At 40.9% G+C, this 228,906-nt stretch overlaps 2 protein-coding genes and 2 long non-coding RNA genes across 10 annotated transcripts; 3 read left to right on the top strand and 1 right to left on the bottom strand.

Moving 5' to 3' along the window:
• The first annotated feature begins 18,019 nt into the window (after positions 1-18,019).
• Positions 18,020-22,433, top strand: LOC128822091 (uncharacterized). Its single transcript, XR_008441351.1, has 4 exons — positions 18,020-18,107; positions 19,018-19,275; positions 19,760-19,941; positions 22,364-22,433. It is a non-coding gene; the product is annotated as an uncharacterized LOC128822091 (long non-coding RNA).
• Positions 22,434-27,563: 5,130 nt separating this feature from the next.
• Positions 27,564-29,928, top strand: LOC128822092 (uncharacterized). The gene is made up of 2 exons (XR_008441352.1): positions 27,564-28,047; positions 29,173-29,928. It is a non-coding gene; the product is annotated as an uncharacterized LOC128822092 (long non-coding RNA).
• A 12,754-nt stretch (positions 29,929-42,682) lies between these two features.
• On the top strand, positions 42,683-97,572 carry MUSK (muscle associated receptor tyrosine kinase). Its single transcript, XM_054003035.1, has 18 exons — positions 42,683-42,744; positions 43,177-43,347; positions 47,176-47,302; positions 50,439-50,590; positions 52,001-52,128; positions 52,618-52,759; positions 68,707-68,831; positions 72,691-72,850; positions 74,299-74,305; positions 77,085-77,351; positions 82,099-82,274; positions 82,674-82,697; positions 85,785-85,873; positions 86,218-86,377; positions 87,629-87,818; positions 88,154-88,345; positions 94,424-94,572; positions 96,416-97,572. The coding sequence occupies exons 2-18, from the start codon at positions 43,251-43,253 to the stop codon at positions 97,090-97,092; spliced, it is 2,862 nt and encodes a 953-aa protein (XP_053859010.1). The 5' UTR covers positions 42,683-42,744; positions 43,177-43,250; the 3' UTR covers positions 97,093-97,572.
• Positions 95,312-209,332, bottom strand: LPAR1 (lysophosphatidic acid receptor 1). Of its 7 annotated transcripts, none has more exons than XR_008441223.1 (6): positions 209,245-209,332; positions 184,236-184,407; positions 170,787-171,534; positions 168,929-168,988; positions 165,365-165,487; positions 164,749-165,212 (listed from the first exon to the last, which is right to left on the bottom strand). XR_008441223.1 is itself a non-coding variant. In XM_054003038.1 (5 exons), exons 2-5 carry the CDS (start codon positions 184,293-184,295, stop codon positions 95,515-95,517), a joined length of 906 nt encoding a protein of 301 aa, XP_053859013.1. In that variant the 5' UTR covers positions 184,296-184,407; positions 209,245-209,332; the 3' UTR covers positions 95,312-95,514. The 7 variants fall into 7 exon arrangements, 5 of the variants coding, with proteins under 5 accessions (XP_053859013.1, XP_053859011.1, XP_053859012.1 ...); XR_008441224.1 differs by lacking the exons at positions 164,749-165,212; positions 165,365-165,487 and adding exons at positions 165,626-165,674; positions 169,522-169,617; XM_054003038.1 differs by lacking the exons at positions 164,749-165,212; positions 165,365-165,487; positions 168,929-168,988 and adding exons at positions 95,312-95,527; positions 102,698-102,782.
• Positions 209,333-228,906: the final 19,574 nt, after the last annotated feature.

Genomic DNA, 228,906 nt, shown 5'->3' with positions numbered 1-228,906 from the left:
TTCTCCCCCCCGTCCCTCCCCGCCTCCCGCCGCCCCGTCCCGCCCCAATGGGTCCCACAGGGCTGGCGGGGCCAGCCCGACAGCGGGGTGGGTGGCGGTCGCTGGAAAAGCGCCGAGCAGAAGCGAAGGGGGTCGGAAATGCAGGAGCCCCTGAAAAGTGAGGAGCGCCTTCTCCGCTCCCTCGCCGCACGGGTTGGAGCTGCTACTCGCGGGGACGGAGTGAGGGCTTACACTGACACTGGTGAATTAATCGTGGTTAATTTAGCCCTTTGTTTTGCGGGGAGGATGTGCCTTCGGCTGGGAGGTTTGAAGGGTCCATATGCTCTGGTCTCGCTTCTGGCTCTGTCACAGTCTCCCTCTCTTGTTTCAATGGCACACTTCAGCAGCCTGAGGATTCGGTTTTTCAACTTTCAAGATGTAGCAATATTTATTTATGTACATCTCACAGCGATGACAGCGAGGTGTCCAGATACGTGGGGTGAGTGTCCACAAGGGTGTGTGCATAAAACACAGGGACAGCACTTGCATGTGTGTTTGCAACATCAACATGTGTTTGCAAACATATACACTGATGTAGCAACAGTGATGATAAACTGTGCATGTTATGAAAAATTCCTGGTTGCCAACTGTGACATTAGAAGCCATTTCTCCGAAGAGGTCCTGTGCTGTCTTGCTGTCTGTGAATCACTTTAGAAGAGAGATACACTCATAAAGAGACCTCCTGCCAAATTCAGAACCCACTACCCTTCAACCAATCTCAGTACAGATTTAATTCTCAAGAATATTATGAGTCAAGAACTGGGGTTTATTTTAGCCATTGGTTTCAAATTAAACAGTTTTCTCCTTAATCAACTCCATTTCCAAGAGTAACTTTCTCTCAGAAAAATTTCCCTGGGACAGATGAGCCATGTAAACCTGTTGATTGCAACTTTTGGCCTTTTGTTGATATTTCCTTCTTTTACACATTTTCTACTCCTCCTCTTGAGTTTGCTTCTGTTGACATATCACAGTGCAATGGAATACACAGTATATTGGTGCAATTGCAAGTTCAGCCCCACATTTACATTTGGTTGAATTATACATTCCTTACACATTGAGGCTTTTAGCTGGTAGAAAATTGATCCAGTACTGTCCTTTTGACTTCCCAGCAATACTCAAATTTCACTGCAAGTGACAAGAGACTAAGTAACAGAAAACATTATTTAATTAGGGAAATAATGCATCTGATAAACACATCCAACATGTTTTTACATATTTTATGTTTATGGAATAGTGCAAGTGCTTCACAAAAATCTATTTCTTAGGTATACTTCTGCAACTCAGTGTTTGAAGAGAAAATAGAAATCAGACACTCTTACAGAGGCATATGTGAAGAAGAGTTCTGGTACTGAAGGATGTGCTATGTGATGGACTGATCAGTTTCTGTTCATGTTACAGTGAAATAAAAGAGGCAACATCATACTTGGGCTACTATGAGACTTTTTTGTCTTGAGATGGTAGCTGGAAATTGCTACAACCTCTGAAGTCCTCAGAAAGTTGATTTGCACGATTGGTCTTTGGAAGATTAAAGAAATGATGTTCTAATTACATCACTGTGGTCACACCACACCACTAGTATACCTAGTCTTCTCATCTATATTGCACTAGGCTGTAAGACTGTGTTGGTCTTTGCACAAACCAGAATGAAAGAATGGAAAAGTATAGGAAAGATGAGTCTGGTGTCTCAAGGTGCTTCTAACCAAAGAGGATCATTGCAGTTATGATGTTCTGCTATTACTCCTGAGTTTTCAGATCATAAAAAGTACTTTAGTCTGGGTTAGTTTGTCGGAAAGCTAACTGTCAGTTCGTTTCACCCATATTTACATAATCCCAGATTTATATTTATAAATGCCACACATTTTAGGACTCAGAAGCAGAGGAAAAGAAGATGTACTGAAAATACTTTTAGCAAAGGAAGAACAATTCATGTCAACGGCCAGTTGCCAATGTGTAATCAGGCATGACTAATGGTGAAAACACAGTAGTTAATTTCAGTCTTGGTGATCTCATCAGAATTATGAATGCAAAAAATATCAAGGCAATTCTAAATTAATCCTTGATACACGTACAATCTGTGAAAGCATGTATTTTCTTAAGTCACACAGGCCCTTCAGTCATGCTGCACAGAAGCTCTTACTGGTTTAACAAAAATAAACGTGTACTGGGCTGCAGAGTGAACTCATCAATGCAAGATGTAAATATATATATCACACAGGGAGTTTGCAATAGTAGAGGAATAAAGAGGTGAACAGCTAAACTCTGACTACAGATGCAAGACTGAGATGCTAGCATAGTACTGATGTGAAACAAAATCCAGGAGAATTTGAATGGTAAGGGGAAATTTCAGTCCATGGGTAATTAGTGTGCAAAAGGTTTTGAAAAGAATCAGTGACTTGTATTTAGTGGATAATTCTCCTAATATATTTTCCCTGTGTATAACACAGGTATCTCTCTTTACGTTCATTGGCATTCAATCTATTTGTGCAGAGAGGAGACACTAAAGCATTACAAGACACTGAGAAGTTAGTATCAGCATCTGTAGTAAAGGAAATCTAATGGTATGAGGGCAGCCAAAGAATTAAGTCTGCTCCTGATGCGATTTAACAAAAACCTAGAATAATTTCTGGAATAAACTGAAAATTAAAAGCTTTGAGCATGCTAAGTCCTCAAGAAGGTATTTTATCAATGAGGCTGTACTTGCAAAGAAAAAGTTGTCTTGCAGATGATGAAGGTCATGTATGTATGTGTAAGCAGCAAGCATTCTGTTCACTATATGTTCACTAAGCTTTTCTGAAAGCAGCATTTCTGTTGTAATGAAATTGCCTTCTCCAAGCCTGCCTGCCAGCTTTTTACAAATCCTTTCCATGTTGGTGTGCTTAAGCCCTCTTCTTTTGATGGTTTTTTCCCTGTTGTATTCATGCATATTTTTTGTGCTTTGGTTCATACTGATCTGTAGCAGATGGAAAGGTGGAGAGCAGAAGGAGTTTTTTCCCACTTTGTCCCTGAAGGTCAAAATATCTGCCCTAGGTTTCATTACTTGAACAGAAAATGCAGGTTTAATGTGGCTTCTGATGATATGGTACTTAAGAAGGTGGTGCTGGACTGTGACTCTATTCCAAAACAGCAGGTAATAAAGAAAAATTAGAACTTGTGAATAAACTGTCTTTGTCATGTGACAGAAGAGGGCTGACTGGTCCTGAAAAGGAAAGCTTAAGAGCAGCACTTCAGCTGCTTTTACAATCACATGACTAGTAGTATTTCTTTTATTGTCTTATTAAAATCCACAGATGGTGAATTCCAGTAATTCTTTACTGTCTCCCCACAAGATCATATGGTCATTTAACACCACTCTGATTACTAAACAAAAGGGAAATCTTTACCCCCAGTTAAAAACCCTTCTGCAAACAAACAGTCTGAGGATTGCTGTCATTTAGCCAAATAGCTTTTTGCTTGAATTACTCACTGAAACATGGCCAAGCATCTTTCCAAATATGGAGAAGAAAAGCATTGTGTTTCCTCCCCTTCATGTTCCCCCAAATACAGCTGGACAGAGCACATCCTTGCGCTCAGCGCACACAGTATTTGTGCCTGCAGAGACAACACCACAATATTACATACCCTACATTTTTGAAGGAATGCAGGTCATTTTTGTTTTTACAGTAAGGGTGTTCTGCTAGCAGCTTTGTGCCACAGTGGAAACCCAGCTGCAACTGAAATGTTAGGTCTTCTGCAGGAATTTTATAGCATTTTAGCTAAGCTAAAGATAAAATGACAGCTTAAGAACAGAAATTAGAACCTGATGTTAGTTAAGCTTGTTCTAAGACTTTCTTTGTGCTCAAGCACACAGTGTCCACCTGGGGAAACCTAACACAGTATGTAGCTAGCAGAGCTAGTCTTTTTTCTTCCCTTTAGCCTTTGCCAGGGTACAGGATTACTCTGTGCTATCCACTTCCCCTTGCAGATATCAGGCACTATTTCAGCAAGGGGCGTTTAAGGAACTGTATGAGGAGGAAAGCTTTCAGGAACAGCATTTACAGAGTAGGGGTAGAAATAGTTTCAATCTCAGAAAATGACATCTGAAATCTGCCACCAGGGAGACATTAATACAGTATCAGAGTAGTGCCAGGCCCTGGTAGGTTATATCCAGCCTTCATGGTTTAAATGAAAGCAGCAGAGCTGTTCTAGGAAAGGGAGAGAAAGAAAGGGCTTTGGGAAGTTACTTTATCCTCTTTCTTCCTGTTGTGCTCTTTAGGAGAAAGGACACATCCAGCTCCTGAGTCCTGTGATGTGTGTCTTCTCCTCTTGGCTGAGAACCTTAACCTCCCAGTGCTGCAGTGCCTTACCTGCTTGGAGCTTCGTTCATTGCCCCCAGACTATAGCAAAGATCAAGTAAGACTCAGTCTTGTTGCAAAGAAGGTTCTGCTCTTGGAAGCTCCCTGTGTTAAAATGTGTTGGTGGGACACACTGTCTCAGCACTTTCTGACAGTTAAAATTTAAAATTTTTTTTTAGTGGCAATAGTGAAAGGACAGTGGAGGAGAGCATTATACAGGATGCATTGTGCATTCAGTACTGAGGAGCCAAAGCTAGGCTAAAAGGTCTTAGTCATAAAATCTGAGTGGATTTTTCTGGCCATTTTAGGCCTCATTTGTAAACAGAACATATGAAGGAAACAAAGAATTTTCTATAAATATAAGAGTATTCTCAAGAAGGCAGAATAAAAGGAGATGAAGCTCTCAAATTATCACTTGTTTTATCATTAAAAGTTGGGAGAGATACTTTACAATCTTTTCAAATACCAGTAATTCACTGGCTATAATTATTTTAAGATAAATTTTCCAGGGTGCTAGAAACTTGAAGTCCAGACTTCCCACATAAATACTGTTTAAACACACACAAATTGAAGACAGTCATTTTTGATTTACACACACAAATCCCATTGACACCTCTGGGAGTTCTTACACAGACTGAAGAGAATACATAGCACTTGAATGAGAGCAAAATATCTGTCCACATGACTTTGGAAAAAGATTATAATGTAGGAGGAGAAGTGTCAGTCTGCCAAAAGTTGCTCCTTTCAGGCAGAGATCTGTGCGTTTTAGTCTTCAGCAGAGCAAATAAGCATTTGAATGAGCCAAATAATGGGTTATTAGTTCAAGTTATAAAAAGAGAAAAACAAGATTTGTATTGCTTCTCAGTATTCAGACAATGATGAAGTTTAGTCATAAGAATTTTGTTTTCACTGGTGGACAATCCAATACACAATAAGGATATCATATGGCTAGCTTCCAAGATTAAGAAAAAGGTAGGCAAAATCAAAACATCTGCTGGTCTCTGTTTGCACAGCAGATGTTCACTACACTTCCAAGTTAAGCTCTTCAGAATTCATGAAGCATACTTTATCCATAAGCACAAAGTCAGTCTGTCTTTGGCCTACAACATTCATGCAAAAGTGAATACATTTTGCCATATTCTACACCCTGAAGTATGTGCTGTATGACTTTTGAAAGATCCTGGCAAACACTGAATATGAGAAAAACATGGAAGGCACCTTTGATCATATTCAAGGTAACTTGAGATTCTGAAAACTCCAATGGGGCAGGAAAAAGATATAGACATAGTCTGTAGGGTGAAGCCTGTTTATGGCATTTTTTACTCCTGAATAGGCTGATACAATTAAAAAATAGGTTTGGTAGACAGGCTATTCCAAGTTGCTTTTTCAAAACTTGCTGTATATTTTAGCCTTGAACTACAAAGGCTCTGTCAGTCTTTCAACCTGCTAACTTACGGCATAGAGGTACTGCTGATTGTGCATGTGTCCTTCTCAAGATGTTCTGCACTAACCCAGCAGAGTGGTGTGTTGCATCCAGGGATTGGGTTTAGATTAGGGATTCTAATCTATGTTAGCTAGCCGAGTCCTGTGAACCCCCGTGCACCCCCTGTGTTTCCCCCCCCCGCCCCGCAGTGGCTCGCTCCAGGCTGCCTGCTATTGAAGTGTCCCCCCGTCACTTCTGTGACCACTCCCCCATCCAGTCCCAGGAGTTCTGGGTCTGTCACCCCGATCCCACAACCCCGTTTGCTCCGGAGCCCTGTGTCCACCCCTGCCGTGTTCCGGTTGGTCGCCGTCTCCACATCATCACCACAGTGCCCGCACCAATTGGGCGGGAGGGCGTCTGCCCTCCCTGTCACACCGCCTATATCATCCCGCTCTCCCCCGGTCCCGGCCACCATTTCCCCCACGCAGGCACTGGAAGCGGGGGTCGCGGTCTCCCCACTGTAGCTCTCTGTGACCAATAAAACATTCCCTCCTTCTTTGTGGGTGATTTGGACAGTTCCTTCCCTCTTTGCCTCGGACCCTTGTGTGGGTGACAGAACCCGGCAAGCCCTGACTGACATGCTGCAGCAGCAGTACGCGGGAGAGAAGCAGTGAGCCCGAGCTCCGGAGGGAGGTGGTGCTGAAAGGCGCCGGAGCTGCCCAGAGCCAGGAGGAACAACGCACCACTGCAGTGGTGCTCTGGGATAATGAGGGTAAATTTCTAAACTCTCTTTGCTATGTCAAACAGGCTCCAAAGCATCTAAGAAATAGCCTTTACAAATATGACTGGAACATGCTTTTCTGAATCACTAGTGCAATTCCATAATTTCCAGAGGTAATGAAATTTTAAGGAGTAAGGGAAAGAACGTTTGGGACATGCAGAGCAGTTCTTCCCAATTGCAACTGAAACTCACAAGCAGGAGAAGTGTGACTTTTCTCTGTGGTTAAAGAAAGGACTCCAGTTTCGAGGCATACAGCTACCTTATTAAAATTCACACAACTTCTAGTATTGCATATGAATATAAAGTATTTTGGATGTTCATTTATGTTACTTTGATGAAAAGGTTGCTCTCAGACAAGAAATTATCTTCAGCTTGGTGGAGACAATTGGAAAGAGGTGTGATGGTGTCCTGGTTGCAGAGTTGTGTGAGTGCCTTTGCCTGGGGAAGCTATGTGGATGTGTCCTACCCATGCCATCATGGTTTTGTTCCTGGTGGTGAACACCTTTTTCTGGGTAAAACACCTGCTCTTTTTATATACTTTTGCTATTACTGTTCTTATGGTGCATGTCTTATTTCACTGCTTTGTGCTTTCTATAAATCATTACCTCAACCCATAGTCTCTGCTTTTGTCCCTCTCTTTACCAGAAGGGGTGAGGGGAAGGAGAGTGCCTTACTTGGGGTTTAATTTCCAGCTAGCATTAAAACCAACACAGTAAAAAAGAATAGGATAAATAATACATTATGGAGAAAAACAGAGGTGATGAACAGAGAGAGACTTCACTATAATTTTAAAAAAATTATATGGTATTAAGTGAATATGTCAGGACCTCTCTTAAAAGGAGATGCTTCACACACCAGTGTGGTCCAGCACTTAATTCTAAGCTATACAGTAATTCAGAGGATGCCTCAACATTTTTTGTGCAGAAAAACTGTGGAGTAAAAATCCTTCCAGTGCCAGTGTTCTCCAGCAAAGTACACATATTTCTTTTCCAACTCTGAAAACATGAAGTGGTGTACCCCAGATTTTAAAAGAGTATTAACTATACTTGCCTATCTTTAAATGGTTTCCTAGAATATGGTAGTCAAAAGACTTGCACATAGACAGATCCTTATTCTAGTCTGATATGGCTCATATTATATTCATACAAGATCACTCTCCCTCTTTATAAGAGTTTTTATGCATATTACCCACAATATTATTTTGAAATTAAGCCAACCCAGGACTGAAGACATGAGAAATTGAAGTACTTTCTGAATCACTGTGATACACTTCTAGGACAAAGAGCCATGAGACACAGAGCCACGAGACACAGTGCCATGAGAAAGAAAATATACAAGGTTGGAGAAAGAATGTAATCTTTCTCTCTTACAGAAAGAAATGTGAGTTCCTAAGCTAACTTTAGGGACAGCAGTAATAATTAACATTGAGCTCAGGATGGGAGCAGACAAAAACTGAAATGAAAGGTAGATCAGCAGAAAGGTCTAGCTGCCTGCTTTGCACATTAATGAGGGCAGTATTGGGGCATCCTAGCCAACAGTCATGTCACAATAATGGGGCAGCTGGAAGAGTATCAGACTCCATCCTGTACTCTTCTAGACATCTGCTGCATCTTTTCTATCCTAACAGCAGGTACACTCAGCACCCCAAGAGCTTACAAACCCTTGCTTGAAGTCACTCACACAACCATGCCATGTCCCTTTCATCAGCCTATCAGAAGTTAAAGCAAACAGAAAGGAGGACATGCTGTGTTTTGCATTTGGCCCGCTTGCCTACTTAATATCACACTAAAGGTCTATGTGTTTGCAGCAGTTAAATTAAAAAAGTGTTTGGAGTAAGCTTAAGATGTCTTTAAGCAGTCTGACCTATTTGGTTCATGTGAATCTTTTTATTTTCTGGTTGAAGGAACAATCAGGTTATAGCCTCTTATTGTTAACAGTCCAAAGTGTCTCCTTTCCTGCCTGGTTAATGAAGGTTAGATAATACTAAGATTTCAGCAAAAAAAAAATAAACATCAGGAACTCAAACTGAGACTCAGTGTTCTGGGACGAATTCTTCCATGCATATTCAAGTGTAGTTCATGTTTATTACTGATGGAAATTTTGTCAAAGTAAGGTATAAGAAAGACACCAAAATTTGGATGGATTTGGGAAATCAGTGAAACCAATGGATGGCAGTTGACATCATTTCAGAATCCCAGATCTGAGTCTGAAGTTAATAATTTAAATATCATATCTGTATGCTCTTGTATGGAGGAAAGAATTGCCTTTTTGTTTTCACGCCTGAATGTCCATGTAAGTGATGGCCCTAAGTCTGTCTGTCTGGTGCAAGAAGACACATCAGTATGATGACCTCTACGCTTAGTGTATTCCTCTGTCTGTACAGAAATCATGTCTGGAACCGTATCTGGCTATTTACCTTTTCCATGGTCTTGTATTTTGTCTACTTGTCACAAAGATTTTCTGTGCATGTGTCAGCAGATCAGTATTGCATGACTAAAAAGGAGATAGATTAATCTACTTCGGTCAACATATGCTCTCACTTCTATTGTTTTTGATATTTGCCATTAGATGAACATTCTCAGTGTAAATTTATGTACATTTTTTACATAAAAAATGTAAAGCTTGATCCTCAAATGAAATAAAATAATGTTTCTTATCGGAAAGGCAATCAATAAAGTCAATTGCTATCTCTTTGAAAAGGGTATGGTAGAAGATGATTTATACAGTCTTTTGTCAATGGACAGCTAGTAATAAAAATTCACATACTACTTTGAAAAAATTGCTTTGTGTGTCAGTACTGTCACTATTCATAAAAATATATTGTGGCAAAAGATGTAGAATATATTTCTTTGAATAAATTTACTGTACGTTGTATAAAGACCGTTTTTGTCATAAACAGGAATAAAATATTTTTTTTCCCTACTGAAATTACCTGAGGTGTGCAAAAATTAAGTAATGATGAAAAGTCATATCTAATAAAAATAGGGGGTACTACCCGTTTGTTTTATAAAGCTATTCTACTTATACTTACCTTTGTACTCTCTTCTTGTTCCAGGCACAGTTAACTGAAACTGTATTTTACAGTAATTGTAATTTCATCTGGTGTTTCAGTGCCATGTCCACTGAAGTCTTTATTATTCAATTGCTGGTTTACTTTGCATTAGACAGCAAATTTTGGGATAGATTTGGTCTAAGGATCTCCATTCTGTTGCTGTGATGTAGTCTTTATCATCAGTGAATAAACAGTCTGTCCCTGTAGTGAGTGCTGTGGGAAAGGAAAGAGATGCCCAGGGAGGGAAGAGCTTTGGCTGAAGGTAGCTAAGCAGAGAGGACTTCATTCTGCTTCAGCAGTGTCTCAACATAAGACATGCCAGGTTACAGAGCTGTTATCAGCACCATGCACTTAATTGTGCTGCCTGACCAAGATCAGCTTCAATTAGAATCTACTTCTTCTTGCAACGTCGCAGTCTCCATCATCAGGGATGTTACAACCCCATTTTCTAGGTGAGTTATGATACCTTGGTGGATTCTGGTATGACTGTCATAGCTTATGGACCTCTGAAAAGAATCAATTAATTTAGAGTTGTCTCAGATCAAGTCTCTTAAGATTATATGAGTTGAAGCTTTAACCACAGGTCTTCACCAGAAACATGGGCTGGAATAATCTTACAGCAGTGTGGAGAACTTATCTTACAGGATATAAATAATACCTACTCCCATGCAGGAAGGGTAATTCCAGGGCTTGTTAGTAGTAGCCATTAGGTAGGACCTGAAGATCCTGGATCATGAATTGTATGTGGAAGTATTTTGGCTCTGTTTTGCTTTTTTCTTTCCTGCCTATTGGTGGTTTCAGTTCTCCTTCCAAGCTTTGCATTTGCATTTTCCCTCCTCATCATTTGACTGTACACACAAAACATATGCCCTTGATTTTACCCCCTCTTTTAAACATATCGTGCAGTATCATGATATCAGGATTCAGTAAACAGGTTGTGTTCTGATCTTTCAAATAGACCCTTTAGGTCTCCAAATACAGAGGGCACCTGTGCAGGTTTCTACACTGATTTTAAATTCTAATTTTAAATTTAAATTTGAGTAGACTCAGACTGTGATGATATATACACACCAAGAAAAGAGGGACAATTTCTGTTGATGTATTTAGGATAACATTATTTCCACAATGAACTGACTAAAATCTCCTCTTAGATACAATCCCTAAAAGGGATACAATCCCTAAAATATCCCTTGACATCAGAAGTGTCATTAGAGAACATAATTGGTTTGAAAACTCCCTATGTAAATAAAAGCAACTGCTTATTTCACTCCAATTTAAATAGTCTTTTAGACTCAAAGCTTTTGCTTATAAACACCAATTTTCCTATTTATTTACAGTTGATTACACACACTTGCAAAATCATTCCACAAGGAATGTTCTTTTTATTCTTCGGAAGTACAAGAATTGCTTCACTTTTTTTTGCTCTGTTGTTTTGTTTGTGCATGTGTTAAGTGTCAGCCCATGGGTTATACTTGTTAGATAAAGCTTGTTAAGATGTTTACAGGTTGCATCCTATAACATCATTTAAAAAGGAATGAGTAAAATATTTGGAAACAATTTTATTACTTAATAACAGTAATGGGAGCACACAGTCTTTGTTGTTAGTATCTCAAGAATGGACAAGCTTCCAGAAGTGACTGTCCCTGCCCTTCCAGATAAAGACCATATGTCAACTCTTTAAGAACATTGTAGATATCCCTAACAACTAGACATTTATGTAAACTAAGCACCATAAAACACAGCAGCTTCACTGGGATCCAATCATAAAATGGTTCTTTTTGCTGAGGATAAGAACACCTTTTTCCTCTGCTTCTATGTGCTAGACCCATGCTTGCAGAAGCTTGCTTTCTTCTTCTCTCTTGTCCCTGTTGATGAGGATTTTAACTTTCATGTAGACATGGTGGTTTGCTTAAAAAAATGTGGAACTAATCTTATTTACTTAAAATTAGAGGGATGAAGAAACAGCAGAGTGATTTCCAGATGTATTTCCAGACCTCTTACCACAACCACTGAAAAAAGGGTCATTTTTTCCCCCAACAGAGATTTAGTATCATTTAATTGATAAGCCCTTCAAGAACTATAGAAGCTCAAAGTGTCTTGTTCCTTCTAAGAATCATTCAGTTTCCCTGACCAGGAATTTTGCAGATTTTCATGTTCCACTTGCAAAAATAAATGGATTAGGAGTGTAATATTATTGTATTTTTAAAAAATGTGAGAAAAGGACTACAGTATATCACAAATCTGTATTGTTTATTACACGTGGGAAAAGCTTTAATGTTAAAAAATGCATAAAATACATCCATATGCTTTTTAAAATGTTCCTTTTATTTGTGGAGACCTTAAAAAATATGTATAGACAAGAGGGAAGAGAAAGCCTAATGCTGCATGAACTCTAAACCTGAATTTTACTACTGTGGTATCCTTAAAAAATAAATAGTTATGATACTGAAAATTGTTCTTAGACTCCCACAGATTTATGATCAACAAAATTCTTAAATTTTCTTCTGTCTTTTGTTTTGTCCCATGCAATCTCAAGTTCATAGCTGCAGGAGTTGCCAGCAGGCCTGCCAAAAGTCATAAAAAATTGATATGCTTATGTGCATTTAATGCTTCAGTTCATGTATGTAACTCTGGTTAGGAAAGACATGCATGATAAAACCTCTCGAAATCAAAACCAAGTCCAGTGACAGCTAAAATTCACTCTGAAATCATTAAATAGTTGGATTTCAAAAAAGAGTAAAAAAATTCGACTCCCAAAGTAAAGTTTGCAGAACAAAAATTGAGATAATAATGGAAACTGCTTTTTGTCCTTAATGAAAGGCTACAAGAACACAGAAGTGTTTCTTTCCATAAAAGACTAGGGGCAGTTTTGAAACTTATTAATTTCTTTACTAAATTTTGTTACTTTATTATCAGCTGCATATGTTACAAACCATCAACCAAGAACCTTTTAAAATAACGAATGTAGACAGGACCTAGTTGAGCATTGATTTTTCCCTCTCCATTAAATATAAGGAAAAACTTTTTTCTCTTTGTTTCATCATTTCCCTTTAATTGTTTACTTTTGCTCTGTCTCCTGCAAGCACATTTAAGAGTTTACTGTAAGGATACATCTTTCTGCAGTGTCAAAACTCAGGGGCAGCCTCCCTTCCCCTAGAGAAAACCTCAGAAAAACCCAGAGTAGAAGAATGATGAATTCTTGGGAAGCTGTGGGGTGTAAGGGAAGCAATTTCCCTTTACACGTGGTGGCTAGTTTTCTTACTCCAGATAATGGGAAAGAAGGGAGGGTGCTTTGCCAGTTTTAAAAGCTAGAGTCAGCCATCCTTTTCGGTGTTGAATATACCATTATGGGTGAGTATGATTGCTACTAGTGAACTGTACCATAGAATACAATGGAGCTGGAGGTACTTTTCTAATGTAAATACTGAAAAGGAAGAACAGGAAATGAAGTATCTATCAGAAAAATAAATATTAAAGCATTTCATCCTGTTCCTGTGTCTTTGGCATGACTGTCTGTCTCAAGCCTTCTCCCCAGAGTAAAGATGCAGTGAAATGAACTGTCCACTGTTATACCTATGACCAAAGAGTGGTGTTTCCCTGAAATATAAACCATTGCCTCACCTTATGACCTCAGGGCGAAATGGACCTGTTGATGACTCTGGATTGTTGCTTCTTGAGGATAGCCAAGAATGGAGGCTTAAAGGTCACTAACAAAGGTTAAGATAAAGAGCATGAGGGGAGCTGGAAAGGAGAAGAAGCTAAGGACTCCTATTTTCAATTACCTAAATCTAATCGTGAAAGCTACAGAGGCAAAAATTCCCCCAACAACCCACTGCACTAAGCTTAAGCAAAGCCAGATCAATTGCAAATAAAGACAGATGAACTTTATCAGAACAAAACAAGGAAGGATTTGTAACCTATCTAGATAAATGGGATTTTGATGTAAGAACACGGCTTTTCTCATGGGCATAATTTATTTTAATTATCCTGCACATGGAATAAGAGGATGCTTTGGACAGAAGGAATTTTGCTCAGACATCTTGACCTAATTAAGAGTGCATTGACATTTTTTATTTGAATTCTGTCACTAACATGCACATGACCTTGGAAAGTCATATTGATTATTGTTTCATAAAACAATCTCTAATAGTCAGACGAAGCAAAATGGGAAAGCTCATTTGTATTTGAATATAAAAAAACTGACCACTTACACATTAAAATTCTAAGATCACCACACAAGTATGCTTAAAAACTTTAACTTCCTTGGCCTGCCTTTTTAAATAGTCTGCATAGTTGTGGCTGAAGGTTAAATGGCAAAATGCTAAGTTCACCAGCAAAAGTTCTGGCATCCTATGGGTGAGCATATAGAACATACAAAATGTGCTCCTGCACTGTGAGAACAAATAAAACCAGCATGAAGTACACGGGTCCTTCTGGAAAGCTTATGGCTCTGCTCTACTGACATGATTTTTTTACATGCTCTCCACACTGCAGGACTGTTTGTTTGTTTGTTTGTGCTTTTGTTTTATTTTATTTTTAAAATTTATTTTCAAGAGGAACAGCTAGAATTATGTTCAGACAATAAATGTAGGACTAAGAAAGATTCTAAAAATAATTAGATACTAAAGATACTAAAATATATTAAAAACCACAACTTACTCCCCCCATCCAACCCCCCCCAAAAAGAAATCAAACAAAACAACAACAACAAAAACAAACAAACAAACAAACCAAACCAAAACAAAAAAAAACACCAAAAAAACCCCAAAACAGCCTAGTATTCTAGAAAGATTACCCAGAGTATTTCTGTTGTCTCCTTTTGCTTTGAGTTGGGACTGGTATGGACCTGTCAGATCTGCAAAGTGACACTTGGTTTAGAGTTCATAGACTCACTAGATATGGCCAAAGGCTTTCAAAATGTCCTCATTTACCAAACATAATTTTGTCTTACATACAGTTTGAGAAGATTAGAAGATTCTCAAGCCAAACATGACAGATTTGCTGCTGAGAGGTGGAAAGAGTGTGCTCAGGACTTCTGTGTCAGAGAGATCCATTTTGTAATGATTCTGCCTCCTAAAAACTTTGAAAGAGCTTTGTTTTTCCTTTAGCATACACTGAAAATAAGTTTTGAAAGCTTGAGAGCTGTTGTGAAACAGCAATCCTTTGGCAAAATTTGTTGGTTTTGCCTTCCAAATGTTTTAAAGTTTGTATTTTGTCTAGAATACAATTTTTTTTCAGAGAGCCACAGGAAACATGCAATATCTGGCTGCTATCTTAATCATATACTTAAGACCACTTGAAAGTTTTAGGAATACATTCAGATTGCAAAAGTGGTTACTCAGAGGCTGGGAAATAACACAGATATCTTTTCTTCTTGGCTGTTTGGACAAAGCTGCTTGCTCTGAGTGAGGCAGGAGTTATAATAAATAAAGAGTGCTGACAGAATTAGTCTTGCTGCACACACTGAATTAGTCTAAATTAACACTGTGCCTCTCACAGGGCTAGCTACTCCATACAAATATTGCTGGATTCTTTAACTGGACCAACAACAACTATTCATAGTAGTTTACCAAACATTTAACAAGGGTATGTATTGCTAGAAAGAGGGGGTTGCAGGTCTGGTGGCTTCATGCTGTTCTTCTGATTTTATTTATAAGCTTCTTTCCAGTGAAGAAGCAGCATTATGTGGATGATATACAGAGTCGTTTAAAGTCAGCTTAAGCTGAACATCAGTTTCATTGTCTTACACCCAAATGCCAAAAACAGGGTGGTAAGTAAACATTTGCTATTTATTTAAAAAAGCATCTGACTTCATCTTCAAATTGGAATAGAGATAATTAAAAAAAAATTCCAAGTAATTAAAAAAAAAAAGAAAGAAAATCCAACAGGGATAAAAAGATATAGGGGAAAACATCTCATTCCATTAATCCATGAACTTTTCAATAGTTAATGCGAACAGTTGTGTATATAATGCTACATGCTACTCAGATAAACTACATTTTGCAAAACAATGCCTCCACCAACACAACTCTCCCTGGATTCAGTGGAAAGAGGGCAGTATTCAACATTTGAGAACATGCTCCCCATTTCCATATGTTTTTGTGAAATGAAACTCTCATGTGCACCTGAAATTAGGTTTTTCTAATGTATTTTTCCTCACTTATAAATGCTTATGCTGGCATTAAAGTAGAATTACGGCTTCTGAGAAAGAACTGACACACACATTCTTCAAACTTCCCAATATATTTCATTTTCCTGGTAATCTCAGTTTTGATTGCAGTTTGAAAAGGTGAAAAAACACCCACTGCAGCTGACACAGCTCTTGCAGAGTGTTTGTTTTACGGCAGTACCTCTCTTTTTGGCTGAGCTGGTTGTCTTTTTCCTGCTCACTTAGGAGCCTTATGAGCCCACAGACTCCAGAGAGACAATACAGGAAATTGCATGGATCACTTTATTGTTCTGAGCTGTTTGTTTAGTTATGTGAGGCTTTCGTTATCTCTGACATTCCAGAGAAGCCTTACTTTGAGGACTTCGTGGATACTAGTTATCAAATAGGTGAAGTTAATCTGTCAGTTCTGCTCTGTCTTCTGTCTGAGATACATCTGAAGGAGTCAAGGCAAGGTGAAACAATGGCACTTCATGTTAGAAGATCAGTAGTTATTTGTTCTTGCTGAATTTGAAAAGGCAATGAACCAGAAAATTTATAATACTTCTGTTGATAGGGTGAAGTCAATTTAGAAGGATGAATGTAGGATTGGGTTGATTGCAACATACATTGCCGACAACATTCCTGAATAAATCAGTGAAGAAGTGAGCTAGAGCTGCACAAGAAGAATCTCAGATTTGTATTTTTAATTCAAGCATAATTTCCACCTGTCTTCTGTTGTTGTGGTCAAGGTGGAGGTCCAATCCAAATGAAGGAAAACCAGAGCCCATTGTGCATTGCTGTGACAATATTATTGCACTCCATACATTTCAAGTCGCCTGTATATATTGTGGGGAAAAAAATAAGATGCAGCTTTCTCTTATAGCTACAGACAGAAAGATAGAATAAAAAGCATTGCAGTCCTGGTGAACTGGTCATGTAGCCAGATCAGTAACATTATATGCCTTGTTTTCTTGCCTCATTTCAAAGTCAAAGCAAACAAAAGAACAGAAAAACCATCATATATGTGAAATAACTCTTGCTTCTGGGAACATGATGATTGAGAATATAACTATAAAAAGTGAAAGTGTAGAGGATTGAGAATTATTACTGCTAATAATTCAAGGGTTAGAAGCAAGTTTAAAATGGGTTAGAAGAAGTTTAAAATGAGAAGCAGCCAATTTAAACCAGTGAAAGTATGTTCTTTCCCTCCTTTTTTGACCTCTTCTCTACTATACACATGACAGAAGTTGGATTGAAAATCACTAGGAGGGAATTTTGCAGAGGACAGTGACATTAACAGGTTAAAACAGGTTCAATAGACTCAAGGAAGAGAACTATGTATGGCTATTAATCTTTATTGTAGTAAGTACTTCAAGAAGAAGAAAAAGAAGAAGAAGACAAAGAAGAAGAAGAGGGAAAAGAGCAGGAGGAAAAAAATGAGGTCTTGTATTGTAAAGTTTTTTTCAACTGTCATTAGCAACTATTGTTGGAAACAATTGCTGCTCAGAGCAGCATTTGGCCTCATCTAGCATAGCAGTTTTTGCTTATTTTGGAAATGCTTTTTAGAGCTGGTCACTCAATTTATTTTCAAAATCTTTTGCTGGCTTTTACAAGAACACATTGAAACCCTTTGCTTAAGAGGAGTTACTTAGCAGGCTGTGGTTCTGAAAAAAACAATTTGTGTGTGTGGAGGCAGCAAAGGGAACAGCACACACAGAAGTTATGGACTCAGCTAAAGCCAGCTTACTCTAGGAATGCAGAGAAAAAAAATACTTCTCTGCTGTTTACATAACTGGAATGTTTCCCTGCTCGTAAGCAGGTCAATATTTTTTAGCACTGGCTGTTCAACAGTGCCAAGATGGAAAATCTTGTTTCATTCAGGTGCCTCAAAGTACAACAAATGTGATAGAGCAGCCTTACAGTTTATCATGAACTATGCCATTTAGTAGTGCAGCAGGACATGTTCTGTAGTAAGCCATATCTAGCTTGTCACCACAGGAGCTGAGTTCTTGAGTGTGTTTGTGCATGCTGCTAACCTGGACAAAGTCAGGAAGAACAGAGCACAGTGCATGTCTGAGAGCTGAAATTCTGTTTCCCACCCATCCTGAAGACAGACAGGGAGGGAAAGCTCACTCCCAGGGTGTTGTTTAAACATAACAATTGTTAGGTCAGAGCCTTGGAACAGCAGACAGACCTGGAGATACCACCCAGGGATGGGATAGCCTGAGAGGCCTGTACAGACAGCAGAAGAGGTTTGGAAATGACAGTGGAGTAACCCCACCCAGATTCCAAAAATAATGCAGAACAAGACTTACTCTGCAAACATATGAAGGGTTTGTACAGACATTTACAAGTTCATGGTAACTTGAAATTGTCATTCTTGTTTTCAGGGCCATTTCTTAATCTGTTTCCCTTTGTCCCTACTTGCTCGATTAAAAAAAATTTCTTGAAGAAGCTTTCTGTTCAAGTGAGGATCAATGAAAAGCACATGCAAAAAGGAAATTCAACATCCATTTTAAAGAGACAAATTCATATATATGCAATCCAGTGAGCATTTTTGTTATGATGGCTCTTATTTTTGCCACTGCTTGCATCTGATAAAATGATGCACATACTTAGAGTGTAGAGTTATACTAAAAGGTTGGTTGGATCACAGCCAAGATACTTGTCTTAGAGAATCTGAGGTACAGAGAACAAACAGATTTTCACTATTCTAGTGTCAGTTAAATCATAAAGTGTCTTTGCATAGAATTAGCTCTTTCTGTCAAACTGACAAGGATTTTTTAGACAAAGAATTAACAGTGCAAAGGCAGAGGATGGCTGTGCAAAATCCTCTAGATTTCTAAGACCATGGCAGAGTTTATTCCCAATGCTTTTGACTCAGTATGCTGGTTTATGAAGTTTCCTTTTTCTTTTCTCTTGAATAAAGGTGTTAGGCAGGTAGGGAAGAGACAGCAGAGTGACAATAATGTGCCCCATATGAGGATCAAGTGGAGGAGAGAGGCTGGCACAAAACTTTTGCCTCCTGTAATTCATCCTCACACAGGCCTCTGCCCTGTAAAAAGTGCATGAGGGGATAAAAAAGTGATGGTGCTTGCCTAGTCTCCCACAGGGGAGAACAAGGGCTTGCTGAGCACTGCTTTGGCTGTTTGTGTGGAAGCATCTGAGATCACTTAACATGCCAATTTTCTCCTCTTATGCTTAGATTTTAAATTACTATTTATGCTTCCCATTTGTCAACAGCTTATCCAGGAAAGGGTAATGCAAAGAAGATGGTTCACTCCCACTTGAGTTCTTCACTTTTTGCAGCTGTGCGAAATGGAGCACCAAAGTAATGTAGTTTGATCAAGCTCAGAAAGAATTTGTATATCATCGAGTATTGCCGGCCAAAAATCTTCAGAGCTATAACTAGACCTTGAAAGCTACAGCACTGACCATGTGACTTGGCCAAATATGGATCTAACTCCTTGTGGAGCACCTCGAAAGCCAAGGACAAATCAGGTATCTTAACTTAGAAGCGAACACATTTAACTTAGATGTCTTGAAAAGAGAGGAAACAAAAGTCACAGCCTGTGTTTCAGAGTACATTTATTTTTTGTGACATAAGTGGAAATAAGTAACAAGAATTCCTTATTTAATCTCTAAGGGCAGAATAAATACCACTAATACCTACTGAGCAGGTCACTGTAGAAAAGGATGTGTTCACAGGATGAGAGACTGAGGACTGCTTCTTCTAGAGTCTAGCTACTCGGTGAAGATTGCATTAAAGCCTGTAAAAATTTTTGCAATTCTGAAAATGAACACAATTAATTAAATCTGGCATACCACTCCCTTATATTTTTCTAGTCCACTAGTCTGGTTTCATGTACCATCCTAAATTCATATCTACTGCTATCCAGGCTTAATTTCTCTCAGTTGTAACGTGTGTATGATCAGTCTGGACTGAAATAAGATTCTTGCCTTATTTCTCTTTTGAATTTTCCAGCAGTGCAAGAACAGCTCCACCAAGAATTTTGTAGAGCTAAGCCTTCTCCAAGCTCTAGCCATATAAGTGCATCCATGGAGGAGCAGTAGGAGAAACCATGGGCTAAAATGGAGACTTGGCAAAGTGTCTTCTATTTTTCAGCTGTTGTACTGACACAGGATTCCTGATGGAGCCATTGGCAGGTTGTTTCTCACACTCAGTCTGTATGTCACTTAGGAAGCAGAGGGGAACAAGTCTCACTTTTCAATCAATTCAGACAGATTTGACAGCAAAAAGTAAACAGCATTTGGCAAAAGTCACTCTCAATGAGAGTGTCGTTAAGAAAGTCACTCACAGAGAATATGCGTAAAACTTCCCTCTCTTTCATTTTTTCCCCAACCACTTCAACATGGAAGATGATAATTTAGGTTTGTTTTCCTAAAATTATGATCTCCATTGCTACCACATCACAGATTTACCAGAAGAGTTGTTTCAGCTTCCAGCTAAATGAGGCAGGATTTTTGGACATCTGCCCTGCTTGATTGATGCAAATATACTCTGGAAATAGACCACCAAACCCCGATGTTAAAATACCCTAAATAATGTCCCATACATACAGAAGAAAGGAGGAAGACAGAAGTGATCTGGAACTTCAGGGTAGGGTAACTCTGGAAGCCTGCTGCCACCCAGGTGTGAATATCCTGTTAAGTTAGTGGGAGGTCATCTCGGCACATCATCTTGTCATCAATGCAAAACACCTTGCTTAGAATGCTCTTAGTATAAGATGAAGAGTAGGGTTTGGATGTCCATGATGAGCAGAAAGAGTACTTCAGCTAAACTTGTAGTTAAAACTAGGGATGTACTTCCTCCCTTTTGATAGCAATACCCTCTCTTCCCTGGAGGGGCTACAGCGTCATCTAGTGGGAATTGACCAAAACTGTTTAAGTCACAATTGTATGATCCAGTTGCTGAACATAAACGGATGCCCATAGCATTTTTTTTTTGACACGGGGCAGAAAATATCCTCTTTCTTCCAAGGAGAAAAGGTTATCTGGAAAGGACTTGGTTTAGCCAAGCCACACAGAGCTTAATGTAGTAGCTGCTAGATGGCTAGCCTTCTTCTGCAGAGGTGTTCTAGACACTCCCAAACTGAGCAGGCAAAGGCAGCAGTGAAGAATAACAATATGCTAGTGCACCTATGAACATTATGGTTGTCTATCAGCTGTCAGTGAGTGGGAAGTGTTTGAAGTGCATTGAAGTTCCTGGGAGACATACATGTCTTTTTTCTTCAGTTGCTTTCTTTCTTGCTTGACAAGAGCCAGTTTGGTCCTAGCTAGGAAACCCTCCAAGACCATCAATGCTGAAAGAAAAGAAGGAAGCTATGTAGAAGGAAGTACTGTGGGTCCTGCAAGTACTCACAACTAAGCAGCAACCATGTAAAGCTGTGCAAACTGCATTCTGGAAACTAGCATTCTAACAGCTGCTTTCCATAAAGACAGCTCTGAAATGTGTAGAAGACAAGGTCCTATTTCAGCGCATTTGCTTTTGAAGGTAGGTCAGAGAACAGTAACTGTTCTTACAATTGCATGACAAGAGTGAGTCTAGTCTTTCCACTAAATCTGAGCAGTGAGGCATGCTGTCATACAAGAGAGACAACAAAAACTCTTCTGATGCAGTTTTCAGTCCCAACTTTCTGTGCTCTCTGTCAAGAGGATAAAGATAGTAAATAGCATTTACTCTTTCAGGAGGGTAACTTCTCTTGTGGATCAAGAGAACAAATGCAGGGTGGCTATCTGTACAAACTCAGCACTGAAAGCCAGCAGCAGGGGCCTCAACAAAATGTCCTGCCACCCTCTGGTGATTCTCTAGTGAAACTGCACCTAGCATTAGCAGTTTTCTTGTACGTTCACTAACACAAATGCTTTCTTAAAAAAATGATCCAAACCTGAAAAAGACCGATTTTTGTGGTTGCCCATCTGATTCTGTTGAACACAGCATATTTGCAACACCTGGTGAAGATGGATTAAGTCAGGACTTTGCCATCTACTTGGGGAAGAGGAGGCATTTTAACATAGTTTGAATATTTTACTATTTTTTTTTCACAGAGACAGACACAAGAAAAGCTTAAAATTAGGCAAGCTACAAATATTTAATTACTGACATGCTATAGACACAATGACATTTGAAGCTGCTCTAGTGCCCAAGTGCTCTGAGCACAATCTGAGCAACCACGAGTTACTGAGATATTTTCATTACACCCACAAGTGATTTAAAATAAGCAGCACAAATGAGGCAAAGAAAGTCAATAAGCCAAGCAGCTAGTCACTTCTGCCTGGTGGCATGATCTTATGTGTCCTCATTGCTCAAGAGGCAGGGTAAAGTGGTACACTGCAAAGTAGACAACAAGTGGCATTTTCCCATTAAGTTTTTTTCCAGAAAGATTAGCCTGTTTTGAGACTGCAAGAAAATAGATATTGTAAAGCAAGAGCTGTCAAACTGTGTCATTTCAACACACAAAGAAAATCTGAATCGATAAATAGTAATTTTCATTTAAAGATCAATAATACCTTTTGTCCATTTCAGCCCAGCACTGTTATTTTTCAAAAGCTTTCCTCTCCATTTCAGGATGGTAGAAAAATGACAATCTTGTCAGCTGAAGACATGGGGTAATACTTTGTCCTTGTCCATTCTTCTCTCTACCTGGTTGCAGCATCTGTTATCACCTCCATCACAGCTAAACCATAGGAAGTGGTTTATTTGAGGACCAGGTAGGTGCATGTGGAGAGATATCCATCAGAATTGCTGGTGTCACAACATTTCAAGTGCAGGGACAGAGAATGATGTTGAAAGCAGTACGGGAAAAATCTGATGGGATTTGAACGGCTGATCCAAAATCCATTGAAGCAGATAAGATATTTTCCCGGTCTCAATTTTGTGTGACTGCTATTTGCTGCTCTTATTTTTCCCTTGTCAGGGACTTTAAGAATTGAAACAACATTTTATAATAATTTTACTTTGATCCCTTCCCTCACAAGCCTTTGAGATCACTTAGGGAGGGATGAAAGAGACTACAGTATAGAGCTGGGGAGAGCACCTCAGAGTTCCGAGAGAGGCCAAACCTGCAGGGTAGCCTCTCCACCCAGCTGTGTCCTCCCAGACAGCTTATTTCTGGTCAGAGCTGACAGCTTGACATTTGGTTGTTGCTCCCCCTGTCACAAAGTTCACCTGCCATCCATATCAAAGGAGCCCGCACATGACAGCATTTGCTGTGGGTGTCCGTGCACCCTGCCAGAACCTCTTGTTGTGGGCATCACTAAGGTTCAGCCAAGCTGGCAGCGAAAACCAGGAGGGGAGGCTGGCATGGATTTTATGACATGTTGCAAATGCACATTGTAAAAAGTGAAGCCTCATGTTTTTGAGGGAAATCTTCCTATTCTCTAAAGGTTGCTTACATCTCTCAAGGGCTGCAAGTTCTTGTGCTCTAAGGAAAGCCCATTCCAAAATACCTAAAATGCAGCAGACCCTGCACAAATTAAGGCACTGCACAGATCTTCCTGAGGACTGCTGCATGGATCTTACTTAAAGTAAAACACTCTCCACAGCTGCTGAAAGGCTGACAGTGAGAGCAATACAGACTAAACATGAATAGAAATGACCATAAATACAATCTCCAGCCTTTTTGTCCGGTGTAAAGACTTTGAGCTTTCCAGCCATGAAGTTAATTTTAGCAGTGTGCAGCTGGAATGCTCTTTCCAGGAGAAGAAGGCATTGTCATCTGGCTAGAGAAAGAAGTAACTAACAATTGAATGCAGTATTATCTCTGAGCTCACATGAAAACTGGAATAGTCTCCCTTATAGGATCTCTGCTTGGTTGTTTTTTGTTTGTTATTTGTTTTTTTTGTTCGTTTGTTTGTTTGTTTTTTTTTTTTTTTGGTTGTTTTTTTTTTTTTGGTTTGTTTTTTTTTTTTCTTTATCAGGAGGCACTGAAATAAACAAGTAACAGTTGTACTACTCTGTACAAGCCCTCTTCCTCATAGAGTTTTCCTCCTGCACCATGCCCCCCACAGTAATAAGGGTGTCTCAGAGGGAATATAAGTTGCAGTGTAACAGGCGTTACTACAGAGATGTGGATGGTAGCCTCAGACTAAGGCTCATACCTAATTATCCACAAAAGCTACCATGGCTTTAGGCAAGACATTCCGGCATGCTTTGATGGCCAGGGATAAATATTGGATGTGCTCCCCATCACACTGACTAGTCTTAGTGCCTTCATAGAATTGGTTAGATATTACATGAAAAAAAAAGAAGTGATGCTGAATCAACACAGAAATTAATCTAGAGAATTTGTCCCAAAGAGATATCAACATGATTGTTTCAAGGCAAAGGAGACACTGAGTGTCTAACAAAGATTGTAAGGGACAAAACTTTCCTGTCTCAGAAATTTGTTGTAAGCTGAGATGGTTACCTTCCTAACATAATTATCTTCCTCCTGTCTCAAGCAGAGAGAGGATTTAGAAATGTTAGCCCATCTTAAATGGGCCCAAAGCATGTTTTGGAGGAAATGTCCCTGGGGCCAGTGGTGGAGGGAAGCCAGGGAAGGGGCAGAGCAGCTGCCTGTGTAGCCGTTTGCTGGTGTGCATGGGACACACTGACCATGAAGAGTGCACTGTGCCCCATGGGGAGGGACTGTAGGCTGTTTGGGCTTTGCCTTTGCCAAGTGCTGCTGTTCAGCCACAGGCTCCACGCAAGGACACGGCAGCTCTTGTCGCATGTGGTTTGCATGCATAATGTATGACTGGTTTGTGAGCGCCTGGTCCATTTTTCACTGCTTGACAGAGTTAGAAGTTGGTCACATAATCTTTGTGGGTTTTAAGGGCATTCCTGTTACTTGTTTCCCTCACTCTCTGTGACTACCACTTTCATGGGAAGAAGGTCTTTTATCATGCAGCCCAGAAGAAACAACTTGCATGTCTGAATTGGAGTAGCTCCATGACAAATTAATAATCCTTATAGCCAAACATTGTATCAGCTGCCTTTCCTTTTCACATCTTGTCTATTTCCTTTCATTACAGCTTCCATCAATGCAGTACCACAGACTTTGTTAAAACTCTTTGTATGGATAAGGTGAGACTTTTAGTGACAAACGGGATGTTTTGTGGCCTGCATGTCACATGTTACTCTGCTGTCCTTATTCTTGATTTAGCCAGCATTTGGAATTACTCTTTGGCATGAACAGAACAGATCTTCTAGGTAAGCATGTTCACAGCAGCGGTCTGTGTCAGTGCATGTGTGCACTGACCCAGGGGCCCAGGGAGAAGGACAAGGCTGGGTCACCCTGAGTAGGCAATCCCCCAACAATAACTTCACCTCCCTCTATCTGAAGACAGTGCAGTGAATGATGGAAACAGAACTGAGTCTCACTATTGTAGCTCTGCTAGAAACTATGAATTCCTGCACTTCAGTGTTCCAGGTTCCAGAGTCTGTTCAGCCACTTAAGAAACAGCTATTTTTTTTTAAAAAAAATTGTCTTTTCAAGTTTAAGATCTATTTTCCCCCCTACTGTCCCAGAATAAGCAGAAAGAATGCAACTTATGTAAAAAATTAGACTGTTCCTTGCAGAAATTTCTCTTCTGAATGTGAACCAGTCACAGTTTCAGATTGAACCACGAGATGTCAGTATGTTCACAGAGAACAAACCACTGGAAATAGTTTAAAACTGTGCTGACGACAGTCTAATGTTGCTTATTTCCCCCTCAGAACTCAATATTTACACAAAATCAAAGATTATGCTGAGTAGGAAAGGACTCACAGGGTTCATCAAATCCAGCTCCAGGACTTGCAGAGCACCACCCCCAAGAGTGATAGCATGGGTCTGAGAGCATTGCCCAAACACTTATTGATCTCTGTCAGGCTTGGTGCTGTGACCACTTCCCTGGGGAACCTCTTCCAGTGCCCAACCACCCTCTGGCTGAAGAACTTTTTCCTAATACCTAGCCTAAACGTCCCCTGACACAGCTTCAGGCCATTCCCTTGGGTCCTGTCACTGTCACCACTAAGACGAGATCAGCATCTTCCCCTCCTCTTCCCCTCACAAGAAGTTGTAACTGCAATGAGGTCTCCCCTCAGTCTCCTCTTCTCCAGGCTGGACAGACCAAATGAGTCCAACTGCTCCTCCCTTATACGACATGGCTTAGGAGAGCAATTAATCCTGGAGAATTAAATATTCATATGGAAATGTGAATATTCACAAGCTTGAATGTACCTTTGCTTTACTCAGACAGAATCAAGCAGTGGCCATGCTATTTTTAGAATGTAGCATTTTTCCTGCCCTCTGTAGATTATATTCCATGAAAGTGCTCCAAGTAAAGAGAAACCAGAAGAGATGAAAATATGTTCTGGTGTTTACTAAAAATACTCATGACATCTAGATTTCTGAGCCGTGGCCATGTATCAGATTTTATGGGTTGAACACTGATAACATTTGACAATTTTTTGTGCCTTTGATTTAATAACCTCCATGGAACTGCTCATGAACAGACTTTTCCCATCTAATAAATCAATGCTGCTAACACACAAAGCAAGGATGTCAAAGAAACCAAGAAGTGATATTCACAAAGGGTGTACTGCCTGTACAGTACAACTGTACAAATTCAAAACAACTTGAGGAAGCAATAGGGACCATCTCAGACTTTATTTATATCTTAGGCAGTCAACCCATTCTCTCCCATCTTACTAAGTTAGTAAGATCAAATGTGTCAATAGAACTTAATTATAATTATTTAATTATATCAAACTTGCAGAAGAGCTCTCCTCAAGTTGAGTCACACACTGGACAGGCTTCCATGTGTCATTCCACTGAACATAGAGCCTACACACCCATGAAAAAAGAAAGCAAATCTGAAAGACAGATGTCTCAAGAGCTTTAGGAACTGTCTGAGGCTGCATGTGTTCAGCTCTACTTGTTTAGTCTGTGAGACTGGCTAAAACGCTCTCTCTGTATTTGAAGGAGGCAAGATAATATATTCTTGAATAACCTATTAGGAGCCAAATTCTGTTTGCTTTCAAGCTATTTGTTGCAATTCATGCCATGTCCAAAGAGATCATGTATCATCTACAAGAAGAACCCAGGTTTTCTCACTTAGTTGAGCAAATCTTCATGTGTTATGTAGGTGCACCATTGGTGTCCATCAGCACTGCAGCACAGCATTCAACATATGGTGAGTGCAGATGCTAAAATGCAGTATCTACTGAAAAAGAATTGTAGCTTTACTTCACTTCTTCTCTGTGTTATTTTGAATAATGTTGTGATCCATTCAGTTAGGAAAAGATATGCTGTGAAAGTCATGGGTCAAGAGATTGAAGAGTATAGACATGGAGAAAGAGATAAGAAGTAGACAGGATAGAACATATTTTCAAGTTTTCTACCAAGTCTTTGGCATCTTTCCAGTAAATCTGAGAAAATGCCCTTCAGGTCTTAACTTGTGAGCACTGTGAGTACTGTGGGTAACATACTGGTATGATGGTTTTCTCAGGCAGTGGTTAGAGAAACTTGATGCACTTTGGGAAGCCCTTGGGTCCAAACATTTTCTAATACAACTGAATGAAGTGAAACTGCTACTGGAATAGAAAAGAAGTCATGCCAACCCCTCCTAACCCTCAAAGGGAGCAGCTGTTTCCCTCCTCAGGTCCTTCTTTGATAAGACTTTTTTGCCTGACACAAGAGAGAGCCATGTTGCAGACCAATACATCGTGTAGACTATCAGAGTCCTGTTTTTTCTCAAGTCTGAAATACACATCTGTATTTCTGCAGTGCTTAAAACCAGACAGCCATGATGAAATGAAGAAAATGGTGCAGTTTAACGGTGTCATGAGGAGCGTGTTATATTGTTTCAAAACTTATGGAATATGCATCAGTCTCGCAGAAAGCACTCTGGGATGAGTTTCACAATAGGATTGGTTTCAAGAGCTGAAATTTCACCTGAAAAAGTGGAGTTTACAGACAAAAAGCCCACTGTTACTTCCTCTGTGTATCATCAAAGCACAGTCTGGCATAATGAAACATTTAAGTGTTAAACTACATGTTTGGAGCCTCTGAAAAGATACTGACATTTCCTTTGTCCACAGGTCCTTTCACGGCTGGATGCATGTGCTGTACATCCAAGATGCTATGAGAGCATGAGCACAGTGCTGAGAGGTAACTGTCACCTCCTCAAAGGTGCTTGGGTCAGGGAGCAATGCACCAGCCTGAGTGAAGGGAGCAGGTGGAAGTGTGAGGTGGATTCAGATCTTACTCTTGAAGTACAAGGCAGGTAAGCTATTGGCTATGATTCCTCATTGGTCACAGAAAGTAGGCATACTTTCCCAGAGACAAAGCTGGATTCCTACACAGGTGGATGAGAGCTTTAGGCTTCCTCACTGCTGGAGTCTGTTTTCAAGAAAAGTTGTTTTTAAGTCTAATTTCTTACAGCTTTTCTGACTGCATCACTTTCAGACATTAAAATATCACAAAACAACCCAAAGTACATGCCTCCAACTTACAACAGATTTAAATTTCAGTAAATGCTACATTTAATTTTTGAAATAAAAATCCCGTAACAATGGAGAAAGGCTTCTTTGAGCTCTTTGAGCAAATGAGAAAAAGCTCTTCAGTAAGAAAGAGTTTAGCATTAGGACTCTTATTTATTCACTCTTCAGAGAATTTGGAAGCAGATCTGAAGAGTGCCAGATGAAGTCAGCTATTTGCAGCTGTCTTAGTTATAATCCACACTGGGAAATACAGGTTAAGCCACCACCTAAAAACTGACCAGGCTGCTGCAGCCTTGGTGTATTGAAGAATAGCTGAACATATCCAGAGATAAAGGCAAAATGGTTGCACAAATTGAACAAATTCCCGCTTTAACAGGCAAAGAAAAAATGGAGAGGAGTTTTCTTTTATATTTTTGTATGAGAATCTACCTCTTTTCTCCTACTGGAGTTTTTAGAATAAAAATGCTTATGTGAAAGGCTGGTCTGAGATTTTTCTTGAAACATTGTGAGCTTGCTAAATCCAAGGCAGAGAAACTTAACAGGGATTAGAAGCCAGTCCTTTAGACAAATAAATAAAACAAAAAACTTTCTAAAGCCTTCATTAACTCACGGAATAACTTGGATGGGAAGATACCTCTAGCTATGCAACCCCCTGCCCTGCATGAAGCAGGACCCATTAGAACAGGTTACTGTATGCCTTGTGCTATCAGAGTGTTAGTGTTTCCAAGGCTGGAGGTCCTGCAATATCTCCAAGACTATCTTCCAGTGAATAATATCTTCCAGTGAATAACCACCCTTAAGGTGAAAAACCTTTCTTAGTAGGTAAACCAAAATGAACCTTTTTGCAAATCATGTCCTCTTGCCTCTTGACTGGACATAAAGTCTGTCCTTCCCCTCCTCCTCTCCAGGCTGAACCACTCTCTGCCATCCCTCATATGGTCCATGCTCCAGCCTTAACCACTGCAAGGATCTTCTCTGGTCACCAGATAGATTATGCATCTTCTTGCTTCTTTACGTGGTTTCACTGTATTATGACTTAAAGGAGGTGACATCCTGGAAAGGGTGTGAAGAAATGAAGATCCAGTCCTGGCTGCCAAGGGGACAAAACTCCATGCACTGCCATGTTGTCTGTTGACTGTGGACAGAAGACAGCTGGCTATGCTGTGAATTGATATGAGGCACAACTTTTATACCATGAAGTCCTCAGAAGCAAATTTCTTTGTGAAGACACTAAAAATATACTTTTTCAAAGGCTGAAAGAGTCCAAAGCCTTTATGTGACTTTCAGAGATGCCATCTCCAGGGCCTCAATTTCACATGACTGTTCCATTACCACAGCAAAACAATACTTAAAATGCTTTGGCCATGGAGAAGGCAGCACATAAAAGGATGTTCAAGCATATTTTTGGTTTATTCATTCTACTACAGGCACTAGAGCAGATGAATGTAAGAGGAGAAACTTGCTTTATAGTAAAGAAAGAGACCTACAGCAGTGACAAATTAATTTCCATCCTGTCATGACTCATGAGACAGCACTACAGTAAAATTAACAAAACATCAGTTGAAGTGGTAGTAATTATTTCCATTGCTAATACTGACTCTAGCTTAACAAGATTTACTGACTTTGTTACACTGTCATAAAATAAACAGTAATATAGAAACAAACTAGATTCACCACTTTTGAAAGAGTGGACTTTTTCTCTATCTCTGTCCTTGACAGAATCATGCCTTGTAAAGGAAGTCAGAGGTGGAGGCATGAAAACAGCTCATGAAAAATCCCAGTGAGGACTTGAACAAGGCTTTCAGCAACATTATATTCAGAAGGGTTGTGGCCTTTGTTTACCAGGCAGACCACAGGTAAAGGCTACAGGAGTAGGACTCATTCAGTGCAAGTCAACTCTGCAGTTTTCTGCCCACCACTAAAACAGCAGACTGGTAAGAACTAGTGTCCCAAAATCAGCATTTTATTTCTCCTGTTAGATATGTTGAATTGTGTTAATTTTTTCACATTTTTTTCTCGTGCTGTCAGTGCCCTGGTTCTTCAGCTGTGAGGAACAGCATTATCTGCCAGACCCCATGGCTAGATGTCCTTGTGACTTCATATCAGATTATTCACGACCATGCATTAAAAAAACCCAAAGAGAACATGCCTTGACAAAAAAATTGTTGCAGAAAAACACTTTCTCGGTGAAACTTTGTAATAATGAAACAAAAAAGCCCTAGACGAATTATCTTAATAATTTTGATTTAATCCTTTTGTTGAAAATGCCCAGTATTATCCAGTTGCCAAATACTGGTTTCTTGAGCTATGGATGGATCTTAAGACTGCATGTTCAAAATAGGGACTTAAAGCATGTAATTTCACATCACAGAACATTATTTCTTAAAGGCTGTGCTCCTCCACATGGGAAAAAAATGGGGCCAAGTTTTAATCTTCTCCATGAAATGTGTCCTATCATTGCAAGCTTGACTCCATTGGAAATGGGTATCTTAGTCTCTGGGAGTTTAATAGTAAATAACATCTGATACCTAGTCCTGTCCTTTTAGTGGAGAACATGTGCAAAGGAAGCAGATAATTCTGCATATGTGTCCTTAGACAGCATAGTGGCTCAGAAGGCAACCCACACAGCAATAACTCATTTTCAATACAGAATTTTCCTTTCAAAATGACCTTATAGCACAATTGAACTTCTTATCTGCTTTTGACTTCATTGTTATCTCCCAAGCTCATCCTCAATCTTTCTTAAAGTGATCTCTAGTTCAGTAATATGCACATACCCAATATATTGCTCTTATGAACCTCTCTTCCCAGAAATTCAGATGCCATGGCTCACAGAAATGTCTTGATGAAAGAGTGAGTTCACAATTTCAGATATGTGCCTGAAGTGTATCATTCTCATACTTCAACCTTTGTACTTGCCACTGCCAGGGACTGTGTTTTAAAATGAATGTTGTATTTTGTACCAAGTGAGGTTATTTTTCAGATCAGCTAATGCTTACTGCACCACTGTATCCCACTTGTGTTTCCTCAAACCTGAAAACACCCGACAGATGTTGCATTAGTCCAAACTCAGCTAGGTTTGAACTATTTTAAATGGAAGAAGAAGATTATCCATGCTCTATTCCTGTGATTTCCCAGTATTTTTAATAAAATAGAGGTCTTGTATTCCAAAAATCTCCTGGGAATTAGTCAGTTCCAGGTTGCATTTTGCTTTTTAACACCTCACTTATTTTTCTTAGCTTTTAGAAGAGTTTAACTTGGCAATGTTCAATGATTCCTATTAACTGACTTCTATAAAGTAATACCTCTTAGATAAAATCAGGTACTCAACACAGTATTACAGAATGATTATCTGAAGATTGAACAAGAATCCAACTTAAACTCAGGAGACTTTCCTTAAATTTTCATTAATTGATGTTTTTTTATATGAGGTTATGCAGAATCAATATTTGATACACAGCAAAACATACACAGAAGAAGCTTCTGCAGATGACTCCTGGTAGTAATACAAAATCTTGAAATTAATCCATATCTCTGCAAAGAAGTGGAACACATCTTTTTAATTCTGATCAACAATTTTTATATATATATATATATATATATATATATATATATATATATATATAATTATTACAGGAGTTATTTTACTTGTTTAATATGCTTGTAATGCATATAAATCTGGAACCTTGGCAGACATTTTAGAACTCTCCTTTTGCTTGGGTGTCAGGGTTTGTTCCCTGTGAGTACTCTGTGTGTGATATAGAGTAGCACTGGAGAGCCTCCTGCCCTGCAAGAGACACCAGCCCTGCATATTGGCTCCCAGGTCACCAGTTACCTACAACAGGATGCAAATCTACTAGATCTGTTCAATGCTGTTCTATTGTCCCACTCAGCACTGTGTAAGCCCTCTGGTTATGCTGTCTCATGGTGCTGGGTACCACTATGGAAATGCTCCCACACCTTGAGCCACAAGGGTCAGGGATTTTCTGGCTAGATTTCTTTTTCCACACTCTTGATCTAGTACTAAGAGGGTAACTTACAGGACAGCAGCTAATAAAGAGAGAAGCTACTGTTCTGGTTGCACACTTTCTTGATTCCTGCTGGTACTCAGCAACTGATGTGGATTTTTATAGGTTAATACCTCCATACTATAAGTTTCAACCCATTCAAGGGGTTAAAGAGCATTCCTTAAGGAACAGACTGGAAGCAGACTTCTACTGCCCACACAAGGATAGCAAAAATGATACAAGATGTATTGTAAATTATGTCCTAATAGACTTTCCTCTGATATTAAGAACTCTTGGTTAGTTCCTCGTTTGAGACCCCAGGTTATGTTTTTAATTGTCCTGCAAACACCATCCTCTGAACTCTTGCTGAGAAGAAATTAGCTGCTCATATTTTCAATGGTGTTCAGAGTCAGTGCCTGACCTCACCTAGTGTAGTCAGCATCACAAATATGTGATGTGCTGCCTCTCAATGTGGAAGTCTAGGTGACCCTGCTTCGGTTGCACAATGCCATTCCTAACAGAGCAGGCATGTTAGTTGCATATGCTGGTGAGACTGGGGTAACAACACCAAATCTCTTTCTGCCAAACACCACTAAGCACAGTTTTTTTTTTCCATTGGCACAATCCCCTTTGTATAAAACCTACTTACAAGCTATGTAGTGCCTTCATCTTTCAAGGCCAAACTTGGCTTCTCCCCACATCCCTGGTCAACTCCTTATCTTTCAGGTTCTATACCCTTCTCTATCTGCTGTGAATGGGCTTGTTAGTCACTTTCTTTTTTTTTACTGTTACGGCCTTTCTTGCTACATGTAATTTGTGCTATACTAGTGACACACCCAGTTTCATCTCTGATTACATGTCCCTCTTCCTTTTTGCCAGCGCTGATGTTGAGGCCAAGTAGTTGCAGTGTGGAGGCAAAGGAATGTGTCTCATATCACACACATATCAACAGAGGCTGTGCATTGTCACACACAGGTACTACAGCCTCAGAGAGAGCAGCAGAGTCATTGCCATGAAACAGCAGGTCTCCATTAGCCCCAGCTTCTCTTACCTAATTCAACATGAGGTACTGTATGGCAGATTCTGAATCCTCCTATGCTGGAGGACCACATTGACCGATATGTTCTTATGGCCATCACAAAAGAAGGGTCACAGATCTTTTATCAAGCCTTGTAGGAGCTTGGACTGGGGCAAAATGATGCCTCTGAGCTCACGCAAGGGAGAAGAGAGTCTAGACATTACCACAGTTGCTCAAGTAGCAGCTGCACAGAAAGGATTGCGTAATTTTGTGCTTCTGACAGGCAGGGAGCAGCCTGTGAGGATTGCTGGAGCACAGAGTGCTACATTGGCAGCACCTTTACTTTTAAGGATAACAGCTGATGAGGAAGAGCCTCATCGCTTTTCTTAGCAAATGCATATGATACTCTATCTTTTGTAACAGAGCCATGGCCAGATGTGGCATCACTTGGCAAAAAAATTGTGATGAAGCATTCTTGCTGGAAATGTTGATACATGTTTTCTGAAAAACATTTTGGTCACTGTGTGATGTATGGCAACAACCAAGGTCGTGTGGATCTGAGGGGGTGAGTGAAAGGTCTGGCAGAGGACTATAATCACCTGTATTCCAGGAAAAACCCCAACATGTGAAGGATATGAAGTTTAGCATAAGTCTGTGATTCTGGAATTGTTTCTAAATATGGAATTGTCCCCAGTCAAATACGGGAAGTGTTTCTTCCAGTGTAAAGTGCATGGTGGCATCCTTAAAGACCAGGAAACCATGCCAGATCCATTCTCAAGTGTGATGGTGGAGACTCAAGGCCCCCAGGTCATCTCCCAGCATGAGAAGCTTGACAAATGGAAGAGCTTTGACTTATGCTAGGAGAGGCCAGGCATCTGCAAGGACTTTTGGAAATTTTGGAAGCTGAGAGTTTTTCTTCCTTTTGAGTCAAACTTTAGGTCCTCTTATAAGTTAAGTTGTTAGCAAATAAATAAGTGTATTTTAGCCAAACCTAATGCTACACATGAATGTCATTACAATGTAATATAAAGGGCACGAGTTTTAGAGGAATGCAGTGCATTTATTGAAATACAACAGGAGACATTTGCCTTGAGTAAAGCCCCGAAAACCTCAGAACCTCCTTTGAAATGTTGTGCTTTGTTCTACTAGTTAATTTGTTACTGCAGAAGTCTGTCCCTCGGGGACTTTTCTTTTCTCTTATTCAGAGAGACTTTTTCCATTGAATGAAACAGAGATATCATGTAATTTCTGACAGCCACCATCCAAAAACTGCATCCTAGAAAAATTATGTCTGTGAATGACTCCACCAAAGCACACCATTCCTGTTGGTGTGGGTTCTTGAACCAGCCCTGAAATCTATTGCCAGGGCTTCACAAATAAGTTTAGCTCCAGCATTGCAACTGTTCCGGTTTTATCATATTATTTGACATTCTGCTAAATGCATCAACCCCTGGGGCTGGTAGATTATGTAAGAATATCTGCTTTTATTACAAAACAAAGTTCAATTTCCATTTTTTCCAGAAGAATTTAGGACTGTGACCCATTAATAGTGCAGACAATGCAAGGTTACTAGCCGCCACAACCCTAATTTTCAAGGCAACTACGATTTTTTAAAGATCTGAGTCATTATTTCTGTTTTTAAAGATCTGAGTCATTATTTCTGTATGCCTGAAGGACACTAGTGTATTTTCAAAAATACAACTATTCTTCAGATTTTCAGCTTGTTATCTTATTTTCTCAGCCTGACAGAATTGCCTAATTCAGGGATTTTTTTTCCTCTGGATGTTTTGAACATTGTATCTCTGTAATGCATTTCTGACATTCCAGAAGCAATCCCCCAGGAGCCTCTGTCATACATCTGTTATTGGAGGTGCCTTGACAAGTATGATACCACACATTAATAGATCCAAAATCATGCTTGTCCACAAAAAAACTCAAAAACCAAAACAAAATAAAAAAAACCCACTCCAAAACCAAAAACAACAAACAAACAAAAAAAACAAAACAAAAAAACCCCAACAAAACAGTGATTTTCCGGTATGGAATGTCTCTTTTGACACATTTCTGTGATGACACTTTCTTCAGGATGTAAATTTCATCAAGGAAAGCAGATATTTTTCCTTTTCCAGTGTTCGAAACAGACATATAATTGCTGTGGAGTACCCGTGTTCACACCATGACTTTGTGTGCAGCCGTCCCACATGCTTTTGTCACTTTACAGGTACAATTGTTTCCTGCTTTTCTTGGCCCAGTATCTGGGGAGATAAAGTTATGCAATACCCAGACACATGCTCTCATCCCCCTGAGGGAACTCCTGTAAGAAATGCATCTCATGTTGTCTGACCCCTGATAATGCTGGTGAGTGATGTTGCCTCTTGCATGACTGTGCAAGGCTTTTCCTTGCTCACAGGAGGCAAAGGAGAGAGCTGAGAGGGAAGAAGATAATGCCTCGACTAAAGTGTAGCTGAATTTTTGCACTATAGCTCTGGAGAAAGAGGATAGGCAACAGTGTTTTAGAGGAGTTTACTGGGATAAGCACACGGGCTGGGACAAGCATCACCAGCTGGCATTAGTGACAACAGCTATCAGGGCTAGGGCTGTGGTTTCTACATGAGAGCTGTAGACAGCTGCCTAATAACTGCCCAGCTCAGCTGGGTGAAGAAAGGAAAGTGATGGGAAGAAGGTCCAAGGTGGAGATATGCTGAAGCAGTGACCAGAACATCCCATCTGGAGTGGGATGGAGAAGAGGGAGAGGGAGGGAGGGGGGGAGGGGAGAAAAGGCCCTCACCCAGGCTAACATCCCTCTCTAGCTGCCATCTGGGGACAAAATATCAGGGCAGGTGTATGTAGAAGTGACTGCCACTTGGCAGCAGTAGCTAGGGGCTGTCAAAAGGGCTCTAAGCCTGCCTTCTGTGTCTTAGCCTCTTGCAGGGTTACCCAAAATGGCTTCTGCCCTGTGCAATTTTCAAGTGAGTGTTTTGCTTTAGTTAGCTACGACACAATTTCAGTTCAGGTGCAAACCCTCAATCCCATCGGTATTATCTCCTGACCAGCTATACAGCTGATGCACAATTCGTTATTTACTTACAATATAGTAAATGGCACAAGCACATACTACACACCTGGGCTGTAGGGGTAGGCCCACAAACTGTGAACACTGCCCTCACTTCAAACATATTAAATGATAATGATGTTATATTGACAACATGCAGGGACAGGACCCTTAGGTCGAGTCCAATGAAGTTAAAGGACTAATATTGTGGATATGTCGTTATTTTGGATCAGATTTTCTATTTCCTTGTTCTTTCTCAAAATTAAATAAACCTAAGGAGGATTATCAGACTGTGCTAATAAATATGGGACAGAAAAGCATAACATTTAATTCATTGTCATAAATGCCACATGCTCTGCAGAACCTGCTGAAGGTTCTTCTCGCTGTCGAGCTTTCTTCCCTAGGCTTATAGAACATGTGCAAACTCTCATACCTATCCCTCTTCTGTAGCATCTTATGGGCTCCTGAACACCCTCCTCTCACCCTTTGTGCCTCAAATGCTTTTTCTGCTGGACTGTTAAATCTGCATAAGGGGACAGAATGCCACTGTGGTTCCTGCAGAAAGCACTGTTCTGGCTGCAGTCCCCCTGCAGGAGCCTATTGTCCTTGGGCAATTGTGTGTTACTAAGGATGTTTCCTTGAGGCTTCTGTCTTTGGTTCTCCTCCCATTTCTTCCCTCACATCATCTGGATATCATTTTTGCAGTGTTTGCTCTTAAATGTGCTGAATGTGTTGGGTCTGTCTTTGGACCATGATCTGCCATTTGATTGAGGGGACATATTCAGTTATACTGCTGTGCTAGTTATTGTGCTTCCCGATAATATACAGCAATGTTTAAATATCTGCCAATGTGATTTATGTAGCAGGTAGACATTGAGATGATCCAAAATATCATAGCCAAGAATGCCTCATTGAGTGAAGTTCACACTGGGACCTGATCTCTTCTGTGCAAGCCTCTCTCTGACTGGGATGTCACCAAGGATTATGGCTTCAAATGAGCAGCAGGTGAACTCTGAGTAAAAAAGATCACAGGCAACATTCTGCTCTCAGTTACACTCCATTGACGTCAATGGGGTTGCCTGGGGTGAGCTCAGAGCAGAATTTAATTTCTCATTTTTAATATGTATAGCCAAAGCCCCTCAACATTACTTTCAGCATATAGCACAGTGTCTAAAAACTCCTCAGCTATTCATGCTTTAAAGTTCTTCCTATCAGAGCAACAGGAAAAAGCTATCTTGTCTGGAAAAAGAGGGTGGAGCTGTTTTGCATGTTGCTGCACGCTGCCCACATTCAGTGAAAGGAAAGGGGATAGGATGCCCCTGGGACCTGTGTGTTGCACACCTCCTGCAGCCACTCATGGCAACCTGCCATCAGCTGGCAGGATGCAGAAGCTCCATTTCAGGTGTCCTGTTCCATTGGCAGACAAGCTATTGCATGGGTGCAGGTACTTCTGAAACTTGAGTGTTTCCTCATATCACACCCCTATGTTGTAACACCTCTTGGATCCCAGTTGGCTGCAGAGAGATGTTGTGAGTTTCAGAGGTATCATGGTGATGGAAGGAAAAGGTATTTACAGGCCTGTGATTCTATGATCACTCAGGACAGTTGATTTCTACACTGTGTACAGGACCAAAATCTTTCACTTGAAGCCTGCTGTGCTAGAGGCTAAATGTTTGAAACCAAGCTGGTTGTTTGCTTTTCACATGCCTATAAACTCTCACTGCTTGCCTTTTGCTCCTCCACAATCTATAACAGTAATCAAGAACAGGAAATAATGACAGACAAAATCTGAAAATTCAACATTTATTGATCTGACACATGAGATATCATATATGTTTATTTCATTGTGCTTTTCTTTGGTTTTAGCTTTATACTCACAGGAGTTCTGATATGAAATAAATTTTATTTTTAGTGACTATATTTTTGCAGTAACTGCCAATATTACTGTCAGATCAAGCTAAGGTTTTATTTTTTTCTTGGTGAGAGTGAGATATTACAAGGTGCAGTATTCTGGGATCAAAATCAGTGGGATATATTAAGTCCCTAATGTATTCCTGATGTGAAACACTTCCTGATTTCTGCAAAAAGGGATCCCATAGGTAGATGCTCTCCTTCATGTGGCTCCTATGACCTGGAAATCCACCCTGGGTCCCTCCTTTCCCAGTTCCCTGAGCAGGGGTCAGTAAGAGCTCTGCTATAACTATATCTAAATGCAGGTCTTGTTTCTCACTTGCTGGGCTGTGATACCATGTGGTGGAGAGCAGGTTTTGTGTGTCAGCAGCCATCCTGGTCCCTAGATTGCACTCTTCCAATGGCAAGCACAGGATAACAGACTGAAACCAGAAGCTAAGGATTAAGGGTCATACATTTTTGTGGCAACTCTCTTTGGGGAAACAGGACATCTCTGTTCCACTCCAGCTCAGCACCATGACAGAGTTATCCTCTGAGATGAGAGGGTTATCGAGGATGGGGTCTTTCCCTGTGTTATGGTGTGGGGCTGGACAACATTGGCAGCAACTGAAATAGGAGGCAGATCTCCCAGCAGAGGGATTAGTTTTATATATTACAAAATAACTGCATTCAGCTCACCCTTTGTGCTATATATACCGTGCACAGCTAGCTAGGTGCACAACAAGGATTATTTCTCTTTCTTTACATTGTTTACATTATTCCACCACACTAATTACATCTCATAACCCTACATAATTTTGCCACACCACAAAACATAGTATGGCATCTTAGATTGTCCTTAGTACTGTCAGATCCTGTCAGCTGAAAAATTATAGGGAAGTTTATAGCAAGATGATAGCAAGAAATTAATGCAAATTTTAGGTTTCCCAAATGCCACAAAATCTCAAGAGAATAAAAGAGGATTATTTTAGATTGAGGCATCAGAGCTTAGTAGGTGTTGAAATATTAGTAGGAGACCAGAGATTGGTCTAGATGGCTGAGGGCAGAGGCCAAGTCAAGTGTGTCTGAAACCCTCAAATTTAAACACTAAGTGGGCCTTTGGGAAGGGCCTGTGTTTCTTGAATAACTTTAGAGAAAAGCCTTTCTTTCACCTTGACAATTAAAAAATTAAAACACTTAACAAAAAGCATCAAGTGCAGGGTAAATAACAGCAGTAGTACAGCTCACTCCTTTACATATTACATTGAGTACAGCATTTGCTGTTCTGACACAAGCAACAGTACCTTACTGGCCACATGTGTGTTGGAGGTTGAGTTGAATCCCTTGGAGCTGGTGGCTACATGACCTGCTTCAACTCAGGATCACTATAAAGAAGTGACTTGCACTGTGTAATAAGAGAACTAAAATGATGCTTATCTCCTCACTTATGCTGGCATGCATTGTCAAAGATGCTTTTTCCATGTCAGACACCCAGGAGCTTGTGCTGCCTGTAGGTACTGCTGGCAAAGTGGGCAGGGTGAAGTGGGAGGAGTGGTGTGACCATAACTCTATGACAATGTGACCTTGATTCATTTCTGCGTAGAAAGGCACATGTACAGCCCCAAAATGGGTTTCACTATCAAATGTTTTGTGAGAATGCTGCTATCTAAGAGGCCAGCAGTTTTAAGGCAGGAAGCAGCAAGGGTGCATCAAGCATCAGGTTGGTACATGCGGGACATGTGCATGCAATCTGTCTGAAGGGAAGACCACGCAGTACATCCTTCTCATCTCTCTGCTGGCTGGAAAAGGGCAGCTTGGGAATTGAAAACCACTTGTCTTCTGTGTCTGTATACATCTGCTATCTTGGCAGGTTAGGGCATGCTCATTTTCTGGCTTACCTTCAGCAATACACAAACAATCCAGGAGGTTCTTGGAAAGTATTGATTATCACTTTCTCATACAAGAGGTGGAAAGGCCAATGACAAAGGGTGTGGTATTGCATTTCATACCAACAATGAATCTTTGAAAAGTTGTTGTGTCCACGGGAGGTGCCTGAGAGCTGGAAGAAAGCAAATGTCACCCAGTTAAAGGGCAAGAAGCATGATCCAGGGATCTACAGGCCAGTCAGCTTCACCTCAATCTGAGGTCAGGCAAGTCAATCACTACTCAGGCTGAGTTAGTGTTGACTTGCATTATTTCAGTGTAAATCACCAGATGCTTCAGTGATTAGGACCACTGCCAAAGCAATTTCATTACGTCTCTCTATCTGCCTGGAGTTTCTGCTGGAAATACCTTGTCCTAGCCTGTCTACTTGGATGAACATGTAGGACTACCTGGGGAGAAGACATCCCAGAGGGTGATGTGGAAGAAAAGGCAGTTTTCAAATAATTCAGTGGTCAAATTATGTCAGATTAGCATGCAAAACTGTCAACCTCCAGCAGAATACTTGGGAGAAAGAGGGAAGCGTACAGAGGTGTACAGAAGAAGGTCCAGCATGGTTCTGTCCTGCAAACAGTTTCCACTCATCATAGTGGTGAAATATCAAGCAATTCATTGACTGCAAGACAATTATCTCTTGTGTCAACTCTAACAAACTACTACTTTCTTTTTATTTATGCATTTATTTCAAAATACTATATTTGTTACTTCACAAACAGTTTGCAGTGGGAAAAAAATGGTACCTAGGTGAATGAACACAACTTGTCTTGTGTACTGAACTTCGTTAACTGACTTCTTTGGAGTGTTTGGAGTGCAGAGAGATAAGCAGAAATCCATGGGAGCAAAGCTTCTCCCACTATGTCTGAAAGCTGGGGAGCGGACTTCTAGTTATTGTGTAGGCTGCTGGGACCTCATCTCAGCAGAAGCCTTGGGGCATGACTATAAGAAACAACAGATGTAAATACAATTATGTGTAAACTGCATGCATCTCAGCTTTGTTAGGAAAAACCCGAAGCATAACAGCCAATAAGCAACAAACTCATAACCCCATGAGTAAAAATTAAAGATGCATTTTACTTTTATAAGGTAAGCTTGGAAAATACTTGGAATCAAAGAAGGTTTGGTGTCACCAACATTTGATTTTCATTGATTTCACTGCAAAATCATAGAAACATCTTTCCATGATAGGCACAGATGACCACCAGCTTCCCATATATATTGTATGTTAGTTGTGTGGCATGTATAGCTGGAGATTGTGTACCTTTGCCCTTGTATTTTCTCTACTCTCATGTACTGAGTAAATTTACATCCTTTCAATTTAGAGTAGTGGAGCTCATTATGATCCTTAGTTAAAATATACGAAGTAGAGGAAATAAGAGACTAAGACTACTGTGGTAATCCCCAAAATGCAAAGGCATTATTAGTGTTTAACAGCCATTTCTGGCAGTGACATTTCTAGATGCTGCAACTGGCAAATAATTTCTGCACTTATATGGATGGTACAGTTTCAAAGCCCTTGTAACACATTCCAAACAGCAATGCAAAGGTCTTTGGCCAAGTCCCTTCATGAACAGAATTTTACTCTAAAAATCCAAGATGCATTTCTATGAAGCATTTTAATTGGATATGTCTGGACTTACACAAAAGAAATATTTGTAACTTCAGCCATGAATCAGTATTTCTCTGTTCCCTGGTAGGATTATTGTTGTTTCATTGTCATATTCTTGTTTTGCTTTTTTTTGTCATTGCTAGCTCCAGAATTTTTGGAATATCTTTAACATCTTCTGTGACTGTTTCTGCCTTTATTCATCTTCAGAGGAACACTTGTCTAGAGATCCTTGTTCTTAATCAACAGTGGTATGTCCCCAAAGTAACATTGCTATTGTAAAGCCATGCCAAACCGTAGGGATTCACACATTCCGCACTGGTTAGTTTTACTCCATTTGCTCCTCAGAAGAAGCACTGCTGAACCATGTATGTTCATTGCAGAAATGACTTTTTAGAAGTGGTTTAAGTCAAGAGTTTCAGCAAATAAAGGAAATTCCAGGGATCTCGAAGTACCTTTTACTGTGATGTGTTATGACTGCACATTTGCTTCCTCAAACCATATAGTTTAGTGCAAAGTTCTCGTCTGATAAAATGATGAAAAATATGCAGAGTCATGTTCCAAGAGGATCATCATCAATTAGGTTCTTCCCGGACTGATTATTCATCTTTTTCCCTGCTCATGCAGATATTGCCCCTGTATCAGACTTTCCACAGTGGTAAGCCTCTTTGCTCTTCATATAAATATTTATGTTGGAAAAACAGGCAGTAAAAATTACTTAACATTTTTGGAAAATATAACATAGGCCTTTGTGGTAGGATGGGGCAAGACAGAGTCAGAAGATCTTGATTCTGACGTTTCTTTAAGTCTTCCTAGAAAATGAGTGTTGATTGTCTGTCTTTCATCTTAGGCAGAGACCTGGTGATTAACAAGATATTTCTGGAGATTAAACCCCACTGTCATATTTCCCTACAGAAAGGCACTTTTAGTCATCAAGGCCAACCTCTTCTGCTCCAGCAAATGAATCTAGTAAGAAAAGAAATACTATCAGCAGGGCAACAGGTGGCATATTGCGGCCAATCTTGAAAGGTTATAATGGGAGGGAGTGTGTGTGAGTGAGAGGAGAAAAACTGGAAAAGAGAGGGTCTAAGATGAAGGAAAAGGCAATGGCAAACATTTTTTTTTTCCTACTATTGTGCTTACAGTGTGCTGGAATAAAGATCTGGTGACTTTGCAACACTGGGGTAGGGTACTGCCCTGGAAACGCATTTGCCCATTGTACTGTTCTGTGTTTGCTTAGAAGGAATTCAGAAGAGATTTGCTTTCTCTTGTTTCATGAGCCCCACGCTTTCACACAGACCAAAGTGGATACACACCAGCTGGCCACGTCCATCACCACCACTGGGTGGGAGAATTCCTGATTATACTTAGATCCCTCAGACCCCACTCTGTCACTTACAGAGAAGCTCTGCTTGCACACTGCTTCCGAAATGCAGCTGGCTGGGAAGTCTGCACGCCTTGCCTGAAGGAGTTGGATGCCTTCTGGATCAAACATGAATGACCTGCTGAAGGTGCTCCTGGTGCACGTCCTCACCCTGGCAGCCCTCAGCTTGGCTGAGACACTTCTGAAAGGTTTGCTTTTTCCCTGCTCTTCTTCTGCCATTTGCTGATGGAGGTTTTGCAAAGGGGGAGGTGTCTCTGCTAACAGTAGGGTGGATGGTGCTGTAGCATTCTCAAAAAAGACAAAAAATGGTCTGCTTTCAATGGTCACTTCTCTGCTTTTAAAAGGATAGCAGTGAAAATATTCTCATATTCGTGTTTGGAATTGAATTCTTTGTCCGTGAAGAGCACATAGTCCATTGTAATAGGCAGGAGAGACCTTTGCGTTCAGCTTGGGTGGGATGTAAATTTCCCATGTGAAAGGAAGCTCAGAAGTGTTAATGGCTGGTAGCACCCGTTGCTGCAGAGCACAAGACCTGTTGTGTTCAGCACACCTGTGTAGGTTTGTAAGTATATAAAATTTCAAAAGGAATAAATATCTATGGTGTCTTTACAAAGAATATATGTATAAGTACAAATATGCACAGTTTGTTATAGCATATCACATAGAAGTTTCATACCTTTCTATCTTGTGTGCACACATGCATAAGGGCATATGCTCACATACTTTTAGCTAACAAAATAATTGGTATAAAAATCTGTTTAGAAAAGTCTTTGAGGTACAAAATGCAACCGTGGTACCATTCTGGATGTACCATTTGGTAAACCTGCGGACAACAATTTTTGCTGAACAATGATTCAGAGTTACAATTCAACACTCTTGAAATTCAACGCTTACTAGAAATTTTGCAGCTTCAGGAAAACAAAATTAAATCTTAAGGGGAATGCCAGTATTCACGTGTTAGGCCAACATTGCTGGTCTTGCGGGGCTATGCTTTTACAATTGTTAGTCAGATTATTCCCAAAATTAAAAAAAAAAATAATGTATCTTCTTTATAAAAATGTTTTGAAATAAAAATATTAGTATATTCGTAAGGTACTGAAGTAAGTTTGTGAACTTTACATTTTTGAATATTGTGGTAAGATAAGTGGTATTGGAGAGACAAGAAAACCAAAGAAGATAGGGATAGATTTTTTTTCTGGTGTCACAGTGTAATGAATAGATATATTCCCTTTTCTAGGACATCACAGCTGAGATTTTTTTTACCATACGAACTGCAGTTTCTCCAGGTGTCTGCAATGTTGCAGAGAGAGTGGTTCTGTTTTCTGTATTGTTTTGTTTGCCTGGCTGGTCTGGTTTCAAAAGTGTAAATCCAAATCCAAAGCCAACACATTTGGAAGCTTCTGGTGGGCTGGGGACAGAAGGGGATTTGGCTTTCTTATGGTCCCGTGACCAGCCTTGGGTCATTTTTCTATCTCGGGAAACTACAGCTGACATCCAAAAAATTGGCACCTGTGTGGCTTTACACATATATAGATTAATTTATTTTCAACTTATTTAAAGCCACAAGGATACCCTAAAAATATCAGAAAGCCCCAGTATATACACATGGAAAGGCCTGGGTCCATTTCTGTGTGATGATAGATATGTCTGTACATTGTTCAGATTTTATTTTCCTATGTTAAAATATGGTAATGCACACATCATGAATTTAGAGTGCCTTCTGGAGAAAACATGGACTGACACCAGCACCCAAGCTGTTTGAATGGCTTTTAGATGTACGTACCATCTCAGCCATTTTGGAACTCTGTTGCTGCCTCACAAAATGACAGCAAGTCCCACTGCTCACTGTCCTTACTTGGGTTAAATATCACAATGGTGAAAAGAGCATAAGAGAAAATTATACATCCCTATTGCTGTCATGGTTGCTCTCTGAGGATGTAGAATTTGGGAAGGCAACTTTAAAATGATTTCTTTTCCTGCTACGGTAGTGCTGCCAATTTGGACACTATTTTCTTGCAAGCATGTGGCTTGCAAGAAAACCTGACAGGTCTTGTTTGCCCAAAGAACAAAATACTGTCAGTATGCATACCAGCTCTTGGTACAAATGTAGTTTTATTACTTGTGGGAGTGGCTGTGCTTAACGTTACAACAGTTATAAAACTGGTTGTTTTGAATTATTGTTACTGTAAAAATTTACATTTCTCAGGGTTAGAAAAGCATCCTTCCAGAGATTGAGGAATGTGGACAACAGCAACAAAACTATACTGTATAAAATTAGATTGCAAAACTCTGGGGTTAATACCATTAAACCCCGATAAACTTTGTCATGAAATAGAAACGTGTCATTTAAAGTAGACAGGATAACCATCAGTAGGGGTTATTCTCCTAAGACAACCTTCAGTAGTAGCAAAATGAAGACTTTATAGAAGTTTTCCATCTGGTTTCACTAGCATGGGATTCATCTGGGTAACAATACAGATGAATATTTCTGTTTAATGTGACCAAAATGACCTAATAAAGTGATAAATGATACAATTTGAAGCAGTGATCTTAAACAATAAACTTGTCACAGACTTGTTCTAATTGAAGTTTCATCCATATGACCTTTAGAGCTATCTTATATGTAGTTTTGAGATTTACATAAGTATAGTAATTTTTGTTAATCAATGATATGATCGAAAGTCATAAAATCTAGAAATATTATTGAGGCAGATTCATTCTAATGAAACGTCAAAAGCTATACGCTTTTTGGTTTTATATAAACCTGATAGTGGAAGCTGATCCTTTCTTCCTCTAGCTTCATTCCAGCAGAACTCCAAAGACATTCTAATTTTGACTTCCATGTAAATTTAAAAAGGATTAAGGTATTGACTTTCTATTATTCTCAGTCACTTAAATCTGAATGTCTTATCTTTTGCCCATTCCTTAGGGAGGGAAGGGTAAAATGGATATAGTTTAATTTTTGCCTGAATTTGAATCTCACTGTACTATGGAGGGCCAGTAGATACACAACAGATGGGATTCTCTGTGAAAAAATAAGGGCCAGTAACTGCTATGCTCAGTGAGGAATAGAAGACTCCTGAATCCGTGATATATTTTCAAGATTGTGTTTCAGGAATATAGAAAAAACTAGTTTATCTCAGCACAGTTGTCAGTGAAATCCACTCCAACCAATATGGATGTATGTCTCTAGCAGCCATTGTTCAAGACATTCAAGTGTTTTTGGAGACAGTGGCTGCAATGAATAACATGAGCAGGGAAAGCGAGTGGCTAGGCTTATGCTTTGATCCCTTCCAGATGTACTTCAAGTCTTTTACCGGAGCGATGGCAAATGTTTCTAAAGATACATTCAAGTAATATATGACTACAGGTCTATGATAATAAGCATTAGATATAGCTATTAAACTTCTTGGTTAGAAAATGTGAGAAAATGAGAATGTGTCCTAGACATGACACAAATCTGAATGACCTGAATGGTCTTTGTAAGCCTGACTTAGAAAAATACAGTGCTATATAATGGGCTTGGTGTTTGTATATAACAGTTTTTTTGTTATTGTTTTTGTTGGTTTTTTGTTTTTTTTTTTTTTTAAAGATAAATAGTTGAGTGAATAAATCTGTAATAATGACAAAAAACCCCACACCTCATGCACTAATAAAGAGGCACTCTTCCCACTGCAGGGTCAGGTCAGCTTGCCTTCAATTTGTGTGCTGCCCCTTGCACTTCCAGCCTATGCAATGTCACCCTTGTAGCAGTAGGACAGCCTCACCTCTGTCCTTGAAGTTTGCTCATCTATTGCTGTGAGTCTCGAGGAAGAGGTGGGTCAGAAACACAGGATGCTCTGAGCTTGTTGGAGCTTGGTTTGCTCTGTTTTGCATCTTATGGAGAGACTTCAAAGGAAAATGCCATTGAGTGACCCTGCAGGGACATGGCTCCCTCCACCAAAGGTGTTTGGCAGGCTGTGTAACTCTCTCCAGTAGGCACTAGAAGGCATTCTCATTTTCCCTTCTTCACACAGCTCCCTTGATCAGCACTCCTCTGGAAACAGTGGATGCCCTGGTGGAAGACGTTGCCAAGTTCGTCTGTGTAGTGGAGTCATATCCTGAGCCGGAGATTACATGGACACGCAACAGCATTCCCATCAGGTAGGGAGCAGCACCAGCCCTCACCAGCACCTTCTGCCAAAATTGGCAGTGCTTCCTTTCATGATACAGGAGATATCTGGAAATATAAAAATGGGTCTGTGGCAGGAGAGAGAATGAGTGGCTGTAATTATCTAGGATTCTGTATTTCCGAGGGAGTGGTAAGAGCACTTGGGAGTTGCTCTTACACCTTTACACACTTGAGCTTGCAGAGAGTTGGTTTCTGCTGCAAGGAATTTTCTCTCCAGCTTCAGACAATTCAATCTGCTCTCTTCCTTAGTTTATGCATTTATGAAGGAGGTGGATGCTGTATAATATTTAAAAGGAGCTTAGCAGGACTTATTGTCTGTCTCAATGTTCTGGGAAACTTTGCATGGAAGGGGCTGTGCTGTGCCATTCTTGTTTGCTTCTAGTTCTGGATCTGGAAATTGTCTTCTCATTGTTATGCACTGTTAGACATTAACCACCAGGCATCAAGATGTCAACAAAGAAGGCAGCCTTCTGGAAGTGTGGAAATGTTTTATGGAAGTTGCTACCATTGTTTTTGCACTTTTACTGTAGACAGGTTTCTACAAAGTAAACTGTACTTGATCTTCTAGCTCTGAAATCACATTACATCTGCCACATGGCTTTGCATCAGTTTCTCATTCTAAATGGCTCTAAGTGACTTTCTCTGTGAGGGGAAAATGCAGCACAGCACAACTTTGTGTAACATAGTCAATACACGGCCTCCACAGGAGATGTGTATGTTGGGCAGATGGTCACCTGGAGCATGGTTCTCACTATTGTGGTGAAATAGCCAAAAAGCTTTCGAACCACTGGCATAGGAGGCTCCAAATAAGTCAGCAGCAGAAGGAGATCTCACTGCTTGGAAAACTGTTTTCAAGTAGGGCAAAGCAGAAATTTACAAATATGAATATAGGCCTTTAGAAATACTTTTTTTCATTGTCTTCAACCTCAGCAAAATTTGGCCCTAATCTTCTGACCCTGGCTTTGTTCCAGCAGGGAGGTCTATAGATGTTATTTCCAAATCAGGTCACCTTTCTCCTAATTCCTTTCCCATTGGTGACATCATGACTGAAAATCAAAGCAGGGAGAGAAAACCATCCATAAAGGACTGTATCTTTCTTCATGTCTTTAAAATGATCATCCTCCATATGTTCTAAGATAATTTGAAATCCAGATCATTAATCATCTCAGTCCTCTCTTCCAGAAGCCCAACACATCATTCTTAAAGCTATTCCACTTTCTCTCTGAGACACAGTGCTTTTACCGAAATGGAAAATAAAGATAGAAACACCTCTTCTGGTAAGGCTATAGAGCTCAAGTGCTTCATTCCTTTACTGAGACTTCTGAAGCAGCATTAATAACAGCAAGCATTTCATTTCACAAGGTATTAACATTCAGTACTGCTGGATACAAAAGCTCGGACCAAAGACAGAGGAAAAGATAAGCTGAATATATTTGTTACTTTCTAAAAACTCAGATGAAAGTTTGCATAATGGAAAACCATCAGATCAGAAGACACTTTTTTCTGAAAAAAAACCCATATAAATGTATTTCTGTGCCTCTGTGTGTGTGTATCAAACTTCAACGGGCCTATATATTGAAAGTAAGTAGTATCAGTTATTTCATTTCCAAAATTTTCTTCTCTTGCCAAGATCCCAGCATCCTGGACAGACAGCAAGATTAACCTTCAAAACAAAACAATATGTAAATTTTCAGCTTCAATGGGAATTGAGCCAGGGCAGAGAATGTAGTCAGCACTAGTCTTCTTCATGTGCCTTTCCTTTTTGACATCAAAACTTGTGCAAGTAAATCAGCAGGTGCCCTGTGCTGAGTGAAATGGTTACCTGTCCCATCTTCCAGAACAGGGCTGCCCACAAGAGCCTTACTTAGAACAAGAAGGAGACAGAGTCAGCATGTCTTTTACACTATGGATGACTTCATGGCACTCCTTTTTCCCACTTTGGAAAAGAGGAGGGAGATGTAATACTGAGAGGTACAGTGCTGTTGAAAGGAAATACATGCCTAAAATGTCATAATGGTACATTTAGATTAGTCAATGACTGTACAATTTTTAACAGTAAAAGACAAAACCTGACATATGTAGTGGTCAGATATTTGTGATTGCTTGGGACAAAATCCTCAGGTCAGAACCCTTTTTCCACTGTTCATTAGAATCAAATGAAGGTGCTTCCAAAAGCATCAATAAAGTAGTGAAAATAAAACACAAAGAAAATTTACTATTAGTAATATTTGTTTATACTATTTCTTTATATTTATCATAGTTTTGCAATGGAAATCAATACCTCAGCTGTCTGATTTCTCATAATCTTTCTTTCTGATTTCCCTAGCTCTCACACTTGAATACACACATCCCCCTACTCACATACTACACTTCTCTTGTCATGCTCACATATGAAACTGGTCTTTGCTCCGCAGACTTCGTTACAATGTCCTGTATTTTTGTTGCTCCAGCTTCAGGGCTTCCTTCAGTTCTCTGAAATATCCAGGTTAAAGCCTGCTGTCATTAAACTATAGCTATCTTTGAATCCTCTAACTTTCAGAGGGCTTCAGCATATATCTTTGCTTGTTTGTTGGTTTGGTGGTTTTTTTTTTCAAAAAAATAGACAAAATTAATCCAGGATGTGGACATAAAAGTTCGTGGTTTTTGGTTTGTGTCTTTTTTCACAACTTTAAAAATATTTCCATAACTTTATCTGTTTAATAAAAAAAAAAAACAAAACCAAAAACTTTTTTGCTTTGTTTTGTTTTGTTTTTCCTGAAGAACAAAAAACAATTTTTAAAACAGGACCCAGCTGGAACAGATTATTTGTGCTCATGCCTGTCCTTGGCCAGTCAAAACCCCAAAAGTGATGCCTACTGATTTTACCAATGTCTGGGTGGAGGAAGAATTGCCACTACACTAGTGCCAGTCAGGAATAGCATGGTCTAGTGAGAAACTGAATCTTAAGTCTGAACTCAGCATTTTCAGCACCTTCTCTTCTTCTTGTGGGTTGAAAATCAAAGGTAGAGCTTATTGCCAGTTGTAGTGACACCAGCAGTCTTCATATTCGAATGCAATTGCCTTTCTCTGTCCCTGGTTGTCCCTGACAATCCGTGCTGTGCCCTGCAGGCTGTTTGACACACGGTACAGCATCCAGAGGAATGGGCAGCTCCTGACTATCCTGAGCGTGGAGGACAGTGATGATGGGGTGTACTGCTGCACAGCAGATAACGGAGTTGGAGCAGCTGCGCAGAGCTGTGGGGCTCTCCAGGTGAAAATGCGTAAGTGGGAATGCAATTTCATCCTGACACCATGTGAGTGTTTAATTGAAAGCCTGAGCAGACTCCCATCTATGGTGCCTGGGGATCCAAGTTCAGGGCAGAGACCCATGTTCCTGGGAAGCTGGGTTCAATTCTTTTAGTAAGAGACATGCCATATGGGAGCATAACTTAATGCAGTTGTGATTATTTACTTTGAATAACACACACTTGTTCTAAGATCAGAAGACAAAAAATGAAGAAAGAAGGCTTTGAAGAATGCCTTTTGTGCAAAACTCCGTAAAAGAGGCAGAGTTTGATAGATTAGACCTCTCCAGCAGTACTGCATAGGTCCCTGGTGAATTTTAATTGTAAAATTTCACTAATCAGATTTCTTCCTGAGGATGGCAAAATCAACTAAATTATGTTCAGATGCTTCCAACAGCAGTGTTGAATGGTCTGGACCACTATGTTGTAAATCTCATCATCCCACATGGAAGGCAAAAGACTTACTCTTGCAGAGAACTCCATATGTGCCAAACTCAGTAAAGCTGGACTCACATGGCTAGAGTTATTTACACAAACACTTTAAAAGGCATCAAAGGTATATTCTGGCTAAAGCATCTATTTGTAGGAAAGGATTTGTCTGTGCCAATGGGATGACCCTCAAGATCTGGTAATACTGGAACTCTGCATCATCCCAGTCACATGCAGGTGGTGGTCAGGAGATGATGTTCTCTGAAATTTGTTTTTCTGCTAGTTGATTATCATGCAAGGGCCTCAAAATGTCAAGATCTCCCAAAATACTGAGATAATAATATTTTATACTCTCAGCTCAGACTAAGGCAAGCCATGTTCTTTCAGTAAAATGAATTAAAATTTATCCCTCATTAACTTTAAGGGAGTTTGATGGCTTTTTCTTTAAGGCTTGATTGTCCTTTTCACTTTCAGCGTAGTTATAAATGCTTCATTTAAGGATATTAATTGTGTTTACATGCCCTTCTTGTTGAGCTAGAGGCAAGCCTGGGTTAAAACTCTTTCAAAATCAATTCAATCCAGATCTGAGCTCTGAGACAAGACAGTGTTTATGCAGTGAAAAATGTCAGAACCTGGAATGCTAACATTCTTCAATACTGGAAATACTCTTATCTGAATTTGGACTTAAGCCCAGGCCCAAATTCAAATGACTGTCAAAATCCACTCAGGAAAACAAATAACCCATGCAAGTTAGCTGCTTTTGCTGCTTTTTAAACTGAATGATGTGCTGAAGAAAGTTCTTTCTTACCAAATAACTTCAAAACCAAGAAAGACTGCTTTATCTTTCAGCAATAAACAGAAAAAGCCATAAATTTTTTGATGTCATTTCTGAATTTGTCTCATTCTATTATCTTGTAGATTCATTTCAACTTTAATTTTTGGCTTTTAAAATTTTAGGACCCAAAATAACCCGTCCACCTGTAAATGTGGAAATAATAGAAGGATTAAAGGCTGTTCTTCCATGCACTACAATGGGGAATCCAAAACCTTCTGTTTCATGGGTCAAAGGAGAAACAGTTGTAAAGGTGAGTAAAGAATGGTTTTCAGTAATGCTGATTATTTGCTAAAGATACTATGTTTAATATTAGCATTAGTTATAATGTTTGTAAATTCTAGTAGCTAGAAAGGAAGCATTTGGAAAATCCAGGGCTCATCTAATAAATATCTTCATTTGCAATAATTCTACATACAAACCAAATGTTCTCTGTGTATCTGTATTTTATGTGATATATTCTTGTTACTACTAAGTATGGCCAAATACTGAGGAAAGCACTTGTGAGTGTTCTCTTAAATAAGAGCTCTTTTGAAGCTATAATTCACTGATCTGCAAAAATAGCAATGAGTGAATGTGTCAGGACAATGCTGAGCAGGATGAGCTGGCCCCAAATCCTTGAGTTGTAGGACATGTATAGTGTTCATGCATGTAAGCCCAAACTTTGTAAAGAGATTCTGGATGCTGTTTGTGTGCAGCCTGCATGTAGAGTCCTCACCTCAATGGCTCCTTCCTCCCACAGGAGACTGCTCGCATTGCCGTCCTCGATTCTGGGAATTTAAGGATACACAATGTTCAGAGAGAAGATGCAGGACAGTATCGTTGTGTAGCCAAGAACAGTTTGGGCACAGCCTATTCAAAACCTGCAACTGTGGTAGTGGAAGGTGAGTGACTTTTTGAACCAGTCTCAAGCTCCATGTGCCAGCCCCTCGTGCATACCCAGTTAACTTGAATTAACCTGTAGTATTGTGTTGATGTTGTCAAAACCACCCTAGAGGGTGATAAAAAAGGGAAAGGGAGAAGGAGAAGGAGAAAAGAACTTTTACCTTTGTGGACTTGAACATTTTCTGCCCACTAAATGAATACTAGATTGATTTTTCAGTTTCTGGTCCTTATGTACTCCGTGTCCAATTCTTAGTACAGAAGGTATTTGCTTTGTGGTGTGAACCACCACCAGTTTCAGAGTGCTGAGAAGAGTAGAGAGGGGTACCTTGGCAACAAGGCATTCTATCTTCCTGAATCCTATAAAAGAATTTGGTTTGGGCAAGGGCTTGTGGAGTGAGTGGGAGAACGACTGATTTAGTAGATGAACAAATTTTTATTTCTGATTCAGGATGACTGAAATGCAGAAAGTAGAGAAGGGTCTTTATTTGCTTAGTAAGCTTCAAAATACTATTGCAAGTTACATTTGGCCTGGAGCTATCAGAAGTTAGTTAGCGTGCAATCTCATTTCTAAGAGGAACATAGACTTCCTTCTGGGAGCAGTATCAGATATATTAGATCCAGCTGCACATTACTGTAGGTCTGCTGTTTTCCTAAAAAATGCATGAATTTTTCAGGGTTTTTTTGTCCTTATTTTATATTTATACATACAGACTGTTTATACTAGAAATTCCTTAAATTGCTTTAAAACAGGAAGGCAGCTATTCTTAACCTAGATTCAGAGCTGTTCTTCTCCCAGGGTAAAAGCGATGAAGAAAACTGGAAACAGTTGGATCTTGACGTGAACAGCCTGAGTCCTGGGTTTTAGTTTGGTCCATATCATTAAGACAATGGGCAAAGGCTTGTCAAAAGTTAAACTTTGCATGGCAGATACTTGGTGCTATGAACACAGACCCTGAAGGGCTTCTGTCACTGCAATTCTTGCTTCAGATCTGCCAGAGCAAGTTAGGGAATCTAAAAACAAGCTGTAATTGCACCAAAAATCCAGGCTGTTAAGGTTGATGGCTTGGTTTTTCTCCATCTTCAGAATGATGCAGTAGCCTGTTAATTCAGGGACTGGCAAAATAAATCACAAATGCCCTCCTTGGGGTGTATATGTGTGCTCTTTTTAAAAGGAAGAAGATTAGTTCCTAATTGATCAGTGGCAGGTCAATGCTTCCACACAAATTGTCCCTTCATGTTCCATTCATGTGTTGTGTGAACAAATACTCTCCTCCAGGCTCACCTTGGTTTCTCTGGTAGGATATATGTATAATATACCTAAATTCAGGTGGTCATCCAGACTGGACAGACACATGTTTGGGTTATACTTTTGGCTTCCAAAATCCAGAGGTATTAATCCTGACTTAGTACATAGAGTGAACTGCGCAGGATCCATTTGTTCAAACTGAAAACAACATTCATAATCCTGACACAGCAGCTTGCTGTGTATACAAATCCCTTTCCCTCATAGTATTTTAGATAAATTTTCATGGATATTTAGCATAACTAAATGTGCACATACCTGTGCACTTGCCTGCAAGTTAGTACATGCACACATCACCCTCATACACTTCTTTCATCATTTTTAGTATCCCTCCAATCCTGCCTCTCCTACCCCATTAGTATCAGCACTTTAAAAGTAAAGTAAATAATATATTAAAATTATTCAAAGCAGGAAAATCACACTCCAACATTCTTTGAACATTCATAGTGTTCATAAAATTTATGAAAATTGTTGTTTATTGCTTCCCTGTTATAACGTTATGATTTTTTTTTAATCTTGGTTCTAGTATTTACTGGAGTCCCCAGCCTGCATAGTGTGGTTTAATATTAAAATAAAATGAATAAGCATGGCTGGTTAATCAGGAATATTTAATTCGAGGCAAGTGTACATTCAAGGAAAAGTGTAAATATTTATGCTTAGCTAAAGCTAGATCACATTGATCCTGATTTATTGTGTGCTTCCATTTTAATGGGTCCAGCATTAGTCCTGTGTGACATTCCACCCTTATATGGAAGGGAGCACCCAAGGATCATATGTACTCCTGGTTGAAAGGAATGACAAAAGTAAGAGTGCCTGCAAAAGCTTACAAAATTTTATCAATAAATTACATATTTGGCATGGAAATGTGTATGGTAATCCTTGACCTCCTATATAAGCATGTGGCAGTGGGTTTTGGATAAAGGGCTAGGATGAAAGAAGAGGGACTGAGAGAGAGAGAGAGAGATGGATTAAAGAGGAGGAGAGAGAATGACAAGAAGAAAGGAAGAGTGCAATATTACCAGTCCTGGTTCTAGCATCAATCCAGCTGATGGGGTATGCAGGCCCCTGGAACACTTGTGTGTCCAGGCTTTGTAGTCCTTTTTATAGTGAAGTTTCCATGCACTGGAGCTAAATTTCTCACTCGTTATGCAAATGAGTTATCATGTGCAGCCCATTCGTGTAGACTTTTGCAGAAATGGGTTGGGGGGCTTCAGGGATCTTGGTCACTCTTGATCTCCCCTTACATTCCACAGCTGCTCATCAGCCTCATTCCTGTGCCTCAGCTGTACTCTGTTGTGCTTAGCTCTGGGAGCTAGAACAAGGACACTTGTGCCAGAAAGGCACTGCCCTACTTCCATGGGGCCCCTTTCTCCAGTCACTGGTTGGTAATTGGCCGTCGCTACCAACAATCCTTGGTTGGCTCCACAGCGATGTAGCTATCAGTGTTTGAGACATAGACATTAGCCCCTTGTCTTCTAGGCTTCCACATCCTGCAATTAGCTTAAGGCATTGTTGAAAGTGCAGAGGTGCTCTTGAAAGACTGACTTGCTGCCTCTGCAGGCAATCAGGCTCCTAAATGTGCTTTTGGTCAGGTGCATGCTTAAATGACTTGCTCAGGTTGGCCCATAAATTGCAGCAAGTCACAACTACATAGAGTGAACTGTGCAGGATCCATTTGTTCAAACTGACAACAGACTTGTCCCAAGTGTTTACAATACTAAGGTACCTTACAGTACTACTTGTCTGGTTTCAGTGGTCCAAGGTAGAATTGTTTGAAAAATACTGTTAGTTTGATTTTCCAAATATTTTTTCCTCTATTCCTTGTCAGCTTTCCTCAACATTCATAATAGTGCCTTTATTTATTACTTTTAAAGCACTGCCTTAGTATTTTAAAGATTTTATTATTTTTAAAGCAAAGTTGAAATAATTTGAGCAGTAGGCTTTAGATGAAAATTCAGATGAAATTCTAGTCAGGAAAAAGAAAATGCTGAAGGCCTCTCTTAGTGGAACCAATTTTTCAGTTTTCATCAGAGAATGTTGTGAAGGAGATGAGGATTCTGTAGGTTCTTCACTCTGCACAGTCCTGTCCCAAGTTAGGACAGTCTGTTTGCTTTCTCAGGGGAGGTTTCAGGAACCAGGGCTTAGGTCATGAATTATAAGTTAATCCTGGGTCAGGATTTTAATTAAAAGGATTAAAAAATCTGCCTTTTTGCATCTTTTATCCAAGTCTGGGGCAAACTCAGATGAATTTGGACAAGTGATGGTGAAATAGATTTTTTTCTTTAAAGGCACAATCCACAAGGGTAGATACACAATCATAATGGACTTAATTGTTGGGTTTGTGAGAAAAGCTTTGATCCTGACTGGAAACTGTGTTGAGTCTATGGACAGCATTTCATTCACTTAAAGTCTGCCTAGGGTGCCTGGGGGCTATTGGGAGAAAAAACAGGCCATGGAGCATCCCCTTGATTTGACATCAGGGAACAGGCTCTGGAGATAAGGTATGGAGAAAGGATGCAAGAGGCAAGCATTGGCCAAGTGAGCCAAATGAGTGACTATGCATGATAGGCATCACTCCTGAAGAAGAGTTATACTCAATTTTTATGATCTTGGTGTGTTCTGTAGCAGTAAAATGATACATGTCTTTGATTCAGTTCTGAGGAATGTCTCAAAGGAGTAGGGCTGGCTCTTTCTGACATCTGCTGGGGTCATTATAAATTAGTTCTTCACTAGTGAGCTGGTTCACAGCTGTACAGAAGCTGCATGGTTGTATTTTCCTCACTTGGTTCTTCTAGTTACCGCCTACTCAGCTTATGAAAAAAGGACTAGTGAAAGTAGTGGCATGAAGCAGAATTTCCATAGGCACAAACAAGCCTTCTCCACAAAGGAAAAAGCTTTTGCTTTCTGCAAAGTCAAACAAATAAGAAATGCTGAGTTTGTTTGGTCTGCTAAAATTAGCATGTGAAGATGACTTCCTCTTGCTACTGTACATCCAGAAGGTAGAAGGTACATGGAGATAGAGAAGGCAACGAGTGTATTGAGATAAAGGAACAATATTATAATCTTGATTGTTTGCCAAGAAATGAGTTTTTAATTTCCTGGAGGCAATATTTCTGACCTGTAATTTTGTATTAATTTTCTATCATCTTAAGCATTTTGCTAACTAGCTTTTTAATCACTGCATTATCCACTTCGGTAATGTACACTTCTGCAAACCTAGAAGAGTATTTATATGCTCAGTGAAGCAGTCCATTGCCACAGGATTTCCATAAGTTTCTTGTGTTGTTTGTTGTGTTGATTCTCAAAGTGAATCTCTGGCTGAAAGGTTCTTGAATTAATCCAGGATTCAGGATTATGGTTGAATAGAGGCATTTGCTTGCTTACCTGATCAGTAGTTCACACAGATATCTGAAGGCTGAAGTTTATTGACAAGATGTTGACTGAGATGGCTAAGATGTTCCAGTTTTATCTGAAATCTGAAATCACTCCTTTGGAAATAGAGACACAGTCATTGTCATCAGTAGTGTTGAGATTTGTTATCAAATGCAGAAATAACCATTGATGAAAGTGAAAACTTAGGCAGGGTATGAAGATGTAAGCTGTGCCAAGAAGGCATTTTTGGGTCTCCTCTGGGCATTTGAAATCTGTAGGGTCTGTAACACCTTTGGTTTTTTCCTTTATGTATTAGACAGCTATTTATGTACATAGGCCACAGAAGGGGAGGAATTTTCATTTTTGTTGGTATTTGCAATAACATCAAAGTGGTCCATTAATAGGACCAGTTCCACAAAAGCCATACAAGAGCTTTTCAGGTTCAGCTTCTGGGCCTGCTGCCTAAAACTGTATAGTCTCCAAGGTCTGACATGAGTTAAGAATTATATTCCCCATATCCATTATGTATTAACTGTGTGATATTGAAGGAATATATTTAAAGCCATGAGCTCTTGTGTGGTGAGATGCATGGGAATATTCCTCTTATGAGCATGCTTATTACTCAGACACAGAATGAAGCTGCTGCATTAATTTTTTCTTAACATGCAAAATAAATTCCATTGGATGGTTTTGCTTTAATCTCTTACTATCTTTTATATTGTCCTTATAGTCAGTGTTCAGATTATATGTAATTCCTGCATCAAATAAGAAGTGTTTATTGCAGAACAGCCACAAACCAGTAAATTTTGTGATGCTTTACAGCCATCATTGCCAGATCTGGGCTCAGTTTTTTTCTTTATTTTGGAGAATGTTTCTTCTGTCTTTGGGGGAAGGAAAGGGCCACTTTGTGAACTGGTAGAATTCACATGAAGAAGGGCTCTTGTTCTTCTTCATTCTTCAAAACAACAGAAAAAAATCACAAAAGAAATTGAAAAGTTGTCTATGAATTTCTGACAGTTTAGAAGTAACACCTGCTTACAAATGCAAAAACGCCATGAATCACATTTCAGTCTTAGCCTTATATTTAGCTTCAATTATTCAAAGAGTATTTTCTGGAAATTAAAGAAAATTGAAAGAGTATTTTCTGGAGTTATTGTCACTGAAATGTACAAAGGGTTGTGGTGGATTAGGCACTAACACAATAGAAGGTAAAATATTTTTCTGAGTGGTGTCCTTCGAATCCAACAGCAGCCTGTGAATGGCAGTTTTCTGATATAGGAAGACAGTATGAATGGTCTACTGGAATGTGGTGTGCAAAAGGTTTTTCTTCCCCTGTGGGTAAATAACAAATTTCCTGTCTTTCTAGGTGTTGTATCCAGCTAGTAGTGGGAGGAGAGAGTATGTGGATGGTCCTGTTGGTTGTGTACTGAGTTAGATGCAACTCCATCTTGTGATTGATATGAAACTGAGCTTGATCTCCACCAGCCTGTGGCTCCAGAGACTTGTGGAATTAAGGAATATACTGTTTGATAACCTTTAGTTTTGAAGTCTTCACTCTACAGACACGTCTAGAAATTAGCAATCATTCCTCTGTAAGGAAACAAACAAACAAAATAGCCAGGGCAACCATTAGAAGATGCAGTGGATTTAACAAAAAACCTACCTGTATTCTTCATGGATATATTAACATTTTTGGTTCAAATCTCTGCATTTTCCAGCTGTCTGAAGAGGCATAGGACTTCTGACCCTTTCTTTAATGAGGCCATTTCATTAATCTGGTGAAGTGTTGCTGCTCCACTTCATCCTGTGCTACTATGTGGCAGCACATAGAACAATCAAGAAGCAAGGCTCCTTACACTCCCCTGACTTAGATGTTGTTTGGTTTTGCGTACCAGCCCTGGTAGATAGATTACTTTTCCCGGCCACATTTTATTGCTTATTACTAGCTACTAAAATAATACCCTGCCACAGGCCACAAAAATGTTCTCCTGTAAGCCACTTCTGAAAACGACCTTAGCCTTAAAAATAGGAAGGTTTTCCTTGGAGAACCATCCCTTCAGAGTAAAGGACTTGCCAGATTTGGTCCAGATTTTTATTTTAATCATGTAGTCTAATTCCTGTGCCAGTGAGGGGATGGCAGACTAGTTGACAATAGAAAGCAATGCCATTGCTACTTAGTTAAGAGAGTGTCCCTGTAAAGTGTGAAGCACCAACTTCCTTCAGCTGTTTTTTGGATGTCTTATATAGTCTTGGGACAAATTTGCATCACAGATAAATCAACAGACTATCAATTCTCATCAAAAATCAAGTAGCAGGAATAAAAGCATGTATTTAGTGCAGAAAATTTTATCAATTTGGATAGACCACATTCCAGAGATGGTCTGAATTTCAAATGAAAGCTGACTCCTCATATGCCATCCAGGAAGTTTTTTACACTTTTGTGTTCACTTGCGTGCACTTAGCATAGGTGATGTAGGAAAGTGAGATACCAAGAGACCACTGAAGCAGTCCATCAGCACTGTTACCTTGCATTTCCTACAAATTAGATTTCAGTGTGAAATCTGAATATTTATCTGTATAATCTTTTAAGGCAGAGTGTTTTGGGTCAGATGAATTGCCAAATAGCACAATGACAAGGAAGTTTGCAGTTCTTAATTTAAGTATTGGGTGAAACTTCCTCATAGAAATTCTAATACCAACAATGAAGAAAAATCTTTGGCTGGGCCTTGAGCAGAGGCAGAAATTCCGGGAAAGGATGCCTTTCTGGTTTGTGTTGGTGATAGCATATGTACTTGCAGGCAATGTCTTATGACAGTAAAGGGTGAATACAGCAGTTTGATTTTAAACATTGCAAAAGGTTTATGGGGAGAAAGCATTACAAGTTTGACCGACCTCAGTGGGGTGGCGTGGGCGTGACTGAAAACCCAGAATATTTTATTAAATCTCCTCCTACCTGTGGCACTCACCAGAGTCATCCCAAGGTTCTGAGATGCTGCAGAAACAATCATGGCCCTAATTACAGGGTAACAGGGCAAGCTGCAGGAGGAAGAAAACAGCCTCAGACCTTCAGCAAATGACAAGTACATGTGAGCTATTCAATTTACTCCTGAGGCTTGCTCTGCTCTGACATTTGCATGAGGTTCATGCTGCCTTTGAGTCATTATCCCAGGGTGGCCTCTTGAAATGAGGAGCTGCAGTGAGGCTTCAGACAAGGCAAAATTATTCTTTAAAAGCATTTGAACCTGTTATTTCCTTTCGCGTAAACATCTTTCCCCTAAACAAAGACCTTGGGAAGGCACTTGAAAAAATTATGACCTTCTCACATCATTGCATGAATAGTGGTTTTAAGGGAAAAAATTATATATCAGTTAAAATCCCTCTCTCTTCTCAACCATTGGCTAGCTAGAAAGCATGAGCTTCCCACAGAACAATGAAGGAAGTGGAGGATAGAGAATATCCATAGCTATCAGATAAAGTGGGCCAGACCAAACTGAGACAAGCATTCTGAAGTGGCTGGAGCCCCTCATAGACCCTCACAAAAAGGGCATATCAAACAGGGTGTTGAGAATTTGGAAAAAAGATGGATCTCTGTTGTAGGAGGAACTAGATGAGTTTTCAACACTAAAAATCAAGCATGCATGATGGATAAGGTGAGCAGCGAACAGGCTCTTTGCTGTCCCCAAACCAAGGAACCACCTAGCAGCTACTGCTAGCAGCACTTTAAAGTAGATGAAAGGAAGTACTTTTCACATGACATGTAATTAAATTTATGGCATTGCAAATACCTGTGGTGGAGACCAGATGTCAGGATGATGCATGAATTATCTCATTTTTGGTTATCCCAGTGTTTCCCCATAATTGTTTGCTCAATTCCTTAGAGTGGGAGAGGGAGAGGAAGACTTGTGCATAGCGTGATTTCAATACATGAACACAGACTGGTAGCTTTGGCAGCAGTCATGATGGGTCGTGATCATGAGTAGAACAAGCAAAGGAATTGCTCCTTGAGCAAATCCTCCTCCTTTGGGAGGCTGGGAACTTCCTTTCCAATTTCACATTCAGTAGTGGGAAGAGGCAGAGATAAATGCACCTGATATGACTCTATACTGTAGACGAGACAGAGCATGGGGAGGTTTAAAAGGGTCTTCCCTTCAAAGAAACCAAACACATATATAAGACCAGTAATGATATGAAAAGAATTTCCTCACTCATTTCCTTGGGAAGTAATTTGAACGCATTATCTCACTTGTCCTTGAATCTACTGTTTGCTCTGTATATAGAGATGAACACTTGTAGAGAACAGGTTTTATACAGTTACACAGGATATTAGCTATCTATTTACATTTTACTCCTGGTTATTACATCTTTGTGTATTTGTGGTGTCTCCTTTTAGGATTCCAGAGACATCTACATACAGTGTAAAGTCTTTCACAGCTGAGAAGTTAGTGGCTGATATGTTTTACCATCACATGAGCCCTTCTATGAACACAAATTGTCCTACTACCCATAAATTAAGGAGTCCACCATAAAATAAAGTTAGCTTGAAAAGTTATTGCCTTGCTAAGAAAATTTTTCTTTCATATCAGACACTAGAGCTTTGAATCTGAAAGCATATGATTCAGGATGGAGATGTTGTGCTTTGCTCCATCTTCCTTTCACACAAATCTTGAATTGTGCCTGGTGCCCATCTCATAGCCTCAGGCTCTAGGTCGATGTATTGCTGTCTATTGTGGCCTGTGCTGCATGATGCTTTAAGGACTAAGACCCAAGTCTCCCAATTAATATATCAGGAGCCAAAAGAACTTGCATCTTACCATTGTGTACAAAATGCAGGTATTTCAGATACATTGGAGGCTTATCCTCCTGGGTTACCACAATAGCAGGGTGAGTGTCAGTGGATGTTGAAGTACTGCTTGCTTACAGCTTGCTTACATCTCTTCCTCACCTTGCTCTTTTGGGCCCCATACATAATAGTGCTGTTCCTTGAGAAATAATACAGTTATTGCATGGATTTCCTACAATGTGTGCACTTTATTTTTTTTTTGTTTTGATAAATTGTAGACACGTGGTTCTCTAGCAATAAGCATGTTTGTACATAGATGAAATAAAATAGGTAAGCAATTTGATAGAGATAAATGGAAGTGTCTCATATCAGCTTTGCTGCAGCTGTTTTCCTCCTCTTTGTATTTACTTGGTAGGCTTACAAAAAAAGATAAGTGCTGAAACCTAGGTAAGAAATACTTGGAGATCAAAGTGAAACTGACCTTGCAGTTATCTTGGGTTTTAATTATTGACTCATCCTCATTTTGGAAGTGCTAAGCCACACTCAGAACCTGCTGCTGCTGCTGCGAGAGGAGTGGTTGACTCCTTGTCTCCTTGTCCTTGCTGGAGAATATGTTTGTTCTCCGAGTGGGATTTGGTTCTGTCATGTCAGCTGCAGAGCCTGTATCTTGCCCGGTCAGCCCTGGCTCTTGGAATGTGATTAGCTGCTGCATACAGCTTGGCATGACTGTCTCCGTGACTGCTGATCCATGAGCATGGTGTGTGGCCTGTTCTTGGCCCTGGTATTTTGAGATTTTTTTTTTTTTTTTTATATAGGTAATGTTAGAAAACACAAATGTTGCAGGTTTCTATGTATTTAAAAATTTGTTTGTCAGACCTTCCCCCATCTCTCACCAGTGGGAAGGAAATGTTAGTCCCTCTACTTTTTACCCCTCCTTGACTGCCTTGTTTAGGCTTGTCAGGAAGAGTGAATGGTTATGAGCTGAATGAATCTGAATGGGGAGTTAGGCAAATGGACTTCTCACTGGCAAAAATCACAGTGCACAAGGTACACAAGTTCATGATTCTTCAGAGCATACAGCTAGCAAGCAGAAATGTTTTTTCTACAGCTTAGTAAGCAAAGTCCAAGCCCAGAGACACCTCTGCAGACAAGAAATAATTCTAACCTTTCATGCTTCAGGTACAAAAGAGCTATGGGAGCACTGACAAACAAACAAAAAATGCTTGCATTTTAACTAAGTACTTACACATTAATTTTGCACAGTGCAAGGTCTTTGCCAGGGTATTTATAGCTGGAAACCTTCAAGACAATATGTGGTTTACCAGTTACAGCAGCAATGGATCACAGCACAACACTGGATGCAAAGGAAAATGCATTGTGCACACAAGTTTTACCTTTACACACTGTGTTCTGCAGCTTAGTTAAAAAAACAAAATATGCATAAGACCTGGTTTCAGTCACCCAAAAGGCCATGTTTCATTGATAAATACAAAGCAGTTGGGGAAAGTGAGGCAGATTGTGATATCAGATCTGGCAGGATAGGCACATTGGGTCTGGCTCATGGATGAGGGCAGGCTTTGGCTGCAGTGGGAAGGGAATGTTGCCAGGCAGTTGCCAACACAAATTTAGCTCCTGGCCTTACCTTGCTTTGGACTACTGGGGATGCAGATGCTTTACAGTATGCCAGGACTCTGCCAACAAACTTTTGGATGTGAGCACCTGTGGATGTTGACAGGCTAAGTTAATTCACGTACATGGGAAAGTGTTACTCATATTCTCTTTAATACAGGGTTCACCAAAGCAACTGTGGCCTCTAGATAAAAAGCAACCTACTCCACACCCCAAAACTAGTGCTTGACTGGTCCTGGTGTTGCCTTTTTCCCAACCTGGAAATGAAACTCGAGATCATTTTAGTAAGGAGTGGATCTTTATTTGAAGGCCTTCAGGGGAAAGATGTCCAGAAAAGCCCACCCTCCCAAGGATGAGTGTATTTTTATAGGTTTTAGGAAATTAGCATAATTGATAAAAAGCATCAATTAGGAGGACAAGTGGTCATGTAATTCCCCCCTCCAAGTCGAGCCGCTCTCTGGAGTCCCCCCCCTCTGCACTAGCTGGGCTTTGTCCATGAAATGTGTCCTAAAGAGTTGTTGTAGGCCTTGATTCCCAGGAGGAACCAAGATAGCAGAGGGGCTCTGCACCTCCCAGGGCTTGGAGCTCTGGGGGTTCATTAGTCTTTCTGCCTAGGGAAGGGCTATGGAAAAGTACTGGGGAAACTAGCCACTAGTACAGTAGGCTACAGAGCTACAAATATACGTGTGGAGAATACAGAGAATATATTAAAGTAAAAAGGCGAAAACCAAACAGCATCACTAGTGCTCTGGGCATCACTTTGTCCTTTCCCCAAAGCAGCAGCATGGCCCCAGGCCACCTACGTAGCTGTCTGGTTGTGACTGGCCAAATCCAGCCTTCAACAAAAAAAATAGGCCTTACCAGACTGAAGGCAGGCATCTGCCAGGACTGCGGAACCAGACCCCAAACCTGGGAAATGAAACATAGCTCAATCAAAGGCAATGGGGGAAAAAAAGTCACCTGGAAAGAGTTAGCCATTCAATGTGGAGTCAGGGGGGAGGGCATGCTGCTTTAATCTTTTTATAGTACAAAAATTTTGTGACTGCATTAAAGCCCTACTGTTTGGACTGGATGATATTACGTAATTCTCAGAAACGAGAGCAGCTGGCCACGGTACAGATACCTCCTACCAAGCCCTGCAGTGAACAGAACATCATTTACCAAGGCGGTAAAAAAATACATTTATTAAGGGGCTTGGGAATGACATTTGACATGCTGTCTTGGCTTTTAGCTGTCTGGATTTCATTTACAGCTCTTCTGTTTTATTTTCCACTAAAATAAATAAATAAGTTAAGCTGTCTTTGCCCACTTTCCCTAACTGCTTTTTGGCATGCCTGTGGGTGAATCCAGTGCAGAGAGCCCAGGGGTATTGATGATGTTGCTAACCTTGTAATGGTAATATAGCAAGCGAAGGCAAAATCCACAAGCAAAGGCAAAATCCATGTTGAGGAGGATGTGGAAAAGGCAGACAAGTAATGGAAGTATTAGAAATCATCTGATTATTGGAAATTTTCACTCTGAGGAAAATTGGGAACAAGACAAAGTCCTGAGCCCACCAAAAATGAGAACTTTACAAACATTTATTGCTATTTCCTGATCCTTCCTCTTCTTTCCTTTCACCCACCTCTTTCTGCCAGCTACACTACCACCAGATTTGCCATTTCTTACTTGCCTTTGCCTCTTTTCTTTATTTGTGGAATTGGGGGGGGGGGGGGGGTGGGGGAGGTGAGGGAGGGGGCAGAAAAATCATAGGTTTGGGGACTGTGTTCTGTCATTTAGATACAGGACAGATTTTGTTGCTCATGCAATTGCCAAAATGGACCCTGAGCTCATCCTGGTGTTTTTACCAAGCTTTACACAGGTGGATGGTGACACTGGCTGCACTTATGCAGCCCATCCTGACTTTACCATAGCACTCAAGTCTGACAGCAATGTCAATGTATTGATCATCTACCCATAGATTATGTGGTTGAGAAATAGATGATACTATTTTTTTTAACAGTTTTCCAAAGTGATTAAGAACCCTTTGGAAAATATGTCCTTGGATTGGCCAATCAGCCATGCTCCAAAACCTGTTAGGACCTGGAAAGTCTGATCCTTGTCCCAGAAAATTTCTCATTTAAAAATAAAATAATTTAATCCCCTTCCTCCCCAGTTTATTCCAGTAATACCATCTACAGCTACATACTTAAGGTACACAACTAAACTTTAAGTAAAATATTTGAAAGCATGCAAATATAAATATCTGAAATGTTAAATAATTAAATCTGTAACTTCAATTTGAAGGTCTTGAAAAATGCACATGATAGCACTGAGGATAGAAGGAATTTCAATTCTTCCACACTTTGGAAGTCAGCTTAGTTCCTTATAGGCCAGATTTTATTTAGCCATCCCTCCCTGCAGTACTTGCCACCAGAAACATGTGAATGTTTAGGAGTTGTTGCTGGATTTTCTGTCCTTGTATTTGGTGTTTTAGGATTTTAAGAATGGCCTGATGTTTTACCTTCCCTATGCTGGCAGACAACTGCTTACCTAGAGTGTGCTGGGCTACTAAAGCAAGTGCAGTGATCAGTGCTGGTGGTTGGCCCTAGGAAGAGGAATGCAGCTTTCTGACCTCCTCATAGGCACCATGCCAGTCATGAACTGGGCCAGTCATAGTGCTTGCTGCAGCTTTGCACCCTGCCTGTGCTATTGCCATTTTCAAAGTGTGTTTTTTTTCCTCCTGGCTGAAAGATCCTAGCAGATTCTGGGAGAGCAGCTAGTACAGAGGAGGACATATGTGCCACTGTCCAGCATCACCTAACTGGAGGCTGGTAATTTATCACTCTGGTATTAATTTAACTGGGCAGGATCTGAGCATCAGAGTCAGAGAGCAGCATCAGGTGGGCAAGGGTCCCAGCAGCATACTGGGCAGCACAAGAAAAGCACTAAAGACCATATTCCAACTCTGGAAGCTAGCATGCTGGCTTCAGCTGGAGCCACGTGAACGTAACTGCTGCCAGAGGACAGGCCCAAAAGCTTAGTATTTCTCCAAATGAATGCAGGCTAAAAATAATTAGCCTGCAAAACTTGGGTCTGAATTCATAACTATCTGGTGTTAATGGCCTGAACCGAAACTTCAGACAAAGGTTTCATTTTACTTATTATTCATGAGAAAAGCTTCTGGCCAGTGACGGCAGCTTTGCTTATTACTGATGGAGCTTCATACTTGCTGCTTCACTGAGGGGTGAGGGGATGCAGAAACCTGATGCTGTTCTGCTTTGACTTTAGGCAGATAGCACTGAGCAGAGACAGTGGGATTGCTTGAAGCACACAGAAGAATTAAGAAGATCAATATAATATTTATACTCTCGCCATTTTCACTTTACTGACATTAATCTTCCAAAAAGTCCCTGCCCAAGAGTTTGTTGAAAGGCAAAATGGTTTTTATGCTGAAATTAACTCCTACTGCTACTTATCTATGAGCAAAAGCTGTTTTTAGGCTCTTTGTCTAAACAAATCTCAACTGCATACCAGTTCAGAACTGAGTGGAAGGACTACGTGGAAAGCATATACTTTTTTTTCAGTTCAGCTGAAATTTTGCAGACAAAGCCTTCCCATCCCAAATAGTGGGGACAGATGTTCTAATTCTGAACAGGGCAAACAGAAGATGGTGACATGGTGAGGTATGTTGATAAGGAGAAACACACAGATAAAAGTGGCAAACAAGATCTCAGGCTTTTCTGACAACTCCAAGAGAAACTTCACTGCTTATTAAAGTTTCTGATGGAGATTTTTTGACACTACTGTGTGGTCTAGAAGGTGTTACTCACTAAACATGAGAAATTTGAGTAAGAAATGGCAGTGCTTTTGAGCCTGCTTCTGTATAGGCATTCTGGTGTTTTCATTAGAAGTTTTAGGTCAAAACTCAAATGTTCCAGGTGGGAAGTTTCTCTTCTCTGCTTTTCTCTATGTGGTCCAAGTACAGCAGCTTGTTAAGACCATCAGGGTTGTGTTTCTGGATCAAAATAAGTTTTCAGCAAAAATACTTCAGTTGTTATTTCTGGCCAACAGTCCTCCCCCTTATCCCCTCCCCCAATCCCCCCCGCCCCCCCCCCCCCCCAAGAACAAAAACCAACAACAACAACAAAAAAGGAAGGGGGATGGGGGAAGGGAATGCCTATTTTGCTTATCTGCAAAGTGCTCAGTAACCATATTTCCACAAGAGAAGCAAGAGCTGTAGAAATTAGAAGCCACTTTAAAAATCTATTTTTCCACTGCAATTTCATCTTCCTAAAGTTTTTGCCAGCCATTCTTTCATACCTCGATGCTCGATGTTAGACACTTTCCCCTTAGGACAGCTTGTTATTTAGTGGAAAATGCCAGTATTTGCAGCACTCTGTGTCAAGTCTTAATCACTGCAATGAGGCTGAGATGTTTATATGACCCTTAACCTTCATGGCACATGTCCATACTGATGGTCCTTAATGGTTCAGACAAAGTTTCACGGGTCAACCTGGGCAGGGCAGCATGGTAGCTTGCTGCTTTTTTTGCTGTAAGCTGTTCCATCTGCATGCTACTGAAGAGTTTCCTCTTGGTTTTCTTGCACATTACCTCCTCTGAGGCTTTGGACTTGACACAGAAATTTCCAGAGGTAAACTTTTTGTCTGTAAAGTGCAGAATGTAAACATATTGAATATTTTTTTTCTCCTCCTCATCTGTCTCCCAAGAGTGTCACTCACTGGGAAGCCTGTTCTAGGCTCTACTTTTATTCATGGAGGTGTGACTTAGATCAAGACCCTCTGGGGAGGGAATACGCCCATGTCAGCACCAGCCTCAGCTTTACATTATCGTTCAGCTAGTACCTTTGTCTTCTCTTACAGTGTTTGCCAGAATCCTGAAGGCTCCTGAATCCCAAAACATCACTTTTGGGTCTGTGGTGACATTGCAGTGCACGGCGACCGGTCTTCCAGTTCCTACTGTCACCTGGCTGGAAAATGGGAAAGGTGTAAGTGCCTCTTTTTCATGCTTTTGGCATTGGAGAACTGCTATCAGCTGGAAGGGCTAGTAGTCAGTACCAATGGTTTCTATTCCTTCCTAACTTAGCACCTTGTTTTTCAGTTTTTCAAACTTGGTGGTGTGTTTTGTTTTTTGTGCTTTTTTTTTTTTTTTTTTTTTTTTGAGTCCAGATCATCTCTCTGCAGCACTTTTCTCTGGAAAAACATCGTCCCCCGTATCCAGGGTGTTGTATGACTTAATTTGTTAGGATCTGAAAAGCCCAAGATGAAGGGTGCTTTAGACCCTTTCAACCATCCTCCAAGACAGAATTTCTAGGACTTCATTGTGTATTTCTGCAGCTATCTTTCCTTTTTTAATAATGTGGTAACAATAACGAGGCAAAATTGCAAATTTAATGAAGTAACATAAATCAAGGAGTTAGAGCAAACTATTTTGAAGTCAAATACCTGTGGAACCACATTATGCACAGTATATTTGAAGAAGAGAATAGATTTGAAATTTTCTAGGCTGACCTAGGTGCTGTGAAATATGTCATGAATTTATCTGTGGGCAGAAACATGTTCTTAAGAAAGGCACACTCTCTTCAGTGGCAGGCACCAAGGGATGCAAATCCACTGTGTCTTATAGGAAATATTCTGTGGTCTAATGATCCTGCCCACTTAATCTGGATGCTTGCTTTCAATTTGCTGAGCTTTCATGCCTGTGTGTAGGCTGTTGCAATGCCTTAATTTCAGTGATCTGAAAACCTGCTTGACGCCTAGTATTGCCTGTGTGGGAGTGAGCAGGGAACCACAGTCATGGCAGCTCTGCAGCCCAAGCCTGCCATAGCTTCCCTCTAGTCTTCATGTGCTTAAGGTGAACATATTTATTTTATACTCTCTTTGGTCTTTTGACAGCTTTTTAAAGGATGTGAGCCCCAGGGTATGATTCTATGGAGGCAGGTGGAGTGTCTGCTGAGTGCAGGCTGGCAATTTGTCTCTGTTCTTTCTCATGGACCTCCTCTGAGCCTCGAGTTCTTCTGAGAACAGGCTGATCCTGACCATTCCTGTGGACTTGCTGGTCCAGAGGACCAATAAATCCCCTTCAGGGGGCTATCACCATCCTGGTTTGTATCTCCTCTCTCCACACATTAAAACACGTTATTAAGACCCCATGGCTACTCTGCAGGCTGTCTTGCCTTCCTTGCCTCCTCTATACCTTATTGTGTCCTCCAATCTGATTAAGACTAATTTTCCATATTCCTTCAATGTTACTAGGCAGAGCAGCAAAGGGATCAGATCAGCCTCTGCTGAGACCCATGGATGCTTGGTGGTTTCTGGCAATATTTAGTTTGAGACAACTGCAGGTGTTTATTTAAGACTTCTTTCCCACTGGGAATGAAACCTTTCACAGGAGTCTGGGGTACCTGGAAAGTGCAATGTATTTCCAGAGCACAGACCTGTGCTCTGCTGAGATCCCAATGAGTGGGTCCCACAGAGATCTGAGGTACATGAGATGATGCTCAGCCCCTGCCTGGACCACTGCCTGACTGGTCATATTTGCTCTACCTTATTCCTGTCTGAAAAGTATAGCCCAGTTCCAGAAGGGTAGTGCTCCTGATTGCCTCACTTTAAATATGGCAAGGAAACCTTAATGAGAGCCTGTCTCTGGGAGAGTCAGCAGGAAGCCAGTGGATGGGACATGGTGAATTTGAGGGATGGTTCACAGCAAGGGTGAGTAATTTGAAGATGCAGCATGCCTGTGGCATTATGGTCTCTGAACACCAACCTGTAATTGTCCCGAGGTTCAAAGAGGAGTCTGCTGAGCTTACTGATCTTCCCTGGAAGAGGAGGATGGAAACTCCTCTGTGCAGCAGCTGCCAGACCCACCTATTTAGAAACACAATTCATTTTCCTCCTGCTATGCACCACAGGACATCATGTACCTTATAATGTAGTTTTTCACATATCCAGGAATAAATGAGCCAGGTGTGAGGATATGAAGAGGTCTCTAATTTCCTGGTAGCTGAGGTGATGTTTTAAAGGCTAAATAGAGAACTCCTGGAAACAAAATCTCAGGAAATGTGTTTGAAAAGGAAAGGGAATCAATTAACACAAAGGAACATCTTGAAGTTTCCAGTAAAGGAAATAAGAGATGGCCACTGTGGAAGTCCTAGGCACCACTGCCTGTGATTTTCCACTGTACATGGTTCATACTGCTTGTACTGCTTGCAGTTACTTGAGCAACCTCTTCCTCCTCCATCAGCCTGGAATGAACAATCCCAGTTGTCTGTGCTCAGCAGGCACAGTCCAGTGCTGCCAGATGTGGTACACCTGGGACCCAAGGAGCCAGCAGGGAGAGAAGACTGGATTAGCACAAGCTGGTCATGGCAAGCAGACACCTATCCCACCAAGACACTGGAAGGCAGGGGTGGCCAATAGGAAATACCTCCTTCCCACTTAGAAGGTCCCTGTACCATTTTGGTGCTGAGTGGTTTCTGGAGAGAAAAGGATTCCAAAACTAAATTTGAGCAGCTCTGTAACAAAAGATATCTGTGAAAAAATATCCCCTGGGCTCCCACCCTCTTGAACTGATTTCATGTTATAAGGCCAAATATATCCCTGGTCCCTCCATTTGCACAGTGGCTGACATACCTGGTGCAGTACTTACAAACTCTGCTGTTCTGATTATTTAGTGATTTCTTCCTATGAACATTCTCTCACCACAAGTCCAAGCTGACTCTGAGACAGGCAAAACAAATATATTCTTTCCAGCCTTTTCTTTTCATAGAGAATCCAATCTGTTTACAAGACATGTTACAACGCTGATGAGTTCCTTCTTGCTGTTTCAATTATTACTGTCAATACCCATGGATATTTTATTTCACTAAAAGGTCTCATTGAAAGCACATTTTTACTGATGTCCAGGGAGGTCAGATTGATATTTCTTAGTTACATGTGTAGGTAGAGTGCTTTGCTGGGGTGAATTCAGGGAGACATTCTGACCTTAGAGTCAGGTCAATGTCCTTAGAGTCAGGTCACACCTAAGGGGTCCACAGGCAATATACTTCACTTGAATTATGTTTGATGCTTCCTATCAGTATGAAGGTTAGAGCAGGCAATGCTCTCTTTCCTACTGCCTTTGCAAGATAGAGTCTGTATGTACCATGCTCTCCTACTTTAATGAATGCTGTATTGGCAGGAAAGCCTTGATGGTATATCAAGGCCAACTGGCCAAAATCAGCAGTCTTCAAGCTCATTTAACTGTGAATTACTGATCTGGGAAAAGAGCTGGCCAAAATCATCATATTTTCAGCCCCTTCCATATTTCTAGATGCGAGATAAGAAAATCTAGCAGATATCTGCTGAAGTATTGGAGTCAGAGCACTTTCTATGCTCATGACTGCTTTGAGAGTATTGCAGGGGTTATACTAATCCAGAATCAATGATTTCCAAAATATTTTCTTTTCTTCCTCTGTATAGCGGTTGTTCACAATGTCATCTTGTGCTGTTCCTTCCTAAGGCATGCAGAGGCAAACAATCTACTACAAGAAACCATGTTGTAATTAGCCAGCTCAATTACATAAACCAAATTGTGACTATGACCCTCTTGAACTGAAACCTAATTGCAAAAGTATTGCTGAAGTGTGAAATAGGAGAGATCTTTTAACATTTATTTCTGTGTGTGAAGTCGGCAGCTATGAAAGCACCAAAGTAATGGGTGCTTTAGGTCTCTGCCACTTTTGTCTCCTTGCTACATCTTCCTCTGCTAATTTAAATGCTTGGGACTCTGTCTCTTAGATTTTTCCTTGGTTTGTCTGTTTGTTGTCTTTGTTGGAAATATTACTGAACTGGCTTTCACTCTTTTAGGTTTCTGTGGGGTCGATAGCAGAAAGTGTCAAGGACAGAGTAGTTGATTCCAGACTGCAAGTGTATGTCACCCGACCTGGCCTGTTCACTTGTCTTGCCACAAACAAGCACAGCAAAACTTTTGGAGCCGCAAAAGCAGCAGCAACCATCAGCATTTCAGGTATGCAGGGAAAGAAGAGGCCATTAATTTTTTAGCCTTTCCTGCTGGGGAAGAGGAAGGGGGTGTGGAGTACTGTGGTGGAAGAGGGGAAGCCTTGGAGAGCTGATAGTGTGTGTGGGCCTAAATTTGAGTACAAGTACATCCTCCACCAGGCTATTTCCTCCTATACTCTTACACTTCAGAGACGGGCATAGCTGTCATTTCCTGAATGTTTGATGCTGTCTTGTACTTTGTGTCCCAGAAGCACACTTGGTAAGTTCATCCATATGGAGGAAGTTGTGGCCATGACCCAGCATTGGTATCATCTAACAGCAAAGTGAAAATAGCTTCAAGCAGTCCAGCTTCACAAGGGGTTGGCATCCAGAAAGCAGGGTGGTTGCTGTCAGAGTAGCACCCTGCCTTGCCTGAAGTTCTCTCTTCCCACAGAGATGTCTCCCAAATATGAAAATGAATTTCCAAAGAGGAGAAATACCTCTGTCAGAGCTAACTAAACAGCATTTGTCACACAGAGAGAAAGGTGGTAGCTTGTCCCATCCATCTTTGGACAGGCAGGGGGATTTAGTTAGAGGAAAGATAAATCACATTAGACATGGGATGGTAGCCCTGGTTCTGCTTTTAACCAGGCATGTACTTGTTTATCTCTCTGTGCCTTAGCATCTGCTTTCTTGAGAAAATAATTATGCCCTTTCTTACACTGGACATTGAAACCTAGCAGTAATCTCTGCTCCATAATGTACTCAGCACTTGGTGCTGTATTTCCCTTCCCCACTTCTGCTTTTAGCCCAGGCAAGTGTGTGTCCTACAAATGCAGTGGGGCAGACAGGTACTTGGGGCTGCTGAAGTTATACTCCTCAATGCTGTGTGTGCTCAGCAGGAGGAGAACTACCCCCTAGACCTGAGCAGGAGTCTGCTTTGACCTTGCCCCAGCTCACAAGGCTCCAAGGGCAGAGGTGCCCTGGCCCTTAGCTGATGCCCAGTGCCTCCTTCCTGTGCTGTCACTGCCCAACATCCTGTGGCATGGCAAGCCAGGGCCACTGCTGGCTTGTTACAGCTACTGCCTGAAGTAATGAGTATCTATGTGGCTTAAACAAAGGATGCTACCTGCTGGTTACATGGGACCCAAAGGATCAGGATAAAAGTGTGGGTTTATGGTGCAAGAGTCCACTTCAGCTGGCACTGCCATCAACAATCCACTTCCTCCTCCTCATTCTTTCTCACTTTATAGTGTTCAGTGTTGGCCAACTTTTCTTCCCCACAAGAAGATACAAACAAAGGAACAGAATTTAGGTGCATTTTTTTCATACAGCTTACAGTTGTCAGACACATTTCCTAGCATGGAAATCTTGACTTATGCATCTCAGAGGGAGCAATGAAGTGTCACTGATGTCTGTTCCATTTCTTCTTTCTCCTGGTTCATCACAATTCCTGGATCTGGTGCTTCTTGGCAGAATGGAGGTAAGAATGACTTTCTGTGGTTTTGTGGTGGCTCTTTCTGGGCCAGGGAGAAGAAGAATGACGAACCAGGGGGGTTTGTTTAATTTGGCTTAAATGAAGGGGTCGGGTTTCTGCATTCCAACTGTGCAGATGAGGTTCACCTATAGGGATCACTGAGCTTCTTTACAGGGGCATAATTGGAGACTAAGCTTGGGTGGTTAACAATGGCTTTGAGTCAAACCAACAGTAAGGGTGTTTGAAATACAGTAGTGGGGAGAATATTCTGAAGGAACTTTTATTTGGTTACAGACACACAGTTTCCCTTGACCTTATAAATTCTCACAGCAAAGCTTAACTGCAAGGTAAACTCCTACCTGTTCACGGTTAATAAATGGAATTTGGTTTGGTGCTCACCACATTAGGGCAAAAGAAGATTATATTTGTTCCAAACAAAGTTATGGATGAATGAAGCCACTTACATGTGAAGAGAAATGAACTTCTGCTTAGTAATTTTTGCAGGACTGAACAATTTAGCTGGCTTTTTCTCTTTAGAATCCTTCCATGTTTTTACATGCTACACTGGCTGATCAGTCTGGAAGGAGAATGAGAATGTTAGCCTGGGAGATGGGCTTCTGGCCACCATAGAAAAGAGCAGAGCCCGGGAAAGTCTGACCAAATGGTTTTGCCACTCTGCTGACACAGACTCCCTTCAAAGGCTATTGTCTCCATCAGAGGAGCTTGCAAGATTGATTCAGGAAGTTTGTAAGTGATTAAGGGACCACCCAGTGATGATGGCAGACTTATGCCTTACACCTGCACCCATGCAGGTATGACAGGCATGGGGACACAGATCAAGTGCTCAGCCCATCTGTCCCATAGGTATTCTTAATATTTGCTTTCTGTGACAAAACATTGTGAAAACATGTTGTTGCTACTTCTCCATTGCAACTTGGTCTATGTCTCCTTGCATATTTTAGAAAAGCAAGGAAATGTAATGTTAGCACTGTCAGCTCTTCTCAGTCTGCCTTTGCAGTCCCCTGCAGAGCACAGCTACCTTATGGACACCTGTCCCTGCTTTTGCCCCTGGAGCACAGGAAGGATGCAACTTTCAGATTAAGCACAATGGGAATCATCAGGGAAATGTAAATAACATGACCCCTGCCGTGCCAAGAGCAGTTCTAGCAGGCTGCTGGGATCAGCCAGTGCATTGCTCTTGGGGAAACCTGCTGTGTGCTGGGGAGATGTCATGGGCTGTGAGACTAGTGCAACATGCTGGGGGACTTTTGTGTCACATGAAGGTGTGTCCATGGAGCTGGGATGATGCAGCATCACAGCATCACTGTCATTTTGAGTAAACCTCAAGGGATTAGTATCTTCCTGTGTTTTTTATCCATGTGACACAGAAAAAAAAAAGAAAAAATTCAAATGGAAACCAAAATACAGCAGCTAAAATTACAGATGTCCCCAGCAGGGACAGGGATTGTCATCTGTAGAAAACAGCCTCTGAAGAAAAGAAATGTGAGCATCCTCTGTAATCCCTTGTCCATGTACCTCCAGCTTTCTGGAAAAAAAAAAAAAACAGGAAGAAACCCCAGAGCTAACAATGGGTGATTATTTGGACAGGGGAAAGAAATAAAAGGCAAAGATACAAATAGCTCTGTTGACTGCTCCAAATGGTTGGCATGTTGTGAATTGAACTCTCTGACCCTAGTTACACTGACCAAATGGCAGTGGGGACAGCTGCGCCCAGCCCTTCTCTCTGCCCTGATTTGGCCATGCCCCACACACAGGGAGTCTGTTTTCACAGCTTTGCCTCCCACACCCAGGACACTGCATCCCACGGGCTGCCTAGGCAGAGGGCACCTCCTTACCTACAGACCTTGCTGTTGTTGGGTGACCATGGGAGCTACTGGAAGCAAGTCTGACCTGTGCATTGCCCTTACCCTGCTGCTTACTTTTGATGGCCATGGGGAGGAAGGGAGGAAGGAAGGGGAGAGAGATCTCCTTCTAGATGAAAATAACATGGGAAAGATAAATAAATGCCCCTCAAAGAAGATGACCCTACTGTGATTTTTGCTGCTCTTGCATAGCTGTGTGTCCATGCTGTGTCAGGACTTTGCAAAATGGGAGATGTGGTGAAGAGAGAAGATGCACCTTGCAGTGAAACACCAGGAAGGAAAACACAGAGACTTGTGCCTTCCTCACCTCTGAGTCCCCCAGCTAAAGGTGTGGAAGAGGGGCAGGGTCAGAAGTGGTGCAGGAGCTGAGAAAGGGCAGGCAGGAGCTTGGTTTGACCTTGTAAAACATTCCCTGGCACATGATGGGTTGAACTTACCTGGCTCCTGCTCATCAAGTCTATCTTAAATTAAACTCTAATTCTTGTTAGACAGCAGAGTGAAAAATCCTGAGTTATCACAGGACTGCAAGCAAGCAGCATGGTTGATCTCTACTGCAGGGAAGCAGGAAAATAAAATATTTTCCCATTAGAGCCCAGAGGCAGGGTGAGGGGCCATGCTAGGTCATGGTTCTGTGTGATCGCTCAGTCTTCAGTCTATTTACAAGTTTAACAACACTTTGTCAGAGCCTCATCCCTGGAGCTCACCTGGTCTGGCACCAGGCTACCCTGCAGAAGTTTCATTCTTGCATTGTATTAGCTGGTTTTAGCGCTATAAACATCTACCATCTTCTCTGCCCTCTGTTAGACTTGCCACATGCCACTTTATTCAGAAACGGCCATTGTGCTCATGCAGCTGTTTAGGTCTGTGAGCTTACTGTGTATGTGTGCTCTTGTCTTCGACAGCAAGCTGTACAAGGGTGACGCAGGCTACTGCAGCACATACAGAGGTGAGGTGTGTAGTGCTATCTTGGCGAAGAATGCTCTTGTTTTCTTCAACTCCTCGTATGCTGACCCAGAGGAGACCCAAGAGCTGCTTTTGCACACTGCCTGGACTGAACTGAAAATGGTGAGTTCATTCTGCCAACCGGCTGCTGAGTCTCTGCTGTGTAACTACATCTTCCAGGAGTGCAATCCCTCAGGAGCTGGGCCAGCTCCAAAACCAGTGTGCAGGTAAATGAAGAGAAACATGCTCATATTTCACTTTCATTTTGTGGGGATGTATATGCAGCAGGGGAGTGGTGAGGGACTGTCCAGGCTTGCAGAAGCAAATGAAGCTAAGCGAAGCTGGGCCCTCTAGGTTTGCACAGGTTTTCCCTTTACTCTCTCCTCTGTAACTCAGACTGATTCATCTCTCACTGTGTGCATTGCTAAGGTGTGGTCTGAATTTGAAGTCCAGACCTCTACATTATATCAGGTGCTCAGAGGACGGTGTTGAAAATAAGTATCCATTTGAATTACATAAGTAGTTTCAATAATTAACATATTGTTTCCTGTTATTGTTATTTTACTAGGCCAGTATGTGGTTTTTTTATTACTATAAAGAGTAATTGCTTCTTTTGAATTTTGACTAAATGCAGCTCCAGAAGATGCAACAAATCTGGCCAAGGCAATATACCAATCATTTAGCAGTTCCTGCTATAACAAAAATGTGACAAAAATGATGAGACTGGAGACATTGCTTGTGTAATTGTACTTGACAAACCAAAACTACAATGTGGTTATTGTATCCTCCTATATACAGCTAATCTACTGTTGACAGGAATTTTTAAACACATCCCAGTGACAGACACTTCTCTTTCCCTGTGCAACCTCCCAAGCAGCCCTTCTCTCATTGCTCCTTGTCCTTCCACCATGGTCATGGAGGCGAGTTTCTTTCTTTCTTTCCTCTTTGCAGTGAAATTTTGCATCTTTCCCAGATTCTCTGACTAGAATAAAACAGGTTTTCCCAAGCCCTGCACATAGCTTTTACTCTTCTGCCCAGTCCAGGTCTTGTTATTTTAAACTATAATGGAATTATGATTGCTTGGTGTGCTTTGCAGAGGACAGCCCCACACACATATTGGGTGAAACTTTCTTTTTCCTGTCATATCCAGCCCCTAAAAACATAGTCTTTACCCATTTCACATTTGGGTAGCTGACAACCCTGCCTAAAGTGCACTGCTTTGTTCTTGTCTTCCTTGAAACACATTTTAAAATACTATTCAGATCTGCAAGATCTGGAAAAGTAGCCCCAACTCTCCTGTCCCAAATAAAATGCAAATCTTTTCTACAGACATGGCAAGCACACTGCTTGATGGACTTGGGCCATATGTCTAATGGCAATAATTTCTCCAGTGATGTACGGGCTTTTTAAGACAATCAGCAACATGTTGTTTTTGTATTTGGGACCTTTATTGTTACTTCTCCTTTAATATCTCTAAAACAAAGGCACAGAGGAAAATCCCACTGTGAATATTGACCATACATTAGCTTTCTAATTGGTACCTATGCTGCCTAGTATTCTACCATTGACACAGAGGTGGCATTTATCCTATGAAACAAGTTTATGTGCAAGTATCCAGAGATAATCATGCAGCCAAGTACTACCATTTGCTTTTTGCTGGCAGGCCCCTCCCCGCCACCTCAGTATTCTGCTCTTTGTCATTGTGCCCTTAAATACACAATCATTCTACCTTTTTTCAAGATCTGTTGCAGTATTTATATCTCAGCCACACATGCACAGCATATTAGTCAGCTAAGGGTTTCACACATTGCTCTGCAAAGTATTTCAGTTAGATCTCAGCCATGCTTCATTTACTCCTGCCCATGAGTGGCCATGCAGGACAAGAACTCACAGTGATTTGACTGAAGACCTGTACTTCTGGGACACTTCTAAAGTCAGAATTATATAAACTAACATAAATATGCACTTAATCTTGATGCACCTGAGCTAACAGTTACAACATTTGCAAATATGTCTAAATGTTAATGGGCTTGCCTGGGACCATTTTTCTTCAAATCCATGAGTCAATGTTGGTTTTTATTAATTTTTCCTCCCTCCTTCCACCCAGATTTTAATGCAGCTTTCTTAATAAGAAAAGTTTTGGAATAGCACCCTTCCCAGTTCCTGTCCTCAGAGAGCATCAGCTGGACAGCAGTTCTTCCAGAGCCTAATACTCCTTTTGATAACTCAGACATCTAATATACACTGCTTAATGGCTGAGAGAGGTCTGGGGGCTCTTGAACACATCTCACATGGTCTTAGTTACTTTCCAATTCTCTTAACTTCTTTTTACTGACAACTTTATAGCTTTCTGCAGAAGCTGACTAGACTACACAAGTTTTCAGCTGAAATAGTTCATGAGTAAGAATTTAACTCTCGCAGATATGGGAGAGCTCTCCCAGTTTTTCAGGGACATACTGCCCTCAATGTATGTCCATGTATTTTTATTTTGTTATTATTTTTTTCTGCACCAATTTTTCTCTTTCCATGTTGTTTTTTTAATGTTCATTTGGTTTGGAAGCTAGCTAGCAAGAATAACAACTGACAGGCTTGTAAAGCTGAGTAGAGCTTGAGTAGAGTAAAGGCTTGAGTAAAGGTTTCAGTAAAGGCTTGAGTAAAGGTTTGAGTAAAGGCTTGAGTAAAGCTTTTATAAAAGTAACCAGAGGGTAAAACAAGATGAAATGAAACAGAAGAAAGCCACATGAGAAAAGCTCACTCAATGTAAATTTAGATGCAAATCGATTAAAATGAGAGTCCTTAAGGGAAAGTAATATCTCATACTTCTTGAATATGTCTGCCTCTTGTTGCTGGCTGCTATTGCAATAGCAGAAGTACCCCCAGTTTCTTTTTCAACCACTGCTGATAGGAAGTGATCAGGCTTTAGGGAACAGTCTTGTGTTGGGGAAAGTCTCTCTTTGTTTGAGTCTGTGTGTCCCCACCTCCTCTTACATAGTCTCTTGTGGTCCCTAGAAATACTACTGGCACACTTGCTGTTTTCTGCCATTACTGTTCTTTGTCCATCTCTCATTTACATGACATAACATTTCTAATAATAACCTGAAGTAATCTTTGCCTGTGACTTCAGCAAACTCTCCATGCCAGTATCGGGTGCTACAACAATGGTATGAACCCAGCTAGAAGTAATTGACCATCCCTCCCTCTGGCTGTGTTACCATTCTTCCAAGGTGCAGATATCCTTCCTTTAACCGTGGAGCAGACAGCATTGCAGAAGATTGAGCACTGAATAAAGAATGCTTATTTAAGAATGCTCAGGATCAGGAATGAACAGAGCTAATTCAATCCAGATCTCCCAAGTCTCAGCCAGTGCTTCAAATGCAAATTTTTCTCATTTCCCTATCTAAGCATTTCTTTACTTCACAAGGTCTTTCCTGTTCCACATGTTGTTTAACATAAAAAAGATAAATTTGCCATCTGGCTGCATTCTGGCTTCCATGGAAGGGAGGAAGGAATAAACCAGGACTGGCTAAAACCAAGCACAGAGTGACTGGGCATCGATGACTTCAGCCTGCTGAATTGAGAGGCATCCATTACTGTTGCAGAAAAGCTGTTGCTCTGGTAGAATTCTCAATGACCTCCATCCTTCAGGTGCTTTAGAGGGTTTGCAGTGTTAGCCATTGCTGAAACTCATGACCATCTGCTCTTGTAAAAACCGTTGTATAATTAAGGAGGCTGCATCAACCCACCAGGTGGTGAATTTGGCTAAATCCTTCACCACAGACCTCAGAAGTACATTTCTCTTTCTGCATCATTGTGTGATGTTTGGAAAAGTTGTGGATCTGGGAAAGACTTCAGCTGAGCTGTGCACAAGAAATACCTGCACATGACCTCAAAGCTAATTTTGTAACCCAGGCTCTCAAGAATGGCTACATAAATAAGCAAATCATTGATAAATTGACCACTACAACAAATCCACAGACTTCCCAGTATGATGTGTTTTCTTTTTTTTCCTTTCCTTTTTTTTTTTTTTTTTTCTAGTGTAGGTATTTTTACCTTGCCCTTCTTCACAAACAATTTCTCATATAAGGCTCATTTAAAAATACAAAACACTTCTTGTCAGTGAATGTTTCACATTGTTATGGAGGTAACACATTAGGTGGGAGACAGGTCACTTTTTTTACCAAGCAATGTAAAGCTTTTGCTGCAGATATGTACAGACAAAAAAAAAAAAAAAAAAGGATTTAAAGTTGCCTGTAGAGACAATTTAAAAATTCTATTTCTTTATTCAGTGAGATCAAAAGTATATGCAAATGTTTAATTTGAGATTTTTAGGATATACTGAAAAATTATAACTCTAGAAATGAGAGGGAGACTCTTTACAAAAACATGCAGTGACAGGACAAGGGAGAATGTATTCAAACTGAAAGAGGTTTAGATTAGATAATAGGAAGAAATTATTTACTGTGAGGCTAGTGAGACACTGGCACAGATGGCCCAGGGAAGCTGTGTATGCCTAATCCCTGGAAGTGTCCAAGGCCAGGTTGGATGTGGCTTTGAGCAACCTGGTCCAGTGGAAGCTGCCCCTGTCCATGGCAGGGAGTTGGAAATAGATGATCATTGATGTCTCTTCCGACACAAACCATTCTATGATTCTATGATGTTTATTAGGAGAAGATGTAAAAAAATCTGTAGAAAAAGATAGGAACGAACTCCTCATAGCTTGGTGTGTGTTGTGTTTTGAGCATAACCCCGCTTCATTAAAAATGTAGGTTTGTATGTTTCTTAAAGGAAGCTGTTGCATTTCATACAATTTCTTTTATGGTTTATGAGCCAGCCAGACTGGATATAAAGAAGTGTCACCCCATTAATGGATTTCTGTCAGCCTGATAACCCCTGCACATCACTGCTAAGGCAGCCATTTTTTCTTTCAAGCAATTGACAGCTGTATTTCACTGTTTTTTTTGCAAAACAATGTAGAGAGAATTGCCTTGCTGTAAAGGATCTCTACTGCTTTAAGGAATGGCTCTCAATGGAGGAGAACTCTCAGAAGGGGATTTACAAGCCAGGGCTGATGCTGCTCACTCTTCCTGAATGCAACAGGTTGCCCAGCCTGCACCAGAATCCCAGCTCCTGTACCCGTATCCCTTTCTTTGGTAAGGTGGCGCATGCTGCTGATTGTCCAGAGAGCTGTGTTCTTGGTAAAGGAGAGGGGAAGGGTACAATCCATAATTTACAACTAAAGTAAAAGCTGATGGTGGGTACTGTCCTGTCAGCACTTGTGCATGGAATTGTGAGAGCTGCTTTAGCTGTTTGCCTCTCTCATGCAATTGGGGTGTGGGAAAAATCCCTCAAGTAAATAAAGCCTGGATCTTTGTTGAGAAGATCATAACAAGCTTGAAAAACAGTCTTAACAGTCTTGCCTTTGGAAAGAAACAAGTTGTTTATGTACTGGCAGGGAGGGAACTTTTTCCTGTAACGTGCTTTTAAGTGAGCATCCAGTCATATTGCATCCTGGACAATCCCTCCTTACATCTTGTCTTGTCTTTTTACAGATTTTAAGAAGGAGAACATAACCAGTAAGTAGACTGCTCCAGACTCTATGTTTTTAGAGATGGACATGGTATTCTTTATTGAAGCTGCCATTTGCACATATTTTTGTGCTTTCTGCTGGTCCTGGCTGGCTGAATTTAGATTATTAGTGAGGAATATCTGGGTTCCCACGTTCAAGGCATGAGGAAACACATTTCCAGCGCTTTGGAGTTTGGGGAGACCATGGGCTGGTAACTTTTTATGAGAGAGGCATGGTGGTTTTAGATGGTATCCTTCCCTCCAGCTATTTCCTTTTCTATCTACACATTGCCTATCATTCCCTTCTACCCATATTTGTATTTCTGATTCTGAGGTCGTTCCAGCCTTGTTTGTTAACAACATGGTTACCTATGACAGGCTGGCCTTGCAAGACCTTAAGCTCCCAGCACTCTCCTCAAATCACCTCTGAGATCTGGCTGTTTCTTGTATGAGCCTCCCATGACCAGTGGTGAGACCCAGACAGCCCCTGCAGTGCTGCTTTGACTTCTGCCAGGCTCCACCCTGTTGCTAATTGTGGCTGAAGCACACATATCCAACTCTTCCACTCATGTGCAATAGCAGTTTCAAGCTCAGCCATTGAACATGCCTCACTGGAAAAAGGAAGAATCTCTCTCTTGCCATGCAGGTGCAGTTCGCAGATTTGGCAATGGCAGGCACCTTCTGCATGGAGAGAGAGGGAAAGTAAAAAACAAACAAACAAACAAAACAACAACAACGAAACAACCAAAAAAACCAAGCAACAATTTATTTTTGGGAATATTCTTTCATGGAAAGATATTGGCTCCACCTGACAACTCAAGACCTGGGCCTAGTGATTCATGCATGGAGACAAAGGCTTCAGCACCCTCTAGGCCAGTGCCTACAGCCTGCAAGTGCAGCCGTCCCTGCCCTGGTGGAGGGACCACAGGAGAGGGGCATCAGAATATGAGTGGAGCATTTATGGGATGGCATCAGTCTCCCCACAGATATTTCAGGACATATCCTGTCTCCTGTGTATTGTGTAGGCATGAACTTTTCTGTTCAGTGTCCACAGTATTTTCCTAGATTGACATTGCACAAATGTATAATATTCAGTCATGAACCAGGAAGATATAACAGTAACATTTTAGTAATATTGCCCCCTCTTTTTTCTTTACACCCACTGCTATGTGCACAAGAGTTTGTTGAGCATGAACTGAACTGTTTGCTAGCTTGTTATCAAATTATTCATCAATGACCAGGTGGACCAGCTATATTATTCCTCTGTCCTCATTGTAGGAAGACAGTCTATGAAAACATCTGGATTTCCAGAATATGAAGGATTCAGAGGCTCTTGCTCCTAAAGCTCTCCACATTCATCTTTTAAATGTTCCACTGACATATTTCAGATCTGTGCAGAAATATTTTCCTTGTTTATTATTAGCTGGGCCATGAGGTATGTTTCAGGCACTGCTTTCCTTACCTTTGAATGTGAAACAAGTAAAATTCTCATCTCAGGTACACAAGTCTTTTCCAGGACAGTTTAACACCTCTGATTAAGATATTTCACCTCTGCAGAGCTACAGGTGCGGGGCATGTGGGGCTGCTATCTTATTGCAGATGTGAGTCATAAATGGTAGTTATGCATCAGCCAAAGAAATCCACATTAGAGTATTTTACTTTGCACTTGTCATGGGTTTAAATGTTCCCATAAAGTCCACCATCATTCCTCTACTGAAGTGTTTGGATGCCTCAGGGCTACATGAACTCAATCTTTTGTTTAAGCTCACTCGACTGGAGTTAACAATTTAAAGGCAGTGTGTTTACCCACAGGTGTATAGTGTCTGTTACCTGCTGAAGCCTCAGTAAGCTAAGAGTCTATCACAATATGTAACTGCAATCCTGAGTGCAAGAAGAAAACAGCAGATAGTCTTGATAATGTGTTGACTATGGTCCTTGTACATAAGAAAGAGAACAATCCACAAAGACAGATAGCCTTGTGTCAAATTTGGGTCAACCCTTACACAAAGCTTTCAGGAAGATGAAAAATATTTGCTTTAAAAAGTCATTATTTTAGAACACATCATGTTTCTTCTTGTTCTTCTTTCTTCCTGAGCTGCGAGATTATGAACATAATTATGACAAAAGAATTTGCTGGTTTGTTAATTTTTCTACGAAGGCTAACAATGCAGTGGACCCTAATATATACCATCTATTACAATGTTAGCCTTGGCTCATCTGAGTTTAGAGATTAGCTACTATGTATTGAAATCTGTAAGGCTGCATTTCCTCTGCTGTCTTTCTGCTTCCTAGATTGTGCAAGCATGCGTTAAACTCTCCGATCAGGACAGGTATATGTGAGGACATGTGTCCTATGAGGACATTAATGCACATTCCTGCAGTAAAATCTCAAGATTTTCTGTCTAATTTTTCTGCAGCTGGAACAAGCCTTGTATATGCAGTGACTACACTATCTTCATTATAAAGAACATATATACTTTTTTTATACTGATACCATTCCCTAGATCATAGTTCAGATCATACTTCAGAGTATTGTTTGCATGCATGCTGAAAACTATAGTCTGTTTCCAAATAATATAAGAGAATAAGCACTGTACAGAAGCAGGAGGAGGGCAGCTTTATGAATCCCAACTCCCTGCTACCAACCTGAGGAACATGAGTATCTTCCTATTAATGCCTCAGTAAGAATGCAGACTGTGAATCATGGAACCAGTGCTGAGATTTGCTTTCTGCCTAGGTTTGGTTTGGGTGAGTTCAGCATGGTTCTGTCCTGCACTTTCTGCATGACGTACTGTGAACTAGGTACTTGCAGCTTAACCATCACAGGCACATAGCCGGTTTTCTCAATCTGAGAGAGCTGCAGTGCCCTCTTTGAAGTTTTACCAGATTTCCACCTAGGTATTGAGTGCAAAATCCATTAGAGACTAAACAGGAGGCTAAGCAGTACTCTCCCTGTGTTGTCTAGTCCTTCTGTGTGCTTCACATCTGATGCTGCAACATGGTCTCATGTAACGACATGAACTTTATTCTTGTGAGTCTCTGCTGCAGGACACGGTCTGAGATGCCTTGACTCCATGTTTTTTTTTCTCTCCCAGGGACTTGCTACAGTGGGAATGGCCAGTTTTACCAGGGCACGGTCAATATCACAGCATCTGGCATTCCCTGCCAGAAGTGGAGTGATCAAGTGAGTGTCAGTGTGAGATCCACCAAATAGAGAGCTGTGCTCGAGGTTTGCTTTTCCAAGGAGTTTCTCAGAGTCAGGCAGCCTAGTCTCAGTGAATGAGATGAGTGGGGAACAAGCTGCCTTCATTCTCGAGCTCACTGGTGTTTTATAATCTCATCATATGTCAATCTGCAAGTTTCCCTTACTGTCAAGATGTGTTCTCTGTAATTTCAGGTGACTGAAATTGCTGTTTCACCAAAGACTGTCTTGTTTCACTCCTTTGGGTTTCTTTTTCATTTTGTTTTAATAATAATAGCAGGGAAAATCATGCTGAAACTCTAATACAATTTGCTTCCTCCCCCAAGGCTCCCCATTTGCACAGGAGAACTCCTCAGGTTTTCCCTGAGCTGTTCGATGCTGAGAATTACTGCCGCAATCCAGGAGGTGAGAACGAGCGTCCCTGGTGCTACACAAAGGATCCAGCTGTGACCTGGGAATACTGTAGCGTGTCTCCATGTGGAGATGGTAGGCAACTGCACTTTATGATTTCTGCCACTGTGGTTTTTTCGTGGCCGTGCAAGGTGTTTGCATCCTGAGTACACCAATCTGTTCAGTCTTCTGGATTCAGCTAGTTCTGGGTCTTAGAGATTTATTCAGTCTCTTTAATCACATGGTTTAATGTGCCCCATGAAGAGGGGAAAATGAAGACAGATGAATCAAGCACTTTGCCCTAGGTTATATAAATGCCAAAGATAAAGTGAAATGTCCTGTGGTATTCTGAAAAAATGGATTTGTCACACTGTTTAGAAGGTAGGGCTTCAGGCTGTTTTCCAAAGTTGTTTAGTTTAGGCTAATTTTTTTTTCAGTAATAACTGCCCCCCCCCCCATTTTAACTAAAAATAAGCCTAAAAAAGATGGAAACATCTTTGTTCTTTGATGTTGAAGCTAAGTCTTTCTGCAATTTCTTGTTCAAAGAACAGACCAATTTTTGAAAAATATTTCATCCAAGATTCCCAGTTTCTGAATTTCAGTGCTTAGAAATAAGACTGCATTTGGAAACTTCCTGCACAGGGAACAGAGGTTCTATGGATATAAGTGAACACAAGTAATTGTCAGTTTAGTTGGCAATTAAGAAGAAGAAGAGTTTAAATTTCATTCTGTTCTCAACCATTGCATGCAGAGAGTAGAATTTTCTAGAATGTCTCAGAAACTACTCCACAGGTAGTTATGTGATTTTTTCCCCTAATAATTCAGCCAAGTGTGCTTTAAACTAGTTTTTCACGTTTGCCCCTTAAAGACACTGAGATACAAACGGTTGGGGGCAAGAGGATATTTTGGGAAAATATCACTCTATAGTTACTTGGTCTTACACTCCTCCCTGAAGATTCCTTTTAGGACACATGGTACATTGTGGTTTACATTGTGCACCATTGATCTTTCCCACTGCAGACATTACTATATTTGAATACTGTAGAGACTATCAGATGTGACCTCTCATTTGTAACTCTTGCAAATATTCTATACCAAAACTGTGTTCCCAGCTTAATGGGAACTATATATCAGTCTTACCAGATCTTGGATTTTCACATGTGGCAAACAAATGGGTTTTGCTTCCTGCAAACCAAGCTTCCCTAATATGGTCCTTTTATGTAGTCATAGGGCTGTATCTGTAATATCAGTAATTCCCAGGGTGACAGGCTAGCTCTGTAAATTCCTCTTCTAGAAAGCTCTATACACTAGCAGAAGCATAACCCTCTGATTTTATTTGTATTACAGCATTGTTATCCCTGGGAACAAGAAAACCAAATGGAGAGACTCTAAATCTTCCCCCTCCTCCTCCATTTTCCCCTACATACTCCATGACTGTTATCATCTCGATCATCTCCAGCTTTGCTCTGGTTGTGATCTTTGGCATTATCACCCTGGTTTGCTGCCGTCGTCAAAAACAGTGGAAAAACAAAAAAAGGTAAAGCTTGGAATTTAATTCAGTGCAAGAAATGCTGCTTTGGAAAAAGGGCTTTCTTGTTCCTGAGAGCCAAGTCCTGTGAACACCTGGGAGGGGACAGCAGCTCTCCCTTTGCCTGTTGGCAGCCCAGTGAAAGTTCTGTTGAACTCCTGCGCCAGAGCAGAAGGTGGCCTGGTGACTAGCAACGTGGACACTTTGCTGCAAGGCTGCTTCAGTAGCTCTGCTGCACCTTCCTTTTTCATCCTGAAAGAAATAAGCTCAGGAGGAGATGTAGCTAGTTATCTCCTGGTTGAGGGCTGTGCACACACTGACCAAAAATTGCTCAATTTTTTCAGAGAGTCAGAGACACCAACTCTCACCACTCTGCCCTCTGAACTGCTCCTAGACCGGCTGCACCCCAACCCAATGTACCAGCGCATGCCTCTTCTCCTCAATCCAAAATTGCTTAGCCTGGAGTATCCCAGGAACAATATTGAATATGTGAGAGATATTGGGGAGGGAGCATTTGGGAGAGTCTTCCAAGCCAGGTAAGCAGTCTCTTTGTGAGTCTTCTTTATCTGAAGGCACTTGTGAAAAATCAGCTCTGGAAATCATCCATCCATCCATCCATCCATCCATCCATCCATCCATCCATCCATCCACTCAAATGCATGTGTACCAAATGGTACACAACATTCAGGTTTGAGTAATTGCTTTTGTTGTCCACTGCTATCTGTCAATATTGGTTAAACTTTTGCCACAAATTGCTCTTTTTTAGTAGATGACATGCCTTACTCACATATTAAAGTCTGGTGTAAAAGTTCTGCTAAATTTTGCCAAGGGTACTGCCTGTGACATGTGACCTTTTGTGAAATTCTTGCATTTTCCAGTATTTATGAATTGTCAATGTGTGGTGATCTCCATTATAACATGAGTACTGACCTGTGTGATTACCACAAAAATCATTGTGTCATGCTACAGTTCAGTTATTCAGAATTTCAATTTGATTCTGTGGCAAAACCAAACCAAACAAAAAATCCCCTAAAACCTCTCCCTACATAGGCCAGTGGGGGGGCAGAGGGGGGACGGGCATATGGTTGTGTGTCTGTGGTGTCCCAGCCTTAATGGAAAATGCACACCCAAGATTTGTAGGTGCTCATGGGTGAAAGGAATGGCAAAAGCCAGAGTATCTGCAAAAGTGTACAAATTTTTATTAGTAAATGACTCACCTTCCATGGAAATAGCTCTTTTATTGTCCCTGACCTCCTATATTAGCACAGCCCAGTGGGTTTTGAATAAAGGGGTAGTGTGAAAAGGAAGGGAGACAAAAAGAAAGATTAAAGACAGAAGGAGAGAAAGAAAGGAAGAAAGGAAAAAAGAGAGATCAGTGGTCCTGGCTCCACCATCAATTTAGCTGACAGAAAGCTTATGGTCTTGGGGCACATGTGTGCCTAGGCTTTGTGGGGGTACCTTTTTATAGTAAAATTTCTGTGTCCTAGAGCTAATTTCCTCACTTTCTTTACAAAGTGATTTATCATGGGCAGCCCCTCCTTCCAGACCTTTCTGGAAATGGTCTGGGGGCTTTGGAGTTCTTGAGTGCTCTTGATCCCCCCTTGCAGTCCATTCCCACCTACTTCTCAGCCTCATTCCTGCACCTCTGATGTAGGGTGTTGTGCTTATCTCCAGGAGCCAGAACAAGGACACTTGTCTCAGAAAAATGTTGTCCTACCTCTGTATGGCCCCTTTCTCCAGCCATAACAATCCTTGGTTGGCTCCATGGCTATCTGGATATCGGTGTTTGAATAACACACATAAATTCCCTTATCTCTAGACTTCTACAGTGTCCCCTTTAGTTAGTTTCTCACTTTTTATTTTTGGAATTTGCAGTCACTGTTACCTGTTTTAAACCTAACATATTAGACAACAGCCCAGTTCTGATAATATCATGGGAGGTGAGGTTGTGCACTTTTACAAATGTGAAAAATCTTTAACTGACAACCCCAAAAATGAAGAGGATGGAAGATACCTAGTTTTTCTTGACAGAATCCATAATTTCTGCAAGACAATCTTTGGACAATGGTTTCCTCCTAAAGTCCCATCCCCAAATTCCTAGAAGAAAGTGTACAGTTCCCTGCTTTGTCAGGGGACAAGTATGGGGCATGGATGATTTTGTAGCTGTATCTAGAATAGTGTATGATGACCTCATAAAAACTCAGGGAAGGATCAGAGTCCCACCAGGGGCCAATATCTACTTGGTGAAATGCTTTTGTTGACTGCCAAAGTAAATGACTATCCTTGCAAAAAGCAGTCTTAATGCAGGTATTTGTAATGTTTATAGTTAAGCCGTTGATTTACCTCCTAGAAAATGAGTTCCATACAGGTTAGACATGTTACAGCTGGGAAACAGTTTCAATAGCTGTGATGGATTTCTTTTTTTTTTTTCTAATGAAGAGATAAACTGTTTCTAATGGAAGAAAAGCAAGCATACTTTTCTTTATTACAGAGAGAACTAAAAATAACAAATTTCAAAGGGTGCACAGTGGGATTGTCACAGATGCTTAGCCTGTGATGATCTGTTAGTCTGGATTGCCAAACACATCTGAGCTTGAAACAAGAACACAGCTATAGAAACTGCACAACAGCTGCGCTTGGGGCATTGCACACCAGGGGCACAGGGCAACTCTTGTCCCTGCCTTAGCACAGCACTCAGGGTGCATCACCTTCTTGCTCGTGCTGCAGGAGTCTTCACCTGTGTGTGAGAAGGGCAGACATTCTCCTTCCCAAGTGATGCTTTGGCTCTACTCTGGGAGCTTTAATACAATTTGAGTGCTGCACAGACCTTTCTGAGCTCGAAATTACTTTCATGGATATCAAGAAAGACTTCTCAAAAGGCATTCAAATGCCACTAAAGTGCTAGTTAAGCAAGTGCCAAAGTGGTGTAAAGACCTTTTATGTGGGTTTCATCCACTTCAGCACTGCAGTTTCTTTCAATTAAACCTTTTTGTTACTGTCAATGGAAACTGAAAGAAAAAGACACAGGAGAAAAAAAGAAAGTATCACATATTATGTGATCTTATGGGAGAAGTACCACATCCTGAGAGATGCTTGTTCTCTGTGGTTCAGGGAAGGAGCCACAGAAATATTGCTTCTTAGGGACCTCATTTTTTTATTACCATTTCTATAAAAAATGCCTCCAAGTCTTTATAATTCCTTATAATAAGATATGGACATTTCTGTGCACTGCTGGCAGATCAGTGCAGACCGCTGATCCACTAGTACAAGCTGTCCATCCAGGTTACTGAAACTATCAAAACTCAAATTATTGCCTTCCCATCTCAGAAGGATAAAATGTACTGTTCTGCGTGTGTTAAATGGACATCTCGAGCTAAGTTTAGCAATCCTCTTACTTCTCCTGCTCTCATGTTTCTTGCTCTTCTGTAAACACAGCTCTGCAGTCAGTGCCAGCAATGCCTTCACCAGTTGGCTGCTGTGAGTCCTGATTCAGTGTTTACTCACTCCTGGGTCAAGCAACATGTTAGGACAGGAAGTGTCTAGCTATCATTTACTAGCTTCTCCTGAAAGGCTGCTGTCTTCACCAGGAGCAGCTTCACACTTGGAAGGATAAGGAAATAACCATGCTTAAAACAAAATTCAAGACCTGGCTCAGGTCTGTGCCTGCTAGGTCCTTGTGGATGATTCTCCTCCTGGGAGGACCACACTGGCCCCACAAGTCACCAGAGCACCAGCTCTGTGCAGTTCATCTCAGACCAGTATGCAAGTTTTCTTCCAGAGCTGGAGCTGTGTGGTCCAGGCTAAGCCTGAAGATCAGGATTGCCTAAAACCCTGGATGTGGAGTCTGCTAGTAGGCTGGTATGGAGCTTTTGCTAGTAGGCTGGTAGACCTACACTACAAATGCACAACTTGTTGTCCCTCCTTAGGGACAAGGCTGTTCCTAAGGTCAGAATTTCTTGACAGAATTCTCCTCATGTTCTCTCAGTCTGCAAAAGGTATTTCTTTGACCTGCTGCCTTATATATAGCTGAAAAATAGTATGGGTGTTAATTAAAAAAAAAAAAAAAAACAACCTTCCCTTTCCCCTCAAAAAGCAGCCCCTGCTGATTCAGAGCAGTCTCCTGCTCACATATTAACTTAACTAAAGAATAAGGTAAAGGTAGGCTCCCACCAGACTCAGTAAACATTAATTGCATTATTTAATCATCTAAGAGAATCTACCCAACTGTTATGGTAAGCAAGGCGGGGACAGGACACAGTCTCAAATATAGGTTCAGACTACTCCTCATTTTTTTACGTAGTTACTGCTTTGGAAAGAAAACCTGACTGGGATCTTAAGTCAGACATTCTCTAGATAGGCTCAGAGTGAAATTCTTAACTGCTCCGATGGTTAGTTCTTTGAACGGCATGTACTTAAATGGCAATTGATATCTCTGGTGCACAAATCCATTGGTGGTGAGCAGGCAAAGGACTGTTACTGTCCACCCTGTGCACAAACAGCGTAAATTTCTCCTCAGCTTTTCATTAATTGCAAGAGAGATTACCTAAGGTAATTTCTTTTGATGCTTCCCAGTTCTAGGAGAGAATTAACCTATTTTTCAAAAAACACTCCCCTTCTGGCCCTCCACCTGAATTCTCCAGGTTCAGGGGCAGCACTTTCCCACTGCTACCCTGCAGATGTGCCCCGATCATTTGTGCAAAGACTGTCATTAGGGCATGAAAGGGGTCAAATTTGATAGCTGTCTGCCAAGACTTCAGGCAGTCTCTGCCTCTGTGCCAGAGCAGTGTGAGTTTCTCAGGTCTGCTAAGAACTGTACTGCATCACCATGAGCTACCAAAGGTGAAACTTCTGGCTTTTACCTGAGGGCCAGTTAAAAGGCAATGTGCAGCTTAACCTCACTTGGTTACATTTAGGTTAGTTTTCATTACAGAATTCAGTGAAATTGGGTGCTTGGGTGTATCAGCCTGGGGTGAGTTTCTCTCTCCAAAGCAGGCAGGACTGAGCCCTGTCCACCCCTGCTTTGGCTTTGTGCTGGGTCTGCTAGTCAGAGCTGAGTGGTAATTATGAGACTATTTGGAAGACATAAAGCTCTCCTATTTTTACGTTTAAATTCTCTATTACTTTGTTCAGGCTGCTGCTGCTGGCTGTAGTGCTGAGAATTGACAGCATGTGGTAGGTGCTCATACTCCTCCCCTCCTACTAGACAGGGAACTGCTGCCAGCACAGGGGAAAAGAAGGAAGATATTGTGCTGTAATGGAAGCAGTAGCAGACAAGTGTGGGGTCTGATCCTCTTCTCTGGCATGCCAGACCTCCTTGCCTGAGTGTCTCAGCTGTGATCTAGCCACCTCTGATTCCTTCCTTGATGGATACCCTGCCATCCAGTGACATTTGACATTTACAGCATCCAAGTGCAACTGTTGCAACTGCCATGTGTCTGAAGTAGAAGACAAGGAAGCTGGAAGTTTGCTTTGGAAATCGGAATCTCCTCTAGGTGCTAATCAGCAATAAAATAACCTGGCATTTGAGCAATGGGAGGGCAGTCAGGCTGGTGTAGCAACATGACACATAAATGGGCACCACTCCCCATGGGCTCTGGCTGGCTACCTGTATGGAATGTGTTTTAGCTGCAAGGCCCTTGGGAAGAATTTGTGCAGGACACAAAATGTATGTCTGAGGTTTAGTGCATGTTTGAAGAGTGGAAAGTTACTCTTCTCTGGCAACAGCTACCCCTAAATCTTTGGCAAGCCTATCTAATTAAACCTGTTGAGGGTGCAGAGACCTGTAGATAAGAAAACAAGTTTGTTGCTCTAAGTCAGGATTCTGTTTCCTAAGGATTTGTATCTATAAGCTTCAGTTGAAGATTCACAAGTGTAAAAACATGTGTATTTACACATTAACTTGTTCTTCAGACAAGGCACAGGTTTTGTTTTGTCCTGTTATGTGTTTCCACAAATCTTGAAGGAATATTAACTGCTTTCTAGACCTCAGCTACACCACATTAAATCCAGATGAAATTAGCAAATGGTTTTATAACTTGTTAAAGGTGCATATATATGCCATATACACACACACAGAGAACAGTAACAAAAGGCTATTTTCCTTATAAAACCAAGGGAATACACTTCCTGTAATTGTTACTTTCACTCTAACAGTAGCCAGATATACCAAAGTCACCACTGCCAGGTATAGGAAAGGAGGCTCTTTCATAAATGTCATAAAAAATAGGTTTATTTTTAACTCCACCATTACATGCCAAAAGTGAATTGTTTGGACTGAAGAGTCCATCCTGTCCTCCATTAAGTTTATGATGTGATCTCCAGCCTAGGGAGCAGTTGCTTCTTACCAGCCTGTCACTTATTTGTGTCTTTACCGGACATGGTAATGAATCTGTAAGCAGCAAAACCAGTGATCAAAAAAAGCTATATTGAATTTAGTCCTACCTGAACCAAATGAAACACCTCTATAATATGCAATGCATATTGGAGTCCAAAGAGATGAAACTGGGCTTTAAGGTTCCTTCTGGTCAGCCTCTCCTTTTGCATCAGAAACAGAACCTATATTTAGTATGCATGTATTCATCACTGAAGGTTTCCTCTCTTACCTCTCCTTGCAGGGCCCCAGGGCTGCTGCCATATGAACCTTTCACCATGGTAGCAGTGAAAATGCTGAAGGAGGAAGCATCTGCAGACATGCAGGCTGACTTTCAGAGGGAAGCAGCTCTCATGGCAGAGTTCGACAATCCGAATATCGTCAAGCTTTTAGGTATCTCAGTGAGGCATCCTGTTGCCTTAACAAGATGGTGCATCACATCGAAACCTCCTCATGCTGCACTGAGTATACTGCTGGCTGTCTTGCTGCCTAACTCTGTTTCCAGTCTAATAACATTGACCCAGATATCTTACAGGGAAGATGTGAACTTCCTAGAACTGTGATTTATTTTATGGGTACTGAAAAGAAATAGCAAAATTCTTGTTAGATTTATAGGCCCCACTTACTATTGTGATGTCTGAACACTTAATAAAATTTTAAAAACCAAAATTAAATGAACAAAAAAGCCAGCCACAAAACCAGTCTCTTCCTTTCCTTCCATTCTCATCTGAAAGGAGATCTTTCTTTGTTGGATTTTTTTAGAAAGTCTTGATGCTGAAGCTTGGCTAATAAGGTACTTTCTGAGAAGAAAGCTGCTGACGAAAAATATTCTTTTAGAAGATTGTAATTTTTTTTCTGAAGTAGATGCTGCTGGCCACCTTTATCTGGCAATCCTGCTCTAAGTTGCTGTAAGCAGATCTGAGTCTCATGAACAGGGGCATCTGAGATCTTAATTTATTTCTGTAGGAAGCTCCACAGCACTTTGAAATGGATAAACCAGTTTAGGGAAAGCTGGGTTGATACAGGTACTTTGGCTACAAAAAAGAAAAGCAGGAGATGCACCACGCTGGACTAAACTTTGTGTTTATTGTTAACATATTTCAGGCCAGAAAAGGACAAAGGCACAGGCACAAACTGTATCACATCATGGGGTTGTGGAGAAATAGCCACATTGTTGAAAACAGCTTAGATGATAAATGTCTCATATACACTTGCCATGCTTGTCAGATCCTGATGTCATCAGATTAGGAACAGCCATTTGTTTTTCTTCAAAGATTCAAGTATTAGGTCATGAACCAGAATTTCAGATTTCACAATAAGTTGCATCACCAATTGCTAAATGATGACCCTAACAAAGCAAAACATATACATTTTAAATGTTGGCCTTTGCTGGTTAGCAGTTAGTGCACAAATATTACTATATCACTGTATGATCAGTAAGGTTCATGGAGGTGTGGTTAATACTAGCCCACCAATAAAGCTGATAAAGTGCCAAGCATGTGCCCTTCAGTGGGACTGCATTCTGCATCTAACAGACATAGCAAATGTCTCCTTTCTGCTGTCTGTTTTTGATTTGACTTTCTTTCATTTTTGAATATCTGTCATGCCGAAAGTAATTCCTCAACCAACTTTATTGGCATGAGTTGTTTAAAAAAAAGAAAAATCCATAAAGGCGGGAGTTTCCTTGCAATTCGAGGGTTCCACTGAACCCTTGAACACTCCCCTTGCAAATACTTTTGAAATCTTTCTGCATATGTGTCACCCCTACAACAATATTATTGTTGTAATAATACAATAATCACAAGGAAAAAAAGTATTAAAAAATAACATGATTGGAACTTTAAAGGTTACTTCCTGAAAGTCCTTGCAGTTGCACCTGGGAAGAGGCAATATTTAGCAAATGCTAACTTAAGCAGGATTAGCTCTTAATTAAACATAGCTCCAAAACTCTGTGTTTTACCCAGGATGTCGAGAAAAATTGTGCATGCAGGCATGTTCATTATTTGTTAGCATCATCCACAGAGCTCAGCATTAGATCCCTGATGAAGGAGTTTCAAGAGAGGCAGCATGCATGATGGATGCATGTGAAGTGGTGGATGGTATTTGCATGGTCATCTCTCTCTCTCTGCATTGTTGAAAGCCTCCCTTTTGTGTAAGTATTTTTGTGCCTTTTGGCTTTTGCACAGCAGAACTCTCTTTGCTACACAAATGACCTGTGTGGTCTGTCCTCTCCCAGGTGTGTGTGCAGTTGGGAAGCCGATGTGCCTGCTGTTCGAGTACATGGCCTATGGGGATCTGAACGAGTACCTGCGTGACCGCTCGCCCCGCAACCTCTGCAGCCTGGCGCAGGGCAGCCTGGACACAAGGCTTCACCTCCCGAACCCCCTGGCACTGTGCTGCACCAGCCAGCTCTGCATTGCCAAACAGGTTGCTGCTGGCATGGCGTACCTCTCTGAGCGCAAGTTTGTCCACCGGGATTTGGCCACCAGAAACTGCCTGGTGGGGGAGAACATGGTGGTGAAAATTGCAGATTTTGGTCTTTCAAGGAACATGTATTCGGCTGACTATTACAAAGCAAATGAGAATGATGCCATCCCCATTCGCTGGATGCCCCCTGAGTCTATTTTCTACAACCGCTACACTACAGAGTCTGATGTGTGGGCCTATGGGGTGGTGCTGTGGGAGATCTTCTCCTATGGCATGCAGCCTTACTATGGGATGGCTCATGAAGAGGTCATCTACTATGTGAGGGATGGGAATGTCCTCTCCTGCCCAGACAATTGTCCTCTGGAGCTCTACAACCTGATGCGCCTCTGCTGGAGCAAGTTGCCTGCCGACCGGCCAGGCTTTGCCAGCATCCACCGCATCTTGGAGCGCATGTATGAGAGGGCTGTGGCCAACATGTCTGTCTGAGGGATACATTTCCTTCCTTGTCTCCTGTCTCTACCTATTCAGACTGACTTGGACCAGCCCGTGAGCTCCTAAGCGATGGAGGATGTCCCACTCAGGGAGGAGAAACAGCTTTTTCCACTGCCAAGCAAGAAATACAGACTGTACCCCTTTATGCACCTCCTTGAGTGGGACTGTACCTCCCAAACAACAGGGCTGACCTTTAGCCACCAAGACAAGACTCCTCAGGTTGGTGAGAGTGCTGGTCATGCTAACTCAGTACTTATATTTAGCATTTTCAGGAGCACAGAGTTGCCCAGGGAAGGCAAACTAATATTTCTTCCTAAGCACTGTTTCTTCCCATCCTAACAGATCCCACCATGCCCTTCTGCATTTACACTCTTGGCTTTTACCATTTTTTCCCCTTTCTTTTACATTTTCTAGTATTATTTAAAAAAAAGGTTGCAGAGTTCAATCTTCTTCTGGGGATACCATTTATTATGTTATTTTTGCGTACTGTTTACTATTTTGTTTTTGCATACTCAGTCCTTTTTGCAGAAAAAGGATGTTTCTGAATCCATAGGCCACTTTCATCTTCCTTTTAACTTCCACTCTCTCTCATTACAATAACACTGAGAGAGTGAAAACAGGAGCTGGACCACTGGCAGCCACCTGCATCCTATGTTACAGAGACAGGCAAACTCCTGTCAAGCATGACACTTTCCATTTTCCAGTGTGGGAAATCCAGAGTCACGTTCACTTGATGTTTTTGTTAAAGTCTCACCTAAAAGCTTTTCTTAAGCATTGCAGCACATCTTACCTACCTTCCCCTGAAGCAACAAAGCCATTTGGTGCTGTGGGAGAAATTCATCCCAAAGGCCTGGTGCTGCACCTTGTAGGTATCCAAGGTGTATTTATTTGCCACTGCATGGTCCTCACCATGCCAAAAGCAGGAAGAAATGCATCCCCTCTTGCAAAAGCATGGTAGGTTGTATTAATTGCTTATTTCCTTTTCCTTTTCAATCTTTGCCTCCTGTTTCTGGTTTCCTTTCCTGACAGACTCTCCTAAGTCCGACTACAATATTTGCTGGCCACCTTTCCTTGTGCTGCAGTTTAGAGACAGAGAAGTAAGGAAGGTGTATGTCAGCCACCAGTGTCCTTCAGAGACAACCTGTCAGTTAGGAGAAGGTGGAGAAAGTGGGTGCACACAAGAAGAACTGCAAACTGTCCATCTGCAGGGCAAAGATGAGACTGCCTCAGTTACAGATAGCCCAAAGCCCATCTCCAAACACCAAAAGTTTCTCTGTTAAAAGTTTTCCAAATTGTAATGGATACTTCAGTGCCAGAGAAAATTTTATTCCTCTGGTGACAGGTGTAACATTTTAGCTCCTTGTGGAGTGAGGAGCAGTTATCCCAGAGCCCCACTGCTAATACAAAATATAGCCTGAGGCAGGGATGTGCATTATGACTATAGAGCAGGAGTGCAAATGAATGAGTATTTAGTGTGGCTTCTATAACTGGGACACACTGGTTTAGCCTACCCAGAAAGCAGCAGCAGAGAGCAGCTATCTGTGGTTTCTGAAAGATAAGCTTGAAAAGGTCTGTGAACCATTATAAAGAACAGAGCTGGAAAGTTCATACTTTCTTCTGCTGCTCTCCTGTTTGTTTGGGGTTTTATTTTGTTGGTTTTGTTGGGTTTTTCTCATATAACCATAGTTTTTCTGATTGCAGCCACAACAGCATGATTTAATGTTTTCAGACCACTGGTGTCACCTTCAATTGGAGCAAAGAGCTTGCAATTACCAAAAACAGTGGCAAGAAAAGAGGTCTGGGCTGCAAAATGTTGAAGTGCTAAAATGGTATCTGCACAGTGAGCACAAAATGGCTGGTGCTGTCTTACTCATTTAACAGCCCTCATGATGCTATCACACAACAGTTTACTGAGGTTTGGGTGCTAAAGACAAATACCCTTGAAAATCCCAAAGCCCTCAATTTCAATAAAAAATTTTACTGGAGTTCCTTATTTAGCTCCTGTTATTGCATTATGACCACCTTGCAGTGTCATCTCTGTAAGGGAGAGGGCACATTCAAGATCCTTGTAGTGCTCAAGGTATCAGGCATTTTGTCACACTCTTTAGAGAAGACAGGGTCAGAAGCTGTGTGTGGGTAGTGGTGTGGGTCCAGGTACCCAGCACCTCCTCCGAAGCTGGAATGATTCTTGTGCTAAGCAAAGCGCACAGTAACAGGTGCAAAATCTTCACCATGTGCTAAATGTACACAAACACACCCATTTACAGTCTGGAGGACAGTCTGTCTTTCTGCCTTCTAGGATCCCAGTACTGCCTTCCGTTGTTCATTCTCCCATTTCCCCAAGAAAATTATTTCAAAGCCATAATCACAGTCTTCTTCTTGTTAGCTGCCTGTAATGCCACATGCTAGGAATTTTCACTCACTTTCTTTGTGAAAGAAAGACTCTTATAAACTTGGAAGGGTAGCTCTTTTTATCTCATTTTCCTAGCCCAAATGCTTGTCTCAGTGGCCCCTATTTAGGATAACAGTGGAAAATTTCATCTTCCTCGTCCAGCATTCCAGGCTTTGCATTGTAAGCATGTACTGAAATGTGAGGTAGTCAGTGTCTGCAGGTCAGGAGGGGAAAAGCTTCCTTTCTTGCAGGAAGAAAGAGATAATTTCTAGACAGAGAAGCTCTCAGCAACACAATCTCCAGGGATGGTAATCGCTTCTGCGTACTGATCCAGCAGGAGGGCTTAGCACCTAGATGGTGTTGTCTTTTGAGGATTAAATTGTAGCAGGACTTCTGCTGCCTTAGTGTGTAGCTGGATTTTACCGTTTTCTTCTGCTGTATGCTTTTCAGCTTGCTAGTAGCTGGAGGTTGACTGCTTTCATGATATGACTTCTTTCACAGATTTTTTTTCTCCTCCTTATGTTTAAAATTCTCTGTCTTCATTCTATGTTATACAGTGTAAAATGCCAGATTCTTCTAGTCTTTCTGTACAATTATCATGCAATACAATTTTTTTTGAATGGGAGTAAACAAAGGGATTATGAGAGAGTAGAAGAGCAAAAAAAGTTTGTTGCTCAAAAAAGTTGCTTGGAAGCAAAATTATTTTGCTTTTCTAGTTTGGATTTATAATTCATGTGGAGAGAGGATGAATCAAAAATGAACATTGTTGTGTTCATTTTAGAACATTTGTGTGCTGCAAGGTAGAGCACTTTTCTACATTTAGTTCTGTCCATATTGGCCCAAAAGATATGGAATGCTTCGTGAATTTGCATGTCACCCTTGTGCAGGGACCATACTAACATACAAATTTAAAATGAACCTTTTTGGTGCTTTGGTTCCCATTCCCACTGATAGCAGAGGGCGCCAGCAATCTGAGACACTGGATGAGAACCCCAAGAAGAGGATTTGCAGCACATTTGATGTACCCATTCCCTTTGCAAGTGTGCTGCCTTAAGCACTGGCAGCACATATACATCTTTATCCTGGGTGACATATTATGAAATCTGACCAACCAAACAACACAGAAATCCTTTCATGTTCCTGTGCCTTTATTTGACAGGTGTATTTAAAATGCACTTTTATAAGCATAAATTCTGTAATTGATTGGACACTGTTTACAACATGATCAAATTTAGTTCAGATCCTCTCAAACACTGTGGGCTAAATGTAACTGTCTTGTCTCATTTACCTAAGGGAATATACTAGTTATTATTCTGTGATTGTTTGTTATATCTTCACGAATGATGGCTTTGAAAGACATCCCTAGCAGAGATGTACATTTCTCATTAACTAAACCTGCGTAACTCATGTGTGCAATATTTTATAAAATAAAGAGACATTGAAAAGGATAATACTAATTCTGTTCTCTCTGTTCTTTTCCTTCTCCAGCATGTTTTTGGATTTTTTTGCCTTTGTTTTTGTTTTTGTGTTTTTTTTTCTGAAAAGGGATGTGTTTTATTGTACTAAAATATCTTTGTTACAGCTTTAATATCACAGCAGTTATACTACAGGCAGTTGCAGTAATAAGTTAACTTATTATGTATGCTCAAAGGCATGTTGTTTTGGTGGGTTAAATTGTGTGCTGTAGGAACACATTAAGAAACTTTACATTATGAGAACACATTAAGGGCTGGACAAGGGAAAGGAGAATGTTTGTACAGCAATGTAGATTGGAGTCCCTTTACGAATATCCCAAGGTGTAAGATGCCTCACACAGATGGGAATAACATCTGTTTCCCTCCAAATATCTGCTGGTATTTGTACCTGGATTCTGGTCTCACACCTAGATGTGTGGAATTAAAGTGTGATATAAAACCAAAAGGGAATTGTTTGCTGCTTGCAGAACACAACTGAGCAAAGTTTTATGCTGATGGGTTTATCTAAAAGGCTATAATTTCTTTTTTCTGCACATGATCCTTGAAGATGAACTCACTCAGTAAGTCTATGGGAATTTTAACTATTTCAAAATAAATTGCAAATATGTAACAATCAGAAAAGGGGAATCAAACAAAACTTTCTGACTACAATTAGTCAGGCAAACCAGGAAGTACATTCTTTATTTCTCTCTCTTCCTCTCACCAGCCCCCCCCAATACAATTGAAAGTGTTTTCTGCAAATCTTCTTGCTAGAAACCTTAGGGGGAAAAGTGTTTTGTAAATATTGCTGAGCAAGTCATTAATGAATTAATGAAAAGGAAAGGAGTAATTTTTTCATCCTCTCAGTCAGATTGAACCATATTAAAAGGTTGACTATTACATGCCAAGTTTTTCAAGGCACAAAAAGAAGTGGTGCACTCATTTCCCACCACCAAATGAACAGACTTTTGAATCTGTAGAGAAACATTCTTCTAGCCTGGCTAAAAAGTTGACCCTATGACAGAACCTGTTGTCTTCAGCAGTACAATCTCTGCCAGGCTTCCCTTCTTCCAACTCCCTTCTGAGGTCACCTGAACCAGACAGCTCAATGGGATGTCTCCAGTGCCTTGAGTCACCCTGAGTATTTTGGGTAATTTAGCCATCCTGCATGAAACAATGAGAGTAACTTGTGGCTGGGAAAAGCAGAAGCATGTAATAGATAATTTAATTTTCATTGACTTTTTAATGTAATTTTGTAAATGCATATCCTTGTGTTTGTGTAGGTGTGTATGGGAAGAGAGCAAAAGAAGCTTCACTCAATCCTCTATGCAAATTCCTTGTTGTGTCTTTCCATTAATTTTAAAACTTTGCATCTTCAGCTGAATGTAATGACATCTCACTTCCCCAGGGGAAAGTCCTAAGAGGCCTTTGCTTGAGGTCCTAAGAGTTTCTAAGTTTCTGTCATTGCAGTCATGTGGGAGTTGCTGCCCCTCTGCTGCTGGTGTGCAGCTCTGAAGTAACATGAAGCAGCTTTTCATATTTCATAAAGAATTCAGAGGATTTCAGTGGTGTTCAAATGCAGGATTAGGATAATTTTATTATTAACAAGAAGGGGGAAAAGAACCCCTATCAATTTACCTATTCCACCAAAACCACAGAAACTATCATAATAATGTCATGGGTGTTTTACCAGTTTCTCAACCTTGGGAGAAAAATTATGTACTTATTCATTAACAAATCTTTAGAAACTCACCTTTTTATACAGTGGTGCTGTGCATAGCCAAGAGCATTCCCTGGAGGCCTCTGTCCATACTTAGTGGCACAGTGGCCAGTTGTAACTGTAGAAAGGGGAAAATATGAGGAGTTTGAAGCTGCCCTTAAAACCAGAACTAGCAATTTTCTTCAGTGCTGGAGTGGTAGCCCTTAGCAAAGGTCATACTTTACACCACTGACATATTCATGTGCTAAAACAGCATCTTATAATATCCCACAAATTTGCTATTGAATAAATAAGGGTTTCATCAGCAACTGATAGACAGAAGATTTTATGATAAATTTGGACCAAAAAGCAATTTATTTATTTATTTATTTATTTATTTATTATATTTATTGAAGAAATATTTTTCTTCTGTCTCCTAGGATGCTTTAAATCTTTTGCTATTTATAGGCCAGTGTGCTTACTTTGACTGTGAGATAACCACAGCATACATTTCTACTGGGCATGAGTGAACACATTGAAACACTTGTATGTTTATCTGCCCTCCCCCATGGCTCTTATATAAAAGAGATGTTACACTTTGGGAGTTTATATAGGCTAGCTAACTTTTATGTAAACAAAAAACTTAATGGAAGAGGGGATCTGTGCAGAAATGAGGAGTACCAGATGAATGAATGGGCGTTATTCACCTTCTGGATGCTGAGATCATGCTGTGCTAAATTTGACTTCATATTTAAAGCAGTGCTAACTTCAAAGCAGAGACACTGAAGAACAGGAGGACTTTGGTTATTGTGAAGAAGGGAACTTCCCGTGTCTGGTTGTGAACAGAAGGGATGATGTGGGACTGCTACACGGGAAGTGCAGCAAGGAGCAGGACATTCCTTAGCTGAGGAGCACACCATTTTCCTGAGGGATACAATACCAGGCACAGTAAATCCCATGCCAGATTAACTCAGATTTGGCTGAGATTTATTTGCAGTGCTTCTGTTATTTTTTCTTCTCTTCTGGAACACAATGAGATCTCTTGATGCTCATGGTCCAAGACCCTGAACTCTCCACACCTTGTGCTCTTCTCAAGGCAAGCAGCAGGACAGCCCTGATCTCTTTCCTTTCCTCCCAGCAATGCACCACTTTCATCTGATCACAGGGTCCAGATAGGTGCCTGTTTGTGGAGCAGGGCAACACCAGTAAACAAGTATGTTTCCACACCTCTTACAGTGGAGAAGCTGTGGCTGTTTGGCCCCTGCATAGAGCAGCACCATCCCTACCCCAGGCAGGTACCTGACCTGCAATACAGGTGCAAATCTTTTTAGGGTTGGGAGACTACATTTTGTTTGGAAAGAGCTCCTGGAGAGGACTGTACAAAATGTTCAGATCAAAACTTCCAGCAATGAAAAGCCACCCAGGTTTGGGTGTCAGTACTGGCCCTGATGAAGTTTGCCAGGAGTATCTGTATGCTGCTAGGCTGCTGAACAGCTACATTTCAAGAGAAACTGCTCTAATTTATAGCTCTGTGTCAGTAGCAGATTACAGTCCAACAGCTGTGGACTGGCAGGGGAATGAACAAGACAACTTGGTATTGGTATGTCTTGTATGTGAGATCTTCAAGTCAACAGCAAAGCATTTTAATGATCTGTCCTCTCAGTAATCTCAGATGTGAAAAACTGTGACTGTCTGGGCACCAGGTGACACCTGTCTAGACAAAACAATACATTTTTGGCTAATCTATTTTACTATGTACCACACCTCATACAGACACAACACTAGGATACTTATAGACTGTGTTGAACAGGATTGCTGTCTCTTTTGCTAGCAATATGCAGTATTGCCCTGAGCCTACAGGACAGAAGAGTATTTGATTTAGCTTGTGTGAGATAAATCCTGTCAATGAGAGGGATAATCTGCTTATTTAGAAACATACCCTGACTCAGCAAGACTTGCACAAATATTTTTCTTGGACAGCTATCATGCAGTCAAGTAGCTGCTACTACTACATATTTGCCCTTTTATGCCAATCCATACAAAGGATTTTCTGTTAGCAAGATGTTTTTAAAAATAACTTGAGATAAAACGTTAAATTAAATTCTTACAAATGAAATAAAAGTATCTTTGTCTACAATAAAAAATATGCACTGTTAGTTCATCCTTTTTGAACTCTGAGATCCTCTTTGCCTTCACTGACAATTCTAACTTTTCTCAGAGATTAGTGGGGCTGATAATTATTTACTGCTTCTGCCAACACTGAAATGAAGAGGCTTCCAATGAACTTCAAAACAAGGATGCAAAAAATCATACACAGTGCACAATTATATGCACAGGCGGCTACAGATACCAAAGTATGAACACATTTAAAGAAAAAGAAAACAAAACAGAGAGGTCTGTCAATTTGCATTCCATTTGATGTTTTTAATGCTTTACGTTGCTGTTTTCTAGAGCATTTTGGAGGAACAAAGAGCAAAAAACCTACTTTATGGTTGTTGGTATGATCTGATCTGGTGCTTTTCTTAAACTATCTGCTGGCAACAGTTGGAGTCATGATACCAAATATCAGTCCTTCTGATACTTGGTTTACTGCTCCTCTTCTAAGATTCCTTTGCAGAAGGGCCTTGGTTGTAAAATCTGGGCTCAGATCACAAGTGGCTCCTACCCGAAGGATAATTGGTTGGTCTGGCCTTGGCACTGGCATGTTACTGGACAAAAAAATTTTAACTTTTTGTTTTCTTGTACTGTGTTTTAGTTTCTCTTGGATAATGCTTATAACACCTTCTGAACCAAAACCTGAGCATCCTTCAATGGGCAATTGCCCAGTGTGCACCTGCCGGGCTACAAGAATCAGAACAAACTCCTGGTGCAACTCAAAGTATTGCTACCCACTGACTGTGTCAATGACTTTTGACCATGTTTCTAGCTGACAGAGATGCAACAGTATTAAACATTGAAGGGAAATAACAGAAAGGCATAAGGAAAAAAGACTACATGATCCAGAGTAAGAAGCCAAGATCATCTGCAGAGGAAGCTTCTAGGGACTGATGCCCCTACAGCTGCACACAGCACCTACACTTCAGCTGGGAGCTCTAACCCTGATCCCGCTGTGGCAGATGGGATTGAACACAGACATTTTCCAAGTTAAAATCACGATCACCTGTGTTTGGAGCCCTTGTCTCTGAGCAAGCCATAGGGAAATGTCTGCTGACAGGTGGATGCACACTCCACTGGACTCTGATGTCCATCTGTGTCCCTAAGGCAACCCCTGCACTGAACTGATTTGGTCACACACATCACAGGATCATGTAATAGTCTTCCTGCAGATTTGACAATGCCATAACTTGTAAAACACCAGCACAGTATCAGCAGCAGTACTTAGCAAGTGCTTTTTCCATCTAGTCACTAGCAGCCCTCAGTCCTCAGCTTTAAATGATTGCAACCAAATGCAGTTCTTTAACTTCCAAACCCTGAAACCATTGACCTAAGCAGCTGGCCGCCTTGTGTCTCCTGGGGCAATCTTTTTCCAAAGAAACCCATGATTCATCTGCAGATGGCTCCCTGAATCAGCAGGCAGCTCCACCCACAGCCAAAAAAACTGACAATCCCAGTGCTTGCTGCCCCAGCAAGGATGTGAACCTAGGGCTGGCATGGACCTCTCTGCATTTTCAGAAACTACTTGATGTTTGTTTCAGTCTCAGTGCTTGGCTGGGTGGTAGGTAGGAGAAAGACTTGTGGGACACACTGTTCACCATGGTGGGGATTTGTGTTGGAGAGACACTGTGATACTGCAGGACAACATCCACAAGGCAACCCACGATGGGTGTGACTACTTTTGGGATGGCTCTTCTGTCCTTCTGAAGAACACAATTTGTCCTAGCCAAGCAGCAGCAAGTGTGTTGATGCTGTTACCAAGTAACAGACATGGTGGGATACAGCAGGGATCATTTCTTGATCTGCTCCATTTCCTGGGGAAGGAAAAGTGGGGCAGAAGTATGAGACTCCTTCTTCACTCTCCCCTGTATTGTTAGTGCAGCTTGCTGGCCCTTGAAGTTGAACTTCCCAGGATTTTGGTACTATCAGGAGAAAATTGATTGCTCAGAACATGCTTGAAAATGCCAGCCTCACTGTTGACAGCAAAGTTTTTGTAATAACAACAGTTATGTAAGACAAAGTTTTATAACACCTATGTTTCTGTAAATACGGACATAACACAGTTTTTTTGAGTGTTTGTCTTTTTTTTTTTTTTTTAATTAAATGCATATTTCAATAAGGCCAAAATGTGGCATTATGCCACCTTCAGCAGTAGTCTCACAGGTCAAAATGACAGGAAGGCACTGGAAGTCCCCTGCCTCCTAATGCTTGCAACAGATCAATGCAGCAGAGGGAGAGCAAGAGGGAAAACCAAGGAGACATAAAACACCTTGCTAGGTTCCATAGTTGTTACCTAAACCTGCATGGTGGGAGGAGAATGCTGTAACTTGTGGCTCCAATCAGGCAAACCATCAGCCCCAGGACCTAATTGAAGTCCAGTCCAAGGGTAACCAGGCCAAGGGTGCCAGCCCTATGGGGGACACAGAGACAATAGGTACTGGGGCCATTGAGATCACAGAATCATCAAGGTTGGAAGAGACCTCTAAGATCATTTAGTCCCCCTTACTTTACTCTTAGTTTTATCTACATTCCTGAACAAGCAAATGGGTGGCCTTAGAGTCATGGTGAGTTGCTCAGCAATGTTCAGTGAAGCATGCTTTTGAAATAATTTTCCTAATTCTGTCCAAACAAAGGCGTAAAATGTACACCAACAGTAGTATAATGGAAATTTTGTGAGACCCACCACCACATCCAACTCATTATTTGAGGCTCATACAAAATGAGATAGTATAGTAAACAATGGCAACCCTGACAGGGAAGAAATGATGATGTCTGGCTCCAGATCAGAAGGCTGAAGGATCTGCTTTATTAAAACTATACTATATTACATTAATATACTATTTAAAGAGAGATTATCCTATTCTACATACATACTTCTTACTCACCTAACTAACAAACTTGTGACTCTCTGCTGAGAGAGACACAGCTGGATCCAGCTGGTCATTGAACCCAAACAACCTTCACCAGAATCCAATCAAGCAATCACTTCAGGTAAACAATCTCCATACCAAATTCCACATGGAGAAAACAAAGGAGCAGAGATAAAGATTATTTTCTCTTTTTCTCACTGTGCTTCTCCTGAGAGACATAATTATGTCTCTCTGTCCAGAGAATGTGAATGCCACAAGATAGTTTGCCTGTTGGTGAGCAAGTAGAGACTCTCTGCTCCTATTGTGAATGGATTGAGATCAAGATAGTAATTAATCCCTATTGTGTATTTTGTATGACCTTCTGAGAGCTGCTATGAAGTCAATAGGTGAGAATACTTAAGCAAGCTTGCCGTAAGGGTGTGTGCACCCTTTCTGAGCACAGAAGTTCAGTATTTGACAGAGACTTGTCTATAAACATCTGACTAGGAACCAAAAAACTTATTGCCATACAGGATAGTTCTCTGAAACAGGCTCAGCCATGTTCTTTAGCCTGCTTTGGGTAAAGTACAGACAAAAATATCTTATATATCATTACAGCTGTTACATTTGGCATAATAGGGTCTGATCCAGCACTTATTGACCTCACTTAGGAGATGGCTACAGTTCACGGCCAACTGCAGTTAAGTTAAAACCAAATCTGAACATTCCAAAAGCAATAAGGAGTGCCGAAATGGCTGTTTTTTCCAGGTATTGGCATCCCTGGGGGTTCAAGATGACAAATGTACCTGAACCTTTCTTTGAGAATTTATTTTACAAAAAAAGCCAGGCCCTTAGAAAGCCCCTTCATGGGCTCTTTTTTTCCAGCACAGAATATAACTTCTTCAAGAAAGATACTTTATAAGTAATTTAAACTGAAACTGTTAAAACAGTATTTGGGAAACTGAGGCAGAGGGTGAGGCTATCCATTCCTTACTTTCATTCTAACATATATTACTTTAATAGCTGTTCTCTGAATTTCTTTGACAAAGCAGTGACAAATTTCTGCAATTGTTCTGGGGCACAAAGCATTAATAGAAAAAATTAATACTGCTGCAGAGTTGGAAATGGTTTGGCTCACACAGGTTTCATCATCACTAACAGTGGTCCTGGCTGGGTACCTTTGTGCTGTCTCTGTTTCAGTGCTAGTTGTGCAAAGGAAAGAGAAAAGCTGGAGGAATCAACTCTCACAATGATTGCCCAAAATATTTCACAGTCCTGACTAATAGAGACCTTCCTCCTTTCTGATCCTGAGAAAACAGGGCAGTAACTCACATGACTCTTCAAGTCAGGCTGCTTTACTCTCCTCCCTCTCAATAAAACAGCAAATTGAGGACAAGATAAGGATAACCATTGCACTCAGCAGCATTGAGGTTTGTAGAGGCTGAGACATGAGTAGTGAGTAGTTCTTGGCTGCCTAAAAAGCTACAGGTCGTATCTTCATCAAATGGAAACACAGGAAGTTAGAAACTCATGCATGGAAAAAAAAAGCCCAAATAAAAATTACCTGTGGTCTTCTAAACAGAATTAAGAAATTTCAGGAAGAAGTAAGTTTCTTCCTCAAAAAAAACCCCAAAAAACCAACCAACCAAACAAACAAAAAAAAACCCCAAAAACCAACCAACCAACCAACCAAACAAAAAAACAAGAGGAGCTATAACTGCTGTGTTCCGTGGCTTGTGCTGTGGTGTGGAGGAGGGTCACACAAGAGTGAGCTATACAGGTGTAAAGAGTAAAGGGCTGAGAAAGTGTCAACAGGTTTGTCCAGTTCAGATACCTTGTAGGAGGTGTGCGTCTATTTCTTAGGGGATGCTGGACTGCCAAAATATGATGCACTCTCAAATCACACCCACAGAATATGCTGCCACAACAGAGACAACAACACAGAATATTTTTTTGGGAGAGGAGATAGAAATCAGAAAATCAGAAAATCTATTGACTTCCTTGAAGACAGGGAAGCCGTGCAGAGAGACCTTGAGAAATTAGAGGGTTCGGCAATCACCAACCATATGAAGTTCAACAGGGGACAGTACCACATTCTGCATCTGTGATGAGGCAACCCTGGATGCACCAACAGAACAGGGAATGAGAGGCTGGAGAGCAGTGTTCCAGAAGGGAACCTGGGGTTCCTGGTCAATGACAGGCTGAACATGGGTCAGCAGTGCAGCCAGGAGGGCCACCTGTGTCCTGGGGTGCATCAGGCACAGCATCACAGCCAGGAAAGGGAAGGGATTGTCCTGCTCTGCTCTGCGCTGGGGCAGCCTCACCTCAAATGCTGGGGGCAGTTTTGGGTGCCACAATACAAAAAGGACATTAAACTGTTAGAGAGTGTTCAGAGGAGGGCAACAAAGATGGTGAAGGGTCTGGAGGTGAAGCTGTGTGAAGAGTGGCTGAGGTGACTTGGTCTATTCAGCCTGGAGACTGAAGGGAGACCTCACTGCAGTTACAACTTCCTTGTGAGGGGAAGAGAATGGGCAGGAACTGATCTCTTCTCTGGTGACAGTGACAGGACCTGAGGGAGAGTTTAGGTTGGATATTAGAAAAAAAAATTCTTTCCCTGGAGGGTAGTTGAGCACTGGAACAGGCTCCCCAGGGAAGTGGTCATGGTGGCATTTGGACAATGCACTTGGGTACATTGTGTGACTCTTGGGCGCAGGTGTTGGGCCAGGAGTTGGATTTGATGATCCTTGTGAGTCCCTTCCAAATCAGAATTCTGTGAAAGCAAAAGTCATGAGGAAGACCTGGCTGAAGATCATTTAATAGCTCCTTCAGTTCAGTTCTTCTTGCACACCCTGTCAGGGAGATAAAACTGACTCTTGGCTAGCTGATATCACTTCCAGGAGGAGAACAGAAAAGGTTTACAGCTTTTGTTTCATACTTTGTTTCTGGACCACAGTTATCTTTCCCTGCACATTTCAGGTGTCTTTGTGTGTGCTCTCAAACTTGTGGCAATGTCTGCCAACTCAAGCAGTCTCAGGCCACACACAGCATCTCTGGACTCTTAAAAACAACAGCCGTTGCATTTCAGGGCAGGGAATTAACTCATAAATATTTACAAGGCTGTCAGTTACAGAACTATTAGCAAGACAGCTCTGATGAGAATAGGGGAGATGGGCTTCAGCATGCCTGACTAATATAGTCCGGTAGTTGCCCAGCAAAATAATTTTTGAGCTCAAGGAAAGCAGTTTTCCTCCTCCTGCCTCACAAACAAAGAGTGTACACTGCAGGATGGCTGCAAAATCCAGTACTTCTCAAAACATGTCCCTTGAGGCTGTATTTTTTAATTCATAAGTAAGTATACCTTTTTTTTTTCTTTTTTTTCAGAGAGACTAAATAACTCCTCCCCATAATTTCACACACTGTTGGAAACAAAGCCTGAATACATCAACTTGATCATGACCCAGAGTCCCAGTTCACACAGTCCTGGCCGCACTCAAGACAGTGTCAACAGGAGAGAGCTAAACATCACTCCAGTGTCCTGCTTTCTAATGAGAAAGGGGTCTCCTGCAGGCATAGATGCTGCTCTCACCCTTCTCTTGGTAGCGAGATGTGGTATTCACATGCCCTCTGAACAGAGAGACACTTAGCGTTCTCAGGATTTCTCCTGAGAGAAGTTGTGAGAGAAGCAGAGAAAAGAGAATCAAACCAGTTCTTATCTCATTTGCTGCTCCTGTGTTTGTTCCCAGGTGGAATGTGTTCTGGAGATTGTTTACCCATTGGTGATGGTTGTTTGGATTAATTGATCAATTGGATCCACATGTGTACCGTGTGTTGGGACTCTCAGGAGAGAGTCACAGGTTTTCTAGTTAGGTGTTAGTGGTAGTTCTTGTTAGTGTAATATAGTTGCAGCCAGACCACATCTGCAGGCACTAAATCAAACCTCTGAAGGCTATGCTGGTATTTGCCAAAACAGAAATTCACTGCTGCAAACTGGGAGCCATCCTTATCTGAAGGAACCAATTGTCACTCTTGGAAGACAGGCCCTTGGAAAATGTAATGTCTTCCTAAAAATTTAAATAGTTTTTTTTTTTTTTAAGAAGTCAGGGATTTTTTAGTAGTAGTATAGTGTTGATAAATAGGAAGCTGTTGATGTTTTGGTGGTTTTTTGGATAGTTTATTGCTTTTTTAAACTGACCATGGTAAAAGAGCTGAAGGCTAAGCACAATGTTTTGAACAACAGTAACCACCAGGGGATAGAAAGAAAAAGATGAGCCACAGTGGATAGGTGCAAGACTCTAGCAAATGAGGAAATGAGAGGGTTGATATAGATGATCATTTTTTCCTTGATCCAAATCACATGAGACACAAACAGAACCCAAATTATCTGGGAGTATGGGCCAGATTGCCTGAAGCAAGCTCAGCAACAGAGATTGAACAAAACTTGGAGCTTCTAGTTTGGTGAGAAGTCCACAGCTTTGTGAGACAAAGAAAAGCCTGAAGCCCATGTATAATGAACAGAGTGAAAGTATATTGCTCCATTTCCAGTTACTTCTCTTCTGCTTCTTCCTTTTGATGTAGTGGCATCGGCTTAGGTCCTTTTCTATCTGGCATACTTTGGGGCAATGCTTCAAGTGCATCCCTGGAGCACAGAAGGCTATCATGCTTTAGCAATGGTATTTGCCAATTAAGTGCTCTGACTGAGACTCTCCAAACCACGAGCTGCTTGCTTGTTATCCCTCCCTTTCTCCCTCCCTCTACAGGTGGCTGGAATTGAGAACTGGAGGCACAAAAGGTAAAGGTCACAGGTTGAGATAAGAACAATTTACTGGAAACAATGACGTAGGAAAATGAACCACAACAGCAACAATACTAATTACTGAGGGTGCAAGAAAGAGGCAAACAATTCACAGGGAAACCTGCACCACACTATACCAACCTGGCAGGGACCCCTTCTCCTGGGAATAGATCCCCAAACCCTCTTGCCTGGCAATGGCATGAGGTGGTGTAGAATAATCTCCAAGTCCTATCCATGCCTCCTTTTGGCTACTGCAAAAGTCCTGGCTGGAAATAGGATAAAAGCACATAGATTTAACTTAGGGGTTAGGTCTTAAAGGCAAGTTTTTTAGAGAGAGCCTGCCTCTTATTTTGTGTTATTCCAGCACTCAGCGTCACATATCTGTGACCCCATTGAACTCAGGGAACAGGAGTCAAGAAGCAATGGCGTGAGAGCAGAAGCCTCTTGGCATATTTTATCCACTAGGCACTCAGTAAAGTAATTACGAGTCTTAAGCCATGGCTCACTTTAAAGGAATTTTTTGGTGAGTACTTCTGCACATTATTGGATCTGTGTGGAAAGATTCTGAAATTCCACACTTTATGCTGGTTGGTTTGGCTCTCAACTCTCTTCATGGATACATGAAAAGGTAGGAAAAGATGCAATTTTGTTAATTTTTCCATGGTTCTTGCAAGGCACAGAAATTCAAGGTGTTGGACGTCTTTTAAGATGTACTAGGAACAAAAGGACCATGCCAGTAAAGGCTGAAAATCATGAGTCCTGCTTAATTTTTTCTGCCACATCCACTCCAGGGAATTTTTCAAACCTCACTACACTTCCTATCTCCAACCTGTTGTGAGAGAACAGCACACACATTTGTTTCACCAGTGACCACATGAGACACTCTGATGACCAGTGAGATGAAACAAGATGCGAATTAGGCCAGGTGTTTCCAGAGCCTTTCATGCAACAGGAATGGACAGCCAATACAAAATCTCAGATTTTTGCCAAAGATGACAATAGCGTACCTGATGCTGCCCATGATGTCTACCCCTGAGGCTACTCTCAAAAAGCATGGCACTGGCAGCTGTTATCCTACCAGATGCTGCAGAGGTGAACATCTGCAGGGCCAATTCATAACACAGCTGAAGTAATGGCATGCAGTTTCTTAACTCCCATGGTATCAAACCCTCCAACCTGGATGTGAGTCCTAAGAGCATGACAGTCTAGCATCTCCACTGAAATCTTCAGTTTCAAAGCTGTGTACACACACTGCATACTCTCTGCATACATCTCGTGGTAAATTATAGAGACTACTCACGACTGTTCTATGTGTGGTCAGGAGGTTCCATGAAGATGCTGAATAATGAAACAGACTCCAGCATGCTCTTTTCACATCTCTTGTTTTGCCTTATACTATAAAATACAAATGATGGGGGACGGAGACCACAAATTTGAGAAGAGATTTTGGAGATAAATTTACAAGTGGAACAAATAATGAAAAATTGTTATGATAAAAAACCCTGTAATGTTTTGTAAAAATCAATGCCACAGTATGAAAGGACTCACTAGAGTGCTACTCCTTTGCTGAGGAGCAGAAGAAAAAAATATCCTCAGTTTTGGTGGGATTCAGTCTTCTGAAACAGAGATAGAGGCATTGTAGGATTTTTTTCTGGATAGAGATCAGGTCTCTATCCAGGGTTTACTTCACTTGCAGAATTCTTGCAGTGGCAGAGAAATATAAAACTGCATATGTGAAGGATAAAACTAGATGTCTGAGGAAAGCCACATTCTGAGGAATGCAACAGATATTTTCCAAAAATAAGTAAGATCTGGAAGCAAGATATGCACTTTCTTCAAGACACAGAAAATAATTTGTCTAAGTCCTTTTCTGACAGGTTGCAAAAGGTGCATAACGCAATGAGTTTACTCTGACTTTATATTATACTTCAAAATGTCACCTTTTTCTTATCACCAGCCTCAATTCTACTCCTTTCCTCTACTCAGCAAAACAAATAGATGCATGTTTAATTTCAACCATGCACTCAGATGCTTTCCTGGAGCAGTGCAGATACTTAGCTCATGGTAGAAGCTGCACTTTGCAGGGCCTGCTGTGACACCCCAGTACTTCAGAAACTGGCAAATCTTATCCCACAGGCTTTTGCAGAGCTAGGAATTTGCTCAATTACCCCATGGGAATCTCTCAGTATGTGGGGGGTCAAGCTCTTCCCTTTAATAGAAAATGGGGGCTGAAACGTGGCTCTCTGCCCATTTGGTTCCCAAGCACTCCCAGGAAGCTTTTTTTGTATCCTTTTTGTGTATTCTTTGCCAGATCTTCTTCTTTTCCCTCAGCAAAGCTGTAGGTCCATGAACGCCTTGGTGAAATTACATCCCTAGACTTTGCATATGCTTCCTTGCCCAATTGTCAGGAGGAGGAATGCATTCTGTAGGGGGAATGTAGAACTTTTACAGGAAAAAGCAAGCGTCAGGTGTCACAATATATAGTCTATTTAAGGCTGTATTGGTAACAGGTTACTTTTTATTAAAGACCTTAAGAAAGAATAGGTAAAGTTGAGAGTCTATAGAGGACAACCTGTTGTCACTCAAGCCTTATGTTTTCATTCTGTGACAGCAATGTGCACTGAATCAGAAATAACAGAACAACAAAAACACCCCAGCATAAACTGGTCTTCAACCAATTTTCTCCTAATTAATACTACAGAGTGTAGAGACATTGTAGGATTTTTTTCAGAAATACAGTCTCCAAAGGCCTGTGCTGGATTTCTGAAATGTTTTCATTACAGATGTGTGTATGCAATTTATAAAGTCTCCTGCTTTGTCAGTAGGCAAAACTCAGGAGGATACATGTGCCCTGCCTACCCTTTTATTCACATGTACCTTGTCAAGTTCTTTCCAACTCCTTTTATTTAGTGAAGATGCCACATAAATTTCTAGCTGAGGTCCTGCTACAGGTGGGACAGAAACTGTCCCCTAAAGACATGATCTTCCTGCATTATTCAGTGTAAAAAAAAGTGCCTTTGCCTGTCCTGTGCAGCACGTAAAGCACTGGAGCTCCTGCAGTCAGCACTGTGAGAACAAGGTCTTCCAGTCCTTGTTTGGCAGGTCCCATCTGTGGCTAAGTGGTGACTGTCATGCAAGAGAAGGGTCACAACCTCTGTGACATTACGTGCCTCAAACAATGAGGCAATGTCTTTTGAGCAGAGGAAATACATCTCTCAGAGGGGAGCACATATTGTTTCATGCCGTTGAAGATGTTACAGGGCTTTGGTTGTGGAGGTGCTTGTATTTGCAATTGTGGATGCCCTCTGTTCCTCAGCTCCCTAGCCAAGGGAGACTTATGAATAAACAATTAAACAATATTGTTGGGGGAATTTTCCAGGAGTTCCATAAAACACTGTGGTCAGTTGAAAATAAAACAAGGCCCAGTCCCTGGCAGGAGATGTTCAGGACTTTGGAGGATTGAACTTGAGCTGTCCCAATGACCAACAATAAGTCAGCAACCTCCATTCCAAACAAGAGTTTGCGTCAGATTATCCACTCCTGTATTGTTAGTGCTTTAGTATTAAGGTCCTGAAGAAAGCATTCTCTGAGACCAGAGGTCAGAAAAGATTCTACAAAAGTAGTAGACACCTCTTCACTTCTCACAGTGCTCTGGACCACACACTACTGCAAGTTACGGGCATGCCTCCAAAGGGAGGAGAGGAAACTTTGGCAATCCTTCAAGCTACAAACTTCAAACCTTTGCTGCTATTACCTTAAAAAAAAAAAAAAAAAAAAAAAAAAAAAAAGAGTAGTAAATGCTCCCTCTGCAAGCTGTAGAGACTGCCCCAAGCCAGTACTTTAGGAAAACTCTCTGCTACTCCATTGCAAATTCCCTCAATATGAGGGCAAAGACAGTTTGTCCAAAAACAAGTCTGCAAAGGTATGAGTTGTGTCAGGGAGACTTCTATCTGACACTGCAGGCAACCACAGAGGTGCCATTGATGCAGGAAAGTGCAAAGAAGTTGGTTTAAGATCACAGATTGGGCCTTTTAAGGCAGCTTGTGAAACCTGGCCATTCAGTTCTCTTCAGGCTACAGGGGACCTGAGTGATCAGAGATTAATTGGGGTAGGGCAAAAAGCAGGTGAAAGAGTATCACAGAGTTACTAGCTTCAAACATCTAGTTTTCTTATCTAGTTTCAAACACAAGCATCCCAGTTTATTCAATTTCAGGTAACAAATTCTGCAAATGCTGGTTTTAAATTTGAGTCTGGACATATGCTCTGAACATTTCTGGAGCTGATAGGAATATGCTGGAAAAATTATAGAGGAGGGACAAGCAAAAGTGCCCTAAAGGCATTGTTTTAAACTATAAATATCTTCTAATGCAATGCCACAACTTTTGGATGTTTGAGTCTAGGGTAATTGCTAAGCTTTGGTACCAAAGCAATGCACTCATTCATGGGTTTTCAAACAATATGTAACAAGCATTGTCTTAGTTGCTCAGAGGTTGTGCTCAAACTTCTGACGTAACCAGAGACATAGCTGTATACTGTATGGTTTGAATGCTAAGTTTCACACCACAGATTTTGAATATCTCCATATATTCCTTCAGTTGATCTCATGGTTTGAGTACGCTGTTACACAATAATTCATTATATATGAAGAATGATGCCAAAACAGCCATCCATATAAAATTACAAAATGCTGAAGAAAGAGGCTGCCAAAGATCCAAAAAACAGAGGTGACATAACATAACTTTCTGACAGAACAGAAAAAACACTTATGCGTGCATTTTTTTTCTTATCAGATGATTAAGTGAATCAGAAATTATATTAAGTTAATGTCAAAATTTAATATTATATACAATTTAAAAAGTTGTAACAAGGTCACATGCTCAAAGACTACTTGAATTGCTAGATTTCCATAGCATTATTGTGTTAAAATGAAACAAAAGTAAAAAGCAGAAAGTATGAAAGAACTCCTTAGGGCTACTGCAGAAAACACTGAAGGGCTGAAACTTTGTTCATTCCAGAATGATACAGAAATGAGTGTGCTTGATCTCTGATATGTGTCATTTTTGGCTTCATGCAAGCTAGGAATTTCACAGAGACCTACTCTTTCAGTTTATTTCATTCCATCAATTAAAAAAAAATATAATAAAAAAGAAACTGACTATTTTTTATCCTGAGTGTAATGAAGATCTGGAGATGCTAAAAATGTGGGTGCAGGGCCAGAAGGGTCCAAGGGACTGGTGAAGACCTGACTTTAAGGTCTTTGGGCCCAAACATGTTGCCAGTTAGAAAGAAAGTGTCTAATATTTGTCAAGTGCAAACAGGTAACTTCATGGCAGGAGAGCCAAGAGAGGTGAAAAATAACAGGATAAGCTCCTGGTGAAAATAGAAAATGGCTGAAAGTCTGTGTGCACATATCAAATTAATATATTTTTTTTTCCTCTCTGCCTCTTGCCTAAGGTCAAAATAATTCAATGGTTCAACTAACAAGTGGATTCCTGCTATCTTACAGTGGCAAAACCCACAAACATCTTTATCCAGATGGTCTGACTCAAAAGATAAGCCAGGGACAGTTTTTGAAAACTGTGTTGCAAAATAATCAAATTAATGTATTAAACACCTTGAGAAAACTCAGAACTGGCAAACTTCACACAGGCACTAACCGTATGTTTTCAATGGAAAAAAAAAAAAAGGTACACATATCTTCTTCATGAAAGCCAGCGCCTTTGTTGCTGTCTGCATTGTACCAAGTCTCCATGGGAATGAGCCACAGCCACTCTTCTACTCCCTTTGCTTTGCATTGTGCTTCTCCTGCACAACGCAAAAATTAAACAAGAGGAGAAAAGTGAGATTCAGAGATAAAAGCAAAGAGAGGCAAAGAGAGGCAACATATTGAAAATACATGAAAAAAAAAAGATTCTGAAAGGGCAAATAGCAGGACTGTCCTGTTCCACTGGGCACTGTAACATGGCAAAGGGCTCAGGATTTCTATTATTTTATTACAAGCAGATCACATGCAAGGGCTGGATCATCAGCCTCCTGCTTCCTACATTTTGGTCTTTTTTGTAAAAAGCCTTTTATATTCCTCTTCAGGCTTCCTCCTTTTGCTTTTGCTGGTGTAGCTCAGTTTCTGACAGCAACAGGAAACATGTTAGTACATGGCATTTAACCATGGTGCAAGCTAGATCTCCACCCAAAAGATTTAGAAAGTGGCTTGTTGGCAAAATACCAGCTTTCTCAGGATATAAATCACACTAATCTGCCTCATTTTCCTGCTGATTTGAATGGAGCAGCATCTATGGGGAAAGGACAAAAGGGAGAAGGCACTAATATTTCCGAGTTCTCCAAGCCCTGAAATACTATACCAAGAAAAATTTAACTGACAAATACCAAAAAATCCAAATGAAACCAAAACATTCCAACATGGTCTCATGTATCCCCATGATTTCCAGGTGCTGATCCACTAAAAGCCCATGAAGACTATAGGGTGGTATGTGACTAGTTGGGGCTGTGGGAAGTGGCAGGGACAATGTGAAGACAATATGTCAGAGGCTCATTTAACAATATCTCTATGTACAGATGGCCCAGCTATGAATCATGAGTGACACACAGTGGAGGCATCTGTGAGCAGAGAGGGGATGCAGCTGGAAAAAAAAAAAACAGAAAAGCATGCAAAACTAGAGAAAAACCACATTGTGCAGGACCTCTCCACAGCCATGCAACCCTGTGGTGCTCCTGGGCTTTCATAAGGGGACTGTAAATAAAGAAGAAGGAAACAGAAAGGGAAGAAAACTCAACGCCTTTCTCAAGGGAAATTTTAGCTCAGAAAAAAACAAGATAGTAAAACAGGTGCTCCTCTCTTTACCCTGCAGTTGAACACAAGGCAAGTTGGAGAAAAAAACTTCCCTTTCATGCTCTCTTAAGAGCACTAAGCATACATATTCTTCCAAGCTTCAGCCCTTGTGCCCAACCTTTGCTATTAACCTTTCCCTCTCCAAAGTGAGTCTCTGAAGGTCCTCCCTTGCCAGCTGTGTCCTTAATACTCTCTTGTGCTAATTCAAGATGTTTAGTCCTTAAAAACTATACCCAGCTGAACAGAGAAAAAAGTGGAAACTAGTTTACCCCCAGACACCTCTTCATGAGGTTTCCACAGAATGTTTTCTAATAATCTGAACTGGCGTGCAGAGGACCTGACTTTCTAATTGTGTGATGGAGTTTTTCCTAGTTTTGTGAGCCAAGCTATTAAAACTACCTTGTTGCCTTCTTTTATGCTCTTTCCTTCTGTTAAAGCAAACAGATGGTTTTTACTTTACTGCAGAACAGTAAGGACAAGGTAGGGTAAGTTTAACAAGTTAGTCAGAGTGCAGATACATTTTCCAGGGCCAGGGCAGGTGGTTTTGTCATCTGGAAGAGTGCATTATCTGCTGCTCCTATGTGCCTGGCAGGCACAGGGCCTCACCCATCCTGGCTCTGACTTCTGCATTGCAACTGTCTGAAAACATCTCACACTTGCTATCTCTCCATGAATCTGCAGACATTTTTCTTCTTCTTTATGGAAAAAAATCCACTTTTACAATAAAGGGGGTGTGAGATCTATTTTGCTTTCTCTGATCAGTATAAGTTGTACTTGCAGAACATCTCCTTTGAAATAAGTGAATCATGTCATGAGCTCCAGTGAAGTAGAGGGAGTGATTATTTGTTGCAAAACAGGGACTTTTGTAGATGAAGAAGGATTAGAAATTAAACATAGATCATAGTTTTCATGAAGGCTCTTATAAAAATGGCTTAAAAAACTTTTTTAAGAGGTGCTTAATAGATTGCCTTAGTGACTGTAAATCAATTTTTAAGGAGTCTAAAGGGCAATGAGTTACTTGTAGCCTTTACTTATTTCAGAATTACTTGAAATCCTTCATGACACACATTAAACATGAAAGATTTGAAATCTTGCATTAACCTATTATAAATCTTTTCCAGCATAATTTCCATCCAAGTTAGAACTGAAGCTGCTCTGCAGTGCATGATGCCCTTCCTGTCTGGTGGGTGGATATTTAGAGTCCTGGAGAATAGATCCATGATACTAGGATGACTTGCCTTTCCTGTAATCTTTTTCAGAATAAAACTTTAGGTTTAAGAAACTGAAGAGGGGCTTTGATGGGGCTGTGCTGATTAATAGGAATTGTGGTCGTAGTTCTGTAGCAGTTCTTTATTAAAAGTAATGGGAGTTATTACCAAACCTGCTAATGATTTCTTATAGTTTTAATTTCAAGGCATGTGACTGTGAGGAGAGATTTGGTATGAGGTAATTTTATTTTTTCTCTTCTTTAGAGTGCTTTGGGAATAATTTTTCATCTTTGCATATGTTTGTACCACTGCAATGTGATAAAATTCCTATACCAGTTCTTTGCTCAGAATATTTATTTCTTACTAACAGGCCTCTGTGACTAGCCAAAAATTCATCCCAGGACAGTTTCATGGAAAACAGTTGCCAGCTCAAAGAATTTTGATTCATTAACCAGACTGCTGATAGGAACTGGGCTGGGAATAGTCTTGAATGAATTGTATGAAGTAATCCTCAGACTTTCCCTATGATTTGAACAGTCTCTGTGTGCATGCAGCCACTCATCTTCTGCCTGTGACTACAAGAATGACCCCATACCTGCAACAGGGACAAGCTGAGACTCCTTGCCCAAGTCACAGTTAACTGCTCTTTCAGTCCCACTAAAATCAGTAAAATTGGCGGTCACAGATCAATGGGTCTAATAAATGGGAAGACATTTATATTACCATTTATGCATCTATTTTTATTCCCACTGTAGCATCTTTGTTAATGTTATACAGCTACAGAAAAGGAATGCTTATGCAATACAAAAGGGAGAAATTCTAATCCATACAAAAAAGAGAACAAAGTGCTGTGAAAGAAGAGGAAAAAATGGCCAGGAAATGCAAATCTATCCTGTATCTTTCCAAAATCATGTTAACTACTCCCCAAAGTCCTGACTTTGTTTTCTCCAGCAAGATTATTTCAAGTTGTGGAATCCAGAGAGCATCAGAAAATATCTTGCCTGATTCATATCTTTGCTGACCCAAAAGACAGTTTTATAATTGAATCAGTCCTTGGAGGAGAAACTGCCTATTTGTTTGAAAGCATTTTAAAGGGCTTAGCAACAGAGTGAGACAGAATCTCACATGTGACACTCCACACCACCAAGTATGCAGCTTATGAGTTCAGCATGCTGTTTCTCCGACAGCACAAACTTTATCTTGCTTTAACATGAAAGGATAGGCAGAAAAGAGCATCCTAGATACTTCTTTCTGTAGGATGGGCTCATTTGGGATAAAAACCAGTATAATTTTGTAATAATCATTGCACATGCAAAATGCTAAACCTTTTATTTCTTCCTGCTGGAACAAATCCTCAAAACATATCCTTTGACCCTAACTTAAGGAGTCTAAATTTGCTGCAAAAGTCTTGGTGGTATCCAAGGGCTCTCTGTTAAGTTAGGACTTAATGGTGTTAGGTGATGCAGAAGCATTCAGGAAATAGAATAATTTTGTCCTGTATTTAAGAAAACATGCAAGAGATGGGGGAAACAGGAGGCCAGGGAGTGAGAGAGGAGAGAGTAAGGTAGTATAAGCATATTTTCAGATAGACAAGTGCAGTTAATTTGTTGAGAGCTGTCATTGGAAGACCACCCTCTGGAGCTGTGTTTCTTCCTAGATTGTGTAAACTGCTTTTGCTCTTCTTACAGCACTTGGACACAAAGAAACACTGAAATTGAATATTCCTGAAGAATTGTGCTTGGGACAGCCAGAGCTACAGATGAGAGGCTTTTTCACAAGACTAAGAGTTGAGCTCAAACCAGAGAGACACATACCTTAAATGAATATTCTGAAGACAGAAAGATTGAATTCATCTTCAGGTTCTGCACTTGCAGATGGTGTGAAAAGAAATTTTCTAATGGAAAGTAACCTGAAGGAGCTGTGCTCATAGCAAGTAATCAACAGGGAGAACTGTCTGTCAGAGAATCACTGAGTCAGGAAGCACTTGGAAGAAGAGAAGCATGGTTAAAGAAAAATGAAGAGATGCAGAGGTGTTATATGGAAAGAGAGCTGAAGTAATCAACTTCCCCAGCTAGTGGGAACTGAGGAATTCTCCTTTGTTTTTAAGGAAGACAGTTTGCTTCTGCAGTGTTCAAACTAAGTTTTAGCAGCCTGGAGTTATTACAGGCAGTCAGATTTTCCAGACCACCTCTAGATTTTTATAGGAAAAAGGTTTCTTCATAGCACCCTTTCTTGCAAGAATCCATCCCACAAGAATTTCCATTAATCCCTTGGCCATCACATTGCTGAAATATGTATTTTACAGCTGCAGGAAGAGACTTGTCAATATGAGCAGCCCCAAGTAATGGGATAGTTTTTTACAGCACATCTCACATGATTGTGGTGCTTTGTGTAGTTTTTTCAGGAGCACATGTTTTGATTCACTTTGAGATAATTTAGAAGACAGACTAGATGATAAATCTGCCTGTTCTGGATGCAGAGCTAAGGTATGCAATGTCAATGGATTTCCATATTCCCATTTCACTACTGAAAGATGACAGCTGTGGATGAAGAGATCCTTCTGTGCCAACACGCAAAGTTTGATCTGTTTCTCCCAAAGTCCACATTCATCCTGGGGGCTAGCATCAATACAGATGTTCTGTAAAGTGCTTTGAGGCCCTCTGACATGCAAGGACTTCTTGGTGGAAGATGGTGACACTTTCCACTTGCTGCGTCAATGTTTCTTTTTTCCGCTCAGTTGCCTCAGGACAGATGCCTGCCTGCTTTTCCCTCTCTCAGGTCTGCTGGTAGCTCAGATTTCAGTTGGGTTCATAAGCATTTCCTGGCTGCTGGTGTTTGGGTTGTGTCAGCATATGAGTTAAAAGCTGTTTCCATCCCATAGTAGTTGATGAATGCTAATCTAAACAAACAAATTCTTTGTACTGGTTTTGCTGTTTTCCTCACCTGTAGTGTCATTCTAACACCAATTTCAGAAACAGGGTAGTGCCAAATCTTATGGAAAAAGACACATTTGGAATCATATAGTTTTAAACAACTATATGAAAGAGACATTTTCCTGAGTGAAAACTGTGTGCACTGGATTGGACTATCCAAAGCAGTAGTTCTCAAACTACTTTGTAATGACATCACTGCCTGGATTAGAGAGAAAACCCTCCATTTATGCAGGCTTTGCTTTCAGTTTCCATTCCCTCTTTATGGGTCCCATACTTCCTTTTCCCAAAATATTTCTCTCTTCCTGCTGTTAACACCTCTCCATACTGTGAATGTTGTTGTGACATCCCTGTCCTAGGCTCATCATTCAGCTAAGTTCTCTCCTTACCACAACAACGAGTGCTCATTCACAAAATAATAGGAAATGCAGTCAGCACTCCTGACATGTCTGTACTAATGTATGATGGATCATTTCTGGAAAGACCTCCAGCAGCCTTCCTCATTCAACTGCATTATTTCTGTTTACTCTGTCAGAGTTTACTGTCTTGTACTTCAGATTTTGCTGAAGGCTAGTCATTACAGAGCAGCTCTGGTCCCTCAGCCCTTCTGCTGCAGCTGGAAATGGGAGAGGCACATTCTGGGATTTGCAAGGACTAGCTGATTACTGGAATCAGCCTTCTAACTCCCAAAAATAATTCTTGGAGGCCAGAAATTCTAGGTATTTTCTAAAGATGGCCCATCTTTATGCCTGAAGCTGTGAGCATTCTTCACCTGATTAAGATCATCCTTTTGGCCAATAAAGCATATGCCAAAAGTATCCTTCAGCCAGTCTCCTATACATGCCCTAGACTTTCCTCTCTCCACACCACCCCATGACCTCTGTTTACAATAAACATCACAACACAGTGAGGATTTTCGCACAAGGGAGTGAGTCGGCCCTCAGCAGATGTACAAACTTTGGAAATGCCTTCTGAGGGCAGCTCACCACACGGTCAAACTGATGTGAAGAACGAACTTTTATGCCAAACACTGCACCTGTATTTCTGGTTGTCCTTCTTTTCAGTTTACTTTTGGATGCCAACTTATCTGCTAAAAAATAAATACTTTACAGAAAATCACTGTATACCAGTGCAAAATTTATTGTAGGTGGCTGACTATGTAGCAGATAAAAACAGTGAATATCAAACTAAACGGTAAATAGCGTTATCCTCAGGTATTTTTTAGATTTCTAGAAGAACAGTGCGTAGACAAACATTTTTGAAAAACTGAAAAGTAAATACATTTCTATAGTCAGGTTCTGTGAACACAAGGCTTTAAATGTCTACAATATACAAAAACAACTGTCTCTTGCCAAGGATGCCACTGTGTTACTGGGTCTCCAAATGCATGCTTGCTTCCCCAAAGAGGATAATGTACTGGGGAGCAGGCATTATCCCCACTGGATGTTGATCACTACCTGATTTCAGAGCTCCAGTTTTTTGACAACCACTCCTGACTGAAAATTCTCCAAAATATGTCTGCTATGAATGGACCACAATTTGTAGCAGCAGTTTTGTAGGAGATTGTGAAGTAGGGTGGAAATGTTACTCTGAAACACATTTACACTGTTGGTTTAAGATTCTCACTGCTTGTGACAAGGTTAGCACTAATTCTATCTAAAATAATGTGGAAAGGTTTTCTTTGGAAATCTCAGCCATTGCATTGGTATTATTTCAAATTACAAATATAATCTCCACCTTTAAAAAACTCCAAAAATATTATGAGGATAATTATTAGGACAGTAGGAAATCCAGGATCCAGGCCAACACTCACCCAATTACTATGAGTGACCCACAGCCATGCTTGTGCCTTCCACAGCCTGGTCACTTGCTGTCACTGAGACAGCTCAGAGTCTTAATACCAGTCTTTGGTATAGGGAAACTTTGCCTTTGTCCTGAATATTGGTATGGACTTTGGCCTTTGTTTTTATTTTCGTGAGTTTTCAGAGATTATGTCAAAGACAGCTATAACTCCTACTTAAAAAAGTGTAGAAGGCAGTGCCTAGGTTTTGATCTTGGTCTTAGAAACATACACCTGGATTTGATTTTCTGATTGCAATAGGATCATCTGCCATTTCCAGAGAAACAAGACAAGACTATGACTGTTTGGGAGATAGTAACACCACTTCCTGCATTTCATTTCATAAGCTGTTCTGTAAAAGCTTAAAAGATCTATTTTAATAGGAATTTAAACCTGTGACAATTGATTTTTCCAGGGTATGCTATCTGCAAAACTGTGTAAACAAGTTAATGATCTTATTCCAGAAGTAGTTCCCACCTGTGCACTAAACATTGCAGCAAATTTGATGGAGAATTAATAAAAAAGGAATACTATTTTTCTTCTTAAAAAAAAGAAGGGCATTTGTTTCATCTCATAGACAAATATGCTTATAAAGTAGACATGAATCGTTGGTGTTGTGCATTCCAGCTAAACCCCTGGTGTGGTGCCTTCTTTTCTGCTTCCAGGGAGATGTCCAAGGGCTGAGTGGGTACTGACATCCTGAGCATCCTTCCTTCTGAGCATCCTGAACATCCCGTACAGATGCCTGGTGCTGGGCAATATGGGATGCTCTGTGCTGGCTTCAGCCCCTGGAGCCATTGGTGAAACTCCTGCTTCCTTCCATGGCAGGAATATTTCCACCCAAAAGTCCCTGAAGTCAGCAAGACTTTCATTGCATCACCTTTAGTATCCTGGGAGAAGATAGCAGACCTCTGAACTCAATGATCTTGCAAAACAACTTAAATAAGAAGGCTTTCGTGTGCCATGAGACCATTAGAATTTCATAATTTAGTTATGCTAGAAGGAAATCCCTTCCAATTGCACCAGCCTTGTCTGTCTTGGATGCTTTATTCACATTCAGTTATGTTTGGACTTGCAGGGGAAAAATCCTTTCTGCCTTTTGGTCTGTCTCTACAGAGAGACATAAGCACTCTGTTATGAGGCTTATTTTGAGCAACCGTACTGCCTTCCTTCTGAACTTAATTGTTACAACAAAATTCAGCAAGAGACTGTCAGGTTGATTGTTTCAGCAAAACATAGCTGTGGCCGTGGCCTTGGCTCTGGTGTGGGAAGCAAGGAACACGCTTCCAGCCATCACAAAGGGGAGGAAAGAAATAAGTCCAACTGAACTAAACACAACAGGAAACTGGGGCTGGCAACTGGATGGCTTGGCCTCCATCCTGCAAAGAATGTGATGCAAATCAGTCCCAGTGAATTTGCAGCTGGCACACAGAGGGTCAATTTGACATGGTCACCAGAGCCTTTTTTTTCCTCCATTTCATTTTAGGATTTATGAATAAAAATTCTTGGTTGCCCCTGAGGAATCACCATGCCTGGAAGGACCCCAGGGGAAAAAAACAGGGAAAATTCAGGTCATGTTTTTTCATAGAGTGTTGTGGATTCATCCTCCCATCCAGCAGCCATCTCACCCGCTAGTGAGTTTGATGCTGTAGGCTCCAGCCAAGATCTTCCATAATGGATCTCTTGTTAACTACATCTGCTCTAACGGATGCTGCTCTGTGTTTTAGTCATATTTTGGAGCTAAATGTCTCTGCTCCCTGTTTTTCAGGCAAAGCCCATTCCTTAATTTCTCTCCTCCCAAGCACCACTGGTTCCCCTTCAACACCACTCTACAGGCCTACATGGTCCCGTTGATTTTCCATAACCCTCCTCAGCAGCTGTATGGGTCTGGGTTTGTTTAAATGATAAACCTGCTGACTAACTCAACCCTTCCAGGTTTTCAGGAAACACAGCCATTTCCTGATAGACTCTACTTCAGCATCCTATTTTCAGCAGGTCCTTTGATGGCTTCCTCATTTCCAGGCCTGCAGAAAATCAAACTTAGCAGCCCATTAGTTTTCTGTCTGTGGTTCAGCAAAGCTTAATCACAAGGAGTTTTTCACTTACATTTAATCCATTAATTTTATTTTTTCTACAATTTTCCTTTTAGTTTATAATCCCTGAACATATATTTTGCTTTCTTCTTTCATTACTGCTTCTTGGTGTCCAACTGCGTTCTTATGTAATTCTCTCCTTCTTGTCCATACTTTTCTCCAAGAATGAGGTAAAAAGATTACCAACCAGCTCAGGCCTGAGTTGACAGTGAGTCAGCTGAGTGACAGAGCTGTTTGACAGAGTGACTCGAGTCCTGATGTAGAAATGGCCTCATTTGCTGTTGGAAATGTTTTCCCATGAACACATTCATTTATTGCTCTGGGTTCTGCAAAAACACATTACAAAGAGGTAATTCCCGTACTGTAGAACTCATGGTGGAAAAGGAGCAGAGGGCATAAACCTAATACTCCTTACTGAAATGGAAAACTTAAATACTGAGGGCTAATTGCCTAGTTGTATATAACATGTGGCAGAGCCAGGTGTAATTTCTGTGTTCAGATTCTTGGCAATATTTTATTCATCTGGCTGTATTTCCTCTTGCTTTTGATTATTCCTTGCATTTGTTGACTTTGTCCTGGGTCTCTGGATTAGAGGCAGACCAGAAGGGAAAGCACAGGGTGGCACAGTGTCTGGACTGCTGCTTCGTATCATGTGGTAGCCTTGTGCTTCAGCACTGAGCCCCAGGAGAGGGGCAAGCACTGGGACTAGAGCCACAGCCCTCCTCAGCGCAGTGCTCCACTGCTGACTGTGAGGGCAAATCCAGCCGCAAATGGTCTGGGCATGATTAGGGAAGAAGGAGGAGGGGGAAGAGGCAGAAGCCCACCCAGACCGGTGGTGGGATTGCAAAGGCTCAGCAGCTTTATTGATGGACAATTCTTTGATGAATGACCGGATCTGCTTTGTTTTTCACTGTATGCTTGACTTGCAGACAGTGTTAACTAATGAAATTATGGGGTTTCTTACTAAAATCACATGTAAGTCACTGCTAGTTCATAGCAAACAACATGGCTTCATTGTAAATTTATATGCTGTGTAATTTTTTTTTCACTCTTAATGGAAAACACACTGTTTTGTTTGGACCATCTCCAGGCGTTTCAGTTATGGAGTTACTCACTGAAGGTGAAGCATGTGGGAGGTTGCTTTAAGCAACATTACTAGTAAAGCCATTTACTCTGAATATTGGCTGCTCTTTTACTTTATTTGGATGAAGAGCAATATTTTCAAAAGTGTCTGAGCTACTCAGGAGTCCATGGCTTACACCAGAGAAATTTCACTGGCACATGTTGGACTGGATGTGATGTTTTCCTTCAATGCTTGTACCTTCAGATAGAAATACAAGACACTAGAACAAAGGTGCCTTTTACTAGTGCAGTTTTTTTTTAGTTCCTGAACCAGATTAACCTGGACTGGTACAAGCAATAGGAGACTAACATGGATACCTTGACACAAGCTGAGTTGTGTCTCTTCTATCAAACTCAGTAAAATGAATGCAGCCACCTTTGTCCATATTTAAGACACTTATGAAGAAAACTGTTTCTGAATTTTTAAGAGCAAAATTATACTAATAAAACTTGATACTTCTTCAGCTATGCAAATGCTTTTTGAAAATGCTAGCCTTGCAAGTAAAAGAACAGAAAACAGACATTAAGGAAAAAACCCAACAATGCTATAAAGACTTCCTTTTATACCACTGTTCATTAGAATATGAGTAGAAAAAGGAAAAACTTGAATTTTGCATAGATTACTTAGATGTTTTTTCTTTCACCACTGTCTGGTGCTCACTAATGAGTAAAATGTCTACCTTGGCTGTTACTGTGCTGCAAGAAACTTTTAAAATGCTATTCAAATGCTAGACAGAAAAAAAAAAAAAATCCCAGGATACTCATATCCTGCTGCCAGTACCTGCTGTGGAATGGATTCTGCTGCCGTAGCGCAGCCTTTGGGCCAGACAATGCAAGCCAGAGTTGTCCACTGCTCAGTACTCACTGGAGAGGCAGAGTGGCCAGCAGGCTGCCATTTTTAACCCTGGAAGAAGCCTCTGATATTTTCAAAGCCATATGTGTTATTTTGTAGGAGCTTGCCTTGGAGAGGACAGGCCAGATATTGGCCACACAGCCACACCACAGACAAGCAACAGTGGGCCTCAATAAATAAAAAGCCACAACTGATGACATCCAGGCAGCTTATGGTGAGGAGCTAAGGACTCACAAAGGACTCTGGGACCAGCTGGGGATGGCCATGCAGAGCAACAGCCCATAACTGGCCAGAAAGCTTCTAGAACATTCTGTGAGAGACTATCTATATCATCTATATCTATATATGTGTATGTGTGTGTGTGTGTCAGCCCCACTTCACGGTCTTCTGAAACAGCCTTTTTATGTTTTGTTTTGCACCTTTGTTTATGCCCTTGTATTTATTTAATAAATATCTTCAGTTTTGGCACTTCAGTTGTACTGGCCCTTTCCTTGTTGCCTGCGCCACGTGACTACACCACTGCCAAGCTCCCAGAAACAGTGAGTTTCCCTGCACACCCTGCAGATCCCTTGGGGGTGTTGTTGATGGCCCACCTCCAGCTGATCCACTCCTAGCCGGGTCAGAGAGATCACTGGTGATTGGACGTTATTTGACCTGTCCTTTATGGCTGAGTTAGAGCCATTGAGCATGATTTAAGGACAGCACAGAGGATCCCAATCCAAGTTCACTGCAGAGCACTCTGATACCTCCTCCTTCTCAAGCCTCATTCCAGACAAAATTTATATACTTGCTCTCTGGGCCAGATCTTGAATCCTTACAATCCATTTTATGGGTTCATTATAACCATATAGTCCTTCAATCCCAATTTAGTGGTGTTCTGCTGTATCTTCACAAATATTCCACCTCTTTGTAAAGTGCTAGAGGCAGACAAGAGGGTAGTCCAGCTTGTCTCCATTTCATGTAACTCCTTCCAAACATTTTTTGCTATGTCCCTCTTGCAATATGGCCCAGTGGCTCGCTTGCGGCTGCTTCTCCTGGCTGGGCTGCTCCGGCACAGCTGCCCACCTAGGCTGACTTCATACCTCAGAGAGAAAACTGACACCTCCTCCACAGCCTGTTTGGTCCCTGCTGCCCTCTACACCATGCAGCCATGGTAGGAGGGTGAATAAAACCTCCCTGACTGCTTCCCCTTCCCTGAGCTCACAGGGTGCAGGTCAGGTTCGGAAGCTGGCAGCAGTTTTCAAGCACAGTAATCTTCCTACAGCAGCTAGGTTAGACACAGTTTGTTCGAAAAAGGAAGCTGTCACCCATGGATTGCCATTTAAAAGAAAAAAAGTACTTTCTCCCTTTAGTCTTGTTCTTTGTGCTTTCCTAGGATTTTGGAACTCTTACTTAGATTCAGGGTATGTTCTTGCCTACCAAAAAAAAAAAAAAAAAAAAAAAAAAAAAAAAAAAAAAAATGCTGCCCACTGTTTTTCAGTTTTCTGCACAGAAGTAAAAAATAGAAATAAAAAATACACCCTTCAAGTTTTTCCTGAAAGTTTTCCAATCCTGCAAGTTTTCAAGGAGTTTGGCTAAACAAAATCATTGCCTGTGTCATAACTGTGTTTTATGTGTGCCCTTAGAATAAGTCATTAAACACGTCTGGTGTTCTCAGACCAAAGGAGACATCAAGACACAGACTGTGCACGTATCCAGCTGTCAAGTAAAGAGGTCTGACAGTCAAGGTCCCACAATTCCCACTCTCCTATGCACTCTCTCTCTGGTAGAGAAGGTGTGGATGCCTTGTGCTTTTAAGCATGTGGACTGAAAATCAGGTTTTCTACTTTATAGAAAATATGCAGGCTTTTTCAGGAGCACAAATAGGACTGTGCATATGTTTAAACAGCAGGAAAAAGGACAGATGATCTGAAGACTAAACAACAGTTCACCTCTAAGCATGTTCATGCAAAGATGTAGGAATGATGTTTCAAAAATGAAAGAAAGGTCAGTCAACATTTTTCAAACCCTTAACCCAGTCCAGCTCAGCAAAGTCTGTTTTCCTGATAAGTCTCTTTAAGAAACACCATATGGGCAGCCAGCTTACCTGAAGAACATTGCATTAGCTGTAGATATATATATATGATACTGACATTTTCCCTGACACAAGAATTTATAAACAAAATAATTGTCACTTGTTAGCATACATTTGTGGCTCAAAATTAGACCTCACTGTGATCAGACAGGAGAGGGGTCTGGAAAGCAGTAGCAGCTGGACTAGCTCAAATCAGGCACATTTTTAGTAACTCCCTTGAACTAAGGAGTGTTTATATATTTTGAAAAGCAGGATTGCAAAGAGACACTTGAGGACAAGAAGAATGTACAAACTTAAAAATCTGTGGCAGAATAAGCAGCAAAATATCCAGATATCATGAACTCTGGAAAAACAGAGAAATAGAGAACCTCCAACCTATATCAGTAATCCTTGAAGCATCCTTCAATATTTTGAGTGGTAAAACACCATTTACATAAAAACAGTTTGATTTTGTGCTCAGTGGTGGTAAATAGGAATACTTCTCCTTGTTTCAATTGGCCTTTTGATCTCTTAATAAATCAGATACACCTAAACCAACAAAGTTTTTAATCAGAAACAAAAAAAGTAATGCCATGGAAGGGGCATTATTCTTTCCTCTTGAACAAAAGCCACAACCAAGAATTCTTTCCTGAACTTGCCAGAAAGCCTTTGAAAGGTTTATAAACCAAATTCTGCACAGCAGGTAGGGGAGTCTTTTCTGCATTGTCTCTTCCTTCTCACAATTTTTCACTTCCTTTTTCTCTATGTATTGTATTTATTTATTTCCCATTGAATTACAGAATGGTTTTGGTTATGAAAGATCTTTAAGACCATTAACTGTAACCATTAATGTATCACTGTCAGGCCCAGCAGCAATCCATGCTCCTAAGTGCCACATCTACACATCTTTTAAATATTTCCAGGGATAGTGACACTCTTCAGCTATCATAGATAAAGATTTTAAACCAAACTGTCCCCAAAACTGGGCCCCAGGGAACACCACTTGTGACAGGCTGCCTACTGACTTTAACTCCATTTCCACCTTGTCCTCCAGGGAATTACAAAGGAACTGCATCTGTGGTGTAAAACACCTAGCTGTCACTTTGAAGTTTGCCACAAAGATGGTTTAGGCTTTCTGAAGGAGGCACAGAGAAAGGCAACCCAAATCAGGAACTGGAAGGACTCTGAGGAGTGACAAGAATATTCAGCAAGAGGTTGGGCATGCAACGACTAGAGGAGGGAGTAGAAATCTGTAACCATGTGAAGTCTAAGCAGTTAAGGAGAGAAAGGCTTTGATTAACCTGAAAGAGGCTGACTTGCATTTGCTCCTGCTCATGAGAGGCAGTGCTGCCCACCCAGACACACCTATTCTGAAAGGGCACAAAAAGGCACAAAGCAGGAAGGGAGTGTTAGCCCAGGCGATGCAGGGAAGTGCACTGCAGGCTCTAAGCACTGTGATCTCAAATGTGGTGGCTCTCTGCTCTCAGAGCTCCAGCTCTGCACATCTCCTACTGCGTGCTGAGGCTGCGAGCTGCGGCACTGTACGTGTTCTGTATTTAATGTTAACAGATCACCATATAAACAGTCTGGCTTTCCCAGCAAATGGTGATCCAGGGCTTAAGCAGAAAATCCCAGAGGTATTGCAGTACATTTTCATGAGACGTGATTTATTTTGCAATTGTATGTTTTGGTTTTCTGTTCATTATGTCCAGTAATCAAGCTCTATGGGGCTGTACACATGCCATGCCATGGAAAGCCCAGCCCCAAGGCATTAGTCATGAGTTACCAGGATCTGGGGAGATGAAAAAACTTGAACTCTTCTCAGTTTTTATTTTTGTACTTAATAATGCTTAGAGTGATTAGGAATACCAGCTTCTTTTCTTGTCATTTTTCTGAAGCAGACACTTGGCTTCCATCAGTGTGTAAGTGATTGGCTTCTAACAAAAGGCAGGGGGCTAATGAACCCTTTACATAAGTCCTCTTTTCTTCAAAATGTGAAATAGGATTTAGCAGAAAAATAGAGTCATAAAGACCGATACTCAAACAGCAAATAGAATAATTTTATTTCACTTCTGCCCTCCTCCTATGACTATGGAGATCTATGTATGGACACATCCATTTCCATAATAAGCCAACAAGATTTGCTTTAGTTAACCTTCTATGGTTAAGTCCAAACTGGGGACACATTGTAGGAGAAACATGTCCATGCACAAAAAAAAGGAATGGAGGGTGAAGAGCAAAGGGAAAAGGAAGAAAGCAGAGGGAGGAAGGAAGGAATAGAAAGAGGGAAAAGAAGCAGTAAGTTTGTTTTCTCTGTGCAGGAAGTGTTTTCTCTATAGCAACAAGATGAGGTCTGAGGTTAAATGGTGCAAATGTGGACTTCAAAGAAAGGAAGGTGGGCATATACGAATCACAAACAGAGTGGATTACGTGATTTACTCGAAATAACCTGTCCCTTTGCTGCCCCTGTGTTTTAGCTCTATGCTATCTCCTGGATGAGACAAGCCTGTGCCTCGATACAGTTTTTGATTAATTTCCCTCCACATTCAAAAATACCAGCTCTCCTGAGAAAGGGTATTTCTTTCACGCTCCATATTACACATGCCAAATACTTTATTGTACTAGATACAACCTCTAAACATTTACAGTAAGTGCACTTAGTAACAAAATTGTTTGCCAAAGCTCATTGGCTCTCTCAATACTTTTGAACTACACACACAGTTTTATTGAAACAGGAAAAATTAACAGATTCCTGAGTCTCCCACATACACTTCTGGTTATCAGAATTTTATCACAGGCAAAAGGGAACATTTAATGGAGGCTCTTGTTAAAATCCTGGCAGCTATCAGTGTGTTGGATTCCCATATACCGCAGAAGACAGCAGCATAATTGAATATCCTCATGCTCTTTGTTTTTCTTGTGGCTTTTTTAGTTTGTTTTGTGATGTTTTAATTGTTATGAGGTTGTAATTGTTTTGTTTTGGTTTGGGTGTTTTGTTTGTTTTCTTTAAATATCAACCTCTTTTTTGTCTTCTTGATAGATTTAGAAAAGAGGAGCTGGGTGAATAGCTTCTTAGAAAAACCTCTAAGAGAGGAAAATTGAAGGAAAGATCCTTATTTTAAGATAATTTTCTGAAGGGGCTGTGGCTGGTCAGGTGTGGATGTCAGTAAAGATAACTCTCTATTGGAAGTGGCCTTTCCAATCAAATGGAAAAGCCAAGCAATTTGTCTGAACAAATGAGATTGCAGTTGCAAATCCCCTTACAAACATCAGTGTATAGCACAGACTGATGCCTCAGAGCAAGAACTGGTTTGAAAGGACATGACAGGTACACTTGCAGTAACTGGAAAGCCCTTAACAGGACCAGAAAAAGGAAAAGCCTGTATTTACCACCGCAGTGAATGGAAAAAACTAGCCAGTTTGCTAAGACTGACCTCTGCCAGCTACATCCAGTCTTGCAGTCAGAAGAGACCCAGAACAATGACAGGGACACCAGGGATGGGGTCATGCCTCCACACGGGTTGGGGACAATGCCCTAGAGAAATACCTTTGCACACTCTGTTTTGCATCACCTTGATTCACACATACTGAAAGACAGACCAGGGGTGTTTGCATCAAAGGCTCTCCATTTGGTAGTGTTCTTAATCCCACCTGGTAAAACCAATCTATAAGGTGGACTTTTATTTCTTTCACAGAAAAATCTGCATGGTTTTTGTCTGTGGATACCCACTGCAGACAGATCCGGCTGCAGCAGTGTTACAGACAGAAACTCTAGATGGCTTTACAGTAGTTAAGTATGGTATCTGGTAGCATACTTCTGGAGCAACACAAAGGTCAGAAAAAGCTACAAAACCTACTTGAGAAGCAAAGCCCACTTCAGTTTCCCCTGACACACTGCTCCTTGGGACCCAGACTAGCCATGGTTAAACCTCTGCCCACCACACTACTACAGACCAAAAGGTAGTCCATGGAGTGACCTGAAAAGTTTAATTTCAGTGCAATCCAAACAAATTTATGTTGATTTTCAGAAGTTACTTAGCAGAGGAAGGAGAACTAAAACACGACATAAGACATATCCTTTCCTCTTTGGCATCCAAGTTACTCAGGCTTAGTTTGCCCCATGAAGATAGCAGGCCTGCCCTTTCCCTTTCACCAAGTGGCCTACTCTGAGCCTTTGTTGCCTGATTGTTTAAATGCTGCTACAGCTGTGACTATTTGGCAAAGGCAGAGCTAAAAAAAAAAATGTGGCAACTATGTACAGAAATTCCATTACTGGTGCACTATGGACAGAGAGGTATGCTTAATTTTAGGAATCACTTAAAAAGCCTTTTTTTTTTTTGTCTGCTCTCTCTTCTATCTGTCCAGTTTTTAGTATCTCAGGCAGAAGCCAGCCTGAAGCTGCCAAGGGATCCCAGAAAACTCAGAACAAAAAAAGGTACTGACAAGGAAATCAATGTGTCAAACATACATAGAATGTATTTCCAATTGTTTATAAAAAGTTGCTCTTTTTCTGACCAATGAGTTACCTAGCTTCTGTATATATCACAGCAACAGGGAATTAAAATCCAAAGGCCGTATTTTTAATTGCTTTTCAGGTTTATACTGCCACTGGAAATACATGAAGTAGAAAACACATTTTTCTTGATCTGCAAATGATATTCCTTTTAATACACAACTTCCCATCACTACAATTGCTGACACAAACACCATTAGATTTGAACTTCAAGAGGATTTACTTGGACCAGAGGCAATCAGCAACAAAAGAATTTTAATGACTGTGGGAGGATCGTTGGTATTTTAAGAAGTCTTCTAGAGTCTTCTTTTGAAGAATTTGAGATAAGTAAAAATAAGTGGGGCAATCTTTTTCACTAAGTACTTTGGACCATGTTTTCACATAGCAGACGTGAGTTCTACAACTGCACAATGAGGCTGGAAAAATCTGAATTGAAGAGCAAAACTTAAAAAAAATCTGAGATGACAACAAATGGCTGGGAATTATTCTAAGGAACACAGCAAATGAATCCTTCTATTCCAGGCTCTGGTTTTTATTCTCTTTGCTCACTGGTGCTTTAATTTCATTAGCTTGCAAAGACCCACTCAATTCACAGATCAGATTTCTTAAGAATATGGGAACAACATGTCAACAACACAAAGCACTAATCAAATTGTTATATAGCAGCCATATGCTCAGTGAATTCCTCTAGCAGAATTGCATAAGCAATGTTCCTCCTGTTGCATTTGATCTGAAACATTGCACTTCACCTTTTAGAAGAAAAGCCACCTGTTGTCAGACATGCTCCTGGATTAATATATCTGACAACTGAAATTTACCTGCTACTAAGAGTTCAAAAGGTTCACCTTCTTGAACTGTTGAGTGCCTCCTTGGGTTGAACTATGTACCTGGACAACAAGAATGCCCTCTGTCACAATCACAATGATGACAGAAAACCTTCTTGGGCATCTGTCTTCACAAGAGGCCTTTGGACCCACCCATGTTCAAACAACCACACCACTCCTGCTTTCAAGTTATTCACCCATGGCTTCTCAAAACCCACCAGACTTCCAGCAGGTTAAAGTGAACGATTTGCTGCTATTTTGTAACATCATCCTCCCACCCTATGCAGATGAGATTCAATAAAAGCATGCAAATAGCAGTGGAAAGAACACTTGGAAAGGGCAACCACCCCAGCCCAAAAACCCCAAAATCCTATATTAAAGTGTCTGTGATCTACTTTTGTGGGGATGTTAGGGACAGGAAAAAGTGCTCTTGCTGGATCCAAGAAAGAAAGCACTCTTGGGAAAAAGAAATTATTTTTCAGTCAGATGTCCCCTGTCTTTGGAGGCAGTCTTATCCTCTCCTTTCTTCTGCTTACCTGCACTAGGTTCAAGTATCAAACAGGCACTAAGGAAAAAATATGAGTGGATTAGCAAGCAGATGCTTTTAAATGAAAAAGTTCATACAGCCTGTTCTGTTTCTCAGTACAGTTCTATGAATAAAACCAAACCAACCTGTACATTCACTTGCTCTCAAATACAGTCAGAAAAAAGACCGGTTTTATTCAAAGCAAGTGGGTATATTCAAAACCTTGGTCAACTGGCTGACAATGTAATATTTATTCTCTCTGCCTATTCCACCTTCCACAGTGTCCACACAAAACTAGATTGACAGTTCAGGTGGATTTCATTTTTACTGAAAGCAGCATCATAACTTTCACTTCATTCAGTGGAGGCAGGATTTGTTCACTTGTTTCTTTTCCCTCTCTCAGCAAGGAACTGCCTATTCCAAGCAACTTTTTTGCTTGGAAGCATAAAATCCAAGCATCTCCTCAAAGCAAGAGATGCTGGAAACACTGGATTTTGCTGAGCTCACCCTCTACCCTCCATTTTTTCCCTGTCCAAATGGGAGAATATCATCCCTTAAGTTACATTCCAGTATGGTACAATGAAGGATATATATCTCTAGGTTTTTTGTTTAGTTTCCTGGGGTTATTTTTTTTCTTTGTGAGTGTGGGGGATTTTTCTTGGGTTTTTTTTCCCTTTTTTTTTTTTTTTTTTTTTTTTTTTTTTTTTTTTGTTTTGTTTTGTTTTGTTTTGTTTTGTTTGTTTTTTTCTTTTTGCTATAGAGACAAATTACAATGATGAGAACAGCACCAGGAATTTACTGTTGATATATTTTTACTTTGTTAGGATAACACACAGTTTCCTGGAAAGAGGTCCCAAGTTTTTTATCAGCAGGATCTCATCTTTGCTCACATTTACCCCTCTTAATGACTTTTGTTTACTATCAGTGATTCTTGGTAACTGATATTCATATGAGTTACATTTCTCTTCAAAACAGTCTCATATGAAAAAAAACCACCTGTTAGCTTAGGTATTTATAACAGTGTACATGTGGGGTTATTATCTGTAATATGATCCAGTTATTTGGAATGGATGACTATCTTGTAAAGTGTCAACTTTACAAAATAAAATTGTGCCTTGGCTCTTAGTAGCCCACTGCTTTTGAAATGAAGGGGGCATCATTTGAATGGTACCCTACAAATACTTCTCAGTGCAAAAATGCAGAAGGTGTTTTGTTTTCAATTACAGGAAAAGTTCCATAAACACATACCTTTCCTTTTTTGCCATTAAAAATGCATGTGCTTTTTGCCATGAACAAGAAAAGCATTCCAAGAATATGCCATAAATACAATTTTTGCAATCTAGCAACCTGACTGTAGCCCTTTAAGAGCCTTAGGGATGTGTCCTACTTTAAGAACTTATCCATAAAAAACTTGGTACCTCTCACATGTTACAAATTCCATACTGTACTTCAAAGAAGAACCTTATATACATTATGACTAAAGTACTGTTTATTTCATAATCTAAACAAACACTGGAATACAGTCTATGTTTTTCTACTTTCCAGCAGACTTTACAAAGAGCTTTTTTTTTTCATAATTAAAACAATCTGCATACACACAGAACATGCATTCTCTAAACCAGTAATGAAGGTAAGAAGAGTCAGTTTCCTCATCTTCCTCTTGCCTGTGTTAGAAAAAAATACTTTTCTTTTTACTGTAGTTATGACAGTGTGGCTAAGGATACAAAGACTAGAGCACAGTTTTACTCCCTGCACAGAAAATGTTCATCACAAGCATGCTGATGGTGATACATATTACATGTCTATTAAATGATAGGCATATTTTTATCCCCTTTACTCCCTTTTTAAAAATACTAAGTGGCTACATGTAAATGCAGTGAAGCAAGTGTAAGCTTAATTAATCAGAGTTGATTCAGACTGGCACCAAGATGCAGCAAAGTCCAACAAAGTCTCAGCAAGGCTTTCCATGGGCTATTGATGGCCTCTTCTACAAAGCAATTATGTTCTACATTTTCAAAGTAGAAATCAAAGGCTTTGCAGCATGGCCAATCCTGTGGACAGGACAGTCTGCGCTGGTATGTCAGGCCCTCTGGAAAAGATGCACTTGTAGTCCATTAGTGTTTGAGAAAACATGAGTGGGTTACCTTCCCTGGGGCCACGCACCTGCCCCACCCGCAGCGTTGCATGCTGCTCTTTGTTGGTCACACAGCTAGCTGAGGTTTCACACCACGGAGTGGTCGTTGCTGTGGACGCCAGCCAAGATGGTGTGGTTGAGGGAGGAGGCCGACCGATCCGAGCCTTCGGTGGGGCCATTGGTGCTCTCACTGCGCTGGCAGCACAGGATCTGCTTGAACGTCGCACTCATTTCCTTGTCCCGGTAGGAGTATATTATGGGGTTCATGGCAGAGTTGAACTCTGCCAGGAGCAGGAAGAATTTTTCATAGGCCAGGACATTGCACTGGGGACAGCAAACATCAAGGAGCAGCAAGACTAATCCTGGGGTCCAGCAGATTATGAAAGCGCCTAGAAAGAGAAAGAATGGACAAAACACAAAGTCTACAAATATACTAATGCACCATTACTTGTCAAAACACCACAAGAACCATCCAGACAGAAGCAGCAATGGTAAATTTTCTCTTTCAGGAGCATTGCTCCCACACTCTTTTCACTGACCCGAGGAGAGGGATGCCTTTCAAAGATCTGTAAATGGTTATGGGCAGCACATCAAAAGAGCAAGACACACCCCCAAGCCCCAGCCCCACCATCTGAAACTCTGCTTGGCAAATACGTTTACATTTAAAGTTGATAATGAGGAACATTTTTTCCCTTCAGCTAGAGACCTCTGACTAATCAATCTCTTGATCAGAAGAAACAATACTGCAATTTACTTCTCAAACTAATAACAACAAAGAAAACCTTTCTGTGAGTGCTGTGACTGAAGCATGAGTAATAGAAAAGGAGTGGTGCAGGCAGCAATTCTCAAGAAAAAGAAAGCCTGGGTCTTGTTAACCCATTTCAGCCTCATTATGTAATGGAAAGTCCTAAACACACATCCTTCTTGCACTGAAATGCAGTCCTTCAATGGATCTACTTCTTTTCTTAGGGCTCTATTGAATCAAAATTCAGAGGTTCATCAGGCTTCAATACTGTCAAAGCCACAGAGTCTTACACCGATTAAAATGCTTCCCCCATACTTTTTCTGTTTTCTTAGCTCTGAGGAGAACAAAGCCTGGAACAAAATTTAGAGCTCAATGCAGAAATTAAATCAAATGCTTTGTACTTTATTGGGAGTACCGAATTAAAGGAAGATTGTAACTCCTTTCAGGGTGAGACAGGCTTTAAATATAAGCTACGCTGGGGAAACCTTTACACACCAATATGTCAGAACAAAGACAGGGTTCCTGAGATTTTCCAGGCTGCTTTACTGAGGTGGAAACCAATGTCTTATCATCACTGAGCAGGATTACCACAGGCAGCAGCAATAAGGACTTCCCAGCACTACTCTGAGAGCACTGTTTTCAAACTGGTTCTCCTGTCACTGTGGTATTTGTGTACATACTGCTCCTGTTTTTATTACAGTGATGGTCTCTTGCAGTACTAGCACCTAAATCAGTTCCTACACCAGGCACACTTTGCCATGCCTGCCAAAAAGGTGCCAGCAATTTCCAGCTTGGGCAGTGACAACTGTAAGCTGTGCAGTTTGGACAGCAAACCCACCTAGATCACATAGGAGAAGATTTTCCAAAGGGGTCTGCAAGCCTGCAATATATGCCAGGTGACAGACATTGGTTACCAACCAGGAAGCTACACACACAGTCTTTTTACACATCAAAAAGCATCCCTAAACTGAGTTTGCTTGCAACTAATGGTGCCACTCAATGCCTATTGCTTTGCTGACCAACAAAGCTCACCAATGGAAAAAAGCTGGGGGCTGAATTGCCAGCTACCAGGTCAAAGCATCGAGCCCTTTCACGAAATGATTTTGTTAGGGTTTCTGGCAGCAATTTGACAGCATGGGGATGAAACTCTCCCACAATGAGGGGGCATCAAACATATGAACCCACTTCATAGCTTTTGTCTTTTTGCAGCTCTTTTGGATTTCAGCAGTCCTAGAATAGAGTACTTGAAAACCATGCAAAGAACTACAGGCCTTTGTCCCTTCCTTGTACCTGTTGCCATAAGAGTAGAAAACTGAATCTCTTTATTTGCAGTATTGTCCACGCTGATAGAATCTGCCCCCGTGCACAGAAAAGCTCTGCTGAGCTGCTTTTTGCAGAAACGAAGTAATTAATTCAAATTCAACCACTCACTGTTGAAATTGTGCTTGTTGTGCTTAGCCTCCTAGCTAGTATGGCAGCAGTGGACTTTGTTCTAACTTAAGCATGGATTTTCTTCACTATAGGCTGCCTTGGGAGAACAACATCAGAGATGGAAACACTGCAAGTCATGGGATCTACACTGAAGGACAAAAGACAATGACAGCATCCTCACCAGGCCTCTAGCAGAAAAGTCCAATGTGGAAACAATGGAGCTAGCAGGAAAGCTCTCATAGCATTGTTCAAAGTTGCAATTGAAGGCTTCCAATTTTCCAATTTTTTTTTTTTAATCTGTTTCTAAGGAACAACAGAACATTCTGTTGGCATAATTTTTGATATGTTAGAAACAGCAACAAAAAGCTCTGTGGTGAGGCAGACAGGAATTTGCTCCTGAGAAAGCCCCAAAGTCATCCAGAAAAATCCACATGCAGCCCACTGCACTGAACACTTGTCTCAGATGGAGTTCCTGAGCCTCTCTGGGCTCCTCAGTATCTCAGACAGGTCTGATAACCTATGTGCTGAGGCTTGATTGGCTGCTCTCAAGAAAAAGTGGACTGTGGTTGTGCAACCAACTAATTGCTTTGTGCAGCTCAAGTTACATTGAAAAATGATAAAAACAAAATTTGCATTCCCACCCAGCTCTGGAAGGAAGTCACCACTGTGCTAATTATTACCCTTCTGCTCCTAGCAAAACATCCCCCCATGCTAATGGCTCTGGCAGCTTATTAAATGCTTGTAAATGGTGACAATGCCTCAGGTTTGTTCACTTTTTATTTAACTCTAGGTACACTGGAAAAATACTGAGAAGCATCACTCACAGTAAGGATGTGTTCGAGTTAGGTACAGAGGAAAACATAAATGTCAGGCTCTTAATACTTCAGATTTAGGAAACTTCATCTGTTAAACATGGAATTCTTTTTCTGCAAGCAAAACAATGATTGATTCTTTTTTTTTTTCCTCTTAGAATATTTGTAGAAGTAAGCTGGAAGTGATATTAAATTCTTCCCCTCCCAGAAATCTGTTGTGAATTAACTTCACCAAGAATGAAGATGTAAAAATACCACATTTAATAAAACAGTGATATCCAAAAGCTTCCTGCTGCCATATACTGGAAAGACTTAAGCATACACCAAAATATCGATGTTTTTCTGCTCAGAATCAGAACTCAGAGCAGTCTAAAGTACATTGTTAGTAATTTCCAGGAGCATCTTATCATTTTACAAACTTGGTCAAACCTAAATTACAATGACATACAAAGCAGATCTGTTGCATTCAGTGACTTGAATCTTTGTGGAAATGCCACAGTCATACCACAGTACTATGAGAGCCCAATGTACTTGGAAAAAAGTCCAGACTTTATGACTTTGGGTGGCTGAAGAGCACTGTTCCCTGGACAGTGAGCACCTTGAGATATTACCTCCAGCCCTGGCAGTCCTTCAAAGGCAACGGCACTGCAAGAAGCTAAATGAGCTCTTCAGTTTCAGCAGAAGGAACATTCCCATGGAGCATGACCAAGGTCGGTCCTGAAGGTCAGGCCACAGAGGGTTGGGTGAAGAAGAAATGCCCATCATGCTGAATGTCCATCGGGGTGAATGGCTAGCCATTACACAGGAAAGCTTGAGGGAACCAGAGAAATAGCACATCTTAAAAGATTGAAGGGTCCCTACAGACTGTTTTATAGCAGGAATTAGTTACAAAAAAGCATTTATGACCTAATCTAATTTTCTGCTGAGGTGTGATACCTCTCATCCCAATAAGAAATGAAACTCCGACTCCTTGTGCATTATCTGTCTTGCAGAGCTGTGGTAGAAGTGTACTGGATGCTTTCCAATGTCCGTGATATGACTACATCTCACCTGTCTTGAACCCTTGTCTGGTGCATGAGTGCAGATTATGTTTCCATGGTAGCTGGTTGTTGGATACCCTTGGGTAAACGAGACAAGGCCTCACAGCAAGGCTTGATTGCAAGAGAGTAAAAACTACTGTAGGCAGTAGGCATATGAAACCATATGATAAATGATAAATCACACAAAAATCAGTGAGTACAAGAACAAAAGAGAAAACAACTCCAAAAACCAGCAGCAGAAAAGAAATAAGGTACACAAGAATAAACACTGATGAGCTAGTCACTCATTACTAGGATAACAGACTGGATGGCTACTTATGAAACTTCTTGTGTTAGCAGGCAAAGTGTTTCCTAAGCACCACTCTTAGTGGTTTTTTTTTTTGTTTTTTTTTTTTTGTGTTTTTTTTTTTTTTTTTTTTTTTTTTTTTTTGTTTTTTGTTTTTTTTTTTTTTTGTTTTTGGTTTTTGGTTTGTTTGTTTGTTTTTTTTTGTTTTGTTTTTTTTTTTGTTTTGTCTTTTGCCTTGAAGAGCCTATGTCTGTGTTTATTCTGAGAACATTTGTTTTCCTCTAACTCAAAAGACCAAAATAAAAGAAAGACTTCTGCTTCTGCCAAGTCACACACTGCTGTCCTTCAGAGGTTCCAGAGGGAGGTAGCTCTTGTCAATGCACACCTATTCTGAAACACCCTTCTTCTCTACTTTAACCACACTGTAAACTCTTTCATGTGCTCTCTTCTATTCATCTTGTGTGTTAACCCTGATATCTGGCATGGTCTCACACTCACCCTGCAAATTCCTCAGTCTATGTGGAGAGGAAAAATATTGAAAGGGCCTCTTTTAGTGAGTGAGAGAAGGAAAAAAAAAAAAACCTCTCCTGTATTTGGAGTTTTTTTTAAGACTACAGGAATAGGAAAAGGAACTAGCATATCAAAGACAGACAAAAAAGATCCAAGATCCTGAACTACAGCAACATTTATAATCTGCTGCTGTTGCCCTCCTACTCTTGGCCATCTGCTGTCCTCTCCAAATCCCCTCCAGCCCTCAGAGTGGTACTTGTGACAGGCAGCTGCACCCCCTCTTCCTCTGGGACAACGGTGACTGAGAGAGGAAAGGACATTTAATATCACTGCTATCACCATTATCACAGCTACCAACAGGGAGAAGAGTCATTCTGCACTTGGTGCAGGCTAAAAGCAATGCTCTGGGAGAATTATTTGTTCTAATTAATAAAACCATAGCCAAGAAGGGCTGCAGAAGTGCCTGGCATTTTTTACATTCTGATATATTCCCACCCTCGTCAGGGAAAGCCATTTGCTATGCTAGCTGAGGTGCAAGCTCATCAGCTGCAACACAATTACACTTCTTCATGTCCTAGCCATCTGTAAACTGTATCAATAGTCCTCCTTATCACACTGAGCATTATCTTGTGCACAGCATGAACAGAGATAAATACTGCAAGCAATAGTGCCTATTTACAGCTGTGTATTGTTTTCCCCTGACACAAACACGACAGCATGAAATCTAAAATGAATGATTATAGATGCCAAAGATCATGAAGAGCATTTATCATGCTGTAAACATACAGACTGTAGGAGTGATTCTTCTAACTCTAGTGTGACCTAATTTTTCCCAATTTTGACACAACACTATTACAATATAGCTAATAGGTCTTGGTGTATGAAAACACTGTTGTTGTTTTTTGCATTTTCTGCTGGAATTAATTAACATGGGGTAATGTTTGCCTCGACCCATGGAATTTTCATGCGAAGAAATAAAATGTGACTACCACATTTGGATTAGATTAATAGATTTAAATAATTGTGTGCTAAACTTGACAAATTCTGAAGAACTTTATATATGAAAGGCTTGCCTCTCCATCCACAGACTCCAAAATACTTGAGGAGGATGACAGTGAAGGGAAGTCCTTGAAAAATACCCCAGGTGGGGTGAGCTACCTACAGGGTACTGCTAAGAATGGCCATGTTGCAAAAGGTGCTATCAGAACAGCTTAATTTACTCAAGTCTTTATTTAAGAAAGCTATTTGAATTCTGAAAGAGTGAGAGATTTATAGCACACTCCTGCAGTTTTTGATTGATTGTAAAATGCTGCCTTCTCTGACGTGCCTCTGGGAGACTTTAACACTAAGGGTGCCTTTGTGTTTCAAGCCAAACATTCATCTGGTGAGGCTGTGTGTGAAAGAAAAAGGAAATATCTTCAGAAGGAAAGATGGGATAGCAGTGTAAAACAGGAAATGAGAAACAATGCAGAGGTAAATAAAATCTACATTAATATTCATGCAACACCATCTTACATATACTTCTCTCAGATGATTTGAAGCAAGAGGATATGAGCACATAAGAGAGAATACCAACTAGAGAGCATATGAAAGGAGCTGGGTGATACAAGCCACCAGCTTGTCTTTCATAACACTATATATGCCCCATCCCTAGGGATCCGTGTTCTAGTCTCCCGGGAGCTGAGCAGCTCTAAATGTGCAAGTTATAGATAAAACCCTATCCTCAGCTTTATCAAAATCTTAACTCCACATGAATTTCTGTAACTGACAGGTTTAGGAGATTTTTCAGTCTACTGTACCCATGATTTGTAAAGGGATTTTGGAATAAACAGGTTATGCTAGTATTGCATCAGATCCCTATTTCCTACCTTTTCCACAGCGAACTGCATGTGCATAATCCAACCTCTTGCTGAATCTTTCCTGGGAATTTCAGCTAGCAAGTTTAGCCAGACTTTGTACAAAATAATGGCTGGATTGTGTAGGAATAGAGAAATCACATCTTGCTTAAAAACGTCTTGCTCCTCTTCTCAGCAGGAATTCAGAATGTGTCTGCTTCAAACATCTGTCTTCACCTTTGAAGGTGGACAGAATTTTTTGATGCTTAAGGCATGGCTATCTTTGTCAACAAACCATCCCTCTTCTGAGGAACCCATCTGCTTCCATCTTCACACATTTGTTTGGTTTAAAACATGTTAATGACTTAACATGAAAGCAGCCTTGGGGCTCTGCCTGTAATCTGGCTGGGCTGGGAGGAGCAGCAAGCCTTGACCCCAAAGAGTGAAGTCCTGTCCTTTGTAAGCCTTGAGGTTTACGAAGAGCTTTAGGGAGAAATTTGGTTTAAACACTTTAAATATTTACTGGATTTAAAATGAGTTGTGATAATTTTAAAGGGATATTTTTTTGAATTGGTTATTTGTTAACTGGTAAATTGATTAAATATGTGGAGAATGTTTTTTTTTTTTTGGTTTTGAATGAGTTAAATAAATGGTATTTAGACTTGACATATTGGCTAGAGTCTTTTAAACATTTTCTCTTGGTTGAATTATTGGTAAGACTGTGTTGTTTAATGTAACTAGTGAAGAGATAAGATAGAAGTACAATACCTGTTTGAGTTTTATGTTTATCTTCTGCAAAAATTTGTAAATCTTTTCTTATAAGACTTTAGTTTGTAAATTTTGGATGTGAGATGAAAAGATGACTAATGTTTGTGATGTTAACTGTAATCTTGACACTGGTTTACGTTTGCATGCTTGTTTTGTGCTTTTGGGGTTACTGTTTGTTTGTTTTTGTTAGATATGTTAGCATCACCTCTTTCTGGGCCTTAATATTTAGTATTTCACATGTGTCTGTTCATGCATCCAATCCTCATCACCTTTTTTCATTTCAGAAAAAATAAAGTAGAAAACTCTTTCTAGGGGGACACACCATCTTGACTACCAATGACACTTCTGCTGGCACCTAGACTCCTTTGCTACAGGCTGGCCTCTGCTCTACCTGCTCTCTTCCAGTACTCACATCATCACACAAATATCTTGGTGAAATCTTTAGGTCAAAGCCTTTCTTTTAAATCAGACACACTTTGGCACCTATACCTGCTACACAGAGGGTCAACTGAAGAAACATCTGACCTATTATGGTGTTACACAGGGAGCTGACAACAACCATTAGCCAATAATTCCATTGGCATCACTAGCTGCATGACCACTATCTCTGAACAGCATGGAGATACGCAGACCCAAAATGCCTGTGGTCAGTAGGGCTGCATCTACAGTGATCATACCTTCCCTTATCTCAGGGATCATACCTTCCCTTGTCTCAGGGTGAGTCAACACCTTTCATCTTCTCTTCCTGCTTCACTTTGTAAATCCAGACCAGAGGTCATGAAGAGCAGGTTTCCCCTCAGCCAGACTCCCAAGTGACAGCTGTGGAAATCTTTGTGAGCTCACTCTCTGCAGCACCTTGTGCTTACTACCCCGAGTGCTTACTGGCACGTGCTGGAGGCAGGGTACACTGACACTTGGACTCTTGGCTTTCCTTCTGGAGATCCTATCTGCTGCATGTCTTCCCACCTGGACACCACCAGGTGATCCTTCCACAGAGCTTGGCACCAGATGTCAGCGTTTCCAATACTACACGGTCTCCAAGCACTTTTGTATCCCTGTAGCATCTAAAGCTTTGGCAGTGTGAAACAGCAAAAAGACAGAAAAGACTGGGGAGGACCAATAACAAAATAAAATGAACTGAAGAGAAAACGAAACTGGGCACCAGTTCAAGCCACCAGAAGTGATCTGCTTATTTCAGGGGAACTCGCCAAACTCTAGCCCAGGTTAACACTTGATGTAATTCCCTGCCTGATGCTTGCAGTATCTTGCAGTATCAGTACACTCTTGCAAATGCGTGTACTGGTTTTTGGCCAGCTGATCCAGCTGCTCTCAAGTATTCCACAGCTGACATCTCTGAAGGAGAACTCCAGTACTAATGCAAATGGAGGAGACCAGGAGGGTTTCTCTATTGACATCTGCAAACCAAAGGTGTTTGAATAGTCCTTTTAGAACATACTTGTAATGGAACAACTTGCAAAGAGGGATGTGCAAAATGCATTCCAAAAATAAAAGCAAAAGCTTAATCCTGTTGCAATTTATCTGTATCTATTTGAATCCCTCAAAACAAGAAAAATGGAATTTGTTCCTGATCTAGTAACTGCAGGAGAGAGATGGTGCACTGCCCCTCTTCAAAGGGAGAAACTAAGGCTTTTATCTATAGAAAGCATTTTAGACAAAAACAGGAAGTCATTAAATGCCAATGGTCAGCATTCCAACTGTTTTCTAAATTCATAAAGATATGTGAAGCTCATGTCTGAATAAAAGCTTGGCTGTTGCCAAAGCAATCTGATTACTTATCTCTGTATAAAGACAAACAGTAGTCCTTGTGGAGTTTCCCTGTTGCCAAAAAACCTGACACACAGCGGAAATTTTGGTGTTTCTTTCTATTTTCTGGTGTTCTAGACAACTCTTTATGCTCTAACTTGAAAACAAATACTCCTTCAGTCCCAAATCAGTGTTGGTAGCTTGGCTGGAAAATGAACATGTAAGCGCAGCTGATAAGAGGTTCCTGGTACTGGTCTCCTGGGACTGCAGGACAAAGAAAAGCAGGCAAGAGATGTCTGTGGAAAACTAGAGGGAAGAATCATAGAATCCCAGAAAGACTTGGGTTGGAAGGGACCTTAAACATCTAGTTCTAACCCCCCACCATGAGAAGGGATGCCGCCTATTTCATCAGGTTGCTCAGGGCCCTGTCCATGAACTTCAAGTGATGGGACAGCCACAACTTCTCTGGGTAACCTTTCCAGTGCCTCATCACCCTTTTAGTAAAAAAAATCCTCCTAATTTCTAAAATTCATCTACTCCTTTTCCATTTCAAGCCATTCCCACTTTTTCTATCAGTCCATGCTCTTGTAGAAAGTCCCTCTTCAGTGTTCTTGAAGGTCCCTTTCTGGTACTGAGAGCTGCTGTAAGTTCTTCCCAGAGCCATTTTTTCTCCAGGCTGAACAAGCCCAATGCTCTCAGCCTCTGCTCCAGCCTTCTGATCATCTTGGCCCTCCTCTGAATGTGCTCTAATGGGTCCAAGAAAATACCTCTAGCTCATACTTGGCAACCTGTTTACACACCCTAGTCCAAACTCAGGATTCTCTTTAGGGGCCCTGATTACTCATAGGAATGACTTGGGACTTCAGGTCGGGGACAGACCTCTCCCTGAACAGCAAGAGGATTGTGTCTGAAGGGTCTGGGTGAGGCTTTCAGGTCCCAGATGTGGGGTAGCTGGAGGTCACCAGGTCTCCTGAAACATGAAGATGCCTCTGCAGAAGTGAAGGCTCTATACAAGAGATCATGTGAGGCAAGGGCAGGACTGCTGGCACCCTACAAGCACGGCTTGAAGGCTGGACTCTCCTCTGTCTGCTTCTGCAAGGTATGTTTAGTGTGCTTGGGACTTGGGTGTTTTTTTAGTAGCTGCAGCTTCCAATCACAGAAAAATAATTCACAGCCATGTTGAAAAAGCCCTGTTCTGCCCACTTTTCCTACAGAAATTCATATGACTTCTGTGGTACTCTGCTATACAGTCAGAACGCTAGGCTCAAACAATACAGTGTGTTTAGCAAATGTTAAAAAACTTTGTTACGTGAGATTGTTTAATTGTATTTTCCTTTGTTGTTAAGGACACTAAGTGTTACTGGTATTATGTTTGGATAAGCTCCAGTTGCAATACAAGATTTCAAATGAAGCCTGGGTGGATGCAATTTAATATGTAAAGGACTGCCTTGATTCTTACATAAGATTAAACTAATAATATTAGAAGAAAAATATTACCCTCTGTCGGTTCCCTTAATAGGAATAAAACTTGTTTTATTTAACATGCTAATACCAGACTCTGAGTAGGAGAAAGTGTTACCAAGTGTTACCAGCTCTACCTCAACCGCAAGAAAACTGTGTGTGCTTTTAATTTACATAGCCATACTAACATTTATCTGATTATAGCTAGCTGGTTATGCTGTGGTAGACATCCTTGGAGGGAATTGCATTAAGATCAGTCACACAAAACGGTTTTAAGAAGCAGAATCCATGCCTTTCTGAGAAAACAAAGAGCACAAGCTCCAAAGTGAAGTGTACAACAGGGTAAGCCCCTATGGATATGGGAATACCACTCTAGGATAAATCTGCTTGGAAAAATCTGCCTGCCTTTGGACAAGTTAGAAAGGCCTTTCTAGTCCTCACCTGAATATAACAAATCAAACTACTGCCTTAAAGCAAAAGCAGCCTTGGACAGACTGCACATGAACAGCACTATTACCTGAGTTGCCTGCACACCTCACCACCCAAGCAGTGTTAAGGTAATTCAGACATTATTCAGGCTATCAGACCATCAGGGAGGCACCTACAAATGGCATTGCTAAAACAGAGGGGAGAAGACAAATGTGGCATTGCACATCACAGGAGAAGCACTGAGTGAAGAACCACCTGTGTTTTGATTGTGGCAAGTATATACTTACAGATTATCAAAAGGGTAAATTCTAGGTTTTGGCACTTAATTCTACATGTACCTGTTAAGAATCATTTAGATGAGGCTGGTATCTAAGGCAAAAAATACAGGTTTTATTCTGCATTTCCACACTGTGAAGATGAGACATTGTTTAAAGGGATGTAGCTACCTTTTGGCTCTCACAGATTTTTCTGGATTCCCCATTAGGATGCTTGCTGTCTTGCTGCATATGATTTCAGTGTGGTAACACAGTATTTTCCATACTTCAAATGAGAAATTCAGTGAACAGGACTGGAAATGTTTCACTGCTGCTGATGGATTCCAGGGGCAGCTTCACTGTAATTTTTTTTTTTTTTTTTTTACTAATTTACCAGATATCAGAATATAAGAATCTACATTGATTTAAAATTTTCAGGCAAATTGAGAAGAGAGCTCTAATGAAATCTAACCTCTCTTTCAAGTCATATAATCAAGAATGACATTGCCATGCATTATCTGGGGGAGAAAAAGATGTATCTTCAGCTAGCTCCTTCTCTCAGCAGTACACACTGGTGTAAAACCCTGGATAGGTAGCTACACCCTCATGACTGCAAATGAGGGCCCAGTCTCATCCACTTAGAGGATTAGTCACTAAATCTGCTCCTGGGTTTAGTGAGTTTGATTTGGCTTACAGAACAGATCTTTATGTTTCCACTGCCTTACAGGAACAGTCTTCCTTTGGCAGTCTGCTCTCCTGCTCTAAATTTAACCTCTGCTAAGAAAAGTATGGCACCTAAAAGCACCTAAGAGTAGTGCTTGGACTGTGTTAGCACCACATCCTTGGTTGCTTAGCTTAGAGATTGCCATATAAATAGCCTCTGAAAGCACAAAAAAGCACACTATCATGCTTTTCTGAAGGTTACTCAACCTGCGTATTTCTGAGAATGTGACTCCTTTGACCTCTGGCAGGCAGTATGCTCCAGTGTCCCTGTAAAAGACTGTAGGTTTTCGCTTATATAACAAGGGACAACAACGATGAAGTTTAAAAGAAAAGGTGCTAAGTCTCTTAACATTCAGTTCCCTTACTCCCATCCTTTCATGAAAGAGCAATTGAATACCAGCAGAAATCTGAAATAACTGTCTGTGCCGAAAATGGGTTGACTCGCAGCCACTTTCATCTCTTTCAGGGGTGTTCATGAGAAGTCCCAGACAAAGGTCATTTAGATCCAGACCCTATCTACCATACAAGGAAAGCAGAGGTGTTAACACTGGTGCTTTCTCTGCAGCATGCCTTCCTTGCTGCTTGGCTTTGTCCTGGGTTTTCTGCTGCTGGGGATGAGCAGGAGTTCCCCCTGAACTCTTGGCCTCTCTAATGAAGCTGTCAAAGACAACAGTAATCATTCTCTTCTGTCACCTGTCTTCAGCCCAAGGGCAATGCTAACTTCTTTCTCACAGTGACAAAAAGAAGAGATGCTGCTGCCAGGGCAGAGCTCATGGCTGCACTTATACAGGGGCACTCCCCGTAGATCTGTCAGTGAACGTGCTGCTTCTGCAGGGCAAAAACTTGAAAACTCTTCTGTTTTAGCACTCTCTGCTTGCCATGGACTTCACTCCTCAAGCAATGAGGGATTTATATACCATCCAAAATAAAATATTTGCCAGCTGAAACTTAAACAATCTAGAATGTTTCAAAACAGAAAAGACAAGTTTAAACAACTCTTTAAGATGCAGACCAAGCTGATCATCTAGTAAAAAGGCAGATTACCGTTATGTACAGCAGGGTGGAACTCTACTTTTAAAAATAACCACTAATAACAGTTCCATCAGATGTGGAATACAATTCAGATCACACCATGGCTGCCAGAGACAGAAAATACTTGTGAAAGCATTTGCTTCACACTTGGAATGCTTGAGACTTCATGCAGACAGTGATGAAGCATCCAGAAAGCGAGCCTAATACGTTCTGTCTCATCTGATGGCCCTTATAACTGTCTAATCCCCTCTGGCTGACCCTGTGCCATCTCCAAGCATGTCTGTGGAGCACGCTGCCCTGACCTCTCCGTGTGAACAGGGATGGGATGTCTGCTCAAAGGGAGGGGACAGCATACAAGCAGGGAGACACTGTAACTCCACCAATTCCCACAAGCAATTGCAAAACCAAACAGTTGCAATCACTAGGGCTGCATTGAAAGCTAGCCTCTGAAAGGAAAATAAAAGACTCCTCCACACTCTATGGAAACCCACAAGAAGTTTTGGCAAAGTTATCAGTCCTTAGAAGAAGGTCTTAGTTTGCATAGGCTATCTACTGTATTGTGTCCTGCTTTAAACAATACAGTGGATGCAGGATTGTGAAACAGAAAACCGAACTAGTGCACATCAGTTGTTGTTGCCTGATGGAAGAGGAAGCAAAGGACCAAGACTGCTACCAAACCACAAAGACCATTTCCACTTGCATTACATTCAGCAGCTGCACATGTCTGCAGTCCACATAAGGGGCTGAGGAGGCAGTAAACTGACAGAGTGGCAGAAGGGATGAAACAGGACCAAAAAGGTTTTGAGAGGATCAAAAAAAGGACACCTCCTCAAATCCCTACTCCCAGCTTTGTACTGTTCCATGTTAAAAGAAAAATGCACCATACCAAGCAGAAAGGCTGTGCCCACCAGCACTGCTCAATATTACCAGCACATGCCCAGGAGGCAGAACCTGGGGACACAGGAAATCTGTTTTATTGCAATGCTAACTGATCAAAGCACTTCCACTCAATACTCCTCCTCCAACACCTCTCCTCACCCCCCCCCCCCCTCCCCAAAATAGTACCTGTGGGCTCATTCTTAGTTTTAGTTCATGTTGATGTTTTAGTTCATTACTGCACACAGTAGTTCAAGTCAGATTATTTTTGGGACAGACATGCTGATATATGAATATGAAAGACTTCTCCAGGATTGTGTTTTTTTATTTTGTTTTACCAGATACTTGTAGGCTTGTGCCTAAAGTAAACAGGAAACTGCATGAGATAAAATGAGACTTTCCAGGCAAAAAGAGCGAGGAATTTTTGGGTTTAAAAAAAAGAGATAAACAAGCAATTAGTACATTGTAAGAAAATTGCTTGCAAAATCCTTCTACTCAGCAAATTAATAGCTTCTAAGAAGTACCTCTGTTCTAAACGAAATACAAAGATTTTTTCCTTTTTCAGAAAAGATTAAAACTCTCCTAACTACTCAGCAATGCTTTGAAGGGCACCACTCAGAGATTACTTTATTTTCTTTTAAAATGTTTTAACAACGGAATATTCAAGCAACACTGAGGTAAACTCCAACACAGCAGCAGCGTGTAGGGAAGATGGATAAAGAAAAAGCCCTGAGGCAAACTCAGATCAGATTTTGCTGGACTTCATTTGAAGTTCCTGGTGATACTTGCTGACTTCTCATTTTTCTACAGAGTTCAGAGCAGCAGCCACATCAAAGTCAGGCTAGCTAAATGAGGGACAAATGCAAGGCAGAGGGGCCATTTTAGTGCTGTAGGAAAAGCCCATGCTTCCAGCTCCTTCTTATAAACTTTATAGCCTGGAGATTGATCACAGCTGTGCCTTAAATAATAAGGAGCTAAACCAACCACCACTGCAAGTTTTCTATCTGCTGGGCTCTAACTGTTCTGCAAGCTATGAGGGGAGAAAAGGAGCAGAGATTTCTCTGTCCCTGGTGTTTTCTAGGAGAGACAAGCAACAAGGGATAAGCCCACTTATTTGCCCATCAAAATAATGAGCATTTAGTTTTCCTTAGGCATCCAGTGACACCACAAGGATTTTACTGTCATTGGTGTTCTTGCTGTTGTATGCTATCCAAACCCTGATATTGTAATTGTGCTCATTAATTACCTATGAGCATGAAAATATGTAGCTATGAACAGACTGACCTACTGCAAATATGTTGCTTTCACAGTATTTCCAGTATATATTTTTCTGAAAACAAGCAGTCATTAATTATGTTTTTTGTTGTCTGTCCTCTTTTCTTTAATTGCATTTATTAGAGAAGGCTCATTCAAGTTTCACCACCTTGAATTCCTTGAAGAATGCAGTGGCTAAGCTACAGGTGTGGGGCAAGTAACATGGTCTGTGCAGGACAGTTTTCACTTTCTGCTACTTTAATCCACTTTGTGTGGGGCTCATGTGCAAAGCTGGCTGAACACTCTGCAAAGCCTGCAGTGTTGGAATACCACATGAGTCTCTTGAGTTGGTGAGTTCCATGCTCCACGGCACAAGATATCATCCTGGTTACAATCCAGCCACCCTTCCCCCTTATTGACATGGCTTTTTTGTGAACTTTGCTCTCCTCCCGCCTGACCCACGGCTGGAGAAGCTTGCATCACTACCTGAACCATGGGGTTTTGTAAAATCTGAGATGTGTATGCCTGGGGAAGGGAATGTATGAGAATGGGGAGAAGCAGTATTGCTGGACCCCTCTTACCCTCCCCAAACAGGAGAGTTTAGCTCTAGTAAGTTATAAACGGTGTTACTGTCTCAGATGGTACTGGATCTCATATTTTCTCTGTGGGCCAGGGGAACTCCCTAGAGATTAAAACTGCAGCTGTTGAAATGCACCTTTTTGATGTTCACTGGCTTTGATGTGTTCCATGTTTGGCAGCAAGTTACTGCAAATACAGCTATATGTTTCATTCATAAAAGAAACAAACAAAAAAACAACAAAAAGGGCACCTGTAACTGATCCACAGCCTGGATGTTCTTCATCTCTTCCTTCTTATTCTGCATGACAGACTAATTCCTATATCCATAAGGGTTACTTTGTGCAGGAGTTCAGGCTTGATGGGAGAAGGCTTGAATGCAGAGATCTCCCAAGGTTCAGTTGTGGCTGTAAAATACTGCTGCTAGCTGTGAAGTCTGAGCTTGAATGTTGCTGCAATGCAAGCCTTTTTTAGTCAAAAATTCACATGTTCACAGTAGATGGTGCAGTGCACAGGCAAGAGCAAACTCATCAATAAGTAAAGAAATGAGTTGGTTTGCTGATTGCAATAGACATTGTCAGGAGGCTTTGAGATAAGTAGTGAGATGACCATATAGGTGAGATGACCACCAGGTCGTCATATGAGCACTGTCCATGAGCGTAGGGAAAGGGAGAGGCAGAGGTAGCAATGCCTGCAAGAGCACTGCAGATCACTGCAACAGACACATGTAAAAGTTTATGGACGCAACAAAAACTCAAAAAAAAGAGAAATGTTGTGTTGAGATGTGTCAGCCAGGTGGAAAGAGACAACCCCAAGAGTTATTTTATGGCAGAAGAGAGCCGTTTGTAACTTGCCACCTCTCCATCTTTATCATTAGCTGTCCTTTCTCAGTGTATCCAGGCATGGTCAGTGGGCTGTACACATCTCCTCATCCACAGGAACACCTATTGGGTCAGACTCAGCTATACTAAGTGTTATATGAAGGGAAATTCAGAAAACTAGCTTATGTTGTCATCACACTTCTAGCACATATACTCATCTTGCAACTTAATGCATTTTTTGTCATCTGTGTTATTTGTACTTTAGGTATTCAAGCATGCTTTCACAGAGAGTGTATTGATCATGAGCAATCCAAGAAGAACCCACATCTCTGTTGCTCATGAAATGACACTCTTTTGTACCTGGTCGTGAATGCTATTGAATGCCATCAGACCTTTTTGTTCTGGCTGTGAGGGTTCACTGGGCATGAGTAGGCTTACAGTGTATTGTGTGGTATTGTTCTACCTGTGAGTCCGTAATCAGAGTAGTGCTCATTGAACATGGCTGGATTTAGAGTGCTGCATTGCCTATGTATTTCTGTTACTTAGTGTGGAATTATCTATGACCCAGAATCTAAGCCCAACCGCCACCAGCCCCTTTGATATCTGAGGACCAGCTGGAACACAGGGGTGTTTATTTCCCTGTTAAATTTCCTTAATCTTCATGTGTCACAAAGGTTTGCCTTACTTTTAATGTGGCAGCACCATAGAAGTGTCCTTATCAGCTCTTGAGTGCTCTGAACTCCAAGCAAGTCCTGGAGCCAGAAGACACTGCCATGAAGAGGGCAGCTGTAGTCACAGCAATAAGGGGTCTCCTGGTAAACCCTTATACCAAGGGCACAAAATGCAATATGCCTACACACCTTTTAATCAAAAAGGGTGAAAATATTCTAACACAAGTCCTCCATCTAAATTAAAGAACAAATCATACATGAACTGAGCTACTGAATCATTAAATATTTCCAGATATTTCTCTTACTGATACCTCTCAAGTTGGTTCATCAAGTTTCCAAACCTACTGCTAGCCTAACAACTGTTTTCACAGGTCTTTAAAAAGCTGGCAATGTCCCTGGTGTTTCCAATAACTTTGTGTTTCATTTTTCTGAGGTGTGAGAAATAGAGGTGTTTAAACAACAAAAAAATTCACTACCCATCTTCCAAGTATATGGACTTCTTTCATTTTTTTGAAAGCAGCCAGTCTGTGTCACAGAAGTGCGGGATAGTGTTTCAAGATGTGGCAACAAACATCTCTTACTTATCACAGATGTCAGCATACACAGAAGCCCTACCATAATACACTGCTGCAAAATGCTGCCTTAAAAATTGCATGCATGCAGATATTTAGGCAATTCTATCAGGGTACTAGAGCCTGTGCACTGTACTAACACTACTTCCTATTAAAAAAATCCAGCTTAACTCTTTATAACAGTATCAGAAGCTTTCTGCTTGGGCTGGCATTTTTACTTGTGCTTTCTTCTTTCTTACATACATTTGAGGAAAACACTCAGTGACACTGCTGCATCTGTTAGACATTTATCTCTTCTGTTTGAAAGCAACTGCAGCAAAAAGAGGCAGTGAACTTAAAATTCAAATGAAAAGAATGTCAAGCTTCTCTAATAAAGACTTTGGCAAGTATAATATTTTCTTCGTTATTTTGAGGGAAATCTGCACTCAACAGTTCAATATGCCATGAAGACATCCCACAAGAGACACTTTGCAAGATTCCCTGTACTGTAGGAGTCAAGGGTAATTCTTGGTAGTCTGTGGATGCAGGAGACCACTCTGCAAACTTTGGGGAGAAAGGTGAATTGTTTTAAAGTGAAGTGCATAAAGTACAAAGCTTATGAATGCTTTGTGGTCAATGTTTTAATGTATTTCATCACTGTTTTCAAGGTCAAGGCCAGGTTTGAAATCTGGCTTGTGTCCCTGCTAAAATTTCAACCGTACTTGTGGAGAAATCCGTGTGTTTATACAGACAAATGCAGAACTTGTGCTTCAGCCAGCTCTCTCAGCTCATTTTAAATTCAGGAGATTTTGGAATTTGAGGCACTGTTGTATGCACTGCATCCTAGAAAACTGCTGCATCTCTGGGTGTACATCCCTCCCAATGGTAAACACTCAAACAGGTACAATTTCCTTATGGATCAAACCTTAACCGGCCATTATTTCTGTGCAATTCTTGAATTACTGATGATCAATGAAGTCCTGGACTTAGGAACTGGATGTACACAATAACTACTAAAATAAAATAAAATAAAAGGTATCTTTTTGATATTGAGTTTCCCAGACCACTGAGGAGAGGTTATAGCCCTGGAAAGTCATGTATCCTCTGCATCTTTAACCAGAGGATGTGTGTCAGCCCTGGTTGGTTTCTCTGAGCTCCCACGGATGCAGAGGGAGCTATCCAAGGAAAGAAACCCAACCCCTAGACTCCCAAAATCTCAGCAGCAATAGTAAATTGACCTGTGCCTGGACAGTGGCCAAAGACAGCAGGCTCTTTCACATCCTGGTGTCCCCCTTTCTTGGATCAGCATAGACAGGGAAGCTGGGAAGCAAATGGTTGCCTACACAGCACGCAACGTACTCAATACTCCTCCCACTGAGGTACTTCTCTCCTACAATCAGAGAGATAAATCAATCAGAGGCCTAAATGGTGAACTGGCAGGGTAAAAATGGAACAGATGGGCCTGCCATTTCACAACCTGGTTCAAATAATTCAGGAAAAAAAATTCATTCTTTCTTATAAGAGTAAATCTCTATATACAGGATAGTTATGCTATGATACTGGTTTGCAGGAAGGTGGCTACAATTTGTTTTCTGGAAATAGGCCTGGAATTGCTTTTCTATGCCATGCCACAAGCCAGGACAGTCCGGCTGCCCAATCCAGCTCAGAGAGGCATGTGAGATAGGGCACCAGTGCTCCAGGACAAGGTGGTCTCTACTGTGAAGGCCCCAGAACATTCTTTGACAACTCAGGCTCCCACAAATTTTCCTGACAGTTAAGCTGGCTGTCAGAGGTGCTGCTCCAGCCTGCCAGCCAAACCAGGGCAAGGTAACACCGAGGAAGTTATAAATAGAGAGTGGAGAGATGGGAACAGAGGGAAAGGAGAGGCAGGAGGGTGAAGAATCAAAAAGAAAAAAATTAAATAAAAGAAAAATCTCATAGGGAATCAGTCCTGTGTTCTCTGGAATGTGCTTAAAAGCTAGTATTTCTGGAGTGCATATGGCTTTATCCACACCTCTCACCCTCCTTGATGGTGCCAGGCCAGTGTACCTGAAGGCCTTCTGCTCTACAACAGGACTCCACATGGTGAGTACAACACTCAGGTATTTGATGGGTGAATTGGCTGAAAGTTCTTCCAAAGAATGCTACATTACTTATTTCAAGCTAAGTACTTTGCTTTGTTTGCTTACTGAAATTGATCCCTCCTCCCCATAGAGTAAACTAAGCCAAGCTTTTCTGCTAGAAAGACAGAAACTCACAGAACTAATTTTGTGCAGAACTCTGGCTAAATAGTCAAGGATCAGATGCAGATCACCCTCAATGAAGGACCATATTCAGTCACCATGGTTTACAGGGGCATTAGAGTCTATTAACCAATATGCATTCACTTTACTTTTTCTTTGTGTATGTGTATGTGACAACAATAGGAAAGAAGTTAAGCTACAACATACTCTGATATTACTCTCTCCTTGCTGAAGGAGGGTAAATACAAAATGCAACTGGAAGGCCAGGTGTGTTCACAAGGCTGAGTATCAGACAGCAAGCAAGCTGCCAGCAATGATCCTTGGGCACCGTGCACCCTTAGAACTATATCCCCCAACATGGCATCTAACCATTTTCAACTTTAGTCTGTGGACAAAGTAGCAAACATTCCACAAAACTACAATAGTTTTACACAATATTTTTTACTTTCTATATACCGAGCTTTTACTTAGAAAATTAATCTCTAAATTACTTCTTGTACTTTTCTAGAAAAGTAAAAAATGAGCACCTTAAAGCAACTTAAAACAAGAGAAAACGAGAATTATCAATGCCATATGTCAGAACAAGTTCTTTCTAAGGTTATTTCAATACCAGAAGATGTGAAACAGTTCCCTTAAAACTGCTTTTAGAAGAACAAGGAGAATCCAGGAGAGCTTGACAGCTTTTCCTCCTTTCAACAGCTAAATCCCCTCCCTTTTCTTCAGGAGATGACTTCTTTAATGAAGGAAGATATTTCAAAAATCTTAACTGTTCTTGCATATCTATGGTTATATTAACAAACTTGTAATCAGATACCAAGTACTTTATTAAAACAGAAAGGCCCAGGCAAATAGCTCTTACTCAAACACAAAAAAAATGCAACAGAATTACTCTCTCACTCCTCTCAAACCTGTCACAACCTTTTTTCTTTATAGTAACCTCATAGGCCTTTAACACCAATATCAAGGAATTAATTACTTCAACCTCTGCAACCCTCAAGAGGATACTCTCCCAACAGCAGCAGATGGCCACCCCTATGGCAGAGATGTCTCGGGCAGTTTTACAGACCAAGTTCTCACTTGCCCAGTTGCAAAACTTTATACCACCCTATCCACAAACTTCAAAGCACTAATCCCTGTTCAAATTCCTCCTGTTTGCTAGTGGGTTTGGAAATCAAGGATTTTCACTTAGAGCAATTCCCTTTGCTCCAGTACATTACTAAGTAGCACAGACTGATGGATAACACCAGAGCATGGAAACTAAGTACCTCAGATTTACAAATGATGTCATAGCTTCCAAAGTCTCATGACCTTCCATACAAATTCTAAGCCCTTGCTGTTCTCTAGGCATTGATGGGAGAGGGTATGTGTCCAGCAGCAGACCTGTCACACTACACAAGAAGCACACTTGGACATAGTATCAGCATTTTCCCCATATGGATAGAGGAAAATGAATTTCAGAGACATTTTCTTATGCTAAGGAAAGTAGAAGTGTGACACAAAGTTTTCCCAAAGAAGAACTACAGAAAGGATGGGGATCTTCTGCTGTGATTGCTGCTTCCAGCTTTAAAGATGGGTATCAAATGTGTAAGTGTTTGAGAGAACTTACAGTGGACCAGCTGGGAAAAAAAAAAAAAAAAAAAAGGAAGAAAAAGCCCCTAAAAATATCTTTGAAAGAAAAAAAAAAGAAAGCAAAAGTAGTCCACCAATGAGCTCAGTGACAGCATCCCCATGAGTATGAAACATGAAAATAGGAAGCTGTTCTTTTGCCACCAGAAGAACTCAAAATCATATTTTCCTTCCACATTCAGATTCTAAATACCTTTATTTAAAAAAATGCAGAAACTAAGGCTTTTTGATGACCATTCTTTTTATGCTGAGGCTAGAAGAATGGAACCATGGCTGCTGTCTGAAAGCTATCAATTACTGCTGACCATTTCCCACTGCACTGACTGGCTGCTGTACCTCAAATGTCTCAGCAAGTTTTGCCATCAGCAGTAACTCTGTGATATGATGTTAAGAGCCATAGTTTCATTGAAACTATAAAGGCAAAAATAAATTGATATTAAAATTTATTTTCTTCTGTTTTCATGGATCATCCCAGGAAAAACAAGCCCAGAATACTAAATCATACTGCTCATGTGCAATGAAGCAATGCAGAAGGAGGACCACTGCTTCTCTTGCACAGAAGAGTCTGTTGTTATCAGTGTTTTCTTTCCACTGGTGGAAACAAGAGTTCAGTGCCTCACTGAATGCAGTTTTACAAGGAGACTAGATAACAGCTGGCATTTTTGTTCACATAATTTCTGAAGCTGAGGTCTAGCTGTAAATTTGACTTAGCACTTGCGTGGTTGCTGAAACATGGGAAAGAAAAATGGTATCACAAAGGTGAAAACAGTGGGTGGAGTTGGACCTTACCCTGTACCTCAGACTGCAAATGCTTTCCTTTAGGAGTTGCCAAAGATGTATCAGTTTTAGCTGAGGGGGCAAGAAATATAATCTGGAAACTCATAAAAAGAATGAAAAAAATAAGCAAAACATTTAGAAGCAAATTCTCCATGCAACTATGTGCTTTCTAGAAGACAAAAATGTTATGTTATGTGTGAGCAGCCATTTTTAAAAAGCACTATTGTTGCCTCTTCTAAACAAAGGATGGATTCCCATTTTCTCTTCCAAAAAATTCAAAATTCAAAATTCTCAAATTTTGAGAGATCAGCAAGACTTGCTCATGTGCTGACATTTCACTATAAGCCTTCTTGTACATGCTGATTTTCAAAATTTCTTCTTGGTAACAATTTCTGCCCTGGGTATTCAGCAAAGTTTACCAAGGTCTCTGTTTTAGGGCACATGTCCCATGTACCCATCTGCATTGTTTTGGAGAAGTGCAGGTTGATGATTACTTACTCGTGGATATAGCACTACTAAGTGGAGTCTAATCTCAGGGCAAGATAGGTTACCAATTAATTTTGATTAGGTGTGGATTTTCAGTAAGCGAATATCATTAATTAGTCAGCATTTTGTTATTTTACCTGGATCCAAGTGAAAATCTTGGATTATACTTTTCAAGGTCAAGGTGTGATTTCTAAATCCTATTATTAAATTAAAGGAAAATAAAAATCAGTTCTCAGGGCCTGTTGAGAAATATACCTACTTTTGCCATTGCAATTAATTTTTAGAAGCTTCTTGGAAGAGGTCAAAACCTATGCAAGCAAGAAGAATTAGTTTTTTGTTTATAATTTTTTTCTAATCAAAAGGTGAAGTGTAAGAACTACTTAAAGTTTACCCCTTTCTGGCCATTCTGGAAAAATGAAGAGAACTTTCATCTGCCTTTTAAATTTATTTTTTCTCTGAAAAGGGAATAAATTATACTGAAGTCAGGGGAAAAGACTTTTATTAAACAAGGCCTCATTTTCATCATACTTAATGGAATGTATTTACTAGAGACATTTTTCCCTCTCAAGAATAAAATAAAATAAAACAACTTTCCTGTCTTGGGAAATGATGGAAGGTCCTCAAAGTGCATTTTCAAAGGATTCTGAATGAAAATAAATAATTCTGATTCTTAACTGAAGGGGGAAAGAAGGAGAAAACTTCTAAATGGATTCCCCAGTGCAAAGCATTGAATGCCATAGGGATATCTGCAATAGTTTAGAGAAAAGACAATTACCAGAGATGTATCAGCTTTAATTGTGGATGCAATAACATTAAGTGAGAGAGTCAGTGAAGAAATTAAGCAAAACATTTAGAATGAGACTTTCTACACATCTAGCCATACTCTGGGTTCAGAGAGAGTTGCCTGGATACAAGGCATCAGCAACTTCTGCTTCATCAAGTGGAGTTTGCATGGGCTTCTTTTGGAAAAGAAAGCTACTTATGAAGTTTATCATACAAACAAACTGACCACACTCTAATTTCCAGATCCCGTGCTTCCTTATTATTTTTCCTTTCAGCATTCTCACCAGCCAGCCAGTAACAGGAAGAGATTTTGTTTGGGACTACTAGAAAAAATTCAAGAAGATCCACCAGAATTCATTTGCTGGACTATAAATGACAATAAAAATGATCAGTGTCTGAGATTTTGAAACAGAGCACACATAGTACTGCTTTTACCAGCAGCATGAAATATTTCAAGCAATCAAGAAAAATCCTTCAAAGGGTGTTAAATTTAAAACACACTACAATCACTGCATAACTACATACATATTGTACATAGATCCTTGGCAAGTTTTCATGCCTCCATTATTTTAACTGGAAAAAGAAAACTTGACTGATTTTTAACAATTTGTCTTCCTGTTAGAAAACAGTGCTAGACCTGTCTAATATAGTGATCAAGTTGTATTTATGAAGAAAATATAATACAGATATTTACATTTACAAACATAAAAATATTAGTACACTTGTTACAAATCACTGACTAAAAGTTAAAAGTTCTTGTAATTAAATCAGAATGATTTCACATTTAAACCTTCTAACAGATATATGCAATAATATGAAGACTTTTATTTGCCTTCATCTACTGACAAGCTATAAGTATGCTGTTACTCAAGTCAATTCTAAAATGTCATTAAGATGCAGGGGAAATTAAAAAACTAAGGGGAAATAAAAAAATACAACAACAAAACCATTACGATAATACATAATACAAAATAAGTAGAAATGGCAAGATCTGGAAACCACCATCTCCCTAAACTGCATGTTTTTTCCCCTCAATGAAGCTTTTGAGAAGCAATCAGAACTACTCCTAAGGCTGAGAGAGAAGAGGGAGAAGAGGGAGAAGAGGGAGAAGAGGGAGAAGAGGGAGAAAAGGGAGAAGAGGGAGAAGAGGGAGAAGAGGGAGAAATCCAAGTCATCCAAAATCCAGTTGGATAGATACTGTGTACTACAAATAATAATTTTAATCAAGATTTCACTTTTTCATGCAAATATTTGATGATACAGCTTTAAAGTACTGCTGTCACACTGCATCTCTGAAAGCACTTGTTAAAAACCTTTGCTCTCCATACTATGAAACAAGATTTTATCCTTTAAACTTATGAGCTCTTCATTTAAGCTACAGTCATCGGCAACAATTTCCCAGTTTAATTGACTGTAAGGTTAAATTCACAGTTTATGCACATTTAAAATATACTGATCTAAAAACACTGGGACTACACATAACTGCAACCTGTGTGCTAGAACAGAAAGTCATTGAAGCTCAGACTTGTATTGCCTTCACCAACTACAGAGTTTATTGCCCTGTTTTTCTGTCAGGATTAAATCAATACACAAGCGGCATTTCTGTGACGTGGGGGTCAGGCAGGGTTGGTGACTCCGAAATGGACCCCTGTGCAGACCACAGGGTAACACAGTATTTATGGCTTCACACTGCACCACTTCCAGATAAGAAGCTGTGAAAAATGCTGCTCTCATCTGAACTCCAGCATGATATTACTGCCCAGCCCAACTCTCTATGGAAAATGTAATAATTACAAGGAAAAACACCTGACTGGATGCTGTTCTTCTCCTCATGAGGCCACTGCTACCTGATGGAAGGACATCCCCAAGCTAAGACAACATCCTCAATTTCAATCATCTTAGGAAAAATGCTGCAAAGCTCATCTCTCTCAACAGCAGCAGGACTCTTCAAGGAGGAGGTAAATAGGTTGTCTTCTTACAGTCACTGGGCTCAGAGTTAAACCCTGGCTTCTCCAAAAGATCATCTTATAAGCTGCATTGTTCTAAGAGGGCTGATGCTTCCATGGGCAGGAAAGGTCTGTCAAAGTTTGAGCGATACCATAATCAAGCTCTGTCTAGACATGATCATCTTCATCTCAGTCCAGGACCACAGCCTTGGTAACTGATGAAATGTATTTCATATTGTTTAAGTATTAAGGCAAACAAAGCTAAACCATTCCAGTTAATTACCTGATGCTGCATGAGGGATATGAAAATAAAGACATGCCTCTGTCAAAACACCATGTGCTGTCAGTCAGGCTGTAGCATTATTTCATAGTCTTTTTCTATTCTACTGATAATCAAGTGCTTTTACTGCATGAGAAGAAAAAGGGAGTGAAGATGCAGACTGCATGTCAAAACAACCATTCAGAAAAGTTAAAGTTATCAATAATGTACTTTATTTGCTTCAACAGTGTAGCTACAGCATATGTGACACTCGTGCATTAACAGTTTTGTGCTGTTTTCCAACCCCATTTGGTACCTAGATGTGAAAGAAAAGCTACAAAAGTACAAAAATAAGTCTCATGCAATTCATAACTGCTGCAGAGGACAGGAAAAAAGCTGTTGCTTTTTTCTGCCTTTCCAGATGTTTATACTGAACTTCCAGATGTTTTTCTTACATTTATTTCTTCATTATAATAAGTAAAGAACTGTCTTCAAACACAGTGAGTCTCCTTTAAATCAAAATTTATACAAACTCAAAGTTTATACATGAAGAACCTTCACCTTTTTTATCTGTGGCCATATTAGTTTCCCAATATTACAGAGTAAACCACATTCCTGCAAACAAAGTGGGTGATTCTACAGGCAGGAAAGTCCTAAGTGTCTTTTTACTTTCCAGGAACATAAAGGGTAAACAATTCTGAATTCATTGTTTGGTCTTCCTGCATCCTGGGGGCCAGCTGTGGTTCTTGGTTTAACAGACATGCCTAATTTTGGCCAAACAACATTGAGAGTTCACCCAACATAGAAGGCTAATCATCAGGATTAGTAAAATACAAGTAAGAAGGGTTGTTGGTATTGTGCTTATTTGAAATTCAGTTATAAACCCTCAGTATCACAATTTCACTGTCTAAATTCTAAATAGAGAGGAATGCCTAAAGATGCATATGAAGGTATATGGTAGAGTTATCCATACTGTAAAAACAAGATGTGACAAATTAGGATGGATATTTAATCAGCATTTAGGCAGGAGAAATACAGGCTAACTTTCCAGCTGTAACATTCTAAGCCAGTACTTCTCTACAGATATAGGTATGCACCTGAAAATACCTGAAAGACCCTAGCCTTTCATGACTGATTCCAGGACAAGGAAATCCAGACCAGAGCTAGTTTATCCAGGCCTGGGTTCTGAAATCCTTAATTTGGTGCTTTCAGTACTTCTTAAAACAATAGTTAGATACTGTCATCCATTTTTGGGCCAAACTTACAACCAGCCCACACAAATGCTTTCAGAGTCTAACTATGATCCCCACAAGAAAAATAGTTTAGCTTTGTCTTTAAATGTAACATGAGAAAAAGTGGAGAACAGAAGAGAGGATTCCAAGTTTCAGCTGACGTATCTGCTCAGTTTCTGCCAGTCCCCTGATTGCTCATTTAAAGGGAACACATGGTGATGGTGAAAGGCAAAGTGTCACTGAGCTGCAAGCCAAACCAGACATGATTTTATGGCTATGTGCAGTACACAGATCAGTCCTTCCTTAGTTCCAATGCAAAGGAAAGACATGGTTTAGAGAAAGAGCTTTATGTTCCTTGTTAGTTTTGAAAGATTTCAAAAGCAGCCTTGTTAAAAGAAAAGGCTCAGCTATGAAATCACTTCCTTCTGTTTAAACTATTTTACTCAAGGAAAAAAACAAGAAGGCATGAACAAAAAAAAAAGATCTGTTCTCTGCTTTTGACTCATTCCTAGGATTCAGCATCCCACCCGCTCTGTGGGATGACGCAGTGTACCAGATCCCGACTGCTCCAGTCATTGCGTCAAGCAGCCATAGCCCTCCCCACACAATCACCCTCTTGTCAGAGGCAGCTGGCAGCCTCCCCACACATGCTGACAGCATCACTGCCTGGAGGACTGCACCCCTTTGGGGCAGCTCTTCTCCTCTTGGAGCAAGGCAGCAAGGCATGAGGAGGGCAGGCTGTGTTAGGCAGCTAACAAAGAAGACGCTCTTGTGTTATTCCCTCCCCCTCCTGCCCCACAAACACAGTAAGAATGCAGACAGGGGAAAAGATGCTCTTCTGCTTGCAGCAGCAGCAGCATGGCTTTGCCTGGGAGTACAGCCAGCAGGACAACTCCAGAACACCCATTTATGGAAGTTTAAAAGTCAAATGAACAATTCACTGCTGCTCAATTCACAATGGGGTTACTTACGGCTGAGCAGCATCTTAAAAAAGATTCTAAAATGAGGAATGGTTTGCCTTCCTCTGCCAGTGCTCACAGGTGCAACACACAGGTTTACCCAGAGCCCCAGTTCTGTTTTCCTTTCAATCCCAGGGCACCATCCCTCGCCTCCAAAACGAAATGTCTTCTCCTGTGTAAAGTAGGCTGACACAAACCAGTTCCCTTCCCCACTCGACTGTGGGGAAAGAGAGGAGGGAGAGGCATCTTCAGATTAAACTACTCTCCTTCCCAGCTTCACCTCCTGCAAAAAGTTGGTTTCTGTCTCAAACCAATGTATTGAGTAATGCATTATTACCCTGATCTGCACCATTAAGAAAGGCAGGGGTTCTTTTCCTCCATGTTTTTGAGGTTCACTGATGCAGAAAAAGCCAGATAACATGAGATAAATTCAGCAAATTGCTCCATCAGTGCCAAGAAGGCACTCAGGAAGTATGACCCTTGAAATTAAATCTTCTGCTTAAGAAAACTTTAAGCCAGACTTACAAGTAGACTGCAAACAGTGATAGAGCACCACCACACCGGCCTGATCAACACGCTGACCACACTGTTTGCTTGAGAGATACCTGCTGATATCTGAGATATCTGTTGCCCAGAAGTGCTTTGAAGTGATGCTTAGCTTTTCTTCTTTAGAACCACAAAACGATCCTCCCCTGAAGTGCAAATTCAGTAATATGGGATAGTACTCCCCAGCTGATGGCAACTAATGAAAATTTCTCATGGTGTACGTAGCAGTCTGGTAACACCTTGATGCACAAATATTTAACTCCCCCATAGTCTCTGTGGTTACCCCAAAGCCTAATTCTTGACTTCAGTCTATTCTTTCTTTATTTATTTCTTAAATTAAAAGAATTTACGCAACAAGCCCACAGCTGTTTCCCAACCATCTTTATCTTGCAATTGTGCCTCCCAGGTGGTAAGGAGGTGAAAGCACTGCTGCTTCTTTACACTACAAGCCTATGACTGACCTCCTCTTGCTTTCCTCTAGAAACCACATTGCTTAGGGAAAAAAAACAAACTCAACCAAAATCCAATCCCTTTGCAAAATAATACCAAGATGGAAGCTGCAAAAATGATGAAGAATGTTACAACCTATGAGCATTTTTGTTTCCTTTGAACAGATTTCATAAAAAAATAAGTTATTGTTTTCTGCAAATGGTATTTTATGCAGATTAGAAGAGATACTTAAGTACAGCATGTGCGAAACACTGAATGAAGTGCAGCAGTAACGAGAAATAAGATCTTGTTTGAATTTTGAAGAAAGCTTCAACATGTGCCACTTGCAGTCCTGAAAAATCTCACCTTTATGAGGAATCAGAGGTATTACTGAACTATATCTGCAGCTAAACTGAACTCACCTTCAGTTTAGCTAATACCTCTTAACCCCTGGAGTTGTTTCACTCTTTCTAGAACAATACCTGAAAAAAATATACTTGTTAGGGAAAAAAAGGGGTCACTCTATGTTCTTTGTACACCACTGCTGTTGTGGCCACAGTGAGTGAGTGGCCTGTACATCTTCCCTCTGACCTCTTCTCACAGGAGAAGGATCCGTCCTGCTGCATACACATACCTCTAGTACCTTACATGCTGTGGATTAGCTGACATTTGCTATTTATTCAGTGATTGTTTATTGCTACAACTCCACATTGCATTGGTAGAAGTACCTACTATTTTCCATCCACTTTTTTAGTAGCTGTTTTTGGAGTCTTTTGCCTTTTTTTTTTTTTTGTTTTCTTTTGAAGTCTGAGCCAGTTTTTAATCTCATAGGAAATACTGTATAAACAATAATGTCTTCAGGAAGGAAAACAGAGAACTGTTTCCTAAAAGAGGACTGCAAAACCCAAATTTTCTTTGTATGCTTAACCTCATCTTGCCTTCTGCCATGAGAATCATGGAGATGGGAAAGGACAGATTTTTGAATCACCAGGACATCAGGAGAGGTTTCACCAACCTTGGAAAACTCATGTAACTTCTTTCCCTGAAGAGAAGAGCAGGATGTGGAGGAATACATCTTATCAATGGTTTAACAGACTGCACAATTCATATTCTGGTTAAAAAGCAAATCACTAGATCAGAGTACAACATGCAAATTCTTAAACTAAAAAGTGAGTTGACACAGCGACTCACACCGAATCTCTGCCACCATTCTGCCACGTTTGTAAGAGAAAGCTCAAGTCACAGCATAAACCTATGGGAACCATAATGTCAAGGAGAAAAATGGGGCTAAGTTTTGGGCTTTGTGGACTGCATAACAATTGTATTTATGTACTGTTAGGTCTACCATCTGATGCAACAGGGTACTGGGATACCTGGAGACCCATGTACTGTACTGGAAGAACAGTAGAAGTGAGTAGTAGTGAGAACACATATTGGGACAAGGAGACAACCTGCACTATCCTTGCTGCCTTCAGCTCACTATGATCTGCAGGAACAAAGAACAAAACAAACAGCAAAGAAGATCAACAGGGAACGGTACTTAGCCTTTAGGCTGTGCTTCTGCATATGGAAACTGTGAGCCCTAGATAAAACCCAAGTAAAACTATTCACAAAATTACAATAACCTCCTGAATCCAAAATATGTTATGGTATTTCCCTCATGCCAAGCTCTGAAGCCTACGCACCTCCTGAGCAGTGTGCTGAAGCACAGCAGTATCTCTCATATGCTTCTTTCCTATATTATCAAATGCACCAAACACTATAGAACTGGGTACACGGAGTCCTGCTTAACACACAATCTTTTTGTGAATAGCTCGTAGCTCCTGGCTGTTCTCCATATAGTGGAATTTCACATGAATACACACAACGCCTTTCAGGTGGCAAAAAGGAGACAACAGATACTTCAGTGGAATACCAAGCCTTCCCTGTACTACTTGAAGTTTGAAGCCATTTGGCATCCTCAAAGGCAAAAGGACAAACATTATATAATAGGTTGCCACAAAAGATTTTAAACATGCATTGCTGCAAAAATCCACCACATTACATCTGGAATTTCACTGGTTTCATGTTACAGGGCTGAGTGACCAAGTCACATCAACTTCCATAAATAAGCCTGATAGTCCCAGTGGTCAGAGTAGTGAACTTTGGGTGTTCTTACTGTCTGCACCTCTTCCAGTGTCTACCAAATTCTGCTGACCCTCAGGAGCTGACCATGCATTACTGAAATCACCTGATAAGAAACAGAGCAGGGAGAACAGGGTGGGCAAAGTAAGCACTTACCAAGCACAATGACCACAGTCTTCAGGAGGCTCATCATGGTGTCCCGATTCCTGCGGGGTCCAGAACTGTGTCTGGACATTCTCATAGTCCTTTGGCGAACGTACCCAAAGATGTGAGCATACAGGACCACCATGACCACAAAGGTGACCAGGTTGAAAATAGCCCAGAAGACCAGGTAGGAGTCACTATAGAGCGGTGCCATGTTGGAGCAGTGGGTGATATCACAAATACAGTTCCATCCAACACTTGGTATGGCACCCATGACGATGGCCATAGTCCAGATAACAACAATGACAACGACCACTCGGCGATTGCTCATCCGAGTGTGTAGCTGCATTCGGAAAACTGTAATGTGCCGCTCAATAGCAATGGCTAACAAATTGGCTACAGAGGCTGTCAGACTGGTATCAATGAGACCCTGACGGAGAAGCCAGGTGCTTACAGTCAGTCTTCTAGTGTTGGGTCCTGTGTTGAACATTAAGTAAAAGTAGGCCAGCCCTGCAAAAAAGTCTGCAGCAGCTAAGTTGGCCATTAAGTAATAAATAGGAAAGTGGAATCGGCGATTGACATAAATAGCCACCATAACCAAGAGGTTGGCCAGCATTATGAAGATGCAGACGGTAATCCCCAGTCCCATTACAAGCTTGCTGACAGTGTTCCATTCAGTGGCTAGATATTTTCCACTTCGGTTATAAAAGAAGGCAATGGTTTCATTGTAGTAGCACTGTGGTTCACTCATGGCTGTGGACTGAAAGGAGAGAGAAAGAGAGAGAAAAAAAACCCAGAATGACATCAGAACTGAAAACATATGATTGCCTTCATGGCTAAGACATACACAAAGAGTGGGGAGGGGGATAGGAAAGGAACATGCTTCAGAACAAATTTATTGTTTCAGACCAAATGGCATTCTACAACTCACAAAAAATTAATCCGAGGAATCTAGTAACAGCAACCAGATTAGAAACAACCAGAAATGGTTCCATCTGCTCTGAGAGCCAGCATGATTTCTGATGATAGAAAATGAGCTTCTGGCCAAGCAAATCTGCTGAGAGATTCTGTTAAAGGCATGCAATTCATAATTAAGAAAAATTAACTCTGCTAGACACCTTATTTATGTTATCAGTGCACAGAACTGTTGTTTGACTGTAACAGAAGAATAGTTCTTCAAAGAGGAGGAAATGTGCATTACATTTCCAAGCAGGTTTTAACTCATTCCATTTTCCATCATGGGTACTCCTTCTTGTCCTGTCTTAAAATGTGGGAAGAACAACCTAAATAAAGACTGTCAGTATGTTTTGAGACCGTGAATTACAAGGGATAACGTATGTCCGTAAAAAGTGCTTCTATGAGCAATAAAGGAAGCATGACATAGCATTTCTATGAGCACCACCTATGTTTCTAGAAATGGTTTGAAATACACAATGCTTTTAAATATAACTCACCAGAACTGACTTATTCCAATTTGAAATAGGAGTGAGTCGAGAAATAAGAAAAGTAATGTTTGGCTTAACTAGTGTTAAAAGCATCCAACCTTATTTCCTGCATTAACTGTTGTCGTGGCTATGTCAGAGAACACATGATTAATTTTTTTTTTGCAGAGTACTCAGCTGAGAAGAGTTAGGGGGGCAACAAACCAGCCCATATTCCACTGGAATGTTTTGGATAAAACTGTTGGCTTATAAGAAAATGCCTAATGAGTTTCCTTTTTCAGTTCCATTCAGTTACTCAAGGTGCAATTTCCAAAAGGCAAACCTTAAGAAAAGAAACTCCTCTGAATAACATCCTGGTTCCTTATTTAGCATGGACAAACAACAACAAAGATGTAAAAATAATAATTTAAAAAAATCAAACCAAGAAACATATGTCAACAAAGTCTCTTTCTATAAGATCTGCCTTTGCCTCTCTGCTTTTATTGCTTTGGAACTCTATTGACTAAACTTGAATTTTTACAAAAACAAGACCAGTTCTAGCAACGCAGGTAAGAAGCCCAATCAAGGAACAGATCAACAACACTTAAAGATGGTAATTTCTTCCCATTAAAACATACAAAGTTAACCATAGGTTTTGGACAGCTCCAGTTACTCTGCAGGAAGTGCTACAGTTAACCTAACCTTCTTGTTGAAAACAAAAACATACAGAATTAGGAAACAGAATTCGTAACTTGACTCAAGTGAAAATAGTGTCTGATAAAAATCCCCTTTAGAATTACCCAAAGCTGTTTCTGTTTCTTTTCATTTCTACATTTGTCAATGCAATGAAGCCAATTCCAATAAAGCAATATACAAAACTTTCCACCTATATCCCAAATGGACTACATGACATTTAAAATTATGTTAAAGAAAAAGGTATTTTAAGAAAGATTTCACCTCCAGCCTAAACATTGATCAGAAACGTTTGCAGTCCCAGGATAATAAAAAGTTAGAGTAAATATTGTTTCCCAGCACAGTGAGTATAATACTTTTATTGCTCCTCTAGTCTATATCAACCCTTGGGTTTGAAGCCTTTTAGCCTTAATTATTTAATAAATTTTGAAAGTTCTCATGTAGGATCTGTTGCATATAAAAAAAAATTTATAAGGGACATTTAACAAAAGGAGACCTAGGTACAAGACATCTGGATTTAATTCTTTGGTTAAAGACCTTGTAGTAATAACAGGTCAAGTATAAGAACCCTTGAGGGAGAGAGGAAGTCATATGAATGAATTAGTGGCTCTTATAAAAGCTTGCCAACATCTGCATTAATTATGTAATGCACAGGATTTTTAGTCTCTGTAGGAATATATGGATGCAGGATCTAGTGGATATTTGTGATCTTTAATAAATTTTCTTTGCCTGTGTATTTGTCACTCTGTTCTTTTCTTTCAGATGTCTGCTGCCCACATGTAATGATTCCTGCTCCACTGTTGCTTCTATGGAAATAGGCCTTCTACACCTGGAAAAACACCTATTTTTAATTCAGAAATTTAAAATGTGGCCAGTATTATGCTTTTACTTTCTTTTTCCTTCTTTTTTTCTTTGTATTTTTGTTTTGCACATGGGCTTAAAATGTGAATTATTCCCTGATTGTGCAATATTCTCTCATATGTTTTCATTTGAAATCTGAAACAAAATAGGACAAATAATATGACTTAATCACAAAACGCCAAGCCAAGGTGGAATGTACGTACACACATAAAGGTATGTAAAATGCTACAGAGCCAGACTTGTTCAATTTAAAAGTATGACAGCATCTGAGCAATCTCAGAGAAGTTAGCATGAGGCTCACTTGCTGCTTCTCTCATGTAGAAGACAGAAAAACAAAATGCTGTGTTCATGTAAGGGATTTTGGAGAAGTTTTGTTTTTAAGGCATTCTAATCTAAAACCTGGGACCTCCTGTAAAAGTAATCTTTTCATGCCCTGCACCACCCCCCCTCCCCCACCCCCCCCCACCAAGGGAAAGAAGAGAAAAACATGAGAGAATTTGCTGGCAAAAGTTCCAGCAGGGGACTTCCAGATGATCAGCTTTCTTGGATGCCATGGTATATCTTAAAGGAAGATTCTGACCTCCCAGGTCACAAACATAAAAATCCTAAGGCATCACATTTAGCTGTGATGCTGACTGGAAAGGATCAAGGAGGAGAGAAGTGCACTGTATCTCTCAGTACTCAAAATGTTAACATACCACAAAGGCATATGCAAGTAGGCAGACCCCATCCCCTCTCCAGCCTCTGCAGGAAAAGGGGCAGAGAAGTTTATATTTTAATTTCCTGAAGTTTCACTCAGTGTGTTTCACTGCCTGTGTAAGCCAGATGTGTGGTGCCTGGAGATTTACCTCATCCATTCAGTATATCTCAACCGAAATTTAAAACAAACTGAGCTGCAAATTTCCCATGTTAACTAAACCTCTAGGACGCATCTGTGTGGAAGAAGTAAACATTGAGTTATAAAACAACATGACAGATAAAGAAAAATGGAGTAAAAGCAGGCTAAAAGCAAAGTCTCCTCTCACCGTATGAAGATGACACAAGACACATTTGTCTCAAATCAAAGAAGAAAATCACAAGTACATGGAATTCAATCTCCTAATATCATGAGACATAGTTATAACCACAGCACAGTGCACATAGACCAGGAAATTTGGCACCAGCACTTAATAAATAAAACTCACTCTTCTTCAGCAATTAGTCATTCAATTCACCTTGGCACTGGCCTTTTCAGGCACTGTTTTCCTGGTTGTCTCCTCTCCTCTGGTTGTATGGGATCACACCATAAGGGTGCCAGTGGAAACACTGGGAAGAAGAGCCCATGTAAGCTTTCCCTTGTTTTGTGCCTGATTCATCTTGCTTCTGCACCACCTCTGCATCACACCCTAAAGAAGAGGATGAGGATTTGGATCCACAGCAGCTTGACCATTGGATGTCCTTGGGAGAGCAGCCCATTACTCCCTGCCTCTTCTGGGGCAGAGACAGCAGTGAAGAACACAGTCTGCCTGGAGCAGAGGGCGAGAGGGGATCCCTGGATCCTTCCAGCTCCATGGTGAGTGACAGCTCACCCAGTGAGGGCTGCTCACCTGGTAAGGACTGTGTATGGAGAGATGCTTGGGGTGGAAAACAAACATCAAAAAGTTTTCAAATACCATTGACTGATCCTGCCTAAACCAAGCATTAATTAGCACGAGGTGCCTGAGGGGAAGATGATCAGTTTACAAACCCCTCTGCAATCTCAGACTTTGGAGAGTTCCTTGATCCACAAAACAAAAAAAGCTGGTCACTGTCTCCCCACTCCCAGTACCCATGGGTGCACCTATTTCTTGTTGAGAGAAGCAGAGCAGAACATTCTTTGAATACTAAGGCTGACTTTTACAGCACTTCTCAAACTTGTAAGGCACAAAAAAAAAAAAAAAAGAAAATCCATATCCAGGAAATCTCTTGAAGTCTCCTAAAAATATCTTAACCCTAAACTCTCCAAATACACTCTGCTCCTCTCTTTTTTGTCTTTTGCTGAATTAACTTCCACATGCCACTGTTTTCTTAACCAGAACACAGAGGAGATGAAAAGCAATTAATTTTTCTAATATTGGTGTGGTAAACTAAGACTACAAAACCATAATAACCGTTTTATATCTTAACATTTAGAGCAGCAGTGAATGGAAATCAGTACCACTGCTTTTAGCTTATGCAAATATCTTAAGTTTACCAACATACCAGAAGGAGTCAAGCTGAAAAACTTCAGGGAATTACCAACTTCAAAATCCCCAAAGAAGGACATAAATTAAGAATATCTTTAAAATAAGGATAAGCAAGTAAGTATAGGCATAATTGAATCAATATGCAAATACTTCATCAACCCACAACTGCTAAACATGGGGTTTACGAAAGTAAAGTTGTAACAGATGAGGAAAAAAAATCCAATTAGCAAAAACAGTTGTCCATGACCTAATGAAAAACAGAGACTACTTTTCAAACTGCAGAACATGAAAGAAAAGCTTTAAAATAATGCAGAAAATATGTGTTTCTTTCAAAGATAAAAGTAGAAGTAAAAAAAAATAAATTGTGAAGTCACAAGACAAGGGTCCTGATTCATTATAGCCTTATGCACAGACATACTTTTCATCTGCACAATGGAAGTAGGAAACCCTACCACCAGCATAGAATGGCTCCTCCTCTTCAGAATTGCATCTCTCAAAGTAACCATTCAATAGACTTAAAGATAAAGCTGTATAATAAGATGGGGTGGTTCTGTCACAGCAGGTTACTTCATTTCACTAGATTAATTTTGGCCTTCACAAAGCTGACAAGACAGGAGGAAATTAATCTCTCTGCAAGGGTATCCCTTTAATGCTATTAAAACATCCTAAAGCATAAAGTTACTGAAGGATCATGTGGTAAGAGCTAGTGCATCCAATAATTTTTAGGATGATTTTGTAGCAGACTGTATTACTACAGAGTCTCAGAGCTGACAAATGTCCCAACTACTAGAAAATGAACTGAGAATTTCTCTGTATCCTACAGTTTATACCTGAAAATGCAGCTCAACATTCTGGGCACTCAGTGTATTAAAGAGACCCAGCCACCAGGAACAGTGATAAAAGAGGCAGTTTCACTCTTGGAAGGTATAATTAACAAGTGACAGAGATCCCATTGATTAACTATGAATATGATCTCAACAGATTGGCTCCAAAACCAGTGAGGTTATTGACCTTCCAAAATTCTGCAAGTAAAAGGAGACTTTAAGAAATTAAAAGCTAGAATTAATTAAAAGAATTGAAAAAGACAGAGTGACCTCATCTATCCACAACTTAGCCAGCATTTCACACACTCCTGTGTTGTTGCTCCTTTTCCACAAATCCAGCATCTTCAGATGAGCTGTATCCCTTACAAGTACTACATAAATGTTCATAGGGAAGTTTTCCAGTAGAGGAGGAAATGAAGACTGTTTGAATCAGGGCATAGTTCTACATCATCACACACTCTCTTACAGTCCTAGAATGGCTTATATATGTTGATTACTAAGAATTTGTTTTTTCTCTGCCACCCCTCACCTGTCTTCCCAACTCAAAGGGAGATCCCCACTGTAATTTGGAGATATTGCAAAAATAAAGTAATTGGCTGTGGAGCAGGTAGAGCATATTGAGCCCAGATTGGGTACTTAAAGCCCAAGTGTTCCTAAGTACAGAAAGGCCTTTTGCAAAGCTCCTAAAACTTCTTTTCCTTTGGGGTAGCTTTCATGACAAGCTGAGCCTCACAAACACTAGCCAAACATGGGCACAGGCTCAACACTTCATGGCTTTGTGGGAGACACAGGAAGACAATTATATTCCATCATCTCATTTAGTGACTGAAATATTCCACCTCTTATGCCTTCAAAAAATGTCTTTGCCATGATGCTGATAGGGCTGCTCCACTTTTTTGCCCAGTTCGCCCCCAATTGCCCAGCTGCAAACAGCTGAGAGTCCCTGAATGCTGCTGTGAGGATGAGTGCAGTGCAGGACAGACCTTTATTGAAGAACCCCACCTTGGGAGGGGTTTTCTGGACAGAGGTGCAGTACACAGAGTCCCTGCTGTGCACTTCAAAAGCCAGAGTGGAAGCAGTCAGAGGGGAAAAATAATCTGTACCTCTAACATCCCAAATGAGTTTTAATACGTAAATCATGTAATGATTTACAACACACATTCTTTAGGCCCTGTTAGTAAACCAAGCTGGGAGTGAAGTATTGGCTACAGCAGCTCAAAGATAGCAATTTTATGCTGAAAAAACAGTTGGGCTACACCGGGTTTGCTTCCACCTCCAGGGCACTCCCCATCACTCCTTACCAAGCAAACCAGCAAAGTGAGCACTTGGGAGAGTTTAGCCTACAAGCAAAATGCATAGTAAATTTTATTTTGAGACTGGAAATAGAGATTTACAGATGGAAATAAGAAGAATATTCTGTGTTTACAATAAAGTACAGCAAGTACATTTATTTCATGAAATATATGTTAGACAATTTGGGTTTCTTTTGCTTTGATATATTGAGATATTTGTGAAATATATAAACAGAATATAGTAAAATCATTATTGGTCTACTTTAAACAAAACAGAGATGCATTTTAAACCTCCAGTAATCTCATCTAGTAATTTATTTTTTTTTAAGTGTACTGGTATTTTAGTTTCCCCTACGATGTCTGTAACTGGATGGATATACTTCTAATCACAAATTGGTTTTTTTTCCAGCCTCACCATTTCCTTTTGTTCTCCTGTTTGCTGTATTTACCACCACAAGAGGCCTGTTTTGGCAACAAGGCTAATTTGTTTACTCAGTTCAAGGGGGACAAAAAAATCCACACACTTGTTGACTGTAGAAACTTGGGCACCAAATCCAAAATGCAAATTGTGTTGCGCTTCACTGGGGAAAGGGGTGACAGCAGCTGTGCCAGCTCACAGCAGCCTGTTCTCAAGCATATTATGAGAAGGATAACCATTCTGTGGCAATGATAGTTTAAATCTCTTCCACTCCAATTCAAACAAAATGAGGAGATTATAGAGATGTATTCAACAGCACAGAGTGGGAGAAGTGGTTTTTGGCTCTGGCCATGAAAGGCCATTCTAATGGAAACTGCTCTGGATTTCTATTTGAAACAACTGCAAGGCAGTTATTTAAACGTACTCATTTACTCCTAGTATTTGGCTGGTAGGACCCACTGCTGGCAAAAGAAAAGAGAGAATGATGAATTTTTGTACCTTTCTTGTTTTAAGCATTTCTGAGGCACTGTCGGAAGTCCCTGGTTCATTAATTAACTGGAGCTCAAATCATTACTTCTTCAAAGCTTTTACTGCAGAATTCATCTCATGCCATTCACAAAGAGAAAAATACTAATCATTTCAGAGAATACTTTCATCAGTATGAGTCACTACTTGTGATGTTTCTTCTTTTTGCAAACAGCAAAGCCCTCTGGGATGCTAAATGCTTGTTACAGAATTATTTAACGTTATTTAATGCATTATCAGACTAGTCAGGTTTCTATGAGATCAGTTGAGTTATGCATACTTGAGGTATGAAGCCATAACATGTATACAAAATATCTCCAAATTAAAAATAGTAAATGTCTGTTACATTTTATTTCTCTCTCTTTAAGAACAGAACAGCTTCGCTAATCAGAAGTTGCTAGATTGTGATTTACTGTGACTAATTTGAGATCTTTTTTGCCTTACAATGAAATACTGTCACAAAAAGCTAAAAGCATATTTGGGAAATTTTCTGTTTCATTGACTTCTTTGATATTTTGTGAATGTTGTCCCCTAACTGTTTTCTGTTTCAGATCCCAGCTACAGACAGGTAAACTACCTCAAAACTTTACTTATCCTTTACCTTTACACATGACTAGGATGCCTCTGCTCTTACTCACCACTTCTTGTGTCTGGTAACAAGATACTGGGGGTGGAAAAGAAGAGGGGAGATTTGAATAAATTAGTGTGGTGGGAGGGTATGAAGAAACATGACTGCAGCAAATGCAGTGCTTCAATAGAGGGTTGTAGAGCAGCACCAGAAGCAGGTCCTATGTTGATGCACTAGCCATAAGAATATTTAAGACAGTATTAGCAATTTCACATCTGGTACCCAGAAGTGATTTTCCAAAACTTTTTCAAAATATGAGCCTTTTGTTACCTGCATCCCAGGACAAATCTTGGAAAATGCCATTTACCACTAAATTAACAGGAACTTCTCTTTTTGTGGTGCCACAATGAGCAGCTGTAAGATTGAAGTCCAAGTGAAAACCTAGCAGAAGGAGCTCTCGCTTAAAGAAAAAGGTCCTACTGAAGTCTCTGAGATTCTTTCCCAGGGGAAATAAGTTTGTTTTCCTGGTGAAGTTAAAGGACTGATGATAAGCGGAGGAGTATTTATTACTGCAATGTGTAAATATGTATGCATATACATATATAGGTATGCAAAATAGGTAGTATTTACTTCTGAGTCTAAATTGACCAAATGTGAAGGAAGCCAGGAAACCAACTATGCTGGCAATGCCAAAGGAAAATTTAAAGACAAGGATTAAAAAAAAAAAAATAAAGAAAATGAAAAGTAAAATTGAAAATTCTTCTTTTGCAATTAAGATGCTGTCTAGCTCATGCAAAAGGCATGCAAGATTATTTCCAAGTTTAAAAAAAATCCTTCCTTAAAACACTAGTCTCTAAATTACTTCTGCAGAACATCATGGCACCTCCTCAATTTCAAAATGCAAAATAATGTCCTCTGGGGGGAAAAAAAATTTTAGTCGATGTTGTTTTCTAAACTGTATCCAAAAATTCATTCCAAACATGAAAAGCAAAAGCTGCCCATGCAGTCCAAGTATGAAAAGTGCTTTAATTCAATATTTAATCTTGTAATTGTCTCCTTACATACATATCTCACTATGTCCTTGTCTGTTAAAAAGGTCTTCCTTACTCTCAGAAACATATAGATAGCTCCCAGTGGATTGGCTGGAGATGCTATTCTTTTATATATGATTGAAGACTTTTATCAACTGTGAAAACCACAATTATTTACTGAAATCTGTGGGAATTCATGTAAACATTTAAGTCTTCTTGTACAGATACCAATTTTGAGCCTACTTTTATAACATGAGGATGAGATAATGGTATTTTCTCTACCATAATCTCCTACACTGAGGTACCAATCTTTCTACTGCTTCTTGATGTGATTTATTTTTGGCTCCCAAGTCAAATCTCATTGAAGCAGAGTTTCTAAAACTTGAGTGTGGAGGGAGACCTTTATATTACTAATTAATGACCAGAATCACCTATTCATTTCTAGTCTTTGGCCTAGCGATCTAAGTCCAGGCAGAATTTATTCAGCAAAATCTCTCTGTAGGCCCAGGATATGTGTATTCAACACAACAGAAAGATGACTATGGACTATGCTGATCATCAAGTCCTTTACAAGTGATAGCTTTTCTTTCGCTCATTCTCACATTACAGCTGCTTATTCTCCTTTTGAGAAGGCATTTGTCCTGAACAACAATCCTGAGATATGCACAAATATGAAACATGCTGTTACCAAGCAAACTACATCAGTGAAATCTCCTTGGAATAGAGGGTGGTAGCAGGGTCTCCAATATGATGAGGACTGTCAAATTGCCTACGTTGGACCACTGCCACAAACACACCAAAGCAAGAGCTACATACTCACCATGGTAGAGGCAACAGCTGTCTGGCTGGAAGCATGCTCTGTAAACCATTGCCACTCCTTGGAACACCATCTCAGGTCTTGAGAGACATATTTTGTAGTGACATGGTGCACCAGAGGGAATCGAATCAGACAATGGGACTCATTTTCAAAATAACTTCAGAAAGTCTCAAGCAAAGAAATACAGCATTGAACGGATGTATCACATCCCTTATCACTCATAAGCCTCTGGGAAGATTCAGAGGTATAATGGACTGCTGAAGACCATGTTAAGAGCATTAGGTAATGGGGCATGGAAGCACTGGGATGCAAATTTAACAGAAGCCATTTGGCTGGTAAACACTAGGGGATCTGCTGACTGCCCTTGTCCTACTCAAATAAAATCCCTTCACACTGTGGGAGGAGATATGGTCCCTGCAATACATAGGGAAGTGGCTGGGAAAGTCAGTGTGGGTTTCCCCTCCCACTAAGAAAAACCCATTTTTGGGATTGTCTTTGCCCAAGGACCTAGGTGTGCTTGGAGGTTAATGACTTGGTGGGTAATGTGGAAGGATGGGGAGACATGGTATGTGCCTCAAGAGATTTAATCCTGGGGGGAAAATATTCTCTGGTGTAAACTGTATGTTGCAGGAAGTAAAGTAGCAAGAGTGACATGAACTGATGAAGAATTAATTTTGTGAGGGGCAAGGAGAATATGATAACAACCCAGGCCAGGCTGGTGTTGGTGCCCAATGATCAAGTATACCACTTCTCCTGACCACTCATCCTGATGGACTGGAGATCTGGAGGGATGAAGGAAGCCCATGAAACAGGAAAATTATATTATCTATCTGTGAAAGAGTAGGGGACATAGTTAATGAAAATGTATGTTTGATAGAGAGATGGTTTAAGGATGTAGTTTAAGTCTTATGTGTGGGTAAGAAGGGGTTCCAGTCATGAGAAATAAATACAAAGGAATAGTTAGAAGATACATTTATTATGTGGGATCTGAGTGTGACATAAATGGTATGGAATAAGGGGTGGAGATTATATTGGGTCTGGCTGAGCAGGAGTACATTTCCCCTTAACAGCCCCCACAGTGCTGCTGCACTTTGCATCGACAGTAGGAAAGGTGCTGATAACCCACCAGTGCTTTGGCTACTTCTGAGCAGCACTGGCACAGCATCAGTGCTGTGTCTCAACATTCCTCCCTCCATCAAGGGGGGTGGAGGTGGGCAAGATTCTGGGAGGGGACACAACCAGGCCAGCTGACCCAAACTGACCAAAGCCATATCCCATGGCATATGATGTCAGCTCAGATACAAAAGCTGAGGGAGGGTAGCAGGAGGAATGGGAGGCATTATTTACTTTACAGTATTTGCCTTCCAGAGCAGCAGTTCCACATGCTGAAGCCCTGCTTCCCAGGAAGTGGCTGAGCATCATTCACCGATGGGAAGTAGAAATTAATTTATTTTTCCCTTCACTTATACACGCACACATAAACTTTCACTTTTTTTTTTTTTTTTGCTTTAGTAAACTGCCTTACCTCAACCTTCAAGTTGTTTTCCATGTTATTATTCTCTTCCCTGTTCCACTGGGAAGGGGATTGATAGAGCAGTTTGATGGGCAGCTGGTGCTCAGCCAAGGTCAACCCACTACATTCATACATAAAGAAGGCTGTGAAGAGGTAATCCAAAAAGACAGGGGTGCAAATGTGTGGTGATGGCCTGCAGGAACCTTTCCCCAGCAAGGGAGAGGAATCTGGCAGTAGCGATGCAGACTGGGACACAGGTATGCAGCATTCACCTCCTATGAGGTATTCTATTGTGCTGTAAAGAGACAAAATCCTTCTGGAACCTTAACAGAGACTCAAAAAGCAACAAAAATACACAGGAGGAAGAGTAGCACTAGGAAGTTTCTCAAAAGCAGATTTTGGATTTAGCTCATATCACATCACCCAGTAGTGGACATGTTTTTTCCTAAATTCACAGAGTCTAGGGATCTTTGAAATACGGTGCTTCTCAGTGCATCTTGCTGAGAGCTATAGTCTCCTGAGCCAAAGAATCTACAGCAAACAAGAATAACAAAAAATAAGCAAAATAAATATTGGATGTAAATTTTTCTAATATGTACCTTAAATATTGTGGTGTCTTTTTCAGTAAAAGACACATCCTTAAATGTTTTAAGTTGTAACAGGCACTTGGGTGGGTATCTGTGAAGTCAAAAGGACTTTGAAAATGCTTTTCTGAAATGAAATCTTGACTGTTATGAGCATCTCCTTTTCTGTTTGTAGTTATTACTTTATCAGAATATTCAAGTACTTGGTGTTCAGTACATGAAGCTAAGAAATCACTTTTATAAATGAGTCTCAAACACACAATGGTTTCATGAAAGCAAGATTAGTGTGTTAGTAATGCTAAATGTGTTATTAATTTTATTATTGCTTTTCACGTAAAACTTTTCTGTTAAGAACAGTAAACCTGAAATTTCCTTTGGTATTATTCCAACATATCCACATTACAGCCTCTATTTTGTATTTATTAAACACAGTAAAAATCAAGCTGTAGTGCAGTGATCACCTACATGGAGTCAATAAAGATCATATTTTGCCATACATTTTCTTTTACAAATAGTACTATAACACAGCAATGTCATGTGTCAAAGTATAACAACACTCTTAGTAAGTGATGAGTGTCTTTAATACAGTATTTCCAGAAAATTCCCCTGATGACTCAAAATGAGAGAGGAGAAAAAGCTAGGATTCAATAAAGCAATAAAAAAGAGGTTTAATCAGTTCACCTGCTAGAGTTTCATTGTGGTGTACTCACCTCAATCACCTCAGGTTGGGACATCATGGATGATGGCACCAAATCAGTGGGGATATCCATGGTAGCTCAAAATGCCCCAGCTGCTCTCCTTGCACTGTTCCTCTGCACCAGCAAGCTCTTGGTAGGAACACAGGAGCCCTTTCTCAGAGTCTAGTCATACTGATATTTACTCCTAACAGGAAAGAAAAAAAACCTGTTGAGAATAACAAGAGAACTGGGTAGGCAGTCAACACCAAAGATCCTGGGTTGCTGCAAAACCAGTCGGAGTTTGTAAAGCCCCACTTTACAAACACGTGAGTGGCATGACCACTCACAGTAGATTTGTAGGAGAAGTCTCAAAAGTTATATTGGAATTTGATCCAGAACAGGGAAAAAATTCACTTGACAACACAAACTAGACTCACACAAACTGAAATCAACAAGAAGGCTAACACAGAGACTGCTTTTCTTTTGCAAGGAAATATGGTTACCTACAGAATATTGGAACTGTGTTGACTTTTTCCCCCTACAACAAAAGGAAAAATAAAATTCCCACAAAAGAATACTCATAGAATTACTCGCTGGAATTCAGGATACATTTATTTCCTCAGTTCAGTGATCACATGAACTTTTCTTCTTTGTTAAGAAAAAAAGCTTACACACTATGACTTAAAAATATGACAGCCTTTTTTTCCAGGTAGTCACAGATTTGCAGTACATGAATATACCAAACTGTAAAATTTGCTCAGTTGATTCAACAGAATGAAGTTATCTCCATAGCTATCATGTTTATCAAGGTCAGTTGAGCTTCCATATATATGTTCTTTTCTTTTTCTACTCTTGTGTGCAAAGAAAACAAACTAACAATAGGTGGAGGCGGAAACCCCTGTAAATGTCCAAGACAATAATTCCATTAAAAAATTCTAGACTAAGACAACTGCTGGCTTTTTCCCTTAGTGAGACCAGACATATACAACACAACCCACAAATTAGTCACCACAGAAAGGATTTTGGAGTCATAAATTGCTGTCTTCATCTGTCACTTCCTATTCTACAAGTCATGGCAGAAATCTACTCGTGCAAAGTGTAATCAGCATCCAATAAACATACCAAAAATTACTCCAAACTTCTGTGGTATTTTTCAAACTGAGGACATGCTATAGTTACACAGACAATATCAGTAACTTTCCTGGCCATAAGTTCATTTTTTCAAAGGCAACACTTACCAAGCCAAGAAAGAAAGTTATGCTCCACATGCTTTTCTGATTCAGTTATGTCTTTGGTTTTGGACTTGTTAATTTAAACTCAGCCTTTGCACACCACTGTGGAAATTATTCCTCCTTCTTAAAAAGCATCATCTTGAAATGCCTGCTTCACATTTCAACACATCCCCACATGCCTTACGTCACATGTAGCTGTCTCATCTTCCAAGCTCTAGGATCACTTTTTCCATCTTTATGTAGCTTTCCAGTGACCCCTATTCTTTCCTACTCAGTTCTTGCTAGTAACTCTTCATTCTTTCCACTCCCTGCTCCAAACTTCTTCTCCTATACTCGTGGGGAGGGCAGAAAATGGAGCTGCAGCATATAACCAAGATTGTCTTCACAAAGTAAAAGAACAAACACAACCTTCAGCTTCCTGTTTTCTTTAAAAAATGAGAGATTAACTAATTTTCTGAAATTCACTGATTTATCTCTGGACAGATGAGGGAAACAGATAGCAACATCTTGGAATTCTGACTTAGGGAACCTTCTGCAACTTGACAGTGATTTTCAGTAAAGCTCTATCAACAGCCTGAAATCCTCAACCAACACACCTCATCAATGTCTTGTGAGCTGTTGCAACTGAAACTTAAATATGATCTCAGAAGACTTTTTTTCTGTTCTTCTCATGACATGTTTAAAAGCAACAGTTTCACTGCACCTACTTTACAACAGTCATTGTTAGTTTCTTTTAAAATCTTTTCTCTTAATCCTGAAATGCTGCCACTTTTGGATAATGAAGGTGGGGAAAAAATTACAGTTGAAGCTGACTTTAGAGAATACTGTCTGAACCAAAACCAAAGGTATGCTTAGAATCCTATCTGTCAAACAAAAATGAGAGAAAACAAACATTTTTAATACACAGCATCATAGAGAAAAAAAGGTGAAAAACTAAGAAAAAAAATGTGAAGTCTGTTCAGCTTATAGTGTAAAGTACTAATTAATCCCAGATGGATAGGTCCTGTAAACTCATCAAAGAAAATAAAACATTTGAACACCATGTAAAAAAGGTGAGAAAGTAAGAAAAAGATCTCACACAAATGTCACACTTCCAGATGTCACATCTGAATTTTTGCCATCTGAAAGTATTAATTTCCATCACTCGCCTCTGGCAGCCGTCACTAAACACTAAACTAAACTAACCCTGCTTGCTATTCATTCATTCAGCTCACAAATAAATGCATCACCCCACCACGGCAGCCTTATCAATCACAAAGAAAGATGAACTCCACCCAGGGAAGAACAACAGCAATGACTTGTTCCGCCTAGCATTTCATTTTACTATTTGTTGAAGTGATAGGTAACACAACAAGTGTTTTTCTGCTGTCTCAAGTTGAGATAAGACCAATTTACTGGAAACAGCAATGAGATAAGAATACGGACAGTAGCAGCAACAATAAGTTGCTGTAACATAAGTATACATAAAGAAGGTGATTTACATGCAAAAGTGCTCAAATACCGACCTGGTGCCATTCTGCCCCTGAGACAATGAACCACGCACAGACCCTCTGTCTTCTGTGCCCATATTTTTCCTCCTGACTGTGAGCCCTGCCTCCTTCTGGGAAGCAGGATTCCCTTGCTTCCAGCCCCCTATGATGATGTGCCTGGCATAGAACAGCCACCTAGGCACGCCCACAAGGCTCCAGGCTCTGACCCCTTCCAGCTACTGTGTGAAAATTAACTCTGTCCTGGCCAACAAACAAGCACTATGCACCCCTCATTCTATGTCATCTGCATCATGCCCCAATACTCTTGTGTTCATTTAGTCCATGACTGGGGGCTCTATGAGGAGCTCATGAGTGGTGTTTCTGGAGCGTCCATACTCATTGTCCTTGGTAGTTATGGAATATAGTGGCAGTGTCATTCAGCAACCAATAAATCAGACTCTTCTCATCCAAAAAGCAAGTTCGTTTTCAGGTACTCACCATGTTTCCCCATTCCTCTGCATTATCCACCAAGTGCACTCAGGTCCTTGAACAAGAACAATCCCATGGATGGGTTTGCCTTTTCTTGAGGCAGCACTAATCCAAATTGTCTTCCCTTACACATTTCTCATATGCATTACAGCGACTTTATCCCCTTCCACAGTATGTGGAGGTTTGAATTGGGCAGGGCCAGCTCAAAGAGTAGAACTCTAATACAAGAGCCTCTAGTGTTAACTAACCAGGTAGCCTTTACTAAATGTAGATCCCAATGCTTGAAGGTCCCACTCTCCATTGCTTTCAATGTGGTTTTTAGCAGTCCATTGCACTGCTCAATTTTTGCAGAGACTGATGTATGATAGGGACTATGACAAACCCACTCAATTGTGTGCTCTCTGGGCCAGGTGTCTATTTTTGAAATGAGTTACATTGTTGGACTCAATCCTCTCAGGGTGTCATGGTTTGACACTGGCGCAGTGCCAGCGCCCCCATGAAAATACACCTTCCCAACATAAATGCTGTGAGATGTTATCAGGAACAGAGCAGAGCAGGCCCAAGCTTAATAACAAAAGAAAAAAACTTTATTAAACTACTACTACTGTAAAAGACACACACACTAAATCTAGGATGAAGACCCTCCAAAACACTCTTCCTCCCACACAGTTTCCAAAACAACCATCATCAACCATCACCTGGGATTCCTGATCAAGTTGCCACCCTTCAGATAATCAATACTCAGTCCATCAAGGGAGAGAGAAGTCTCTCTTGCACCACAGACCCCCCAGGAAACACAGTTGCCACCCTTCTGTGTTTCCATGTCACACATGGCAACCGCCCGGAGAAAAATCTGCCAGTGTGACACCCTCCTTTCCATGTCACAGTGCTCTCACCACTGTGCATGGACAGACTGCCTATAGGGCTCCTTTAAGGATGCTTTGCCACAGACCAAAAGAGAAAACAGTTCAGCTTCTCATCTTGGGACTACAGTCCCCCCCATTTTCCCCTGGGGCCGAGGGTCCAAGAACAGAGATCATCTTCTTCCTGAAGACAGAGGGCATCACCATTACCTCCTCAGCTTTCCTCTGCTCTTGCCATTCCAGTGTTGGTAGTTGCTGAAGCAGGTCTCTTTGGTTCACCACTGCATCCCCCTAAAATGCAGTCTCTATTGCAGGAGAATTTGGTTCAGTCTATGGCTAACAAGAAAAGTCCAGCTACTCCATCATCTCCTCCCACCTAAAAATTTCTTCTTCTAACATCTCAGGTCCCGGACTGTCTCTCTTCCACTATAAATTGAGGAGGAGTAATATTTTACAAAGCCTTCATTTCCCAGGATAGGGTTAAAAGTTCAGACTCCCCGGATAGCTGAAATCTCTGCCCAGAACTAACTCTAACTCCCACGCTGGGCATCTCCCCACCTTTTCCTTCTCCTCTGCCAGCAAATTTCAGATACCGTCACACTCTGTCTCTTTCCCTCTGCTGGGGGAAAACAAAGGCATCTCCATTTCTCTCCACCCTTCTGTCCTCAGGAGCTGGCTCGGTTCCAGTCCTTCAGCCCCCGGCCTACCTCAACCAGGCTGCATGGCTTCCCCTCCCCCACCCAGCCCGTGGCTGGGCAGGGGAGAGTCTGCACTCTTCCACGACCAGAACTAACGAGAGACAGTTCCCCTAGGAGTTCTTGCTTTTAATCCTCTGTGTTCTCAGAGGCGTGTCCATGCCTTGAGTGGTTACCCCAGGTGCCAGTATCCAAACCTGACTACTGACTGGTTTGACTCAACTTCCTGAAAAAATGCACTTCCATGTCAAACCACGACACATGGGTACCAAGCCTCCAAAGGACCTGCTTTTCAAGGCCCAGGATGGTGTTATGGGCCACAGCATGAGGCACAGAGCAGGCCTCCAGTCATCCCGTGGTGGCTTCCACCATTGTGAGCATGTAGTACTTGCCTTGGCATGTCTGGGGCAGTGTGATGTAGTCAATCTGCCAGGCCTCCCCATACTTGGACATATTTGGACGACCGCCCACCATACCATAGGGGTTTCACTCACTTGGCCTGCTTAATCTCAGCACACATCATACAGTCATGGATAACTTGGGAGGTACTGCCATGGTTAGATCCACCCCTAGATCACAAGCCCAACCATGTGTTTCATCTCTTCTCTGATGATCAGAAGCATTATGGGCCCACTGAGCCAGAAGTAATTCTTGTTGCCAGTCCAGATCCATCCGACATTTCAACCTTGGCAGGTCATCCACCTGTCTGCTGTTGCAATGTTCTTCACAAGCCTGACTCTTGGGTGCATGTGCATCTACAGCACATACTTTTTATAGCAACTCCTCCACCCAGGCAGAGATGTCTTGCCACAATTCAGGAGCCCAGATGTGTTTCCCTCTGCGCTGCCAGCTGTCTTTTTTCCATCATTCCAGCCATCCCCACAGAGCATTTGCCACCATCCATGAGTCAGTGCAGAGATAAGAGTCCTGGCCACTTCTCTCATTCAGTGATATCCAAAGCCAGCTAGATAGCTTTAAGCTCTGCAACCTGACTTGATCCAACTTTTCCATCAACAGGTTTGCAACGTGCCATACAGGACTCCGTAGAGCAGCTTTTAATTTTTGACATATCCATAAGATATGGCACAAACTGTCAGTAAAGAGAGAACATAGCTTCCCATTTTCAGGTAGTTGATAATATGGTAAGATCTCCTCAGCACGTCACCACTACCACCTCCTCCTCCACTTCTGATAATAATCTGAAATTTTTGCTTTTGTACCAGTCCATGATTACTTCCAGTGATTTGTATTTCCTATTTGATCTTGCTGTGTGATCAAGCTACTAAAACCAGGTGGAGCAGTGCTCTTTATCTCTTCCATGACTCATCCCTGATAGCTTTCTCTGAGGGATATCTTCTGCTAATGGGCCACTGAGTCTGCATGACTCATAAAGTTACATCATCCCTTTGTGAGATGCCCTGCCCAGGGGGAGGAACCAATCATTCCTACCTGGACATAATCTGAGGTTGGAACACCAGAGCATCTACCACTGGATTCCCAGAGTTCAAGAGCTCCACAACCACCACTGGAGAAGGACTAGACTTTACTACAGGATCAACACTTGAACAGAACCATACCCACCATTTAACTGGACTGCTACCCCCACCCTGACCAACAGGGTATCAGGCTGTATTCTGACTATGTCATTTTAAGCCAGAGTTTTCTGCCTTTATTTCAATTTTCCTATTAAATTGTAGTTCTGACTTGGAATCTCTCAGTGGTTCACTATCAAACTGGTACAACTACCAACAAAATGCACGAATTACACCTCTTCTTACAGCACATTCAACACCATCATCCCAGTGAAGAACAGTTCTACAAATATGTCCACCCCAAAGCCTACCTGTCTGCTGTTTCTAATCACTGGCCAGACTGCTTGAAAAAAACTACAGAGCTATAGCTTCTCACCATTTGGAAGCTCTTCGTAAGAATGAATAAATTCACTGTGAAAATGGATTTGTGAAGTATTGCTGAGGGGTCATGGAAGTCTGGAAGGGGAGTGCCAAAAACAAGGGACAAGCTCACCATATTTCTTGTGCTGGCTGCACCATAAATCCCTCTGGAAACAGTCCCTGCCAGTAAAGCCAGACATTTCTTGAGTCTAACTTCACTGTCTAAAAAAATAGAATGGAATTTGCTAATATATGAAAAGTTTCAGACACAACAATAGGCAATCTCTACCTCGCAAATACTGAAATAAAAACAAAACAAAGCCAAAACCCATAGTAAAACATACCTGACTCGGCCATTTCCCAGTATCAAAAGTGGGATACTTTTAGTATTAGTTACAAAAAGTTACAAAATTAACAAAAGTTACAATCAGCCCTAAATTGGCAAGATTTTTAAGTTTAAGACTAAAGATCAAAGACTGACTGAAGGTACAACAAAACTGAGCTTATTAATGAACAAGCTTCTGCAGAAGAAACTGAGATACAGGAAACAAGGTGAATTTCTCATGCTGCTGTTGGACTAGCATGCTATATAGGGGCAAAAGCTCTTACATATGCACCAAAGACAGGCAATAACTACACAGAATAAAAGATGCTTATATAAATAATACCTCATCCCCAAAACACAGTGCATGTATTTACCCAAACCACAACTGGCAATCAATTTATATCTAGAAACATTTTTCCATCGAATCCCTGTCTCTGTGGAGGAATCCCCTAGGGACCTACCTAGTAATTTCTTTGCAGTTGTCAGTAGTTAATTCACTTTGACATGAAATGTAAATTCCTTGCAGATATTGTTTAAGAGATCAGAATTTTCTTTTGCTGTCTGAGAACATTAATCCAACAGCATCAATGTCTATCCAGGCCACTTCTGCTCACAGAACTCCTGTTGTTGATGAAGCATTGCACTGTTTGAGTGCAAACATACCCAGCACAATTATTAAAAATTATAATTTTCCAACCTGAAACAATAAATAGACAACACAGAAACTGGCTAAGCAAAATATCATTGAGGCTTGAAAGGGAGGGAAGGAGAGGAAAGGAGACCTGCAACAAGAATAATGTAGTGTTTTAAATGTTTCACTGTCATCAAAAAATAATAAAAAAAATGTGGTATGCGTGGCTTATTTTTTTGGTTTGGTTTTTTCTTGTTTTTTTTCTGGAGGTTTTTGTGTGTATGAGTGTGTGTTTTTGTAGGATTTTTTTCTTTGTTTTCAGCAATCTAAGCACTCAGGACTTTGGCAACCAGAAAAACAGGACAAAAAACTCTTCCAATTACACATCAAACCCAATCACTGAACATGTCAAAACCGGTAATGCGTCCACCGCTGCTGTCACTTTGGAATTATAGTGTCCTAAACAATTTTCTTGGAAGTGATTCAGTGATATAACAAAGAGTCAGGGATTTATTACTGCTATGGTTCCGCATAAGTAATACATCTACTTTTGTGTTGGTATGATGCCTGCTTTGATTGCAATTTGCCAGCCAAAGCATACATTCAGCTATAATATTAAGAGCAACCATCTCTTTAGCCATGAACAGCATCAGAAGCAGGACAGCAGCATGCTTAGCTGTCTCTCAGCTTGCTGATTGCTTTACTGGAACAGCATCAGCTGGCCAGAGCACTCAGCTTTTATTTAAGGAAATCAAAATGAAATAACAGACAGTACCTTGGAAAATTTAACTTCAAGATGCCCAGGTACCTGAAAAGCATGTGACCAAAAAACCCAAACCAAAACAAACACAAGAGCTCACTTAAAGATCAAACTAAAATGCAGAAGTCCCAAAGTGTATTACTATCCAGAAAAAAAGAGAAAAAAAGAAACTCATGTTTCCTATCTTCCCTTCTGCCTTCCACCAAATCACACCTGTACACCTCAAAGACTTTCAGACTTTTAAAAGCTGCTGCAGGGAAGTTTGCAACTTCCTGGGGCTAAAAGAGACTTTCAGTTTCCATTACCTCAGTCTTTACTTTCAAAATACAGCTGTTAGCCTTTCTTAGGTAAGGAAAAAAGATGAAGAATTCAGTAGTGATTTGAGGCTAGAAATTTATTTCTATACAAATTTTAAAAATTGCCTTTAGATTCAGTAGGACTCTCCCACAACACAAGGTTTCACAGAGGATGTCAAACCTAATTCATTTGCATTCACAGTGCAGTCTGTGCTTCAAACAAGAAAAAAAATAATTATGTCATTCAAACCTCGTTGAATAGAAGCTCTGTGGCTAATCTGGAGAAGATCATTGTTCTGGCCTCAATAATGCGAGTACTACAAGATTGCTGCTAAGGCTTCCTGTGACAGAATAGAGCCTGCAAGTTTAGCAAAGACACCCCAGGTGGAGTCTCCTTAACCAAGCTAAATAGTTTCACAAACTCTGTAGAGGGAGTGTGGTGTGAAACTGTCCTCTTTCCCCTCTGTAAGATTAGAGAAATGACCTGTCACCTTAATCATTTATCATGCAGTAAATTAATTTACAACAACAAAATAGTATCATCACGCAGCTGAACTCAGAGAAATCATCTGCTGCTCACAAACAACATGGTTCAGCAAAGATACCTTTACAGTGACACCACCAAGGCAAGGTTAGAGAGCCTGCCCACATCCCCAAATAAAAGCAGAAGAGCAATCTGAATGTATAAAAGGACAGAAACCTCTCTTCACAGATTTTCAATGAAAATTACCAAACAAACCAGTAGATAGTATAGTATCTTCAAGCCTTTACCTTGCAGGGTAATCTTTTCCATATGCCACTCTAATTTGCCCCATACCCCTTCTGAGGATGACAAAGGCAGACTGACCACAGTCATGCACTGGGTTCCACCAAAGGGCAGATAACTCAAGAGACTGTAATTAAACTACACATGTCTAACTTTCTCCTTTACATGCTCTGAGGTTCCCCCCCAGAAAGGACCTCCAGATGATCTTAAGTGAGTAGATTAGTCCCAAAATTACAAGCTGTTCATTCTGTCAGGAATTGTTTTTGTCTTGGAGTTGTGTATTTTGTTACTTTTGGGTTTTGGAGGGAAAAGAAAATGTCACATTTTATTAAGTGACAGAAAGCATACTTTGAAAAGACAAACCCATAGGATTTGGCATTGTAACATGTGAAGTCATGAACACATTCACCCTAAGTCATGTCAGTTATGATACAAACTGGACTCACATCAGCAGAGGCTAATCCACCAAGTTTCTCTGCATACTGATGAAGAAAAATTTACCTAAATAAAGGAAAAAAAAAAAAAGAGACACACTTCTAATTTTCTATTAACATCTCAACTTTTTTTTTTTTTGCTAGAACTGTCATGACTATGCTCTCAAAAACTGAATCATACTCCTTTTCCTTGCTAAACACAGGATACCTTTTTCTCTGCTACAGATTGAGGCTCTTAATCTCATTTGCAGTCAGACAAAATTTCCATTTATTTAATGTAGTTGTCTTTTTGCAGAATCCTTTCCATACTTCCCTGACCTAGGTCAGTTTGCACCATCCTGTGCAATTCTCTCACTTGCTAAACCTCCTTTCCTGATTATTTCCATATTGTATCTATTCCACACCCATCTCTTGGGGAGCATTTTGTTGTTGGTTTTTAAACCCAGAATGATACCTCATCTTCTCTTGGAGCCTTGTACTTCTCTGAAAAGCAGAGCTTTGTCTGAAAATTCAAAAAAAGTTCTGCATGGCTTCCTCAGTTCTCATTTTCCTGCAGTTAGCCCTTTAAAGCCAACACATCAGTCTGCCTTCCCATTACTATTCAGCACCTCTAGAATTATTTCAGTCATTATCTAGCTTCTCCTAATGACTTACGTAAGTGTTTGCTTGTTAGGAATTGCTTAGAGATGATTCTTCCTTTGCCACTCATTAAGGCTGGAGAACTTCCTACTCTCTGGAGGAAAAGAGTGAGCATCTGCCTTAATGCAAGGGATGCTGGCTGGTAGATGCATGTCTCTTGGGATGTATTAAGAGCTTCTTCAACACAATGAACAGGTCAGTGTAAAATAATCACACCAAACACACAGACACACAAAAATTGCTTTAAAACATCTCTGCTAGCCACAGCACCATCTTCAAGAAACAGCTTGCAGCAGCAGCTCCATAATGTTTTTTTAATTTGTAAATACCAGAACAGTAAAATATCTCTGAAAGTGAATTTTTAATTTTTGTATTTCAAGCAACTTAAAGAACTAGGAAGATTTCAGAGTAATAATTCATGCAATCATCTGATTTCAACATTTTCTCACTACTTCAATCTTCCAGAATCACAAGAAAATAAAGAGGAAAAATACAGCTAGACACCAACTCCAGGAGAATAATGCCAAACTGCTCAGGTTTACGTAAACAAGTTACTACAATATGGATGGTCTCTCATAGCACAATCACAATGAAGCTGCTGTCATGTGACTGCATTTTCAAAATATACACTTTCATCATACTGACATCTATAGTGCCAAATACTCTGAAAAGAAGTAATTTCAAAGCAGTTTCTGAAACTCTTTTAGAATTGTTTATTTCTACTGACAGACAAGAAATTTGAACTCGTTAATGAAGAGGCAGAAAAGTTCAAAGTAACCATAGATAGCTCATAATTTAATATACATTATTAACTGTTGCCAGCACTGTGTGCACTGTGCACGTGTGTGTGTAAAAGAAAGTATGGTGCATGCTTTTGTTCTCTTCCATCTCTTCTGTTATTAAAAAGAAAAATAAAAAGAGAGAGAAAAAGTGACAGAGGAAGGAGCTGCTCAATAAAATTATTCTGAACACTGGAATTGCAGGAGTAGTGGACAGAATTTGGCTCCAAATACATTCTCTTTTTTTTTTTTTTTTTTTTTTTGAATTAATATAATTCAAGAAGATAATAGTGGGCAAAGGATTTTGTATCAATTTTATTAATGACATAGCTGCAGGGATAGAGTGTGCCCTCAGCAAATTTGCAGATGACACCAAGTTCAGTGGTGCTCTTGACATACCTGAAGGTCAGGATGTCATCCAGAGGGACCTGAACAAGTTTGAGAAGTGAGCCTATGGAAATCTCATGAGATTTAACAAGACCAGGAACAAGGTGCTGCACCTGGGTCAGGACACTCCCAGTATCAACACAGGCTGGGGAATGAACAGATCAAGAGCAGCCCTGCTTGAAGACTGGGGGGTGCTGGTGGGTGGGAAGCTGGACATGACCCAGCCATGGACACTCCCAGACCAGAAAGCCAAACGTATTCTGGGCTGCATCCAAAGCAGCGTGGCCAGAAGGGGAGGGGATTCTGTTCCTGTGATCCGCTCTGGTGAGACCCCACTTGGAACCCTGCATCCAGCTTTGGAGTCCCAGCACAGGGAGGACACGGACCTGTTAGACTGAGTCCAGAGGAGATGTTTAGAGAGATGTAGCTTTTCCTATAGGAAAAGTCGAGGGAATTGGGATTGTTCGGCTGGGAAGAGAGAAGGCTGCAGGGTGACCAAATTGCAGCCTACCAGGACCTGAAGGAAGCCTTCAAGAAAGATAGAGGGATGTTTTACAAGACCATGTAGAGACAGGAGGAGGAGGAATGAATTAAAACTGAGAGAGAGTAGATTTAGATTACATATTAGGAAGAAATCCTTTACTGTGAGGGTGGTGAGGCACTGGCACAAGTTGCCAGGGAAGGTGTGGATGCCCCATCCCTGGAAGTGTTTAAGGTCAGGCTGGATGGAGCTTTGAGCAACCTGGTCTAGGGAAAATGCCCCTGTCCATGGCAGGGAGTGTGCAACTAGATGCTTTTAAGGTCCTTTCCAAGCCATTATATGATTATGATTCTAGTGAGGTATAAATCACTACATTAGAAATCAGGATGCTTTTCTCCAAACTATCACTCCTTAGCAGAAAAAGCACAAGAATGTGGGAGGGACCCCTGAGCTGCCATGGGAAGCTACACAAGTATAAGAGGACTTGTCCATCAGATGCTGTACCCTCCCCGGTACATGTCAATCAACAGCTGTTATACTCCCCTGTTCTGAAAGGTTCATTGTTCTCATTACCCCTATTGGTTCTTTCTGTAAAACCACTCCTTTCCCCTTTCTCCACTGGTTCCGTGTATGTCACTCCATCCTTGTTCCTCCCCTTGGCCTTTCTCCTATTTGCTCGTTTGTACCCCAACCACTCCTACCCCCTCCACTGTTAAATATCCTAGCCCTGCCTTCCCTCGGGGCTCTCAGAGTCTGCTTCCTTTCCGAGTGGTTGTCTCCCTGCACCTCTCCTACCTCCCTCGCCCTCTGCCTCGCCTACAATAAACCCTTGTGGAACACAGCAGCCTGAGCATCCTCCTGTTTCTCTGGTTGAGCTATCCATAACTATCTGGGCACCTGCGGATTAGCCAGCTGTGGGCCACCCTGCTGGACCGGATCCCGGGGCAGCCTATACAAGAACTTAATCTTCTGAACAACTTACAAAAAGAATTTTAATATTTGATTCCAAGAAGAAATAACAAAGTGATGAAATTCAACACTTCTATAGATCAGCAACAGAGACTCCATTTGTAAATTCCACCATTTGTACATTTGTAAACTCCACCTTTTGTTTTAAACTCAGAAAACTAGTAATAGGCTGGAACTCTTCTGAAACAAGTTTGTATTTAAACATTCAGGCAATATCCTTTTGCTGGATTAAAAAAACCATCTGGATGATAACAAAATGTCACAATTCTCTAAACAGCTTTGAGGGGGGCCAGCCTTAAAACGAATACTTCCTTTTTACCCCACATCCACAAAACAGATGTTCAATCTTCAGGCAGAATAAGCCACCATAAAATACAATAATCTGGAAATGCTGAAGCCAAGGAAGTTCACAATTAAGCATGCCAAACCCCAAATCGCAAATTAAAGAGGCACCACCTCAATACAGATCTACATGCACCATGACCAATGATACACAAACAGGAGTTTAATTTAGTTTATCTGAAATAGAAATTTGCCAACTATTACCCCCACTCACTCAATACATTTAAGACTGTAAGGCAATAGCTTAACATGGTTCAGGCTACCACTAATGCAGACACAGGAACTATTTATCAATCCCTCAAACCACAAATAACAGTCATGCTCCTTCAGAAATATTTATGCATTGGTTCAACTGACTGTTCAGAAACATGTGCATGGATTCATCTGACTGTTCTCCAGACACTTTCTGCAGTGCTGTATTTTGCAAAGTTAACCTGAATGAAGTGTGAAACAACTTAGAATTAACAAGTCACTGCTCTTTCCCAAGGCCACAAACAAACTTATCAGACCGACAGCAGTGACCCAGAAATAAGATCTTACCTTTGATCTTGTCAAAATGGAGGGGGAGCAAACCCAGTAGCTCAAGACAACAAAAATCCTGACGTTGACAAATGAAAGGGAATTACTTCTTGTCCATCATGCAAGTATCTGATGTGCTCAGAACAATACACTCAGAATTTGTGAATCCCTGCTGTAAAATTGGACTGGTTACTAGTTTCTTGGCAGAGGTCAACAGGGCTTCTTAGTCCTCACAGTCTGCATCATGGTCCCTGCTGTTTATAGTATGCCAACTCAACTGTTTGGATTCTTTGCGGAATAGTTTTAATGGATGATCAAGAAGTAACACACTCTGCAAAATACCCTGAGAGTAAGCAGCAGGCTCTGTCAGGGATGCTTAGTAGAGAACCGCAGCAGAGTACTGGCTTTTGGCCTTGGGTAGCTTATGCTGGTCATTCTATGAATTCAAGATTTATAAATGCAAAGCAATACTGAAATATGCCCTTAAATGAGAGATATGAAGAAAACACCAAGATTTCATCACCTTTCCCTCTGACCCTTCCCCTTTCAACTATCAAGTGAAGTTTAAAGCAACTTAGGCTGCTGCTTATGTGAACAAGAAGGTAAATACAGAGCATTAGCTCACAGCTTGACTAATTCACTTTAAGAATTGACTTGGATTAACTCTGAGTTGTGTTTAGCAGACAGGCTCTTAATGCATGCAAGAGGTCACATGAATTAAGTAGGCTGTTGTAAGTTCACACCATACTTCAGTAATTATTCAGTTTCTCTGACTAGGTCCTCAATATATACAATGCCCAACAGAAACAACAAATATTCAAACAGAATATTTGAGAGATGCCACAAATTCAAGTGAAAACAGAAAGCCAGGAGGCAGAATGGAGTTGATATAACAGCAGAACAAAATCAAAAAAACTCCACCCTATATGATGACAGAAAGGCTAGTGTCCAAGCACTATCTAGTCTGTCTCACCATTTTTTAAACTCCTTTTGCATATCTTTTAAGGATTAAGAAAGGCAAAAAAAACAATCCTACTGGACAAAAGCACAACTCAGTATCAATGGATTATTTGTAAAGAAAAAAGAAAATAAGAACTAACTAGCAGTTTGCCTCCAGCTCTTCTGTTGGAACTTGGTGCACATGAGCATGGGTACAGACTTTAAAGGCATACATAATTCAAAGTCTCCTTCAGACAGTTTTGTAACAAAAGCATAAGCCATAAAGCATTACTTGGGAACCACTAAGACTTTTTTTGTGACCGCACAAATAAACTAAGAAGTTCAAGGGATCCAGGCCACAAAAGGAGAATGTACTGAAATCCACCCACAAACCAGACTTTTTAGGCATCCCACAATTGCACACACCAGCTGTGTCTATGACACCAAAGCTTGAGGCCCATGCACAGCTATTCTCATCCCTGACACAGCCCACTTAGGCATGCTGGGTCTGATTTTCAGCCTCCCACTACTGAGTGGCTTCTCTTAGGTAACCAGCCTCATACTCCCCTCCCAGGAGATCCTCTCTGGAGTACTGCATCCAGCTCTGGATCTCTGAACAGAAGAAAGAGCAAGTGCAGAGAGTGCCATAGAAATGATCAGAAGGCTGAGGCAGCTCTCTTACGAAGACAGGCTGAGAGAGTGGGGTTGTTCAGACTGGAGAAGTCAAGGTTCTGGGAAGGCCTTATAGCACCTTTCAATATCTAAAGAGGGCATATAAAAAAAGCTGAAAAGGCATATGGGTATGTAGTGATAGGACAGGGGGTAATTGACCAGAAAGATGGTTGGTATATATTGATTAATATTAGGAATAAATTATTTAGTGTGAGAGTAATGAGACACTGGAACAGGTTGCCCAGAGAAGCTGTGGATACCTCAATCCCTGGAACTCTTCAAGGTTATGCTGCACAGCACTTTGAGCAACCTGGTCTAGTGGAAAGTGTTTCTGTCTGTGGTAGGGACTTGGGACCTAGCTGATCCTTTGGGTCCCTTCCAACCCAAATCCGTCTATAATTCTATACAAAAATGCACTATGGCATGCTGGCAGAACTGACAGTGTTTTGGAATAACCCAACGCCTACTACTTGGTCAGCTGCTGCCTTCAGTCTTACAGCAGCCTTCCTCACAAGAACACTCCACTTAACCCAATGTGCAACACTGCCAGGCGAGAAGGAAGAGTAAAGCACCACAACTTACCAAATCCTCAACATTTCCCACTGCAGCAATACTGGCACCCCCCCACTAATGGAGACACAGCTTATACAAGCAGATGACACTTGCAGGGTCTTGGGAGGAAAGTTAATCAAACCACAAGGGGAACTGTCAGAGGAATATACAGAGCACAGAATGACTTCTGGTGCAATTGCAAGAGGCAGATGCATGGCAAGTGCACATTCGGGTTTCCTACCAACTAAGAAATGTCACCTCATCTTGGGAGCTCCAAGAAAAGTCAGTATTTCCACCCCAACCCCCTCCCCCTTGACGCACAAAGGAGCAGGGTGTGCCTTCTTTGCCAAAACTGTTCCTATATTTTTGTGCCACTTTCTGAGGGAAAAACTAACTGTTTTCAGTTACTTTTACCAAATTATACCAAAGACCCCCACACAGATCCCCTCCTAATATTCATAGCATATTAGGAACAATTTAGAAAGAAGAACTGAAAAGGCTGTAAACAAGTCTCTCAAACAGAAATTGGTCATAAAAATCTGTGCAACTGATGGCAAGAAACGTTGTGGAAGAGACATTGGGGATGGAAATATGCAGGATCATGGCATAAGCCTTTGCTCAGGCATATTATTTTTAAGACATTTATGTTTTCTGCAATCATGTAATTCCCTCCTGTCATCAGATTGTCATCAGCTTGCATATCTCCCCCTGATTTTTTTTCCTCTAGGCTGAACCTTCTAGGATGCTTTTGCATGTGAAACTTAAGCAATCCAAGGCAGGAGACAGAAACACACTGTACTTCTTGGAAAAGTAGGCATTAACCTATGGTACTCCTATCAACTGTTTGCAAAATTGAATAATTCTAAAGACACATTTTTAGTCCATTCATTAATACCATGATTGTTCTGATTACAGTAATACCCTGAAGTCTCAGCCAGTTTCCAGTCCCACTAGCATGGGCTTTTGAAATAGGACACTGTAACTACTGTAAACAAGAAGCTAAAAGACATGGGAAGCAAACACTAATTCAGAAAAGTCTTCTTTTGTTTGCAAGGCTTTGGGACAGGGAAATACACTGCTCTAAGGTAAAGTTTTTAGTACTTCCATCAAAATATTTAGGAGGAGCAAAACAATCCTGTAATGTTGCTAGCTACATTGGGACAACTCTCAAAGCCCTTTGCAGAAACCATGCCCAGGGCAGCTCAAAGATACCTGGCTCATTTCCACAGAATTGCTCTCCACATATGACACATTTTTGGGAGGAACAGAAAGGAAAAGGAAAGACAGAAAGAACAATAAACTCGATAGACATTTATAACGGTATCTTTCAAGTATAAGTCACATTCAGGATGATACTCCTTGACTGCTAGGTACCTATCCACACATCCATTTCACTGAAGTTGTTTGTCCCACTGCAGCATCTCAGGAAAACAATTTGTGAATTCCATTTCCTTGGCAAGAGGAATGAAGAGGCAATGACCTATTGATGCACTGGACTTGTGTCTGCAGGAATGTAACAACAAATAGGGAGACACGTAGATAGAAACAGCTGAAAATCCCAATGAATTCTTCACTGAAAGCACAGGCTTTGCTCCTCAAGCAAATCTAATGCTTATGTGGATGATTAACATCTGCTCAAACACCACTCCTAGTATATCCCAGTGTCACTGTGACGCACAGGTCATCATGCTCTTACAAGTTGGGGGGTTCATCCTGACAAGACAGAAATTCCTGGAGACATTCTCAGATGGACGCAGGGAATGTTCAGGCTATTCTCCTGCACTAATACTTTGCCAATACAACACACAAGACTTTACCAGGCTGTGTACACATTTGCAAAGACATCTTCCAAGTGCAATAGTCACTGACACGCAACACAGTAGTAATACAGACCTTACTGCACTTTATTCTCCTTTGGGATTGACAAGCTTATCATTATCAGTCTGAATTTATACTTCTCTAACATTCCCCTACCAATTTCCCAAACGCTTTTTACTTCAATAATTAGTTTTATATATTCAAAGTTAGCATGCAACTACAGAAACATGCCACAAAGTTTACTCTGATAAGCACAACCTTAGGCAAAGTAGCCAAATTTCCCCTTTACATCCTACATTACAGCTTCACTACCTCATGAAACACTTTCCAGTGCAACTCATAAGAGGACTGTACATATCTTGTAAAACTACTGATCCAGTCTCTACAGACAATCACTGAAAACACACTTGTCACAACAGACATTGAAACAACAATTCAATTATGCACAAGAGTGCACAAATTACTTATATTAGCTGGAGTATCAATGAAAGAGCTCAGAAGTGTCCAGACAGAATATCAAGCACACATACACACTGCCACCCTTTGCTGCTTCACATCTGGTTACAAGTAACTGCAAAAATGGTTAGTAACACAACCATGAAACCTTGAAAGCTCCAGGACTCAAGAAGCGACACCACTGTTGCAGTAAGAGATTGTAAAAAACACAGTAACCACAAGAAAACAGATCCCATCAAGACAGTCAGTGAGCACCTAATGCAGGCTCACAAACAAACAAACAAACAAAAAAAAAAATACTGACCATAATAATGACCACCACAGTCCCTCCCAGTGCAAGGCAACACCTAGAAGCAAGGTGACCTTTTCCTGAAACTGTCATTGGCTTGAGGTACCAACCTGCAGTCCTCCTCTGAGGTCTCCTCCCACCAGCCATCCAACTGGCAGGAGCTGCAGCTGGTGCCACACTGACAATTTGCTTGTCCTTGATCCAAAGCAGCAGGAGGGTAGGGGTGCTCACCACCCACTGGGCTTCTGTGTTGTGAGCTGAAGGGACAGTGACTGTTACACTGGTGGCACCCCCAGAACCTTCCACCCCTCCTTCAGCCCTTCCACCTCACTTGACACCAGCAAAGCTGATTCAGAATGGAGCAGCAAACAAACTTGAGTTTTCTTCTGCACAAACACCCTGGCTGTGGACACCCACATCCTGGCTGGGTGAGGCACACTGTCCTCTGTCCTTCAGACACTGCAGCTATAAAATGCCACCCCATTTCCCTTGATCTGACAACCACAACAGGTCAAAAACAGACTGCACTATCAAAGACTAAACATTTAGTGAAATCCAGTGTCTACAGTCCCTTTATCAAAACCCCGTCACAGCAGACAAAATAACACCTGCCACACTTGAAAGCTATGTAGCTATGAAAGCTTGAGAATTTATCAGTCTTTCTCCTTTCCTACAAACACCAACCTGAAGTATTACCACCTTAAAAACAGGTATGACCTGTACAGCATCTCTCTTCTCTGCTTGGATTCCAGTAAGTCTTTGCTAGAGTTCATGTTCAGCTCACTGCTATTAAATAATCACCCACTTACTCAAAGAAGATACAAAATTCTCTATGCTGTAAACATTCAATATTCATCCAACATTTATTGCTGTAGCTAACTTCTTCTTAATAAAAAATGGATACTACTTTAGCTATATTTTTCCACCCAGGGTGAAAATAATCATCCTCAAATGGCAAAAAAAACTTCTAAGAAAAAATTTCTGTTCCCATTAATAATGTACCAGCAGCATTTCATATCTGCCATACACACTCTAAAAAGATGGGAGGAGGGAGGGAAAGGGGCATTTCCTTTGCCAGATTTTTACCCTTCTTACAATCTCCAGCATTCTGTACAGAAACATCTTGCCTTTGATGTCAATCCAATGCTTTCAGGCTTGCTCCTGCAAGCACTGCAATATGCAATACATTTTCTAGCTGGCAAAGAAATGGATGCACTGCATTAAGTGCCTGTGAAATCCATCCTACACCAATGTCACTGTGATATGTAAACTCCTACAGAAAAGCCAGAATGGTCTGTAATATGGCAACATGAGGCCTGCACCAAACTGAGAATTATCATACATGACTATCAAACTCATAGACATTTTTTTCAGCAGTTTCAAAAATCCACTTCAGGAGGTGTTGGCCTCTTAGTCACAAGAGAAGCAAAACCAGAAAGATAATATTGGTCTCTCATATTTATCACCTTTGTATTTTTGAAAAGAAAATGAGAGGACCTCTAAATTTTATCTAGAGTATATCACATGGAAGCCAAAAAAAAAAGCCGTTCCAATGCCTTTCAAGTTAACAGTTTGCACAAAAGTCTACATATAGTTCTCTGCAATATGTATCTGTACTCCCAAAATATTTTTCCTTCTAAAAGCGATCCTGCCTCCTCACTTTTGCAACTGAAGGCATTTCTTGTGCCACTGATCAACACCTACATCATTTCAGCAGCAGACCACACTGCAACGTATGAGTGGGAAACAGTAAGGCACAATGCTTTGCTCCTGTTTCCCCAGCAGCCAGGCCATTATCCATCACAAAGTCCACCAGAACAAATCTTCAAGGCACTTGGAAAGCAAAACACTTTACACACCCCAGGCTAGAACTTGTCCAGGCTATTATCCTAGGAGTGGCTTGAGGAGGAGGGATGTGGTTCTCTCTCTCCGGCTGTGCTGCTGCCAGGGGCGGGCATGCCTTACCCAGACTCCTTGAACCACAGCAGCCCCACAAGTCTGTGGCTGTTTTTGCCTGCCAGAAGCAAAGGGAGAAGATTCACTTTCTTTTTAAGAAGAAATACTTCTTTACATCTGGGGTAAAGGCACCAGTGCTCCACTCTTTATGTGCACTAACCTAACTGCCTGTATCTGGGTATCAAGACAGTATCTGGGTCAAGAAGGACCCAGATCCAGCAGGAAATCAGGACAGAACCCAAAAAAACATGGTCCACAAACTATTCCAGGCTGTGCCTATCAAGAAATTCTGGTCACTTTGCACTAATCCAAGCTAGGCTATTGTTCCTCTGTAGAGAAATGCAATGCCTTAACCACCTCAAAATTGTTTGTCAAGAGCTTATAAGAGAAATGCCATGGTCATGGAGTTGCATGTGAGATGGGGACACACATATATTACCCAAACCAGCACCAGTACTGAGGCTTTTTTCTTTTCTGGTGCTCAGTGTTGCATAAATAGAAACATTATTTCAACAATTAGAGACACCAGTCATTAAAAAATGAAAATTGATCCTAGAGTACAACCTTCATCCAAACAATTACCGAGATTTTGCAAGCCAGGTGTGTTGTTAATCAGCTTGGGAGTATGGAAAGTGTGTCAGGCAGTCAAGAAACACCAATGGAGGAGTGAAGGAGAGGTCTGGGTACACAAAGACAGGCACTTCTCAGAATTCTCCCCTACTTTCAACAAAAACCTAACCAAGGTACTAGACATTCAGAGGTTCACTGTCATATATACCAGTATATCAATGAAAGTGCAAGATCGCACAGGCTATGCTTCTACATATTTCAAAGAAACTAAGCTTGAAATATAAATGAAGAAAACCAAAATTTAAGTTCCCTGACATGTAAGTAGAACAGCAGCTCTCATTTCCTTGACAGAACTTTCTTCTGCCCTGGGAATAATTTTGTATTTCTGTCAAAGCAACCCATCAGCCTTGCACCTGATCCAAAGTCATTCAGTGCCAATACAGGTTTTGCCATTGACATTTATGGGCCATGGATGAAACCTTAAGCTTCTGCTTTAGCTGTGAAGAAAATCACATGGGGGAAAACATGAAGTGTGTAAGTTCAGCCCTAATGCAGCACTGCTGAGGAGTGCCACATCTCTACAGTAACACCTTGTGACACCTGGAAAAGTCAAAAACGCATCAGATACTATATAACTACTGCCAGTTGAAGCCATTACTGCCTCAAGTCCCTCATGATCATTTCTGGAAAGCAGCGTTCTCCTTTCAAATTACCAGAACTCCTAAGGCAACAAATGAGGACCATACCTAAATTGAAGCAATCTTAAAGAAAAGGACATGAGAAGATGGAAAAAGACACACTTTATTTTCTTAAAAGTTGGTTTTCTTTTCACTCTACTAAACTGATAGAAAAAATAATACAGCCCATTGTGAAAGATGAACCAGTGAAATGCACAACATATAAAGAACTAATCCAATAACTAAAGATGCTGGAGGGATAAAATATTGGTTGCTCTATTCTTCTTTCAGTAAAACAGTTGTATGCATCTTTCCCCTGGCATTATGTGTAGCAGGAGCTCTTCAAATAAACCATTTAGATGGATTTAAGCTGAATTTAAGTGTCCCTTAAATTACATGCACTTTCTTTCTGAAAGGGGGGAAATTGCACTTACGTAGCAAATTCTAATTTTGTGAGGGAAACAACAGTGAAAAGGACAACTACCACACAGTACTGGTTACCACTCTCAAATTCTTCCACATATCCTTGAGCATTACCAAGACTGTAAGCGATGGCCTGTGAAGAGATCCCCACTCAGCACTGATGGCAAAAGAGCTGCATTCAATTTTCTCTGCATCAATGTGATAAAAACGCCAGATACACAGCAACAGTGCTCAGTAAGTGCTGGCAGGTCACCACCTAGAGGTGCTCAAAGCCAGCTCTTCTGACATCTGGAGAAGGCAGCTCACCTCTGAGAGTGCTCAAACTGCTGGGTATTCAAAGGGAAGATGGTGGTGGTCTTCCAAAGGAATAAAGTGATCAGAAGAATTATTTGCCTTTTGATTTAAACCTCTGAATATGAGACAAGGCAAGCTCAATATGGATAGGTCACTGAAAACCAGCTAACTATCCATCAACATGTTATTAAGGGCTCATCACAGTGATATCAAAGCGAATCCCATGTAAGTACAAAACAGAGCAAAACACTTTCTTCAACAACCTCTCCTGGATTCCCCGAAGACTTTAACTGTGTGACACTATAAGACCAAGATAAAGATAGATATTTATTTTTTCCTGTTTTTAAGCAGAGAAGGAATTATATTTTAGTTACAGTCTTCCATGAAAACCACAAGACCATAAAGCATTTTTGCTCACAGTGATAAGATTGTCTGTTACTCACACATGGAGTTCACATATTAAAGCTGGGTACACAGTGTAGCATTACTTTAATTTTGCATTTTCCATGTGTTTTGTCTCAAAACCTGTTTAACCTTTTGACCCTCAATATTTGTTTTGAAGAGCAAAGGAACAGAAAGCAGACACCAGCCAATGTTTTCCTCTCTTCAACCAGCACCACTACTGCTAAGTTCTCAGAACAAGGTTTATAGCAGGCAAGGGTCTAACTACTGCGATCTGTAATGGAGAGTGATAAAGATAGCACTTGATCATGCAGCAGTGCTTTAGTATTCCTAAATAACATTTCCTTGGTTATTTGCTGTACAAAAAGGAAAACAACCACCATTCATGTACAACTGCACAGGATGAGACAGTGTCAATCTATTCTGGAGCAAAACAGCATTTAATTTTATTTGGTTAATGTTTAATAAAAACAACAGTAAAACACAGGCCTATCAAGTTGCTTTGTAAGTCTGAGCCCATATCAGTTAAGGAAAACATGCGGCACGCCTATAGCCAGTAATAGCAAGCTGCAGGGCAGAGCTTCACTGACGCCTGTGCGCACAGAGTATTGCTTCAGTCCACTGCTGAAATTGCCAGAAATATTATTTTAGTACTGCAGTATAGCCCATCCTCGCACAAGAGTAACAGGCTGCACAACACACAGCCCTGGCCACCAAATGGAAACACGACTCCCAGACCTGAGAGTGATTCATTTTAGACCAAATGGTACAACACACCAAACCTGAACTAGCATGCAAAAACTTTCTTTGAAAAGATAAGAGTTGCAGCAGTTCTTAGCAGCAAAAAGATTGCAGCTACCCCAATTCCCCCACACTTTGAGAGCACAAGCTGCCTACAGGGTTTCCCCCAAGTTACTTTACCTTGAAACTTCAAAAAAAAACAAAAAACAAAAAAAAACCAACCAAACAAGCAAACAACAACAATTAAAAAACAAACAAACAAAAAAACACACCACAGAAAACTAACCCAAACCTGGAGCAAATAAGGATGGGAAGAAAAAAAAAAAAAAAAAAAAAAAAAAAGAAGGGGAATTTAGGCAGCTTCTAACATTCACAGACAACTGAAATCATAAAGGTGTGAGCTTGTTTCACAGAGATATCTCCAAGAAAATTAAATTTAGACATTCCAACATTTTTGTGAAAATGAAAACTTTTCACATATTTCCATAGGAAGTAGTTTTTTGGGGTGGTTCCCACTGTGGAGCTATTTTAAAAGAACATAGGAAAAGAAATGAGAGGAAGAAACTTGGTCCCTCTGGTTCCACCTCTGTCTTCTCACTTCAGTTTGCTAACGGCTTTTGTCCTTTAGCTTCCCTCCTGCTCCCCCCCGCTCCCGGTCTTTCTCTAATAAATCACACCCTTATGCTTGTCATTCATTTTCTCCCTGTCCTTTACCTTTGTAAACACCACGGATACACCGACACTGCTCCCATCGGACTTGAGCAGGCTCTCCGTCCGAAGGACTAAGGAAGTCAGGAGAGAGAGGTGGCAACCATTTTTTATCTAGGACTTTTTCCACTGTCTTAATTTGGTATAAATAAATCCAAAGAGATTTCGGGGTGGAGGGGGTGAGGAAAGGGAAAAAAAAAAAAAAAAAGGAAAAAAGAAAAATATGAGGGCAGATCCTAAGTAAGTCCTGTTAGTGTTCCTTAATCAAACAAGTGCCCATCAGTTATTTCAGGCCAGCCCCGGAGACGTTAGTCCAGCAAGAATAGCAGCCTGACGCGACGCCTCGAACACACTGGAGCCCATCCCGAAGGAGCCCTTCGCCGGACAGGACACCGACAAATCGCGCCGTGGGACGTAGACCAGGTTCGGAAACACGAGAGAAACAGCCAAAGAGAGGAGGCGAAGGGCGCCGTGGACATGGAGCCCTCGGGGAATGGGAAGCGGGCACCTTCTCGCGGGCGAGAACTGTGGGATCCCCACCCCGCTCCGCCCCCCGGGCCCGCCGCGCTGCGCTTACCTGCCGGGGCTGCACGGACGCGGCTGGAGGGAGCGCGGCGCCGCCGCCGCCGGCGCGCACAGAGGGAGGGAGGAGGGAGGAAGGAGGGAGGGAGGGAGGAATGAGGGGAGGGAGGAATGAGGGGTGGGACGAATGAGGGGTGGGACGGGGAGGGACGGGACAGAGTAGAGTAAAGTAGAGTAAAGCGGAGTGGGACGGGATGGGACGGGCTGGGCTGGGTTCCCTCCGCCCCCGCTCCGCCTGCTCGCCTCCGCCGGGCGGGGCCCAGGTGTGCCCGCCTCGCCCCACGCCGCGGACCCCACGCGTGCCCGGCTTGTGGCCGCTCACTCTCCGTAAGAGAGCTTGGCCGGCCGCGGAGGCTACGTCGGGCAAGGGCATGGGGGTTCGGGCTGCGCGGTGATGGTGTGCAGGTGTTTCTGGAGCAGCCACAGTTCTCGTCCTGTGAAACTTTCGAATCTCTTGCCGACGTCGGTGTTTGGGAGCTCCAGTCATAGGAATAGTCAATTTGCAGGTTCACCGAGCACTCATCCTTGGAAAGGGACAGGGTTGGACAACAGATAGTTTTCCAGATTAGAAGAACTATTTTTTTATACAAAACCAGGTTCAAATGACTTCTTCTTCCCCACCCCCTGCCCTCCATAAGTTTTTACTGTGAAATAGTCTGATTTCATTGGATTGCTGGAGCATCTAGAGGCCACTTTTGCATGTACATGCATCAAGTGAAAAGACATGTTGCACAACACTTAGAGTTCAGTAGCTGAAATGGCTAAGCATTTCTAACCCCTGTAGTGAGATTTCTAGGGAGGTTATTTACAGCTATGCAAGCCATCAGTGCCTCCAGCAGCACAAAAGCCTATTATGAAGCACCAAACCCACTTAAAGCATTCACATTTCTTAAGCAACCAGAAAGCAGCAGAGATAATTCCCAAGTCTGATCTTTGCTTGTGTGCCATCAACACAGTGATGACACTGTCTGCTATAGCTACTGGCAATATCTGCTGCACCACAGGTATGGTTATTAACAAAGGTTTTGGCATCAGTGAGAGCAGGTCTTGCTGTCATGGCTGGTGGGATGCTTTCTCTTTAGGAAGTTGTCACCACACAGACCTTGTTTTTGTATTCAGCATTGTAATTTTGCTCTGAGACTAGACTTCAACAAGCTTAAAAGTTTTTTAAGTACTCAGCAGGCTATTAACTTCCGAAAGTGCTGGATTTCATCTTCTACCTGTTCAAAGCAAGATACCAAGTGTTTTCAAGAGGTGACCAAAAAGCTTGTTCTGTTACAAACTCTAATGGAAGGTTTAGCATCTATACACTAATTAAAGTGACAGGTCTTAGTAGTTTTCTCACCTATGCACAGGCCACATCTGGGCTGGACAACTGCAGTCTTGAAACAATGTGCTCAAACTGCGTGTGTCCTCTCCTGATGGTAGAAAAGGGATGACATACATGAGTCACTGATTAGAGAGCAGGTCTTCAGAATGCAGAACTGATAATTCTAGTCCTGTGGCAGCATATCTGTTGTAGCTTCATAATAAACCAGATTCTACTAATCTTTTTGGGATGCAAACTGCCTGTACATGTCTCCAAAATCTGTCCTGTCCTCAGCCAGTTGCCCAGATACCACTGTAAGAACCAAGATTAACTTGAAAGCAATCAAAGCTTCAAGCAAAGGGTGATCTGACAAGATTTACATCTCTGTGGGTGAGACCTACAACCTCAGGCATGCAGGAGTCTTCTTCAGTAAGACTGTGCTTGCTGCTAAGGGCTACTACCTCTGCAAATTGGAAATCACCACTGCTTAGCATCCCTATGGTTACTCAAAAAGTACTGGTTAGGATGTCCTCTGCAGCAACTCTAGCTACTGATCCCTGAAGGAAAATAGCAGAAAATAGCATCCTGAGCTCATGGGAAAAGGCTGATCTGTGCATGAGATGGAATTACATGAAGGTAAAATGATCACAAACATTTTAAGGAAAATTATTTTTGAGTTCTCTTTCAGTAACTGATGAGAAGCAGTAAGTTTTTTTCAGGTCTTTTGTTTTCTGTTAGTGACTTCAGGCATGCTTGCTCAGCCCTGAAACATTGACTTGTCATTTATTCAAGGATAATGACATTAATTCTCAGTCAGCCACTCTTGCTTTAAATAGAAAATATAGAGAATATTCAGAAACTCTTACAAACGGGCAAATATTGAAGGTCCAGGGAAGATGACATGGTCTGATGTTTAATGAATGTAACTGCTATGAGACTTGCTATGAGACTCTGTGGTCTGAGACATGTTTATGTAATCACACACAGATGTACTGAATTGCATTAGATAGGGAAGTAGTTTTCACATCCTTCAGTTGGGAAAAACTTCTGTTTCCAGAACAAACCATGTAAGTTCCATGTGTTCAATTTAGTGAATTGATTCAAATCATAAATATGCTTAACATGCACAGACATTGATATACCTATATTTCATTTTCAGCATTCATAAAGTTTCAACTGAGTGGCTGCAGGATTAGTCATACAAACCCAGAAAAGTTAAACATCTAATTCCTCTTCAGTCTGGGCCTGGAAAGTACATCTGGTGTTTTTAATTTTAAAAAATTCTGGAAATTTACACTTAAGATGTCTCTTCACTCTGTCATTTCTCCAAGCAGCATACTCTGGTGTGGGTAGCAGTGAATAATTTCATTTTGGATTGGAAATGTGCTGAAATTTTCAGTGCAATGGATGCTTTGAGCAAAACATTCAATGTGATCACTACTAATTCCTGTGGGAAAAAATGGCACGCTTCAGCACTATCTGAGATAGGAATAATTAGAGACCTTGAACAGTATTTTCACTTTTTATTGATCAGATTTTATTTCTTAGAGTCCCACAATTTCTGTGAGTCACAGATTGCTAAAGCATGTGTACATTACAAAGAACAGCTCCAACAATTCACAAAGAATAAAGCACTCTCTGGAGTTTGACTTTTTGCTCATTTGTTACATACAAACTCTCTGAAGCCCAGTGCTCACATGTTGGGGATCTCTGTTCAGAACAGGATGCAGAGGACTCTGTGCAAATAACATTACCTACAGTTAGAAAATGTGCTGTTTTCCAGAGAAACTTCAGACGCACAGAAATCTCACAGAAAGAAAGCATCCCTATCAATACAGCTATGTCATCTTTGTTCTGTGGCAGTGCTTCTGCCTTGGTTCAGTCTTCTCGGGATTCCTGCTATGATGCAACAGCAGTGCATGATGTTCTGTGAGCCACAAACTCCTCTAAAACCTCTAAGTTCTCAAGGCAAAAGAGCAGCTTTTTCGATGGAAACTCTGTCTCCCCCTGATTCAGTCTCCTGTTGTCTGGACCTGAGGATATCCTCATCCTTCTGAAGAGTAGCAGATTGCTGAAAAGTGAATGTGACCATCATGCTCCTGGAAACCAAGCTTTGAGTCTTCATGGCTTTCTGCTCATGCCAAATCCCTAACAGCAGGCCTGCAAGGCCAGGCTTGAAGGAAAAATGGGTGCCCATAGGTGCCTGAGCATGTTGAGGATTTGGACTATATCCACAAAAGCAGAGGAGATGGTTGATTCTTATAGCCTCTATGGCAAAATCTAGGTCAGATCAGGCTGTTTAGACAATGCCTGCACCAGAATTAAGAGCAGTGTCTGTCCAAGTGACCAAGACTCATGGGTCTTTATAAAAGAAAGTTTGGGTTTGTCCTGGCATGTTCAACACCTGTGTTGCCTTGAGATGACTGGACTAGGGTTTGCAAGATGCTTCAGATAGTTACTGCCAGAGATGCAAAGGAATTCAGTGCATACGTGACTAATCCAGTAACAACTCATTCAGAACCATCAACCTCTGTGTTACTGTTAAGAGTCTTACGAATTACATACCATGAGATGCATCAAAGAGAGCGAATGGCTGTATGAAGCATCTGGGGTTTGTCTGGGGCATGCATGGGGGCAGAAGGTTGCCAGGATGGTCCCGAATGGGAGGCCCGGAAGCTATTGGTTGTGGCTTCACTGTGGTGAGGGAGGTGAGACAGTGAGGGGGAGCTATGGTTTTGTGGTAAGCACAGGCTCAGGGATGGCTACAGGATGAGCGAAGGTGGTGGGGGGGGAAGGCTGGGCAGGCATCTCCTATCCCATGGGATGGCTGCAGCACTGAACAATCCCATGTGTCCTTTAGTTCTATGGAACACCTGCGTTGGAGCCTGGGCCTGGGTCACCATTGCTGTTTCAGGGAAGCTCTGTGTTTATGCTGCCAGAACACTGCTATTCAGCCTTCTGTTTTACAGGTTGTTGAAAAAAACTTTGTTTATAGGGTGTTAAGGGATGACTAGATAGTGAATGCTGTTCTAATTTGTCTTTTCATCAAGCACAGGGCTCTGGTCTGCCATGAAATGACTGAAATCCCCCTTCTAATGAGGATACAGGGAAACAAGGAAACCTTTACCTTCAGCTAGTGCAGCAACAGCTGTTGGGTCCATTGCTTCAGCACCTGCCCCTTTGGATATAACTGCAAGGTCCAATAGATATGAAATCATGCTCCAACAGTGATCCTTAGTCAATAGACAGCATCTAAAATCCATAATTTATCATGTCTGTGTCCCTTCATTTTGAACTGGATGATATTTGTACACCAAAAAATTGAGTGCCACGTCTCTGTACCGTATATAACTTTGTACATCAGTTTGGTCTGTTTAAATGATAGGTCTTACATGGAGCTCCTGGAGTGAATCCAGCAGAGGACAACAAAGGGGCTGGAACATCTCTCTTACAAGGAAATGATGAGGGAGCTGGACCTGTTCAGCTTCAAGAACTGACAACTGAGAGGGGACCTTTTCAACATCTATAAATATCTGAAGGGACAGTGCCAAAAGGAGGGAGCCAGGCTCTTCCTGGTGGTGCCAGTGGTGCCAAGCAGTAGGACAAGAGGCAATGTACAGAAACCGATGCTCAGGAATTTCCACCTGAATATAAAGAAGAATTTCTTTACTCTGTAGGTGACTGAGAACTGGAGCAAGCTGCTCAGAGAGGTTGTAGACTCTCCCACACTGGAGATATATCTAGACACAATCCTGTGCTATGTGCTCTGGGATGACCCTGCTTGAGCAGAGAGGTTGGACCACATGACCCACTGTGGTCCTTTCCAGTCTTACCTATTCTGAGATTCTGTGGGCTTTGAAAAGATGCTAGAGCTATCATTTGAAAAAAGTAAATTATGCCAAGTGAAAAACTCAGTGCAACATTGAAATTTTTCCTTCAAGAGACAGTATTTCTTACTAGTGTCTTATGTTTTTATTTTTACTGAAACAATAATTGACCCCTTCTCTCTTTTCTAGAGCTTCAGCAGCAGAAGTCACTAAAAGTTTTCCAAGAGGTGCCATGTCCACAATGGGATGGGTAACACACACACAAACCCAAAGGGGAAGTAGTGTGGGATTGAAGATTTAACTGACCAAAACTGAACAAAATCCCCCAAAATGCAGACTTTCCAAAACACAGGATAGGACCTGTAATACGAAGGTAAGATTGGGTCATTTATGTCTGCACAATAGCAGCCCCAGTGTAGAACATATGAATACCAGATGGCTGGAACTGTTCCATTAATGAACTGATGCATTCATTGTTCTGAATTTGATTTTGTGGCTTTTTGCTTATAATGATTTGATTGCACCACCATTAAAAACCTTCAATAACCTCAGAATTCCTCAGAATGCAAAAAAGGACATGCCTCTGTCCCCACTTTCCACTGACCTGCAGGTGTGCAACACCTCTGTCAGTCAAGCTGATGAATACATTTCATGCTGTTTTCTTAGTTCTTCAATTTAAATAATGTATGCAGAATCCATGCACACTATATTCTTTCTTCCAAGGCACAGGAAAATGTATTCCAGGTGACACTCCATTATAGTCAACAGGGTTATCCTGTGATGGATATATAGGACAAAAGAAAATCACAGCTGTATGTACGTAGGGAGAAATTCCTTCCAGATATGTGCAAATACAGGAACAATGTCAGGCACTAGGAGATATACTTTTCCTCCAGAGCAGATGCTTCCTTTATTAAACATAATTCCTATTGCAATAATCTTTCCGGTCTCCAAGCTTAATTAATGAACAGTCTAGGAACCCAGTTCATATGGATGTTACCACAGGCAGCTTAATTTTTCTGGCTTACACAGCTCCTCTGTAAATTTTTCCTCTTCTCCAATACTCTACTCCAACACTGGCTCTATCTTCACTGTGGCTCTGTAGACACTTTTTTTTTCACAAAAAGGGCTAGTGTAGTTAGGTAACAAACATGTTTCTATTCTTTGTGGCTCATTGCTGATCCTGATGTCTGAACAGACCTAAAGGGAAAAAGAAAAAAAATCAAATCTAGAATATTAGAATATAGCAGTGAGTAAAGGATTTCTGTCAGAGCAGGGCTTTTGCTATACACCTGTCTTTGAGAGGCTGGGAAGACTCCAATCCCTAGTGTCAGAAGTGACCCCACTTCTTTTCTTTTTCTTATTTTACTTCCATTTCAGTCCATCTGAGGTTGTACTTATTAAGAAAGCTAAAATTAGAGTAAAATAAATTAAAAAAGAGAAAAACACTAACAAACAGAAGGGAAAAACCAGAAGTAGACAAGTGTGGATGCAGACTTGTCTGCATCAAGATGCTCACAAGATCCTTGGAGACAAGTTCTTCTCTTCTCCTCTGCCTCCTTTTCCACCTAGCTCCTCCAAACTTCTGCTGGTGTTGGTAGAGATTAGTTATCTCTAGTTATCTCTGGTACTGCTTTTTGGGGCAGGGCCACACCAAGAAAGAAACAGAGGTTGGGTGGCAGGGGGAAATTCTCATGTTAATCCTCCTTTAGCATGAAGGCAGGAGACATGGATACCAGATAACAGAGCTGGAAGCCCATTTTTCAAGGCACTCCATTTCTCTAAGAAGAACATTCCAAGTTTTTCCTGGGATGCTCTGTGAGGTTTGTTTCTCCTAAACTTCAGCATCATGTCTCAGGGGACCCTCAAAGACAGGAAATGATCTCCAGCTATAAGAATGGTATTCACACCATCTTATTACTTGTTCCACAGACACTGTTAGGATTATCTAATGCCCATCCTGTAGGTGTTGGGCACACAAGGAAGCTGCAGGACACCCTTCTGTGTCTTTCTGGAATAGGGGGAGAGGACCCTCTGGGGCACCCCAGGTAGAAAGAGTTGTGTAGGTTTGGATTCAGTTCACTACCTAGACAGAGTAAGCTAGGATGATCAAGATATCTGAAGGTTTTTCTCAGCTCCACAGGAGCAAAGCCCATGTAATCCAGCTGCTGCACCCTTAGGAGTGCTCTGGTGGCTGGCTGCCACAGCACTGCTTTCCCAATCACTGATGCTGGGCACTCAGTGGAATGTCCCTGCTCTGCCTCACCAGCACAGAGGAAAACCTTGGGGTCAGTCCAGCCTTGTTAGTTAATAATTGAAGGCCTGGTTGGCTGCTACTCCCTTTGCCATTTAGGACTGAATCACTGCTTGTGTTTACAATCCCACACATAGTATTTGCAGCATTTGTTTGCAATTGTTCTTGTAGTTCCTTTGTGTTTCTTTCACTGGGCAGGGAGAGTAAGGGCTTCAATGGAAAACAAGTAGAAAACCATTTGTTTAATGCCAGCAAAGTAGGGGGACAAAGTCCCTGACCTCATTGACTAAAACCACTTTAAATCTGATGGAAGTCTAACCCCATATTTTCAAAAGATTTTTTGAAATATTTTGACATGTACCTTTCTTGGTGGCACACCTAGTTTTTTGACCAGCTGCCAGATTTTGGCTGGCTTGGACTGTGATTTCCCAAGATTTCTAGATGCCCAGCTCTACTTTCTTTCAGTAGGAAAAAGGTATTCAAAGTGCATGGTAATTTCCATAGGAACTCTTCGGAGACATACTTGCCCTGATGGTGACCTCCTCAGCACTGGGAGAAACAAAAAATAGCTCCAGCTCTGGCTTTTGAGCTGTGCCATAAAATAAACCTGGGGCCCCATCAGATTTTGGTATTTAATTTTTCCCTTCAGGAGCCTCTCAAGCAGCACAGAACAAAGAGTCACCCAGGAGGGGCAGGGAGGAGGCTCAGGAGGGCATACAACCTGTGCAGGACCCTGTACTGGGGCAGTGAAGTCAGGAACGAGAAAAGCAAAAGTAAAGAAACAACAACCAAGTCCCCTGTGTCATCACCCACATGTCAGAGGAGCTGAGTGCAACAAAGAGAGTAAAAAGGGAGGAGGAGAGATGTCAGGCCCAAAGCTGAGATGTTTCTCTGTGTGTTTGTTTATTTGTTTTATTTTGCAGTACACAGCTGGTAACTAGCAACTTGTTAATTGGCAATAGAGTATATTGGCTGAAATTTCCTGTCACAGAACTGGGGTTTTTAGACCATGACAGAAATAAGCTGTTTGGTAGGCAGAATAATATGGGTTGCTGATACCTATAGTTTTGTTGATGGTAGTAATGGATATCAGGTTGTTCAGGACTAGCAATATTTGAATTCAAGTCCTTGCTCCACCATGGCTTAAGATCTTCAAGCCAAGAGCATATATTTTTATGGAAAACATGTTTTATCAGTCATCAATTTTGCACACAAAGGATGAGTAGCCAAGACAACCTCTGTGGCAGCTATTACACTCATAGTCAGACTTAATTACTTTTCCCTGAGCCTTCAAGTACAGAAGTACATAATATATTGAGTGAAAAGGGCCAGCTTGATTGTGCATCAGTCTGAACAAGAAATATTCTGCCTTCCAGAAAGTAATAACTGTGTCAAAATGGAAGGGAAAAAGGTGTGCTGCATTACAGGAACGAGGCACTGACCTCTACAGAGGTTAACAGGCAACATACCAAATGGAGATTTTTTGTTCATTAGGAGGAAACATGAGAGTATAATTAAAAACAGGCCATGTTGTATGGTTTTACCCACTACTACTATTCAACAGAGTAGAATAGATGAAGGTATTCACTAGTTTTGGGATTGAATTAACAACCAGAAAGTGAAAAGTGAATTATTAAAATGGGCATTAATTTTTTTCACTATAGGAAACAGGAGACAAACTTGTAATTGAATATTTGAGCTTAACATCAGCAGAATACTTGTAATTTTTATGAAGATGATTTAAAAATTATTTTATAATTATTTTATAGTTAATAAAGAACATGCACCATTTCAGCGATCATTAAGTGGATCCAACAACCAAATGCAATAGGAAATCTTTAATATACCACCTGAGTCTGATCTCTTCAAATTGTTCTGGAACCTGTCCAGCAAAGATCCTGGGCCAAAATTCAGTCTTCAGATCATAAGCTGTGCATGAAGTCTGAAAACAAAGATGTTTTCATTCTTTGAGGTAGGTACATGTGCCCTGTGAAGGTTAATGGGAACTGCAGAAGCATTTGTCCTACAGGTAAGTGGATTTAAACCCCACATTACTAAATTGCTCAACCAGAAATTTGGTCTTGAGCAGTTACACAGAAATATTGAAATTTGGTGTTTTCCCTTCTCAGCAAAAATTCTCAAAAAAAAAAGTTGTAAAATGTTGAGGTTGAACGGGTCAGGGTGCAATCTTGTTTGTGCTATATACTGAGAGCCTTACTGCTGAACTGCACACACTTGTGGCCACTTTCTTAAGCTACATAACATCGAGGCAAATCTGCCCTGTTCAGACTGTTGTCTGTTGAACTTGTTCTAGTTGGGAAGAACTGCTTAAGCCATGGATTTGACCCAGTCTCTTCATCAAAGGAATTATTCCTGACTCAGGTAGAGTAAGGCTTGAATCATTGGAAACAGCAATATCACTGTGCCTCTTTCCATTTGGCTGGCATCTACTGGACAAGATTCATAGCCTGAAAAAGAAATAAGCAGGAAAAAAGCAGAAATAATCCTTCTTTTCAGACAAAATCCCCTAGGTACCATCTTGAGTCACTGATCCATCATCCCAGAAATGCATCTACTTTCTGACACATAGGAAAAAAATACATGTCTTTGAAAATTGCAATGACAAAAAAAAAGAAGGATTCCCTTTATGTGACTGCAAAGAATCTATCTTTTTTTCTTTAAGGTGTGTTTGAGAACTGTGAGCAGCTGGATGAGTCAAGTGAAATTCACTTCTCTGGGCTCTTCCCAGACAAGGGTGAACACTGCTGCATGGTATCACTAGAATCTTCTTGCAATTCACCTAAGGTGAACTTAGTTGATCCTCTAAGCACTGAATAAAAGGTTTTGAGTACCATGGTTTATTACGCCTTCCTGAACTTTGCTAGGATAGCTTTTAAATTTGTCACATTAAATAATATATTCTCAGCCAAACTATTCTGAACCCTATTATTGTCTTTTTCCTTTTTGAATTGTGACCCATTCTTTGTGGGTAGTTTGATTTAGCCAAGCTTTTACCTACTGCAGTAGGTGAAAGTTTACATTTTTTGGAGAGGTAGTACCTAATAAGAAGAAGACCATGAAGTCATTCACACAGCCACATGCATAACTTGTATGAACTCCAGAAATCAGTAACTACCACAAAGTGCAGAGGTCATATAGGCAATGATGAGTTAATGTTTGGGGTCAAAATTAAGTTCTCAGTGTCAGTAAAGGGCCAATATAATTTAAGGGGCTTTTATATGAAGGTGTCCCTGCCACTGTCTGCATGTCTAGGTAGCTTGGCCTGTGACTCCCATTAGTACCTGAAAGGAGTGTGACAGAACAATATCCCTCATATTCAAAACAGGAATATTGCCTTTTATTTTAGCACATTCACAGGAAGCCTGGAGCAAAGTGCTCGTTGTGACTCAGGACTGGTGCTTTCCAGATGCTCTTTGGTCAGTCATTCAAGCGAGGACTGCGCACAGTGCTGCTCCTCAAATTGCAAACCTTCTCACACTGCCCATTTAGCAGAAAAAATATCCGTGCTCCCTGGGATGAAGCCTGAGAATAAAAGGCAGCAGGACTTCCCTGTTCTGCTCCCACTGAGTCAGGAGTTTGGGCTTTGTTACGCCAAAAAATGTATTGGCTTTACATTGCTGGAAATACAAAATACTCTGAGGACAAGAAATAGGTTATCTCTCATGGTAAGTATACTGCAGAGCAGGAAAAGCTCCTTTCAGCATCCTTGGCATGATGAGAACATACCTCTCTGTGTGTGTACCATCCCATTCTAGTTTCCATTCTGCCTCCAAGAGTCGACCAAGAACAGTGAATCTGCTTCTCTTCTACCCACATATGGATTTTATGTGGAGGAAGATTATCTTCAGGTGGATAGTGAATGGCTGCCTGTAAAAAAAGTATCTGTTTCCTAAAAAGTCACCATCCTTAGAAACTCTTATGAACATGGTGTAGTGGAGGTTAGGCTGGAGAGAGGAGAAGTGGGGGAGAAAGGTGGTATGTGTAGCTCTGGGACCCATCTGTGAGCTGGGCACCTGCTGCAGTCCTGAACAGCTCCCAGGATTTCTGGAGCATGCCAGGGTCAGAGGTTTCAAGAAGAAAGTCCCTCAGAATATGGAATGAAGAGGGAAGCCTTGAAAACTCTGAAATTAGTATCTCCAGTCAAAAAATACACATTCTTATTTCAAATGTTCCATTTAAATGCATCAATGCAAAATTTGGTCAAAGTAACACTAGGGATTTGTAAACTCTTTGAGGCAGAAACCAGCTTTGACAGTCTCCAGAAGAGTGAAACATCAGTTTTAAGTGGAACCTACAAGTACTATAGTTTAAAGCAAACAACAAAAATGCAGTTTGTGTATGGCCACTCCATACATCTTTAGCTGTTGGAAGCATGTGACTCCTGGCTTGGAGTTTCAAATAACATAAAAGGTACCTTGGCATAGAGTATCCTTACGACTTACCACATCTTCTACGCACTCTTACTGACACAGACATTGTCCTGGTCTCGGTCTGTGCTGCACAGTTCCAGCTCTGTGCAAACTGCCATAATGACAAATAGGACATGAAATGGAGCTCCTTGATGACATCACAGCCACCAGACTAGCCTTGCTCTGCTAACTGGCAGTGGAAATGTCATGTGTGACTCTCAGCGATGAAGAATACAGAATGTGTGGTGCAGGGCCACAGAACATGGGGTAAAAATAAGGGCCTCCATGATAAAAGGCAGCCAATCTCCAACAGCAAAATAAATCCTGTGCTGGGATTTTAAAATGATCACGTCACAGCTTGGACCACTCTGTAAAAGCTCCAGCCACTTTTACAGACACTCTGTCAAAGCTCTGTGCAATGGCAGACTTGGTGGCTCACAGATGGCAGAACTGTAAAATGCCAGGAAACCAAATAAGCACAGCTGTGACCCATAAAGTTTCCCTTCCACTGTGCAGCAAATATGAAAGCAGGCTAACTCTGGACATTCCTCCTCCTCTGGTCCATGAAGCACTTGACATATGGATAGCTTGCTGCTGGGGACAACACCAAAGATGCAAACCTGGCTATCAAACCCTCTTTGAACTCCACCACTGCCAGTCTGCTGCTGCTGCCATTAAGAAAAACTGTGTTAAGGAGATGCCTTTTGTTGAATCACATGGAGTAAAAAGACTGGGTATATAGCAGAAATGTTGGAAGGCTGTGTAATGTTCTGAGATTCTAGAGCAAAAATTTACTAAAAAGCAAGAAAACTGAAGTTGGCAAAACCAAATATATGGCATAATAATAACAATAAATTATAAAATGCTTTTTGTCTTCAATATCATCCCATGGGTTTCATTGTTTCCTTTTGCAAACGACATTATCTGGAGAACAGTCAAAATTTCCATTTAGTCCAAGAATTGTGATGCTCTCCAGTCATCTATATGCTACAGGAATGTGGGGGCAGAACAAATGACTTGTGCTTTTTTTTTTTTTTAAAATGTGTAGACCACACCTGAAGACCTCACCTAAGGTGAGTGTTTTAAAAACAAGCATATTTCTCTTTCATTTTTGTTAAAACCGGAGTCGTTGGTGATGCCATAAATCTCTCCTGCCAGCAGTAAAAGACTTGTTTTGCCCTATAGCCATGACTGATTTTAGATTTCATATTAAGATTTGATGAATACATGGTTTGCGTATCTGAACATTACAGTGAGAAGAGGTAGGCTGCCTTTCAATGGCTGAGGTAACTGCTTGAAGCAGAAATGTACATGCCAAAGCACACACATTCCTCTTTCTCATTTGGGTCTCTTCCTTTCAAAGTACACTGACCTCCTTTATCTGTGTCTACTTCAAATTGCCAGTCAGTTTACTATGAAAGAGACTTGTAAGCTAGGTCTAATAAACACCTCTGTCTTACTGAATATCTCTTGTAATAAAAGTCCTCCGGTGTTATTTGCAGACAATACCACCTTCTTGTGTCTTTGAGAGGTGTGCTCTGACAGAAGCAACTAGTACTGACATTGGTAGAAGGGATCATTTATCAGCAGGGGTGGGAGAGCCATAGCTATAAACATGTAAACAAGACCAAACCATAGCAGTGTTAAAAGGGCTGGGTCTATGTTGAAAAAAACAAAAACCCAAACCCAAACCCACCAAAAATTACACATCTCTGCTCTTTTGTTTAATCATAGACTGTGTAGCCCTTGCCTTGTGCTGTTAGTGAGCAAGAGGTTGCATGAAAGCGCCTGTGAGTCATGGCTATAAAAGTGCTTGTTTCTTGCTCACCTGCTTGCTTACCCTTCACTGCATCTTAGTCCTTTGCTGGTAGATATGGAAACTCTTTCTACTGCAGCAGCATGTCTCCTGGCTCTGTGGCTCCACCCAAGGGGATCAGGAGTCTATTGTGCCAGATATGAATAGATATTCATACGTTCTAAAGCTTTCACTCTAAATAAGCAGAGAGCAGGAGACAGGGAAGAGGTGTATTGTCCATTAAGGAATGAGGGATTTAGTGATTTGCTCAAAGCTGTCCATGTAATTGCTGTCAGACCTAACAATTGAAAACTTGGGGAGCTCCCAAGTGCCAGAAAGAAGAAACTGGACTTGTCTAAAATTTGCCCAGCTCTGATTACAGAAAATAAAAATATACTTTAAAAATAAACTCAAAGATTTGTATTATCGATATGTATCAAAACATGCACCAATAAAACCTCTCTTTTCTCAAATGCAGGTTCTGTGTACAGACACACATGAAGAAGTCAGAGTTTAAGTGGACTAAGTTTGGTTTACTCATCTGAAACTGTGCCTGTTTACATATGGCTGAATTAGAGGTATTATGTCTTTGACAACATACTTCATTAATATTTTTGTACAAATGCATCTACACCACAATCTCCAACGGCTGTCTATTACCCTGTTTTTCACTTGTTTAAACTTTTCACCTTCCTGCTGAGTTCCTAATGGAACAGTTTCCTAATGCTCTGGTTCTGGGGTAGTGGTTTTGGGCTTTTTTTTTTTTAAGATTTGTGAAGATTGTCCAGCACTTCGAGCAAAAGCTTTAGTAATAAATATATAACACTAGGACCGATCCCTTTGCCCTTCCTCATTCTCAAAAGAGGTTCCTCTTTTGATTTCAAGAGCAAAATCAGCTGAACAAGACACTACTCAGCACAAATAACTTTGGCAGGAGTACTCACAAAGCAGAAACAGAACTCCTGTCCTTCAGCCAGAAGGCATTATAATTTCTATGACAAAGAAGATCATGTTGCACTTTTGTTCCTACAGTCACAGTAAGAGGAACAGTCAGTTCTCAGAAATACATGATTTTATTTTAAGGAGCGTTGCATGGTAGAGAGAACTGAGCTAACACTGCAGCTAGGCTCCTGCAAAAAAAAGTCAGATCCTGGAAAATGCAGAGTAGATACAGTAATATAAGAAGGAGCATGTACTGGGAAAGAAAGACAGTGCTGCACGAAACTCCTTCATTACTGAGGAATGGATTGAGAGAAAGGAGAAAAGGCACACTGGAAGAATAACTGACATTATCTAAATACAGCAGACATCAAGCTGTATGTGACACAAGTGGATATCGATCTAGTGAGCAAGAACTGGAGAAACAGAGAGATGTGGAGAACTTCTCAGGAAAGAAAAAAAACACAATGAAAACTCTTGCAAAGCACACTGAAAAACTCTAGGTGGGGGAGTGAGGTGCCTGATGAAGCAGACAGAGCAGGCAAATGCAAACAAAAGAAGTTAGTGAAGAACTAATTTTTGAAGCAGAAACTACAGTGAAGTGGGTAAACACAGAACCTTCTCCCAAGTGACAATCTGCAAAAGAAGAAATGGGTGAATTGAAAGCAAAGGTGCAAAACATCCTCAGATTTGGATAGAAAAACACATTAAAAAAATACATGGGACTTCCAAACAGAGTTAGTTCCACCTTAATACAATTTCCAGTGAAATGTGGGAACTTAGCCAAGATATCATTAATATCACTCTAATAGAAATGTCAGCAATAGAAGCTGCACTGAGAAGATGAAAAACAGAGCAGCAGTCAAAAAAGTTGTAGCACTAATGCTAAGGATATGTGACATCCACAACTTAAAAGAAACAATGGAAGAGCTCAGCAGCGATGCTTGAGAAAAAAAAGAGATCCCTCCAGCATACTGAAAACACAAAGTTATTGTCAAAATGCTCCAAACTGGGATTGCAAGAACCATGTGGAAACAAGATGTGAACTGTATCTAATCTGAAAAGTTTTCTGCAAATGCTGCACTCTATGAAGTAAAAGGAGCAATGGATGGAAAGTTTTGTGAACAGTTTCGATATAGGCTTAGCCCTGAACAGACTAAATACATCCACTTAGCCCACTTTAGATATATGCAAAACAAATCTCTGGTTTTCAAAGCTTCTAAAATAGCTTGAAGAAATCTTTGTTATTGACTCTTTTGGTCCTAGAGAAGCTTGCCTGCTGTTATTCATAACAATAAAGAAGAGAGAAGTCAAGCGCTGCTGAGAAAGAGTAAAAATGTGGCTGCTTTTCCTTTTCATTGATATTAAGATTTGTCATAGATGGACAGTGTCAGTGTGCACTGACAATACTAATCCTGTGTAAGTATGGAAACTGCCTCTACACTTTTGACAGCACAAATGTGCCTAACTACAGCTCATTGCCACATTGTGTCACAGTGCACAACTTCTCAGGAGTGGTCATTAAAGAAGGGCTGGATCATAGAATCATTAAGGTGGGAAAAGACCTCTAAAATCATCCAAAACCATCATGTTCACCACTAAACCATGTCCTTAAGCACCATTACCACACATTTTTTATACATTTCCAGGGATGGTGACTTCACCATTTTCCTGGGCAACCTGTTCTGATGCCTTGCAACCCTTTCAGTGAATAAATTTTTCCTAACATCCATTCTAAATGTGGTGCAACTTGAAGCCATTTCCTCTTGTACTGTCACTTGTTACCTGGGAGAAGAGACCAACCCTCACCTGGCTACATGCTCCATTCAGGTGGTTGTAGAGGGTGACAAAGTCTCCTGTAAGCATCTTTTCCTCCAAGTTAAACAGCCCTAGCTCCCTCAGCCACTTCTCATTAGACCTGTGCTCCAAACCCTTTCCCATCTCCATTACTCTTCTCTGGACACACTCCAGCACCTCAGCATCTTCCTTGCAGTGAGGGCCCCAAAACTGGTGACAGGACTCAAGGTGTAACCTCACCAGTGTAAATTACAGAGGGACAGTTACTGCCCTGGTCCTGCTGGCCACATTGTTGCTGGTACAGGCCAGGATGCCATTGTCCTTGGCCACCTGGGCATATGCTGGCTCATGATTGGCTGGATGCTGACCAGCAGCCTCAGGTCCTACTTTGCTGACCCACTTTCCAGCTACTCTGTCCCCAGCCTGTAACACTGTAGGGGGTTGTTGTGACCCAAGACCAGGACTTGGCACTCAGCCTTGTTGAACTCATTCATTCAGCTGGTCTCAGCAACCTGTGTTTTCATGGCTGCCTAGAGTGCATGCACCCCATATAGATGTTTATCTGGTAGGATATATGCAAAACTAAAATTTCCAGTGCTTCTGGCCAAGTGATGAAAGGCAGATGTTATGCCATAGCTGTGACCTGTGTTCATACCTTTTTCATGTGCTCAGCATCTAGTAGTTTCTTGAAGGGGTGAACCATCATGCATCCTCCAGTTGCCTGGGCTGTACATGTGCAGAGCTAAGTTCCTGAATGCTTTCAAGGGCCTCTGGGAGAAGCTAAAGGGCAGATAACCATCAGAATAACACATGCAAGCTACTTCTAAAGGTCCTCTTCTTATCTATGCACCTGATAGTAGGCTGAATATGTTAATCTTGTGGCAGCAGCACACATCAAGTTGCTATCACTGTGGGGAGTCCTGTAACCCCTCCTTATTCACATGACAGACTCATTTTCTGATTATAAAATAGTATCAGATCCAAGTAAAGCTTAAATTGCAGCTATTGTTAGTTGACTGCGTTGTCTGCTTTCCTCTGCCAGAATCAATGAAAGTGTGGTTATTCTCCTGGAGGACACTGTCATAAATGCACTTCCTGATTTCTTTGCCACAAATCACTGACAGGTGAGCTGCCATAACTTCATGATGGCTCTTAAGGCCACTGACTTTTAGCCAGCAAGGCTACAGAGCACTCTTGTCATGGATGTAGTTCTTTTGCATCCATCCCACTCCTTTTCTCATCCATTTTGCAATGTAGCATTTCTAAGCAGTTTTTTTGTAAATTCACAGAATAGGTGAACGTGTATAGGATGTGATGGTCAGCTTCTCATATTCATTTTGTGATCACTTCAGTGCACCAGGTTAGCTAACTCCTTATTAACACACTGGTATTTGTAATGAGGTCCATAGTTTTGGACAAAGGTTATATCAGCCCATCCCCTGGTGCTGCTTAACACTGGAGGTCTAAGTCAGTAGCAGGTTAAGATTCTTGCAGAGTTTGCAGGGTTTGACTCAGGAAGTGAGAATTCACTGCCTCGTCCAAATGGACAGGAAACATTTACAGATGCTCCCAGCAGAGTCTTCAAAGGGTGAGGCAGGAAAACATGTGGTGAACATGTGGACTTCTGTGGGAGGTGGTTCTGCTTGATGGATATTTTTCCTCTGTCAGCTTGTGATATAGACAGCAGACTCTGAGGGAAAAGTGGGGTCACACCTAGGACTAAAAGCTCTGCTTATGCTGAAGCAACAGGCAGAGCAGCTGTTGCAAGCATTTGTATCTCCAACACTTAAACACTGCCAAACCACCAACTGGCTTTAGTGGGACAAACACAGTATTGCAAGGAAAGGTGAGCACATTCTGTAATGGATGTTTCCTCAGCCTTGAGTCTTTTCATTTTGTGGAAGCTTGTCAGCAGAGGGAGAAAGAAAAGCAACTCCTCCTGCTTTGCTTCGCTGCTTCACCAACTAATTATCACTTATACGTTGCACTTGTATAGCTGACTATCCCAAAATTAATTAAATCCTTCCAATCTTTAGAACTCCAAACAGCTGGGTTGCTGTATTTTACCATTGTATTTAATCAGTCAGTAGTGGAAGGGAATTCTTGTTTAGAACAGAAAATAGTCTGAATTTTTCAACCTCTGCTTGTATCTTCCAGAACCCAGATTCTTAAAGGAAAATCTTCTTATGGTTTGAAAACAGAAGTCATATAAAGAAGCCATCTGCTTGTTCTTCATTCAAATAACACCACAAGAGCCCCCTCTTTGTCACTCATGACCCTGCACTGAACATAATGCGTACATACATTTTATGTCTCTGGCTCATCCATGAAGAAACAAGCCATTCCTTCATTTCTGCCTCAATCTTCAGCCCAAAGAGCAAAGCTCTGCCTATTGCATGCATGCAGAACTGTTTCTGATGTACTGGAATGACCTCAGCAGCTTCTGCACAACAGATTTGCATGGAAACTTTATGCCACCAATGAATTGAAAGAGGATTCCAAGACACTAGCAAAATGTGAAAACTGCTCATGTGCCTTAGCAATACTTTCTTTAGTTGATCGAAAACTGGGAAGGTTAGGAAGAGGCTGCCAGTTGTTAGCACAAAGAAGTTTTTCACTCAGTGGAGTGCTGTATGTCCTTTATGACATATGTCATTTTCCTCCAGCAAAGAAGCCATCAAATTTTTTTCCTTTCATCAGCTAAGATGGTTAGTGTCTTAAGAGCATGTGCATCAGCCAAATCTTTCTCAGTATTCTCAGAATTGATAAGATGAAAACAAGCCCAAACTCTTTCATGCACAAAGAAGTTAGAAGTCTGTTTCTCTGGATATTGTTTGTCTCAATGATACAGCCACTTTGGTATTAATTGGATTGATTTAGTGAACTAAGTAACAAAATCACAACATCACAGAATATGTTGGAATATATTCCAATATGAATTGGAAGGGACCCACAAGAATCATCAGGTCCAACTCTTAGCCCTGCACAGCACCACCCCCAAGAGTCACAGCATGTTCTACAGAGCACCTATTTTGCAGCGAAGTAGAAAAAATAATTGAAGGTAGCTCCTTCTCAGTTACCCTGGGTGGCTCGTGAGTGCTGGATAGAATGAAAGCCAATGAAAAATAATAATTTTGTCACTAAAGCATCCTGACATGAGTCTAAGTTCAGACCAGGAACACGGCAGGGAGGAATGGAGATGACATTCTTTCAAGTTCTAGAGTAAAATCACATTCCAAGCAAGGAAAGGATGGGATTATCTCTGGATTAAAGATTCCTCAGTAAAGGGTGTGATGCTATTCAGGA

Source organism: Vidua macroura, chromosome Z, assembly GCF_024509145.1.
Source record: "Vidua macroura isolate BioBank_ID:100142 chromosome Z, ASM2450914v1, whole genome shotgun sequence".
NCBI classification, from domain to species: domain Eukaryota; kingdom Metazoa; phylum Chordata; class Aves; order Passeriformes; family Viduidae; genus Vidua; species Vidua macroura.
This window is presented reverse-complemented; position numbering and strand designations above follow the sequence as displayed.

What these genes read in the sequence shown, in the direction of transcription:
- MUSK (XM_054003035.1), top strand. Translation starts at nt 43,251, where the DNA reads ATGCCTTCTGGATCAAACATGAATGACCTGCTGAAGGTGCTCCTGGTG. An exon ending in AAGGAGAAACAGTTGTAAAG is followed by an intron (nt 52,129 to 52,617) that starts GTGAGTAAAGAA and finishes TTCCTCCCACAG; the next exon opens with GAGACTGCTCGCATTGCCGT. An exon ending in GCTCCAAAACCAGTGTGCAG is followed by an intron (nt 77,352 to 82,098) that starts GTAAATGAAGAG and finishes AAAACAATGTAG; the next exon opens with AGAGAATTGCCTTGCTGTAA.
- LPAR1 (XM_054003036.1), bottom strand. Translation starts at nt 184,295, where the DNA reads ATGGATATCCCCACTGATTTGGTGCCATCATCCATGATGTCCCAACCT. An exon ending in CCCAACCTGAGGTGATTGAG is followed by an intron (nt 171,535 to 184,235) that starts GTGAGTACACCA and finishes CTCTCCTTTCAG; the next exon opens with TCCACAGCCATGAGTGAACC. An exon ending in GACTGTGGTCATTGTGCTTG is followed by an intron (nt 139,771 to 170,786) that starts GTAAGTGCTTAC and finishes TTCTCTTTCTAG; the next exon opens with GCGCTTTCATAATCTGCTGG.